Raw genomic sequence first — 259,791 nt, 5'->3', positions numbered from 1 at the left:
CAGTCATATTCCTTACTCCTGTCTACTATGTAGACATTTGTTGACAAGCCAAACTAGTGCTACTGTTTAGGACTTTTGTAGGAAAAGCAGTTTTGAAGTTTCCTTTTTGTCTTTTAGTGCCAGCTCTGGAGGGCAGGTTCTCTTCCCCCATCATGGCATGTGTTCCCACTTTGAGAGAGGGAATCTTAACTAAGCTTCATACTCATTCATTCTCCCACATCCTCCCATATGATAAATGTCTCATGTAGGACACCCAGCAAACAGTGATGCTACTTTCTGAGAGAGCCATGGAGGCTAGCACCAAAACATTTCACTCTTTTCCTGCAGGAAGGCCCTAGGCTAAAAGGAATAGTGTTGGAGAACATCTAGAAAGGTCACAGCCATTTGCAGAGGCTGAGGTTCAAGCACCATGTTTCTGTGTACCATTCTGAAAGATGGGATCAAGGGCAGTCTGTATTTACTGTCAAAGTGCTGCTCCCAAAAAAACCCCATCCTGACAACTGCCTTTTCCTTGTCTCATCTCTTCTCCCCCCATGTATGCCCCCCATATCTCCTATAGACAGGGCTGGGATTGGCTGTGTATCATGCAATATTCACCTCCCTACTGCTCTCACTGACAAACCACTACCAGTTAATCCTGTTGCACTCAAGACTGAAGCTGGAGAACTTTTTGACATAAGTGGGTGCATATGGTGTGTGTTGGGGAAGTGTTAGAGTATATTTTAACATCTCTATCTGCTGTGTAGGTTTGAAGCTCTGACACAGGGCCTTGATTCTGGTTGACTTGTAATAAGAGCTAGTCAGAGTGGTCTTAAGCAGCTGTTGTGCCCCTTTGGTCTGCTTGGTTACATGTAACCTAAGCAAATTGGAAGCCTGAGAGCATTCTAGTCTACCCTGTTTCAGTTGCTGCTGATTAAGCACAACCCCTACATACATGTGATATTTATAGCTAGGTACCTCTTAAGACATGAAGGTATATTACCTCAGTTTGGGCAGCTGGTCCTCTGCTGTAGCATTTTTTTAATTGGTATGTACTATTGATGAGGCCTACATTTGTATTTGATTGTCTGCCTCCTAATGTAGAAAAAACAAATGGGTATCTCAACATTCCTGCTTGCCTCTGTGGTATTGCCAGAGGCGGCTTTGCTCAGCAACCCTGCAGGCACAAATTGGTCTGATGTATCTAACCTCAGCACCCAATAAAGCAGCATATAAACTAGAGGAGTAGGCCAGCAGTAGTTTATCTCATCCCTGACCCTAAACTACATCCTTACTTTTTTGAAGCTGCTTCAGCAACACAATTGAAATTAGGTATACCTTAGAGGTGAGAGGCACCAATAGGTCTTATGTGCTATCCCTGTGTAAGGATGTTATCTACCTCACAGGCATAAAGCCAGATTTCCACTGTGTAGTCCCCTACTGAGTGCAGTGGAAGTGTAGAGTAGTTACTGGAGGCAGGAGAACAGCTATCATCTTCTCTAAAACTGTCAGCTGGGGCTTCTGCATTTTTTGTAGGTAAGAGGTACCATTCTGCCACATTTGTTCAAGGACATAAGCTGTGTTCAGTACCTCTCACCAATGGAAAAGACAGGTACAGTCTGTCTAACCCTTGGAAAGCAGCAGGTAAGATATTAACCTGGTTACTGCAATCTCAGCTACTTTTGCTATATAGCCAAGTTGTCATTTTAGGACAGTTTTGCCACCTGTTCCCTGGCCTTTACATAAGGGGAAATGTTTGTCAAAAGAAATGGAATCCAAGAACTGCACTACCAGTGGCTGAGGTAGTTGATTGAAAGCTATGAACACCTCAAGGGCAATGAACAAACCTGTTGTATAATCAGTTTCTACTTGTTTAAGGGGCTAGGTTCAACTCCTACATTCAGTCAGTCAATGTTCCCAACATTTTTCCTTACTTATACCACCTTTGTCACCTTCAGTTAGTCAAGTCTTGCCCCAGAGGTTAGCTGCACAGAACCCCCATCTTAAGTGACCGAGCCCTTGATCTAGGGCCTGCTCCCTTCCTCCTGGTTGGAGATGCAGCAGTTGAAACCCATCAAAGAGAAGCAGTTAGCTAGGTGTGCCTGCTACTACACTGCAACATCTAAACCGGTATCAATATGCTGCATATAGTTAAACCAGCCTGCTTGTTGCACTGGGTTGTATCTGTCAGCTTAACTGTTCTGGACTATCTGCAGCCTCAGGAAGGTATAATTATTCCACAATCTTAGAGGCAAGAAACTTGTTTTAAAATGCAAGTTCTGGAACATTGTGTAGCAGGAATGCTTCTGCAGGTGCTGCAAACCACAACTAAAGACACGTGACCAATCTTCCAGTGATGTCTTATTTATCACACAACCAACCATGTTTTCATGTCCTGTGTGAACCTCTTCTTTGGGCAAAGGGTGCTTTATAAATACAAATTTGCATAGATTAATCCCTCAACTTTCTCTTTAATGTGAACATGTCTCCTAGTATCTGATGTTCTGGGGCTAGTCAAATTGACAGCTTCTTGCCAACATGCATATCTAGGTATACCAGTTTAGTTAAATCAGGTATATTATTTTCCTTTACTAGTGCATGCTACCTGAGTAATGGTGTTTTGCTAAAATAGACGTTTAGTCCACCTCTTGCAGTCACCACATACTTTGTTTGGTCAGTGCTTAGAAAAAGTAAAGCAGCCCTCATTACTCCTTCCACTCGCATCCAGGCTGCTACTTACCATAGATGATGCAGCAAACAAGCAAACATCAGGAATAAAGCAATTTAGCTACTGTGTGCCACTCTTCACACAACTGCAATACTACAGAATTATTAAGTGGTCACTAGGAAAATCATGAACATTTTGATAGCATGAGTTGGATTTATGCCCTGAAGTCCATTACCTGTGGTGGACTTATGCAGTTGTATTAACACCTCAGTGTTTTACAGGTGGTGTAAGCATATATTTTTACATTAAGCAATTAGGAATGTTGGCTGGATAGTTTAATTACACTTCCAAAGCATTCAAAACTCCTATATTGTGCAAGAAACCAGAAAATAACCTTTCAAGACCAAGGAAACACAGTCTAACCTTCCTCCCAGAGAGGTTTTGGACAGAATGGTTTACTTGTCTTCCCACTACAAAGCAGCAGCAGCGAATGGAAAACAAGAGTTATGGAGGGCTTAAAAATTTGTCAAAGTTTATTTTATTTTGCACAGACATTTAAAGACTACTGTGAAACTGAACAATACCATGGTCATACTACAAAAGGGACCACTTTTTGTAAAATGATGCTCAATGTATATGCAATGAATAATCACTTCCTTTTATTTCAAGTGTCTTACATTACAGTCATGACAGGTTCTGTTTATAACATATCAGACATTTTATTTTAAAGTAACCCTCAACATAATTCCAAGTAGGAACACACATAAATTGAGGGAAATTTCACAACTTTTGATTTTACTATTCCATTAAGATGTTTTACAGTAACCATAATGTGTTGGAGATACGCTTTCTTGAAAGCTATAGAAGCAACACTTCACTGGTTTAGGCTACAGAAGTCATCTAATATCCAAGACATTTATTCTATCAGTTCTAAGTGATTTATACACAACCTCATTTCCATGTAAAATCATGGCTAAATGTTTAAAAGACAGTTCAGATTTCAGAATGTTAAATGCAAGAAAAAAGGACCTTCCAGTGTATTTCCTTGACCTAGATTAGTTATTGCAAAGAAAAATAAAATAAAAATTTAGGGTCTGGTTTACAATGTATGCCTTCTACCTACACAATCATCATCCATAAACTAATATGTAAAATACAGCTTCAACTCTTGTTTAGGCTTTCAGGCCAGTTAGCTCTTAGCACCAATAGCATTGAAGGAAAGCTATACATGGAAATACTATAATTCTTCTGTAAAGGTTAAAAATTCTAACTAGTACTCATGGTAAGGCAACCACATTTGTACTTGTGGCAAATTTTAATTCTAGGGGTCATGGAATGAGTATTAGATAACAGAACATAGTGGGGCATCTCTAATCACCATTTGAAAAATAAATTCCATTAATCTCATTTCAGATAATTCAGGCAACTATACAGATGAGCTAAGAACTTCAAACATTCTCAGATAGGAGTCCGGAAGTCAAATATATCTGCAAGCATCACTTGATGCAAGGCAGAAAACATCTGACATTCCATGTTAAGCTTCATTAAAAGCATGAGATTCAGATGTTAAGTGACTATTGTAATATAAAATTATATTTTCATAGATCCTACTTTGCTTTAATTTATTTTGGACTTGAAGTCCACACTGAAGGATTCTTACAATCGGAGTGCATATCACTGAAGTTATGCCATGAGAAGTTTTTAGAATCCACACTTGTTTTAAAAATAAGCATTTAAGGGCACGTCCTTCAAAGCAACTGAAATCTGTAGACACATCTCACAGCTATTTACCCCACACATTTACATTGTCCAACAGTACCGAGAAAAAGCAGGTTGGGAAGTGATTCAACACCCAACCAGTGGCTTTCTCAGCTACATTCCAGAATTAGATCCTTCAAAACCCTGGGATGCATTGGCTTCTCTATGCACACGATGAAATTTACTGCACTCCCCTTTCCTTTACCCTGGCTTCATTGGAGGAGTACTTTTTCCATTCAATTACATATTCAGAGTATGCTAATAAAGGCATTAATTGGTAAATGTGAACAGTAATAGTATTAAAGGTTTGGGGTTTTTTTAAGTGTATCTTTAGCTAGATTTATTTTAGAAGATTTCAGAAGAGCCATCTACCATGTTAAAAATCAGTTACCGTACAATTAAGGGTACATGTATGCTCAGTTAATTAGTCACCCAAATAATGACACGCAAGAGAACTACACCAACTAAACTGCACAAATGTTCATCTCAATAACAAAAAACTTGATTTGTTAGTAACAGTAAAGAGGCCTGGCTACTCAACCTGAAGACTGAAGTTCTGCTGCAAGCCACAGACGTGAGAAACTCCATCCAATAAGGAAATTAACTTTAAATCCATCTTTTTAGGTGTCTTAATCTTGTGCTGAACTAGATTATTCTGAACCAAGTTTTATAATGTTACTATGCAGTGCACTTTGAGGGACAATACCAGTTACCAGTCACTGAAAGCATTTGTATGTTGAAAATGTAACTTTAATAGATAATCTTCATCTTACATAAGAGCACAATAAATACACCACATTCTATAGAAACTCCAGATGACACTAGAATAGGAGTGTGGGAGGCAGAGAATACCAACGGGCTACATAACCATCACCGTGAATTGCAAGACATACATTCCCACTGCAGGCTGTCATTTATACAGTTCAGACTCACCACACAAAGCTTAGAGATCAGAAAACATTCCTGGGTTGGGGGTGGGTGGGAGCGGGGGCAACTAGAAAAAAAAAAAAAGAAAGGAAAGAAAAAAGCATTTAAAGGGATATGAAGTTGAACTGAAAAGGAGATTAAAATGGGCTTCCAAGAGACATGAAAAAAAGATAAATGTAAGAGCGAGGAAGCAAGAAGCTATTATTTACTTCCTCCAAATGAATAAACCTTTGTGATATTTATCTTAATTAGGGTTATAGATAACTCAGTGGTTAAATGGGGCTAGTTGAAAGTAGTTTAGCAAATATCAACTGACTGATCAGCTGGTCTGTAACAGTTGTACTGTACACTGGTGTTTTATGCTTTTTTTGAGACATGAGTTAGAATGAAAGAGCATAGTATAATACCTGATTAATATTCAGCACAAAAACAGACAAGTCACACATTTACCTAGTTACTGCTGTCATTTGCTCTGTTAGCCTCCTGCTTTAATGATACATAACATCTTATGTATATACACGCTAAAGCATTGTCAAACCTTTCTGACTGATAAATTATACTCATCAGAGGCTCATTTTGAAAGAATCAGTTACTAATATAATTTTGTACTATCTTGGCCAATTTAGGAACACGCTGTGGCATGAGCTAGTAATACAAATCAGCAGCAACAAAAGTAATGGAATTTGCAAATTCTTCCTCTTACTATTTAATCTGTCAGACTGGAGAAGACAAATTGTTCTGTTCTGGTTTCAATTTTTTTAAATACAATTGTCACAGTAAAGAAATGAAAACCACAGCAAAATAAACTGTACAACAGCAAAGTAGAATAACAAAAAATATTTTACTAAAACATAAGATTTACAGAAGATTTTCCAGAAAAGCCATACAAAATAGTCACAAGCTTTTTCTTGAAAGGAGGTTTCTACACTTGACAGCAGAATCACAATATTATTAGTGAAGGTGATGGATGTTTAATGTTCCCATTTTTGTTCAAACAATCAGGCTTGTCCATCTACAGCATCTAAGTTAGACTTAGCTAGAGGGCATATCCTAAAGTGTAACTGGTTAGCTGCTTTAACCAATGCATTTAGCATCACCATAAAAAAGGGAAGAGGAGGAGCTCACAAAATTAAAACAAAAAACCCTGCAGCTAACCCTGACTACCTTCATTCACAGTGCTTATACTTAAGCCATGATGGAAAAAATGATTAAAAGCAGAGATATGCTACTGCTTTTAAACAGTTTCACAACAATCCAGATGATACTTCTAGCCTCTGCTCATGCGTTACAACAGTGAATTAGGACAAGACACAGATTTGCTAATGTGCATTTTATCACCAAAGGACTGAAGATGTCTGGACTTTTATTCTGTAATGTTTCTAAGACTGTGTCCATTAAATGCAAACAAAAGAAAAAAGAAAAGAGGTCTTGGCAGAATAGGAGAAGTGATGCACACTTGATGTTCAGAGCGAATTTAAATATTATTCATGGCATATAGCCGAGTCCATGCTCTGGCTGTAAAGAAAAAAAGATGCATACTCTTAAAGTGAAATAAATCTCATTTTATTCATTTCAATATACTCCATTTCCCAAACTTTTGATTAGAAGAGCTTGTTAAACAGAGGCACCTGAGTATTTTAAATTAAGCGTTATGTCACTGTTTCACAAATATAAGCATGTTAGTTGTGGAATGTTAGTCACAATCCAAGCCCACAAGATTCACAGAAACAGATGCCACTGGGAACAGATGGCCTGGCTGCAGAGGATCCTTTAATGGGAAGGCGTAATGCAGCCTGTTTATTCTATTACCTCAGAAACTACATTCTATTAGAGCCTGCAACAGAAGCAGATTTAGAGATGCTGCAGAGCTCTGTGGAACTAAACTGCAATTTATTAAAGAATCTCTCTCATGATGTACAAGGAATGGATGTAAAGTACAAAACTGAATGGTTTCTCTTTCCCAATTAAGAGTTCAGTCAAATACTCTTGTACTTTAAGCAATGTGAAATGTGCAAACTAAGTGGATCCTCAGAAAAGAAAGGCCTCCACTCTGGCACTGATTCTGCACCTGCATTCAGGGCTATCAACTGCACAAGCAAACAACTGTTCTTGTGAGTCACAAGCACTAAACCGGAGGTCAGGTTTTAAAATTAAGTTCCAAAATAAAAACACATGAGTAATCTAGTTTTCATAAAATTTCACACAAATACAAAAGTAACAAGTGTGATACACTACCTGTTTCTATGGCTTGGGCTTCATTGGTCTTCCACTGCTCTGCTACATCATTTGCTAAAGGATCATCTGGATTGGGAGCGCTTAGCAAAGCCTGGATTGATAGCAGAACTGTACGGATCTGCAAAGCTGGGGACCATTTATCTAAAGAGAAAGATTTACAGTAGTATGATATACCACATTCTTTATTACCACCCCCAGATTTAATATGTTTTCCTCTCAGATTAAAGCCATTTAAACCAGCCTCGTGACCAAGCTAAAATAAAAAAAGTTTGTAATCCTTTTAACAACTGAATTGTCAGTTTTCCCTGCTTAGAATGAATTAAGAGAAATGTACTTACCTTTCAAAATATCTAAACATATTCTTCCCAACTTGTCTACATTAGGGTGATAAATTTTGGTCATGAAACGTACTTTAGGAGCTGCCATTGGGTATTCTTCTGGAAGGAATAGTTCAAGTTTAAATGTCCCACCCTCAAAGGGGGAATCCTGTGGACCTGCAATGACCACATGAAAATAACGTGCGTTGCTCTCATCTGGCTCTGCTTTTATCCCAGGGACTGGTTCTGCCAGCAAGCGCTGGGTTTCCTGGAGGAGGAGGAGGAGGAGGAAGGAGTCATGGTGTAACAAAGGCAAGCTATTTAAAACACAGCAAACATTTAGACAAAATTTGTACCAGGATACCAAATATTCATTTTAAGTAGATTTATGCAAAACCATAGAAAATGACTTTTCATATTAGGTGAAGTATAAAAAGAAAACAACAAAAAAAATCACATAGGAAGAGCGAGACAAATTCAGAATGGAAATTAGGCATGAGAGTAATTAATCATTGAACAATTTACCAAGCATTATGGTGGATTCTCCATCTCTGACAATTTTTAAATTAAGGTTGAATGTTGCTAGACAGGAGGTCAGACTAGATCATTACCAGGGTGGATAAAAATCAATGGTTTTTAATTTTTTTTTTTTTAAAAAACCCACTTTTTAAAAAATTTAAATCTGATTCTTTTGATAAAATGCCTTTTGAGGGAAAAACTTATCTAAAGATAGTTTTAATTAAGATATCTTTGAGCTATAATGTATCTCATCATGAAACAGGGATTATAAATTCTAATTCTGTAGTATGACACAATATATTCATGTCATGTTTAAGAAAAGTTTTGTTAATGAGTTCCAATAGTTCAAAGATTAGGGACCCAATCTTATGAGGTTCCACAGGCTTCTGTATAGATTATTTAGGTTAATCTTTCTATCTACTTAATGGGACCGAGTGCTCAGTCTAGAACAGGGGTGGGCAAACTTTCTGGCCACGCTGGGGTGCAAAACTGTACGGAGGGCCAGGTAGGGAAGGCTGTGACTAACCAAACAGCCTGGCCCCTAACCCCCTAACCGCCCCCTCCCACTTCCTGCCCCCCTCAGAACCCCCCCCCCATCCAACCCCCCCCCTTGTCCCCTGACCTCCCCCTCCCAGGACCCCCACCCCTAACTGCCCCCCGTGACTCCACCCCCATCTAACCGCCCCCACTTCCCCATCCCCTGACTGCCCTCCCCCCGAACCTCTGCCCTATCCAACCGCCCCTGATCCCTGTCCCCTGACCGCCCCCTCCCAGGACCCCTCACCCCTGACCGCCCCGCCCCGGGGCCCTGCCCCCTATCCAACATCCACTTCTCCCTGACTGCCCCCCAGGATCCCCTGCCCCTTATCCAACCCCCCGGCCCCCTTACCATGCTGCTCAGAGCGGCATGTCTGGGAGCTGCACTGGAGCAGCTGCGCTGCCCCGCACGAGCGCGCAGACACGCTGCCCAGAGCACTGTCCACGCAGTGGCGTGGCTGCAGGGGGTCAGCAGGGGAGGGGCTGGGGGCTAGCCTCCTGGGCCAGGAGCTCAGGGGCCGGGCAGAATGGTCCCACGGGCCAGACGTGGCCCACGGGCAGTAGTTTCCGCACCTCTGGTCTAGAAGATACCATCAGAGAGGCTTAGTTTTGCAGTTCTCAAAACCGTGGATGTGTATCTCCAGAGGTAACATGCTTGTTAACAGCAAAAAATGTTTTAAAATATATACAGGTGAGAAATAAGACCTCAACTCTACTGTCCCTCTGCAAATTTGTGTACACAGAGTCAATCCCTTACCTCTCTCTAAAAGTGCAAAGTTTCGAAAAGTTCAATGAATAGAAGATTGTTGGGGGCGGAATAGATCTGGACAAGGAGAAGAAGTCTGGAGATAAATGTGAGAAGTGAAGGACATGCAATATTTTAACAAAACAAGCGTATGTTCGCTGTTGAAGAAAAAAATCCAGAATATTTAATGTAAATTGTTTTATTTAACTAAAACAAAATGTCTGTCTGTCTCGTGATGTTCTCCTCCTAATACAGGATGGCAAGAAAATCCTCCAAATATTAATGATTAACCTGTTGAATTGGAGATATTTATGAAGTCATTGGGAGGTAAACTATCTGCTTCAATTACCTTTGGTAAATGAAATAACCAAACAATCATTCATTTTCTAATACAGCTGTAAAACTGATCTGAAAAGTTTTCAAGATAAATCACTGTTTAAAAAATATATAGTGTGTACCTTCTAAAAACGAAACCTACAGCTCTGAGTTGTGAAGAATACGTATTAAGGTTATAACAACCAACAAAAATGCACTTTTACGTAGAAAACCGTGGTTAAATCTAGTCTTCTTGACTAGTGATTTAAATCAAATCCACCCTGATCATTACAATGGTCCCATCTGACCTTAAAAACTGATGAACCTATGAACAGGATGGATTGCTACAGAGAACTCTCCAAGGAAAACCACACCACCATGATGCTGAGGAAAGTGCTTCCCACTCTGCACTACACAAAAATGCCTAGCAGACAAAGAATCAGAAGGAAGAGCTATTTCATATGCAATGTTCAAGTTTTCTATGTAGTAGTGCGAGGACTTGAGAATGATTCAATAAAACAAACGTCTGTGCAATGTATTCACAGCCATAAACCAAATTTAAGGTATCAGACTAAACTTGCACAATTCAATTCTTCTGCATTTCTGAAAAAAGCTTTATGGGGTATATCACTTTAAAGAGCAACCCATCCTGGTGTTGAAGTATTTTTAATCTATTTCTGTTACTGTGACCAATATTGCAAACACATGCAGCATCTTTATTTTATGTTTAGAACATGAAAACCTGTGGAATCTGGAATCCCTAAGGGGTGATTAATGTGGCGGGGGGGGGGGGGGGCCAAAAAAACAAAACAAAAAAAGCCTTTTGAAGCTCCCCTGGGGAGGAAAGGGCCACTGACTTGTATTACCTGTTACAGGAGATCAGAGATCAAAAGATCAAACTGATAAAGAAACAGTTATACTGTCCAGAGGAGTCTGGATCTGAAACCTGACAAACTGGTAACCAGGAGAGCAGACCAAGTTGAGGGGTTTGACAGACTGATATCTACCAGAGCCATATGTTGGACAGGGGGCGTAACGTGACCTCTGGTAAGCTTTTAGCTTGTACATAGGAACTTTTTTTTTTATGTAATGCTTTTACCCTAAAACTAAGTATTTTACTTTGTGAAGACTGCTTGATAAGTGGTAGAGAAAGATTAACCACAAATGCTGGACCATGCTCAGATCCACTGGGGGAAAAATCACAGTGAGGTACAGAGGGACTGCAAGCCTAAGTCCTTGATCTGAAGGAGAGAGGGTCAAAGGTGTAGTTAACCCTGAAACTGTAACTATTACCATATTTAAAATTACTGTAACTGAAATAAAGAAAAACAGCTGTTTTCTCTCTCCTTTGTGTGTTTGACTACTTCTATCTAGTCAGTTTCACTATTTCCCCTCTGAATCCTTCACAAAGCAATACGGGAGAGAAAATTATAAAAGTAAAACAAGCTGTACAACTACAAGAATTAAAGCTTATGCAGTGCACACTACATGACGTTTATAAAAATATTTTATGTTGGGTGCCCACAAAACGTAACCCCAAATACTGAAGCGCTACTACAGCTGAAAATCAGCAAGATTACAAAACAAGATGGATGTGCCTCTTTGTACTGGAGTGCGAAGTAATGTTTTGATAAAATACACTTATTAAATTAACAAAGAAACTAATACTATTTAAAAGGCTATGTTTACCATTTCAACACAGGTGTCTTTCTCAGAGCCAAAAGGGCATCCATTACTTTGAGCAGAAAAACCTCAGTTTATAGAAAAGCATCAGATCATAAAGAAAGTAAAGCACCACAATCATTAATGGCAAATAATATCAGTTTACTCATCTCATACAGTAATTAGCTGTAAAGCACTTGCCAAATAAAATCTGCTACAAGCTATATTATAAAAAGACAAAGATAATACAAATGTTTTATTCAAAGGTCACTGTTAAAACCATTCTTGATCAGCTATGATTAAGCAGATAATACCCACAAAATGAGAAAAAACTAAATTAAGAGTCTTAAATGAAAATAGAATCGAGAAAGGAAAAAAAGCACTCAAATCACAACAGACTGTCCACACCACCAAGTTAGTTAATTAAATATATAAAAAAAGGAAAGTCCATAAAAAACGCCTGCTAGGTTATATAACACTCATGACCTTAATCTCTGGCTAAATATGTTCTATTTCACTACTACTTATTTTGTATCAACAAAGGTAGTATTCATCTTTTTCTAGAAGCGACAGTTAGCACATTTTTTGGTATATCCACCAGTTTAAAGCTCTGAGTGATAGTAACTAGGTATAAATGGTGGGAAGCTTTTCACAGAAGTGTTCATTAAATTTCTATTTTCTTCAACTTTCATCAACAAAATTTTGCCAATCAGGTGTAGGGGAGAAAAGCTAGGCTTAGACCTCACCGACTGAAAGCACTGACTGCCTAGGGCTGCGTCATAAATTTGGTGTAAGGCTATCTATGTATTGTGCCAGGGTCGGGCCAGATGGCTACAGGAGAGTGACAGAAGGCAGATATATTAGCCCCAGGTTAAGTAGGTCCCTTTTCCCTGGGTAAGGTAACAGGGGAGGTTCCAGAACCATCAGGAACTTTCTGGAAACAATTAAGGCAGACTGGCTGATTAGAACACCTGCAGCCAATCAAGAAGCTGCTAAAATCAATTAAGGCAGGCTAATCAGGGCACCTGGGTTTAAAAAGGAGCTCACTTCAGTTTTTTGGTATGCATGCAAGGAGCTGGGAGCAAGAGGCTGAGAGTGAGAAGGCGAAGGCATACTACTGGAAGACTGAGAAGTACAAGCATCATCAGACATCAGGAGGAAGGTCCTGTGGTGAGAAGAAAGAAGGTGTTGGGAGGAGGCCATGAGGAAGTAGCCCAGGGAGTTGAAGCTGTCACGCAGCTGTTACAGGAGCCACTGTAGACAGCTGCAGTTCACAGGGCCCTGGGCTGGAACCCGGAGTAGAGGGTGGGCCCAGGTTCCCCCCAACTCCCTACTTGATACTGGAGGAGTTGAACTGGACTGTGGGTTCCACCAGAGGGGAAGGTCTCTGGCCTGTTCCCCGATCCGCTAGGTGGATCAGCAGAGACCGTGGGGATTGTTCTTCCTTTCCCCATGCTGGCCAGTGATGAGGCTGAGTGAACGGCAGATTTGAGCCACGAAAGTGGCCAAACTGAGGGCTGCTGTGAACCTCTGAAGCGAGAAAATCCGCCAATAAGCATAGGACCCACCAAGGTAGAGGAGGAAATTTGTCACAGTATTCACTGCCAAAAAGGGTGTTTGTTGTTTTGTTTTAAACAGAAATAAAACTAATTCATGTTAGTTATCATGCTATCTCTACCAGGATTTACAAGGGACAGCTAGTTTTACAAACCATGAGGTAGCAAGGTACGATCAATACTATACCCCCACCTAGCTACATCAGGCATCCTGGTCTCTGCTAGGATTTTAAAGCAAGATAGCTAACTTGCATTAGTTATCTATGTTAAAAAAAAAAAAAGGGAGGGAGGGAGAGCAGTGAAGACATAGCCTTAGGCCATGTCTGTACTACAATATTATGTTGACCTAACTTACTCTGGCATACAGCCACCATAGTTATTAAATCACTTCTGCGTGCACACACTTGTCTCCTTGTGTCAGTGGTGCACATCCTCACTGGGAGGTTGTATTGTCAGTGTAGGATAACGCCTGAAAGCCAACAGCTGATGTAAGCAACACAATGTCTACACTGATATGGCACTGACCGTGATGCTGCCGCTCAGGGAGGTGGTATTACTAAACTGGAGCAGAGAGGAACTTATGTCGGCAGGAGCCAAATTTAAGTGAAGACACTTTCACAGCTAGGTTGATGCAAGGCAACCTGCGTTGACCTAACAGTGTGATGCAGACCAGGCTGTAGTCTTTGGCCAAGTCTGAACTTGAAAGTTGTACCACTATAACCTTAACTTTGGTTAAGGGTGTTTGGATTATTTTTAGATCAATATAGTTATACTAATACAATCCCTAATGTGGATACAATTATTCCAGTAAAGAGAAGTCTTACACCAGAATAGCTTATTCCCTTTCCCATGAGGGAATAAATCATACTGGTATAAACACAATAAAACTATGCCCACATCGGGGGGGGTTATAACTGTTTTATCTACATCAGTACAACTTTTATGCACTTCATATATTTCTTGCAGACTCTTCTGCTTGTTAACCCAATGTTTGCTGTCCCAGCAGCAAAGCTCCCATTAAAGTGCTTTCTGCCTTGTGGAGCTTTTTAATTCCTTGAAGGGAAGCAAAATGTCAGGTATAGAAACAGAAGTAGTGACACCACACTGGTAGGTTATGCAGCATCTAAGTACAGTAAATTTTGTCCCTGGTTGCCCTGATTCTCATACTTGAGCAAAACACCCAAACAAGGCAATAGAACACACAAACTTGTTGGAATATGAAGCCAGGCATTAAAAAAACCAAAGGTTCTTAATCATTACCTTTTAGAGAATGCTGCATAGATTAATTATAAAAGGCAAGGTAATGCTTGCATTTTAATACCCTTTTACACCATGTGCTAAATTCTTACAGTGGGAACTGGAAAGTGACTGGAAAATAAAGTTCTCAGACAAATGCTGAATGCCCTTCTTGTACCTGCCATTTTGAAAATAAAGGATATTTCATATTTCCCCACGTTAAGTATTTGCCAGTCTCCCATAAATTCAACTCACTAAGGCCCTGATCCTACAGAGCACTTCAGCACGTGAAGAGTGCCAATAACATCAATGTAACTACAGCTCTACCCCGCTATAAGGCGGTCTGCAGGAGCCAAAAACTCTTACCATGTTATATGTGAAACAGCTTGTATCGACCTTGCCTTGGCCCCCCTGCTCCTTGTCCCCCCGTCCCTAATCACCCCAGGATCCCACCCAACCCCCCTGGCTCCCTGTCTGCCCCGACCCCTATCCACACCCCCGCCCCGACAGGCATTCACCAGCAGCAGCGGAAGCAGAGCAGCCTGGCCCCAGCCGTGCTGCTCCACTTTCTGCCGCCGGTAAGCGCGGGGAGCTTGGGGAAAGGACACCCCCGGCGCTCACCGGCGACGGGAAGCGGAGCGCCGCGGCTGGAAGCTGGCGGAGTGGAGCAGGCTGGGGCCGGGCTGCTCCACTTCCGCCGCTGCCGGTGAGTGCGGGGAGGTTGGGGAAAGGACGCCCCCTGCGCTCTCCTGTGGCGGGAAGCGGAACAACGCAGCCCCAGTCCACTCCACTCCGCCAGCTCCCAGCCGCATCACTCCGCTTCCCGCTGCCGGTGAGTGTGGGCAGGTTAGGGACAGGACGCTCACCGGCGGCGGGAACCAGAGCGCCGCAGCTAGGAGCTGATGGAGTGGAGCAGGCTGAGGCCGGGCTGCTCTGCTTCCGCCGCTGCTGGTGAGTGCGGGGGGGGGGGGGGGGATCCTTTCCCCCAAGCGACACGGCTGGGGCCGGGGAAGCACAGGGGGCTGCTCCCGTCCCCCCACTTATCACCCAGGCCACTCTGGGCCTGCAGGGCCCCCAAAAGTGCCCCCCCACAGCTCCTGCCTCCCAGATGTGGGGGGGGAAGGCATGTGAAGAATGAACCCATGCGAACCCGAGTTACATCGGGTCGCGTTATATCGGGGTAGAGGTGTACTCAAAAACTTGGAGCATGTGCTTGTGTACTTTACTGGCTCAGGACCTATGAAAGTCCTATGTTTAGAATTAACAGGAGATTTTAATCAGACAGCAGACTTATTCACAGAAAAATAAGAGACAGACCAAGATTTTTACAGGTATTTAGGCATTGCTGTGCTCAGTGTCACAATGCTTAACTGATTTAGGAGCCTAAGTCCCATTTTCAAAAGGGATTTAGGTAGTCAGGAGTCTAAATCCCATCAAGTATCTTTACAAATCTCAGCCTAAATAAATGAATTAAATTATGTCTGAACTCCCTATTTTATAGGAGATAGAAAAAATATGCAGTATTCTCTATTGTTGTTGCAAAAATATTTAAGGGTATGTCTATACTACCTGCCGCATCAGCGGGCGGCGATCGATCCAGCGGCGGGGGAGGTGTCTATTTATCACTTCTAGACTAGAAGCGATAAGTCGACCCTCAAGCACTCTCCCGTCAATTCCTGTACTCCAGCACCGCGAGAGGCGCGGGCAGCAGCAGTTGACTCGCGGTAGAGAAGACACTGCAGGGGTAGGTCTAAGTATGTCAGCTTCAGCTATGTTATTCACCTAAATTGACATACTTCCCTGAATGAAAGGAATTAAGAGGATTTCCTGCTGTAGGTATCCCTAAAGTTGGATTTTTACCTGACCAGTTAGGTCACATTTTAGCTTCTGTTAATCTTCATTAAACTTTTTTTTAGAGATGGCCAATTCCATGGTCTTCACAAAGGAAACGTCAATTCAAGAAATCTGTAAACAGAGTTCTATTTATACTAGCCTCTAAGACAACATCTTGTAAGGGTGGGGTGGTTTTTTTTTGGGGGGAGGGGGGCTGTTTTGTACCTGTTCTCGTTTCATTTTAGTCCTTAACATGCTATCCTGCTTGACATATCTTCCTATTGAATGAATTGGCACCAGTACCGTGGGACATGGAATTCATTAAGATAAAAAACCAAGAGGAATTTACTTCCCTCCTGTAACTAGCAGTTGATGTAGCATATCAGAACACTGCATTCTCTTTCTTCTGTGATCAGCTTCAAAAACTATCCCGGCCAGTTATGTGTTATAAATGGCCAATTCAGCAACTTTTTATACTAGTAAGAGTATGGGTACAGCAACCTTATGAGAAGTAACTTTACAACACTGCTTTACTGTTACTGTCTGCCTTGTTTTAAGTACAGAATCAGCTCAGTACCAAATGGAAGTATCATCTGAGCAGTCTGAAATTTCTCAACACAAATAATTAGTTTTCACATTTCCATAGCCTGTTAATTTGAACATTAATGTAACACCCCCTAACTCAAAAGAAAAAAAAAGTTACAGGTCAGTTAAAAACTTCAGAAACACCGAGGAGTATTTTTTTTAAACCCTGTTACTTACCCCCCACCCCCCTTTTTTTTTTAAATCCAGAGTCACAGGACAATGACTCTTCCTCACCAAAATACGTAATTGCTAGTAGAGAAAGCCTTGCTATACGGAAATTTCAGCCAATCAAGCAATTTGACTGACTATTCCCAGATGCACTATGGAGCATTCTACTAGACAGACTGCTCTACTGGCTTAAAATTCTGACACCTTTTGCCAAGATTCAAGAGACATGTCAGTTCATACAAATGAGACTGCTCCACTGTGCTACTGGGATTTAAAAAAAAAAAAAAAAGAAACCTCTGTGCCAAGAAGCCAGTTAAAACACCTCACCACATTCATAAGTGGACCCCAAGAGCACAGCTCCCCCCCCATCCAGCAAAAAACCCTCACACACATACTCTAGCTTAGTACCTTTGCAAAGACAAAAGCATGGGAACCATTCCCCGCCCCCCCGCCCCAAATTCACCAGTACTTTGCAAGACTTAGAGTGCCTGATTTTTCACATATTACATGCTCTTGCTCACTTAAGCAATTCCAAGATCCACTTGCTTGCAGCTTAGAGTTTCCTATCATCCAAACAATTCACAAGAGCACTTTATAACCAAAGTGTATCATATAAAAACACCTTTCTAAATATGTTTTAGGAACTGGATTAACTAATCACAGCAACTTTGGTACCAGCTGAAGATAAGAGAAAGACAAGAAATGAGGAAGAAGTTTTAAAAGGAATGCTCAGAAGATTTAAACATGTACAATTCAACCAGTCTTGACAACATGCATGATAGTGTACTAAGGGAATTAGAAGGTGATATTACTTGTAACAAGTTATTTTTGAATAGTTGTGAAAAAGCAAGTTTAGTACTTGTCTCCAAAAACAAAAAATAAAAAAAAATAAAAACCCACCACACCAAACACCTTCACAAGGGGTGCGGCTCCCAGCACTGGTGCACTGTCTACACTGGCACTTTACAGTGCTGAACTTGCTGCGCTCAGGAGGCTGTTATTTCACACCCCTGAGCCAGAAAGTTGCAGCGCTGTAAACTGCCAGGGTAGATAAGCCCCAACTTTCAGTCTGGGACTTGAAAACTCCACTCAGACCATGTCTACACTACACACTTATTTCGGTATAATTATACTACTCAGGGGTGTGAAAAATCCACATTCCTGTGCGACATCTTTATACTGACAGTAACTCCCCACCCCACCGTGTAGACAGCAGTGTTGGCAGGAAAGCTTCTCCTACTGACATAGCTACCACATCTCACAGAGGTGGAGTTAAGCCGATGGGACAGCTCTCTCCCCTGTCTGCTTAGAGTGTCTTCACAGAAGCGCTACAGTGATGCGGCTGCGCCAATGCAAGTTTGTTATGTAGACCTGCCCTCAGTGCACTGCCAGGAAGCTATTTCTTTGTAGAGAAGAAATTTGGGGTGTGTGTCTACTCTACAATTAGATACATGTGGCTGGCTCATGCCAGATGACTTGGGATAAGGGGCTGTTTAATTATGGTGTAGATGTTCAAGGTTGGCCTTCAGCCTGAGCTCTGGGACCCTCCCACCTCACAGGGTCCTAGCACCCGAGCTCCAGACTGAGCCTGAATGTTTACATCACAATTAAACATACCACTGGCCCAAGCCCAGTGTGTCTACTGCAATGTAGACATACCTTGGTGGCCCAAAAGCCACTGGTCTTTTCTTGGGAGAGAAGCAGAGATTGAAGGGCAGAAGGGGGAGTGGATGTATGCTTGAGACGGAGGGAAAGAATATGGAGATGCACACTTGTGGATGCTCAAAAATGCAACAAAGTAGGAGACTGAAAGGTTTGGGAGAAGGAGAGAAAATCTAGGAGATGACAGAGACCCAAGTAATAAAAGCAAGAGGAAGGTAAAGGGATAGAAGGAGCAAGGAGGAAAGAGGAAAAGATAGACAGTGATCAATGACTGAAAAGCAGCGGCACTGCTATGGGTACCCGCATGGCACCACAGTATGCCAACATTTTTATGGCTGACTTAGAACAATGCTTCCTCAGCTCTCGTCCCCTAATGCCCCTATTCTACTTGCGCTACATTGATGACATCTTCATCATCTGGACCCATGGAAAAGAAGCCCTTGAGGAATTCCACCACTATTTCAACAATTTCCATCCCAACATCAACCTCAGCCTGAACCAGTCCACACAAGAGATCCACTTCCTGGACACTACGGTGCTAATAAGCGATAGTCACATAAACACCACCCTATACCAGAAACCTACTGACTGCTATTCCTACCTACATGCCTCCAGCTTTCACCCAGATCACACCACACGATCCATCGTCTACAGCCAAGCTCTACGATACCACCGCATTTGCTCCAACCCCTCAGACAGAGAAATACCTACAAGATCTCTATCAAGCATTCTTACAACCACAATACCCACCTGCGGAAGTGAAGAAACAAATTGACAGAGCCAGAAGAGTACCCAGAAGTCACCTACTACAGGACAGGCCCAACAAAGATAATAACAGAACGCCACTAACCAACACCTTCAGCCCCCAACTAAAACCTCTCCAACGCATCATCAAAGATCTACAACCTATCCTGAAGGATGACCCAATACTCTCACAAATCTTGGGAGACAGGCCAGTCCTTGCCTACAGACAGCCCCCCAACCTGAAGCAAATACTCACCAGCAACCACGTACCGCACAACAGAACCACTAGCCCAGGAACCTATCCTTGCAACAAAGCCCATTGCCAACTGTGTCCACATATCTATTCAGAGGACACCATCAGAGGGCCTAAATCACATTAGCCACACTATCAGAGGCTCGTTCACCTGTACATCTACCAATGTGATATATGCCATCATGTGCCAACAATACCCCTCTGCCATGTACATTGGTCAAACTGGACAGTCTCTACGTGAAAGAATAAATGGACACAAATCAGATGTCAAAAATCATAACGTTCATAAACCAGTGAGAGAACACTTCAATCTCTCTGGTCACTCGATTTCAGACCTGAAGGTCGCAATATTACAACAAAAAGACTTCAAAAACAGTCTCCAACGAGAGACTGCTGAATTGGAATTAATTTGCAAACTGGATACAATTAACTTAGGCTTGAATAGAGACTGGGAGTGGATGGGTCATTACACAAAGTAAAACTATTTCCCCATGTTTATTTCCCTCCCCCCACTGCTCCTTGGATGTTCCTGTTAACTGCTGGAAATGGCCCACTTTGATTATCACTACAAAAGGTTTTCTCCCCCCCCCCCTTCACCCGCTGGTAATAGCTCATCTTAAGTGATCACTCTAGTTACAGTGTGTATGGTAACACCCATTTTTTCATGTTCTGTGTGTATATAAATCTCCTCACTGTATTTTCCACTGAATGCATCCGATGAAGTGAGCTGTAGCTCACGAAAGCTTATGCTCAAATAAATTGGTTAGTCTCTGAGGAGCCACAACTCCTCCTTTTCTTTTTGCGAATACAGACTAACACAGCTGCTACTCTGAAACCTGTCATTGTGAAGCCAGAAAGGGAAATATATACACTAGCAGAAATAAGTTATAATCATAAGACTGTAAAAGTCAAGTCCTGAAACCAGTTGTGTGTGACTGAGCCAGAGCTTTCGTAATTGTGAATGTTCACTCAATCTTAAGTATTTACATGATATGGGTGATAGAATTCCTGAAACCAGGAGAGAACCAGATATATGTTCATGCATCTAGTGTTTCACCAACAGGAGAAGATTCACAATTCCCTGCTGCAGGGCTGATTAAGACAAAACAGAAAGATATTCACTGAGAAGAAAGAGGGAGAAAAAAGGAATGTAGGTTTGGGGTCAGTGATTAAACAACAGTTCAAACTTCAGCCTGATCCTTTTCTCGTCAAGCCAAAAGGAGCAGTATTCTCCCTTGTGGAAAGGGCACCTTACCTTGCCTCTCATCCTCCAGGCTGGCTGAACACAACGATGGACTCTGGAAAAAAAAAAGATTCCATCTCTCCTTTTTCACGAGAGTCCCACTGATAGTGAGAGGTTTCAGAGTAGCAGCCGTGTTAGTCTGTATCCGCAAAGAGAACTTGTGGCACCTTAGAGACTAACATTTATTTGAGCATAAGCTTTCGTGAGCTACAGCTCACTTCATCGCTGTAGCTCATGAAAGCTTATGCTCAAATAAATTTGTTAGTCTCTAAGGTGCCACAAGTACTCTTTCTTTTTACTGATAGTGAAGTGATCCCAGGAAACTCCCCAAAAGGAAGAGGGACAGATTGAGTCTGGGGGACTAATGGGGAAGAGATGTATAGGGAACAGGAGGGGAATGAGGATGGAAGACATACAAAAAAAAAGGGGGGGGGTGTTGGAAGGAGAAAGGGTCAACTATTTTATTTTAAGAACAAAGAATACACGATTTGTTTTTGAATGAATCCAGCTAACTGCTATAGCCAAAAGGAACTCAAATACTCCACCCCTTGCAGGTGTCTGGCTTTTTTGATTTGAGTTGGGAGAAAGGGAGGATAGCAGAGGGAAAAGATTTTCCTCCCAACATACAGAAAGTGAACCCCAGCAAAGTGAGAAATCTCACCTATGGGACAGATTATATTCAGTGTGGTTAAGCTCCACAACATTGTTCTCATTGTTTAGAGAGTGATAGTTGAGATCAGAGAAGATCAATATTTCCTATTTATACTATGCCAGGGAGCAACAGCATGCTGAAGCTACTAAAATATACACAAGGGTATATACAGATTATTGCAGAGTGCCGTAGCACCTTACATCAAAGGATCCCAAAGCATTTGACAAAAATGGGACAGTATTCTTTTTATTTTAGAGGGGAAACTGAGCCACAACAATTACATGAATTTCAGAAGTGCCTTTTATATTGATTATAATTGTTTCGCTGATCTGCAGAGCCAATATGGAAATCCTTTTAAACACACTATGCCTTCCCATTTAAGTTTCCTAGTCTTTACAGGATAAATGCTATAAAAAGTACACATGCACTCTGTTAAAGCTTATCAAGGTGAAAGCTAAGTCAACTCCACCTACTGTACATACAAACAGCCTGATCTTATTGTGCATGACTAGCAAATCAGCAGAAGTAAAGGCAAGAATTGGTTGGTGGCTGTAAATCCTACACCTCTAGTTATCTGCAAAGTTTTCCATCTTCAGGAAAACCTGGAATAGTTTAGTGTTACAATATAAGAATTCCTTAATCTGCCTGTTTCTGTAGCTGCTGACTGTGCTCATCTTCTATACGCTCCCCTCGACTTTTTGCCTATGTTTTACTGGTTCTATCTTTTGGCGCATTCTTTAATGGCTCCTCACCCTCATCTACTGGTTCTCCTCATGGTTCTTTTCTTGGATCCTTTCTCCTCACTCTGAATATATCTTCCCCCCCAACCCCAGTAGAGTTTAAGCCACTACCTCCACCCCTGATCTCACCTCTTCTATTCAGCCTCACACCTATTTTAAAAGGTTTTCACTATGTTTAACTTTGATGGGTGAATAGTCACTTAGCCACTATGTAGTTAGCGAAAACATCTACACAGCAGTTGGTTAGAGAACCATTTTACATTTTTCCTCCTCTCATTACATATTAAGCGTCAGTTATGCCAAGAAGGCACACCCAACTTTGAAAGGGATTTGTTATTTTTTGTTTTACAGTTGTTCAAAGGGAGATCTTTTGGCCCAAAAAAAAAAAAAAAAAATAGCTCCAACAACGTCCACAAAAATAACTGTCACAACCCATCCAATACAAGTCCAATTGTCAAAAATAAGTGAATGTTTTAATCTTAAGATTTGTTTCCAGTTTATATCAGTGTTCATAATTAAAACACTTTAAATGCTACATAGATGTGCTACCTTTTAGTCGAAGTTTAAAACAAACTCCAGATCAAGATTCATCAGCATGCATCACTCCCTAGCACACATTTGAAATATCCAGTAAAAGATATCTATAATAAAAGACTTTGTTTACCCACAAAAATTCTGATATGATCAAATTAATTTAAGAATTAATTTAGTTACATCAGTGTAACCTCAAATGGCACTCTTAAAATGGCATAAAGGACAGACAAGTTACAGTCAATATCAAGCACTCAAACCAGAGTGCCCACAAAAGGGGGTTGCACCATATTAAGTAAGTCAGTTTAGACAATGATTTAGTTAAAATGATACAACCTATGTTTAGACCAGGTCTAAGCTAGCAGTAACTAGATCTGTGTAAATCACCAAAATAAGTTTCAAATATGATAATTAACTGGTGTACATAAAAGCCTGTTATTAAAGCTGCACTTGTCAGCGTCAGGTTCTGGAGACAACTGCTGTTGAAAATTATGACTTAAGAAAAGGTTTATTGTACCTTTATTTACTGAACTGAAATGAAAAATGGGTCAGTAATATTTTCCAAGACTGGATCTCTTCAATTTCACTTTCTGCAACGGTCATAAGAATGACATTTAGTACTTGGAGGATGCCATGCAAGTAGTTGGGGTAAGAATGTAGGAACGATGAGAATGAAGAGAAATGGCTTTTAGTTTAAAATGCCTACTAGTTTGATTCTTTAATATTTGCTGTCTAGCTGAGATTTAGGTGTGATCCCTGCTCTCCACAAAAATGTCTAAAAGAGACAAACAGCAAGTCTTAGCCAGTAACCAGAGATCAGTCAAGTGATCATTTAAAGAACCTGAAATTATCACTCACCTGCCAACCATACAGGACAGGTCATTTCTTTTATTCTACCCTGCCTTCAACTACTGACTCCCCCATTGAGTCAGACCCATTTTTCTCCTCCCTGCGATTTCAGTTTGAGTCATAGACCCATTTCATCCCAGCCATGCTCATGCAAGTCATGGACCTGTTTCCCAGTTTTGGCATCCCACCATTTCCTTCCCATGTGCACATGACTGACCTGAGCATAACTGTCTGGGGATTTCCCCCTGCCCCAACTTAGTCAATACACTGGTAAACCAATGTAATCACTACGCATCTAACTATCTTATTACAATGTTGATATTAATATTAAACCATTTATTTTGCCGGGACTTGTTTGAATTAAGACTTTAACATAAATGTATTATCATAAATTTACCTCCGGTTAGTAAGAATCTGAAGTAAATTAAGATGTTCTACCACTATCTAACTCCATTACACAATAGGAGAGTTAAACTGAAGTATATGGAATGGAAACTACAGCTGGTTAGAGAGCAGTTGGGTTAAAATTATTAAGCAGCATACTGGCATGAGGACCAAAAAACAGATTGCAGCCAGCTGCATGACATGAGTGAACATTCATTTTTTCACTCTGTCAGAGTGGGGAAATATGATTTTCTCCCTCTCCAGGGCAGATTGGCTCTATGTAAGAAGGTAAAATGTGTGTGTGTTGGGGGGGGGGGGGGGCACTCATCTCATTATGAGTGCAACAGTAGATTGAATAAAGAAAAAGGAGTACTTGTGGCACCTTAGAGACTAAAATTTGAGCATAAGCTTTCATGAGCTTCAGCACACTTCATCGGATGCATGCAGTGGAAAATACAATAGGGAGATTTTATATACACAGAGAACACGAAACAATGGGTGTTACCATACACACTGTAACGAGAGTGATCAGATAAGGTGAGCTATTACCAGCAGGAGAGAAAAAAAGAGAAAAAAATTCTCTCCCCTGCTGCCCCTTCCTGCTGGTAATAGCTCACCTTATCTGATCACTCTCTTTACAGTGTGTATGGCAACACCCATTGTTTCGTGTTCTCTGTGTATATAAAATCTCCCTATTGTACTTTCCACTGCATGCATCCGATGAAGTGAGCTGAAGCTCACGAAAGCTTATGCTCAAATAAATTTTAGTCTCTAAGGTGCCACAAGTACTCCTTTTCTTTTTGTGAATACAGACTAACACGGCTGCTACTCTGAAACCTGTCAGTATATTAAATATTGATGGGAAAATAGTTTTCCTGTTTTGGGACAGAGCTGTCTGAGGAGATGCAACTGCAGACCTATTTCACTGACTTCATATATCAATACATCATCTTCTGTATTTTCACACACAAAGTCTAGAAAAGGAGTTTAGCAGATGCACAGGTAATGAAGAAGAAAACAAAGTAGCCATAGCCAGCACCATATGATATGAACCAAACTGGTTTTATTTTACTTGCTAATATCTTAATACAACACGGCATATTCTCAAGTTTTAAAACATTTAGGTATAAAACATCTGAGTTGATTGTAAACTTCCATTAGTTACTTTTAAGAAAATCACTGGACAGAATGCTATACTTTTCTCAAAAGAAAATGTCAGCATAGAAATGTTCGTATGAATGTGCACAGTGAAGGTCAACTATCCATAATTAGGCACCTACCATCAGCTGCAGAACCATCAAAAACCAAAAGATAGTTCTATTCTTAGGCTCATCATCACCATACTGTTGATTCTGAAGATCAGTAATGCAGTTAAGCAACTTTGCAAAGTATACTTGCTTTTACCTCATTGTAGCAAAACAGTTCTTTAAGATCAGTGTAACTGGAAACAGCCTTTTATATCTCTTCACCAAAAGTGACCACACACAACCATTCCCCAGAAGTATTATACAATGAAGCTGAGTTCCTGTCTACGCTGGGGATGGGTTGCACTGGTGTAATTACACTGATGTAGTTACACTGGTGCAAATTTCTCTAATGCAGATGCACTACTCCAATGAAATTCACTGAATTAAAAAAAAAAAAATCACATTGATGTGCCATTTACATTAATGAAGTCCCTAATGCAGAAAACACTGCATCAATGTAGCTATTCTGGTGCAAGTTTCTCTAACAAACAATGTCTTAGGCTCAGGACTTGAAAAAATTACCAACCCAGCTGAAATACACCAGCCACTAGCCTCAAGCTACACCCCATCCAGCCTTGTCTCCCACCCCCATTGTGTAGGCCCAAACAGCCTAGTCTCTCCTGCTGCCTGAACTCAGTGCTCCCAATTAATTAATCCTGATGAACACACACACACCAAATCAACTAAATTTTACGCCCTATAATACATTAATGCTTGGCAGTAGTGCCATTAAATAACTTTATGCTACCCTCCAAAATCCTTTACTGGAGAAGCAAGTAGTCCCACATACATGCAGAGTCCTCTACTGAGGAGGGATGGGGGAGGTTTCCCTCCTCCTGGAGGAGACCCAGCCTGTACAAAAACATGAAGCAGCAAACTGAAGAGTACTGAGACCTTGCCCTGGCCAACCAGAAGACCAGGAACAGCAAGTCCTTTGCCAACAGCAGACCAACAAGAAGAGGAATGTCAATCCCCTGCAGAAGAGAGGGGGCTGGATTCCACATGGCCCATCGGCCAGAACATACATTTAGAACTTCATACTCTCCTCAATCCACAGCTATCAGTGGAAGGCTTGCAAAGATATCAAGGGGAGAACAGAGTCTTTATTTAGTAACTAAACTTTTATTTATTCATACACTCAGATTCAGTAAAAAAATGCTCTCCTTTAGGCCACCACTCTTTCCAACCTTCTCTGTTTCTCTCCCTTTGACCTGTCTTTCCTCTATTTTTCTCTGCATTTGCTTCCCCACAGCTCCAAATCCAACCACCAAGGACTTCACTCCTACTCCCTTTCCTATGCCATTAAAACAATTAGCAATCAAATATCTGATGTTGACATTCAAGTATCACTGGCTTTTGGAATTCACCATAGCTATTTGTTTCAGACATAACCAGTTTAGATTGGGAAGGATCTCTCTCTGCAGCCATGGTGGCTAGAAACTTTCATTTAGACAAACTCAGACTCTGGACAATCTTTGCCACGTAGGCCAAATGTGACCCAAAGGCTGTATGTCTGACACCCCTATTTCAAGGCACAGTATGGACATTACAAAATGGACCACTACAATCCACAATGACCAATCCAAAATTCAGAAGCTCTGGAGTCTATGGAGGCATCATAATACATTCATCTATATATTTAACCTAAAGCACATATATTATCCTCTTAATAATCAGCACTCTCCAAAAGATCAAACAGCATCCCCAAAAATAACACAAATATTGAGTGTCTAGTTTTAAGCTGCAAGGGACAAAAAAGGATTGGGATACTTTTCTAGATGTCACACTTCCATCCATATCTTGGAAATAAATTGTGTTGTTTGCTTCAAAGTTCTCATGAAAAGAAAGCAAAAAACTCAGGGAGAGGAACCTGTTACCAACTCAGAGGTAGTTTCATTAATTTTTGGTGACAATAAGGAGGAGAATCTAAAGCCACCTAAAACATAATGGGAGATTCATCTTAACTATAGAGCATTTGCTGCATCTCCATAACAAACAGTGTGGGCTTATTTAAACCAAAGCAATTTAAATCATGGATTTTAATCAGCAAGCAGGACAGTTATTTAAATCTTCAATTTTAATTGTGTTTTGTATTTGTACTTTAGTTTTTTCCTAAAGAAAAGCTTGATTCTCACTGGTTGGTAAGAATTAAAACATGTTGATTTACAATTAAATAAATCCTTTACACTAATTTTTATTCTTCTTTTTGTTAACCAGGAGGATACACCATACTACACGTCTATTTAAGCAATTTATATAGCTTAATTTACATTTATTCAGATTCTTATTTTTTCTATGTTTTATTGTTTGAGAATGGTGCATATTACATTTCTTATTTACTAGAGGATTATTATTTCATTTGTGATGAGTCTAGCTTTGAATTTGAATTTTCACCCAAATACAATTAAAAATGAACAAAAATATTTTATATATTTAGGTGAGAACTTTTCTGGATTAAATAAAATTATCTTAAATGTGCTGGAAACCAACTTTTTAAAAACATGTTTTGCATATAATATTCTTAAATCAGTTTAACTGGAGTTAGTGAATTGAACCAATTATTTCTGGTTTCCATCTCCTTCAAGATTTTAGATCTAGTATATATTTCATCCTCTCACACCTAGTATTTATTCACATATTGGAAGAGAAAAAAAGTAGCTTCCTTGCTTTCTCAACTCTCAATTAGTTGTTTAACTTTGAATGAACTAGTCATTTAATTAAATTGAACAAACAGAAGAGAAGAAAATTTTCTCTACACCTGCAGAAGAGGCTATTGCTGTCAAAAGCTGATTTAGCATTCAACAAATTCCAGTTCTAGATGCTCTGCCAGTAACTTCCACCAGTTCATTGATTAAAACTTTCTTTAAAACATGGTGGCAAATATGTACTTTTTTTTAATTTATATGATTGTACTAGATTATAAATTTAGGCCTTAACAGGTTGTCAATTTCAAATTTAATTTTAAACAGATTTACATATTTAAATTAAAATCCAATTTAGATTAAAATCATTGATTTTTTTCAGCCCCAATAATCTTGTCTCCACTACATGTTGTAATACTAAGTATTCTACCCTTACATATTTCAGTAACATTTCCAGTGTTTGCTGTTCATTGAGATAGCTGAATGGAGTGACAAATCAATTAATACAGTTTTGTCCTTAAATTCTTAACATGGCTTGTAAACATTAAGAAATTGGTAATAAACTTTAGTCTTAATAATACCCTTGCATAGTTTTACTGTGATTTGTTTTTCTATTCTAATTTCATTATCCCAGCCATTTATTATGCAACTTTTCATTTTAAGACAAACTAACTTGCACATTTTCCTGTTCTTTGCTGTTTGCATTAGTTGCAAACTTTCAGTGTGTTCAGCCAAGAACAGCTTCACAGCATTATAAATTATTTGTATAACATTCATTCAATTTAACAGGAAACAAGAGTGTTATTGCCCATCAAACCTAATGGACCTTACTTGAATAAGATAAGTTACTTTTATAGAACTAGTCATCACATCACTTCTTAAAAGTTGGAGTTGTAGATGCAGGTAGTAAGAAGGATATTTATGTTGTACTAACAAGAGGCGACAGATCCATATCAGGTCAATATTATGCTGCATTCGTGAATTTGTGTTGTGTGATTTCACTTCCATCTGTTGTAACATTTATATAAGTTGATACCAAAGAAGTTTTACCAGATTCAGTTAGAGCACTCAGGGGTTTGAACTAACTAGAGTAGTTCTGAAGTAATCATATTATTACATTATTTTAGCAAACATCATATTAGTGTGAGCCAAGAAATTTGTTGGATTCACATTGCACTGCATGAATGTATTGTTACAAGACAGATATCATTAACACACTGCTTGGTTTATACAAATGCTACTGAAAGAACTCTACTTACAATATCCAAAAATATTTAAGCCCTTATTCCATATAAAATTTTATGTACACACCACCAAATATCTGGAATTCAAGAGGTCTTCATTGTTCTGACATTTCAATGTAATATACACTTTAAAGATTAGTCTGAATTCTTGTTTACTACATTAGATGCATAGAAAAAGTCTTTTTAGAATTATCTTGCTCACTACATACAAGTTACCATCCACTTAGGAAGAAGCATCTACAATGAAAATAATTTCAGACCTACTCTAAGTGTTAAAGATGCAGAAACAGCTAATTTGCTGGAGTTATTTAATAAAACATTTTAAAGTTAAAATTCAAGCAAAACACATACTTCACAGATACTGTAAACAGTCACAACACGTTAACAATTCCTAATTGGTGTAACCTTACTTCCTCAGACAGTCAGTCCTGAGTCATCAAGAGATTAACAAATCGTCATTAGCGCAAACTAGGAAGCCCTAATTGCAAGGCTGAAGATGGGTTTCAGTGGCGTGTGGGTGTCACAATCTTTCCTTGGAAAACCCGGGTGGGAGCAGGATGTTGGTGCCCGACGCACGGAAGCACATTCAGTTTCATTCAGCCCGATACCGCGTTTTCCTCGTTACCGCTGTCACAGAAGGCGCAGCCCCCTGTGAAATCCACTCCCGGGCCCTGCCCCGCTGAGAAGCCCGGGGCGCTCTGCGCAGTAGCTGAGCGTCTCCTCCCACGAGGGGGCTCACAGGCACCGAGTCCGGGGTGGGGCGGGCAGGGGGAGCCACGCCGCGGCGGACGGATGCGGTGCTCGCGGCTCACGCCGCTCCCGGGGCCAAGAGACAGGGGGCCCAGAGGCGGCGCACAGGCCGCGGCCTCATCTGTTCATTCATTCCCCGCGCCGCGTCGGCGGCGCCAAGACTCCGCCCGAGCCCCGCAGCCGCTCCTCTGGCCGCCGCATGGGGCCTCCAGCGGCACCGGGCTCGCTCACACAGCCCGGAGGTGGGAGGGGGACAAATGGTTCCACAGGCACGGGCCCCACCCGCTCCCGCGCCGCTCCCAGCCCGGCGGGGCCTGCCCATGGCTCCCCTGGTCAACGGAGCGGCCGAACCCGGCTCCCCGCGCTCTACCCAGCCCCGCTCACCGGAAACTCCGCGCTCTGCGCCCCGGCACAGGGGGATGGCGGCCTGAGGGGGCCGGGAAAGACGGGCCGAGTGGGGGAGGGGGGTGGTAGTTACCTTGATGATCCTGCGGGGCAGCCCGGCCATCTTGTCTTATCGGGATTCAGGCTCCGCTGGGTCTCGGCTCCGCTCGGCACTCACGCACAACCGGAAGGAACGCGTGTTCTATTTCCGCTGACGTCACTGCACTACCTACAGCCTTCTGGGAAATGTAGTCACGGCAACGGGGTGGAGCGAGAGGCCCGTCTAGGTTCCGGGACCGCCGCCATAACCGGGTGAGTGGGGCGTAACTGCTGTGAGGTCCGCGGATCTACTGCTGTCCCTCACAGAGCACTGCCCCTTCTCCCGCAGTGCCTAGACCCCCTGCAGCTCCTGGATCCCCGCCATACCCTGCAGCCTCCAAACCCACCGGCCTAAAGCCCCCAGGCCCCCTCACACGCCCCTTGTAGTCCCCAGCCCCCACTCCTTACGCGCCAGGCCCCATACACACCCCTCACACCCAGCTCCACCACACGCTCCCTCAGCCTCCTGACTGTCTGCCGTACACACCCGGCAGCCCCCAGACCCCCGTGCCAGGTAGCACTCAGATCCCAGACACATACGCACGGCAACACCCAGCAATACGTAACTACAGCCCCCCGCACACACACACAGCTATACCTAGACACCAAGCCCCACCGATGCTGCCAACCAGCAACACGCAAGAAAAGACCTCCTGCCTCTCAGCTACAGGTTCCCCAACAGACCTAGTCAACCACAGGCTCACCCACGCAGTTATAGGTTCTTCCATACACGGGTGTTAAATTTACTGCAGTTTTCTCTGTTGTTCAAGGCCTTTCTTACCTTTCTTATCTCCATGTCATCCTAGTCTCACACTCATAGGGGAGTTATGGTCTCAAAAATAAATTTTAAAGCAAGGTATAGTTCTGTGACACAAGATAAAAAGAAAAGGAGTAGTTGTGGCACCTTAGAGACTAAGAAATTTATTTGAGCATAAGCTTTTGTGAGCTACAGCTCACTTCATCAGATGCTTTTTTCAGAGTAACAGCCGTGTTAGTCTGTATTCGCAAAAAGAAAAGGAGGACTTGTGGCACCTTAGAGCCTAACCAATTTATTTGAGCATGAGCTTTCATGAGCTACAGCTCACTTCATTGGATGCATACCGTGGAAACTGCAGCAGACTTTATATACACACAGAGAATATGAAACAATACCTCCTCCCACCCCACTGTCCTGCTGGTAGCTTATCTAAAGTGATCATCAAGTTGGGCCATTTCCAGCACAAATCCAGGTTTTCTCATCCTCCACCCCCCCACACAAATTCACTCTCCTGCTGGTGATAGCCCACGAAAGCTTATGCTGAAATAAACTGGTTAGTCTCTAAGGTGCCACAAGTACTCCTTTTTGCGAATACAGACTAACACGGCTGCTATGCTGAAACCTGTCAAGATAAAAAGACTTTCCACAAATAATCTTTCAAATTACTCACACGTTCTTGTCAACTTGTAAACTTCTTGTAATGGGCCACTCTCTTACCACTTCAAAAGTTATTTTTCCTTTCTTGGTATCCTGTTGTTAATTGATTTATCTCGTTAGACTGACCTCACACTTGGTAAATCAATCCCCATCCTTTTATGTATTTATACCTGTTCCTGTATTTTCATTCCATGCATCTGATGAAGTGGGTTCTAGCCCACGAAAGCTTATGCCCAAATCAATTTGTTAGTCTCTAAGGTGCCACAAGGACTCCTCATTATTTTTGGTGATACAGACTAACACGGTTACCACTCTGAAACCTTCAACTGTGTGTTTATGCTTTCTACAGGTGAATTTATTATCAGGAACCTTTACCAAAAGAGCACATTATAAGTAGGCTTGAAAGGATTAGACTCCTATTGGTAAATGTTGATTTCCCTGTACACACAAACTGATTAAAAATATTTCCATCATTGATAATCAAAATTTACAGATAAGCAAAGTACAAAAAATGCTACTTGAGAACTTATTAGAGTTTGATTTAAGGACATTTACTTTTTATATTTTGACATAAGGTTGACAGCTTGTATTTTAATGGTTATAAAGCTTTAACTTTTTGAATCTCAAGGTCTACTGTCATTAAATAATTTTCTGATTCCCCTATAGCTGCTTACAGCTGTGAAAATTTAAATAAATAAAAATTGAAAAAGAAATGTTTAATACCTACAATTTTGTGCAACTGTGAAAATGTAAGTAGATAAAGAAAATATTCTTAAAAATAAAAATTGATAATATCCGTCAGTTACACAAAAAATCAAGTTCTGACAAACATAATTTAAGGGAATATTGCAGAAAGCAAATTTTGTCCTCCTCCAAACAAGAAACAGAAACACAACATGCAACTTGTGTGTCCATAACTTGAATTCTGAATACTGTATCAAAATCTTGCAACTGTTTTTGAGCAAGCTGTGGGTCAGGGTTATTGACAGAAATGATTTGACTTCAAATTACAAATAAATTCAAGAAAATGCTAATCTTTTGCAGTCAACTCATGAAAAAGGATCAAAATTTGTTGAATAAGGTCCTAATCCAGTAAATGTTTATACACCTTCTTAACTTTATGCATGTGAGTAGCTCTGTTGACTTAATTGACTTCAATGACACTACTCCTACTTAAAGTTAGGCATGTATTTGCAGAATTGTTTGCCCTCTGTCATGTGCTGATGGAAGAGAGTCCAACCTGAATGCATTGCTGGGCCTGCGAAACAGCATGTTTAAGCATGAATGTATAACATATTGGTCTTGCCAATGTATATAGACCCAAATTGTTTATTAAAAAAAAAAAAAAAGTCTAGGACTTTTTTTTTAACCTAGTTACAACAATTTGGTTCCCACCAGTTAGTCAGGTATTAAGCAACCAAACTTAATGGGATCAGTTTCACAGGTTAGATGAGTGCTGTCACACAGTACACAAATGAAATCCTAATCCTTAGAGGAAGAGGCTATAACACACAGAGAAAAATCTTTCTGAACTAAACTATGTTTTTAACCGGGTGTTAGCATAAATTTGTCCTTGCATATATATAGGCAGGACCAAACTGTCAACCCAGTCCCTTATAAATAACTATGTTTAGCATGGGTTCTTCTCTCTGGGGATACTCTACGATTTGCTAAGTGTTTTTTCAACAGGAGAAACATACTGTTTTATTCATTATAGTTTGAAATCTCCTTTTCAGACTGATCCAGCAGCAGCTTGAAAGCAGCCAGCTACTCCAACTGTGTGTCTTAACTGTCAGCAGCTGGACCCTGGCTGAAATGAAATCAAGATAATTTGAGACATATCTTGGTGCAAGTAATTATTACATCTAAGAGCTTTCATCTTGTGAATAGACATGGCAGTTTTAGAACCATACAGGTTTTTTAATTACTACTCATTTGAAAAATCCATATGGTACTAAAAGTGCCATCTCAAGAAACTTTTGGTTAATTGACTCAGGGAATTCTGAGACAAATAACCCCTATTTAGCACACATTTCCAACAGTCAAAATTAAATCTTCTCAAGCATGACAAACCTGCAGCAAATTGTAACAAAGAGTAAAATACAGTGGCATTCTCAAGAAGTTTAGCATTTTGGAAAATGGTGGGAATGGGATAAATAAATTAGTTCAGACAACGAACTGTAGCGCCTGCATATTAATAATTACTTAACACGGTCCAGCATAAGGAAGGATTAGAGGATCTGATCACTTCAGAGGGATGGGATTACAGAAGGAGAAATCGGACCACTTGAGGGGGATCGGATTGCACTTGTGGTTTATCAATGAGATGGAAGAGGAGGGTAGGGGGAGGGGATTACTGAAAGGATGAAGTTAGTATTCAAATCATCCAGAGACAGCCTTAGTAACTGAGAAGTAATTAGTTATTAAAACATATACCTTTATCTGTAATAATGTGCTATTCAATGGTAACTGTGAATCATTATTCTAACTTAATAGATCTATTAATTATGGACTATGAACAACATATCTATTTAACGTATTTTTAAGCATCTTCATTTTCAGTTTAAACTGATTTTTACTGAAAAAATCCCAGATTTTACAAAAAGTATTATCTGGGGTTTTTTTTTTTTCCAATTTTCACCCTACTTTTGTATCTTTCAAATATGTAAAAGATAACTTGTTTTGTTAGGAAAATACAATACATTTCATAAGATATACGTATTATGATAATACATTAGTCTGTATATGCAAAGCTGCATGTTGAAGTAAGGCTATGTATTGGTCTAGAAGATATATATATGCAAACAGGCACGAATTTACTGATGAGTCTCACACCTACCATGCACACATTTCAAGTCGTTAGCAGATAATGGTTTAAAGATCTAAACAAAAATGGGAAGAAAACAAAAATCCATATCAGAATACATTTCAGAACAGAAACAAATACTGTATTCAAAAGATTTAAAAAAAACAAAAACGGGAGAAAAGGATGAAGTTGGGTGTATGCACTGCAAATGTAGCATCGAAGTTACAGGCTAATAGTTTTAAGTATACAACAGTAAATTGTTTATTCAAATGAAAAGTTTTACTTGGGGATTAGAGATAAGTTTAAGAAAACAATATATCAGTGGCATTTTGTTTTGAGTTCTGTTTTAGTTCTGCAGCAAACCACACTGAATTCCATTCATCAAAGCATTAATCTACTGAATACTTTTCCCCCCTGTCCTTCCGTCCACCAAAATAAACCCCGATATTTACCCAGAACAATTATTATTAATAGTTTTTGTACCGATTTTCACCTGTTTTTGTTGTAGTAATAAACACTGATAAATTCCTGAGAAAAATTAAATTAAAATAAAAACCGAAAACAAAGGGCCGTAGGTATTTTTAGGGTGGTTATCACTGTGCTATCTAAACTCCATATGATAACTCTAGGTATCTTAAACCAACTCTAAATGAGTTTCATTCTTCCATCTATTCATATTCCAGAACATTTTTCTCAGTGTTCCTTTTAATCTTGTCTTTCCTCTTCCTCCTCTTTCTCTTACCCTCTGTCTTGAATAGTGGTCATAGCAGGGGCTGGTGTTACTGAAGAAGGGCCCGGGAAAAAAGATTGGTCTTGCATTTAGATTATAAACAAAGTAAGGTCTTCTAATAATAAGCTGCATAGCTTGCTGAGGAGACTCTAGCCTCTGCCCTGATGAGGAGACTCTATCCTCTGCCCTGACAGTCTTATCTCATGTCTATCTAGCAGCAGCATCCTTATTGGAGTATGGTTGTCTTGGTGTGTTGTTTCTGAGGTGCCACTAAAATTAAAGGTACTGTAGATTAGGATTTTGAATTCAAGAGAGCCAGTGGGGTGCATGATGTTTTGCTAGTTTTTGTCACTCACTCGGTGACCTGTTGTATGCTGGGCGAATTTCAGTTTTCTTGTGGCATTTACCTTCATACGCATGTAGAATGAGTTGTTGTAGACTGTTTATTCTGGATGTGACAAAAAGGCAGATCACAGAGGCAAAGTCTTCACTTAAAAGAAAAAGACAGTTTCCTGACTGCCTGAAGATGGAAAAGGTATTTCTCATTAATATTGCAATCTGTATGTACAGGAAAGGAGCCATCAACATTTTTTGGCTGCTTAATAAACTTTGTCTTCTGTGGTTAGACCTACAAAGACCTAGTCCCAAGACCTACAATGAGTTTCCCATGTGGACCACCCCTGGGCACAGGGGTCACCACTTAAAATGTGGCCTTAAACCTGGGATCATTGGACAAATCCAAAGCTCCATCTATCAATGGGTATCTTCCACAAGGGAGTATAGTAAGACTTGCGCTTGATTTATGGCCTTTTTAAATTCTACTAAGATGCATCTTAATGCACTTCTGCGTGGAATGGTTTGTTCATGCATCATGGGCTTTCAAAGTAGTTACTATCCAGGTACCAAATGAGTTAATTCCTTTCTGTCATATCATAACTTTGAAATGGCATGGCAAAGGAATTCTAGCAACCATATAGTTACGCAATGACACAAATGGTGCTTCTCTGGTTTGTGTGCCATTAAAAAGTGTGTTTGAAGGGAAAAAGGGCAAGAAAAAATAGATTTGAAAAAATGGATTTCCACACAGGCTATAATGTATGGGTTCCAAAACAACATTTTTTAAATGTTATCCAGGTAGTAGGAGTTGCCTTCTTTCAGCTTGACACAAACGCACATTGTCCTTTAAAATTTCCTATCTTGTATTAAAAACATTTGATTGTGTGCATGGCTCAATATGCTTTTTCTCCCCCACATAATAGCGAGTTTTTAAATGGTAACAGGCTTGTAGAAGCCATGGGCACTGAGACAGCATTCTGAAAGCAGACTGTAGGGTCTCTATCTCCTCATTTCTTCTTATATGGCAATATTTTTCCCACAATGGCTTATCCAGTTTTAGTCCCCTTGAGAAAGAAGTCCTCCTTTCTAGAAGCAGTTCTTGTTGGTTTCTTACCTGTGCCATTATCCTTTCTTTAAATTCATACCAGCTTTGTTTATTACTCCATTTCTTACTGGAAAGGGGGGCTTTCCCCTTAGCTATACCAAAAGATACATTATTTTAGCTTCTATGAAAATGATGCATAATAGATATATGTTCATTATTATTATTTAACATTTATATTGTGATAGCTCCTAAAGGCCATAGTGAGGTTGGGCCTTTGTGCGAGGTGCTGCACGACCATGTAATAAATGATAGTCCCTGCCCAAAAAAGCCTAGTTCTACCTAAGCTTTTACTTGAATAATTACATTCTGCTTACCCAAATTTCCCCTACATTTTTAACAGGGTATAGTATCCTCCAGGTCCTGTCTTACACTCCAGTTCTGCAGGCTGTTCCATATGGGTGGAATTCTATTGACTTCAGTGGAGCTCTAGGTAGAAACCTCTTACTGATGTAAATCCAATGAAGTCAGTGAAATTACACCAAGCATAAATTTGGCTCACCAGATACATCTCTGACACACCTCCTTCAGCAACTGATTATTGCCTATGCGCTGAGATCATTTAAGAGCAATTTTACTGTATTCTGAGAGTCTTGAATGAGTGGTGCTATACAAGTCCAAAGTATTATTATTAATGAAATTATGCAACGTCATGTGGACAGCTGCTCCCTAGCATGACATAAGCTGTAATTTTTCATGGTCTGGTAATTATCCAGGATTATCCTTTTTGGCAGTAATTTAGACTGATATGTTAGTTTAACTAAAACTAGAAAACTGACTCTAAAGCTGATAAAGCTTTAGGAGAATGTTAGCATTGCTACCCCTAGGACATTTTACCACACCACGCAGCTACACATGACAGTTTTCACAATGGTGAACTAGTGTTTCACCCCATCGCTGTGACTGCACTCACTCTAAGAACAAGGCTAAGCATCATGTCATCCACCAACGTTCCATTCTGCACAGTTGCAGTCCCATTGTAGGTGCAAGCATAAATAATTAATTTCATTATGCAGTTCTCCCAGGGCAATCCTTCAGTGCGCCTGTTCACCCTTCAGTGACAGCTCTGGCTCTGGTCAAGTTACTCACGCCCAGATCCTCTAAGATATTTAGGCACCTAGCCCAAGCTAATTTAAATGGGAATAGGTACCTAAATATCTGTGGCAGGTTTCAGAGTAGGAGCCGTGTTAGTCTGTATCCACAAAAAGAACAGGAGGACTTGTGGCACCTTAGAGACTAACAAATTTATTTGAGCATAAGCTTTCGTGGGCTACAGCTCACATCATCAGATGCATAGAACGGAACATATAGTAAGAAGATATATATACATACAGAGAACATGAAAAGGTGGAAGTTGCCACACCAACTCTAAGAGGCTAATTAATTAAGATGAGCTATTATCACTACAAAAGTTTTTTTTCTCCTGCTGATAATAGCTCATCTTAATTAATTAGCCTCTAAATTAGCACTTCTAACTATGATTCTTTTTGTAATAATGTAGCACCTTTTCTTTTAAGGATCTCAGAGGACTTTCATACATTTTAATTAAGCTTCACAAACCCCCTGTAAGATAGGTAGCTATTGGACACATTTCACAGATGGGCAAACTGAAACACAGAGAAGAAGCTTCCCAAGGTCACATTGCAAGACAATGGGAGAGCTAGCACTAGAAGTCCTGACATTCAGGCCGCTCTACTAATTACCATGGAACACTTCCTGCTTGAGTATTGCTCTGCTGATAGGCTAATTCCTCAGAATGTTTCCTACAGATGTTCTCATCTGAATTTTTAGGAAAGTATAGATGTGTTTTTGATTTGGCAGAAAAGCCAGTCTAGAATAAAACTGACCACCATATGATTTTCCAAAGGCGTAGGCTCCCAGGGGCCGAGACTCACAGTCCCATATTATTACAAGTATATGCCTTTACATTGGCCCTCATCATTGAACAGTTAGTGGGCAGCACAGTCTATCTCAGATTTAGTTAACAGAGAATGAGACTTTCCTCTTCACTATCCATGACCTGCTAAGGCAAATGAAGTAGTTGGTAGTTCTTCAAGTAGATGCAGACTTGTATTTCACTTAGGTGTGTGCGCGCCCAGCATGCCGGAGCCAGGGATTTTGCTTAGCAGTACCCATAGAGGGGCAGTACTCATGCCTTGTGGCTGTGGCCCATCTCCTATATGAGGTAGCGCCACCCCAAGTTACACCTCCTCAGTTCCTTCTCACCACCCGGGGCTGGAGCCAGAGCTCTGTGTGGTTGTAGCCTCACAACCTCGCAAATAGACTTATCGTATATAGTTAGTGGTTGTTAGTAATTAGTGTTCGTTAGTTGTCTGCTTCTCTAGTGATGCCCTCACCGGGGTTTAAACGTTGTCCTTCAGGTGGAGAAGCAATCCCCACATGTGGTGCTTACTCTGTCTCGGCAAGGCTCACCTCAAGGAGTGTTGCATGATCTCTAGATTATTCAAGAAAAGAACTCAGGTGACTCATTTCGCCTCCAGCAGCACCTGCTCGAACAGGCCATGTGGCTTGAACTGGTACCGAGGCCCTCATGGGGTCAAAGATCAACCTTGGGCTTCGAGAGCTCTGCCGCTTCATGTTCGGGAGCAGGCATCTCTCCAAAGAAATGGAGGAGCCCCTAGTATCTTGCTGTCATAAATATAAAGGGAAGGGTAACCACCTTTCTGTATACAGTGCTATAAAATCCCTCCTGGCCAGAGGCAAAACCCTTTCACCTGTAAAGGGTTAAGAAGCTAAGATAACCTCGCTGGCACCTGACCAAAATGACCAATGAGTGGACAAGATACTTTCAAATCTGGGCCGGGGGGACAAAGGTTTTGTCTGTCTGTGTGATGCTTTTGCTGGGAACAGATCAGGAATGCAGCCTTACAACTCCTGTTAAGTTAGTAAGTAATCTAGCTAGAACATGCGTTAGATTTCCTTTTGTTTAATGGCTGGTAAAATAAGCTGTGCAGATGGAATGTATAGTCCTGTTTTTGTGTCTTTTTGTAACTTAAGGTTTTGAATCTGATTACCCTATAAGGTATTTACCATCCTGATTTTACAGAGGTGATTCTTTTACCTTTACTTTCATTAAAATTCTTCTTTTAAGAACCTGATTGATTTTTCATTGTTCTTAAGATGCAAGCGTTTGGGTCTGTGTTCACCTGTACAAATTGGTGAGGATTCTTATCAAGCCTTCCCCAGGAAAGGGGGTGTAGGGCTTGGGGGGGAATATTTTGGGGGAAGACGTCTCCAAGTGGGCTCTTTCCCTGTTCTTTGTTTAAAACGCTTGGTGGTGGCAGTATACGGTTCAAGGACAAGGCAAAGTTTGTCCCTTGGGGAAGTTTTTAACCTAAGCTGGTAAGAATAAGCTTAGGGGGGTCTTTCATGCAGGTCCCCACATCTGTACCCTAGAGTTCAGAGTGGGGAAGGAATCTTGACACTTGTCCACTGCTCCTCTTGGGACAGAAAACTGCATTCCTGGTAGCGATTACATCCGCAAGGAGGGTGTGTGAGTTGCAGGCTCTGATGACAGGGCTTCCTTAGACACAGTTCTCCAAAGACAAGATAATTTTACGACTGCACCCCAAATTTTTGTCTAAAGTGGGGTCTCAATTTCATTTGAACCAGGAGTATATTTACCTGTTTTTCTCCCTAAGCTGCATTCATTTGTGGAGGAGCAGAGTCTACATATCTTGGACTGAACCATTTTGTGTTTCACCTTGCCTGTTCATATCATATGCAGACCACATGAAGGGTCAAGTAGTCTCTTCACAGACCATCTCTCAGTGAATAATATCCTGTATCAAGACTGCATATGAAATAGCTTTGGCTGTGCCTCCTCAGCAGATAAGAATGCATCCAACAAGAGAGTAAGCAATGTCAATAGCATTCCTCAGTAACATATGCAAATTGAATATTTGCAAGGCTGCCCTGTGGTTTTCCATTCATATATTTACGGACCATCATGCCATTACTGCATCTTCCAGAGTGGATACAATCTTCGGAAAGGTGGTCCTGTGATCCTTATTTAGGTAGACTCCAAGCCCCACCTTCTGGGGGTATTACTTGGGAGTCACCTAAGAGGAATACACATTGCAGCTACACAAAAAAGAAGAAATGGTAACTTTACTGTAACTGGTTCTTCGCGATATGATGCAGATTGTGTATTCCATGACCCACCCTCTGTCCCTTCTGCATCAGAGTCTCCTCTCGTGGGTGTTTGGTGCAAAGGAACTGAGGGGGGTCAGGGCAGCACCACCTCATATAGCCAGGGGAGGGGCCACAGCCACAAGGTGCAAGTGGCAGAACTCTACAGGTATTGCTAAGCAGAATCTCTGGCTCCAGCAGGCTGGGTGTGCACACCCCAAAGTGGAATACACATCTGCATCGCATCCCAAAGAACCACAGTTCTAATAAGAAACCATTTCTTATTAACTGCATTTCCAGATGTACTTGGGAAGTGTGCAGTCATGCTTCTTAAGAGTCTTGAAGCAACTCCTGTCAGTCTCCCAGAAAGCTGTTATCTGGCAGAACCTGTTTCTAAGAATAGAATTTAGGAACATTATGTGTCTGAGGCGAAATGGAGTTAGTATACTGTAGCTTAAATAATTGTTTGCTGTTTTCAAGATATAGTCTTGAAATATACTGGGGCAATTTGGTTGACTTGGAAAACATTTTTTGCAGATACCGCCAATTGTGACCTTTTAGAATTTAGAAATAGGGGTTAGGTTACAGGATTTTCAACTTCAGTCCTAGCTCTAAAATGGACACATTTCAGGAAGGGAATTGCTCAGTAATCCAGTGGCTACTTCATTTAGAACTAATTAGATCAGAGGATGTAAAATTAGGGAATCTTAAAATCCAGTGGAAGGAGGCCTTGGGAATCACAGTTCCATAGCTATTGGCAAGTAGATTAGGTTTATACATGGGATAGTTGATTACATGTAGTCCGTGGTAAACTATTGCACAGAATGTTACTTCTGGGGAAATTCTGTGCCACTGCATGTGTGCAGAATTCATGTTCCCCCAAGATTTCTTTGCTTCCCCACAGAAAAATGATTGTCTGATGGGGAAGCAAAGGGAGGCCGTAAAAGTGGTCACGTGCCCCTCCTCAGAAGTATGGGTGCATTGTTTTGGGCACCTGGAGCACCTGGCAGAGAGGTAAATCACCGTGGGCGCTGAGAATGCCCCAGCCAGTGGCTCCTACCCTGCAGTGGGCTCAGTTGCTAGTCCCAGCTGAGCTAGGGACGGGCAGGACAGGACTTGCTCTTCCCCCTGCAAGGAGTGACCTGGGCCGGGGCCAGGTCAGACCCACCCCAGAAACCTCCTCCGGCTGCAAGAAGCCCCCACCCCCCTGCTTTCTGCCCCCATTACACCTCAGATGTGGGGAAGCGTCCCTGTACAGGGAGCTGCTCCCCTGTCCACCCAAACCCCATGCATCCAGACCCCTGTGATGGGTTCACCCCAGGGTGCCACCTGGAACTGGGGTACCACTGAGCCCACCTGGCCTACCAGCCTGGACTCCTTTTACACTCTACTGCTGTGACAGGCCCTCAGGCCCCCACCAGCACACATATGGGTAGAGACACACCGAGCTGCAGCTGTACACACACATGCTGAGATCAGCTCTGCGTGGGAAGGCTCAGTTAAGGCACCTCCTACTTCCTAAGGCACGCAGCCCCCTCTGGAGTGTAAACCCAAAATTATACCGTCTTGCGCTGCACAGGGAACTGTACAGAATAAGATCATACCATTTGCCACCTCCCTTAATGTGTAGAGAGATATGCAAGAGCTTTCTGCCCCAAGTTATAATTTCCACACACTGGTGTTACACAAAACAAAAACAAGTTTATTAACTATAAAAGATAGATTTTAAATGATTAGAAGAGATAGCAAACAGATCAAAGCAGATTCTCACCTAGTTAATAAACAAAACCGCAAACTGAGCTTAACACGCTAGATAGGTAGGATATGATTTAGCAAATTCTCACCCTGAGTGATAAACAGGCTGGCAGATTCTTAAAGCACAAGCTGCCTCGGCTTTTCAGCTTGGGTTTCCCAGGTTTTCATACACAGGCTAGAAATCCCTCTAGCCTGGGACCATCACTTCCCACAGTTCCGTCTTTGTTCCTCGGATGTTTCCAGGTGTGTTGTTGTAGGGGGAGTGAGGTACCATCATGATGTCATTGTCCCCCTTTTATATCTTCTTCCCACTTGCTGGAAAGCTCTTTTGCTGTGACCTGGGCCAAACAGTTGCCATTGTGTAGGGCTACCTCTGACAGGTTTCTGTTGTACACAGTTCCTGGGGTAATCCTTGTGCTTGTGTGAATTTCCTCAATAACATTAACATTGTTTGGCCTTTATACTGTTGTAACTGAAAGGCTGCTTGTGGGTGTTCTCAACCTCACAACATTTTTCAGTAACACATACATAGCCAAACTTCATAACTTCACATATGACGATAACACATACAATCCAATGAGATATTAATATCTAGCAGATCAAGACTTTTAGAATGATACCACACAAGGCATACTTTGTACAAAACATATCCTAATTACGTGACGGTGGTGAATATTGGGGTATGAGGGTGTCACCCCACCCATACCCAGACTCCCCACCAGACTTCACCCCCACACACACACACCGAGAACCTTCCATGGAACCCACCACTCCTGAAAACCCCACCCCACTGAACCTCACCCTCTGCATCTGGACCCTCCCCAGATCCTCCCCAATCAAACCCACCCTGCCAAGCCTCACCTCTTGCATATGGAGCCCCCCTGCACACGGACCCCCCAGTGAGTCTCTTCCCCCCCTCCCCAGCAACTGGACCCCATGACTGCATCCAGACTACGCCCTATATTTGGAGCCCCAACACCCCTGCATCTGAACAACCCCGACAAACCCCCTGCACCTGGACCCCCAACCCACTGAGCCCCAAGCAGCTGCACCTGGACCCCCACCTCACCAAGCCCAACTCCCCCACTGTGCCCCCCACATCCAGACCCCTCCTGCTGAGCCCCTACCACTATCACCTGGAGCCCCCTGCAGAGTCCCATTGCCCCTGCACCCAAAACACACACCCCATGAGCCCCTTTGCATCCAGATCCCGCTGCACCACCCATTGAGCCACTTGCACCCAGTTTGCCCCACACAGAAACCTCTCATGAGTCTCACCCCACATAAAGCCACTCCACATGTGGATCCTGCTGGGCTGGGCTTGCCTGCCCCACACCTGATGTGCCTGGTGCGAAGGTGCAGGGCCCTGGGGTGTTTCTGGGGAAGGCCCAACCCTTGAGCTGTGTCAGGATCAGATGTAGCCTTACCACCAAGTCTGTGTCCCTGGGAGGGGAGGAGCTTCAGGGTCATCTCTGTGAAGCCAGTGGCCTGTGCTCTCCACTCCATGCTGGAGCCTCCACATTTATTTATTGACAAAATCTGCAGAATTTTAAAATATTGTGTGCAGTATTTTTATTTTTTTGGTGCAGAATTCCCTCAGGAGTAATTGAATGTATTCCACTCCAGTAGTGTACCAAAAAGATAGGAGTATAGAAGTGAGACACAACCCTAGTTACCAGTTCTTCATACTCTTGCAGGTGGCTCTTCTTCTGAGTTCAATAAGGCATCCTACCCCTTGCAGAGGACCATGTGGTGTTTACACTGTGAAAAAATGGTAACGGAAAACTAGTAACACAGACAGGGTGGCAGGTATATTGATAGAAGAGGACTTTTTGAAAATAGTGAGATAGCAAATTATGTATCTTTTATGGTTTGTTGAGATATGCTCTGATTAATTGACTCTAAAGTAGCTGTTACTACTCAAGAAAGAGATCTTGGAGTCATTGTGGATAGTTCTCTGAAAACATCCACCTAATGCAGCAGCGGTCAAAAAAGCTAATAGAATGTTGGGAATCATTAAGAAAAGGATAGATAATATGACAGAAAATATCATATTCCCTCTATATAAATCCATGATACGCTCACATCTTGAATACTGTGTGCAGATGTGGTCACCCCATCTCAAAAAAGATATATTGGAATTGGAAAAGGCATAAAAAAGGGCAACAAAAATGATTAAGGATATGGAACAGCTTCCATATGAGGGGAGATTAGTAAAACTAGGACTTTTTAGCCTGGAAAAGAAATGACTAAGGGGGGGATATGACAGTGGCCTATAAAATCATGACTGGTGTGGAGAAAGTAAATAAAGAAGTGTTATTTACTCCTCCTCATAATGCAAGAACTAGGGGTCACCAAATGAAATTAATAGGCAGCAGGTTTAAAACAAACAAAAGGAAGTATTTATTCAAACAATGCACAGTCAACCTGTGGAACTTTTTGCCAGAACATGTTGTGAAGGCCAAGACTATAACAGGTTTCAAAAAAGAACTTGATAAGTTCATGGAGGATTTTTCCATCAATGGCTATTAGCCAGGATGGGCAGGGATGGTGTCCCTAGACTCTGTTTGCCAGAAGCTGGGAATGGGTGACAAGGGATGGATGGATCACTTGATGATTACCTGTTCTGTTCATTCCCTCTGAAGTCCCTGGTATTGGCCATTGTTAAAAGACAGGATACTGAGCAAGATGGACCTTTTGTCTAGCCAAGTATGGCCATTCCTATGTTATGTTCAGTTCATGATTGAGTGCCACTGGGCTACAGGTTTCTAGTGTTAGGGAAAATGTAGTTTCACAGCCACCTGTTATATTCAAACCCTAGAATTGTGGCATTTTCCAGACTTCTATCAAAATGAACACTTAGAAGAGTGTGCGTCTGTATATCATCTCCAGCAAATTCACACTTCAAGATAAAGCACTACTTCAAGATAAAAATGATCTTTGTACAAGCAAATACACCGATATAAATAGCATTTGTTCTTTCTACATAGATACTACAGTGATAAGGGCAGTATAAGAACCTATGTACCTTCCAATAGTGTATTATGCAACATGACTAACATGTCACATGGTTTGTTCTTTCTCACGCTCACCCTAGGGGAAGAACTGTGTATGCAGGGTAGTGTTTTGTTTTGGTAGAGCTTAATTTTTTTAGTTTTTTTTTTTAATTCACATGCTGCTCTGTATTTAAATTAGAGAAGACAGGTTGAAGAAGTAAACTTTGGACTGGAAGGTGGTGAGGTTTGTGATGGTCTTTAATTTCTGGGAGAGCTTGCTCCACAGTCTTGTCCCAAGAAAGATCTGTCTCCTGGACAGTTGAATTTTACCTTTATTGTACAAAGCTCCATTGGGCCTGAGGAGCAGAGTTGTCAACTGTAGTCTTCATTCCAAAGCATTAGGTGATCTTGTAGATGTCCTAGGCCCAGGCTAGGGAGTATCTGGAGGATAAGACTGAGGTCTTGAACTTGACTGGAAATTCTATAGAAAGCCAGTGTAGAGAGCAGAGGACAGGTCTGATGTGCTTCCAGCACATGCTACAGCATTCTGTACTAGCTGAGGTTTCTTAAGTACTGATGGTTTCATGTCAAGGTGTATTGCCTGGCTGTAGTTCAGATAGGAGGTGACATAGGCTTGTATAACCAAAGCAGATCATTGTCTGCCAGGATGCGACAGTCTTCTAGGCAACTAGAGATACTAAAAGCTTTACTCATGGATGCTGTTGTATGTGAGAGGTTAGAATCGGCAAGAATCTAGGAGCATTCCTAAGCTACGGACTGAACTGATCAATTGATGTGTGTGCTTTGTCATCCCACCTGGAGGACCCTCCTGTAGCCAAACAGATCTGTTTGCCTAAGTTTCCCCTTTAAGACACTCCACAACATTCTTTTTTGACTCAGAAATACCCTCCTGGCAGCCAGTTTATTACAAAAACATAGTACAAACAGTCGATAACAAAAGTCCCCCACATAGTCCATTTCTCACCTCCCTGCATGTACTCCTTAAAATCTCAAGACATCTAGTCCTTCAGCACCCCTCATACCACACTCCATCACACCTGGGCTCTTTGTCAGTCCTTTTCTGTCCCTCTGCTAGGACTGCCACCCAGTTGGAGTGCAACCCTGGTCTTCCCAGCGGGAACCTCCACAGCCTCTCTACTTAGGAGATTATCCTCATCAGGAGAGCATCCCTCACTCCCTGGCCCGCAGCCTTCTCCGGCTCAGAAGTCAGCAGGCTAATCTTTCTGCTGCTCTCCTGCCTTCAGCCTCCTCCATCCTGGCTTGAGGAGGTCAGTCAGCAAGCCTCTCTTGCTGCTTTCCTGCCTTCAGCCTTCCTCAGGGACCTTCTACAAACTTCTGATCTTTAATAGCTCTCCCCTTCTCCTTTTCCTGACTGACCCTCCAGGAAGCTCCCATTTATGTGGCCCATGTGCCTCTCTTGACCCAGTTAGAAAGCAGCTGATACAGGTGCACTGGTTTCTTCCTTGTTAAAGGGCCAGTGCCACCCTGTGATATGCCTTAAATGAAACAAAGCAGCACTGTGGTTGCAAGTTCTTCAAAGTGCTTTCTTCTGCCCAACAGCATAACCTCTGTCTTGCTTGGGTTTGGCTTCAACCAGCTGTTCATCTATGACTATCTCTACTTTACACACTACTGGTAGCTGCATGTAGTGTATTTGTAACTACATGCTGCAGAGAAAAGCAACCTGCCTTTATACCATGGTATGTAGCTACATGCTACAGTGTAAGGCTCTGTCAGGGGTGAAGTAGAAAGGAAAGGCTTTAGTAGCTCTCTGCTGCCAGAGCCTTTCACTGCCGTGAGAAAAGGCCCTGGCAGGGTGTAGCCTTTTCCCACAGCCGGACTACTTCCCTAAAGTAGGGGAAGGGTTCCAGCAGCAAGAAGCTATCAGAGCCTTTCCCCACTGCCGGAGTCTTTCCCTGCGGCAAGGAAAGGCTCCGGCAGCAGGACACTTCACTGCTAAAAATAACAGCGTAAATACCCACAACCCATACTTTACCCTACTTGCCTAAACCATGCTTCATCATCTACACTCCTATTTATACCATGCTAGCGGGCTATACAGGTATATACTCTACATGCTGGCAAAAGGAGAATGCAGTCTACATTGCTCCTACTGGAACTCTGCATCACTATATAATGCAGAATTTGCACAGAACTAATAGTCCCTGCAGAATTTTATTTTTTCATGCAGAATTTGTGATTTCCACCAGAATGCTTCCTTTGTCCAGTTTTTCCAGCTGGGACGCCGCTGTCAGCCCCAGGTAGCTGGGGCTGACAGCCTGAGCTGCAACCACCTGGAGCTGAAAGCCCAAGTCCCAGCTGTGCGTGATTATACTGTGTTGTTTTGACAAAATATGCAGAATTTTAAAATATTGTGCAGAATTTTTAATTTTTTGGCACAGAATTTCCCCAGGAGTAGTAGATGTACCCTATGAGCTGATCTACTCCAATCACTGGGCTATCTTGGTGGTAGTGGTATGTGATGAAGGATAGATAGACCTGTGTCTGATCTGCATATTGCTAGCAAATGAGTGCATAACTAGGTCTGGACAACATTTTTTGACAAACTTTTTTGGTGAAAAATACAGATTGTGTGACACTGAAATATTTTGCAAATTTGTGCCAGTTTTGCTGAATTGTTTGAGTTGGAATAAAACCTTTTTTTAAATCTAAATGTCTTGTTTTGCTGTTTTCAAAATGAAATGAACAGATTTTTCAATTCAAAATGACTTTTCATTTAGAAATCTCCTTCAATTTTATTTTTAAGCATTTAAACATATATAAAAAATGCTTGAAACCAAAATGAAATGTTTCAGGTCAAAATGTTTAGCTTAATCCACAATTTAAAAAGATGTAAATTTTCAATATGACCCAGAACAAAGGTTTTATTGATTGATTGATTACAGCATTGCCAGCAAAACAACAACTTTGTTATTTGGCCAACTCTGTCTAATAAAACATCTTACCAGGTCACCTAGAGGCAGCATGTTAAAGTTGAATAAAAGACTTAAGAGAGAACTGAACCTCCACAAGTGACAGAGTCTAGTGGTGGAAGTGCAGTTTCCCATCACTGCTTTTTGGCTGAGTCCTTCTAGGAAGGACTTAAACCATTTTAGAGCATCACTGCAGCATCTCATGATCAGCAGTATCAAAAGCTGCAGAGGTCCAGGAGGATGAGAATGGATATCTGCCTTTGACAAGAGGAGATCATCAAGGGCAAAAATGTTTTTCTGCTGGAACTGAGAGATCACTGACTGGTGAGTTCTAGTTAAAATCCTACATGTAGCCTTGCAAATTTAGCAGGGCAACTAATTATTCTGCAGCAATAGACATAATTGCAGAATGAGGTAAATTTTGCTGAAGGGGGTGAGGCTTCCAAAGATGACTGCACTGAAAAAAGATGACACCTAGGATCAAAGGTAAACAAGATCAAATGGTGTGAAGATGTCTCTCAGGCCCTAGAGCAGTGGTTCTCAACCTATTTGTCATTGTGGGCCGCATATTCCCTGCTGGCCGGCTCAGACCCCTGCCTACGCCAGGCTAGTCAGGTGTCCAGGACCGCTGACCGTGCTAGCCGGCCACCCCAGGCGACCGGACAGCCAGGAGCCCAGACCCCACTGTGTGAGCCCGGTGGCCTTTAGCACACAGCTGGGATGCAGCTCTGTGCTAACTGGGCTGCAGGTTGAGAACTGCTGTCCTACAGACTTTTAATAGGAGAAAATCTGAGTATTTCCAAAATGGGAAACGACCCCACTGAAGGAGTTAAGAACTGGCTGAAGTGACCTCGAAGGACAGGGATGTTCCAATGGCATGCCAGTAATGTATGAGACTGATCTGTCTCCTTCATTTTCGTAGTTTTATCATTGTTACTGGGACTATAAAGACACACTTGAATTGTGCTGGGACTCAAATGCCAAATCAATACTGCATCTCCACAGCAACTGAATCGCTACACACTTCAAGCATCTGAAATGTAACTAATTCAATTTTATAAGTCAACAGAGAAATAAAAATGCCTTCATTCCCCCTCCTGAGCAGTTACAATGGAACTGGCTCTTGCTCCAGAAGCCACTCCAGTCTGAAAGATCCTGTACCATTACTACAAAATAAGGTTACAAATATTCTCCCAGTACAGCAAGCTGATAAACTGAACCTCTCAACTACTATGCAATTTAATGCAGAAAGCTGCTGCCAACCCACAAGTTTATGAAATCAGTAATAATTATCAATTAGAAACGTACCATCAAATTATTGTATCAATATACTTTATTTTCTAGCTATCACTGAATTATTACTAAATGCTTAGGAAGAAAATTCCCCATGTACATGTTAATATGTCATTATACATTGTAAAAAGAAAAGGAGTACTTGTGGCACCTTAGAGACTAACAAATTTATTTGAGCATAAGCTTTGGTGAGCTACAGCTCACTTCAACGGATGCATTCAGTGGAAAATACAGTGGGGAGATTTATATACACAGAGAACATGAAACAATGGGTGTTATCATACACACTGTAAGGAGAGTGATCACTTAAGATGAGCTAATACCAGCAGGAGAGCGGGGGGCGAGAGGGGGGAAGAAAACCTTTTGTAGTGATAATCAAGGTGGGCCATTTCCAGCAGTTGACAAGAACGTCTGAGGAACAGTGGCTGGGGGGGGGGGAATAAGCATGGGGAAATAGTTTTACTTTGTGTAATGATCCATCCACTCCCAGTCTCTATTCAAGCCTAAGTTAATTGTATCCGGTTTGCAAATTAATGCCAGTTCAGCAGTCTCTCGTTGGAATCTATTTTTGAAGTCTTTTTGTTGTAATATTGCGACTTTTAGGTCTGTAATCGAGTGACCAGAAAGATTGAAGTGTTCTCCGACTGGTTTATGAATGTTATAATTCTTGACATCTGATTTGTGTCCATTTATTCTTTTATGTAGAGACTGTCCAGTTTGGCCAATGTACATGGCAGAGGGGCATTGTTGGCACATGATGGCATATATCACATTGGTAGATGTGCAGGTGAACGAGCCTCTGACAGTGTGACTGATGTGATTAGCCCTATGATGGTGTCCCCTGAATAGATATGTGGACACAGTTGGCAACGGGCGTTGTTACAAGGATAGGTTCCTGGGTTAGTGGTTCTGTTGTTTGGTATGTGGTTGCTAGTGAGTATTTGCTTCAGGTTGGGGGTTGTCTGTAAGCGAGGACTGGTCTGTCTCCCAAGATCTGTGAGAGTAATGGGTCGTCCTTCAGGATAGGTTGTAGATCCTTGATGATGCGTTGGAGAGGTTTTAGTTGGGGGCTGAAGGTGTTGGCTAGTGGCGTTCTGTTATTTTCTTTGTTGGGCCTGTCCTGTTGTTGGTGACTTCTGGGTACATGCCACCAGGTTTGCCTTGACATTATCGGGGATACTGTTCCTGACAGCTTGTAGTCCATCTTTGTCTGGAATGTTTTTATAGAGGGCTTCTACATCCATAGTGGCCAGGAAGATCACCGATGGATTGTAGTTTCCTCAGGAAGTCAGTGGTGTCTCGAAGATTGCTGGGAATGCTGGTAGCGTAGGGCCTGAGGAGGGAGTCTACATAGCCAGACAATCCTGCTGTCAGGGTGTCAATGCCTGAGATGATGGGGCGTCCAGGATTTCCAGGTTTATGGATCTTGGGTAGCAGATAGAATACCCCAGGTCAGTGTTCCAGGGGTGTGTCTGTGCGGATTTGTTCTTGTGCTTTTTCAGGGAGTTTCTTGAGCAAATGGTGTCGTTTCTTTTGGTAACCCTCAGTGGGATCAGAGGGTAATGGCTTGAAGAAAGTGGTGTTGGAGAGCTGCCTAGCAGCCTCTTGTTCATATTCCGACCTATTCATGATGACGACAGTACCTTCTTTGTCAGCCTTTTTGATTATGATGTCAGAGTTGTTACTGAGGCTGTGGATGGCAACATTCACCAACATTCCACACAAAGATGGACTACAAGCCATCAGGAACAGTGTCCCCGATAATGTCAAGGCAAACCTGGTGGCTGAACTTTGTGACTTTGTCCTCACCCACAACTATTTCACAGTTGGGGACAATGTATACCTTCAAACCAGCGGCACTGCTATGGGTACCCGCATGGCCCCACAGTATGCCAACATTTTTATGGCTGACTTAGAACAACGCTTCCTCAGCTCTCGTCCCCTAATGCCCCTACTCTACTTGCGCTATATTGATGACATCTTCTTCATCTGGATCCATGGAAAGGAAGCCCTTGGGGAATTCCACCATGATTTCAACAATTTCCATCCCACCATCAATCTCAGCCTGGACCAGTCCACACAAGAGATCCACTTCCTGGACTCTACGGTGCTAATAAGCGATGGTCACATAAACACCACCCTACACCGGAAACCTACTGACCGCTATTCCTACCTACATGCCTCCAGTTTTCACCCAGATCACACCACACGATCCATTGTCTACAGCCAGGCTCTACGATACAACCGCATTTGCTCCAACCCCTCAGACAGAGACAAACACCTACAAGATCTCTATCAAGCATTCTTACAATTACAATACCCACCTGCTGAAGTGAAGAAACAAATTGACAGAGCCAGAAGAGTACCCAGAAGTCACCTAAAACAGGACAGGCCCAACAAAGAAAATAACAGAACGCCACTAGCCAACACCTTCAGCCCCCAACTAAAACCTCTCCAACACATCATCAAGGATCTACAACCTATCCTGAAGGACAACCCATCACTCTCACAGATCTTGGGAGACAGACCAGTCCTTGCTTATAAACAGCCCCCCAACCTGAAGCAAATGCTCACCAGCAACCACATACCACACAACAGAACCACTAACCCAGGAACCTATGCTTGCAACAAAGCCCGTTGCCAGCTGTGCCCACATATCTATTCAGGGGACACCATCATAGGGCCTAATCACATCAGCCACACTGTCAGAGGCTCATTCACCTGCACATCTACCAATGTGATATATGCCATCATGTGCCAGCAATGGCCCTCTGCCATGTACATTGGTCAAACTGGACAGTCTCTATGTAAAAGAATAAATGGACACAAATCAGATGTCAAGAATTATAACATTTGTAAACCAGTCGGAGAACACTTCAATCTCTCTGGTCACTCGATATACAGACCTAAAAGTCACAATATTACAACAAAAAGACTTCAAAAATAGACTCCAACGAGAGACTGCTGAATTGGCATTAATTTGCAAACTGGATACAATTAACTTAGGCTTGAATAGAGACTGGGAGTGGATGGGTCATTACACAAAGTAAAACTATTTCCCCATGTTTATTCCCCCTCCCCCCACTGTTCCTCAGACATTCTTGTCAACTGCTGGAAATGTCCCACCTTGATCATCACTACAAAAGATTTTCTTCTCCCCTCTCACCCCCCGCTCTCCTGCTGGTATTAGCTCATCTTAAGTGATCATTCTCCTTACAGTAAAAAGAAAAGGAGGACTTGTGGCACCTTAGAGACTAACAAATTTATTTGAGCATAAGCTTTCGTGAGCTACAGTTCACTTCATCGGATGCATGCTCAAATAAACTGGTTAGTCTCTAAGGTGCCACTAGTACTCCTTTTCTTTTTGCGAATACAGACTAACACGGCTGCTACCCTGAAACCTCTCCTTACAGTGTGTATGATAACACCCATTGTTTCATGTTCTCTGTGTATATAAATCTCCCCATGGTATTTTCTACTGAATGCATCCGATGAAGTGAGCTGTAGGTCACGAAAGCTTATGCTCAAATACGTTTGTTAGTCTCTAAGGTGCCACAAGTGTTCCTTTTCTTTTTGCGAATAGAGACTAACATGGCTGCTACTCTGAAACTTGTCATTATACATTGTAGGGATTTTATGCTTTTACTGAAACATCTCAATTTAGCAACTTGCGTAGATGGACCACTTTTCTGATCTCCTCTGTGGAAATTCCTGTTTCCATCTAATAAAGTATCTGTTAAATACTAGTCCAAATATAGGGACCATTAGGAGAGAAACAAAAGCCAGTAAACAATCTAACCATGAAGCATTTAAGGAGCCAAAAATTAAACAAGCCATTGCCTGTAAACTGCCTAGAATTAATGCTGGGTATTTATCAGTGACCTATGAAGATAACCTGGGCCCAATCCTGCAACCCTTATTTCAGACAAGACTCCCACTGAAGATTAATGGAAGCATTACCTAAATAAAGACTGAAGAGAACAACTTTTGAGGTAACATTACAGAGATGACCTTGCACTTCAGCTAAAGGTCATGCGGCTGGGCACACTGAGCCCAACACCAGTAGGACTGGGGGGATACTAGGGCCTAGCACCCCAGCTGGTGGCAGGCAGGGCGGGGGCTGGGCCTGGCACCCTTGGTTGCTGGCAGGAGGGAGAGAGACGTGGGGCTGGGCCTGGCACCCCTGGCTGGTGGTGGGACAGAGCTGCTGGGCCTGGCACCCGTGACACCCCTAGGGGTGAGGTTGGGCCTGGCACCCCTAGCTTGTGGCCGGCAGGGGAGGCGAAGCTGGCACCCCCAGCTGATGGTGGGCAGGGTTAGACTTGGCCCCCCCACTGGTGGCACGTGAGAGAGAGTGGGGTTGGGCCTGGCGCTCCTGGGTGGGGGCGGGGGGTAGATGCTGGGCCTGGCTCCCCCCCCCGGCTGGTGGTGGGGGGGAGGGACGTCTGGGTCTGCCCCCTCCCCTCGCAGCTGGTGGTGGGTGGGAGAGACGGGTGGGTCTGGGCCGGGCAGAACACTCCGCGGGAGGGAGGTTTGGTCGCTGGCTGTTTGTATCTAGCCCATACACGGCTTAGGACTACAATTCCCAGTATGCTTTGCGGGTGAGTCTACGTCACCGGAAATGTAGGTCGCACTGCGTCCGGTCCCCGTGAGGAAGGCAGCGGGCCAGAGTGTACAGACTGATTGATTGAACGTCTCTCAGTCGAATCTGTGGAGCCCCGCAGGACAAGATGATGGTGCCGCTCTCCGGGCTGGGCCAGGTAAGCGCCGTTCCCAACTGGCCGGGCGCGGCCTGGCTCTGCGCTCCCGCGGCGCTGTGTGACTGGCGGGCTCGGCGGGGCCGCGGCTCCCGGGTTGGGGGTGCAGAGGGATGGAAGGCGATGATGGGCTGTGGCGGGAGCCTGAACAGCGCGTGAGCGGCCAGAGACGTAACGTCACAATCTGCTCCTGCCGGCGAACCGAATTGTTCGGCTGCTAATCAGCCTGCGAAGTGAGCATGCGCAGTAACATCCGCTGTCGTCTCTGCCACTCTCCCAGCCTGGTCCCTGCCGTTCACGGGGCTGGAAGGGGGAGGCGAGGGAGGGGCAGGATCTGAGGAGGGGGGGTATGGAAGCCCCGGAGGGTCAAACAGCTGTTCTTGTGCTGTTTTGTGGCTTCCGGTTCCGAACGCGTTTGTTGGTTCTCTGGGGCGCTCTCCGGTGGGTGCTTCTCGGGACCCTCGGGCTTCCGGGAGACCGACCGACTCGGGAACAATCCGTGTGTAGGTCGCACTTAGGGGATAACAGGGTTATAAGGAGTAGCCAGCAGGGATTTGTCAAGAGCCAATCATGCCAACCAACCTAATCGCCACCTTTGTCAGGGTGAGCGGCCCAGGGGCTAGGGGGAAGCATTAGACGTGATAAGTTCGTTGCATTAAGGCTTCTGACCGTCCCATACGATCGTCTCAGAAGCAAACTAGCGATTTGTTAGTAGTCTATGTGAAACTAGTGTAAGGTGGGTGCACAACTGGTTGAAAGATCATACTCAGAGTTGTTATGAATGGTTCGTTGTCAAAGTACATGGGCATATCTAATGGAGTCCCGCAGCGCTCAGTTCTGGGTCCTGTACTAGTCAATGTTTTCATTAATGAAATAGATAAGGAAGTGGAGAGAGTGCTTATGCAATTTGAAAAGGAGGACTTGTGGCACCTTAGAGACTAACCAATTTATTTGAGCATGAGCTTTCGTGAGCTACAGCTCACTTCATCAGATACATACCGTGGAAACTGCAGCAGACTTTATATATACACAGAGAATATGAAACAATACCTCCTCCCACCCCACTGTCCTGCTGGTAATAGCTTATCTAAAGTGAGCATCAGGTTAGGCCATTTCCAGCACAAATCCAGGTTTTCTCACCCTCCACCCCCCCACACAAATTCACTCTCCTGCTGGTGATAGCCCATCCAAAGTGACAAATCCTAAAGGATGACCCAACACTCTCACAAATCTTGGGAGACAGGCCAGTCCTTGCCTACAGACAGCCCCGCAACCTGAAGCAAATACTCACCAACAACCACATACCACACAACAGAACCACTAACCCAGGAACTTATCCTTGCAACAAAGCCCGTTGCCAATTGTGCCCACATATCTATTCAGGGGACACCATCACAGGGCCTAATAACATCAGCCACACTATCAGAGGCTCGTTCACCTGCACATCCACCAATGTGATTTATGCCATCATGTGCCAGCAATGCCCCTCTGCCATGTACATTGGTCAAACTGGACAGTCTCTACGTAAAAGAATAAATGGACACAAATCAGATGTCAAGAATTATAACATTCATAAACCAGTCGGAGAACACTTCAATCTCTCTGGTCACGCAATCACAGACATGAAGGTCGCTATCTTAAAACGAAGAAACTTCAAATCCAGACTCCAGCGAGAAACTGCTGAATTGGAATTCATTTGCAAATTGGATACTATTAATTTAGGCTTAAATAGAGTCTGGGAGTGGCTAAGTCATTATGCAAGGTAGCCTATTTCCTCTTGTTTTTTCCTACCCCCCCCCCCCCCGATGTTCTGGTTTAACTTGGTTTTAAACTTGGAGAGTGGTCAGTTTGGATGAGCTATTACCAGCAGGAGAGTGAGTCTGTGTGTGTATGGGGGTGGGTTTTTGGAGGGGGGTGAGGGAGTGAGAGAACCTGGATTTGTGCAGGAAATGGCCTAACTTCATTATCATGCACATTGTGTAAAGAGTTGTCACTTTGGATGGGCTATCACCAGCAGGAGAGTGAATTTGTGTGGGGGGGTGGAGGGTGAGAAAACCTGGATTTGTGCTGGAAATGGCCTAACCTGATGCTCACTTTAGATAAGCTATTACCAGCAGGACAGTGGGGTGGGAGGAGGTATTGTTTCATATTCTCTGTGTATATATAAAGTCTGTTGCAGTTTCCACGGTATGCATCTGATGAAGTGAGCTGTAGCTCACGAAAGCTCATGCTCAAATAAATTGGTTAGTCTCTAAGGTGCCACAAGTCCTCCTTTTCTTTTTGCGAATACAGACTAACATGGCTGTTACTCTGAAACTTATGCAATTTGTGGATGATTCCAAGCTGGGCAGGAGTGATGAGTATTTTGGTGGACAGGATTAGAGTTCAAAGTGAGCTTGACAAATTACAGAATTAGTCTAAAATCAACCAGATGAAATTCAATAGAAACAAGTACAAAGTACTGCATTTAGGAAGGAAACCTCAAATGCACAGCTACAAAATGGGGAATAACTGGTTAAATTGTAGTACTGCTGAAGAGGATGTGGGGATTATAGTGGGTAAGGAATTGAATATGCATCAACAATGTGATGCCTTTGTGAAAAAGGTTAATAACATTTTGTGGTATATTAACAAGAGTGTAATATGTAAGATGGAGGAGGTAATTGTCCCACTCTACTCAGCCCTGATGAGACCCCAGCTGGAATACTGTGTCCACTTCTGTGCGCCACGGTTCAGGAAAGATGTGGATAAATTGGAGAGAGCCCAGAGGAGAGAAACAAAAATGATAAAACGTTTAGAAAACTTGACCTCTGAGGAAAGGTTAAAAAAACTGGGCATGTTTAGTCTTGAGGAAAAAAGACTGCGAGGGGACCTTAATCCTTTATATCGGTTGGATGGAGTCCTAATGCTGACCATAACTAGTTTGTCTTTTGGTGAAACTGAAGTGCCTTGTGTCCACTATGTTTTTACAGTGGGATAGCGAATACATGTTAGTTACTCCATGGTAAAAACACACACTGTCTTAGCACAGGGACAGACTATAATGCTGACTCATATATTAGATGCACCATTATTGTTCATGGCTTTGCAACTCTCATGCTGATTGTGTGGTTAATACTGCATCAGAAGCATTTGCATCTGATTGTCTGCAGCGCCTCCCCTTCCCCCCAATTTGTATGGGTGTCATGGAAAACCAGTTAAAGCATTTTAATGTAAAGGAATTAACAGTAGCTTTTCCTCCTTCAAATTCCCTTTCCTTACTAAGGGCTTGTCAATGTGGACACAATGGAGGTGTGAAGTTAATGCACATCCATTACAGCTCTTTAAATCGCTGTATGGATGCTCTTGTTCATAAGTAAAGTGGCCTTAATTTTGATGACAGGGCAACCTAGAAGATTACAGGAATCTTTCCCCAAAACACGATATATTAATCATCCATCCTTTGATCTGTCTTGAACATTTCTAAAGGCTTTTATAGTCCCAGTGTAACTTAGTTTTGTTTTTTATTTAAAGTCCAAAGAGAAGGAGGGAAGCAATGGAGCTTAACTTTTCTGAGTGTGGCTCTTTGTAAAAAGCCTTTCCAGTAGTTCACAGGGATCTGTTTTGTGCTGACAAAGTTTCACTACATGGTTCAAAGTTAATTTAAGGTGACGTGCTCCTTCTCTGTGCTATGTGCTGTTCAGGACAGTGAAGGCCTGGCAGTGTCATGGTAGATCCTGCCAGGCATGCAGAGGTTGTTGGCACTCCCCTGTATAAGCAATGCACGCAAAGTGGTGGCACTCTTGTCCCATAAGAATTAACCAATTAATCTACAGTTTGGTGCTTTAAAGTGTAAAGATTCCTTTTTGATCTCAGCCCACACATGATGTAAACCATATCTTTATTAACTATGTGCTCCCAGGAAGATTTAACTTACAAACACAGCATTATCTTACATCTCTCTTACATTATGATGGTAATATTAATGAGTCCTTAGTGCAATATCCACAAACATGCGAGAACACAGTCTGCATAGGCTACAACAAAAATATTTTCAGCTCACTACACATTGTGATGTTATGTCTCAGCACATTTGAAAACTCCTGATCCAGAAATGGGGTGTGGCAGTTACTAGACATACTCTGCATTTGTTTCTGATGAAGTTGCATAGGATGTCTTTCATTATAGGCAAGCTACCGGGCAAGTCATTGCCTCTTTACACACCTGATTGGCATAGCTATTAGGACTCAAGGGGAAATGTTTAAATATATCTGTTTGACAGCAGTGCTAGATGCTATACATGTCTGCTGTGAGGGGTGGTTTTGCTGACAACACTAATTCTGAAGTGTTCTGAACAGGATGCCGATGTTCTTACCAAGATCTGAAGAAGCCAGGCCCATATACTGTATATTATAACCACATTATAGAGACTGAGGCCTAGATTCACAGAGATACTTAAAGGCCCAAGTCCAAGTTTTATGTTGCTAAAACTTCCAATGAACCTTGTAGGTGCCTAAACTCACTCAGTGCCTACATTTCCAGGATAAAAGTTCCCAAGTCGTCTAACTTTCTGCCTTTGAGCATGCGCAGTGCTTCCTTACTCTACGCATCCAGACGCCGATCTCCTGCTTAAGCTGCAGGGCAGTTCATGAAGGGAAGGGAAGATAGGTATTTGTCCACATAAGTCAAGTGCTGGGCCTGATCTGGTCGGTGTGCTTAGAGGCTGCTTACTAGGGTGGGTCCCATTCAAAATCTGGCTGTAGGAGGTAGTGGTATCCACCGTATAACTTTTAGCACAGTGGGTAGAACGCTCACCATAGGCTCCTCCTCCTGAAAAGCTTCTGGTGTTAGTGCACCAGTGCTTATTCACCCCTCCTTGACAGTGCAGATAAGTCTCTCTCCCCCTCCCCTGCAGGGAGCAGCCAGGGCTGGGTCAAATCAACCACCAGAAATCTCCCTTGACTGCAGGAAGCTCTACACTGTTGCGGGAAGGTCTGCATGAAGAGGGGGTCAGGATCAGTGAGGTGGTGAGGCTTGGCAGGGAGGGGTTAGGTGCAGGGGGATTGGGCAGACAGGGGGAGCAGCACTGCATAAAGTGATCCCTTCCCCCCACTTCCTGGCACCATTGCTCCTCAGCCACAGGGGGAGGGGTCACAGTACAGGAAGCTGGTCCCCCTGTCTCCCTGATTCTCCCCCCCCCACCGCCCCTCAAACCCCCTCCCTGTTGAGCCTCATTTCCCCACCCCCCTGCACCCAGAACCCTCCCACCAAACCACCCCGCCAAGCCTGACCTCCTGAATCAGAAGCCTCTGGCACCCAGACCTCTCTGCATCCAGAATCCCTGCACACACACCCCCCGAGCCTCACCCTCTGCATTGGGAGCCCCCCACTGAACCCCAACCAGCTGTACCCTGACCCCTACCCCACCAAGCCCCACTCCCCCAGCACCCAGACTGCCTGCTGAGCCCCCACACCTCCCCCCGGCTGAGCCCTGAGCCCCATTCCCCCTGCACCCAGAACCCCCCAACAAGCCCTATGCATCCTGATCTCTTCCCCCCCCCCCCCACATACACACACACCTGGATTCTCCACTGAGCTCCCACAGCCAGATTGGTTCTGTGTGGCACAATGTACTCTTGAGGGAATTCTGCACCAAAAATTAAAAATACGGTGCCTAAAAATTTTAAAGTTCTGCATAATTTTATTTGTCAAAATAACACAATATAATCACACCATTTTCAGTTATTTTGGTAATTCATTTCAAAATACTTGTAAGCAAATAATAGTATGCAAATGTAGTATGCAAGGTCTTGGAAAAAATTTTGAAGGAGAAGGTAGTTAAGGACATTGAAGTCAATGGTAAATGGGACAAAATACAACATGGTTTTACAAAAGGTAGATCGTGCCAAACCAACCTGATCTCCTTCTTTGAGAAAGTAACAGATTTTTTAGATAAAGGAAACGCAGTGGATCTAATTTACTTAGATTTTAGTAAGGCGTTTGATACGGTGCCACATGGGGAATTATTAGTTAAATTGGATAAGATGGGCATCAATAGGAATATTGAAAGGTGGATAGGGAATTGGTTAAAGGGGAGACTACAACGGGTCCTACTGAAAGGTGAACTGTCAAGTTGGAGGGAGGTTACCAGTGGAGTTCCTCAGGGATCGGTTTTGGGACCAATCTTATTTAATCTTTTTATTACTGACCTGGGCACAAAAAGTGGGAGTGTGCTAATAAAGTTTGCAGATGATACAAAGCTGGGAGGTATTGCTAATTTAGAGAAGGACAGGGATACCCTACAGGAGGATCTGGATGACCTTGTAAACTGGAGTAATAGGAATAGGATGAAATTTAATAGTGAGAAGTGTAAGGTCATGCATTTAGGGATTAATAACAAGAATTTTAGTTATAAGCTAGGGACGCATCAACTAGAAGTAACGGAGGAGGAAAAGGACCTTGGAGTATTGGTTGATCATAGGATGACTATGAGCTGCCAATGTGATATGGCTGTGAAAAAAGCTAATGTCGTCTTGGGATGCATCAGGAGAGGTATTTCCAGTAGGGATAAGGAGGTTTTAGTACCGTTATATAAGGCACTGGTGAGACCTCACCTGGAGTACTGTGTGCAGTTCTGGTCTCCCATGTTTAAGAAGGATGAATTCAAACTGGAACAGGTACAGAGAAGGGCTACTAGGATGATCCGAGGAATGGAAAACTTGTCTTATGAAAGGAGACTCAGGGAGCTTGGCTTGTTTAGCCTAACTAAAAGAAGGCTGAGGGGAGATATGATTGCTCTCTATAAATATATCAGAGGGATAAATACCAGAGAGGGAGAGGAATTATTTAAACTCAGTACCAATGTGGACACAAGAACAAATGGATATAAACTGGCCACTAGGAAATTTAGATTAGAAATTAGACGAAGGTTTCTAACCATCAGAGGAGTGAAGTTTTGGAATAGCCTTCCGAGGGAAGTAGTGGGGGCAAAAGATCTATCTTGCTTTAAGATTAAACTCGATAAGTTTATGGAGGAGATGGTATGATGGGATAACATGGTTTTGGTAATTAAATATTCATGGTAAATAGGCCCAATGGCCTGTGATGGGTTTTAGATGGGGTAAGATCCAAGTTACCTGGGAAAGAATTTTCTGTAGTATCTGGCTGATGAATCTTGCCCATATGCTCAGGGTTTAGCTGATCGCCATATTTGGGGTCGGGAAGGAATTTTCCTCCAGGGCAGATTGGAAGAGGCCCTGGAGGTTTTTCGCCTTCCTCTGTAGCATGGGGCACGGGTCACTTGCTGGAGGATTCTCTGCTCCTTGAGGTCTTTAAACTACAATTTGAGGACTTCAATAGCACAGATATAGGTGTGAGGTTTTTTTTGTAGGAGTGGTGGGTGAAATTCTGTGGCCTGCGTTGTGCAGGAGGTCAGACTAGATGATCATAATGGTCCCTTCTGACCTAAATATCTAAAAATAAAATATCTATGAAAGTGGTGTGATTATATTGTGTTATTTCACAGAATTTTATAATATTGTGCACAGAATTTTTAATTTTTTGGCACAGAATTCCCTCAGGAGTACTAATTCTTAATTCATTACAAATATTTCGAGCACTTATTGAACAATATTTAAGGTGCTGTGCAAGTCATATATTTCATAGATCTTGAATCTTTTATTAATAAACTAATTGTCAACCCTTTTGTCTCCTGAACAGTGATGAAACCTGCTCCTTCAGAAGGGTGTTCTGCAGTAAAAAGGATACCATTTATGTCCAGAATATTTCTTTCTCCATCACCAATTTTCTGTCTCCTGTGAGCATGGCAGTAGCATTGAGAAGAGCTTTGTGGTCCCGTACCATGTGGATGCATTTAGCAACATTCAGTAGGCAGGCCTCAGTACAGAGTAAGACATAGTGCTGCTTTATAAAAATCCTATGTTTAGAAATTTTCTGTTTTTTGTTGTTTTTTCCCCAAAGACACTCTTGCATTGATACTTGTTCTGAGCAACATTTACAGTAACACAGGCAGGGAAGGGATCTTTATATTTCATCTGCTTAAAGTTTGATATTTATGGAGTTATGTGCTTTGTTACAAAGTCATGTTTCGACTTGGCTGCCTTTGAAGTTTCCAGTGTTGAACTTTAAAATAGATTAGCTCCATTAACCAGGCTTTAAAGAGCATTTTAACATTAGGAGGAATCTGAGATTTGAAAACTTGATTTCTTAGGCTCACGTTTACCTTCTCTTGAACTGAAAAAATATTGCTGAGAAAAAGTCTATAAGAAAATATAATTCCTTGACATAAGTGGACAAGGAACAATAATATGCAGTGTTGCCTGATTTTACAATATTTCAGATTGGCTTTTGGGGAGGTGTTAGTTGAGGGTAGCAATATGTGGAAGAAAAAGCGCTGGGAATCTGGAGCTGTAGGCAGCGCCAAGAACATCGTATTTGTAGTATCTCCATCTTGATATAAAATCGAAGATGAGCTACGTTGCTTCTTCTAAAATGTGAAAGCAAAAGTTGGAAGAAAAACATTCTGTCAGTTGTACTGATTCTGGGTTTTCTGCTTCCAAAACTCCTTATTGTTTCCTGTGAATGTAATTCAGAGCTTGAAGTGTAGTGGTAATAAGAAGAAAAAGAGTACTTGTGGCACCTTAGAGACTAACCAATTTATTTGAGCATGAGCTTTCGTGAGCTACATCCGATGAAGTGAGCTGTAGCTCACGAAAGCTCATGCTCAGATAAATTGGTTAGTCTCTAAGGTGCCACAAGTACTCCCTTTCTTTTTGCAAATACAGACTAACACGGCTGCTACTCTGAAACCAGTGGTAATAAAATCTCTCACCACGCTGAAGCTTAAGTGTGAATGAACACCAGGCAGTGCCAACAAATGTAGAGTTTTGCCAGTAAAACTTGTCGTAGACTTGGCCTAGCTTTAGGTTTCTGTGCCTGTTCTTGTGAAATATGTGGGACGTAAGATACTTGTGTGTTTCTGCCATAAGCAATGGAGTATTAATAGTTAACAATATCCACGCTTGTAGTAAATAGTAAAGTAATGGAACATTAGAAGAACTGTACCCAGACTAATTATTTTTATGATCCCTTTCAGATATCAGTAATGAGTTTGGAGTTCTTGAGCCTAATTTCTTACAAAGATATGCATATCATCCTAACAAATCCCTGAAAAATATCAGTTTAAAAAAACCCATAAATCTCAGTTCAGGTTACTACTACACATGCTTCTTGATAAAATCATCCTCAAAGTGGAGACACACTGAAACGCAAGTATTTTAAAAAAAACCAACCCACACGTGGAAGAGTACATCATAAGATAGCTGTAAAATGTATGCGTTTACTACCCTGTGATCTGGCCAGAACCCAGAAATAATGCATGTGCTCATGAATTACTGTTGAACTAAAACCCCATACAGTTTTGGGCCTGAAGATGCTGCAATTCCATGAAACATGAAAGCATTTTTGGAATTGGATGTCATGGATAACAGTCTTTGTATTCATAATTTCTCGTTCTGTATATCTGTTAGCCTGGCAAAGCAAGGTTCTACGTAACTTTCTGGCATTTCTGTTTGTCTGTATGTAACGTGATAGTTTTTGAACACTGCATCTGATCAATTCCAAAATTTCAGGGAATGTTCTAGGCATCAGTGGGCAGAATCATAATGATTTTGGTGAAAATCAGAAAACCAGGACAGCCAGCTTTACAGGAAAATCAGACTGCCTAGTATTGCAGGCAGAGGAATCTCTGCAGTGCCCCCTGCTGTGTCATATCAGAGGCAGTATCTTAACTTGCATGGGGAGATTGTCTGTAGCCTTGAGTATAAGAAAGGTAAGGGTTTTAAAGGAAGGAGTTTTGGGTGTCAGGGAGAAACAGACATGGAGCAGGGAGGAGTTGGGTTGGGGAAAGCAGCAGGTACTGGGGTGGCAGGGGAGAGCAGGGACCTGGGGGTTGAGAGGCAGGGGGTTGGGAGTTATGGTGGTGAGGAAGCAGGGACCAGGAATGGGGGAAGTAGAGATAGAAAAATCAGGGACTAGAAGTGTGGGGGCAGTTAGAGACTGTCTATAAAAAACCCTAGGGTTTCAGCTCCACCTCTGCAAAAATTGCCTGGAAGGAGAAAGGCAGGCCCTGTGTTTGGGGGAACTGATTCCCAGCCAGGGCTTTGGGCAAGGGGTCAACCTCTGGGAACAGGTGAGAAGACGACGGAGGCATAGGCTGAGTAACTAGAGGGTAAAGGGCAAGGCAGCTCTATGAGCAGGGGCTGGGGAATGTAACCCCCACCTCCCCGATCCCTATTTCTGCCTCCCTCATGGTTCCTGTCATCGCTTCGGTACACACGCTTGCAACAGGCAGCAGCTTAAGATGGGACTTTCTGTAATTGAGTGCAAGTTTGGCCTACAGAAGCAACGAAGTAATGCAACCTTCTAGTATAGCAGTGTTCTTATTTCACTGTGTAAGAAACTTACTTTAGGAGTAGTGTGCTTGGCCAGTTTCGTATGGTATGGGTTTTTTGCAACTTCTTAGAATTGTACCTGGATAACACTGGGATAGCACCCAGATACTGGGCCAGTTGCAGTTTTAGAAATATGTATTATAATAGGATTGAAATATTGGCATGATATTCCAGACACTTTCTAAATGGATTGGTTAAACTTAAACTAAATGTGCATTTCTGGTTGAGCTCACTCACGTTTGAGATAACGGAATGCAGGTGTAAAGTTATTTCTGCTGCAGTTTCATTTGTTCTCATTGGTGTTTTTTCTCATCTTTGCAGATGGAGCAATGCATTGTGCTCGCCATAAATCTACATATTCAGTTCTTCCAGAGGACTATAACTGGTACACAGTTAAATCTATTTTGACCCACTATGGACTTCATTTGACCCATAGCTTCAGGGATACATATTGGAGTAATTGCCCTACCTGCTGTTAGTCTTGCTGTTTTATTTATGCCAATTATTCCTTTTGCAAGTTTTGGATCTAGCCATTTTCTGAAGAATAGCCTTGTTTCTAGACATAAGGCTTGTGAAACTAATGTTCCAAATGTGAATCAAGTGAAAAATCAATGCAGTGTTGTCTTCCTCAATCTATAGACAAAGGGCTGTCATGCCTCTGCTGATATTCATAGGTTTGTCAAGAAGCCTGGTGAAATTAAAGAGCATGGCTGCTTTTCAGTACTTCGACAAAAGTCATGGCACTTTCATGCAGCTGCTTGGGAAAGTTGAGTAGCAACATAATCCGTTACTGGAGTTCTTTACTGGGTAGAAATCTAAAAAAGATGGGGAAGGGAGGGTAGAATAGTGTAGACCCTCTCACCTCCTAGACGCTAACAGGCTCTCCAGGGAAGATGAGACAAGCCTCATCTCTTCCAGCAAAATGAGTTTGGTGGAGCTACACATTTATCATGCTTACTAGGTAGAAGCTGACTGGTAGGGCCTCGCACTTGGTAGAAATCCCAGCTCCCTTTCCTGCCCAGTGGATTAGAGGTGCTGGACACTTCTGTAGGGCATTGGCCCTGAAATTCATTGAGAGGGGTTAGTTGTCATCGTCTTTCGTGCTTTATTTCTGGCTTCTAGGTATCTTGTAGACATTTTAAGCCTAGTTTCCAAATATTTTCAAAAAAACAAACAAGATACAAAATATTATGAGGAAACTATCTGGAAATCATATGTACTTAACCCTGGTACTGGGTACAATTTTCAAAGATGTCTAAGTGACTCAGGAGTCTTAAGTCCCATTGAAAGTTTGTGGTTCTTAGGCTGCTAAATCACGTAGTAAAATTTTCGAGATTGCTGTCTAAAGTTCAAAAGACAACTTGTGCACAGAAATCCCTTGACTTTCCACCGGTTTCTTGGTCAGCCAATCTGACTCATGTCTCTTCCGGAGTGCTCTCACCTGAGCAAGAGGGTGGACTTTATTGGAATACAGGGATACAACTGATCTAGATAATTTTTTCATCTTTTATAGTAAAGTGGAACTTTCCATGACATCAGATGGAAGGACAATTGTCTGCTACCATCCTTCCGTTGAAATTCCATATGAGCACACACAGGTATATACAGATTGCACAACTATGTTTCCTGTTTGCTTGAAAGCACAGACAATCTTTAATTTGGCCAATAATGTTCTTTTGAGCTATCCCTTTTTTAGCTCTTACAAAGTGTCTCAGTACACTGGATAACATAGCCAGAATATTGTGATATAAATTTATAATGAATTTGGCTACTATCTAGAGGTAGTTCAAACTGTTAGTGGAAGCAGGGAAAATATACCATGAAGATGCGTGCAGTATATGAATCTGAATAGAACAGATCTGGGTTCTCCTTCTGACTGCCACTCACTCCTGTGTGGTCTTGGACCAGTCAGTTCATATCTCTGTGCTATAGTTCCACAGGAGAGATTCACCTGCAGGGGATACAAATAGATTCCCATGTAGGCATGGGAGATATAATTCTGGGAAAGAGATTCTAACCAGAGTAGGACAGGCACAGAGTGGATTGATTTAAATCAAAGCAAATCTGGCAGTCTGTGGGAGCCTAACCTGCCTCTAAAACCTTAAATTTTGAGAAATTAATTTTCTTTCCATCATTTGTGCCCTTTGTATTCTTTGCACTTACTCAGCTTGCATAAGATAAAACAGACTAGATAGACTTTTTGTTTAGAGACAGTTTCACTTTCTAATTCTTATGCACTAGTAAAATACTACAGTGATTGGATTGCGAACAGTTCAGAGCAGTGTTTAAATGTTTTAATTAGGGTTAAGGAATACTAAAAGCTTACTAAAGTAATGTGCTCATTACTGATGATTTTGTAGCCCATACCTCGACCAGATCCAGTGGATAACAAAGAAGAAACACATGATCAAGTGCTGAAATCCAGATTGGAAGTGAAGGAGCTAAAGAATAGCAAAGGTCCTACATTTGAGGAGCTCAGCAAAATGTTTTATACAACAAAACATCGCTGGTACCCTGTGGGACAGTAAGTGTCTTTTCTGAAGTATTTGTTCTTTGGGGGGTTGAAAAGAAAGAGGAATAAATAACATGGGCTAAATTCACCCCTACTGAAACTCATTAGGTACAACACAGTAATGTTAGCATCAAACTGTTAAATTTAAGTGTTATGTAAAATACTTATGTAGGGATAAATTCCTTAAGGAATTTTCACTGGAGATACTGTCTTAGAATCTCACCAAAAAGAGTATTGTATAGTAATGTCAAGGGAGATTTTTCTTCATCTGATTGATTAGATGATGATTCTGATATTCTTCGTTAATGTCTCACTAGGAAACCAATTTATTATGTAAAGTACCTTTTGACCAAGAACATTAGATTCTGCCTAGTATCTCTGTTGTAGATTAGACCCGCTCTGAGCAGCGTTAGATGACATGGTGCTTACCAGTGGCAGTCTACACTAGGGCTTCCACCGTGACTAACAACAGTGGAGTTACACCAATATTAGCAGTGGTGATAAGCTTGGTAATATGTCTGTAGTGTAGACAAGACCTTAGTTACTGACCTCAGTTTTCCCACTTTGGTCAAATTATTTTCTCTTCAGAGACTTATAGCCCTTGGGAAATAAAATTCTCAGCATTCTCTACCCCCGTTTGAATACTTACCTTCTCCAATGATAACTTTCTAGAATCCTTCCCAGTAGTAATTGCTTTTAGTCTTAAGTTACTGTGAAAAACACTGGATGCTCCTTGTTTGAAAGGGCCTGTGATAGGGAAACATTGTTAGCTCTTATATTTGCAGTCTCTTAAAAAGGTAAGATTTGTGAGGAGGAAGCACTCCTGATAAAGGTACTTCCACTTTAAGCATTATCTATGTTCAGCTGTGCCAGTGGAAACAAAGCTTGTTTTAGTCTCTGTCATGAGTCCTTTCTAAAAAGTGGCTTCATAACACTTCAAGTTAGCTGAAACTAACAGAGAACTGAGGAGCTGAATTCTTCCCTGAATGATTGCAATTATATAAGAAAAAGCATGTGGGACTAGATGAGGAGGAACTGGTTGTACAAACTTGTTCCAGTTGAAAAAACTGCTCTTTCACAATAAGCAACAAAATTTTGTTTCCTTGTGTATGAAATCAGGGATATCTTCTTCTGATCTAGTGTGCTGTTAGTTTTAGTTGAAAGTGAATTTTTGAATTTTTAGTTGAATTGACTATTAAAAAGATACCAGTTAGGCCAAACTGTTTTGTTTTTTTAAAGCTTTTAGAAAGTGGGAAGGAGTCATTGGTGGACTCATATGAGCAGATCCTGATGAAGGATCAGGTCATTTTTTTATTTTCTTGATGTTTGAGGACCCTTTTAAGCAAGGGAGAAGCTGACCATCTAGTGAAATGAATTTTATCCAAAGTGCTGTCAAGTGCATAGAGTAAATAAGCTTGGAAAACCTGAAGTTTTATTTGCCAATTGCTTTTAATAATCTTGGTGGTGGTTGTAACTAAAGTAGATACAAAATTCAGATGTGAATTTTCAAGTTGGTTGTATTGTGTACTTGTTCATGCAGCAGTAAATAGGGCAGTGTTATTTATGTAGGTAACGCCTTGTGAACAGAAAATAAATGTGTTGAGTAGCTCTTGTGTATCTTTTTATAGCTCTATTAATATGTAGGCTGTAGCCTACTGGTTACAAACAAATCCTGACAGGAAAATCCAAGACGACGTACCAAATTATCATCATTGCAATTTTTTTCTTCCAGGTATCACAGAAGACGCAAGAAACTCAATCCTCCTAAAGACAGATGATTACAATAATTTGTGTGTCTGCTCTGTGTCATCAACTATACTGGAAATAAACAATAAAAAGAGGAGTTTTGCTGATCAATTCTGTATTAGTGTTCTATCATTAGTCTTTTTTCCATAAATAAAACTTGATTCTAAAATTCTTGTATGGGTAGGAACAGAAGATCAGCATGGAAAGTCCCAGCAATAGAGCTGAATGCCTCAGGCTTCCTAGAAAACTGAAATTAAATAAGTGAAACACAGATGACCTTTAAGATTGAGATGAAAAGAATATTAGGCTCCTACAGCTGTTGATAGTTTCAAGTAATGTAATTGCCTCCAGGTACCACCTTACAAAGTGTCTAAAATTATCATCTCCTACTGAAACTGGCTAGGTCTAGTTACAGCTTAGTTTCAAGGTATAATTACTCATTTTTACAGACTGCCTGGAGCTCCTAAATATAGCTATTTATAAAGCTAACATTCAGTAAGGTTAAGTCAGATACATGTGACTGTATGGTTGTAGCTGTGTGGAGGAAGGGATGTCTGCCATGGTAGGGTAGTCCCTGACGATACCAGAGCCTTCCAACCTGTCATAGGATGGCTTGGCTCTTAAGAAGCACTTCTTCTAAAGTCTCTCTAAAGTTCAGAAGATTGTGATGTTTATATCCTCCATGTCCTAGTTGAAGTTTGCCTCATGTGGGTGATGTTTGTGGGTAGTCAGGACAGTAGAAAATAGGGTTTGACTACAAGCAATTTGAGCTAATAGATTAATGCTACCGAGGGCAAGCTTTAGCTGCCTTTTGGACCCTGGAAGGCTGAAAGCCTGGCAAATGCTCCATTTTATGGGAAGGGGCAGAGGACTGAAACCAGCCCCACTGAATCTGTTTAATGAAAGAAGTGACTCCTGCTGTATGGCACTAAGTATAAATACATATAAATTTTTGTTAGCTGTATTTGACATTACTTCTGAACACTTCAGTGTAACTGAAGCTCTCTTCCAGGCCAAAATCTAAAAGGTCTGTATAGTCCCTAGCAAAATGGGGCGGGGGCACTTGGGGTTGCTTGCTTTTTTTTAGAGTAACAGCTGTGTTAGTCTGTATTTGCAAAAAGAAAAAGAGTACTTGTGGCACCTTAGACACTAACCAATTTATTTGAGCATAAGCTTTCGTGAGCTACAGCTCACTTCATCGGATGTATACTGTGGAAAGTACAGAAGACTTTTTATACACACAAACCATGAAAAAATGGGTGATTATAAAAACGTATTCTGTACTTTCCACAGTATACATCCGATGAAGTGAGCTGTAGCTCACGAAGCTTATGCTCAAATAAATTGGTTAGTCTCTAAGGTGCCACAAGTACTCCTTTTCTTCTTGCTTTTTTTGTTTTTCCATGGTAGCCTCCAGCAGCCATTACACAGATTCTATTCCTGCATCTCTTTGTCCTCTGGGCTTTTGAGGCCTGACCTACCTTCTCCTGGGAAGAAAATGTCATGGTTGCTGGACATTAGGTGGGGACGAAGTGCAATTTGGAAAGGAAAAAACTCCTCAAACAACCAAGCACACCACCATCTGCTCAAGTATTTTTATATTAAATTCCCTACAATAGCAGCCACCTCTCTCAATAACATAGGAGTTTCTTTGGATCTCTTATGCCTACTATTGTTTTAGGCACCAGTCCTGTGTTAGGCAGTGCTAGCATGGATCCTTGTGTGTCTGGAGAGATCCAAATGACTTTGGTGGAGTCAGATTAGCAGATCCTGGTGCAGGATCAGGTCATTATTATTTTCTAGAGCGGCACCTAGATGCCCCAAACTAGATCATAGCCAGATGCTGTACAGTCAGTCAGTCACAGCCCTGAAGAGCTAACAACCAAAATAGAAAGAGGGTTGGAACAAGCAGGCACAAAAAGGCCAAGGTCAAACAGGTAAATGGTAGAGCCAGGAACAGAACTGTGGTCTCTTGAGTCTGTCCATTGTCCTACCCACACAATTGCATTGCCTCTGTCATTCTGCCAAATCATAGATTCCAAGGTCAAAAGCAATCATGATCATCTAGTCTCACCTCAAGTGTGTTACCTGTTCATTTTCATAGACCGTTGAGTACCACACAGGTTTAATCCTCAATTCATTTTGATCACTGTTTCTGCAAACAAGTCCTTTTTTTTTTTGGGGGGGGGGGGGGTAATAATTACAAAGCATTTTATTTCCATAGGGGAGGGGGAGTGGAAAAACTGGTCTGTCAGTCTGCCATAAGGGTTAAACATCCTCTAAAGAGCTATGTACACTAAGGAGGTTGCTGTAAATAGTAATTAATGGGATAATGAAGGTATTATTACCAAAAGAAATAGAGCACAGGTGATGTGTGAAGTTGAAAGTTCCGGTACACAAAAATTGGTAGCAAATAATTCAATTTTATTTAACCACATGACCGTGAATGGTGATTTTTGTGCGACATACAATATATACTCCTGGAAAAACTATACATAAGGTAATTCAATGTATTTAGAAGATAATCTGTAAAATTCAATTTTAAAAAAGCTTTATCCAAATCTGAATGCAAGTTGGTTTGTTGACCAAGCCCCCCCAGCTCCCCAAACAGACATTCTTGCTAGCAGAGCATGAAGTGGTCGCGCTACCCCCTGCTGCTGTGCAGTCAAGATAGCTGCTTTAAAATTAATTCTGAAATTGGCTGGTGACTTTTGGCAGCATATTATACATTTTTTTTATTATCCAGCATGCCAAAAACAAAAAGCAGGCTACCACGAAAGAGGATTTGGTATGCCAGTGTAAAGAGTTATGTTGTCTGCTCCAGATATTAAATGACAATCACAAATTGAATGAGAAAGGACTTTTTTTTCCCCCCTTACCTGCCAAAATGCTTATTTCCTATGAAATACCAGTTAAAAATGCATAATATGTCTAAAGTCCATGTTCATAGCAGTTTACATTGCACAGGGATATTGTTAGTGTGTAGTTTGGAGCTGCAACTTTTGATCTTATGACTAAACTATTGGGTGTATTGTCTTGCACACAGATTATGCCCCCAAATACTAAAGATTGTAGAGGAGGCATTGTTAAAATGGGCCTGACATAGTGGGGTTGATACAATGCCATTAACATGGTAATACTCTGCACCTAACTTTTCTTCTGAATATATTGCCCCTACCTTTTCATGCTGTTTCTTACAAAGAAATTAATACCATGTCAAGTTTTCCCATGAGGAGTAAGTCAGTCAGTCTTGATCTTAACCTGTTCCCATTTGTTTTTTCCTTCAAATACTCAGTGATAGTGTGATCCTGTCCTGCAAAATCCCCTGATGAGAACTGATTTGCTACGTTTGGAATTGCCTATCATCCTTCCAGTTGGCATTATTTCCTTCAGTAATTTTCCCCAAACCTATTAAGTATTCAGAGTGTCCTGAGCATTATTACTACAATGATACACTACAGAAAGCCCTAATAGATAGATGGATTGTTTAAAACTTCCATGAATCAATCACGGAGCCTAAATCTACCCCTCCTTGGCTTAATCCCAAATTTAAAAATCACTAGATTCTCTGATCAAATTGTTTTCTTTAGACTTTCCATTTCCCCCTCCCTTCTCCACCTATACTTTTATTTTATGCTGCCCAATGCCTTTCTCCATTATAACGACAGTTTGCTTTACAGAAATCTCATGTTAGAATATCATTACTTGCTACTCTTCCCCTTCTTTGCATCTTAAATTCAGTTAGTTTGTGATCAAATGTCTTCAACTAGAATTAAAAATGTCAGACGTCTTGGGGTATGTCTACATCCTCTCAGGCCACAGAGAGAGACTTGTGCTGGAAAAGCTTGGGCTAGCGCAATTAAAATAGCTGTGGGCTTCAGAGCCCACACTCTAGCCCAAACTGCAGTGTCCACACTCTTAAGGCCACTACCTCGAGCCCTGCTAGCAGAAGTCTGTCTACCTAGCCTGGGTGGCTCAGTCCCAGCTGCAGTGTAGACATATCCTTGGTGGCTAAAAATCTTCAAGATTTTAAATATCGAGATTAACAGTATTTCCTCTTCTCTCCTATTCTGTGATATTCAGACTCTAAAACACACCCTTATTATGAAGTCCCCTCTGCTTTCTTGTTTTCCTTGTATTAACCCATAGTCTTTGGTGGCATATGTAGTGTCAAAAGTATCCATTCTGCCTTTTCCCATCTCCTGATTTTTCCAGGATATCATCCTCTACCAACATTCCAGTTGGATGCTCTAAAACCCAAATCAGTCAATGGTAGAGTTCTTTAGGATTCTCTTCCATGCTTTAAACAGCCGTGTAGAAACTAGAGGTTAGCAAGAGAGCTTTCTGGACTATTGTTTCAGCTCACTTGGACTTGTAGTTTTGAGCTTAACCACATTTTTGTTTAATTGTAGTGTCTAGGAGCCTTAGTCCTGAAGCAGGACTTCACTGTGCTAGGCACTGTACAAACACAGAACAAAAAGACTATCCCTGCCCCAAAGAGCTTACAATCTAAGTACAAGAGACGACACAGGGGTACATACCCAACCGACTGGGGGAGTACAACTGGGTTTGAATGGTTTAGTTTTCACTTGAAACTAGTCACCCCGGGTCCATTTGAAGTCAGACCAGAATTACCAAAATCTCTTTTACAAATTTGGCTCTAGTGTTATGTTTGCAATAAAACCTGAAAGCAGGCACATTTCTCTGGGTTGTGAGTTTTGCTATAAGAGTTTTGTACAGCTCTATTAGACACTTTGTGATTTGCATGCACATTATCAGATGCTTTTTTAATGTTGCCTTTCAAACCCTGCCCCTATCTGTGGTCACTGAGAGGGTTTGGTATACTACATCCTTCTAGCTTACTGTGGCCTTCATTTATTTCTGATTTAAAGCCCTCTATGCTTGCTACCCTATGACTGGGAAAGTTTGATTTCAGTCTAATACCAAAGAAAGCTTGTACCCAGATTCATATATAATTTAAGTGGACTGAGTTCTTTATCTCCAAGTGCAAGGAAGATTGTTTCATCTTAACAAACTGTCCAAACCTCCACAAACACATCTGAGACAGCACAGCAATGCATGAGAAGAGGTTTTCATTTGCCAAACCGGGCCTTCCCTTTCCCAGGTATAAAGGATGTGATTCTGTAGATTACTAATAAAACCAGCAGAGGGCAGTCTTGTAAAAGCTCAATTAGATTAGTCTCAGAGCAGATCTAAAAGAGTTGTATACTTGAATACTGTGAAAGAAGGGATGGTGGAAGTGCATGATTTATTTTAAATAGCTTTTTCTGAAGCAGACTCAGGGCTTTGAAATACTTGAGAGAAGAGAACTAACCCATCCATATGTATGCAGAAAGACCGATATACTTTGCATGTTGAGGATGGAGGGGTATGAAGGTGGCTGTGGTTTGAATGGGAGTGAGGGCTCTTCCGTTGTGGGCGGAGTGGTGCTGATGGCTATTGCTAGTGTTGTTTGCTAGTTTTAGCTCATTTGTTTTTTGTAATTTATGCCAAAAGGTAGTGGAGAGCCTTTTTATACTTTTAAAAAATCAAGAGTAATCTAATAATCAACACTGTTACTTTGGAAAATGCACTAGGTAGGCAGGAATCCGCTAGGAGACACTCTCATTCCCTGCACTAGAGAAAAAAGGATACTCACTTGATTTCTTTGCTGCCAGGAGTAGATCTGTGGCAAGCAAGCAAGTAGCTTGAAGTGTGTAGGGGGACACATGCACAAAAGAGAGAGGCTTTGAGATGAGTAAGATCCTGATGCAGTTTGTAATTCAGTGACCCAACCTTGGGAATGTCTTTCCCCCCCCCCCCCCGCCCCCCGCCCCCAGCATGTAGTGAGTTCAGATAAATGAATTAAATATACATTACAACAAAAGGCAAAGCAGACCTATTATCAGCCATTACTGTAAAAGACTGCCCCAACTACAGACATGGAAGACCCTCCAATTCAGCCCTCCTCCTCAGGAAGGCTTGAATTAAAGAGGTTCTGGAGGATGTTTTAAGGTGAACACATCTGGGCTTTGTTGCACCAAGGAATTTTTACACAGGTTAAGTCCAGAAGGGCCCATTAGATCTAGTCTGAGCTCCAGTATGTCACAAGCCATTGTGTGTCATCCAATTATCCCTGTATTGAGCCCAATAAGAGGAGTGAAGCTCCTCTTCTGTGCCTACTTCTTCTTTCCTATCTAGTGACTCCTGAGTCCCCTTCCACTCCACCTGTTGCTGCCTCCTGTTTCCTTCTCCTATGAGCTACTAGAAAGGAAGGATGATCATTTGGCAAAGGCACTGAGACAGGAATGCAGAAGATCTAGGCTCAGTTCTTGGATTGCCATAGACTCTCTAGGAGACCTTGGGCAAGAAAGTTAATCTTTAAAAGGGAGATAGTAATATTTCCTTCCTCTTACTTTGCCTGCCTTGTTTACATAGGTTGTAAATGCTTTGGCACAGAAAATGGTCTCGTATGTTGCTTTCCCTGCCCAGTATAAGGAGGCCCTGATTTCAATTGTGAACACTAGGTTCTACTAAACTACAAATAATCACTGTTCTACCACCACATCTCAGTGATTAGATTAGCCATGATTAGAGCTAGACAGAAAACTTTTGGGTAAACAGTTTTTGTTGGGAAAAGCCTTTCATCTAAAACTGAAAATTTTCACAGAAATCCTATCAATTTGGACAATTTCCTGTGAAAAAATTTGAAATGAAAATTGTGTGTTGGAAAAATTTTGGAGTTTCAAAAATTTCACATTTTATTTTATGCCTTTATTTTTGTATCTTATAGCATTTATAAAATAAATTGAAAAATTTCAACATTCTGAAACATTTCCCCCCCCGATGAAAAATTTTGGAATTTTCATTTTGCAGGAAATTTCAAAAAGTTACTTTAGTTCCTATTCAGAACTAAAAACATATTTCCAACAAAACAAACTCCAAGTTTTGACAATTCTAGTCAGGATTTTTACTATCCTAAAATAACTGTCATTTACAGTTAATCTAGATTAAGTCCCAATTGCTTTTGAATCTTTAAGGGCCTGCTCTACTAGAGTTTTCTAATATTTTCATGCCCTTCTTAAAATTAGTATGAGATTGAGTGAGCACAAGAAAAAAGGGATCATCTTTGTCTTTCCATTGGCATTAATGGGCTTTAAAATAAAATCCTATCTCTATAGAATTTAGTATCAGAGGGGTAGCAGTGTTAGTCTGGATCTGTAAAAGCGGTAAAGAGTCCTGTGGCACCTTAAAGACTAACTGATGTATTGGAGCATAAGCTTTCGTAGGTGAATACCCACTTCTTCAGATGCATCCCCCGAAAGCTTATGCTCCAATATGTCTGTTAGTCTATAAGGTGCCACAGGACTCTTTGCCGCTTTTATAGAATTTAGATATCTTTTGTCAGTAGGCGAGTTAGAGGCCATATTTTCTACATAGAAAAGTCATTCTAACTTAATTCTGAACTTAATGTACTGAACTTAATGTACTGTCCTTTCCATTTATCAAATGGGGTGTGCTGGTGTGCATGCAGGCGGGGCTGACAAATAAGTACATTGAAAAAGGCTATATATGGCAAATAGAAACAGACATATACTGTTCTTTAATAGGTATTCTCTTCCACTTCTGTGTCTAAATCAGAACTGATTAGCTGGAACTGATCCTTAGCATTACTGTCATGCAGTAGTAGTTATTTGCACATCAGTCTTAAAACACTTTTCAATATCTAGAGGAAAATAAGGGTGGACCTGAGTAGGCTTTGCCTATATTATATGAATGGTATTTCTGTACATTTTGCAGGTTTCCATGTCTTAAAAGCCTGGAAATAGAACAGCTACCAGAAACCATTCTTGCTATTTTTCTTGGTACTTACAGTAGTATTCATATAGGAGGAAAATGCATTTCTATTTAGACCTGTGATAAGATGATCCTTCCTGCTGCTGAGTCTCATTAGCACATCATTCAGATAAAAGAATCAACAAATACAGATGTGGATGAGTCAGTGAAGTGTGTTAAGTGTCTTCACACACACACACACTCATCTTAAAGGATATTTAGAACTTTCTTGCTAAAGAACTTTGTACAAGATGGCTTGTTCTTCAAAGTTACTGATTTTTACCAATTCTTCGTTTTAAATTTCCCCTGTTTACTCCTAACCCTTGATCAACCCCTTAAGTCTCAAAGACAGACTACAAATAATTGGAGTTATGTTTAGTTTCATTACATTTGTTCTCCCGTCTCTCATAACATGGACATTAGTTTTCCATATCTCTCAAGCACCTGACTTGGGACCTGGGGCTCTGATACTGATTGCAGCCTCCAGGCACTTCTGAAATATAAGTAGTAACTTTCATTGACTTCTACTTTTAATACAATTTAGAGACTTAGTTCTACCTTATTTAACTATAGTATTTAGAACACTGTGCACAGTAGAAATCAAATGAAAACCGCTCGTACAACAAGCATGATGATGGGCCTGGAGGTTTGACTTCTATGCTTCTTAAACTAGTAAAAAGTGGGCCACCTGATTTTGATTTGAGGCATAGCATGATATAATTGAGATGTTATAATCACATTTTATTGTTTCTCATATAACACAGGCGATATCACAAAGGGCCTGTAAAAAGGCACTCACCACTTGAAGCTTCCAAGCAACTGGATGAGGTATCACAGTCCTTTTCTTGCCTTCACTGACCCTTGCAGGCTGCTGACTGATCTTGGCAGATCTTCAGTGGTTTGGCCCTCCAGTCAAGTCACAAAATCTAGTCTGGGATATTAAACAGTCCAGCAAATAAGTCTCTTTGCCCTTGCTAGGGTCTTCAGCCAAGCTCTGGGCCCTTTAAATTCAGCCCTTTGTTTGGGCTCCCAAGTCAGCCCTGCCCCCTTTTTGAGTTTATGACACTTTACCTGTGGCCAGTAGGTTCCAACCCAGGAACCCTATAACAACAGCCACATACTGCCCAAATCCAATCAACTGTTGCTATTAGGCCCTTTTATCTCCAGCCCCATCCTCAGGTTCTTCTCCCACTGCAATCTTAGTGGGAGTTCAGCCAACCATAACCTCTTCTTGTTAAGCTCCTTGGGCCAAAGAGGAGCTCTCTTCTTCACTCTTCTGGTCCCAGTCAGGAACTAATGGGCTAAGGCCCTACATCTCCTTTTATCTGAGCCTGCTGGCCATTGATTTGCTGTTTGTAGCCCTTGGAGGACCAAGGCTTTCTAGCTTCAAAGATGGCTGCCCTGGTGAGGCCTCTCTAGGTAGGCCTGGAAGACCTACCTTTGCTGCTCTTCTCCTCCCATCTTGCCGCTTCCTGGGGCAGGGTGTGGCAGAAGGGGCCATAAAGGCCTGTTACACCCTGTCACAGAGGCATATCACCAGTCTGACTGCAAATTGGTCCTGTTTACAGTATTAGTCTATATATGTGTATAACTTGTGTTATGATTAAGAATAAGCTATAATTGAAGCAATTATACCTCCTCTATTACTCACAACCTTAATGCTGAACATGTGTTCTCAAGAGAGAGACACACAAGATGGCAATAAGAGGTGCACCAATGTTTGTGGGAAGAAGCATGGTTGTGTTGTGACATACCCAGGGTACAATGGACTGATGAACAGCTGTGTCACCTCAGCTCTCTAACCTGGGGTGCCTTTTACACCGCTTCTCTGTGAGAGCTACCACTCCTGCTCTGCTCTCACACAGCCTCCAGCCTGTACGTTACTCCTAGTTATAGTGTAGGAGTGCTGCAGCCAGCCACTCTTGAATCTCACTACAGAGCAACACCAGCAAACTCCCAGTTGCAGACTTTCCCCAGAAATGTATGTCTTATACTGCCCAGCTCTGTCTTGGACAATACAAGTGCATATAAAGTCCATCATTTTATTAATAAAAATGATATGCACAAATCCTGTTATCCCAAACACTTCCATTCAGACACACTGGTTTAGATAAAATAAAACAAGTTGACTTATATTCACTTAAAATCTATCCTTTCGTAGTTAATAAAGAGGCATAAAAGTCAGAATTGATTACAAGAAAAATAAAAGTAAAATGCAACTAATGCCTAACTTAAACTAGACATATTTTATCAGGACAATATTGACCAGTGAGTTATGAGTTTCAAATGATACCTCACAAGGCATTCTTGTACGAAGATTGTCATAATAGCGTACATAGGGATAAATAGGGATAAATACAGGGGTTCAGACCACAAGTGTCTTATGGTTTCTTTTCATTTGCATATGAAGCTATTGTGACAGCAATGCAACAGAGGAAATAAAAATGGTGTAAGGTGTCATTGTAGTAACTAGATGGGAATATATTAGGAAGGGAATATGGGAATATATTATGAAATAATGGTCAGAGTTAAGGTTGCATAAGTGCAAAAGTCAATATAATCTTGACTTTTTATTCTATTTTAATTTGGAGGGATTTCCAAGCTGGTAGGTTTTTGTTTGTTTTTTAAATATATCAATATTGATAGCTTGTCATGTACATGTTCTCTTTAGGACCTCATGTCCCACCCCCCACAAAGATGCTATCCTTTCCTGTGTTCCCTGTACCACCAAATCCCCCCAACAGCTGGAATTATCCCCAAGCACCCACATCTGCACAGCACAACACCTTAACATACTTCACCTCCTAACTTTGGTTCTCATCACAGGACTCTCAAATCCCTTACCACATTTAGCTTTCAAACATATTCCCTGCTACCATGCCTGTCTCACTGGCTCCCCAAGGTCACTGTGAAGAGTGATGCTGGTCAGACAGGCTGGCAGTGTCAGAGAATAGAAGTAGCTAGCCGAACTTGACTGTTCTGTCAGCTAATTTTTGTGAAGATGAAATATGGGGAATAATTGTTTTTGTGTTGACATTTTACATTTTTAAATGGCCTTGCCCTTGAGCTATTATAAAAGAGAGAGAGAGAGAGCCCCAGAAATGTGAGCCTCTCAAGAAAAATTTCAAATGGAGCTCATTTTCATAAGTTACTCTGACAAAGTTAGAAAATATTGTGGAAAATTCCGTGGAACCATGAAAAGTTAGTGATAGATTTGTAAACTACATTTAGTTATTTACATGTGAAGTAGAAGGATTGTAAATACTGTTTCTAAGTACAAATCTCAATACTTTAACTATGAAACCAATAAAGAATGTTCATTTTATTCACTCTCTCACACTTATTTCCTACTCATACTATATATATATATATATATATATAAAAATAGCTGGGTGTGAACTTTCATCCAACAGTTATCATTTTTAAAATAATTCTAATCTCTATTATATCTGTTAAAGAAATGGCTAGGAATCTTATTTTGGAATGGTCAGACATAGGAATTGCCATACTGGATCAGACCCATGGTCAGACCCAGCCAGTATGACCCAAGGCCAGCACCAGCTGGTAGTACAAAAACCCTGCAGTAGGCAGTTATGGGGTAATCTGCCCACAGGCAAAGTTTTCTTCAATTAGTTAGAGATTGCTTTATGCCCTGCAAGTTGTATTGTAGTACTAAATGGCAAAGAGATTGAGGGATAATAGAAGGAGGGATGAATCCCAGCTTCCTCAATGTCACCAGAAGTCTTGCCTTAACCAGAAATAACAGCAGCATAGGAAATGATGATATCCCAAAACTGATGTTCTGACCTAAACCTTTGCCCTTCAGGTTCTGTCCTAATTTCTTTCTACTCCTGATCCCCAACAGGAAGACTCTCCTTACTTAGGAAGGGAAAACAGGACTGGATGGATGGATGGATGGATGGATGGAACCCCTAAACCAGTGACTGATAAGTATCACTATCTCTAGAAATTATAAAGACGCCCAACTAAAGGCATGAAAAAAGCTAGAACATAAACACAGTGAGATATTTTAAAATATGTGCAGAGGTTTGTTAAAATAGATACTTGTAAATCTAAATAATCCCACATGAATAATTGGAGATGGGCCTGGCCCAAGCCATTATGACCTCCCCAAGGGCCCTATGGAGGGAAACCAATAGGATTTGGTGTATAGCCCAGAACCACAAAACCAGACTGACCTATAGTGCCATCCCTACCAATGAAAAAGAACTGCAGCTAAAATAATGAATAAAAGAGCTAATATGCAAAAGCAGAAAGCTGTTTTAAAATCCTATGACCCCACCCAAGGCCCACCTTTTTTAGGGAAGGAAGCCAATAGGATTTAGTTCAGGAGCCAGATCCTTTAAACCAATAATTTAATGTAGTGCCAACCCTAGCAATCATAAAGAGCTTCAACTAAAAGTATGAGAAAAGATAAAATGTAAAAAGAAAGATGTGCATATGTGCAAAGGAAAAAATACAGAAAAATAAATCTAAATGTTAACTAAAATGCCCCAGTGTGTGTTCACACAGAATAATTGAAGAGAAACAAGCACTGAAAATACAAAACTACATTCTTAGTTGTGGCTGCCCACTGACAAATGAAAAAGAAAACTGCAGACATCTGTTGAGGCAAGGTATGTGGGAGGGCATGCAAGGTCATGTGCCCCCCCACCTGCTGCTTGGCTTTTTCTGATCATGCTTGCACAGACTGAACATGCTCAGTAATACTGCTGAAGACAGCTACCCTCACTCTGCCTCCCCACCCCCACAAGCAGGAGGCATGGGTCATATGACTGCTGCTTAAACTGTCCCAAACTCCTGAGAAAAGTTTCTTGAAGGGGCAATTGATTTCACTCTTGTAACTTCTCAGAGGGGCTTTATCAGTGATCATCAGGTAGCAGTTTTCCACTGTAACCCAGACACCTGTTAAAACTAGTTTTTATAAGGCACAGAGAAAAAGTATTGCTTTCTGAATCACTGGTAGCAAGGGTGCCCAGGTTACCTTCCTATCACACCCTGGTCCCAACTCCCCCTCTCCTTTTCCCCATGTTTTATACCCAGCTTTGATAACATTAATGTAGATAAACCCCAAAGTATGCAGACACACTCGTATTTGTTTTTTCAAAATAATTGTATAGTAAAAACACAAACATCCTACTTTAAAAGAAATTAACAGTAAATACCAAATGTATATTTCTATCAGAGAGAGACATTATTCAACTTGTGAGTAAAGAGATGGGTTGAGTAAATTAATGCACACTTTGCTTAAACTATTCTTGGTAAAAGGATTTGATAACATTTTTGCTTGTTCTTATCACAAAGTATCTCCATTCTGCTAACAAATATCTATTCAGGGGACACCATCACAGGGCCTAATAACATCAGCCACACTATCAGAGGCTCGTTCACCTGCACATCCACCAATGTGATTTATGCCATCATGTGCCAGCAATGCCCCTCTGCCATGTACATTGGTCAAACTGGACAGTCTCTACGTAAAAGAATAAATGGACACAAATCAGATGTCAAGAATTATAACATTCATAAACCAGTCGGAGAACACTTCAATCTCTCTGGTCACGCAATCACAGACATGAAGGTCGCTATCTTAAAACAAAAAAACTTCAAATCCAGACTCCAGCGAGAAACTGCTGAATTGGAATTCATTTGCAAATTGGATACTATTAATTTAGGCTTAAATAGAGACTGGGAGTGGCTAAGTCATTATGCAAGGTAGCCTATTTCCTCTTGTTTTTTCCTACCTCCCCCCCCCGATGTTCTGGTTTAACTTGGATTTAAACTTGGAGAGTGGTCAGTTTGGATGAGCTATTACCAGCAGGAGAGTGAGTTTGTGTGTGTATGGGGGTGGGTTTTTGGAGGGGGGTGAGGGAGTGAGAGAACCTGGATTTGTGCAGGAAATGGCCTAACTTCATTATCATGCACATTGTGTAAAGAGTTGTCACTTTGGATGGGCTATCACCAGCAGGAGAGTGAATTTGTGGGGGGGGGTGGAGGGTGAGAAAACCTGGATTTGTGCTGGAAATGGCCTAACCTGAAGATTACTTTAGATAAGCTATTACCAGCAGGACAGTGGGGTGGGAGGAGGTATTGTTTCATATTCTCTGTGTATATATAAAGTCTGCTGCAGTTTCCACGGTATGCATCTGATGAAGTGAGCTGTAGCTCACGAAAGCTCATGCTCAAATAAATTGGTTAGTCTCTAAGGTGCCACAAGTACTCCTTTTCTTTTTGCGAATACAGACTAACACGGCTGTTACTCTGAAACCTGTCTTTCAGAATGGACATTTTAGTATTTGTAAGACTGTAAACACAAACAAAAGGCTTTCTGTAAGATTCAGCTCATCAAATGCTTTAGCAGTGAATATTTTGCTTATGTAGCAAATGACATTCAGAAAACAAAAAGCATGAATCCCTTTTGCATAGGTCTACACTGCAGGTGAAGGTATGATTGTAGACAGAACTGTGCCAGGGTTAATCTAGCCAGCACAGGTAACAATAGTAGTGTAGACATGGTAGCGCATTCTAGCAATCTGAGTTTAAGCGGTCCAGGGAGCCTGCATTGTATACTCAGTTGCTTGCTAGCCTGTGATAAAGCCTGTGTCACCATGCCTACTATTGTTATCTATGCTGCTAAATTAAAGCTAGCATGAGGTCCGCCTACCCTTGCTACAATCACAGTTTCACTTGCAGTTTACACATAAGGGGTTGATGCTTATTATTTTCTGTTTGTAGTTTGCTACATGAGCAAAATATTTACAGCTAAAGCAGGTAAGATAAGCTGAATCTTGCTACAATCACACCCTTGCACTCTAGACATAGCCTAAGGGTGTGCAATCCAAGGTGTGACTGCAACAGGGGTAGGCAGGCCTGCCTAGCTTGCCTAAAAATAGCAGTGTAGAGGTGGCAGCCTGGGCTTCAGCAAAGATCTGCAGCCATATTCCAGGAGGGTTTGTACAGCCCACACCACATCTACAGTGCTATGTTTAGCAGTGCTAGCATAGGTAAAACTAGCACAAGTATGTCTACTGAGATGTGGTCACATCTTGGATTGCGCTATACACATCCCCCCAGATACAAACACATACACACTGCTGCAAACTAAACATACCTCATGTGGCTGATAGTTAACTAGTTTAAAATGAAAACAAATTGCTCACATGACTGATCTTCAGAAAAAGCTGCCTTGCTTTCTTTCTCACTTCTTCTAGTTTGTCAAAAGGTCTGATTGCAAGAGTGCATCTAGCCCTTGTGCCTACAACCAATGAAGCAGAAGTTACAGCCCATACTTGGTAAGCAAGGCACACATGTTTGCGGACTACCTTGCCCCACCCACCCATTCCCTCTCTTTATTCAAAGAGTAGAAAACTGGAGTTTGTGGGAAAGTTAAGGCATATATAGATTTTTACCTAACAGGGCTTTGCCAATTTTGCAAATACATACAGGGACCTCATGAACATCAGCTGTAATAAGGACAAGTCACACAAATAGAAGCACAGAAAGTTAGACATACACATGCAGAGGAACACAAAGAAGCCACTTCCAAACATTTTTTTTTAAATTATTAAAAAATACATAAGGCACCCCCACATGTATGCAAAACCAGTGTACTCGCTGAGTGAGAGAGAAAGTGCATTGAGCAGGTTAATAAAGTCACCAGACTGCAAAGCGAGCTAGACAATGTCACAGGCCTTCTGAGCCAATAAGAAAGCAGGTCACTCAAGTCCATTGAAGCATTTGTTACCCTACAGTCACATCTTCAGGATACACAGGAGTAGTTGCAGAAAGAGATGTGCCAGAAGCTGAGGCAGAGGGAGGAAGAGGAGAGCTCCAAGAAGCAGCAAAAGGAGGGGGGTAAGACCATGAAGTCCACCTTGTGACTGAGAATCAGTTGCCCAGCTTTGGTGATGGAAGAACAAAAACATGGAGAAGAGAAAGTGGTGAAAGGACACAGTGGAGCTGAGAGGGGAGGTCTTACTCATATAACAATGTGGGTGGAAGAAGAATGGATGGGGGGTTGGTTAAATGAAACCCAAAAGTTTGAGGCAAGGTGATTCTGACCTTAGTAATTGGAAACCCCAAGAGGAGGCTAGATATTGTCACGGTCATTCTCAGTGCTGATGGGGGTTATGCATATTTTGGAAAACTCCCAAAGAGTAGTGAAATAGCTTTATATAAATGTAACCAATCACAGCCTGACCTTGCTGACTTACTTCACAGGTAGCCCAAGGACTGGATGTTCAAAATATACAGAAAGGTAGAAATTATGACATGCCAAGAACCCTTGAAGACCATAGGAGTTGTATGAAGTGCACCAGACACAGTGCTGGCCAAGCTTTGATCACACTGTGGATGCCAAGATGGGGGCTATCAATAAAGATTTACAAGACCTTTTCCTGTCAGAAGTGCCCCCTTGGCTGGAGAATTGACAAAAAGAGTATCACAGAGCCTAACTTTGGGCATAGGAAGACTCTGGGGATGGGGAGAGGTCACTGAATGACTGGTCTCTTTAAGAGAAAGGGGGGTCCAGTGACCTAGGCTGATTATCTGCTCCCCAACTGGGCGAAAGGGAAGGCACCTGGGCCTTACAAAGGAGAAGACAGCTGTAGGTAACCAATGTCTGCAGACACTGCAGGGGCTAAGAAGGCTCCTGCAGTGCCTTGAGTCAGGAGTGGAAAGATCCTAGTTTACCGCTGGAGAAGGCCAAGCCCCAGGCAAGAGGTGCTGGGAGAGAAGGAAGACAGATCCTGGGGAGTCAGCTCAGTAGAAACTAGGAGGAAGCCCTTGTGAGTTTTCTTTTGTAAGGTTTTGTGTAGGACTTAATAAATTGGACCCCAGACGAGGAATGTTTTAAATATCTTGGCAATGTGAACTTTTTAAGGGTTCCTGAGTAAATGGAAAACTGAGTATAGCCTCACCAGAACCATATTTGGCCAGAAGGGAGCACTAGAGGGCAGACATGGCCTCTGACAACATAATAAAGAATAGAGTTCCTAATTTGATATGGACCTATCTCAATCTGTCATACATGGAGTCAGGGTGTCTGGGATAGGAGTAAGAGTGAACTAACAGTGGGATTTTTTGTTTGACTTCCTTTACAGTACTGCACATTCATTGGTATAATAAACATAGCTAAAGACAAAGCATAACAAAACAGTAACTGGTGCAGAACAGGGTAACTTACATATTATTTTAACCTTTAACTTAAAAAACAGGCAGCAGTGTACTCACCTTCTGACAATTTTAGTACAAGACTGTGGAAGCAGGAGAGGTGGAGGTTTATATAAAGGTTCTAAATAGATATAGGAGGTGTTATAAACTTATTCATGACCAAGAATTCACATTTTACTAATGCCGTATGTGGATTAGGATACACAATGGATGGGAAACCTGTAGCCAGACTGGGGCTGCTCACTAAGCAGCCATGACTTGCACTCCTAACAGATCTGCAGTGACTTATTATTCAGGCATGCTGCAACTGACTCATCCTTCAAGCAGAGCCTGCTGCAACTCAGCACTCAAGTGTACTTCAGCAGCCTATCCCTGGGTAAGACCTGGATCAGATGACCCCCAGGCACTGGTATGTCTCTGACCATGCCAGAGCTGCAAGTTAGTCTGCACAACAGCATTTCTTGACCAGGAACCCTCCTGCTTTCTCACAGTGTCACAGACTTCTATGGCTTCCAGCCTGCCCTTGATCCAGTTCCTGCCCAGGCCTTGCCTGAGCTTCATTCATGCCTGCTTCAGCCTTTCCTGTGCCCTACTCTGACTGTTCATGCCCTTTCACGGACCCACTCCAGGCCTGTAGCTGCCTTCTGACCCCAGAGTGACTCCTATCAGGCTTTGACCTTTGCCCTGTGTTTGGACTCTGACTACCATCCTGAATTGGCGCATCTACAAACTCTGATCTTGGTTCTGACCCACAGTCTGTGCCCAACCTTGGGTTTCAGCTGCCCTCAGCCCAGTCCCACCGCTACAACCAGCTCCAACCCTTTACCTGTTCTTGACTATAGCTCTAACCACCAGAACTGACTGCTTCAAACGCAGACCCTGATCTGTTACCCATCTGTTTTCATTTAGACATTTTTCAGGCTATCAACAACAAAAACTCCTCTGACGAGAGATCTGTCCAAAAGATCAAAGTGATACAATAATGCTCTTTCGTCATGGATTCAGCTCCCTCTGGGAGCCTCACCACTCTTAAATTTCAGCTATGTTGTCTCTTACTCAGGTCATCCAAATGTGAAGATAGTCATTTTATCTTTCAGCACAGGTGGTACAGTACCCTCAAGGTCAAAGCTACAAGGCTCAGGATCTATCATTTTGAACTCCAGCTTTTGTACTGATCTAAATACTGGCCCAGATCTTCAGCTCTGGCCAAGGAGCACAGCATAACTGAGGAAGGGACTGCACAGGTGCCCTTTTTGAACTCCCAACTCTGCACTGACTGCGTGCTGGTCTAGTCCTCTGCTCTAGTGTATGTATGTCATGCTGATGGACACAAGGGGTTGTATGAGCAGCAAAGGATCTCTGGGGTTCAAACAAGTGTTTACCACTTTCTCCTTCTCCAGCTACAAGGGATATGCTGTGGGTACTGGAGAGCATCTGACCTGATCCTCCCAGGGCCAGTTCTGCTTGATTTAGCAGTACAGCATAGGTGTAGTTTGACTTCTATATTGGGGGGGGGGCAGCTCCAGTTAGGGCAATGGAGCCACACAGTGGTGAGCTAGAGCTGGTTCGCACCGGTTGTTAAATTTAGAAGCCCTTTTAGAACCGGTTGTTCCGTGAGGGACAACCGGTTCTAAAAGGGCTTTTAAATTTAACCGGCCAAAAGTGGCGCCTTAGGCGCCGACTCCACGGGTGCTCCAGCCCTGGAGCACCCAAGGGGAAAATTTGGTGGGTGCAGAGCACCCACCGGCAGCTCCCCGCCCCACCCCCGGCCCCAGCTCACCTCCGCTCCGCCTCCGCCCCGAACGCCCCCACCCCCCCCGCTTCCCGCGAATCAGCTGTTCGCACGGGAAGCTGAGGCGAGCTGAGAAGCAGGCCGCGGCTTCCCGCTCAGGCCCAGGGAGGCGGAAGTGAGCTGGGGCGGGGGGACGCGAGGAGGGCCGCCCGCGCCGCAGCAGGTAACCCGGGGTGGGGGGCACTCAGGGGAACTGCTCCCCACCCCAGCTCACCTCCGCCACCCTCGGCCTGAGCAGGAAGCAGCCACCTGCTTCTCAGCCCTCCCCAGCTTCCCGCCGAACAGCTGATTCGCGGGAAGCCTGGGGTGGGGTGGGCGGAGAAGCAGAGCGGGGTGGCGCATTCAGGGGAGGAGGCGGAGCAGAGGTGAGCTGGGGCCGGGTGCGGAGCTGCCGGTGAGTGCTCTGCACCCACCAAATTTTGCCCATGGGTGCTCCAGCCCCAGAGCACCCAGGGAGTCAGCGCCTAAGGCGCCACTTTTGATGTGAACAGTGGGGGAGCGGCCGCTCCCCCTGCTCCCCCTCAGTATGTTCCCCCGCCCCTAGGAGCCAGAGGGCCCTGCCGGACGCTTCCTGGGAGCTGCCCCAGGTAAGCACCTCCGGGACTCCCCACCTCGCCCCCCGGGCAGGTGCCTCTGGCTCTTAGGGGTAGGGCGGGGTGGGCACCCACTATGGTGGCCCACAAGACCCTCCTGCCTGGTTCTAGGGGCAATCAGGGGACAGGGGAGTGGGGTGGATGGGGCAGGGGTCCTGGGAGGGGCGTCAAGGGGTGGGTTGGATGGGGCACGAGTCCTGGGGGACAGGGGTGGGCAACGACCCCCTCGTGGGGTGAGGATGGAACCTGTTGTTAAGATTTTGGCAGCTCATCACTGGAGCTACATATGTGTGGGGGAGCAAATTCCATGCTTTCCCAAGGCTTGCAGTTTGCAAGGGCGGGGGGGGCAATGTCTTCCCTAAACTCCACCCATGCAGTACAGTGCTGCTGACACTGGCTCAGAGAATCTATTCTTGGCCCCCTTTTAGACACAGAGACTCCTGGGAGTTTGGCACCTAAATACCTTTGAGTATCTGTGCCAACATCCTGCATGATGTCCAGCCTGTGTCTCAAAAAGTTCATTTAATGGTTTAGTGTCTCTTCAGCGCTTTACCAAAATAAAAACCGTTCTGCAGCAGAAGATGCTGCAGTTTCTTTGGACTTAGACTGATGTGGCCTGAAATTTTACTGTGCCTCAGGCATCTTTCCAGATAAATTATACCTTTATGAATAAATTTGATCGGGCAAGTGAGCTCAGAGACAAAAATGAGTGCTAAAAATCCATAATGCATGAGAATAGCTCAGAGCAGTCAGAAAAGATATTCTACCAAAACACGTGTGTGCTCACATATGTAGTGTTTTTAAAAATCTCACTTATTTTTGTTATCGTTCAGGGATCTCAAGTTTGCTTGTTTTCGAGTTCATCTTTAAAAAAGACAGTGATGACAATGTCACCTCAACAGTAGGTCTGAATTTGGTTTACACGGGACCAAATGCTAACGACAGTTTACATGGCAATCAGAGATGTTTAAGTCCCACATGCCTGTCTACATCAATTATGCTAAGGCCATTACAGCTCGGTAAGTCTAACTTCAGTACCAGGCAAATTGATTGAAACTATAATAAAGAACAGAATTATCAGGCACATAGAAGAGCACGAGTTGTTGGAGAAGAGTCAACATGGCTTTTGTAAAGGGAAATCATGCCTCACCACTCTATTAGAATTTTTTGAGGGGTCAACAAACATGTGGACAAGGGTGATGCAGTGGGTATAGTGTACTTAGACTTTCAGAAAGCCTTTGACAAGGTCTTGCACCAAAGGTCCTTAAGCAAAGTAAGCAGTCATGGGATAAGAGGGAAGGTCCTCTTATGGATCAGTAACTGGTTAAAAGATAGGAAATGAAAGGTAGAAATAAATGGTCAGTTTTCAGAATGGAGACAGGCAAATAATGGTATCCACCAGGCGTCTGTACTGGGACCAGTACTGTTCAAAGTATTCATAAATGATCTGGAGAAAGAGATATACAGTGAGATGGCAAAATTTGAAGCTGATACAAAATTACTCAAGACAGTTAAGTTCAAAGCAGACTGTGAAGAGTTACAAAGGAATCTCACAAAACTGGGTGACTGGGCAACAAAATGGCAGATGAAATTCAATGTTGATAAATGCAAAGTAATGCACATTGGAAAACATAATCCCAACCGTACATACAAAATGATGGGGTCTAAATTAGCTGTTACCACTCATGAAAGAGATCTGGGAGTCACTGTGGATAGAGCTCTGAAAACATCCACTCAATGTGCAGTGGCAGTCAAAAAAAACTAACAGAATGTTAGGAACAATCAGGAAAGGGATAGATACCAATACACAAAATGTCACAATGCCTCTATATAAATCAATGGTATGTACACATCTTGAATACTGAATGTAGATCTGATCGCCCCATCTCAAAAAAGATATATTGGAATTGGAAAAGGTACAAAGGGCAACAAAAATGATTAGGGGATGGAACAGCATACAGACGAGGAGAGATTAGTAAGACTGGGACTTTTCATCTTGGAAAAGAGATGACTAAGGGGAGATATGATAGAGAGCTATAAAATCTTGACTGGTGTGGAGACAGTGAATAAGGAAATGTTATTTACTCCACATACATGGGAACTAGGGGTCACCCAATGAAATTTAATAGGTAGCAGGTTTAAAACAAACAAAATTAAATATTTATTCACACAACACACTGTTAACCTGTGGAACTCTTTGCCAGGGGATGTTGTGAAGGCCAAAACTATAACAGGGTTCAAAAAAAGAACTTGATAAGTTCATGGAGGTTAGGTCCATCAATGGCTATTAGCCAGGATAGGCAGGGATGCAACACCATGTTCTGAGTGTTCCTAGCTTCTGTTTGCTGGAAGCTGGGAGTAGATGAGAAGATGGATCACCTGATGATTGCCTATTCTGTTCATTCCCTTTGAAGCACCTGGCATCAGCCACTGACAGAAGACAGGATATTGGGCTAGATGGACCATTGGTCTGACTCAGTGTGGCCATTCCTATGTGCTTAATCTAGTCTGGCTTGTGAGTATGATATTCTGTGTCCAACCCTGTCTACAATGAAGTGAGGGAAGTAATCATTTATCTTCTAAATCATTTGATGATTCACAGCACTCTTGTATAATCTTCATCCGCCTGTTTTAGTTATTTTAATGAGAAAGAATTAATTGTAGAGAATTCAGCTTGAAGTTCAACTTATTCAGTGTGCTTGAAACTATCTTCTTTAATACAAGAATTAGAACAGTAATTTAACATTACCATACTCTTACGCAGAACAGAGACCAATGGGTCAGAGACTTTTTAAAGTACTGTCTTTCTCTTACTTTGGGTACCTCCCAGCTCTCTGCTTTGGAACTGTCTGTTGTATGTCCTGTTTTAATTTTCCCTATTAGCTTCAGAGCTGACTTTTTGCCACCAAGCAAATGCTAATTACCCATAGTCTGGCTGGGGACAGGACGACTGCCTACATATTGTCTGCCAGAAAAGCATGTTTCACAGACATTAACTCCTTTCTTCTACTTTGAACAACAGAACTAACAACTGTGAAGAAAAACTTTTGGGCTCCTTGAAGTGTAAATTCTTGTTTTTTCCTGGCAACTTCTAGAACACTAATGCAGAAATATTGTAATGCATCCAACTGGGCTATCTGTTGGATTTTGGAAGAAAGAGATGTGTGTTTGGGTATGTACACACATACAATTCTAAAAATATCCAGAAATTCAAGGGAGTCTATATAGAAGAAACACGATAGTGTCTGTGCCCTCTATCTCAGCCAGAAATACAAGTGCCTGAATGTTACAGCTATACCTCCTTATATTGTGATCTGAGCTTTAAAATTCACATTCAGTGAATATTCACTAATATTTACTTAAAATTTGCTGTTTCCAAGAACATTCTTACCTATGAACTCATTTGCTAGAATATTCAGAGCAACAGAATGTAACAGGGGTGGGAATACATTTGAAGCACATGTATTTAAAAATGTGAACTAAAGTTCACAGACGTTTTGCTGTATTTACCTCCTCTAATGTGTGTTTGTGTATATATGACTCCATGACAGAAAAAAGTCATGGAAAAAAACAGTTACTCACCTTCTCGTAACTGTTGTTCTTTGAGATGTGTTGTTCATGTCCATTCCAATCAGGTGTGTGAGCGCTGTGTAAAGGGCAGCCGGAAGATTCTTCCCCTAGCAGCATCCATCAGGTTGGCCTGGGTTCCCCCTGGAGTCGGGCCTCCATGGCACTCAATATAGAGCCCTGCAGACCCGCCACTCCCTCAGTTCCTTCTTGCTGGCTACTCCGACAGAGGGGCAGGAAAGTGGGTATTGGAATGGACACAAACAACACATCTGGAAGAACAAGAGTTATGAGAAGGTAACTGTTTTTTCTTCTTCGAGTGCTTGTTCCTGTCCATTCCAATCAGGTGACTCCCAAGCCCAAGTTCCGGAGGCGGGGTCAGAGTTCAGATGTCCACTGATTGGAGCACTGCTCTACCGAAGGCCACGTCGTCTCTGTCCTGCTGGGTGATAGCATAATGCAGTGTAAAGGTAGGTACAGAGGACCACATCGCTGCTCTGCAGATTTCCTGAGTGGGATCCTGTGCCAGGAACACTACTGACGAAGCCTTCCCCTAATGGAATGTGCTGTGAGTGGAGGGGCAGGCACCACTGCCAGGTTAAAACCCTCACAGATGCAGGGCATGATCCACAACAAAATTCCTTGAGAGGAGACTGGAAAACCTTTCATCATGTCTGCCATTGCCACAAACAGTTGAATGGACTTCCAGAATGGTTTCATTCTTTCAGTGTAGAAGGCTAGAGCTCTGCGGACGGCCAACAAGTGAAGCCTCTGCTCTCTGGAGCTCAGGTGGGGCTTAGGACAGAACACTGGGAGGAAGATGTCCTGATTGAGGTGAAATTAGGAGACAACCTTTGGGAGGAAAGCTGGGAGTGGCCTGATCTGAACCTTGTCCTTACAGAACACCATGTAAGGAGGCTCTGATGCTAGGGCCTTGAGCTCAGACACCCTCCTGGCTGACATTAAGAAAGGCCACCTTGTACGAGAGATAGAGCAGGGAGCAAGTTACCAGTGGTTTGAAGGGTGGCCCCATCAGTTTGGAAAGGACCAGATTAAGGTCCCAGGCTGGGACTAGTTGTTGGACATGTGGGTGTAGCCTGTCGAGACCTTTCAGGAAACAGCTGACCATAGGGTTGGCAAAGACCGACCAGCCCGCTGCGCCTGGATGGAAGGCCAAAATGGCAGCCAAGTGAACCTTTACTGACGACATGGACAACCCCTGCTGCTTAAGATGGAGAAGGTAGTCCAATATAAGTGGTATGGAGGCAAGCATTGGAGACGGACAGTGTTGCACCAACCAGATTGAAAATCTCCCATTTGGCCAGGTAGGTAGCCCTGGTGGAAGGTTTCCTACTGCCAACGAGGACTTGTCTAACCAGGTCTGAGCAGGAGAGCTCCATCGAGTTCAGCCATGGAGCTTCCACGCCATGAGGTGCATCGACTCAAGGGTTGGGCGTTGGAGAGGTCCGTGTTCCTGAGTTATCAAGTCCGGGAAGAGCAGCAAAGTGACTGGGGCTTCCACGGACATTTCCAGAAGAGATGTGTACCAGTGTTGGCAGGGCCAGGCTGGAGCTATCAATACCACTGAAGCTTCTTCCCTCCGTATCTTGAGGAGCACCTTGTGAATGAAAGGGATAGGCAGAAATGCACATAGGCTTCCCCAAAGGAGCAGGAACATGTCTGTGATGGAGCCCAGGCTGTGATTCAGGAAGGAGCAAAACTGCTGGCACTTCCTGTTGCATTGTGTGGCGAATAGGTCTATTTGGGGAAAGCCCTACCATTGGAATGTAACCCTTCTGCCTGTCAGAGTTGGCAGCAACAAGGGCCGGGTTCAGTATCTAGGGGTTCCATTCCAATAACACAATGCAAAACCGGCTCGAGCCCCCACCCAGTGACCTGGGACAAATATATACCACCCCCCCGGGCGCCTCCAAGAGGCAATACTTCCCCTCTCGCAAGCACATAGTCTGAGCGTAGCGAAAAGCCTTTTAATAACAGAGAGAAACAATGTGGCATTATGTTGGGGAAACCCCACCAACAGGATTCATAACAGGATTCAAGAATTCATGACCAAAAAAACCCACCCCAAGCAAATTGGGGCATGTCCTTTCCCTTTGGTTCTTGAGTCCAGCAACCCAAAATCACCCAAAGTCCCAAAAGTCCAACGACCCAAAAGTCTCTGTCCCTGGTCAGGGTAGCCCCAGAGTTTAAAAGTTTATCTACAGAGTTTTACCTCCCAACCTGGGTGGAGAATGGGGGGGGGGGGGAGTTAAGGGGCACCTTACGTGGTCCAAAGCTGATGGCCCCACCTCTCCATGGGGCTCCGCTCTGCCAGCCACCCCATGAGCTGCTCTAGGCATCCAACAAACTGCTCTGCTCCACCAGCCACTCCATGAGCTGCTCTAGGCATCCAACAAACTGCTCTGCTCCACCAGCCGCTCCACATCCCGCAAACTGCTCTGCTCCACCAGCCGCTCTGCTTGCCATCCCGCAAACTGCTCCACCATATGTCTTCAGGCTCCCCCATGACTTAACACAACACTCAGTGATTTCAGCTCTTAGTAAGTTTAGCTCCTTTATGATTTCAGCTTGTAGTAGGGGAGCCTCAGTGCTGGTGCACCATTAGCCCAAAGTGAATTCAGCTCAGCAGCCTGTAACTAGACTCCTAATAGAATCAAAATTAGCTCTGATATTCCACAGTGGAGGGAGGAGGAAGTGCAATTAGCATGTAAGGCCCTCACCAGGGGACCAATGCCACCAAGTATTAATACCTGTCCCCAGCCTCTCTCCATTCACAGAGTTTTGGAACCCATGTCCCTTGCCTAGCAAGTGCTACTTAGTTGATGGCGAGTCCCTCCATCATAATAAAAGGCCAAGTACAGTTCCACTGTCCTTGATTCCCATAATCAGGGTAATAAAAATTTATTCTTCCTGCCCCAATAACAGAGACACTGGGGATCCCACAGCAGCCAAAGTGACCATTTGGGCAGCTATGGTCTCATTCTAGGTGGGGTGGGTGTGCCTATGCAAATGAGATCAGCCCCTAAAGTTCTTTTCCACAACTTGCCACACCTCACCACCAGATGTCAGGGTGGAGCTCATCCTGATTCTGCTTACAGGAAGATGGAGTTTGTGACATCCGGGCTTAGGGACCACTCATGGCCATGGAACAACCTGCTGAGATGGTCCACCAACTCATTCTATACTCCAGGGAGGTAGGATGCTTGCAGGTGTATTGAATGCTCCACACAAAAGTCCCACAGCCTGAAGGCTTTCTGGCACAGGGGAGAGGAGCGTGCAGCCCCCGTCAGTTGATATAAAACATCACTGTGGTGTTGTCTGTCATAACTGATACACATCTCTCTGCCAAGTGGGCTCAGAAAGTCTAGCATGCTAGGTGGACTGCTCTCAGCTCTCTGACACTGACGTGGAGAGGAAGTTCCGCCTGAGACCAGATGCTTCCCCTCCTCCATCAGAGCGGAAAACTCAGCACAGGACTCCTGCAGGAGCAGCTCCATAAACTTAGCCATTGCTCCGCAAGTATTATACCAGTACCTGCTAACAATGGCCTGCTGGTTAGAAATACGGAGCTGCAAGCCGCTGGTCGAGTAGACCTTTCTTCCAAAGATGTTAAGTCTTTTCGCCTCCCGATTCTTTGGGGAGGGTCCCTGGTAGCCTTGGCGCTCGTGCTGATTGGCAGCGTCCACTACCAGGAAATCTGGTGAAGGGTGGGTGTATAAGTGCTTGTAGCCCCTTGATGGCACAAAATAGTGTCTCTCTTTATGCTTTGCTGTAGGGGGCAATGAGGCTGGGGTCTGCCACAAAGTCTTTGTGGTGTCAGAGATGGCTTTTATGAGGGACACGGCAATGCGTGCAGGTCCAGAGGGGATGAGGATATCCACCATGGGATCTGCGTCCTCCAAAAACTCCTCTGCCTGGATGCCCAGGCCCTGGGCAGCCTGCCACACAAGCTGCTGCAGAACGCTGCTGTCCTCTAGGGCCGGGGCTATAACAGTGCCCGCCAGATTCTCATCTGGTGAGGAAGAGGAAGAAAACCCCCAAAGTAGTGGCTGTTCCCTTCCCTCCATGCCCAGGGGGTCCTGCGGCGCCTGTGGTTCCTGGGACGCTGAAGTCAACCCCAATGGTGCCGTGACTCTCGGTGCTGGGACTATAGAAGCCAGTGCCGGGAGAGTTGGTGCTGACATCAGCATTGGTGCCGATGGCGTCCATGGGATCGGCGACAGTACCACGGGAGCCAACGTCAGTGCCATGTATGGTGGTAACCCGCTATCGGTAAGCGCCAGAGCCACTCCTGGTACTCCCAAAGACAACAGTGCTGGCAGTGGTACAAAGGTAACCGAAGCTACCGACGCTGCTCTAGACTGGGACCCCTGGCTTCGCCCGTGGCTTTGGTGGAAGGCCCAGGGTGTCCAGAAGGGCCACTGTGTCAGTTATTGCAATTGAGCAGGCTATGGTGCCGGGGAAGCATGATGATCCTGCAGCAACCTTGATCTCCTGCTCATACTCCTGTCTGAACAAATGGATCAGACTCTGACTCGGAGGTCTCTGAAGAGGACTATGGAGGAGCTGCACTGCGGGGCACTGACAGTTTGTGGCATGGGCTAGTGGACCGGTGTGGCTCCTGCATCTGGGCCGTTGCTGCTCCGGGGAGGTTTGGGGATGGTGAGGGCCGCAACATCATCGCTGGCTTTCCCCTTGACGGTGCCATGGGACTGCCCAGTGCTTGTGATTCATCCCTTCTGGGAGGGAAAAACGGCACAGTATGGTGTAACAAGTTCTGGGCTGCCACAAATGTCTCAGGAGTCGATGGGAGCAGTAGTTGTTGGCTCTGTGAGGCTGGCAAACGGGGAAGGTCTGGACTCAACTACACCGCCACCAGGGCAGGGGTCGACGCAACCTAGCACATGAAAAGGCCTGACTGGGGTCTCACAGCGGCCAGCTCCTTGTTCTTGGCTGGGTGAGAGCGCCCCCTCTCTGGCCTCCTTTTCTTTTGTGGCACCAGCAATTACGACCGGTGCCTGCTCGCCGCCTGTACATGGGAGGAGTTGTGATGGTGCCAAGAGTCTCGAGATGAGTCCTTTCTTGGCACCAATTCCCCTGTAGATGGTGCCGGGATACTCTGCACTGAGGAGGAGGTGCTATGCGCGGGATCCCATGATCTGGAGTCTGACTGGGGCCGGAGCGCAGCGTCCGAAAGAAGGACTTTAAGACGCTGGTCTCTGTCTTTCAAAGACCTAGGGTGAAACTCGCAACAGATCTTGCACTGGTCTTTCTGGCGACTCTCCCCTCGGCATCTTAAACACAAGGTGTGCAGGTCACTTTTAGGCATATACCTGCCAAAGGCCTCACAAGTTTTAAAACCCAGGGACTGTGGCATACCACGGCGCTGGGAGCATTGGCGGGGGGAACCCCCAAAGAAAACCTACCTATATCTACACTACAATTACTAATAACTAACACTAACTAATGTATGAGAACTATATACAATGGACATTGCTAACAGCGCTTGCCAAGGCAAGAGCTATGGGATGTTCCAGCTAACCATCACTGGCAGTAAGAATGATCTGAGGGAGTGGCAGGTCAGCAAGGCTCTATATTGAGCACCGTGAAGACGTGACTCCAAGGGGTGCCCAGACCAACCTGATGGATGCTGCTAGGGGAAAAATCTTCTGTCAGCCATGCACACACGCACGCACACACCTGCTTGGAATTGACATGAATAAGCACTCAAAGAAGAACAGGATTTGCCCCATTATTTGGTAGAGTCCTTGAGATCCTTTAATATGACAAGACTTGTATAAGTATATGGAATGCTATGATTTATGTTTGATTCTCTGTGCCATCAGATTCCATCTCCCCTGCACCAGCACTTCCAATCAGTTCCCAAAGTATCAAGTTGATGTATGTTTCTAGTTTACTTTAAAATGCAGTTAATATAGTTGCAAAACTTATGAAAATACTGAATTTGACATATTTCTTAAAGTTCCTTAAGTATGTTTGTACAGCGCCTAGCACAATGAGGCCCAAACCTGGTTGAGGCCTCTAGGTGCTACCACAATATAAACATGATAATATAAAGCATATCATGAGATGAGAGAAGGGTCTTAGTGCCATATCTTCCCCCCACACACTACCACCACCACTAAAGCAGAGGAACAGACAGAGGAAAACAAATTAGAAAGACAAAAGGAAGATGTTTATGTTCAGAGTTCTAGGTTTGCTCGCAACCATTCATCTAGCCATCCAACAAAGGAAATGATCCTTTTCTCTCACCACAATCTCTGCAGAAAAATTATATTTTTATTTTAGAAAGACAAGGTGGGTGAGGTAATATCTTTTACTGGATCAACTTCTGTTGGTGAAAAAGACAAGTTTTCAAGCTACACAAGGCCCTTCTTCAGGTCTTTTTATTTTGTCGTTTAATTTTGCCTTTTAATTCAGATATCTCCTGATCTAGATTTCTTTTATAACTAGAGTCTCTTAACAACTTCAGTGATTTATAAAAGAAAAATGACAGAGTATATTGAATCTATGAGTATTCTCATTTAGCACTTTCATATTCATAAAGAATATTAAGAATTTACATCTAAATAGCTAAAATGGCAGGAAATACTGGTGGCAGCTGATTAACAGGAAAATTATTTGATAGAAATCATTATTTATTTCATAAAAACATTCTGTTCCTTCAGTGGCTGGAAAGAGCAGGTCAATCCTATTTACGAAAATATTTGTTGTATCTCTGTTGAATTTATTTACATTTTAGGAACTATCTAACTCAATCCATTAAACTGATGGAAAGAACAAAAACAGTTTGTAGAAGAAGCAGCCCTTCTCCTTCTGGCTGCAGTCAGGAACCAAAGGAGTCTTCAGGGGTTCCATCAAAAACCTGTTCTTGGGCTGGATGTAAAACTTGCAAGGCCTGAAATTTGGCACGCCCATTTCTTAGCTAGGGCAGAGGTGGTCAAACTACAGCCCACAGGACCATCCTGCCTGGCCCCTGAGCTCTCGGCAGGGGAGGCTAGCCCCAGGCCCCTCCCCTGCTCTCCCCCTCCCCTGCAGCCTCAGCTCGCCATGCCACCAGCGCTCTGGGCAGCACGGCGGCATGGCTGGCTGCAGCCAGGCAGACAGTCCTGCCACTCTGAGTGGCATGGTAAAGGTGCGGGGAGCGGGGGAGTTGGATAAGCGGCAGGGACTCCTGGGGGGGTAGTCAGGAGACAGGGAATGGGGCGGTTGGATAGGCATGGGAGTCCAAGGGGGCCTGTCAGGGTGCGTGGGTGCGGATAGGGGTCGGGGCAGTCAGGGGACAGGGAGCGGTCAGGGTTGAAAAGGGGGTGGAGTCCTGGGGGCACGGTCAGGGGACGGGGGGGGTGGATGGGTTGGGGGTTCTAAGGGGGGCAGTCAGGGGGTGGGAAGTGGGAGGGGGCGGGGGCTAGGCTGTTTGGCGAGGCCCAGCCTTCCCTACCCAGTCCTCCATACAGTTTTGTAACACCGATGTGGCCCTCGGGCCAAAAAGTTTGCCCATCCCTGAGCTAGGGTGTTTGGTTGATTGTTACAAAAGTGGGATAAGGTGGAGGGCTGGTGGTTATAGTATTATTTAAATCAATTCTGGTAAGGAGTTGTCAAAATACAGCAAATAATCAGCAATTGTGGATGCTTGGGAAACAATACTGAACTCTTTAAGAAATATATTCCCTGGCCACGGAGCTATTCCAGTAATTGGGGGTTGTCAGAGTGCAAGGATGTTCTAGTTATGTATCCTGCACTGGGACTTTGAGGGGCAGGGATGGAAAGAATTAGGAAAGGCTCAGTTACACTGTCCATATATTCCCCTTGGTAGCTGGATAAACCTGCTTTACATCTATTTAGCAGCACAAAGCAACCCTAACCTGGCCAATAATCTGAGCGAAGGCCTCCCTCCTCCATTCATTCCATTACACAAATAAAACACTGTGCTAACCTGCCCATAAATTCAGCATAATTTTCAAGAACAAAATAAAAACATTTCCATGAAAGACACTTCATGTTTTTGCCAAAAGCTATTGCCTCCCTCCTTGATTATGAAAAAAAGAATTTTGCTTAAATGAGAAAATACACAAATAAATCCTCCAGTCTCTCACCTCTCCTCTTTGTGAGCACATCACTGAAAGCATGTCTGAAATGCCAGTGTATTCTGTTCCTGATTTTCAATAGCACTTTGAAAATATAAGTATTCTCAGTAGTACAAAAACTATGTTAATCAGTTCAACTATTGGAGAGTGCACTGGATTAAACAAGATTTGTGCATTGTAGAAAGTGTCTGGAAAAGGTTCCCAAGAGACTTCTGAAATTCATGCTTTTAATCTTTCATTGGATGAATTGGCCCTAAAAACTGACTTAACCTGTCTTGAATACTCAGAACTGCTTCAGAATATTAACTAGTCAACACACTCAAAGAACTGAAAGTTTCAGCTGTACATGTATGTGACACTTCCCCTAGAACTGTTCCCATAAAGCACAGAGACAGAAGAATACACTTTTTGGTTTAAGTTGAAATGATCACTTTAAACACCCTGTTTTGTAACAAATTAACTCTTTTTCCCTTCACATCTGTGACTCTTTGACCAGAGGAACCATAGTCAGGGAGCAGATTTTAAAATCCTTTTTCCAGTCTGCACTACTCCATGCTAAACTTTAAGAATTGCGTTTACTACTGTTTCTTTTCTCCCCTCTCTCCATTTTTCCTTTTCCTCCAATCTCTATAATTTTGTTGTGTAGGACAGGACAGACATGTATGCACCTAAAATAGCAGTGTCAAAGAAGATAAAGGGGCACCATCAGCTTGCAATCTAGACAATTTATAGAAAAGGAGTTTAATGTATATACTGTATAGTTTAACATACTGCACATGCCCCCAAATCCCACAGCTAATTTAAATGAATTGTATTTTCCTACAAAAAAGTTTTCTCTCCCCTACTCATTTTGAAAGACTCAAGCAAAAAGGAAAACAGACTAACAGATTATAGGTAGGAACAGAGAACTGTTAACTCATCCTGTCAAGCCTACAGGTAGTTATGGGGATCTCAAAACAGTCTATAAACTTAAACATGTACTGAACTACAATAATGAGGCACAAAAGTGTATTAGAGATCCTGCTGATATACTTTATATTTAATTTTTGTTCTAGCCTTTTTATAGTGATATTTGAATGAAAATAAGTTATTTACTTGTTAAAATTTTCTTTGTCCTTGTGGTTTATTCTCCATCTGAAGTCATAATTTCCTTCTTGTGATATCACAATCATTTTTACAGCAGCCAGTTGTGATTTTACAAACAGCAGATTAGGACTTCAAATGAGAAATAAATAGCAAGAGCAAAGGAAATCTTAAAATACAATTTACATACAAATGCCACTAACAAAACAAGAGAAGGTACATACAGAAAATCTGTAATAAGGGTAGCTTTTTCTCTAGGTAGGATACATTACAAAGTTTTCCAGCATGAATCAGAGTGGCTTGAAAATGTGGTCCTCATCTGAAAAGCTACCATATTAAAATAGCATTTTCCTGAGCAACAGATCCGCTCCCAGCATATTTTCAGAGACACAATTATTTTAGCAACAAAAATACATTTGCACTACTTTTTTTAAAACTCCTGTTAACAATGCAGAAGCAGCACAGTTCTGAAAGAGTGAGCTAAATCCTATTCAAGTGCTCACATCATCATCATCAGAATTGTTAACTAAGTTCCGAACTATATGGATATATTCTGATCCCCTTCACATGTGTGCAGCTGGAAACAAATGGGCTCTACAGGAGTAACAGAGAGTGAATTTGAAAACATTTGAAATTGCATAGATGAAAATAGGAGCAGAATACGGTTTTCAAAATCTTTATTACTTTATATCACTGGTGACGATGCATGAGTCAGAAAGAAGCCTGCTTGATTTTGAACTCCCATCTTGAATTTGAGATGCTAGCAGTAATTAAAACCATCTTTTTGTTCAAACTAAACAAATGTGATCTGGAATCACTGAAACTTTATGAACATGGAAGCCCATAATGCCATATTTACAGTGTCACTTTGCAAAGTAGATTTTTTCAAAGGAGCCTCATGAATTGTATGAGTGGCCAGCTAAATATTAACAATTCTCTTTGGCAACTAGCAAACTAAACAAAACTAACTCAGATCTTTCTCTCCACTTGTCCACATCCTCAACACAGCTGTTTGAAACAGTCCCCCCTTTCAGATGTTAAAGTAATTGTTTCAGGAGTTACCCCAAAAGAACTCAAAAGACATTTGACACTCCCAGAGCTTTCTCTCTGTATTGATAGTGAATCCATATGCATATTCTACCTACATTCTTTTATTCAGAAGTCATATTAATAGTAAAGTTCACATTACCTTATCACTAGACCTCACCCTTTTGCTTGCTATGCCACAAAACCTAGCAATGTTATACACATGTTTGCATCTTTCCCCGTGCCACAGATTTTGAGTTTTTTTTAAAGACACAATTAAGTCTTTTAATGGAGTCTCTAGGATTTTTTAAAAAATCTTTCTAATCCTTTATCTCATGATACCTAAAAACAATTTTCCATCCCAATTTTTCCCTCTTCTCTTGGGCAATTGGTAACATTTTCCTGTTTTGAACAGAGCTGATATTAATATGGTTATTATTTTGTTTGCTTTTAAACAATAAACAGGGTTGGTAGAAATCAATATTTATTTTATAATTTTGACAGATAATTTTTACTTTTAAGCATAATTTTTCTATTTTTATCAATTTTAAATGTTCAGAGCAGTCAGAAATTATGGTGGATCAGACAATAGGGGGGTTCAATAATAATTATTCAATGACAGTAGATGTTGAGACATAACGTTATAACTGTTAAAACACTAGCTGTCAACTCACATCAAAATATACAAACTAAATACCCTTAAATCAAACTATAAAAAGTTATCAAGCAGCATTTTTCTTACTTTGCTTATCTGTAAATTTCAGTTATTATCAAGGGAAATATTTTTCACAGGTGTCTGTCCAGAGAAATCCACATTTATCAACATTTCCAGGCAAAAATCTAATCCTTACAAGCCTCCTACCAAAACATCAACAGCCCTGAGCAATGCTGAACGGTGTTGGTTACTTAGGAGCTAATGCAAAGCCAGGGGAAGGACTACAATGCACCATTTTTGTGAGTGCCAAAAGCAGTTTACAGATTATATAAAAATGGAATAACAGCCTAGTAGATGGTTGTAATAATGAGATATTTTAGTGTCTGGATGTGTGGGGGCAGGAGTTTCAACTATAAAAACATCTGTATAAAGAGTTTCTAACTCTTGGCAAAAAGAAAAGGAGTACTTGTGGCACCTTAGGGACTAACAAATTTATTTGAGCATCACAGACACCAGTGCCAGCTTCCAGGTCCCGAGGGGAGACGGGCCTGCCCCACGTGGCTATCTCTGATGCTCAAATAAATTTGCTAGTCTCTAAGATGCCACAAGTACTCCTTTTCTTTTTGCAGATACAGACTAACACGCTGCTACTCTGTAACTCTTGGCAGTGCCCCTTTAAGCACCTCATGGGCCTGAGACTGATTTCCCCAAAGGAAACGCCGGAGCACTTTTATTACTGCGCAAGGAAGGCTCAGGTGCCGCTACAGCTCCCGAGTCCCGACTTTCCCTGGGAAAAAGAAACAACATCAAGCGTACAGAGAGGCTGGGACGCCCAACTCCTGAGGCGTGCAGGCAGGGCGAGGTTCCCCACAGGTGAGGGCGACCCGCTTGCTGCGGGAGTCTCTCCAGAAGCGCCACCCGGCTCTTGAGGAGGGACCCTGTTTTGTATCCCGAAAAGCAAGGATTGCGCCGGGCGGAGAAGAGGGTTTCCGGGGTCAATCAGCCCAGGGACAGAGGGAATAGCTAGTATGTGCGGGCTGCAGCCGGCCATGCGACGCTGGGGCAGACGGCGTGGGAGGGCGGCTCGACCCTACAGCGGCACCTGGCCCTGGGCTGCGTCCGCCAGCCACACGGCGATCACAGCAGCCGCCTGACGCGCTGCCTCGCCCGCCGACCCCAGCCTATCCTCCTCGACCTCCGGCCGCGCCCCCGACCGCGTGGGCCCGAGGACGGGGCTCCGCAGAGCGGCGATGCGCCGGGGTAGGGAGGATTCACTAGCCTTGGGAGGCCGGCCCCGGCCCCTAGCACGGGCCAGAAGGGTCCGCGTCGTACCCCAGCCGGGTGTGTCCCCTGCCGGCCCTGCGGGGTGGGAGGGGCGGCTGCTGGGGCTGCTCCACGCCTGGCAGCGGCGGCAGCTCCGGCCCGACTCCCCTTCAGCGTGGAGGCGCCAGAGCTGGCGCTGTCACATGATGCGGTTCCTGGAAAGTTCCTGGAAAGCAGCCTGTGCAGTCACCAGCGCGGAGAGGCGGGGGGCGCCCTGGGCTGAATACGTGCACGCGGCCCCGCGCTGCCCGGGGGCGGCACGAGCCAGCTCCCCTTAGCAGAGGCCTGCGCGGTGCGGGAGACAGGGGCTCCCCGTCCGCCTCCCGCTTCCGCGCGCGCGGTTCGCCCTGGGGGCCCTGCCCGGCGGGGCGCCGCCTGCTCTGCGCAGTAACAGCCCAGAGAATAAGAGCAACCTGCTTGCCCCCCCCCCCTGAGCCCGCCTGGCGGCCCCCACCTGGCTTCTTCTCTCCAAGTCCCCCCGCCCGGCTACTGACCCAGGGACGCTGGTGAGGCGAAGGTAAGAGCCGGGCTCGGTTCCCCAGACGCCTTCCTCTGCGGCCGCCCGGCTCCGGCCGCGCCAGGCGGTTTTGTTGGCTGGGCCGCGTGTTCCTCGACAGCAGCAACGGCGGCGGCGCCCTGGCTGGAGCGAGGCGGCCCCTCCGCTCCTTCCCCGCGCTGCGGACTCGGCCCCTCGGCTCGAGCTGCGCCCCCGGGGCTCCTAGCCAGGTCCGCCGCCCGGCGGGAGGTGAGTCTCCGCGCCGAGTGGGGGGCTGCCCCGTTTGCCTGCGGGCGGCTCCTTCCCCTGCTGGGCGCGGGCCGAGGTCGCTCCGGCACTCGGGAAGCGGGCGCGGGGAAGCGCGGGCTGGGGCTCGGCGGTAAATCTCGCTCTCCTCTCCGCTTGCAGGCTACGGCGGGCGAGCGCGGCCGGGCGCCCCGGGCAAGGGGCATGTCCGAGCGGCGTTGAGAGCCGGGCGCCGCGGGGCTGGAGCGGAGTCTTCCCGGGCTGTCACCGGCGGGTGACTTCTGCCTCCCCGCAAATGACTCTGCGCTCTTCCGAGTCCTCGGATGGTGCGGAGCGGGCCGGGGCCGAGTGGCGGGGTCCCGGGGCTGAGGTGACTGAGAGGGCGGCGGCGGAGCGCCTGGCCGCGGCCATGGAGGAGCTGAGGCGGGCAGGTGAGCGAGCGAGCGAGGCGGGGGGACAAGCGCTTTTCCCGGGGAATCGGCCGGGCACATGCATCGCGGCTGAGCCGGGCGACCGCAGGGCTTGGCCCCGGGGCACTTGTCTGCCGCCTGGGGAGGCGGAGGTAGCCGCGGCGTGGAGGTGCCTCAGCCTATCGCTGCCCCTTGCAGAGCCGGGCTTGCTTCCCCGGGAGTCTGGGCAGGCGGGCGGCCGGTGGGAGCGTCCCGTATCTCCCTCAGTGGCAGATAAGCTGCCTACTAGCCCAAAGGCTGGGTCACATCCCCATCTTGGCAGGGGCTGGCTTCGCTGCCCTCCCCTCCGACTCCGCGGGCAGAGATGCCGCTTCCTCCGGCTAGCCCCGGCCCGATCAGCCTCTGCGCCAGATGGCGGGGCGCGGGAGACTCGCGAGGAGTCGCCTTGCCCAGGCTCCCTTCCCTCGGGCTGCGGGCGGACTAGCGATTTGTAGCAATGTCGTGCTGATCCGCTCGCCATTGGGTCACCCAGCGCTGCGCGCCTTGGAACCACGTCGCTTTTAACTGCTCGTAAAAAATTTTTTTTTGTTTTGCTGCGGTGACTGCTTCTTAGAAACCAGCTCGGGGCGGGGGCTTTGTTTCTTATCTCTCTGTCTTTAGGTAGAGGAGAAGGAAGAGACAAAACCTCAGTTCTATACGCAGCAATGAACGGGGGAGGAAACTAATCCAATTGTAGATTACTGGGTTTCTATTTTAAAAATAAATAGAAAACTTTTTTAAAAAAATCCTCTAACTTCAAGTTGCCTGTTTTGGAAAGATGGTATCTGGAGGGAAAACTACTCTTACAAATTCTCTGTGACAACCATCTTTTTTGTTAAAGATGGCTTCACTTTATATATAAAAATTAAGCCTTAATAAAATCATGAAACACTTAAATTGCATTGTTATCCCAGATGGAATTCAGAATTACTGTCCAGGGAAAAATAAATGGTTAAAAATAGTATCAAACTTGAATTTCCCAAAGTCCAGAAGAGTTTAGCTTAGCCCTCTGAAATTCCCATACACTTTTTTTAAAAACCTCTTCAGTTATATTTATATCACTCAAATGTGGAAAAGGAAAAATAGCTCATCATACAGCTGTAGAAATTATTGTTTTTTAAAGTGAAGGATACTTGTAGGTCACAGGACAATCAAAGGCATTACAAAATGCAAGATTTTTATCTTCATTAGACTGCCAGAATGGAAGCCTTGTCTCTCAACATGGATTTCCTCTTACTTGTACTGTCTTATTTCTAATTAATACAGATATCATTTGACTAATAAGCTAACCAGAATTATTAAAAGTAGTATCATTCTTGACTTCAAGCATTTATGTAGTTTGATATGAACTTATTTGGGATGTTGTACACAGGATGGTATATGATGGTTTCCCCCATAGTTGTCAGCAAATTTTGAAATCTAATACTTATTCACACAGGAATACACATGGAAATAGTGACCTGACAGGGTCATGATGACACATTGTACAATAAACTAAGTTAAATATTTAATAGACATTCTAGGATGCTTGCTTCTTGGCAAGTTATAGTACTTTTTCTAGTGATAAAGGAAACAAGATACTATAAAAACTTTTTGCAATTTTTGTGTGGAGAAAAAACAACAACCAACCTTCTCCCTCTTCTAACAGGGTGGTACTGGGGCAGTATGAATGTTGCTGAAGCCAAAGAGAGATTACAGGATACTCCTGAAGGTACTTTCTTGGTTAGAGACAGCTCCCATTCGGAGTACCTACTGACTATCTCAGTAAAAACATCAGCTGGACCAACCAATCTGCGTATCGAGTATCAAGACGGCAAATTCAGACTGGACTCCATTGTATGTGTCAGATCTCGGCTTAAACAATTTGATAGTGTGGTCCATTTGATTGAATACTACGTTCTTACATGCAAGGATAGAAAAACTGGGCCTGAAACTCCATCAAATGGAACAGTGCATCTTTATTTGAACAAACCTCTATATACTTCAACTCCATCTTTGCAACATCGCTGTAGAATAACTATAAACAAATGTACAAATAAGATCTTGGAACTGCCTTTACCAACAAGATTAAAAGAGTACTTGAAAGAGTATCAATACCAGGTATAAATATCTTTTCTAAATATGTCTCACATAGAGTAACTTTGAATGCAACTATTAAGATCAGCCAAAGAACTGAGTATCCAGCTGTACAATTCAGCATGGAATTTATTATTAAAATAGGGTCAGTCGGGGGTGGGGGGGGGTGGGAGAAAAGGGAAGGTTTGGATTTTAAAATGCCTCCAAATAAGGTTCTGCGCAGAGCCTTCCCAAATCATATTTTTGATGGGAGTGGAGGGGGTGAGGCTGCAGTCTCTTTAACAAGGTATGTTGGCATCATATTAACTTGTGAGGACTTGGGATCCTGTCCAAAATGTAGTGTTATGTTTGAAGAAAATGGTGTAGAACACTATAATGGCCACCATTGGTACATAAAATAGCAAAGATGATACTTGTATTGCAGTAGCTCCCAGAAGCTGTAAATGGGATGAAGACCCTACTCTCATAAGTGTGTGTGTGTACACACACATGTAATTTAGACTGAGACACAGATGCATGTGTGCACACGTGTGTGTGTGTGTGTGTGTAACAGTAGGGTAATAGAAATATGTGTTTACATAGGGGAACTGGTCCACAGTTTGTTGCTCAGTCATCACTTTTATAAACAGGCAAAGGATTAAGATTATTTTAATGTCTGCTTTTTCAAATAGAAGAGAGCTTGAACAAGGACTGCCAAGACTCACTGTAAGCTAAACCTGCCCAGGTTGAAATGCTGCAAAATAAACTGGAGTTCTTGTTTTTGAGCAAAACTCCTTTATGCTACTGTCCAGACCCAATATCCACTAATCTAAAGAGACTTCAGTCTATATGACAAGAATCCCCCAACTCATGCTCCAAGGCCCACTTGAAGCATTTTTAGAGTAGCAGTTTTTCTTTTTCGTTGGGTTTTTTTTTTTTTCCTTTCTGTATTTGATTTCCTAGAAGTGCGCAAGAGTAGAGCTCTCTGATCCCATCATGCCTTCTTGATCTAACCACTGGTCTGTTTTTTGGGGAACCCTAATTCTGGAGTACCTTGGGACCAAGGCCTCATGTATGGCATGCTGGACCTGGAGATTGCTGCAAGGCTCTGTCTCCCAGTAGCAAACCAGAACATTTGGCAGCAGCTACCAAAGCACAGTCTCCCTCTATTCTGCTATTTACTTGTTTCATGTATATTTTCAGTATTTGCAGATTCACTTGTATTGAAAACCCATGACTGCACTACCGTTGTTGGCTGGAAATTTGAGTTGGGTGTGGGATAGTTTTAGCCCCAGTGGCATTTAGTGCTTTCTGTCTCCTCCCTTCTCTTCTTCTTCACCCCTGCGCGATCCATTGAGAGATGCTACTACTGCCAAAAGCAAGATCTTATGCTTGCTGATAACTAACTGCTGGTGGTGTGGTTTGTTATTGTTTTTTTGCTTTTGGCAAATGTGATATTTAATGGTCATTTGGCTTCAGGGATGCCACAGGGTGGAGGGGAGGTATTGTACTAAGTTGTGGGGGGAGGGGAAGGAGAGACTACACACTCCTAAAGATAGTCCTTACCCCCCACAAAGAATGGACCATGTGTAGAAAAGTGGATCAAACAAATTAGAGTTGTTTTGGGGAGTAGGGTTGTTAGGAGGCAACAGTAAGTTACTGACTTAGTACAATGAATGTGAGTCATGGCTTGCCAGTGACAATGGGCCAGCAGGTGTCTTGTAGGTCTCGCAGCATAGTTAGATGGGTTTTTGTTGGAGGCTTTTCTATGTATATGGGTCAGCAAAAGAGAAGGTGAAGACTGGGAATGTCAGCCAAGTGAAGGAGACAGTACCTTATTATCCTATCAATCAGCTAGGTAGGGTGGGATTAGAAGTGCTCCTTGGCAGGGCTGGATTAACCTTTTGTGGGCCCAGTGCCAAACATATTTGTGGGCCCCCATGGAGGTAATGGAGCATGGCGCGGGGAGATCAGTCCCCAGAGCGAGGGGCCAGCCAGAGGCAATGGGGCAAGCCATGGCAGGGGCGACCCTGCTCTGCCCAAAGCGAGGGCACTGTTTACAAACTGGCAGTTGCCAGATGCACAGTGGCCTGCCTAGCCCTATGCTGCCAGCATGCCCCTTCCCCTTGGGGGCAGGCCCATGCCACACCACACAGTCCCCCTGCCCAACAGCCCCGCAACTCCCTATGGCCAGAGCCCCCCCAGAACCACCCACAAATGCACAACACCACCCCTGCCCACAGCCCCACTACAACTGCCCAGCACTCTCCCTAGTGCCCTAACACAACACATCTTCCCCACCCCCTCACAGCCCAGCCCCACCCACAGCCCCCAAGAGACCCACTCCCCCACACCCTGCTTCCTGGCCACACTCACTGGTCTGCTGGGAGGCAACTGTGTCTGCCAGGCTGAGCTGGCAGCGCAGCCAAGGCTGGTCACAGGGCCGGGAATTGCTCTGTCCCTTCAGGAGAGGTGCAGTCAGCCAGGCCAGGCCTGCCCTGGCCAGGCTCTCTCGAGATGCACTTGCCTAGAGGGGCCTAGCCAAGCCCCCCCACATTGTCCTCCTGCTGCACCCTCTGCCCCCTCCCCTCCTCGGCTGAGACTGGCCAGACTTCTGCACCAGCTCAGCTCTGGGGAGACAGGAAGGGCCCCACAGGTGGTAGGAAGCAGAGAGGCAGAGGTGCACTGGGGTCCGGCCAGGGGCCTGAGAGGGGCAGGGGGTGGGGCCAGGGAGCGGAGAGGAACCCTTTGCCACCTAGCGGGCAGGCCAAGAGGAGCAAGTGGTGAGCGGGGGGGGGGGAGCTAGCGGGGTCTCGGGGCGCAGTGCAAGTGGAGCAGGCCAGGGCCCCTTCTGAGCATGGGCCCGGCTCCGTGGAGCCACTGGCGCCATTGAAATCCGGAACTGCTTCTTGGTAAAGACAAGCAGCTTGTGCTTAATGTACTGGAGGGATGTAGTGGTGGTGGATGTGATATGCTTTGAAGAAACAGCATTTTGAATAGATTTGAGGGCAAACATCCTCCCTATGAAAGCCTAGGTCAGTGGTTCTCAAACTTTTGTACTGGTGACCCCTTTCACATAGCAAGCCTCTGAGTGTGACACCCTCCACCCCCTTATAAATTAAAAACACTTTTTAAATATATATTTAACACCATTATAAATGCTGGAAGCAAAACGGGGTTTGGGGTGGAGGCTGACAGCTCAAGACCCCCCCCATGTAAGAATTTTGCAACCCCTTAGGGATCCCAACTCCCAGTTTGAGAACCCCTGGCCTAGATCTTGTCTACATTACGGACCTTAACACTGGTTCAGCTAGGCTGGTGCAAGCCCCTGGTGTAGACACAGTACACTGGTGTGACTTACCACAACTTGAAACCAGGGTTAATTGCACCAGTGCAAGCCCCACTTCATACTCATACAGTACAGCAGGCTGTGGTAAATTACATTGATGTAAAAATCCCTCATGTAGAGTTGTTCTTCGATTCTAGGGCACAATCATGAGGCAAACTTCTTAAAAAGCAGTGGGAGTAGGGTGGCTTTGTGGATTTTGCTGCAATGCTTAGAATGTTAATCTTTAAACTCATAGCTCTCTCAATTCCAAATCTGACTCTAACTGCTGTAATGTTGCCTTGAATCTGTAGTAGGCTCAAACAGACTGAATCAGCATTGCTAATCCTAAATGCTCAAAAAATGAGAATCAGAACACAAATCATGAGATTGCATTAAATCAGGAGACTTAAAAAAAAAAGTGCTGGGTCTTGTTTGCTTTTTTGAGCATTGAAGTTCCATATTTTCCAGTTCTTCCCTGCAACGGTAAGGGCTAGAAACTTATTATTTTTAATTAATTGAAATCTGAGATTCTCTCAATTGCAGGAGGGTGGAACTTTAAGGAAAAAACCCTCCAAGTATTGAAAGACTCATGATGAAAATTACAAGTTGGCAATACAAATACAGAGTGTACTAAAACTCCATACTGAAGTGTGAATTTGGAGGCTCCACCTTTAATTGTTCAATATAGAGGGTTTCAGTGCTGCTTATACCATAGGCAGGGAGAATAAATGGCTCATCTACAAAATGGGTGGATGGGGTGGAAATGTAACCAGGCAATTGTATCCATCCCATTAAATTTTAATCTGACCTCTTTAATATTGTAATTTATGTAATATTCTGAGTAAACACTCCTATAATTACTGTGTGGAAGGTGTGGAGTTGAGAGGGGAAAATAGTGTGGTCTTCCGTTCTAATGAGCCAATCTTACTTTGCCCACAGCATGGAAGTATAAGAATTAGCCCTTCCTAAATAAAACAGGATGGGCAATGTTCTATTAGTTACCCACCTCTGTCATGGCTCAGACAAACTTCCAGTAGGTAATTTCCTTTACTACAGAAGCTTATACCTAATAGTGGAGTTAAATGAAGCATCTTACAGTTTCAGCCCAATTAGTTTTATAAGTTTGTTTTGCATACGTACAAAAGGATCTATTGATATTATTCCTATTGAAGCCTTCTCAGTATATGCAGGATTTATTGTTTTCTTCTCCCCTCAAAATATTTGATAGGAAGAGAGCATTTAGAATTGGGTGTCTTTCATGAATAGTCTATTCATGTTTTAAATATCATTGCCTTTCTATCAATAAAATAAACTCTAGGCATTATACTGATGCAGCCAAAATGCATAAATTAAGTGTTTAAAAGGGTTCTCTAATTTATATTTGTGATTTGAAACCCAAATAAGTTTTAAGAAACCTTTTTGTACGAGAAGAATGGCTTGAACAACGTTGTAGAAATTGTGATATATTCTATTGCATAAAAACATTCCTTCAATTTCCAAACCAGCAGTATAATTAGAAACCACCTCAACGAGTGAGCTAGCCAGTCCACACAAAGGAAGTGGGTGTGAGAATACCTGTTATCTTTATCTGAAGGTCATGAAAACCACCTTTTCATGCTGCCCAATATTGTCTGATTGTTTCCCATCTGTCTGTATCCATCTGTTGTCTCTTATATTGTATGGTCGTTGGAGCAGGGACTGTTGTTTTGTTCGTTGTTTGTACAGCACCTAGCACAATGGGATCCTGGGCTGTGACTAGGGTTCCTAGGTACTATAATACTAATAGTGCAGGTGGAGAGTGAGTTTAAAGATCTCCCGGAGAGGTGTGGGGGGTGGGGGAAGAGAAGAAATAACTGAAATCCATATATGGCTTTGCCTGTAAGTCTGAACTTAAAAGACAAAGCACATGGTAAAAATATGTGGCTGTTGGGTTCTCAGCGGGGCCAGAGGACAAGGACTTAATTGATTAAGAAATACAATAAATACCTAATATGCTGAAGAAGAGACAGTTTACATAGAGCCTACATATTTCCAAGGAGAGCTTTAGAGAGCAATAAGAAACAAAGAAACTATCAGACTTACAATGTCTGACTTCAGTGATAAACCATGTGGCTCTTTATTGCAGTCAAAAATCTAAAAGAAACCCTATTTAAAAAGGAGAGGGTCTTCTTCTCCCCCGTTCCCTCCGACATGCACCCTTGGGACCAACCAAGAATGAATGAATAAATTGAAAAATGCTCCAGAAGCTGAATGCTGAGGCAACAACATTAAGAAAAAAAATTTAAACTACAAGAACAAAAGCTGTTTATTTGTAAAGCCCTGCAAATCTGTAGCTATCTACTTTATATCCACAGACGATGTTTGCAGATACAAAATTTGTTATCAGCACAGGACTCTATGTAGTTGGGGATGAGCAACAAGCAGAGATTTTATTAGAAAAGATTGGGATGGCTATTATGCAGGAAGTTTTCAGTGTTGACTCTGATACACAGAGTTAAAATAAGAAAACAACCAAATTAAATGTGTGCCTCTTTTTCTTTCACTGGCATGGCTTATGTAAATGATTATTTTGTTTTGGAGCAAATTGGCTTTCAGCATTACATAATTGAGGCTTAAATTCTGCCTGCTGCAGAAAAATAGATGTCTGAAATATGCTTCATATAGGACCAGTCCAAAGTCCATAGAAAAATTCCTATTGACTTCAATAGGCTTTAGATCAGGCTCTATAGTCTCTGTGTGAGAAACAGTTGCATGGTATTTATTGCTTTGTCAGAACCACTGTAAGATAACTTTAGTTTTAACAAATACAACCACATTTAAATATACATGTTCAGGCCCCAGTCCTACAATCAGATGGAGTCAGTCTTTCATTGAGTTTAATGGGCTTTGGATTTGTTCCATAGTTCAGGGTGGGCTTTTCTGTTACCCTGCAGTACTCATTGCTGAAAATTTCCCTCATAATATCTGAATCTCCACAAAACCTCTACTTATTTCTCATCCCATAATACATAGCACAGAGGTTCCACATGTACAGTTCTAACTCTGGAACTGTAGCCATAATCAATGATATAATGGGACAACTTTCCTTCTCCTCCCCAGCAAAGATGGACATAATTAAAATACCATCTTTAGTAAGGAAAAAGTCATGGATCATTATTTCTGAGATCTATTTTTTGTTTTGTTTATGGAATTCCTTGTTGTTTCACTTTCTTATATGAAAAGCAGTTTTATACAGGACTTAGCCTTTATAAGATACAATCTATGTGTGCTTATATGTAAGGATTGTGAAGGTTTGTATTGTTAATTATTACATTTTTGTTAATTGTTTTAACTCAGTTATACTTTAATAATACCTGCCATGAATTTAAGCTACAGTGGTGGTAATGTCTTTATATGGGTATGCTTTGATGGGGAGAGATGAAAATAAGACACCAAGCATCATATGTGACTACATTACACAAGCAATAGCAACAGAATGCCTGTCTGAGGGAAATTAGTAGAAGTACTTCAGAGGGACGTTATCTGTAAAGAAAATTACTTGCATTAAGATCAGTGTTTTGAAGACCTTCATCTGCTCTTTCTCTTTGCTCCCTGATTGTCTCTGACAACATAATGAATCCACAGCAATGTCAAAGAAAACAGTAGTTTCACTACAACCAGGGAATAAATAGAGTAGTAGAGAATTGGAGGAGCCCGGTTTGTTTTAAAATGGATCCTGTAGAAAATGACAAGTCTCTGAATACACTACTTTGCAAAACTTTCTATGAGTCATGAATGTCCTCTTAAAATGTACCCTGAAAGTTTTAGCCTTTTAAAAATGTAACATATATTGATTTGGCCATTTCAAAGTTGGGATAAAAAATATAAGCTTACCAAAATAAGGTACTCAATTTCTTCCTTTAAATAATAAAACCAGGTTTCTAATCTTCCCTGTATTTAAAATGCCAGGCAACTAGTTTTATGTTTGATATGTTGTAATTTGTAAATAAAATAGGGCTGAAACTGTATTTCAAACTCAACCTGACTCTTAATTTTCTTTCCCTTATTGGTCAAAGTCAGATGTTTAGGGTTAGTTTGTTTATGTGGTTCCATATGTTTAATTCACACACTATTAAAATAATTGCTTTTCATTTTAATTTTTTTCTGTAAGCCTGAAACATTAAACATTGAGATTTTTCAATATTTCATCCATAAAGGTACTTTTCAAATTCAACTTGTAAATTCACTGCACAAAGAACATTAAAAAATGAAATTTACAAATAATTATGTATGTACTTTAAACAATGAACTAAATATTGCTTAGGTGGAAAATATCTATTAGACTTTGCAAATATCTGTGGCAAATGTTTATTGCCATGCATTCGAGGGATTTCTTCCTGTAAGGAATATGCTATATGTGCACACTTGAAGGTTGTTCTGCTCTTAGACCTACACAATATCTTTTTTTTGGCCAGAGATGATCCATACCAGATTAAATATAATTAAGAAAAATTCCTTCCAGTACTGTTCATCAAGAGTTACATTTTGTAGAAATTATTTTAAATTTAGGTATTATATGAACAGTTCAAGCTTTATTCATGGATTCTAAGGCCAAAAGTGACCACTGTGATCATCTAGCCTGACTTCCTGTATATCACAGACCATAGAATTTCCCTAGAGCATATCTTTTAGAGAAACATCCAATCCTGATTTAAAAATTATCAATGCTGGAGAATCCACCATGACCCTTGGTAACTGTTCCAATTATTAATTACTTGCACTGTTAAAAACATATGCATAATTTCCAGACTGAATTTGTCTTTGTTCAACTTCTAGCCATTGGATTGTGTTAAACTTTTCTCTGCTAGATTGAAGAGTCCATTATTATATATTTATTTTCTGTGTTAGGTATTAACCAAATCACTCCTTAACCCTCTCTGTATTATACTGAATAGATTGAGCTCCTTAAGTCTATCACTATCAGGCATGTTTCCTAATCCTTTTAATTATTCTTATAGGCCTGCTCTGAATCCCCTCCCATTTATCAACATCCTTGAATTGTGGATAGCAGAACTGGACACAGTATTCTAGCAGCAGTCCAAATACAGAGTTAAAATAATCTCTCTTATACCTACTCAAGATTACTCTGTTTGTGCACCCCAGGATTACATTAGTCCATTATTTTACACTGGCAGCTCTTGTTCAGCTGGCTAGCCGTTACAATCCCCAAATCTTTTTCTGAGTCACTGCTTTCTAGTATAGAGTCCCCCAGCCTGTAAGCATGACCTACATTCTTTGTTCCTAGATGTATATGTTTACATTTAGACATATTAAAATGCATATTGTTTGCTTGCGCCCAGTTTACCAGGCATTCAAATCACTTAGTATCAGTGACTTGTCTTCATTATTTACCACTCCCCCAATTTTTGTGTCTTCTGCAAATTTTTATGTTTCCAGGCAGGTCACTAATAAAATGCTAATGCACCTAGGGCCAAGAACTGATCCTTGCAGAATTCCTCTAGAAACTCACCTGTTCAATGATGATTCCCCTTTTACATTTTGAGACCTATCAGCCAGTTTTTAATCCATTTACTGTGTGCCATGTTAATTTTATATTTTTTTAATCAAAATGTCATGCAGTACCGAGTCAAATGTCTTATAGAAGTCTAAGTATGGTACATCAACACAACTATCTTTATCAACAAAACCTGTAATCTCAAATAATTTGTTTTTTAAGATATATTTTATCAACTTAGTCTGTCTGGATCTATTTTCCATAAACCCATGTTGATTGACAGTTAATTATAAAACTTAAACCATCTATTGTCCTTAACTCTCCTGGCTATAGCTTTATGTCCCTTTGCCTCCCTTAACTATTTTCTACGGTTACTAGTTTGGTTTATTTTCCTTACTGTCAACTTCCCCTTTCTTCCATATTACTGTTTTTTATAGCTGCCTTCACTTCCGTTTTAGTCCAAAGTGGTTTTTTAACAGCCATCTTCCTCGATTGTGGCTTTGGGGGCATCTAGTGAAGATTTCTTAAAGAATTCCTAATTATTATTTACATTTTTCTGATTTAAATTCTTCCTCCCAGCTGATTTTTGGCTCAGAATTGTTTTCAGCTTTGTGAATGCAGTCCTGTTAAAGCAGTGTGTATAGTGTGTGTGTGTGTATATATATACACGCTTTTTTTATTTTATTTATAAACACTGGTCTGAACTTTGTACATTAAAAATGTCATGATCAATTTGTACCTAAGGTACCATTAATTTTTATATATCACTAAGACATCCAACACATTTTGAGTTAAGAAACTAACCTAAACGTTAGAAATTCCAAGGATGTTTTTTTTTAATGGCTGCATGAGATTTCAAGCATATATCACTCAAATTGAAGTCCTCCATGATTATACAGCTTTTTGCTATGGAGCAGAATCTCAGGCCTGGTCTATACTACAAACGTAGGTCGACTTAAGCTGTGTTAAGTCGATCTAATAATGTACAGATGCTCCCCCACTTCCACAATCGTTCTGTTCCAGAAAGCCTTGCGTAACTTGAATTTTGTCTAAGTCGGAAACGTATACCCAACGTTACGCCAAAAAAACCCCTCTTATTTCTAGCTTACAGAACTTTTTCCGTAAGTGCAGATTTGCGTAAATCGGGTCTTGCGTAACCTGAGGAGCGTCTGTATGTGTCTACACTACCAAGTCCCTTCCACCGACTTAAGTGGCTGTAAAGTTGACTTCTGTACTCCACCTCTGCAAGAGGCATAGTGCTTGATTTGACATCCATGGGTCAACATGGGGATAGTGTAGACACTGCGTTGTGCAATTTGAATGAATTGACCTCCAGGAGGTGTCCCACAATGCTCTGCTGTGACCGCTCTGGAGAGCGCTTTCAACTCTACTGGATGTGAGCCAGGTACACAGGAAACAATCGCTCCCTGTTAAAGCCCTGGAAACTTTGGAATTTTCAGTTCCTGTTTGATCAGTATGGAGAGCTTGCCAGCACAGCTGATCATGGAGACTCAAAGCCGCAAACCCACTCCAGCATGGAGGACACAGGAGGCGGTGGATCTTATTGCTTGGGGGGGAGAGGGGAGGGGAAGAGTCTGGGTAGGCAGAGCTTCGATCCAGCAGAAGAAATGCTGACATCTATGCCAAGATTGCACAGGGCTTGGGGGAGGAGCACTATACCAGGGACATGCAGCAGTGCTGTGTGAAAATACAGGAGCTTTGGCAAGCATACCAGAAGACAAGGGAAGCAAACAGTCATTTTGGTTCTGCCACTTTTGTGACCCTACCACTCCCCCAAAACGCTCTATGGATACCTCCCAGGGGTTCTTCCCCACAGACATGCCACTTTCATAAGAAGCTGCATGCAATTCTCAGCTTTTGTTTTTTTTAATGTGTGGTCACTTGTAAAGTCTGGCATTTTGATCTCTAGTAATCCATGTTTAAAGAAAATAATAGCATTATCAGCGTGGGAGGCTGAGCAGTTTGCTTCCCACAGATTTTGACAGGCCACCCTAATCTAGATATTTTAGCCAAAGGAAGTCATGCAGTCCTGAAGTGTTGCTTCTGCATTCTTGCCCTAACTACAGGGGAAACACAGAGATAATCAACTTCCAACATCTGTTGCTGCTGATGAACTTAAACAACCAGAACTACATTTACTATTTCCAGTTATTGCTTTATATTTAAAGAAAACACCAAGACAAGCACGTGCTTTGAATGGATTAACCACATGATCATCTTGATGTTGCTCTCATTGTTTCCTGCCCCATCTTCTCCTGATTGTCATTCTAACTTGTTGCTTCATGTCTACACTTACTTTGGCCAGGAGGGATCTATGAAGGGACTTAGGCATCGCATCACTGAATGTTGCAGTATCTAACTTTTAGGCACCTAGAAAAGCACACGAACAACACTGTGATCCAGAAAGCTGAGTTAGATACCTAGCCTCCCTATATAGTGTTTGAGGAGAGACAGGTGCCTAAGAATGTGATCCACAAAAGGCAACACACTAGGTGCAGAGCCACCTAAGGTAGCCAATGGGAGATGCCAAGAAAAGGGTGATAGGTGCTGGGGAACTGGATCCAGGGTCTCCCACCTCGTAGGTGGGTGGTCTAACCATGGGATTATAGAGTCATTCTCTCTTGCTTGCTCTCTCTCAGGCCCAATGACTGTTCCACTGTGGATACTTACTTAAATGGTCTTTGGACCAGAGTGAGAGAGAGAGAAACTAGTCCAGTGGTTAGGGCAGCCACCTGGGAGGTAGGAGACCCCTGGCTCCAGTCCCCCAGTTCCTATCACTTTCACTAGTTAGCCACCAGGGAACAGCTTCAACAGGAGAGACTGAGGGAGTCCCATAGCACGGAGGGCCTGAGATGGGGGAGAAGCCTGTTTAAATCCTTTCTCCCCTCTGATAGAAAGGGGAGAAAGTGAATCTAGGTCACCCACATCCCAGGTGAATATTCTAATCATTGGGCTAAACTTATAAGCTGGGCCTCATCACTACCTCCAGCCATTTTGAATGGCATCTGATCCCATAGGAGTGTTCAAAGGCTACCTACTGGATCAGGCCCCAGGCATGACTATGAATGCCTATCTTTCCCAAGTCTGTGATTTGCCCTGGGGCTTAGGTGTGACATACCTAGAGGGAGGCAGCAGCACTTGTGCCCAGAGGCAGAAACAATCACTTATGGAACTTCTACCCTGAAAACTGAGGCGCTGAATGAATTTAGGCACCTACAGAGTTTGGTTGGGGTTTTGTGGATCGCAGTGGAACCTAAAACTGGGACTTAAGCATGTAAATACCTTTGTGGATTTGGGCCTAAGCTCTTTGGGTCAAAGACAATGGGTAAAATCCTGGCATGACTGAAGTCAGTCAGCTTTGCTATTGACTTCAGTGGGGTCAGGATTTTACTCTATGAATTTCTCTCTCTTCTGTGAAGTACCTGTGACACTTCTGGGCACTATACAATAAATCAAAGTAATAGTTTGCATCATGCCAAGGAAGGCACAGGTCCAGTCAGATGTTCATTTTTTTTAAATTTTAAAATGTATGCACGTTAAGTACAGTTGTCAGGCTTCCAGTGCTATAACATTCCAGGTCTCAGTGTTTGGTCATCCCAGGCCTGGATAATATGATTCCTTATGTTCTGTATACATCTGAGAGAAACAACCAGGCCACCAGAAAAGTGGAAAATTGTGAAGGGAGCCTTTCAGAGACCACATGACTCTGCTCTGAAGAGTGACTGTATAAATGGATCCTGAGGTTCCTTGTTTATTGTCGTCCATGATTCCATGTCAGTTTTGCTCTGTTTACAAATATTGGATTTCCTCACTGCCAGCCCTACAAACTCTCCCTGGTATCTGAAAGACTGACAAACATCTCAATTGCATTTTAGGTACAATTATAATATACCTCTTTCGGGTCACTGGTGTTGCTGCACAAGAAGGAAGAACTTGTCCATTTGTGTGATTGTCTACCTCAATAAAATACACTAATGTGTAAATGATATATTGGTACACCAGTCTGAGTCAAGTAGTAATGATTTTATTAATCTCAATGTCTAGTCTTGAAAAACTGACAAATCTGTACATGTATGTAAGGTAAAAACATTCAGTCACATTTACGGAAGTGTTAGAGTAAGATGCTATTTAACCATTATTTTAAAATAATTTAAATGCCTCACATTGAAATAATCCCAGAAAATGGGCATGCCACTTTTTCAGGGGCTGACTACTTTCAAATATTCTTTTAGATTTGCTAATAGACTGCCTCTCCAGAAATGCTACCTAAGTGATAGTATATATACTGATAAAATATATTGTAACTCTTTTAAAACACTTCTCAAACCCAGTGTACCTTGAACCTTGCCTTTTAGGTTGTAATGTGTCCTGGGCCCACATAAAGTATTAACTTTGCTGTAAGCCATACATCAGTGAAAAAATTGAAGGAAAAGAGGCATGGAGGTTTGTTGGGTTTTTTTTTAGTCAGACTCAACTCGATAATGCAAAATACACCTAGCATATGCAGTAGATTAGCTCTAACCAATAATACTTTGGTTTATATATTCTTAGCTTTGTCGCAGTTATTTCTGGAGTACAGTCTCCAACAAATAGCTGAGAAAAGTTTCCATAAACAACTTCAAATATGCTTAATTGTCTGAGTGATTTAAACTGTATGTACAAATTAGATTTGCATAACAAGGTGGCAAAATTTTCAGGAGCAGCTGCCGCAGCTGCTATTTTTGTTTCTTAAAGGAGAGTTCTCAGCACTCAGAGCAGCTGGTAGCAGGCTCACTGTGACTGCCTACATCTTCAAGGCAACGCATTCTGGTAATATAGCCGCTCTTTTCTTTAATCCCTAGTGCAGTCCCCAGATACAATATGTGCTGCAAACTGAGTTTAAAAAATAAATTAGGTTATAAAAAGCAAGCACCTGTCATCACTCAAGCACACATGATGTCTGACACCTATCCTCACTCAGAAAAAAGTACTTTGATGACATGTGACAAGAAATTACATTAAATCACACTATTGGATCTATGGATCATAGACTCCTGTTGTTTAAGTATTACATTTTCAACTATCTAGATAAAACAGATTCTTGAGAAAGATGTTCATATTTAATAAGATACTATTAATAACAAACAAGTATTGGTTTGTATATGGCATCTGAAGTACAGTAAATACAATGTAAAAATACCAATGTTTTTGTTGAGATGGGTCCTAGTTTACCAATATTTCTCTTATATGGGAAAGTTTTTTTCATTTGTTTTAAGTTTTATGCAGCTGTTCAAATGAGGTGCAAAGTAGGTAACTGTGTATAATACTGTATACATTACAGCTCTGGGTGTGGTACTTTCATGTGGCTGAGCGCACACTTACGATGGAAGTCAATACCTCCACTGAATAATGAGTCCAAATGGTTGTTACAAAACCCCAACGGATTTCAGGTAAGTAGATTTAAAAGAAAGCAGAAATAAAAAGATCCATGAGGACTAAATATTGTTGTTAATCGTTTAGAGAAACATATTAATGATAGACCCCCCCCCCCCAAAAAAAAAAAAAGAACATGAACCTAGGCCCAATCCTGTGTACTTCTGAGCACCTTCAATTCCCATTAAAGTCCACAGAAGCTGGGCAAGTGCAGCACTTCTCAAGATCAAACCTAAAGTATATTACAGCGATAGTTCACAAAAAATATAAATTGGCTAGTACAACTAACCTACTGCCCCATGTTCAAATATGAAACACACAGAATCATTCAGTTGCACGGGGGGAAAGAATGCAATAAATACTACTACTAGTGGTCCTATTTTTTAACACTTTGAGAGTTTTATATCTTCAAAGAATTATGTAAACAATACATAATGTGATGATCAGAAGACAGGAAATTACATACAGCCTTCTAATTAGGAAACAAGCATGTAGCAAGGCTTTTTGAAAGTTTATCCCCTCGTGTGCTATTATGAGATCATATTTATTAAAGTTATGTAGCATGTAGATATCGAATCCTTTGGGGAATCTTTGTTACTGTTTTTTTCCGGATATCATGTATCAGGCTGAACACAATATATTGCTTTCTGCTTCCAAAAGAGGAGTTTATAAATGAAGATATATTCTGGATACAAGTTCAGTTTCAACAAAAATTCACTTCTCATATATAAGCTCCCCACCAAAATCAGTTTGAAGTTTTGAGTGGGTTTCTGTACTATTGAAACTAGTCACCGTTTTTGTTAAATGTGGCTCTAGACAAGGAGGGTAAGGTAATATCTTGTACTGGACCAACTTCTGTTGGCTCAAAGAAGAGCTCTGTGTAAGCTCATCCTCTCACCAACAGAAGTTGGTGCAATAAAATATATTCCCTCACCTACCTGGTCTCTAATATCCTGGGACCAACATGGCTACAACAACATTGAATGTTCTAAAAAGTTAACAGGAGACAAGAAGTGTTTAAAATAGGAAGTTTAGAATGTTTGTTGAATGTCTTAGGGAGAATCCAAGAAGTTGGCTAACGAATTTCACTTGAGGGAACACTTGTACCCCATGAGCAACTATTTATGTAATGGAATTTTGTACTAACATAGGTAAAATAAGAATAACTTGCTGAAAATAGGTTTCTCAAGTACAAGACCCTCCCCAAGTAGCAAAAAATATCTTTTAAAATTGGGCAGTCTAACTAATTTAATCTAATAGTAGTAATATCAACTAGCCTGTAAACAGAATTTTGAAGCAGCAGTAGAGAGCCATTCCTCCTAGAACAATTTTCTTGTTATATGTGGTATTTATATTTAATACTATTGCAGAAGCCAATTTAAGATGTTTATTCCCAGGCAATGTATTAGTCAATAGGAAATGCTGAAGGGAGATCTAAAAACAGTGAATGGAGGCTAAATTGATTTGCAATGTTACTAAAGAAAGGAAGAACAGTCAAAAGACTGGGAAATTGCTTTCTCTAGGTCCAACCATTTTGGTATTCTATAACTGAAGAGCAACCCCAAATTGCTCCTTGTGGCCTTGATCCTACATCTGTGTCTCATAGGCAGACTAATGGACCCGACCGAAGCCCTATTGACTTCTCTCTTAGCAGTATCAAAAAAAGAGAAAGTATGGACATCTGTGGAATATTTTACCTGACTGGTGTTGAAGGACTGCTAACCTGGGGGAAGGTATCACCATGTATCTCTGTGCAGGGGTATAAAGATCCCACCCCCAGCTACTCCAAACAGGGTGTGTATGAAGATTCTGCTACTACCTGCTCTCTCTACCCCTTCCCAGGGGTGAGATGAAAATTCCATTGCTGATGAAGAAGTGTATAGCAGTGGCTGCCTCAGTGGGCTATGTCTCAAGACAAGACTGCTTCTATGAAGAGCAACAGGTTAGTGGCTTAATGCTTCCAACCCATTGCCCGAGAGCACCATGACAATCTTGTGCCCCTACCAATCACAAAACACTAGGGGGATCTGACACACACAAAGGCGAGAAATAAAAACTAGGGCTGATATATATATATATACACACACATTTTGAAAATGGTCAGTAAGCTAAAAATAAGTAGAAATAATAAATGGGAAAGGGCTATGCAAACAAATGCGGGGTGGGGAGGTTCTGAACTAGGAAAGGGTTCAAAATAATTTATAACAAAGTAAGCAATGAATGAAAAAATTAAGAACTAATAGTGGCCAGCCAGAGAGGCAGTTGGGGATTTTATATAGACGTATAAAAACATTAAATTATATAGAATATATAAACATATATTAAAAACAAACAAACAAAAACTAACAATGACATAAACCCAATGGAACTAACCAAAGATGTCAGTCGTCACTCTCATCCCTTTGCTTGTTTGCTATATCCTTTTCTCCCACCTTCTTCATTTCCTTTAGGCCCCAGTACTGCCAGGAGTCCCTTGCAGGTGCACCCATGAGCCTGCAGAGAGTTTCATTGATTGTAATAGGACTCCACATGATCACTGAAGTCTCCCTGCAAAGATCTAGTTGCAGGTGTGACACTGCACCCCATATTCATCATAGTAATGTTGTTATGATAAGATTATGACATAATTATGATGAATTTTGTACAAGTCATGAGGTATCATTGAAAATGTTATGATTTGATGAATATGATTATCCTTTTTGTATGTTTGTATAATTTTTGTATCTGAATTTATGAATATTGACTACTTATCTGTATTTCAAATGTAGTTACACCTGGGTAACACCCACTAGACAAGATGCTTTCAGTCTAGATCTGTGATTGGGAAGGGCCTGATCAGGGAAATGGGCCATTAGGAAAAACAATAGGCCTTCGGAGAAGCTTGTCCCCTACCTGGTGAGCCTTCCTGAGAATGCTATAGACAGCCTGTAAGTAATGGCTGCTATGACTCTACAAGGACATGTGACAAGACCACATGATGCTGGACTCCCATCTTGGGATGTTAATATCTTTCCACAAACTGGTCTGGGAACCAAGCTTTGAAACAAACGGTTCCCAGCATATGCTAAAGCTATATAAAGCAGGGAATGACATCATTTGGGATTCTTCACTCCTCATACAAGAAGACTCCTGGAAACACCTGAGGAAGTGGGGGAAGTGCTGGATCCAGGCTAAAGGGATTTTCCTCTGTGTCTGAAACACCTGGGGATTCCAAGCTGCAAAGCAAGTGTAGCTTGTGCCTTAAGAATCTACAAATTTGCCTGTACCATCAGTTAGGGTGAGAATCTGCTATTCATATCCAGTCTTTGTAGTATATTAAGTTTAGGTTGTGCTTTTGTTTATTTGCTAGGTAATCACTCTGATTTGTTTGCCATCATTTATAATCACTTAAAATCTATTTTTTGTAGTTAAATTTATTTTATGTTTTAATCCAAATCAGTGAGCTCTGACTGGAGTGCTTGGGGAAAATCTCTGCTTGGTCACCACAAGTGTGTGTTGTTCTCTTCACGTTGAGGGAGAGGCAGACTGGGTATTAAACCCATACCAATTAAACTGACCAGATTTGACCAGGGTAGAATGGTACTGCTCTGGGGTCGTAGGCTGGGAAGTTGGTGGTTAGAGAGCCTGCGTGTCCCTATTTGTGTGAATGCTGGTGAAAGTGCAGGCTGGAGGGCTTGGCAGCTTGTCACAGCAGTACAGTGTGAAAGGGAGCCCAGGCTGGTGGGTTAGAGGGCCCGGGGTACCCCAGTGCCAGGTGGCACCCTGGGGGTAACCCGTCACAGTGGCATAGTTGGCAGGATTAAATGAACAGCTTGTTGTTCTGAGTGAGCACTCCATACACTGGTGGTGATTTTAAGTGAGTTTTAAGTGTGGTGGCTTGAGATCAGTCAAAGAGGTTACCAGTTTGTTATTTTCTGTTTGCTTATTTTGGGAAAGGGAAGTAGGGACAGAAAAGGAGCAAAATGAGTGAAAGCGAAACTAGTAAGAAGCTGGCAGGGCCACTGATGGGAGGGGCGCAAAAAGGGCAGTGATGACCCGGCAGGGCCACTGATGGGGGGCACAAAAGGGGCAGCGATGTTAAAGCCCCTTTAACGTCATTGTCCCTTTTTCCCCTCCTCGGGCTGCTGACCCGGGGAGTGGGGGGAGAAGTAATTCCACTGAACACCTGAGGAATAAATGTCCTGTGCTGGGAGGGAACAGGCAGCAAGCAACTCATGTGAATGTTGCCACCCAGAGCACACAGGCACCTCAGGCAATTGCCACTGATCGTACAGGGTTTGTAAAAGTAGCCTTTTCACAGACGGGCATAAAGCACATGAAGGCTGTCAGGATTAATGGCAAGGAATGCCTTGGGTGGGAAGACAGGGGCAGAAATTTCTGTGGTTAGAAGGAATGTTGTACAGGAAAGTGACTTATTGCAAGGACAGATGGCAGAGCTTTTATTAGTAGGAGGTTACAAAATCCTTGTGTCTTTGGCTAAAGTGTACATAGAAACTGAGGATTTGGAAATGGAAGCTGTATTGGCTGTGGCTGTGGTAAATGATAACCTGATTGCCTTGTTGCTGGGGAATGATTTCTTCTGTGTAGCTTGGGCTGTCAAGGAGAAATGTTATGCTTGAACCCCAGAGAGAAAGGGTAGAATCTCAGGAACTACTGGAAGAATGGGAGTGTCTCTTTAATTCCTCTGCAGCCGTGGAAAACTGTATGCTTCCAGGGGTGGGTGTGGTTGAGACCAGCTCCTGCCGCCCTGTAGCTAAAGGTGGCATCTCCTCCTGCGGGGGAAGGGAGTGTGTTGCCTCTCAATGAGAAAGCTCTCCAGGTTGCTGGCTGCCAGCACGTTGCAGGTGAGCAAGGGACAGACCTCACTCTAGGATGCATAGAGAAATGAGTCCTAGAGCAGGGGTGGCCAACCTGAGCCTGAGAAGGAGCCAGAATTTACCAATGTATATTGCCCAAGAGCCTCAGTAATATGTCAGCAGCCCCTCATCAGCTTCCCCCTCCCCTACTCCCAGCGCCTCCCACCCACCAGCAGCCCTGCCAATCAGCACCTCCCTCCTCACACTTCCTGATCAGATGTTTTGTGGCGTGCAGAAGGTTCTGGGGGAGGAGGGAGGGCACGGCAGGCTCAGGGGAGAGAGCGGGAAGGGGTGGAGTGGGGGCAGGGCCCGTGACAGAGCCAGGGGTTGAGCAGTCAGCACCCACTGGCACATTTGAAAGTTGGCGTCTGTAGCTCCAGTCCCAAAGTCAGTGTCTATACAAGGAGCCGCATATTAACTTCTGAAGAGCCGCATGTGGCTCCAGAGCCACAGGTTGGCCACCCCTGTCCTAGAGGGAAGACCAGTGAAGGGTGATGGAATCGTAGAGACCACTGAGGTGGGTGACGGATCCATTGATTCTGTAATTGGAGGCAAACCCAACTCCGAAAGGGAGGAGGGTATAGTGCTTGCCAGTGAAAGAACTGTTCCGGCTGTTAGCTGTGAGCCCTTCACAGCTGAACAGGGAATAGATCCCACTCTAGAGAGCACAGAGATGTGTGTCTTACCCGGGGACCCAGAGAAGGAAGCTGAGAGAATTGGTGGGAGTACAGGAATGTCTCCTCACTGATTACATGCGGGGGGGTTTGCCCCGGACAGAACAGCTGTTCTAGCATCTGTGGACCTAGGCACCCAACCAGTGGGTCAGGCTTTGAAAGGGAGCTGTGCAGCTGATCTCCCAGAGGGAAGCAGTCGCACAACTAACCACTTAGGGATAGAGAGACGGGTGACAGAGGGTATCCCTATCCTGGTCCCACTTTTGCAAAATGCTGTTCCTGATGTACTTGTAGAAACTAACTCTGTCTCTGTCTCTTTAAGACAGAATTGGAATCCTACTGAAGACTTAACAGATTCTGGTTTTTAGATTGTTGTCTCCCTAAGTGCTTATAAACACCTACCACACTTTGGTACATAATATATGAATATCACACTAGTATATGGGCAATTGTGCTGTGAGGACAGACTTCTGTGGCTGACAGCAGCTGTGAATCATTGGAATCCAGAAGGGAAAGTCCTGGACACTGTAGGCCTTGAGAAGCTTTGGAGGCATAGGAGCCAACAGAGACTGAATGGGTTGGGTTGAGGGAGACAGATAGACAGGCAGAGAAAGCCAGCATCTTTTTAGCCAATCAGGGTCCTAAAGGAATATAAAGAATGGCAGAGAACAGGCATTACTCCATCCTCTCATTCACAGACTTGGAGATGCAATCATAGCACATTTATGCATCACTTCCCTCTTATTCCCTTTCAGATGTAGCCCTATCAGAAAGTTTTAGTACTAGAATGCAGACACCATTCCCACTTCCTGTCTGCATAATCATTTCAGTGCTACAGCCACTCTTCCCATTACTTGTGAAACAATGATCATTCATTAAAACCATAAAAAAAAAAAAAAAAAGGGAATTCCCAGCATTTTTGGTGCTTGTTTTTTTGTTGTAGGGTTTGTTTGTTTTTTTTATTTTAAAACAAGGTTGCTAAATTCATCTCCATTCACAAAAACAGTTGTGAAAGAACATTACAGTTATAAAAAAAACCCTGAACACCCCAAAGTGAGTTTGTCCATAAATATGAATTCTCACTATAGTCACTTGGTAAATTTAGTAATACCAAACTAATTCTGGAATAGGGAGCCTTAGTTCTGTCTATCTCAGTTTAAAAGGGGCACTTCGAGTGAAAAGTCATGTGGTGTGAGGAAACATTTTGTCTTGCCTATGGACTCCATCCTACAATGCAGAAGGGGGCTCTGCTGTGCACATGCAATTGCAGGCTCACTGATGGCCCAGATCCTGTAAAGACATGTGCTTACTTAACTACATGCCCTCATTGTCGTCAATGGGACTACTCACAGTGAGTAAAGTTAAATATGTGTGTGTGTTGCAGAACTGGAGTCTGTATTACTAATAATGACATCTTAGATTTTTAAAACTGACAACATTTTAAAAACTCAATTTGCTTTTCTTTTACTATGTTGTTTACTTTTTTGAATTTCCCTCAATTTGGACAATCAAGTCAATTTCACCTTTGTTTACAGTCAGTTTAATTTGTACATTTTTAGTACTGCATTTTTTGAGTTGTAATCACTGTAGAAGTTTGTTTAAAAAAATTTTCCATTGGAATAAAACGTAGCAGCATTTGTAATAAAGGAAGGTTTTCTTAATTTGTGCAAAATCTAAATATTGAGCCAAACTGTTCCCTTCCAATGGATTTTTGATGTTATAATTATACTTCTATAGATTTTACAGTTTGCTATTGATTAAAATTAAATGACTGTACTTTAATGCATATGCACAATGGGGCAGAATTAAGGTTACATGTTCAACCTTAACGATCACAGTTCTGACTTTTGAGCATTTTAAATAGTCATCTTGTTTCATGGATGGACATATGAGCACTGTAACAAATCAAGTTGGCTGCTAATGACAAAGACCAATCCCCCCCCCCCCCCCCCCCCCCAGCAGAAGTGCTCTGGGTAGCTAGAAAGCTTGTCTCTCTTACTAACAGAGGTGTGTCCAATAAAAGATTTTGCCTTTGTCTGGGACTGCTAGGGCTACAACACCGCTCCAGACAAAGAACAATCTCTCAGGGGTAGCGATTACAACTCATGTTACACTTACATGGCATGTTCTAGGTAAGTGCTCTCTGCTAGTCTAACACTTGGGAGTGCCTGTGTCCACAACACTGATGGCTGCTGCGCTTTCTACGGCAAAGCATTTGACCTCAACAAACATGGCTGCTGCATTTCCTCTGGAGGACTCGTCCCCTTAAGAAGGATGGAGGCAGGGCATTTCCTGTTCAGCCCTTTTGCCTTCAACAAAGATGGTGCCTCCAGCCCCGGGCCGGGAGCGTGTGTAATCCCCGGCTTTCCGGCTGTAAGTACGCTTCAGTGACCGGGGAGAGAACGCCGGCTCCGCAGTGCTTTCCCCAGGCGCTGGCTGGGAGCCCTGCTGCCCTGCACTGGGGGCTGGCCTTGCACGCTCCTTTCCTCCGGTCTCTTGTCTAGCCCGCTTCTTATGATCTCTGCGCCTTTCCTGCTGCCCCCAGCGGCGCTGGCTTTGGAAGATCAATCCAGGCACTTACATGCACACGCACACACCAAGACAGGTCCAGCCATGGTAGGCTGTCCTCGCGCAGCAGCTTCCACAGTACTGACGCATCCTGCTACCGGCTCAGTTTATAGTGATATGGTGGCTTTGCGGAGACACGCAGTGCTGCTGTGATTTATGGTGCTGCTACTGACCCGGGTCTCCGGTTAGCACGGGAGGCTACAACGCTCCTGCCTTGCACCCCTCAGGGCATGAGATCCACTCCTACCCAGCTACCGTAGCTAAGGGCTTTGTCCTGTCTGTTTTACGGACACACTGCTGTGAAAAAACAGCCAGACTCAGTCTGATGTATAGTAAGTGTAATTTGTTGGTGGATTCCTGTGTTACTAGAGTTAAATTACCAGCCACCCTAGAACCCCTGAGACAGTTTCATCTCCTGCGGAAAAGCTATAAAGTTCTCAATGAATTTCAGGTGGCGTTCTGGAGCTATGTGTATTTTACACAGTGTCTGAGACAGTAGCCGCATATATCGATTCAATGGAACGACAAATGTCTCCCTACAGCTTTATGACATTATTCCTCTTGCATAAAGTAATCATGAGGAGGGGGGGGAACCCTAAATCTTACCTGCTAGATTAGATGAGCTACAGAAAATACTAGACGTGCAGCGCGAGTAATATGAATGGCAATAGCCAATCTGTTTGTTCTTTATTGTAATGGATGCACCTGTTTTCTAAATTATGTACTGATAACTTCTGAAGTGTGAATCTATGTCGTTTATGGAGCATTTTCCAACTGAAAAAGCTGGGAAAAACCATCCAGCCCTGATAGGATAATAATGAGGCCGTTTGGAGTTAATGGCTCACATCATTCCTGCCTAACCAGGCACTAACTTCCCTATTGCAACGTGCCAGGAGTCCTAGGGATCCAATCCAAATTATTATTGACTTGCAGAGAAACCAATTAATATAATATCTATTAAATCTGGGGAAAAGCTAGAGTGTTTATTTCAAAGGTTAAATAAATGGGTATGAGGAAGCTAGTCAGAGCCAGATTTTCAACTTTCACTTCTAGTGTGCTTCCACATCAATGTATGCATGCAAGTAGTGATTTCCCCTGTGTCTATAGCAATACCAATGTGCAAGTCAGGGACTGTACAAGTACCACTGAGTTAGTGAATGTTTCTTAGTCTGGTCCTGAAATTGAAAAATCACAAATATTTAGAAATACTTGGGAAATTTTTGACTTTACTGTAACTTTGGTCTTCTTGCTTGGTGGACAGCAGTTTTCTGTAATAGGGATGATTTATTATTTACTTAAAAAAAAACAAAAAAAAAACGCCTCCTCTAGCTTGATCTTGGATCTCTTCCAGACAGTGGTTATAGTAGATTGGAACAAGAGGGGGAGCTCTCACTGCAACAGTCAGGAGGGGGAAATTTAGTGAGAAAGGGGGAGCTCTTTGCTTTTAGTTGTGCTCCATCTTTAAACTCTCCTTCTAGGCTGATTTCACCTCAGGAATGGATCATGGTAAGTCTCCAGGTCTTCTGCTTGGTTCCCTGTCTAGCGCCTTTCCCCTCCAAATATCTAGACTTTGGGAGCTCTCTTCCCAGCCTGAAAGACACTGGTATTTAAGCATCATTTAAAAACACAAAGGGGTTGTTGGTCCTTTGTAAATATCTAAGATATGTACACACCTCACTCCACTTCCCCCTTCCCCCAGCAGCTCTTGGCAAGGATCAGGACTGCTCATCAGTGCAATCTTGGCTCCTCTAATCTCTTACAAACAGCCTGAGTGGCCTTGGCTTTCTGGAAGGGAGCCATGTGGGAGGGGAGTTGTGGAATGTTATATGCTGGGAAGATGGGTGTGTGTGCGGCAAAAAGAGTTCAACTGAGGTTGAGAGGAGAGGAAGCGAGAGCAGCACTAGGTTTTTCTTCTCTCAGGAAATGGTTGACTCCATGCAAAAACTGTCTTTCATATAGGAACTACCAGGTTAATCCTTGAAATATTTTGGTTTATGGGGCACCAGGAGTGTTTCTAATGGGTGTCTTGCATTGAGTGTACACCCAAGTAATTAAAGACAACTAATTCTATTGTTTTTAATACAAGCTGAGCTGTTTCAGATACAGAAAAGATCTTGAGCTCTTTCCTTTTAAATCCTTTCGCAGTAAGTCTGTCCTGCCCTAATTCTCAGTTTTTCACTTCCCGCAAAAAAAGCAATTGACTCAGAAACATGCTATTTTAATCTCAAGGCCCCAATCCTACCAGTTATCCAGCTGCATCCCTGTTCCAAGGAGTTTACAGGATTGTGGCCTTAGTGCTTCAGTTCTGTTCCCATCTAAGCCTACACTAAGGCAAACACACATTAACTTCAGTGGGAGAAGGATCAGGTCCCAAATTCATGGCCCCAGGTGCAGTCTGAGAGGTAAGAAATCAACTCCCAGCTGAGGCGATACATGAAATCCCAGCAGAAAAAAAGGTGTCTGAGCAGTGATATATGGTTCCCACTTTGGCTGATCATGGGGTGGTTTTCTTTTTAAACACTTTGAACAGTAAAATAGCTTTCTTTGATCTTAAAAACTGAAGCATTTTAATATCTCACGTGTCCTGCTTCTTCTCTCACACGCCTCGTGACAGATGGATGCCAGAGACAAGCAGGTTCTGCGTTCCCTGCGGCTGGTGCTCTGCTCAGAGGTGCTGGTGGAGGGGCTCATCATTCACTACCTCTACCAGGAAGGCATTCTAACAGAAAACCACCTTCAAGAAATAAAGTCCGAAGTCACCAATCACAGAAAAACCATGATGCTTCTAGATATCCTTCCTACCAGAGGACCCAAGGCCTTTCAGACGTTCTTAGATTCCTTACAGGAGTTTCCATGGGTGAGAGACCAGTTGGAGAGAAAGCGTAAGGAAACTATGGCAGAGGATCTTGTAGGTAAGACCAGAACTATCACTGTGGTTTTGACAGGTTTCAGAGTAACAGCCGTGTTAGTCTGTATTCGCAAAAAGAAAAGCCACAAGTACTCCTTTTCTTTTTGTGGTTTTGACATTGGCTTTGATGTTAGTAACCAAAGAGCTGCACTTTCTTGACTTGATATCATCATTTGGGATGAGAGAGGCAGTGCCACGTAGACGTGATGCATGGTGCCCATGGTTGGCCACAGACCATATTTCTTGAGAGTCTGCTGAGTGAGAGGAAGTAATGCAGATCTTGTGAGATGAGCAGAGGCTAGGCTAGGTTCCTAGGTCCTGATAGGCAGCCCAGCAGAGGGGGAAAAAGATGAGCGTTGGTTCAGGAGGAGCAGAATCTGGAGGGCCCAGGCAGGAAAGAATCAGAGGGTTAGAACAGTCGTCTAGGCTAACCCACTGCCAAGATGCAAGATTTGTTGTGTCTGAACCATCCAAGAGAGATGGCTATCCAGCCTCCTTTTGAAAACCTCCAGTGAAGAAGTTTCCACAGCCTCCCAAGGAAGGAGACACTAGACCTCCTGGCCAAAAGAGGACTCTGCTGTAAGCTTAGGAATGGTGTTAACTAGCTGAAGAACAGGTCTATAAACCACCTCATCAGTCACAAGGGTTCAGTCCATAAAATATATGTTGTGTATGTGTGTGTGTGTTTTTTTTAATAGGGGTTTTATTCTGTTTTTTTTTTTTGTTTTAATGGATGGATATTTGTTAGCTTTTTTGTTGTTTACTGCTTGATAAACTACCTATAGCATTACAAGTAGACTCCAACAGCCTCTATGGAAGCATAAAAATATGATAGTGACACAAGAACAGCTAAGAATGCAGCAGGTCCCAGTGAGATCAAATGTACATTAGTGTTTAGTTTTAGGAATGATGCAAACTTGATTTTGGGTTTGATTCTCATTTACACTAAAGCTGCTTTTCCCCCACTTTGACAGTGTAAGGAGGTGTAAATGTACGTTTATGTCAACTTTAAGTACCCTTTACGCTCCCAGAGCAGTGTAAAGTAGGCCTTGGTGTAAATGGGACTCATGCCCTCCATCTTAAATATCTAGGACCAGTCCCGCAAACCTCCTGTCCATTGCTCAATTACAGCACGACAAGGAGCTGAGAGACGTTGTTAAAATTGCACAAATTTGTATTCTAACCCTTAGTGTCTTGACACTTACCAGTATATTTCCAAAACCTTCTACTTCCAGTCTGAAATTTTCTAGGGTTCAGCTTTGCTTGAAAGTGATTAAAAAAAAAGAAAAAGTATGTATGAAATTATTCAAATATTTTTAAGTACAAGGAGAGTGAATAAAATGCACTTCCCTCATCGTAAAAAGACACTGGCAACATTTTTTTAACAGCTGTAGTGCCAAAATGGTGTGAAGTTAGCAGGGAATTAGTCCTTACTTCCGAGCCTTTGAGCGTTTGGCTGGAAACTGGCCTTGATTTGACCATGTTACAATGCACTGAACGAAAAATGTTCTGTGCAGGTAAGTTTTTTCACAAGATTTTTCTCTCTACACTTGTGAAGGTGCATAGCTAAGGAAGGCTACACAGCAGGGGTGCTCCCAGCTGATTTAGCTACATAGTGATGGATATTTATTGAAGGTACTCAGTGAAACTCCTCATTCGCTGCACATCTTACGAGTGGAGTAATCAATGAGGCAAAGCAAAAAACATTTTCCTCGTTTGTTGTGCACCTTCAGCATAGGCCTGATCCAAAGGCAATAGAAGTTGAGTACATTTTTCTACCTTGACACATTTCCTTTGTATTGGATAAGGCAGTGTTTCACAAAAGTGTGGCACTCACTGCCCTGGGAGGAGGTGAAGGGCTAACCTGGTGGGTGGGGAGAGCAGGGCTGTCCCTACGGGGGTGTGGGGCCCGGGACATAGGCACCAAGTTTCTATCTGCTGGGGGGTGCTCCCACCCCCAGCTCTGCCCAGGTCCTGCCCCTACCCCACCCCTGCCCTGCCTCTTCCCCACCCAGTTCCATCCTCTCCCCAGCACCAAGTCCAGATGCTACAAAACAGCTGATTTGCGGTAGGCCCTGGGAGGGAGGGGGAGGCGCCGATTGACGGGGCCAGCTGGTGAGCGGGAAGCTTAGGGGGGAGGGGAAGGTTGGTAGGGGGGCTCCTCCTCCCCCCTCCCTGCCCGCTGACTCCCGCCTCACCTCCCTGCCCGCCTCCTCACAAAGCGGGGGTCCCCACAAAGCGGGGGGCCGGGGCAGTTGCCCCAATTTGCCGTGCCCTTGAAACGGCTCTGGGGGAGAGAGTGCAGAACAATGTAAATTTCCCCCATGGTGCCCTTCTAACATGGTGGGATTGAAGTAGGATGTGCAATTGGTTTCATTCTCTTGAAACTTTCCAAAGTTTGGAAATGAGCTAAGGTGGAAGCAGCACCATTCCTAAAAGTTACAAGATGCCACAAACGTGTATCTGAGTTTTGGGGGTGGGGAAGGGGCATGGAGAGGAAGGAATGATAATATATGGTGGAGGTTGAGAACCATTATGTGATTAAAGATTTTTGAATGATTCTTTGACTTACACCGGTGAAAGTGCATTGGTTCAGTGGTGTTACCCCTGATTTACACCCATGTAAGTGAGATCAGAATCAGGTTTTGTATCATAATACATACATACCGGGAAGTAGATTTTTAGCATGAATGTGCAACTTTAAATTTCGGTATTTCTTGATTTTATTTTTTGAGTGCTAAATTGTGCAAATTTAACATTCTCATCAAAAACACAGTCACTTTTTTTGCTCGACCTGTGTAGACAGCATTTTATGCTTTCTCTCTGACTGCAGAAATGGCTCAATAACGTTCACCATTTATTGAGAATAAAAAGCATATATGATGGGTGGGCATGAGTTGTATGAGCTATAATCACAGTGTATACCTGCAGTATTAAACAGTGTTGAAAAATGCCTCATTGCTCTGACCCATCATGGTAATATTTTTGCTTGTTGTAGATTAGTGGTATATACATTTGCTACTTATTTATCGTCTGAATAATCTTTACAGTTACATGCATTGGACCCTCAATTATGTTCAGCAGCATCATACAGTTTGATATTAGGACAGTTGCAGATTCGTATTCTTTCTTGGATTGTTTTTTCTTACAGTAAATAGTTTGTGACTAATGTATTTTATCTATGCACATTATGTTATTTGGTTTCAAGTGATTGCCTCTGCTTGATATTCCTATTGCCAAACTCTGTGTGTAATCTAGAAAAGGGCTCCAGACTAGATTAGTGTGCCTTTTATTTTTATTGTAGCAACACGGAATATGAAAACAAGATAGCAAGCAAATAGCCATACCTGATATCTGATTCTGTACTGCAGGAGTCCGAGAACAGAGCACCCATCGCGCCTTAAGCAGCGGATACCCTTAAAATAGGATGCTAACTGTGGTGACCTCTCCAGTGCTGCTTGTATGCAAACAAAGACAGTTTGGCATGAATGGCCTTGTTCTGTGTTTTTAAACAACAAACATTCATTTCTGTTCCATTTAAAAGTCTAGAAAGAGGGAAAAACCCTACATTTGCCAAATGGAAAAGAAGGAATTGTTAGAGGAGAGTATTTTCCAAGCTCATTAAATGAGTATCAAGAACCATGAAAAATAGAATTATCCTATTTAAATTATATGACACTATATACATTTAAATACTTTGTACTGTTTAGAATAATAAACTTTAAGCTCATCTAGAATGGACTTTTAAGGAGTTTAAACACAGTTCCTGCTAAAATGATTTCTGAAGTGGTTTGGCTGGCCAATGTGGAACCCTTGAAGTATAGTTTTTAAATGTGGGTTTGAAATAGTATGGAATTGTCCACAATGGTTGGACAAAGCACGTTAAAACTTGGAATGCTGGGACCCTACTTAAACTGACTGTGGAATGGTTAAAAATCATGGATGGGGGTCGAAGACTCATTTACTGTTTACAGATGTTTGGGTGATCAGGATGGATAGCGCTGCCACTGACTTGTGTGTCCATGGGCCCCAGTCCAACAAAGCATGTAAGCACATAACTAGTTCTTGCTGACTTAACGTTAAGCATGTGCTTAAGTGCTTTGTTGGATCAGCACCTATATTTCTCTGCCTTGGTTTCCCTGTCTGTAAAATGGGGATAATAAGATCTTACATTGGTGTGAGGTTTAGCTTGTTGGTATTTTTAAAGTACTTTGAGATGATCAGCTGAAAATTGCTTTAGACATGCCCCGTATACTATAGCTAATAAATGTTTCCTTAAATCTGTTATGAGAATTTTAAAGAAATTATGTTTTTATTTGCCAGCTTCCTAGTTCTTTCTGGCCTAAAACATGCAATCTCTTCCTGTTAGGTAGTAAAGACAAAAGGTATTAACAGAACAATTGAATATTTTCCTATGTGATTCGTAGTCATGGAGGAGATTAGTTTTGTGGCTAAGGCACTGGACTGGCACTTAGGAGATGGGGTTCCTACTCTAAGACTATGTCAGACATTCTGCATAGTCCTGATAAATCACATAATTCCTCTGTTAAACCTTCTGTAAAATGGAGATAACAGCACTTCCCTCCTCTCAGGCTGTTGGCTGATGTTTGGGAGATGCACAGATCCTATGGGGGGAGACGGGGGAGGGACAAAGATAGATTTTGATGAGATGTAAAAAGTATTCGGGAGGGGCAATACCACCAGTAGCAAAATGCTCTGCAGATCTCTGCAATCTATGGTTGCTTGAAGTTCTTAATATATTTCTACTTCGGTGTTTTAGGTACAGCAATTCACATTGTTGGGCATTGCTTCGTGATACTAAAATCTTGATTGTTCTGATGAAATGATGTGTAATGTCTTATTTTCACTTTTTGAAATTTCTCTTGTAATAATTATGGAGTATAGAAAACAAGAAAGTACTTTAAAGTGACAGATTGGTTCAGTTCAGTTAGGCCATGATTAAGGAGAACATTTAGGCATGTGTTCAACTTTACCCATGTAAATAGCTTCATTGCAGTCAATAAGGCTTCTTGTGCTTCAAGTTAAAGCACATGTTTAAGTGCTCTTTTGTGTCAAGGCCATAGTAGGTAAGATCCTGAGCCAACTCCTTTCAAAGTCAATAGAAAGGCTCCCACTGACTTTTGTGGGAGCATCATCTGTGAATCATAGTTTGTTAATGACAATATGTTTGAGAGAATCTGTCTAAATGAAAAGAACCTGCAGTATACGTATTTAACGTTATTTACACTCTGATCATTTGAAATTCATTTTATGAACCAAATCCTTTATTAATAGGAGAAATGCTTACCCATGGAAGTAATCCCACTCAAGTCAGGATTTACCTGGATTTTGTTGGCTCAAGCCACATAGCCCCAAACTGTGCAGATCTAGTTACATAATCAGAGCTTGTTGGCATATAATAATTTGTTCCTTGAAGGCAGGTTGAATTTCATAGCTGATCAAGATTTGTTGTTGATCATATTTAAGACTGCTAAATTCAGTGTAGTAGTCTCCCCCCATCCAAAGAAGCAAAAGAGTGAACATTGTTAAATATCTTGCTAAGCAGAACTCTGAATTATTCAACATTTTGTTTCACTAAATCAACCTCATTCTATCTCTGACTCAGTTAGGAAATGCATTCTGGTGGTTTCATGGTCATAAAAGAGTGCTGCTTCAATTACTGAGAAGTTGTTTTATTATTTTTCCCCTTTCCAAGTAAAAAAAATTTTACAGGAATTTTAGAAGAACAGCTACTATTATAAGATTTGTAGTGAGGTTTTCTAAAAGCTCTATAAGTGTACTCTAGTGGACTGAGTAGCTGTGGAATAGAAGCCAGGAGTCTGAGTTTTAAACAAGACTCTGCCACTGACTCATCGTGTAGCATTAGGCAAATCACTCTGAGCCAAATTATGTAGTGATGTACAACTCCTATAACTCACTGTGATTAGTAGTGGAGTAACTACACAGAGTATAGCTGTAGGTCATTACAGAATTTGGCCCTATATGTCTGTTTGGTCATTTGTAAATAAATACAAAAAAATTTGCAACACCTCTGAGTTTTAATAACATAAGGGAGTCAGTTAACTGACAATTCTGCTTGGAAATATTTTACCTACTGTTGTTACTAGAAACACTAAAAGGCCCCAGTCCTACGACTACATAAGAAAGGGGGGTATCCCCACTGCATGCTTGAGTTTACGTATGTGTGTGCCTGTAGGTATGGGATTGGGGGGTCTAAGATTGCTAGACCTGAAAGACATGAGAAGAACAATATATTTTTCTCTCCCCGTCCCATCCCGTTTGTTTACTTTGGGCATTTGACAGCCCTTTGTGAATAGTTAGTTTCCTCTGTAGGTTTTTTTGTTTTTTGCTTTTTGGTTTTGTGTGGATATATCATATGGCAACAAACTTTTTTTTTCGCCCCCCAAACGGGAAGGTATGATTGTAAAGCCAAAAAATCAGCAGAGAGATTCAGAGTCATGTAGTTCGGTTGCTAAGTTAAGTTGCTGATGTCATTTCTTGTTTGTAAAGTAGCTAGGGTGAAACAGTTCACCCCTGGGTGGAGCACTAGCTCAGGGCTCATACATCATTTAAACACGCAAGGGGTGAAGTCCGGGGTGCTGGAACAATTTTTATAGTGGGGGTGCTAAGAGCCATTGAACCAAACTGTAAACCATATATATGATGGAAACCACTTTAAGCACCCCTAGTTCCAGCACCTATGGGTGAATATCACCCTTGAACAAAAAACCCACTATTGTGCTCAGTATTAAGGACAATCTAGTAGGGCTATTTTGTAAGAAAAAGGCTTTTTTTTTCTACTGTGAACAATGTTATGGCTTTGTCAAAAGTGTAAATCTTCTATATAATGTTTATGATTCCTATGAAAGGCTACAGCTGTTGGCAACAAAATGTAATTCTTTCTAGGAACAGCAATCCGTTACCCAACGTGTGTTTATACAGAATGGAAAATGCATGTTAGGGAGGGGATTTGTTTGTTTGATAGAATGTTTTTGTATTCTGGTCTCTGTTCAGGAATGTCTTCTCTTTATTACATTTTTCTCTATATTTTAGATGTTTGTGTAAAAATTTATTTCTAAAACCTCTTTTAACCCACTTCTCTTCAGTTTGTTTTTTGTTTGTTTGTTCCTGGAAGAACCTGGCATATCAAAACAGATAGAAGTCTGAGGCTGAAGTTGGACTTGTGGAACAGCAATTGCTAACCTGCTATATTGGCTTATGTTACTGAATTTTGGAGATGGAGTCAGATTGTGTTTCTTCCCACTAATAAAGGAGGTATTTTCTAATGCATGGTCTGTTTGCTGAAGTGTATGATCAGCAAATTGTGTTTGGGTCTTGGAAATTTGGATGTATATTTTTTTCTTTTGAGTTGCAGTTTTGCCTTGTGTGGGATGTGTGTCCTTGTATGTATTTTAGAGTTTTGGATAAAGCCTATACATTTCAGAAAACAAATTTGTTGCTGGTAAAGATCTTCCCCAGCTCTAAAGTTTGTTCTCCACATCAAAACTGTGCGTGGGTCACACAGTTTGGGAGAATTCCAATTCAGGACCAGTCACATTTGGGCTTTGTCAGGTTTACCTTCTCTCCTTACTTTTTGTGGGATGTTGCTGCTGCTAAGTACTTCTCACCCTGTTCCTGCCCTGCCTTGGCCCACCCATGGGGTAGTCAATGTATACCTTCAAGTCAATGGCACTGCTATGGGTGCTCGCATGGCCCCACAGTGTGCTAACATTTTTATGGCTGACTTAGAACAATGCTTCTTCAGCTCTCGTCCCCTAATGCCCCTACTCTACTTGCGCTATGTTAATGACATCTTCATCATCTGGACCCATGGAAAAGAAGCCCTTGAGGAATCCCACCATGATTTTAACAATTTCCATCCCACCATCAACCTCAGCCTGGACCAGTCCACACAAGAGATCCACTTCCTGGACACTACAGTGCTAATAAGCGATAGTCACATAAACACACCACCCTATACCCGAAACCTACTGACTGCGATACTTACCCACATGTCTCCAGCTTTCATCCAGACCACACCATACGATCCATTGTCTACAGCCAAGCTCTAAGATACAGTCGCATTTGCTCCAACCCCTCAGACAGAGACAAACACCGACAAGATCTTGATCAAGCGTTCTTACAACTACAGTACCCACCTGCTGAAGTGAAGAAACAGATTGACAGAGCCAGAAGAGTACCCAGAAGTCACTTACTACAGGACAGGCCCAACAAAGAAAATAACAGAACGCCACTAGCCATCACCTTCAGCCCCCAACTAAAACCTCTCCAGCACATCAAAGATCTACAACCTATCCTGAAAGACAATCCCTCGCTCTCAGAGATCTTGGAAGACAGGCTAGTCCTTGCTTACAGACAGCCCCCCAACCTGAAGCAAATACTCACCAGAACCACACAACAAAAACACTAACCCAGGAACCTATCCTTGCAACAAAGCCCATTGCCAACTCTGTCAACATATCTATTCAAGGGACACTATCATAGGACCTAATCACATCAGCCACACTATCAGAGGCTCATTCACCTGCACATCTACCAACATGATATATGCCATTATGTGCCAGCAATACCCCTCTGCCATGTACATTGGTCTCTATGCAAAAGAATAAATGGACACAAATCAGACGTCAAGAATTATAACATTCAAAAACCAGTCAGAAAGTACTTCAACCTCCTTGGTCACTCAATTACAGACCTAAAAGTCACAATTATTCAACAAAAAAACTTCAAAAACAGACTCCAATGAGAGACTGCTGAATTGGAATTAATCTGCAAACTGGACACCGTTAAATTAGGCTTGAATAAAGATGGGGAGTGGATCATAGAATGCTAGAATATCAGGGTTGGAAGGGACCTCAGGAGGTCATCTAGTCCAACCCTTTGCTCAAAGCAGGACCAATCCCCAACTAAATCATCCCAGCCAGGGCTTTGTCAAGACTAACCTTAAAAACCTCAAAGGAAGGAGATTCCACCACCTTCCTAGGTAACGCATTCCAGTTCTTCACCACCATCCTAGTGAAAAAGTTTTTCCTAATATCCAATCTAAACCTCCCCCATTGCAACTTGAGACCATTACTCCTTGTTCTGTCATCTGCTACCACTGAGAACAGCCTAGATCCATCCTTTTTGGAACCCCCTTTCAGGTAGTGGAAAGCAGCTATCAAATCCTCCCTCCCCCCCATTCTTCTCTTCCGCAGACTAAACAATCCCAGTTCCCTCAGCCTCTCCTCATAAGTCATGTGTTCCAGTCCCCTAATCATTTTTGTTGCCCTCCACCAGACGCTTTCCAATTTTTCCACATCCTTCTTGTAGTGTGGGGCCCAAAACTGGACACAGTACTCCAGATGAGGCCTCACCAATGTCAAATAGAGGGGAAAGATCACGTCCCTCGATCTGCTGGCAATGCCCCTACTTATACAGCCCAAAATGCCATTAGCCTTCTTGGCAACAAGGGCACACTGTTGATTCATAAGAAAGTCATAAAATGAGTCATTACACTAACTAAAAACTATTTCCCCATGCTAATTTTCCCCCTACTGTTACACCTTCTTGTCAACTGTTTGAAATGGGCCATCCTGATTATCACTACAAAAGTTTTTTTTTCCTCCTGCTGATAATAGCCCAACTTAATCGATTGCTCTCGTTAAGAGTTGGTATGGCAACCCCCATTTTTTCATGTTCTCTGTGTGTGTATACCTACTGTATTTCCCACTGCGTGCATCTGATGAATTGTGCTTTAGCCCACAAAAGCTTATGCTTAGATAAATTTGTTAGTCTCTCAGGTGCCACGAGTACTCCTCGTTCTTTCGGGAAATAAGATTGGTCTTCTCCTCAATGCCTATCTTGAGATCACAAAGGGTAACAGCAGGTGGTTTCCTTCTCTCACTGACAGGCATTAAAGTGGTGGGGACAGGAGGGTGTGTATTCTCTCTCTCCTGTTTCTCCCCCACCTCTCCTCTTAATTGCATGGTCAGGTGGCAACAGGGTTCATTCCTTCTCTCTGTCGTCTCCCTATAAGTGCTGGAACTAGGAGTGTGGGGGCTGCTGCCGCACCTCCTGACTTGAAATGGATTCCATTGTATACAGGGTTTACAGTCTGGTTCAATAGCTCTCAGCAACTCCGCTATAAAAATTGTTCCAGCACCCCTGCTTCCCCCCACATGTTTGGAGGAAGGAGGTGGGCTTTGGCCTCACTGGGTTGATCTTTGTCAGATCAAGAGCATTCTGTTTAGCGCTACATTGTATGCCTGAGAGCTGTAGGAAATGATCCTCTCTCTCTGTTGAGAGGATCAAGTGTACTCTTTTAAGAGCACTTCCCTACCTCTTCTCCACATCCCAAACCCGCCTGAAAGCTAGATATGACATTCAGGGCTTTGACTTTGGTTCCAACTGCAATGAGATATGTGAAATCTGACATTACGATCTGTACATGCACTCAATAAACATTTATCGTGATATGGACAAGTGACTTTCTTAGGGCTGCAGGGTGTTCCATTTGAATCATGTTTCAATTTAGTGTGTGTGAGTACAAACTTACGATCTTTTTGTAGCTAAAGGAAGTTTGTTTTGTAGCTTTTGTTTTATGTAGTTTCAATAAGCAGCTGTGTTTACATTTCTGTCTCCCTTTGAAAAGCCTAGAGCATTGACAGCACCAATAAGAGCTTAAAGAATGTACTGTGCTGTCTTAAACTATTTCCTCTAGTTAAGTGACCGGAAAGATGTAACCATACTTGGTCAACTCCAGAGAAACAGATAAAAATATTAGCTGGGGGGGAGGGGAAGAATGATGGATTATTTGTAATAAAGTAAATTTAGTGATGAAGGGTCCATTTTGACTCCCCTGAAGGCCTTTTAGGTATCCACAGGATAGGTACAGCCTGGGCAACAACAATGCAAGCTTCCTCACAGTGTCCTATCATCATCCCTTCACGCTGTCTTGGAGGGTTCCCTCCCAGGATGAGAGGGAGGATACTTACAGTGTGCCATTGTAGTCAATGGGAGTTGGATGAGGACCTAATGCTTTAATCCAGAGTTTAGCTGGTGTTGAAAACAGGAAACTTTTTGGGCTAATGGATGTAGTAGCCTTGCCCAGAAGCACAAGCTGTCTTGGTACCATATTTCTGCCTCCCAAAACATGCTATGCATATTTATATGGTGGCAGTGATCTTACAAGAAAAAAAATTAAAAGCTTGCTTCTGTTAAATTTAAGAAACAAAACTCTCCACTTAAACTATTGTACAGTGCTTCTCTCCCCCCATCAGATATATCCATTTCTAAATAGCTTGCAGATTGTATTACCTATAATTTTCCATCAGACTGTGTTTTCATAATACTGTCTTGGGTCCTTTTTCCTTCTTAGCTTTCACCAAAGCTGTTGGGCATAAGATGATAAACTCATGCCAGAATCTTGTTTTATTTTAAACAAACATAGACCTATGTGATCCTGGGGATCCATTGTTAACTTGCTGCCAGTGTCTCATTGTTGCTCTTGTCTTTAATTGGATATGGAAAATGAGCCATTGAAAATTATTTGGATAGATGGCAATAATTACATTTAAAAAAAAAAAAAAAGATTAAACTCTCTCTTTAACCACCTGCTCTTAGAGACTGATTAAGGTAGCAAATGAGCCTGAAAAGGCTGGAAAAAGTTACTTGGTCTTATGCATACATACTGCCACATCCTTGATACTAATATTTACGCACACAGGGGTCAGAGTGACCCAGAGAAGTCCATGCTCATGATTTTCTGGAATTTATTTCATAGAATTTTTCATCCCCAGTATTGAATATTTTCCTTCGTAATGGCCAGCTGTTGTTTCCACCTCCTTCTGAATTGCATGGGGTAACATCTGATGATGATTTTCATCTTTGTTTGTATTCCCACTGCTGAGAAAGAGGCAACAGGTCTTCTAAGTAATGAAGAAATTCAGTTTGAAAAATACGAAATGTTGTGAATGCTGTTCCGTTTGTTTTAAAAGCAAGCGTATTGTATGTGGGTGAAAATTCAGGGATGCTCTAAAGCTGACTGAAGCCAAGGAAAAAACTGCCAACTACTTCAACAGGCATTGAGTCCAAGCTCCTATGGCAACTGAAAATTGTGCCATGTATCCTGGGGTGAAATCCTGGCTCCATTGAAGTCAATGGCCAAGCTCCCATTGACTTCAGTAGGGCCAGGATTTCACCCCTGGAGACTGCCGTGGTCTGTTCATCCACAGAACAGATACAGCACAGGCTTCCTCGCACCAACACGTCAATATGCCACCTTGACCTTGCATGTAGAAAGACCATCTCTAAGGGTGAAAGGGTGTTAATAATTTAGTTTATAGACCCATTCAGTATGTGTTCTCTCTCCTGAGGTTGTCAACGATCTGACAGTCTCTCATCTGAGAACTGGACTGAGGTCACAACTCATTTGACACAGGTCACCGAGCTCCCATAAGGCAGTATCAGAGTAACAGCCGTGTTAATCTGTATTCGCAAAAAGAAAAGGAGTACTTGTGGCACCTTAGAGACTAACCAATTTATTTGAGCATGAGCTTTCGTGAGCTACAGCTCACTTCATCAGATGCATACTGTGGAAACTGCAGCAGACTTTATATATACACAGAGAATATGAAACAATACCTCCTCCCACCCCACTGTCCTGCTGGTAATAGCAGAGGTATTGTTTCAATAGAGGAGGTATTGTTTCATATTCTCTGTGTATATATAAAGTCTGCTGCAGTTTCCACGGTATGCATCTGATGAAGTGAGCTGTAGCTCACGAAAGCTCATGCTCAAATAAATTGGTTAGTCTCTAAGGTGCCACAAGTACTCCTTTTCTTTTTGCATAAGGCAGTAGTAACTTTGGTCATTATAAACCTGGACCCCAATCCTGCAGTGCAGTCTGCTCTCAAGTTCAACCCACCCCTGCCACTACTCTTTTTCTGGTTCTTTTTTATGTATTTTTAATTCAGTTGGTTGTATATCTGTGATTTAAAAAAAAAAAATTAGAACAGATACCCAAGTGTATTTCACCTCAATCGCACCAGGATTTGATTGCAGTTTATCCTGTTAGTACTGTGAACGGTTTATATGCAAGGCTTTTTAAAGCAATCATTATCTATTTGGCAGTGATTATGTAAGCAGAAAACCTATCTTGTTGCTTCTATGAGACATTTTTCTGATGGGTTGTTTTTTCTTTTATTTTGAACATTTTTCCTGATTCTTCTTTGTCTGTAAATAGATTTCTATCAACTCATGTACTGACACGTTGCCAAGCAGTTATGCATGTACTTTGCAAAGCTCTCTTAACTCGTAATATCTAGAGCAGAAGATAAGACGTTTTCAGTGTTCCTTCATATTTGCCTTTTAGGGGAGCAGCTGGTTTGATTTGTTTTTAATTTTTTAAGGGAATCAGTGTTAAAGCCACGGGGCTGAAGGGAATAAATTGCCATTAATGTACCTTTTATTCAGAATGCTCTTTAATCTCTGCATTTAACCACCTCAAGTGGGATTTTCAAACTGATCAGTTGGCCTAAATCTGCTGCCATTAACGTCCTTGGGAAAGCTCCCATTGACTTCAGCAAGGGCAAAGTTAGGCCAACACTGAGCGCTTTTGGAAATCTCACCCTTCATTTGTAATTTAGTGTGTGTAGAGATATTTAATGAACAGCCCAGTTCCTCTCTCCCCCTCTGTATCCACAGCAATATGTAATACAACATTTGATAGGAGGAGGTGAAGGGATTTAGGTTATGGCAGGTATGGAGTTAATTAATCAAGCAGCGAGCCAGCCCTACACTTTTCTAACCAGCTCTAGTTGCAGGTAAGCCTCATTAATAGCAGGCAGCTAATTCTCTAAGTAGCAGTATATGAATCCCCAGGGAAAGAGCTGCAAGAAAAAGAGGGCTGGAGCTGAGAGGAGAACCAATATTTTTCCTCCCTGTTGTCTGAAGAAAGCTTCTACGTATACATTTATTTGCTATCCTTGATAAAACTGTTATTTTTACTTGGCTATTTAAAGGAGCATGACATTTACATTTACTCTGTTTTAAATTAAACAAATCACACAGCTGTCTGTATTCCATTTCTGCCACCTCCTGCCTTAGATTATTTCCCCCTTTTTATCCTCTAGCAGTGATTGTAATTTTGATTATAATCCCCTTATTTCATGTGCTCATAACTATCTGAAATGTTCACCTTCAGTGCAGTTTTGTTTTAAAAGCAAGCTGAGTTCAAAGACAATGTTTTATGTTATTGTAGGTGCTGGTAGACCCTTTTTTTATAGGGGAAACTAAATAAGACCCTGATCTTGCATTTAGATCCACAAGCACTGACTCTGAAACTGTGTGGTTACATTTTATAACAGTTAGGCTTGAAAGGATTAGATTTTTATCACTAAATGTCGGTAAATGTCTATTTCACTGTACACTTCTCAACCAATGAAAAAAGTTCTATATTAATCCAAAATTTACACATAGACAAAACAAGAACAAATGTTGCTCGAGAAGTTTGATTTCATATTTATTTTGTATGTTTTGACATGTGATGACAATTTGTGTTTTAATGGTTTATAAAGCTTTAACTTGAATCTCAATGTCTGCTCTTATTAAATCATTGTCTGACCCACCCACCCCCAGTAATTTCCTACAACTGAATATCAGACTATTCCGTAGCTCAGGGGTTTGAGCACCCACCAGAGAGGTGGCAGGTCCCTGTTTAAATTCCTTCTCCTCAGACAGAGAGGGGACTTGAACTGGGGGGTCTCCCACATCCCCTGTGAGTACTCTAACCACTATAGACTACATTTTATAAGGGGAGAGGTTCTCCTCTTCTCCCCACGCTGTTTTATGTGGAGTTAGGCAGCTTCTGAGCATGCCTAGCAGACAGGGCCACACACATAATTTAGTATTCTAATCCTTCCCCAGGTTAGAATCACTCAGGGGCTTAGTCAGGAGATGGTGCCTGGACTCCTAGAGAGAGACAACAGTGTGCATACTCAGATGCAGAAACCTAGGCACCGAGGGAACTTGTACTTCAAAAATTTGGGTAGGGTTGCCACCTTTCTAATTATTAGTAGCTGGATCCCTGAAGCCCAACCCCCTGCTCTGCCACTTCTCCCAGGCTCTCCCCCCTGCTCAGCCTTTCCCCCCACCCAAGGCCTGGCCCCTGTCTCTCCTCTTTCCCACCTCCCCTCCCCATCAATCGCTGGATTGTCTCAAGGAACCTGCCTGCAGGTAGGAGGTGGCCCCAGCTGAGCAGGCGCTGGCGTGAGTTAATGAGTCGGTACCTCCCTCCACTCCGCAGTTACTGGACTCTTGGTTTGGGTGCCATTTAGGGCTGCCAGGTCCCTGAAAACCAGGTACCTGGCAACCCTAAATTGCACCTGGACACCAGTCAAAAACTGGACTGTCTGAGTAAAAACCAGATTGGTAGCAACCCTAGCGTTGAGCGACTTTAGGCACCTATTGGCAGGTGGCAGCTGAGAAGGAGTTCCGTGGATCACAGTGGAGCCTGAAAATGGGGCTTGTTTAGGTGCTTAAATATCATTGGGTACGTCTACACTGTAACTAGACACCCTTAGCTGGCCTGTGCAACCTACTCGGGCTTGCGAGGCCCAGGCTGCAGGGCTCTTGCATTGCTGTGTAGACTTCTGGGCTCTGGCTGGAGCCCGGGCTCTTGGGGTAATGAAACAGCCCCTCAGCGTAAGCCCCAGTTGGCTGGCACTGGCTAGTCAACTGTTTTTCTTTGCTGTGCAGACATGAGGTTTGTGTCTCAGTTTCTTCCTTAGTATTATCCTTATTTTACAAACATACCTAACAGGGAGATTGTTGAGGATTTGATTCATCAGTTAATGTTTGTATAGCATGTAGATGGCACAAAGTGCTCTGAATGTATACGAAATTGAGTTGGTTGCCAAATGGAAACAAATTATTGCAATTTTTTACCAATTTTTTACTGTTTTGTTGAAAACTCATTTTGAAGGAGACTTTCTGAACAGCTGTAAGATTAAGTAATATTGCAAAATAAATCTTATTAGAATCAGCATCCTATAATTTGGACATCGTAATGGTATCTAGGCAGTACTTCTAAGGACACAGTGACTGCATATACCTTGTCCATGTTTTACAAATCAGTATTACTGCTAATAATAAGGTAATCTCTGGGTGTATATTTTTATATATAGCTACAAATTGCTTGTTCAGTGAACTTGTTAAAAAAGAAATAATTCAGACTTGCTGCTTTTTCTTGAACCACAATTTAACATCTAAAAATATCTTAATTAGGAATTAGAATGCATTTGGAAGCAACTGTTCAATCAGTTTGGCTGAATATGCTAAGAGAGCTATATGTGAGGGCAGAATTCTAAAGAGCTAATTTTTTTATCTCAAGGATTGATGCTCACTAACTCTTTTTAATTAGATCTCTTGTGTTGTTGGGAGGGATTTGCTGGGATGTATAAAAAAACTTTACTAGAAAAATTCAGGGTGTTTTTTTTTTTTTTTTTTTAATATATAAGCTAAACAGAAATGGGAATTAACTTCCTGGAAAGAGTAGATTTCTGTTTTTATAAACTGAGTATTCTTTATGGACTTCATAGTTGAAGGCTCTGAGCATGCTGGCCCCAATCCAGTGAAGCATTTCAGTACATGCTTAATTTAATCACATGAGTAGTCCCCTTGCAGTAAATAATAATATAGGCCCCATTCTTCAACCAAAGGAGACAGCAGTGTCTTAGGAGGGTTGTGGGACTGAAAATGTGCTGTGAAGGAGCTGAAATTACAAGAGAGAACTTAATCAACAGTGAAGTGAATTATAGCTCCAAAGATTCATTACAGTGCTTAACTACATTATTGCTGCCAGATTATTAGGTATATCAATTAAAATGCACTTACTGTGTGCCACCTCCCCGTCCTCCATTTAGTGGAGTGGATTTTTTCTTAACGTTTTCAATTTAAAAAATTCTGAAAAACATTATTTTTGGGTCTACTCATGATTTCTCCCTCTTTTTGGCATCATTATTCTTATTTGTGCTAGGCAAAGAACAAAAAGACAGCTAGTGAACCAAATTTGTTATTCAATACAGCTCTATTGCGTCTCCTGCGTTTCACTTTTTCTACCTTAAGTATTGTGTATTGGCACCCATCATCTCAGTGTCTAAGCAATTAAATTTCAGGTTTGTTTTTAAACCCTATTATGGCTAAAGCAAAACTCAAAGTGAAACTGGTAAGCTTTGTATTGCATGTGGGTTTGCCAGGGCTTTGTAATAATTCCTGCAATCTATAAAACCTATTTATTGGTCAGGTTTTATTATGAAGGCTTGAAACATAGTCTAAAAAGTTCATTCCTGTTCAGAGATGTCAGAACTCCATGAGAAACTTATTCCTAAAAGTTTCATAGACGCTAAAAGCTTGTCAGATCTACAAAAGGTTTGCACAGCTCTGTTGAAAAGGTGCTGTTACTGTATGCTAGTCGCAGTTCTCAAGTTCCCCTGCTCTTCCCCCACCATATTCCCTGTCTGTTCTTGGGGGGTTTTTTTGCAGACCACCAGAAAAGCACCAATAAATCATTGTTGGAATCTATCCTTTAGCTTCTTTGCCAAAGGCTTCTCAGTAATACTAGTATGCTTCTGGGAGCTACTCTAAACTGTGTCTTCTATTTCTGTTGTCCTTTTTTAATGGGATCGTTTCTTAATTTGATTCAAATAGTGGATTGTAATTTGTTACAGAGAATAAAAAACTATGCACATGGGACTCTTTCAATATTGACATGAAGATCATTTGGTTCCTTATATTTTTATTTGAAAACCTTTACTACAGAGCTGTATACAAACTATAATGTGGGAAAGGTCAATAAATCACCTTTAGACTTTAATTACTATCTGAACAATATACTTATAATTATTACTTGGTATAATATCTCAAGGTGTGGGTGCTAAATTCCAAACCAAGACTAAATTGTCCTAAAAGAAATGCAGGCAATAGGAATTTGAACTTCAGGCTGTTAGTGTCACACAGGTCACAGGTATCTGAGAAAAGAAACATTTCCCTTATTGATACACAGAAATTAACAATAGCACCCAAGTGCTTGGCAAAGGGATCCTCACTTTTATAAAAACAATTGATTATAAAGCAACAAAAACTAGCCTCCATCTTATAGGTGAGCAATGACACTTGTGTTTCCATAACAAAAGCTCCCAAACCATTGCTGTTAAACTAAACCAAAAATCCTTCAAAGGCTTGGTCAAATAGAGAAGTCCTATCTTTTGCCTTCAATCTTTTTATGATGGTTTGGATTTAAAAGGAAATACAAGTAACCTTTGGAGATCGCTGTTGCAAGATATCACTGAGACCAGGAGCTCAAGATGATTACAAAAAGGATTAGCCTTAGGGCAGGGACCCATTCCAGAGGTGAGAGCTTCGTTGGAAATACCCTCACTGGCCATGGGAGTTAAATACCAGGAAGGAACTGAGAGCACCAGAGATGCAGGTGTTTGTAACTTCTGCTGTACGAGATACATGATCTCTGGTAACTCTGTCCCAGATTATGAGGGTTTCAGAGATTGTGACCAACACCTTGACTTGCACTTGGAAATAAATAGGTAGCAACTATAGAGCATAAATACTTATTTTACTGAGCTTTTGTTCTCAATACCTATGTGAAGCACAGGGGTTTTGTTTGTTTTGGTTTTGGTTTTTTTGTTTTCCTTTCACAGAAGTAGTGTGGATTTCACCTTACCAGTTACACACTTCCTAATGTTTTTAGCCTTTATTTCAGTTTCCCTGCAACTGAGGTTAGGTTCTCTATTAGTAACACCAGGGGTGTAATTGTCATGGTCTGCCTGGATGTACCTATTTTTAAAAACAGGCACCACATAAATGACTTTTCAGAAACTTGCTGTTTTAAAGGTTACAGTATGCTCTGTTTCAGTCTGCATCTCTGCTGTTTGACATCTTATCTTCAGAAATCTCCTAACAATTGCCACTTACACCTGGTGATTTGCAGGACTTGAGTTCTGTCTAATTTAATCCATGGACAGTTTAACCTTTGTTCAGGTCACACTGATTTTCTAAAAAATTGTGTTTGGAAAAATAATTTCTCCTTCAGATTCTGCAGTAAAGAATGATATAAAAAAGTTAATTTAATTTATTTGATGCTTCTACATTCTCTGTATATATTATCCCTTCTTTTGGATAGCCTAGACTGTTTTCAGTTAAGCATGGAACCTTCTTGTTTCTAATACTTTGAAAAAAGTTATCAGAGAAAGTTATATCTTCTAAATGATTATGTACATTCTAGTAATGCTAGATGATCCAGCCAAGACTGGGGCTCCATTTGGCTAGGCATCATAAAAGCACTTAGTGAGAGAGTGTTCCAGACCCACAGAAATTGCAATCTAAATAAGACAAAGGGTATGAGGGGAAACAGAGTCACAGAAAGGTGAAATGACTTGTCCAAAGTCACAGAGCTAGATAGTAGTAGTGCCAACCCAAGCATACAAAAACAGGAATCAAGTCCACCAAAATAATGAGATTTTAAAAACAGTCCATTTGGGGTTCTTTTTGTTTGTTGCCTTATTTTTGACCCTTTAGGAATCAGATTTTCAAGTTTTTCCTCAACCACAAGAACTAGAAGCTTTTTAAAAAAATGCAAACTGAGAGTCTGATGTAATAACTCAACTCCAGGAGTTGGGGCTTTAAGAAGAACACCGAAGAGTGTGTGACTCATAATAAAAATCAGAGTTGGCAACACTGTCGGGAATAGAACACAGATCTCCTGACTTCTGGTGCAATCCCCTGTCCCTCAGGCTAAACTGCCGCCTGTGTCTTAATTCTTTATAACTGTCTCTCTCATTCACACCTGGTGTGGCACTGTTAATGTTGTGTGGATTGGGCAGGATTTCTGTTTTGTGAAGATGCTTTTGTAGCTCTAACAACTAATGTATTTCTCTACTTATTAGGTACACAAACCATTCTCCTAATGTGTTATTCTCAAATAGCTCCTAAACTGATTGTAAAAAGAAAAGGAGTACTTGTGGCACCTTAGAGACTAACCACAAGTGCCACAAGTACTCCTTTTCTTTTTGCGAATACAGACTAACACAGCTGTTACTCTGTAAACTGATTGTGTTTTTTGTACGTTTCGCTTTGCTTTACTCTCAGCCATTTACCTGAAGGCTGAACATATGCCCTTTGCAAAGTTTGTCTGGGCGTTGCCTCAGGGCAGTTGCTTCCTACTAAGCAAACAAACCTAGCTGTGCACTGACTGCTGTCACCCACCTTTTACTAGTGCAGTCATTCTACTGTATTAACTCCTGCCTCTTAAGACACAGTTGGGGGATCCTTCATTGTAGGCCCCAAAACAGGCTGGGTTGTTTATGAATTATAGTATCAATAAATGACTTCCCCAAACCATGCCCTGATGTGCCATCCATCCAGGTAACACTGGGGTTGTTAAACTCTGTCAATATTATGATGCCAGCAAATTTTGCAACATTTTGAAGCTTGTGACATGCAGTCTCATTATCCGTATTCTAGTCTGGGAATCTGCAATATAATTTTACAATTACTATTTCTGGTACCTGAGATTTTAGATCTAAATAGACTCTACATTGAAATGAACTATCTGCAGAACATTCAGTTCATCTTTATATAGGAACATAGGAAATGCTGTACTGGATCAGACTTATGGGCAGCCATTGTCTGTAATATTGGCCGGTTCCAAATGCTTCAGCAACAGCTGAAAGAAACACCATAGGGGAGGTTTCTTAACTGACACCAGTTAATGGTTTGCTAATGTCAAGAAACATGAGTATGCTTATCTTATTTTTAAAAAAAGTCCTATCAGATGTAACAGTGCGTGATCTCTTGGCATGAGTGATATCTTGTGGCAATGAGTTCCACAGAATAACTCAGCATTGTGTGAAAAGCTGTTTTCTTTCATCAGTTTTAAAATGTTATCTTTTCAGTTTTACTGACCTTGAATTATCAGAACAGGTCAATGTACTGTGCCAGGCCCCTGAAGCAACTCTCTCTGCCTATTCCTCCCAATCTCCCCCAAGTAACCTTAACCTATATTTTCAGTATATCTTATAGCTGAGGTTCTCTGATGATTTATGATGGCACCACATATCTGAGCCCCTACTTATGTCAAGTCCTGCTTCCCCTTCTCTCTAGCCCTGTTACCATGCCAAATAATCCAGCTGTCCCATTTGGGGTTTTAAGACTATAGAATTATCATAAAGACATGTATAATTTTTATTCCAAATAGTATAGTACAGCTTTTACTATTAGCCACATGCAACTGAAACCCTGCTGTTGCTTGGACTGATACATTGATGCGCCTTGGAAATTACACACTTCTCTTTTTGTGTCCTCCACCACTCACATTTAGGAATAGAATTGAGCGTGCGTTCCATGGCACCTTCTAGTTTTGCCACAGCTCCTAGCGGAAATAGTCTCCCCCTCTAAATCTATTAACATTGTCTGTAGTCTGGTTTATTTGAGTTGCAGTCTAGTGGATTGTGCAGGGAGCAGGAAGACAGGTCCACCTGAATTTTAATCCCAGCTCTGCCACTGATGTAGTGCATGGCTTTGGCAAATCTACCCTGTGTCTGCTTCCCCTTTTGTAAAATGGAGGCAATGATACTTATTCATTATCCCTCCATGAGCTACTCAGATGTCCTACGAATAAAAGGAGAGAATGGGCCTGCAGGAACTGCAGTTACCTAATTATACTGGTTATTATGGAGCTTCAGTAGTTAGCATACTTGTAAATCACTCATTTTTATTGTCCCCATCCCATGCCAGATGAGTTTGAAGTGAGTTTATAATTCTGAGAAACTGGAGTGCTTTTTCATATCGTTACATTTTTTTGTGTGGATCAGGTATCCCACTAAAGGAGTCAAGTGGCTGGAACCTGAAGCATTTGAAAGTTACACATAGCAGAAGGTTCCAAAAGAGATGATTACATGATTCCATTCTGGGAGGAAGAAAGAATGAGACAATTGCAGAATGAGGATCTACCTAATCTGAGTATTTATATATTCCCCCATCACTTGTAGTATATCATGGTGTCTCAAACAGCTCTTTAGTATTTTACTCTGAATTAGGTTTAACTCTTAGTGGAAATTATGGCATAAGAAAATCAATCAGAAGAACCCTGGAAAAGCTGGCAGACTTTGTTCAGGGGAAGGACCAGTTTAAACTGGAGATTGAATTACCCTTCCCCCAGGAGAGGGCTGTGCCTCACCAACAAACAGAAGAATACTGAGGTGATTGGTGGCACAATATTGACATTGCAGTTTCCCTCTGTTTTCTCTGGATAAATGGAGGATTTCTGTTTCCACCACTGCCAGACTCCTAAACCTCATGAACAGCCTCAGTGATCCCCAGAATTGTATCTCAAATAGGCAGGAAAAGATCATCAAGAGATTATTGTGAATTGTTTTGAAGTATGAATGCTGCTGTTCATGCCTAAATACAGGTGCTTAAGTATCACTTACCATATGAACATGGGTTTGTCACTTACATAGTATGCCTATGATTTCTACATTGAACACTAGCTCCTCTCCCCCCTTTGCATTTTATTTAGTGAAGAAGTGAAATGAAAGGGTTGGGGGGCCTGATCCAGCTTTACTGAAATCAATAGGAGTCTTGCCATTTACTTCAGTGAGTGTTGGGTCAGGCCTTGGATATCTATATTCATGGACAAAAGGTTTGATGTTTTGCTTCCACGTTGAAGTGGATAAAAGCAAGAATTTAAATCAAAGAGCAATGAGATTGAAAGAGCTTTCAAAGAATAGACCCCTAAAGCTGTTCTGCATTTAGTGATGTATTCTTCTGTTGGATCAAATCCTGAGCCATTTAATAAGAAATAAAAAGGTGCAACCAATGTATAGAAAAAGATGGAAAGACAGACAGGAAAGGGAATTCGGAAGCACAGGCAAAACCATCCTCGGACTTGTGTCTGGGTGGAAAGTGAGCAGAGTCTGCAACAAAATGTTAGTGCTAGGTTATAAAGAGCTTATTAGTCGTGAAATGTGCTAAGCTAAAATAAGAGCCCCAGCGGTAGGTTAAATAACGTGAGGTGCTACGGGCTAGGCACAGGCAATACCAGTATTCCTCAGGATACCCATTAAACTTGATGGTAATTAGGTACTTAGGTCATGTCTACACGGGAGCTGAGAGTGAGCCTGGCTAGACGGACTCTCACTAGCAGGGCTCAAGCTAATGCGCTACAAAAAGCAGTGTGGATGTTTGTGGCTCAGGTGGCAGCTTGCTAGCCCAAGTCTCTGCCGAAGCCACGATGTCCACACTGCAATTTTAAGCAGGTTAGCTCGAGCCCCACTACCATGAATCTGTCTAGCTGGGCTGGAAGGCTCACTCCCAGCTGCTGTGTCAGCATATCTTATGAGGTAGGTCTACTTATGAAGAGTGCTCTGTAAATACTAAGTATACTGGGTAACATTTTCAAAAACACTGAAGGGACTTAGGAGTCTTTAATTTTTACCCATCATGCATATATGGTGAGAGGAGCCTGTCCTAGCACTGTGTCCTTTGATTTGGTGCATACAAAGGGTTAAAGTTTGCAAGCATTGCTCTGAGACAGCATGCCCTCCCTTATTGACATTATGCACTTTGTAATATAAAACAGAGCTATCAAGATGAAATATCAACAACAATCTATAAAACTTTCTAGGAAAAGATCATTAAAACCATTAAAGGCCGTTTCCCATAACTCTCTACGGTGTATTATTGACTTCTGTCCTATTGTTGGAGTGATATTATTACTGACTTCAAGTATGAGTTCTGTTTATTTTAAAATGGAAAAAAAAAAAGATGTGAAAGCAGTGGTAGTATTTATTTTAATAGAAGTCTTGTCACCAAAGCTGAGGATTATATAGCACGGGTTAAAAATTCATTGATTCTTAGATTCCAAGCCCAGAAGGACCATCGTGATCATGTAGTCTGACCTCCTGTATAACACAGGTCATAGAATTTCCCCAAAATAATTCCTAGAGCAGGACTTTTAGATGAACATCCACTCTTGATTTACAAATTGTCAATGATGGAGACGCCACCATGATCCTTGATAAATTGTTCCAGTGGTTAATTACCCTCTCTGTTTAAAAATGTACATCTTATTTCCAGTCTGAATTTGTCTAGCTTCATCTTCTAGCCATTAGCTCATGTTACACCTTTCTCTGCTAGACTGAAGAGCCCATTATTAAATATTTGTCCTCCCACACAGATATTTATAGACTAATCAAGTCACCCCAGAATCTTCTCTTTGATAAGCTAAATAGATTGAGCTCCTTGAGTATATCACTGTAAGTAAGGTTAAGATTTTGTCATGGTTATTTTTAGTAAAAGTCATGGACATTTTGTGGGCAAGAAACAAAAATTCACGGGAGCCCTGACCAGTGTTCCCTCTAATTTTTCCCACCATGTGCAAAATGAATTTTGTTATGTGCATCATCACCTCCATATTGGTGTACATAACAAAATTCATGTGGTGGGGTGGGGCCAATGGGTACAGAGTGTGGGAGGGGGCTCGGGGCTGTGGCAAAGGGTCGGGTGTAGGGGTGTGAGGGCTCCAGCTGGGGGTGTGGGCTCTGGGGTGGGGCCAGGGATGAGGGGCTTAGGGCTGGGGCAAAGGGTTGGGGTGTAAGGGTGTGTGGGCTCCAGCTGGGGGGGTAGGCCTTGGGGTGGGGCTGGGAATGAGGGGTTTGGGGTGCAGGAGGGTGCTCAGGGGCTACAGCGGGGAGAGAGGACTGGAGCATCAGAGGTGGAGCACCCATAGAAAAATAATAGTGGGTGCTCAGCACCCACTGTTGGGGTCCTCCTCCCCCAAAGTGTCTCTGGGCGGCGGTGGGCCCCACCGATCAATGCCTCCCACCCATCACGATCAGCTGTTTGGCGGCATGTGGGAGGTGCTGGGGGGAGAGGGAGGAGCAGGGGGTAGGAAGAGGAGGGGAGAGGGTGGGGCCGGGAAGGGCTGGGGGTTGGGCTGGGCGATGCATGCCCCAGATGCCAAGGAGCGGAAGGGGTAGGACCAGCTCCTTCTGGCCGCTAGGATGCTGTTCTGCAGTGTGGTGGGCTGGTGGCTGCCTGAAAGAGCTTGGCTGGGGAGGCGGCTTCTGCTCCCAGCCCAGGCTTGGATGCCAGGGGCGAGAGAGCCAGAGCCCCCCTTCTCTCTGCATGTTTCCAGCTTGCTCAGCTGCAGTCCCTAGCTGCCGAGCCTGGGCAGGGAGTGGAAGCTGCCTCCCCAGTTAGGCTCTCTCAGGCAGCTGCCGGGCTGCAGAGCAGCGACCGGAAGGGGCCAGCGTTAGAAGCATCTCCCTCCCACTCCCCACTTGGGTTTCCTCCTGCCAGGAACGTGTCGGGGCGGGGTCAGGCACAGAGGGAGGACAAAGCACACCTCCCCCTGCTGGTAACATAGGTCAGGGAGAGCACGGTGACCCTGGGCTGGGCATGGGGGGGCACTTCACCCGGGGGACATGTGACCAGGCATGTGACCTCCCCTTTAGATCATGCCCCCCCAGTATGGAGAGGCACCAGTTTCCATGGGGCGCCCTTGTGGAGGGGGCAGGAAGAGGCGGGGCAGTGTGGGGCCTTGGTGGAAGGGGTGGAGTGGGGGCAGGGCCTGGGATGGAGCAGGGGTCAAGCACCCCCCGGGAAATCAGGAAGTCGGTGCCTATGAGAGAAGGAATGAGAGCTGCCCCCCACCCCAATCCCACCACCACAGGGGGGCACAGCCTTGGTTGCAGCCCCAGGCAAAGCAGCGAGGGGTGGGTACACAGCCCCAGCTTGGGCCACAGTTTTTCCTCCAAATATAGAATGGACATATTTATTGAACATTTCTGCCTTTTCTGCATTATTACTGAAAATTGTACCATTTACAACTAGTAATGGATCAATACCATTATCAGGATTCTTTTTGTTCCTAATACAGTTTAAAAAACTCTATCTTATTATCCTTAACTCTGCTGGCCATGGATTTCTCCCTGCGTGCCTTTGCTTCCCTTACCAGTTTTCTGCAATTCGTAGTTTCTGATTTAGATTCATTACTATCAGCTTTTTATTTTTATTTTTTATTAATTTTTATAGCTGTCTTCAGTTCCCCTCTAAACCAGGTCTGTTTTTTAACCAACATGGCCACCTTTCTTGATTGTGGGAGTGTAGGTTTTGGGCATCTAGTCAAGTGTTCTTAAACAATTCCTAATTATCATTCACATTTTTCTGATTTAAATTTTTCCTCCCAATTCATGTGGCTCTATAATTATGAAAATGGCCATTTTAAAGCATCAAGTATTTATATGACTGATTTGGACTTTATTCTGTTTGGACATTATAAACGTGGTGAATTTATGATCCATTGTAAGCTACCATTAATTATTAATTCTGTGATCAGTTCCTCTCTGTGTCAAGACAAGGTCTAATATAGAATTTTCCTGTGTTGGTTACAGCACTTCTTGAGTTAGGAAATTGTCCTCTATAATACTTAGTAATTCCAAGGAAGTTTTAGTAGCTGGTAGCATGAAACCCTCGGCATATGTCAGTCAAATTGAAGTTCCCCTTGAACATGCAGATTTGTTTTCTGCATGTTATAGATAGGTGCGTAAGTTCCATAGTGGGATTTGGTGGTCTGTAGCAGATGGCAAATAATACTCTTATCTTGTGCTTTGTGTACATCGGTATAGCTGCACTGATGCAGTGCAGCTATGTCACACCTCAGCTGAGGATCTGCCCACTGTATATAACTAAGCAAGTCATGATTTTTCATCCTGAAGGCTACTATTACAGTATTGCTTTTGTTTTTATTGTCAATATACATTGGCTTATTTTCCTACTAAGCATCATTAATAGGTTTTTTAGTAAGAAGCTTATTAAATTGTTTAAAACCATTTCTTTCCTGGTTTCAGAGTAGCAGCAGTGTTAGTCTGTATTCGAAAAAAGAACAGGAGTACTTGTGGCACCTTAGAGACTAACCAATTTATTTGAGCATAAGCTTTTGTGAGCTACAGCTCACTTCATCGGATGCATTCAGTGGAAAATACAGTGAGGAGATTTATACACACAGAACATGAAAAAATGGGTGTTTATCATGCACACTGTAGATGCAATGAAGTTTGATTTTTTTTCCAATTCTCCTCCCCAAAGCATATAGAACTTTTATCATGTCAGATCTAACTAATGCACCAAATGACATTTAACCAAATACATAATTTTCATTACAAATGTATTTACTATATCCTAATAAGTTTTTAAAGCCTGTTAGCATATCCTCTTGTAAAATAATATCTATATGGTTTTAAATTAGATATCCTTTTATTACATTATTGAAATAATTTATTCATTAATATGTCCTTATTCTGAAGATTTGTGCTTGAATAGCTTTATACATGTTCATATAACCCTGTTACTGTAGCAATTTGCAGTTGTTATACAGACATTAATATACAATTGCTTCTTCAAATACACAGAAGTTGTGACAGTTGGACAAGAAAATCATTTCTGAGACTACTTTTGTGTGAATGTTAGGCCATGTCTATATGTACAGTGCTACAGCAGTGTAGCTGTGCCGCTTCAGCGTGAGTGGTGAAGACGCTCTATACCTATGGGGGAGAGCTCTCCCGTCGGCATAAAAAAACACCTATGCAAGCAGAATAAGCTATGTTAGTGGGAGAAGCTCTCCTGCCAACATAGAGCTGCACACACTAATGCTTATGTCGCTCAGGGGAGTAGAATATTCACACCCTAAGTGACGTAAATTTTGCTGACATATGCAGTAGTGTAGACATAGCCTTAGTGTCTTAGCCATTAATGGTTCTCTCACAAATATACCATTATTCCAAATAATAAAAGGAGCCAGAAGACTATAAAAAGATAATCATAATTAAGTGGGTTTTTTAATGGATATAATTTCCCATACACTGGGCCAAATTTGCCCTCAGCTACATTAGTGCAATGTTCTGAAGTCACTTATGTCACTAAAATTAATACTGAAATTGAATAGGTGTAAATGAGAGAATTTGGCTAATTGACTTTAAAACTTAGATTGGATTGCACACTGCGTTGGGTCTACTTGTTGCTAGAATATAATATTAATAATTAGGGCTGTCAAGTGATTAAAATTTATTGTGGTTAATTGCACTGTTAAAAATAGAATACCATTTATTTATATATTTTTGGATGTTTTCTACATTTTCAAATATATTGATTTCGGTTACAACACAGAATACAAAGTGTACAGTGCTCACTTTATATTTATTTTTGATTGCAAGTGTTTGCACTGTAAAAAGACAAAAGAAATAGTATTTTTTCAATTCACCTAATAAAAGTAATGTAGTACAATCTTTTTATCATGAAAGTTAAACTTACAAATATAGAATTATGTACAAAAATACTGCATTCAAAAATAAAACAATGTAAAATTTTAGAGCTTGCAAGTCCACTCAGTCCTACTTGTTCAGCTAATCGCTCAGAAAAACAAGTTTGTTTACATTTGCAGGAGATGATACTGCCCAGTCCTTTGTTTACAGTGTCACCTGACAGTAAGAACAGGTGTTCTCATGGCACTGTTGTAGCCAGAATGGCAAGATATTTACGTGCCAGATGCATTAAAGATTCATATGTCCCTTCATGCTTCAACCACCATTCCAGAGGACATGCATCCATGTTGATGACGGGTTCTGCTCGAAAACCATCCAAAGCAATGTGGACCGATGCATGTTTGTTTTCATTGTCGGAGTCAGATTCTTCCAGCAGAAGGTTGATTTTCTTTTTTGGTGGTTCAGGTTCTGTAGTTTCCACATCAGAATGTTGCTCTTTTAAGAGTTCTGAAAGAATGCTCCACACCTCGTCCCTCTCAGATTTTGGAAGTTACTTCAGATGCTTAAATGTTGGGTCCAGTGCTGTAGCTATTTTTAGAAATCTTACATTAGTACCTTCTTTGCGTTTTGTGAAATCTGTAGGGAAAGTGTTCTTAAAATGAACACCATTTGCTGGGTCATCATCCAAGACTGCTATAAAATGAAATATATGGCAGAATGTGGGTAAAACAGAGCATGGGATGTACAATTCTCCCCCAAGGAGTTCAGTCACAAATTTAATGAATGCATTATTTTTTTAACTAGTGTCATCAGCATGGAAGCATGTCCTCTGGAATGATGGCCAAAGCATGAAGGGGCATACGAATATTTAGCATATCGGGCATGTAAATACCTTGCAGTGCTGGCTACGAAAGTGCCATGCAAATGCCTGTTCTCGCTTTCTGGTGACATTGTAAATAAGAAGACTGCAGCATTATCTCCTGTAAACGTAAACAAACTTGTTTGTCTTAGCAATTGGCTGAACAAAACTAATACTGAGTGGACTTATAGGCTCTGAAGTTTTACATTTTTGTTTTTGAGTGAAGTTATGTAAAAAAAAAAATCTACATTTGTAAGTTGCACTTTCACGACAAAGAGATTGTACTACAGTACTTGTATGAGGTGAACTGAAAAAATACTATTCTGTTTATCATTTTTACAGTGCAAATATTTGTAATTAAAATATACACTTTGATTTCAGTTACAACACAAAATACATGATATATATGAAAATGTAGAAAAACATCAAAAATATTTAATAAATTTCAATTGGTAGTGTCTTGTTTAACAGTGTGATTAAAACTGCAATTAATCACGATTAATGTTTTTGAGTTAATCACGTGAGTTAACTGTGATTAATTGACAGCCCTATTAATAATATAACTTTAACACTGTTTTAACAACATTTAGCCATGGGATTATAGTAGGTATGATGGCCTAAAAGAGTCATTTGTCTTCTCATATCTTGTTTGGTTTTTTGTTAGTTTATATACTTGTCAGAGCAATGAGCATGCCGAAATCCAACTGAGGTCAATGGGAACTGCAGGTGCTCAGCACCTGTGAAAATCCAGCCCTCAGTGGCTGTCTCACAATTATACTGTTTTAAACAAACAAACAAAAAATTCTTAAAGAAATCAAAGGAATATAAAAATATATTTTGTGTGAATTATTCTAAATTAGTTCAGAGCAGAATTGGAATATAGTTAATCAAAATGAGAATAATTTCCATCCCTTCCCATACCTTTTTATATTATGATGACTTAAATGGTATATTTGTGAGATTAGTGGACAAAAACACTCTCTCTGTAAAGGATTTTTTTCATTGTGCTGTCAAAACTGCTATAATTCTGTGGCTGAATTTTTAAAATAATATCTTGAAGGTTTCAGAGTCAGTGTCCTGTTTTGTGACTAGTCAATATCATTTGAATGTCTGACTGCAGTTTAATCTGGGTGGATAATAGAAAATGTGAAAATGTTTGTTTGTTCTGTAAGTCATTTAAAATTACCTCCAGATTCTCATCAGATATAGAAGATGTGGCTCACACTTGACTTTCTGGAAGGATTTTCAAGTGTTTTATTATTGAGTGGAGAATGCTTTACACTATAGATATTTGTTCAGTGGTGTAATAATTGTATGACCTAGTGTTAATCTATTTTTATGTGATGCTAAAATGATGTGAAAGAGAACACACAAATACTTGTGAATTTTTAGAGCTTTTGTGCAAACTACATCAGTTCATGTCACTTGTATTTTTTTGTATATGTCTGACGTTAAAAATAAATAAAGGCTGCACAGTTTGACTCCATGCTGGTGTTTATTCTCCTTAAATGAAAGATGATTCTTTTAGCTGTTTGCCAAGATGAATCCACAGAGGATTTTATAAAACTGTTTTCCCCATATTTTTAAACAAAAATATTTACAGTTTAAAAAAAATCTGAGTAAAGGTTTTCACTCAGTTGCTGATATGTGTATTCAATTTCTTTCAATATTCCTTCAATCTGTGATATGTGATTCTTTTAAGAGAGAATATAAATTTGCCCAGCATTATGCTACTGAGGAAGTGTATCTCTATTAAAACTTTTGTTTTGTGTTTTGATATCTGAGTGACATTGGGAAATTAAAACCTAACAGACAACTGTTACGAAAAGACAGTAAGAAAGGCAAACTAATCCTGCCCCTCACCACTCCTTTTCACTGTAAAGCAGTCCCATTCTGCCACGTAACCATTCAAAGCTGGAAAAGGCTACCTTTAATAAATGTCTTATGTGTTCATAAAGCTGCTGAAGTCAATTTTTTGTCAAGGTCTGCTTTGTTGACTTTGTAAGCTCTACTCTTATCTATAGTATATGGGAAGCTTTGCTGCATATCTTGAATATCTGTTACTGCTTTTACACAGGCAGTAGCATACTTTTCAAAATACCCATTAATATTTCCTGTATCTCTAGGATTAATATAGAGCCCTATGATTTTGCGTTGTTATCCCACCTTGTGATGCTGTTCGGGTTTTATATAATGCTCTTGTGAGTTCAGAGGCATAAGCAGTTTTAATGTACAGCAGTGGCTGACTGTGGAGACACCCCAAAAATTCCCAGTAACAATTTATTTCCAAGAAGGGTGTTAAATATTTTGCTATCAAGAATCTTTTGCTTTTCCTCTTTAACAGTTCTTGATGTCATCTGAGAATGCCGGGAGCTTTCATTTCAGCTACTTAAAATATTTAACCGTGAATGTAAAAATTGCTGCAGATGATGTGACCCAGGAGCCTTAATCCTGTGGCCATCACCTAAATTTAATTCCCATTGTATTAAAGGGAATGTTGCCTGCAACTGCAATATTAGATTCGGAGTCCTAGATGTATTCAGTCTTCTGCAGTATGGTTCTTATTAGATAGTACTAGGCAACAGATATGTGACTATGCTTACTCCGAGCTTTACTGTGTATGCTCAGCTAGACAAATTCAGACTGGAAATAACATGTAAATTTTGAATAGTAAGAGTAGTTAACCACTGGAACAATTTACCAAGGGTCATGGTGGATTTTTCATCACAGACAATTTTTAAATCAAGATTGGATGTTTTTCTAAAAGATCTGCTCTAGAAATTGCGGGAAGTGCTATGGACTCTGTTATGCAGAGGATTGGACTAGAAGGTTACAATTGTCCCTTCTGGCGTTAGAATCTATGAGATTACCTTTGAAAGTGAAGATTATAAGGTTAAATTTGATCACTTATTCACAATTCCTGATTCAAAGGCTGAAGTAGGTTAATGTCCTTGGGGTATTTGTTCAGAACTCATCTGCTTTCCTTTTAAATCATTAAACTATCAGTAGTTTTCAATGTACTTTTAAAAAAAATATGGTCAAAGCAAAAATCAGACTGAAATGCATTTGGAAATAGGACATTCCTTAAATCAAAAATGTACATACTATGCATTTTCCAACAAGGATTGTTTTGCAAAGTGAGGAATGGTTAATGATTGTGTCATGGTAATTTTCATGCAAACGCAGACCTTCGATGTCTCACAGGAGCCTTAGTAACAGTGCAACAAAATGAAGGTGAAAAACAAACTGAATTAGAGAGAAAGTAAACATCATATTTTATAACTGAAAATAAAATTCTTCAGCAGCAACCAGTCCTGTAATGTAATCCAATCTGTTTTAATCCTGAGATTTTTCCAAGAAGGCAGGAAACAGTAAAGGGTAAGGCTTTCAAACCTCTGCTGTTTCGTTTACAGATCCCTTGTGTTAATTTAATGTTTCTAGGGAACCAGGACTTTTTTTCTTTTTCTTTTTTTTTTTTTTTTCTTTCTCAGAATCCCTTCTCTAGGAAATACTGAGCATTGGGAAGCAGTCACGGTTTACAACAGATAAGCCAAAGGGCCTGGCTTCAAATACCACACTTTTTTTGAGAAAACAAAACACACCAATGTGTGTTCTTTTTAACCTTCTCTTATGCAGTTCCCATTTCTTTGCTACATGTTATGTAAAAGTAACCTTTGAAAGAGCTCATATAGGCAGCTTTTTCTTTTAACCATTTTCAGTGTGTGTCTGCATCTAATAAGTTTGTGTAATATGTCACTGGGAGACAGTCCAAAAGGTAAACATTAGACAGTTGTGTCTTTTTGAAGCACTGTCTAGGATTTGGTCTATACTTAATGACTTTTTCCAGCATAACTATGTTGGTTAGGAATATGATTTTTTTCAAATTCCGAGGGCCTAATGTAGATGCAGTTAGGTCAGCAAAAGAGTGCTTCTGCCAGTGTAGCTTATTTTATTTGGGGAAATGGTACAAGCTATACCAACAAAAGAACATCTTTGCCCATGTAAGCTGCATTTCCATTAGGAGGCTATGTCTGTACTAGAAAGGGTATCCCAGTATAGCTATACTAATATAGGTTTTGGTCTTTTAGTATTACTTTTTTTTTAAATTTCTGTTGGCTCAAAAAAAAAAAGGCTATATGGAATGAGAAATTAATACAAAGTATGACTTTTGCAGGGGGCGAGGGTTACTGGGGAAAGTAAAGACAGAATGAGGGTGGGTGCAATAGTTTTCACTAGGGTTGGGTGTTAGAGAGCTTATTCCTTCACTCTCCGACTTCCCTGGTCCTTCTCACATGAACAGAGAGCAACAATATCCGAAGTCCGAAGGTGCAAACAATTCGATGTTTATTGGGGTGAACTTCCAGCAAGCTTAAATACAAGTTCCTTTTCCTTATTTCTGAATCCCAACTTACTTCCTGTTTGCCCCTAATTTATATAGTAATATTCTTAGCTATACCTTAACCAATCATTCTACTAAAATTTAACTAACCAATCCTAACATATTGTAACATGATTATGTAACCAATTATATCCCACCATCTTAATTAGTTTACACCCAGCAAAATTAATTATACAGCAGACAGGAACAATCACAGAACCAGACAGAGATTATACAGACAAACAATAGCAAAGTGGGAACTATAATGGCAAGACAATACAGAAGTGAGGATTTCACATCCCAGTATTGATAAGTGAGTTCTTGCCAGACAGGATGCTATCAAACTAAGTTTTCTTTTACATTTTCTAGGCACTTCCCTTTCTTTGGAGCTGATAGGCACTATCAGGACAGGATTGTATTCCTAACAGCCCAATAGCACCTTCTTTCCATGTGACTACTTTGGAATGTGAGGATGTGACCGGTCGCTTCCCAGCTTATGGCTGCCTCCGTCGCTTAGCCAAAGGCCTTAGCCTAAGAACAGGGCCCCAGACTGTCACAGTAAGAGAAGGACCTTACATTGGCAGACAGTGATTTTGATTCTTTCTTTTATACCTCTAACTAGCCAAGTGATAAGAATACACCTAAATTCTTAAAGTACAGGCCTTTACAGACAGGCCTGAATATCTATATCCTAACATTGGGCATTTGACGGGTTAAAAATAATTGGGCATTTGATTGATCAAATGTAAAAAATGGTCAAATATTGTAAAGCACTAGTTTATTAGAACAGTGTACACACACACACACACACACACACACACGACTTTATGGTCTCCAGTAGGCCTTACCCTTGGTAGATTATTATGCCTAATTCCAAAAAAGTTACTTGTGAGCTACTGTAACTCAGAAAAATAGAGACCAGTGAAATGAAGTTCAAAAAATGAACACATAATTATTACCATTTTTAGCAACATTAGGTTAGCATTTAAATGTGAACGTTATTCAAGATTACAAAAGAAAAGAGAAATGAAATTAAAGAAATAAAACACGCATAGCAACTGTAAAAGAAAGTCATTTTAAAATGCACTTATGCTAGGTAGGCAGCAGGCCAAATCTTCAAACTGCTTAATGGCTGTGCATCTATTCTCTTTGTGTTGCAGGAGGAGATTTAATGACGCTAAACCTTCCTCTCCCTTCCACACTCCCTTCTGAATTAATTTCTGCATGTTAGTCCACTCAGTTTAGATTGGTTTCAGAGTAGCAGCCGTGTTAGTCTGCATTCGCAAAAAGAAAAGGAGGACTTGTGGCACCTTAGAGACTAACCAATTTATTTGAGCATAAGCTTTCGTGAGCTACAGCTCACTTCATCGGATGCATTCAGTGGAAAATACAGTGAGGAGATTTATATATACACAGAACGTGAAAAAATGGGTGTTTATCATGCACACTGTAAGGAGAGTGATCACTTAAGGTGAGCTATTACCAGCGGGGGGGGGGGGGGGGGCGGAGAAAACGCTTTGCAGTGATAATCAAGGTGGGCCATTTCCAGCAGTTAACAAGAACGTCTGAGGAACAGTGGGGGGGGGGAATAAACAAGGGGAAATAGTTTTACTTTGTGTAATGACTCAACCACTCCCAGTCTCTATTCAAGCCTAAGATAATTGTATCCAATTTGCAAATTAATTCCAATTCAGCAGTCTCTCGTTGGAGTCTGTTTCTGAAGTCTTTTTGTTGAAGAATAGCCACTTTTAGGTCAGAAATTGAGTGACCAGAAAGAATGAAGTGTTCTCCGACTGGTTTATGAATGTTATAATTCTTGACATCTGATTTGTGTCCATTTATTCTTTTACGTAGAGACTGTCCAGTTTGACCAATGTACATAGAATCCTAGAATATCAGAGTTGGAAGGGACCTCAGGAGGTCATCTAGTCCAACCCCCTGCTTAAAGCGGGACCAGTCCTCAGTGTTTGCCCCAGATCCCTAAATGGCCCCCTCAAGGATTGAACTCACAACCCTGGGTTTAGCAGGCCAGTGCTCAAACCACTGAGCTATCCCTCCCCTCCCCAGGGGCATTGCTGGCACATGATGGCATATATCACATTGGTAGATGTGCAGGTGAACGAGCCTCTAATAGTGTGGCTGATGTGATTAGGCCCTATGATGGTGTCCCCTGAATAGATATGTGGACGCAGTTGGCAACGGGCTTTGTTGCAAGGATAGGTTCCTGGGTTAGTGGTTCTGTTGTGTGGTGTGTGGTTGCTGGTGAGTATTTGCTTCAGGTTGGGGGGCTGTCTGTAAGCAAGGACTGGCCTGTCTCCCAAGATTTGTGGGAGCGATGGGTCGTCCTTCGGGATAGGTTGTAGATCCTTGATGATGCGTTGGAGAAGTTTTAGTTGGGGGCTGAAGGTGATGGCTAGTGGCGTTCTGTTGTTTTCTTTGTTGGGCCTGTCCTATAGTAGATGACTTCTGAGTACTCTTCTGGCTCTGTCAATCTGTTTCTTCACTTCAGCAGGTGAGTATTGTAGTTGTAAGAATGCTTGATAGAGATCTTGTAGGTGTCTGTCTCTGTCTGAGGGGTTGGAGCAAATGCGGTTATATCGTAGAGCTTGGCTGTAGACGATGGATCGTGTGGTGTGGTTAGGGTGAAAGCTGGAGGCATGTAGGTAGGAATAGCGGTCAGTAGGTTTCCGGTATAGGGTGGTGTTTATGTGACCATCGCTTATTAGCACCGTAGCGTCCAGGAAGTGGATTTCTTGTGTGGACTGGTCCAGGCTGAGGTTGATGGTGGGATGGAAATTGTTGAAATCATGGTGGAATTCCTCAAGGGCTTCTTTTCCATGGGTCCAGATGATGATGTCATCAATATAGTGCAAGTAGAGTAGGGGTGTTAGGGGACGAGAGCTGAGGAAGCGTTGTTCTAAGTCAGCCATAAAAATGTTGACATACTGTGGTGCCATGCGGGTACCCATAGCAGTGCCGCTGATTTGAAGGTATACATTGTCCCCAAATGTGAAATAGTTATGGGTTTAGATTGTGAGCTCTTCCTGGCAGGGACTATCTCTTTGAACTTGTTTAATGTGCTTTGTAAACCAACATATACATTGATGGGCCGGTGTACAAATAAAGATGTACATCTTTACAATATTCTAGAAGATTCCAGTCAGTCAGCTTCCAGTTTATTTTTCTCAACAGGTAGCATTATGTAGTAAAGTGAGTGATCAAGATATGTAAGTAGGCTTGCTAACAGATGGCACTGTGTTGCAATCCAAAAGGTAAACTGCCACCTACCTCAGGGCATTCTTGCCAGAATATTTGACACTATTTTACCATGGTCAACTAACGGGGGTTCAACTGACCTGTCAGTTGACATTATTTGGCTGGTCAACTGACTGTTTTGCTAAATCTAATCTTCAGCATATCTTTGATTTAACTGCTATCTGGCTGCTCTGGGGAAGATTTTAGAAAGACTCTTGTCAATATGATGCAGATCATCCCTCTTTAGATCCACACGTAAAGGGTTCCCACTGAGCACAGATCTCCTCAGTATTGGGTGGAGGTGCAGGAGGGGTCAGCCACCTTTATAGCAATGGTTCCACCCTTCCTCCCTTCCAAATCCTGTGAAGTCCCTTCTTCATGACTGTGGTTCATACAGAAGGAAGGAGTAGGTTGCGTAGGACAGAGGGAAGAGAGCTGTTGGGGCAGGGCTAGGGCATGCACTTTTTGACCCACCCCCTTGGAGTTTAGGTGAGAGAGAGAATGCAACCAGGGGTGGTTGTATATTTAACAAAGAGAGCAGCCTCTGATGATCAGCAACCTTTTGGGTTGTCACAGGAACTGCCAATTTATAAATGATCAGTGCTCCACAGGGTTTCCAGCCTGTCTCTAGTCCTAATGATTGCATTACCTCTGGGCCATGGCAGCAGGTGTAGGGTCTCGGTAGGCGCCAGTACATGGTCCTGTTTCTGGAAAATCATTTCTTGTTCCCTAAAAGCCAGGCTTTGATTGGGGATCATCAGATGGAACCAGAGTGTGTCTTGGGGAATAATGTATTCCATGCAAACAGGACTGTTACCAGCTCAATCTGAGTACGGAGATGCTAAAGGAGACAGAGTGCTATGTTCACTGTACTTCAGCAAGATCATTAATGACATAGAAACACATCTCTACCTTATTATTTAGGGATGACTCATTCCAAATGCACTGAAATGGTGTGATTTACCAATTTAGGTCATGCAAGGGACACTTGATAATGCTATCTGTCTAGGAGCACCGTCCATACCAGTTATGGAAACAGACTCTGGAAAATAAATTTGCTTTGTGTCTTGAATTTACAAAATAAGCATGTGCTTCCCCCTCCTTCCCCCGCCCTTCAGATTTTTCTTTATTACAGGCTCAGCACTGAACAGCCTACACACAATGGGAAGCAAGACAATCAGAGATGCAGGCTTCTAGTCAGTGTTGTCAGAGCTCCCTGGTGTGTTAAACATCTGCAACAGCATATATCATGTTTAATTTTTTTACAGTGGAAGATAAGTTTACAAATATATAGGTTTTCTATAACACCAGGAAGATGTGATTGGATTCTACGGCTTGAACTTTTGGATCCATATTTTTGTTACGATAGGGTTATTTATGCTTTTGTGCTACCATATGAAAGGTTCCTTCTGCTCCCAAATCACGGAACTGATACTGCAGTGGAACCTTCTTGTTGTAGCTCAGGTGACTTAAAGGAGCAATGATGGTTTACACCAGCTAAGGATCTGGACCTGTATCTCCATTTTAATGACACCTAACATTGTTTTAAACATATGGGCCTCCATCCTGCAAGGAGATGCACATAGGCAACCCTGTCCCCCTCTCCCCGCCGCCTGTGCTAGTGCAGTTACTGGGCCTCTGCTCCGGTGCAGGGTGTGTCGGGTTTGGTCACAGAGACCCCCTTGGGACTGCCACCTGATGTGCTGAGAACTACCTCCTGAGCCCGTTTTCCCTGCCTTGTTGAGCCAGATACGCTAGCCTGCTGCAAACACAGACCCAGGTCTGAGCCACATGTCCCAACGCTGCAGACTTAACTGAAACCAGCTTAAGAAGTGCTCCTGTCTCCAGCACCCAGATACCCAGTTCCCAGTGGGGTCCAAACCCCATATAAATCCATTTTACTCTGTATAAAGCTTATTCAGGGTAAACTCATAAATTGTGTGCCCTCTATAACACTGACAGAGAGCTATGCACAGCTGTTTGCTGTCCCTGGTATTAATTGCTTACTCTGGGTTAATGAATAAGCAAGTGATTTTATTAAATATAAAAAGTAGGATTTAAGTGGTTCCAAGTAATAACAGACAGAACAACGTAAGTTACCAAGCAAAATAAAATGAAAACATGCAAGTCTAAGCCTAATACATTAAGAAACTGATTACAGATAAATCTCACCCTCAGAGATGTTCCAATAAACTTCTTTCACAGACTAGACTCCTTTCTAGTTTGGGCCCATTCCTTTCCCCAGTACAGTCCTTGTTCCAGCTCAGGTGGTAGCTAGGGGATTTCTTATGACTGCAGCCTCTTTTCTTCTGTTCCACCCCCTTATATAGCTTTGGCACAAAGCAGGAATCTTTTGTCTCTCTGGGTCCCCACCCCTCCTTCTAAATGGAAAAGCACCAGGTTTAAGATGGAGTCCAGTACCAGGTGACATGGTTACATGTCCTGTGAGACCCCAAGCCTTCATTCTTCCTGGCCTGACTCACAGGGAAGCTTGCAAGTAAACAGAGTCATTTACAACTCTCACAAATCTTGGGAGACAGGCCAGTCCTTGCCTACAGACAGCACCCCAACCTGAAGTAAATACTCACCAGGAACCACATACCACACAACAGAACCACTAACCCAGGAACCTATCCTTGCAACAAAGCCCGTAGCCAACTGTGCCCACATATCTATTCAGGGGTCACCATCACAGGGCCTAATAACATCAGCCACACTATCAAAGGCTCATTCACCTGCACATCCACCAATGTGATATATGCCATCATGTGCCAGCAATGCCCGTCTGCCATGTACATTGGGCAAACTGGACAGTCTCTACGTAAAAGAATAAATGGACACAAATCAGATGTCAAGAATTATAACATTCATAAACCAGTCGGAGAACACTTCAATCTCTCTGGTCACTCGATTTCTGATCTCAAAGTGACTATCCTTCAACAAAAAAACTTCGAAAACAGACTCCAACGAGAGACTGCTGAATTGGAATTAATTTGCAAATTGGATACAATTAACTTAGGCTTGAATAGAGACTGGGAATGGTTGATGCATTATAAAAAGTAACCTATTTCCCCTTGTTTATTATTCCCCCCCACCACCACTGTTCCTCAGACGTTCTTGTTAAACCCTGGATTTGTGCTAGAAATGGCCCACCTTGATTATCATACACATTGTAAGGAGAGTGATCACTTTAGATAAGCTATTGCGAGCAGGAGAGTAGGGTGGGGGGAGAAAAAACCTTTTGTAGTGATAAACACCCATTTTTTCATGGTTTGTGTGTATAAAAACATCTTCTGTATTTTCCACAGTATGCATCCGATGAAGTGAGCTGTAGCTCACGAAAGCTTATGCTCAAATAAATTGGTTAGTCTCTAAGGTGCCACAAGTACTCCTTTTCTTTTTGCAAATACAGACTAACATGGCTGTTACTCTGAAACCATTTACAACCAATTGTCCTAGTTGATGGGAGCCATCAAGATTCCAAACCACCGTTAATGGCCCACACTTTGCATAATTACAATAGGACCTCAGAGTTACAATTCATATCTCTAGTTTCAGATACAAGAATGATACATTTATACAAATAGGATGACCACACTCCGTAGATTATAAGCTTTGTAATGATACCTTACAAGAGGCCTTTTGCATGAAGCATATTCCAGTTACATTTTATTCACACTCATTTAGCATACTTTCATAGAATCATATGGAGTGCAACGTCACACAGGGGATCTATCTATGCCATCTCTTTGCAGCGTCCACAATCAGTAAGATGGTTGACTGATAATTCCTTATAAAAATAAACAGAGTTTACCATCTGTAGTTCAGGTGCTAATTCAAATGTTACGGTGATGTATATTTAACAAAGTCTCCTCCAGTGAGCTCAAGCTATTTCCTTGTATTAGGGCTAGTCTGCTCTGTCAATGTTAAAGCGCTGGGGCAGCAACGCTTTAATGTGCCTTGTGTGGTCGCAGCAGAGCGCTGGGAGAGAGCTCTCCCAGCACTCTCAAAAAATCACCTCCACGAGGGGCATAACTACCAGCGCTGAGAGCGCAGCTCCCAGTGTTGGTACACTGGCGCTTTACAGCACTGAAACTTGCTGTGCTCAGGGGGGTGTTTTTTCACTCCACTGAGCGAGAAAGTTGCAGCGCTGTAAATTACCAGTGTAGACAAGCCCTTAGGTATGTTACATTGTCATTGGCTTTCTGTCATATGCAGTTTTATACTACAAAATATTAGAGAGGTAGTCAGGTAGTTTAGGCCCAGAAAATAAGTCTTGGATATATATAATTCTTGTAGTTATTGCATAGCTTATTATTTGTAGAAATATATATGTGTTTATATATCCTTATACATATGTATGGGCCTGATCTTGCAGATATTTGTTTGTATGAATAGTCCGGCTAGTCAAAATGACTACTTGTGTGTGTAAATGCTATTCATGTGAGTAAGGGTTTGCAAAACGTAGTTGTGTGTTTGTATATACAGGCCATGATAAATCATAAACAATGCTTTACTTGGTACAAATAGAAAGCAACCTTCATCTTGACTCAGCGAGAAATTCTAGTGCAATTTTTAAACACTATGGTGACCTCTGTCTATCCTAGGTTTTTTAAAAAGTGCCTATCATTGTGGTATGTAACTGGTTCTCTTTCAATATCTGAAGAAAAAATCAGATCCATTTTTGGGAAAGAAACCAGGTGTTTTATTTAAATTTTAAAATTCTATCAGTCTGCTAGTTGGTGGGAGTGGGAGGAGAAGCCGATTTTTCAGGAGTTCAGGTTACTGTGGGTGGAAGTCCGGGCATGGACAGCAGAATTGGGAGTGGAGAATCCAGGCTGTGATGAGGGATCAAAGCTGGGTAAAGGATAAGCTGAGTGGAGGAAACCAGGCTGAGGAAGAGCTGAAGCAGGAATCAGCACTGGCGAAGGAACAGCATGAGATGTCAAGGTGAAACAAACTGGGGCAGAAGGAAAGATGGACCTGGGTGGCACACAAGAAAAAGGGGAATCTCAGAACAGCACACCAGGGAAGAGGCCTGATATTTTCCCCCTGGAAGATGTGCAAATGTAAAATTCTGTGGTTTTTTGGCAAGCTATAAGTATGTAAGTTCTTGCAAATTTTCATCTCTGGCTTTTCTATGGTCTGAGGTAGGTAAACCTGCCTGCACTCTAGCCATGCAGCTGGTTCCCTGCAGAGAGGCATTTGTGTGAATAAGGGAATGAGGTCATGGAAGGGACATTCTCTCTTCTCTCACCTTGATCTGCTGCCTTCTCCTCCGCTGTGCTTCTAGGGAGGTGGAGAGGGTGTTTGGGTTTTGAAGACATAGCTCCACCCATTCTCAATTTTATGACATTAAATAACATTGCAAGTTTAAAGCACAGGAGAGTTGCTTGGTGCAGATAAAAAGTAGCATTTAGTATTAACTGATTGATAACATTCTTTTGTTGTCATCATTTTTTCCTCCAACTTTAAAACTTCCCGGAACCCAGTCTTATACCTCCTCTCCTTGCAGGATCTGTGCAAGGGTTACTGTAGTCATCCCCCATCAGCCCCATTTTGGTGTGGGGAAGAAGTGTGTCAGGATAGATATGTGGCTTCCAGGGGTGACTGAAGTTGATGTGCATGTTTTCCATTCCTGCACCAAGCAGCTCTGTCCCTGCCACGAATGGAATGGGGGTTTCATGCAATCCCCTTGTGCAGCTAGACCAGCCATCCTTAAATCTGGTCAGGCTACAGTACAGCATCTTTATGCGGCCCTCTGGGGTAGTTGTGCCCTTTAGTGGTGTGTAAACAAGGTTGCCAATTTTGGTTGGATGCATTCTTGGAGATTTCATTACATGACTTAATCTTTAATTCCTGGAGACTCCCGGCCAATCCTGGAGGGTTGGCAACCCTATGTGTAAACAAGGGTCAATAAATAAACAGACGGCTTGTTTTATTCACAAAAGGTCAAAGTCTGGCCCACCACATAAAGGAATCCAGAACAGTGTTAATGTGAGTGTCTGTATTCTGGCTGTCAGTGGCCTCATGCAGACCATGAGTGGTTAGGCCTACACAGAGTAGGATTAATCTGCAGTATGTGCGTATATCTGCATAAGTGCCATTTTGGGCCAGGGGGTGCATATGCACTGATGTGGGGATTGCAGTAGCCCAGAGGTTCTCAAACTGTGGGTCGGGACCCCATGGGGGTCGCCAGGGCTAACTTACTCTTGTTGGGACCCGGGGCCGAAGCCTGGGGCTGAAGTTCTTGGGTCCACACCACCTGGGGTGGTGGGTCTTGGGCTTTGGCCCACCCACCCGGGGCAGTTAGACTCAGGCGGGCTCGAGTTTTGGTCCCCCATTCTGGGGTCATGTAGTAGTTTTTTTTTGTCAGAGGGGGTCGCGGTGCAATGAAGTTTCAGAACCCCAGCAATAGCCTGATGCCTAAGCCCCATGCTAGGCCTCTCCTTTGTGGCTCTTGTACACAGCAACTTTACCTCTTTGTGGGTTTGTTGGGAGCCAGAATTAGGATGTTAAATTTTGCCTGGCTGTGTTCCAGGCAGACAGAGTTTGGCCCAAAATATACTATGTAAGGCATCTTAATTTTAAAACAGCAACTGTGAATTAAGATTTAATTTATATATCAAATAAAACAATTTATGATGTCGCAATTTGGGCTCTGTCACTGTATGCTAATATAGTGATCCTTATTTCGACACAAGAATTTTAAGAACTGCAGCAGGGTTCTGGGTTTTTTTGTTTTTTGTTTTTTAATTACACATTTCAAGGTTATTTCCCCCCCCCCCCCCCCCATGGTTTGTTTTTTTATTAGGTGGTACTGAAACCGAGAATTTCTAGGCTTTTATTTATTTATTTTTTTAAAGAGAGTGGGATTTAAATGTAGAATATATTTTTGTAAAAACCAATGATGATGGGAGTCTGGAGCTAAAATTGGGTGAGAGCTGCAGCTTTACTGTCACTTCAGTGCATAACAATATGGCTGAATTTGGCCTCTTGACTTTTTAGCACTAGGCACTGTTCATTATGGGGGGTTGTGACTGCGATTGAAACCATCTAAAACGCGGTTATGTTTGTAACATGACTTTTGTCTATACTTGATACACTTACAAACGATGGTACCAGTCCTGCAAACTGAGCCACATGAGTCAACCCAGATGCCCATGTAGATCAGCTTGCAGAATTGGGGCTCATGTTTCTGACACTGTTATACTATGTTGTAGTCCTGCAGGGGGTTGAGTTTATAGCAGAGCTTGGCAAACACTACAAACGTTTTCCATAAGCATTTAAGCATGAAAGTGGCTTTGTTTGAATCACGCTTAAATGTTTTCCCTCCCCCTTCTGAGGTTTGCTCTCTGTGAACATTCAAGAACGGCCATACTGGGTTAGACCAAAGGTCTATCTCATCCAATATCCTGTCTTCCGACAGTGGCCAATGCCAGGTGGTTCAGAAGGAATGAATAGAATGGGTAATCCTCAAGTGATCCATCCTCTGTCACCGATTCCCTGCTTCTAGCAAACAGAGGCTAGGGACACCATCCTTGCCCATCCTGGATATTAGCCATTGATGGACCTATCCTCCATGAATTTATCTAGTTCTTTCTTGAACCCTGTTATAGTCTTCACAACATCCTCTGGCAAGGAGTTCCACAGATTGACTGTATGTTGTGTGAAGAAATACTCCCTTTTATTTGTTTTAAACCTGCTGCCTAATAATTTCATTTGGTGACCCACAGTTCTTGTGTTATAAGAAAGAGTAAATAACACTTCCTTATTTACTTTCTCCACACCTGTCATGATTGTATAGATCTCTATCATATCCCCCCATAGTCATCTCTTTTCCAAGCTGAAAAGTCCCAGTCGTATTAATCTCTCCTCATACGGAAGCTGTTCCATCCCCCTAATCATTTTTGTTGCCCTTTTCTGAACCTTTTCCTAGTCCAATATATCTTTTTTGAGATGGGGCAACCACATCTGCATACAGTATTCAAGATGTGCATATACCATGAATTTATACAGAGGCAATACGATATTTTCTGTCCTATTTATGCCTTTCTTAATGATGCCCAACATTTTGTTTGCTTTTTTGACTGCTGCTGCACATTAGTGGATGTTTTCAGAGAACTATCCACAATGACTCCAAGATCTCTTTCTTGAGAGTAACAGCTAATTTAGACCCCATCATTTTGTATGTATAGTTGGGATTATGTTTTCCAATGTACATTACTTTGCATTTATCAACATTAAATTTCATCTGCCATTTAGTTGCCCAGTCACCCAGTTTTGTGAGATCCCTTTGTAGCTCTTTGCAGGCTGCTTGGGACTTAAATGTCTTCAGTAATTTTGCAGCATCTGCAAATTTTGCCACCTCACTGTTTACCCCTTTTTCCAGATCATTTATGAATATGTTGAATAGCACTCATTCCAGTACAGACCCTTGGGAGACACCACTGTTTACCTCTCTCCATTCTGAAAACTAACCATTTATTCTTACCCTTCATTTCCTATCTTTTAACCAGTTACCTATCCATGAGAGCACCTTCCCTCTTATGCCATGACAGCTTACTTTGCTTAAGAGCTTTTGGTGAGGGACTTTTGTCAGAGGCTTTCTGAAAGTCTAAGTACACTATATTCACTGATTTCAGAGTAGCAGCCATGTTAATCTGTATTCGCAAAAAGAAAAGGAGTACTAGTGGCACCTTAGAGACTAACCAATCTATTTGAGCATAAGCTTTCGTGAGCTACAGCTCACTTCATCGGATGCAGCCAATGAAGTGATCTATAGCTCACGAAAGCTTATGCTCAAATAAATTGGTTAGTCTCTAAGGTGCCACTAGTACTCCTTCTATTCACTGGATCACCCTTTTCCACATGCTTGTTGACCCTCTCAAATAATTCTAGTAGTTTGGTGAGGCATGATTTCCCTTTAGAAAAACCATGTTGACTCTTCCCCAACAAATCACGTTCATCTATTTTTCTGACATTTCTGGTCTTTCCTATCATTTCAACCAGTTTGCCCAGTACTGAAGTTAGGTTTACCAGCCTGTAATTGCCGGGATCACCTCTGGAGCCTTTTTTAAAAATTGGTGTCACATTAGCTATCCTCCAGTCATCTGGTACAGAAGCTGATTTAAATGGTAGGTTAGCAGTTCTGCAATTTTACCTTTGAGTTCCTTCAGAACTCCTGGGTGAATACCATGTGGTCCTGACTTATTACTGTTGAATGTATCAATTTGTTACAAATCTTCTAATGACACCTTAATCCAGGACAGTTCCTCAGATTTGTGACCTAAAAAGAATGGCTCAGGTTTGGGAATCTCCCTCACATCCTCAGCCGTGAACGCCGATGCAAAGAATTCATTTAGTTTCTCATTGAGTGCTCGTTTAGCATCTCGATTGTCCAGTAGCCCCACTGGTTGTTTAGCAGTCTTCCTGGTTCTGATGTACTTAAAAAAATTTTTGCTATTACTTTTTCAGTCTTTGGCTAGCTGTTCTTCAAATTCTTTTTTGGCCTTCCTATTATATTCAAGACATTGCATTTCATTCTTACAGATGATGTAGATAGCCCCTTTTAAGCTCACTCATGTGAGTGTTCGTATATGGAATGAATTGCTACTTGACACACCAGGGTAAAAGGATTCCCAAACCCAATGACAGAGCCTGGGCATTGAAGTGACTAAATGAACCAGACAAGGATCTGGTTATACCCCCACTGCAAATTGGTCTGCAAATGCAGTTATTATGTATGAGTGTGAATTGAGTCTAATTTAAATGTGCTTATGTCTTTATCTAGTCAAAACTTACAGTAGACTATTTTCCCCCTAGGAATGATGCCTTAGCCAAGACCTGTATGGCCCCAAAAGAGAGAGTTCAACATCTGTCATCTTGGATTACCTCCAGAGCTGAAAGCATTAGTCTCTACACCTTGAGCTAAATAGCCTAGCTCTGAAGCTAGGGACTGTAATACACTTGCCTTCTCTGAGGGTTGGGTACAGAGGGGAACAAAGCACACTGAACTGTAGGTCACACATGCCTACCTGTTTCCTCCTTGAAAGGTTCAAAGCTCCTGGTCAGATTCTTCAAGTGTTGCAACCATCCATTCTGGGGATAGAAACATTGATTTCTATGATAAGTCACAACTAAGCAGCTTGAATTTAGAATGATATTGTTCATGATGGAGCTACAGACTTAAAAAAAAGTGTACAAATATTCCAGGGATCAGTATCTGTTTAATTAAAGCTATTGTAATAATTGGATTTCTAAGATTAAACTCCTCCAAAGTTGCTCTTTCAAGTCCTTTAAGGTTCCCTGAACAAAAGAGTGGGGAAAGCACTAGTTGCTTGTTGTGCAGGGAACACGTAAATCACCAGCATGTACATTTTCTAAGCAACCTGCTAAAATAAATTTAAAATTTGCTGGTACAATAGAACTTCCCTATTTTATTAGCTCAAGAACCACGGTTCTTGCCTTTCTCAGTACATTTAAGTTAAGTGCTCACTGCAAAAATTGTGAACAAGGTTTTACACACATGACCATTGTGTTTGTGTCAAAAAAAGAGCCTTCTCCCTTCTAGAGACAGATATCTGAATGTTAGACTCCAGCAGGTGTTAAGGATAGATATGAAATTATGTATCTGAATTTTCACTATAAATCAGGAGTTGGAGACAGTGGATACAACTGAAATCAGTAGTTTTGGAGTGCATGAATTTTCACCTGTCATAACGTTACTTGTTTTTTAGTCACTTGTTTTGTCATTTTTAATATATTAGTATTTTAATACTTGTCATTGTTTGATAGTGAATAAGTATAGAACTTTGGCTTGCTGCAATTAATTGTAACTGCAAATGGAAACATGACCATTATGGTCAAATGGCATATACATAATCTTACTGTTTGCATCCTGCAAATGTACCATGCTGCTTTTCACAAACAGATTTTACTTTAAACAATCTATAGGCATGCATCTGTAAAAGACGTGACATAATGACTAGTCCTAAATTGGTACTCTAAGGTTCAGTAAACAAATTTGCATTTAACTATGCAGTGGTTTCTGTCTCAAAGAAAACACATACTGTAATCAAGCCAGTGGCTTATAAGAGTGGCTTAATAGAGAGACTTACATCAAGGAATTGAAACCAGTTGTAGTAAAAGTTGATGATGCTGTCTGGATTTAATCAACCTAGCTATTTATTAGAAAAGCCACTGGCTGATTTAACAGTTCACATGAAAAAAAAAATGTGCACCTTTCTGGAAGAAAAAATTTCTTAACTGCTTGATTTAATAATACAAATCTACTGTAAAGTCTTAAGAATGTTTCTGGCAAGTCTGTTTTTTTTCTTTCACAAAAAAGGACATCTTAAAGCTAATTAGCTCTAGTACAAGTCTTCAGAAAAGTCTAGTTACAAGAGGGAAAGAACATGTTTTTATTTACTAGATTTTAGTAAAATAAATGAATGAACACATGTTTCTATCACAATGTTTCACAATGGATCACAATGTTTCTACATCTGAATTAAAATTAAAACCAAAACTTATTTTTTATCATGCATTGCAAATAATTTACAATAATCCTTTTGGGTATTTATAGCAAATAATTACCTTTTTTAAATAAGCCTTTGTGTTGGTGGATTTTCAGCTTTAATCTTGGTAGTAGTAAATCCTATTATATCTCTGCACTATATTTTGATTGTGGGAGATGTAATTCTGAGCATCTGGAAGATGATTATATACCCAGCAAAAGATTATTCTAAAAACAAAAGCATAGAAACATGTATTTATTGATGACTCCAGCCTGAAAGCTGAATATCTGTCCAAAAAGTATGTTGAAATTTCTAATACTCCCTGGAGCTATGAAATTACGTAGGTTGTTATAATTGTGTTACAGCTGCTATTTGTTGTGCTTTTGTGGTTCCTGGTTTCTTCTCAGTTATTCTTAGTGTTTTCCAGGAACCCTTGAACTGAGAAATGCATTACTTAGAATTTGAAAACTTGGAGCCACTAATTCAGAGAGTTTTTTTTTTTAAGTTTCGAAGACCTGTGAAATAGAGATTTGTAATGCGTTACATAACATGCTACCTTTATAAGCATGTTTAACCAGAACAGAACCACAAACAGTAATTGCAGATATAATCGTGGCACTGAGAAAACAAACACTACCCATCTGAAGTAAAAAGTGATTCCAGTTACAAACAAACAAACAAGAAAAAAAATAAAAAATAAAGGGAGGGAGTGGGTGAATGAATAAATAATAAAACTAATTTTCAGAAAACATAAAAATAAATGCTGTAATATTTTTCTACATTCTTTCCTCTGTTCCTGAATTGCTTCTTTTTTATTCCTTTTAGATTTAATGGAAGGGATAATAAGTTACTTGTTTCCATCTGATTTTGTTTTTCACATGAAACAATGCCATAACTTGTAACTTCCTGCCCTCCTCCTCCTTTTTCTTCTTCTTCTTCTTTTCCTGCTATTTACTCAGCAGATCCTATTTTGTCTCCTCTGTCTTCCTCCCCCCTCTTCCCACACACACACTTTTCCTCATTTTGCTGAGTGCCCACAACTCCATTGAAAGTCAAGACACAGATGGCTTTGTCTTTGTGCTAGAGGGCAAATCTCTGTTGCTGATCATCTGCAGCACCAGATATCATATGTATTATAGTTTTGATTCATTCTACCAATGAAACCTGGGTTTGTGGGTCTGTGATGTTGGGAGACCTGCCTGGAGCTGGGTATGGTTTCAATGGTACAACTCTCCCGCAAACCCACTCCCCTGGCAAGTGTGATTAGGTAACTAGTGCAGTTTGTGGTTTGTGACCCTGTCACCTGAGTGTTGCACTGGGCAGACATCTGCACCCCCAAATAAAAGGTTACACAATTTAAAAAATGTATTTGGCCATCATCAGCCATGGAGAAATTAATTGGAAAATATCCCTTTTCTCCTCCCCCCTCCCCAAACCCCCCTGCTCCCCCGGTCGCTGAATTTTTAAAAAATTCAGGTTTATTGTTAGTGACTATTTTAAAAAAAACAAAACAAAAAAGGGGGGCCAGGGAGCAGGAATAGACTTACCATGCAAGAGAGAACATAAAGTGTGTCATACTGACACAGACAGAAATGAACTGCAAAAAGAAATTGCCCAGTTTCTGAGGTAATGACACCTCTGTCTCTTTTGTGGTCTCCTTGAGGGCACCTGCAGTTTTGATTTCAGGCTTTCTGTCACCTTTCTCAGGGTTGGCTATCATGATCTCCTCCCTCCAGACTTGGGGCTTGGACTGCCAACTCCTGCAATTCATTGTGATTATCTTGGCATGTCTGAGCTGGCCATGGAGTCATCCCTCTTCTGTGTGGATCCCCTACGAGGGCCTGAAGCACTTTTGCTCTTTCTATAGGGCCTGGCTCTCTTGATCACACTTTGTTGTCAGTTCTTGGATGGAGTGACAGTGACTCCTGTCCCTTCACCAGAGCTTTATACAGTTTTAAGTTCTTTGTCTGCCAGGCCTCTTGAATCAAGTCAAACCAGTATATGCTATTTCCACACACTTGTTACCTGCATTAGGGATTTGTATTAAGTACCCAACAGTGATTTTAGTTCCTACAGGAAACATAGTTTAGCTCATTCATTGAGCCAGGAATATAATACAAGCCAGCCCATTAAGATACATATATTATTTATATAGTTAATACAATAGGCTTTGACTGTTCTATGTGTCCATAGCATTGGTCACATCTCAATATAATAGTCCTTGAACATTCCCTATTTCCAGAGCGATGCATCTATCACAGGAATCACAAACACAACAAAACTCAGCATGATTTTTCAGGAATGCACAACTCAGTAGTCCGACTACCTTAGACATTCTTTGACCAAGCTTTGGATTATTTTTTAATTTTCTAACTGAGATCCATTGTAGTTCCCCTCTTGTGGATTTCAGAGTAAGGAGAGGTTTCAGAGTAGCAGCCGTGTTAGTCTGTATCCGCAAAAAGAAAAGGAGTACTTGTGGCACCTTAGAGACTAACAAATTTATTTGAGCATAAGTTTTCGTGAGCTACAGCTCACTTCATTGGATGCATTCAGTGGAAAATACAGTGGGGAGATTTATATACATAGAGAATGTGAAACAATGGGTATTACCATACAGAGAGCAGCTGCGGAAGATACAAGGTGGTACTACGCAAAAGCAATCAAAGCAAAATACCAGACAATTAGTAGATTAGTCACCTAGTGGTCTTAATACCTAGTGGTCCTAGAAGAAGTGCGGCAGTACTATCAAATACATATCACATCCAAATCTGACACAGGCCCAAGATGGTGCAGTTCTGTAAAATTAGGATATTGGAGCATATTGTTGTAACTCTTCTTGGTATGAGTGTTTCTGGAATGAAATAATTTGTGTTAAATGCAAGAAATAATAGGTCAAATCACCAATTGACATAGTTCCATCAGAGGCAGTGGAGTTACACCAGTTTACACCATCTGAAGATCTGACTCAGAATCTGAAGGAAATAAATACTGGCCTTGGGCAGTGAATGGATACTTGAACTGTCAATTGGCACATTGACTAAAGGCAAGTGCTTTCCCAGTAGATAATGGATAGTGTGAGGTGATTGATTCCTAAAGCCAACAGGTAATATTTTGTAAGTAAAGGACAATAATGTGTGCAAAGAGGAGCCTTTTTGTCAAACAGCCTCTATGGGAGAAAAGTAGAAGATTGGTAGTAAAATTGGTTGCCGCCCAGTGCAGGAAATAATAGAAGTGTTTATTTGTAGGAGTGAATTTAATTTTCAACTGACTGACTTTTGAAAGCCATAATCTGATCCTGCAGACTCATGCTAATGTAATCTTTACTCAGGCGAGTAGCCCTACTTTCAGTAAGGATTACTTCATTAATAAAAGCTTGCAGGATTGGGTTTAGTGTTTGTCTTTTAAATATAAAATTCCCGACTGCTGCCAGCATTTGATTTCCTCATTTGCATGGAATGCACTGCCTATATACTGGGAGTGTTTATCAGAGCAAGTCTTATATAAGGGGTATGCAATAGATACATTTCTTTCAGGTTCTGCAACAGTCACTTAAAAAATAAATGTATGGGTAACCCAATGTAAAGACATAGTGCTTCCAAGGTGGATCAGTTCTCTGGCCTACCAACCTTGATAGTTTCTTCCAAAGTGCGGCCTTTGGGCTGGGGCCAAGGGCTTCACAGTGTGGGAGGGGGGCTCTGGGTTGAGCCTGGGGCACGGGGTTGGGGTGCAGGAGCAGGTGAGGGGTGCAGGCTCTGGGAGGGAGTCTGGCCTCCTGGCTGGCACAGGGGCTTGGGGTGCAGGAGGGGGTATGGGGTGCTGGCTCTGGGAGGGAGCTCAGGGCTGGGGGTTGGGGTGTAGCCTCCCACCGGGCAGTACTTATCTTGGGTTGCTCCTGGTAAGCAGCGCAGTGAGGCTAAGGCAGGCTCCCTGCCTGCCCCGACCGCATGCCACTCCCAGAAGGGGCCAACGTGGCTCCACACACTGCCCCTCTCTGCAGCTACTGCCCCTGCAACTCCCATTGGCCACAATTCTCCGTTCCCGGCCAATGGGAGCTGCGGGGGCAGTGCTTGCAGGCAGGAGCAGTGTGCTGAGACCCTTCCCCCTCCGCCCCCCAAAGGGCACGCTGGCCGCTTCCAGGAGCAGCATGGGGCCATGGCAGGCAGAGAGCCTGCCTTAGCAGGAGCCCCGCTGCACCACTGGAGGTCACGATCGACTGGGAGAGTCTCTAGGATCAACCAGTCGATCGCGATTGACTGGTGACCACTGCTTTAAGGCTAGAAGGGACAGTCATTATCTAGTCTGAACCTCCTGCACATTGCAGGCCACAGAGCCTCACCCGTCCACTCCTGTAATAGACCTCTAACTTCTACCCCCCACCCCCCCCAAAGCTGCCCATCTTACTCCCTACGATACAGACAATGTTCAGCTATTCTCCTCCACCAACTCAGTCCAAACTGCTGGACAGATTCTCATCCCCCTTGTGTTTTAGGTGGGGGGCTTGCAATCCTGGCAGCTATGTTAATTGAAGGATGCATTCACACCCAATCTGAAAGAGATTTGTGACTCATGCACTCACCAGTACCTCTCAGCATAATAGTCATGGGTGAGATAGTGTTGACTATCCGATGAAGTGAGCTGTAGCTCACGAAAGCTTATGCTCAAATAAATTTGTTAGTCTCTAAGGTGCCACAAGTACTCCTTTTCTTTTTGTGAATACAGACTAACACGGCTGCTACTCTGAAACATGTTGACCTGATAGGTCCCTTGTATTATTGGCGTGGAGGGGAATCCCACGTGCTTCTGCCAAGTCTTTATTTGTTGTAATTACAGTTTTTCAATTACATCTCGAAGTTTTTTCATAGTATAGCCTGAACCAGAGTAAAATGTGGAGTCTGTAGTCATTTTGAAGAGTGTTTTGCTTTTCAGGGTTTTCTGTTACAGCTGCAATTGAATTTGCTACTGAACCACTCTGGCAGTTAATCATTTATAAGTATTCATTAGTATACCAGGTTTACAGTGGATAACTTTGGATTGGTGCTGGCAAAACCTTATTTATTTATTTATTTTTTAACTCTTAATGTGCTCGGAATCTAGTTATGGCTGTAAGTGAGTCCTGGCGTGAGTGAGTCACAGTGCATGATTAGGCCATACAGGGATGTCTCATCTACTTTAGTCTTTCTAAAGCTATGTGTACACGCACCGTGCGGCATGTAGAGTACAGGTCCTGCATGTCCCACTAGCACCAGTATAAAGAGCAGTGTAGGCTGTGAGGCACTGCTTAGGTGAGCACCCAAATCTTAGGGTATATACCCTACATGGCTCTCTACTCACCCAAGTAGTGCCTTCCACATCTACATTGCTATTTTTAGTAGTGTAGTGTCCTGCTGCTAGAGCCTTTCCCTGCTGCCTCCCCATTGCCATCTGTAGTGACACATCACAGTGTGGACACAGCCTGCTTTTCACTCCGGTGTGTAGCTATGTGTACTGTAAACACCACCGCCAGTGTAGATAAGGTCCAAGGAAAGAGATGTCTGCCTCTAATGTTCTACTCCGATTAAGGGAAAGAAGAGGAGGTGGGGTTCAAGCCTCTGTTTTGTCTGATCTGTGGTTGGTAGTTGTAGATGTGACCCATGTGCCACAAAAAGAAAAGGAGTACTTGTGGCACCTTAGAGACTAACCAATTTATTTGAGCATGAGCTTTCGTGAGCTACAGCTCACTTCATCGGATCACGAAAGCTCATGCTCAAATAAATTGGTTAGTCTCTAAGGTGCCACAAGTACTCCTTTTCTTTTTGCAAAGACAGACTAACACTGCTGTTACTCTGAAATGTGCCACAAAGAGATTTAAGAGCTCAATCTGTTTAGGAAATCAAAAAGAAGATTGAGAGGTGACTTACCTCCAGTGTATAAGGTACCATCATAGGAAGAAAATATTGGATAGTAAAGATCTCTTTAATCTAGGGGAGAAAGGCATTACAAGATCCAAAGGCTGGAAGCTAAAGCAAGACCTGGGGCAGACTGCCCCATCTGTCTCCTATCTTGTATCAACTTCTGACATGTTCAATCAACCCTGCAAACCTATAACCTTTTAAAGCCATTTCTGCCCCTAAATTATAGAAAAAATCGAATTTGGAGAACCAATCTGCTGGTTAGAGAGACCTGGAAGTGGGAAACAGGATATAGGAAACCTGTTCATAGATTTTTAAGGCCAAGCTGCGACAATTATGATAAAGTAGTCTGACCTCCTGCATAACACAGGCCAGAGAATTTTACCCAATAATTCCTCAGTAAACCCCATAGCTTCTGGTTGAGTTGAAGTATATAAAAGACACTGCCTCATCTGCTTTGAGTTGCATAAATTCTGTGCCCCACTATGCCACTTGTAAAATGGAGATAACACTGAGCTACTTCACAGGGTTTTGCAATGTGTGTAAAGTACTTTGAGCTCCTTTGATGGAAGGTGCAACAGAAATACAAATTATTATTTCTCCATCACCATTAAGCATGCATGAGGCTTTACAGATTCCAACTGAATGTTGTGCTTGTGAATTAACAAATGTGGACAACAGTTACTACTACTAAATTTTATGGGCTTCTCCATTTATTACAGCAGCATAATGTAGAGTGTCTCAAATACTTGGACTATTCCAGCTACATCATCATGCTGTCATAGGGCTTGATCCTTCTGTTGAAGTCAGTATGAAATTCAAGTTCTTAGTACTTCAAAGGATCATGTCCATTTAGCCATGAACCAATAATACCTGTTTGTGTTAAGCCTTAAAGCTGAGACTTTCAAGGAGCCTAAGTGGGTCAGGTTCCAACTCTGAATGAAATCCAATGGGAACTGGAGACCTAACTCCCCCTGTGTTTCTTTGACAATTCAAAGCTAAAAGAATTTCTAAGCGGATCACCAGCTGCTGACTCGCTTGCTGGAAATTCAGACTGTGAACAAAAGTAGTTCATGCAAGTAGCCAGCTGGCTTATGAACAAGACTAAAATCACAGTACAAAAAGCAGTAAGTTATTGTTCATCAGCAACCCTGTAATTTCAGATTGTAAATTAGCAGGTGATCATAGCTAAATACAACTTCATCATTTACCCATACCCATACATTTATAACAGACTTATGATATTTATTGAACAGTTACCACAAGAACACAGGGAGCAATTCCAGTCTATCATCTGTGAGGGCCAGTTGTTGGCTAGCACTGCTCTTCAAGCATCCTTAGATGCTGCAAACACTGCTGCCAGATCCATCTCCATGGTGGTGGTTATGTGCAGAGCGCCATGGCTTCAGCTCTCAGGGTTTCTGAGAGACAGTATAGAACACTGTTGAGGACTTCCCCTTGGATGGTTATAAACTCTTCTCAGAAACCACAAATGAGTTCCTGCACACACTGAAAGACTCGAGGGCTACCTTAAAATCCCTGCATATATATATATATATATATATATCTGCAAATAATAAGAGGTTTAGTAGGTCAGAGACTGCCCAGAGGTCACGTCCTACTCAGTTTTCTGGACTCCATGGATCTTCTGAACTGCCAGAAAGAGAGAGAGATTTCAGGGAGAGAAAGAGCCACTCAACCACCCTCCTTGGCCACCCAGGCCTCATCCAAACAGCAGTGTTGATAGTTTGCTTGAGGATTTGAAGCTTCCTTTATCTCTGGACTTACAGTTGTGCCCATTGGCCTACCTCCTCCACTTTGGGGACCATCTTTCTTGTTTCCAGAAGCTTGGAAATAGATCAACATGGACAAATGGGTCATGGAGGTCATAACGTTGGGCTATACCATCCATTTTACATTATCCCCCACCCCCTGCACACTCTTCCCTGTCCCTCTTCAGGGACACCTCTCATGAGCTTTTGTTGAGACAACAGCTGGACTCTCTCCTCTGGTTAGGAGCAACAGAACTGGTTCCTGGTCCCTTCTCCCCACAGGGGCAAGGGGCTCTATTAAAAATATTTCCTGGTGGGGACAGAGGGTGCAGGCTGATCTTAGATCTAAGACTCTTCAACAAGTACGTGAAGCCTCAAAAGTTCAGGATGGTGACTCTGGCAACTATAATTCCCTTACTGGAGGAAGTGGATTGGCTTTTGGCCCTCGACCTACAAGATGCCTATTTTCATGTATCAATACAACGGTCGCACAGGAAACACCTGTGCTTCACCGTAGGCCAGGCTCATTTTCAATATTGGGTACTTCTCTTCAGCCTATCATCAGCCCCCTCGGGTGTTCTCAAAGGTTTTAGCAGTAGCAATGGCTTACTTTTAGCAGGACGCAATCTTAGTCTTTCTGTACCTTGACAACTGGCTACTCCAGGGTTGCTCCTACAAAGTAGTGTTATCATCCACCCACTGGCTCCTTGCTCTGTTCCAAGAGTTGGGCCTGCAGCTGAATGTACAGAAATCCATACTGATACCCATACAAGGACCGATCAAGCAAGGCTGAACCAAAATTGACTCCGATCAACCTATTCCCTGCTCAAGGACATCCTGGACAGGCAGCTGATGGTTCCCCTGCAGGTAAAAAAAATTCCCTAAATTGGTGGAAGGAACAAATCAATGTCTGCATGGGCATCCCTTTCTGTCTCTTGAGCCCATCAGTGACTTTAACAACCCCTGTTAGGATGGGGAGCCCACCTTGATGCTCTCCTGATTAAAGGCAGAAGAACAGCCCAAAAAACCAGGCTACCCATCAATCTGTTGGAGCTCATGACTGTCAGGAATGCTTGCCGTAATTTTCTTCCCAAAGGCAAAGCAATCAGGGTTATAATGGACAACATGTCTTGCATATTCTACATCAACAAACGGGGGGAGCAAGGTCCCACTCCTTGGGTGACAAAGCCATGAAGCTCTGGAACTGGCATATAGCCCATTAGGCCCATATTTCAGCTGTCTACCTCCCAGGCATTCAGAACACTGCAGCCGATGCCCTCAGCAGACGCTTCTCACAGGACTGTGAATGAAAGTTGGACACTCAAATTCTCCGCAGCATATTCCAAAGATGGGAACTGGCACAGGTCAACCTTTTCACCATCTCCAGAAACAGGAAGTGCCATCTTTTCTGTGCAAGAGTGGGCCTGGGTCACCACTCTTCGGGAAAAGCCTTCCTTCTCCCTTGGAAGAAGGGTTTGTTTTATGCATTTCCCCCATACCATTAATTCTGTGGGTTATGCACAAGATCAGACAGGATGGAGCCAGAGTTATCTTGACAGTGCCAACCTGGCCGAGACAACTTTGGTACTCATATCTGCTTCATCTATCTGTCCAACCACTGTTCAAGCATCCAGTCATTCCTCATCTCCTGTCTCAGGATGTAGGTCATGTGCTTCATCCCAACCTAGCTGTTCTACGCCTCAGGGCATGCTTCCTCCATGGTTCTCTGAATTAGAGGCTTCCTGCTCTGCGGACGTACAGCAAGTGCTACTAAACAGCAGAAAGATCTACAAAAATGGGCAAGATTCTCTCATTGGTGCAGACATTGCTCCCTCTGGCCTTATTCAATTTCACTTCCACTCATCCTGGATTACATGCTGGATCTGAATAAACTGGGATTGTCCTTTAGCTCAAGTAAGGTACATTTGACTTCCACATCAGCCTTTCATCCCCCAGTGGGAGGGATTCTTTGGATTTGCTCACCCAGCATTGTCTAGAGTCATTAAGGGCTTGGGCAATTTCTTACCCCTGTATTAGCAGCCTACCCCTACTGGGATCTCTACCTGGTTCTCCATCAGTTTATGAGACCACCATTCAAACCAGTGGCAAATTTCTCCCTGCTCCATTTATCTATGAAAACTGCTTTCTTAGTTGCCATCATGTCAGACCATAGGACTGTGGAAACTGGAGCCTTAATGGCAGAGTCTCCCCACCGCCGCTCCTTAGTATTCTTCAAGGATAAGGTCTCCTTATGCCCACATCCTAAATTCTTACCGAAAGTTCTGTCAGATTTTCACCTTCACCCATCCATCTACCAGTATTTTTTCCCAAAAAACTCGGTTCTCAGCAGGAATCCTATTTCCATACCCTGGATGTTAGAAGAGCTTTAGCCTTCTGTTTAGGTAGGACCAGACAATTTCAAAGGTCACCTAGGCTCTTCATCTCCATCACAAATAGATCCAGGGGATTCTCTATCTCTACTCTGAGACTATCGAAATGAATATCTGGTTGTATTGTAAATTGTAATGAGACTGCAGATGCTCAACATCCCTTTCCCCCGTCTTTTGCCCCCCCCCCCTCCCCCGGTCTTAGGGTGATAGCACATTTGACCAGCTGTCAGGTAACATCTGTGGCTGTACTGAAGAACGTACTGATTTTTTTAAATTTGTAAGGCCACTACATGGGCTTCAGTATATACCTTTATGAAACATTACACCCTTATCTGTACTGTCAGGTATGATGCAGCACTGGGCTCTGCAGTATTATCTTCAGTTCTGGACTCTGTTCCAAAGCTCCCTCCTCCTTCTGGGGATACTGCTCGGAAGTCACCTGAAGTGGAGCACCCATAGGGACACTACTCGAAGAAGAGGTTACTTACCTTGTGGGGTAACTGCAGTGCTTTGAGATCTGTGTCCGTATGGGTGCTCAACTACCCGCCCTCCTTCCCCTCTGCTTTGGACTGGGCCAGGGGATGCTGGGGAAGAGAAGGAACCAAGGGCGGTTCTCCTGCGGGGGGCCCCCTTCCCCCATATAGCCTTGGTGTCTGGCATGAGGAGGTTTAGGGCACATGCATGGGCCAAAAGGACACTGATAGCTGAAAATCTCTGCTTCAGGGCTCGAGAGGCGCATGTGCACCTGAAGTAGAGCGCCCAGCAGGGGACACATCTCAAAGAACCACAGTTACAGCACAAGATAAGTAACCTGTTCTTCATGTCAACATACCACAGACAGCTGCCTTAGATTTCGGCATTTGCCTACACTGGAGCACTCTATTTAACTTCCAGTATATCACATATGAAAATGTAACTGATAGCCAACTGGCCTTTTTCTCTTTTTAGAGGGCTATGGAATGCTTGATCAAACAATTAGAAACTAGCCAGACTGAAGTTAGTCCCATAAGAGCTCACCCCCAAGAGGAATTCTCTATTATTTGAGAACTCTTGCACCAATGGAAGACATCCCTTAGATAGAAAGCTTTGCCAAGCCCTTATGAAAACATTCTAACTGGAAATGGCTGACTAATTGTCTGGGCTTTTACTACCAAAGCCAAAAATTGTTGTTAGTGGTAATGGTGTTTTAACCAGGCTGATTTTGAAACATAAGAAATTCCTGGCCATTCAACTGACTATGCTTACCTGCCACTTCTGGCTACTGTTATAATTGCTGCAACAGGAAGTCCTATTATGTTCTGTTATGATTCAGACTACTCTTTCCCACTACTCAGTTAGGCCTTCCCAATCCCATGTAATCCCTTTTGAAGTCAATGGTCCTGAGGGAGAATTTGGCTCCTTAGTCACAGCAACTGATGTCTTCTTCTTGCTCTCTGCTTTATGGCTAAGTTATAAGAACTGTGCAGCTCAGTGTGGGTCTGTTCTGCCAACCAGCTGTGCATCCTCACGGCCGTTGAAGTCGGGGGAGTTGTAGGCACTTGGAACCTCTTCAGTTCATAGCCTCATCCTTTCCAGAGCACCGTTGATCACTTCTGAGTGAAACCTTACATGCATCTTTTTCTTGTAACGTTACGTTTCACTTGACACTGTCAATTTTAAGAGGTCAGGAGATAGGTAATGTGTCCCCTCAGAAACCAAAGAGGTCAGGCTTCTATATTTAAACAATTAATCCTGCTTAGCTGAATGCTAACATACAGTACTCACCTTCTCTCAGTTTTGATCCCATCCAAAAATGCCAGTATACATCCCTGGAGTTTCTCCCACCAGATAACATGGCAGATACACACAACTTCTGTGGGAGTTACATGTGCTCAGCTAAGAGTAACATTTTCCCTAAGTCCCATTAGCCTCAGGAGAGTTCAGCTTTTTAAAGCTGGTTCAATACTCAGAATATTTCCAAGTTTTCTTCCAAACTAAATCTTTCCTGCTCCACTGCTGGCTGTTTCATCTTCAGGTAGGGTCACATTCCTGTAACACCTGCCAAGGAAGGTTGGAATTGCCTTCTAATTGGTTAAGGAATCTTTCCCTTGACTACCCTCAGTTAGGTGCTATATCTTTGAGGCTGTTTAATTCTTAACCCTTCAGTTACTTATTCGGTGGTGCAGGTATCCATCTCAAAGAGCAGCCCGGGAGAGAGAGAAGTGGTCTTACCGACTTAATTGCTATATTGTCCATTTCAGATGTCTTCTAAGGGGATTGCAGTTATAGAATCCATCATGGGCAGCATGTCTGCTTTAAATTTTCACAGTTCTCATCACCATCCTTTTTGCGCCTCTGATTCAACCATCTCTTTTGTATGCTTCATACCTCAAAGGCTATGGATATTGCAGTTGGGTCTGAACATTCCCAAACTTTAGGAAAGTTTGTTTCACCTACCTCTAATGAATGTACAGTAATAATACAGCTGAATATTGCCAGATGTGAAACATGCTGTTAGCTAGGATACAGTGTTCTTAAGGCTAGACTTACTGCTACAAATTATTCTTGCAAACATAGATGCCAGATTCTATTTTTGAAACCTTAGTGGCAGACTCTGAGTCTACTGAGAGCTTTGCAGAGTATGTCTGATAGCATGATTCATCTTGGAACTGCTAAGATTTTGTTTATGCAGGACAACGTGCTAAGCATAAATCATTATATTTTAAATGTATACTATATTTAAATGTACTATAGTCATAATATTGTAGGCCTAAACTGATATGTTAAAACGTGTAAATATCAGAGCTTTTGATATAATGATGATATCTTTGTATGTTCTGTAGAGACACTGTCCAAGTTAAAAATCATATATTTTAACACAAATGTCTGTATATTTTTTAATAACACCTTACGTTACTGAAACAGAATTATACAAATATAAACCCAGGGTGTATCTGATTCCATGGGAGTGCTTTTCGTCACTAATGCTGTTTTATGTTTCATGTTCCATGAACAAAGGAAATAGATTGGTCAGTTTGACTTTTCTTTTTAAAGTCCAATTTTAACAAGTTTCACTTTCTGGCTCCCCTCCGCTAGACCTGTGGTGCAATGTTTGGGTTACAAATGCCGCATTGGAAATGTTTGAAATCCAAACAATTCCCCTGCACCCTGTTTTCATTAAGGCTATGTCTAAACTTGCACACATACCTGAGTAGTGGATCATGTAATGTTCTTGCGTGCTTCCCATACTTGCACCCAAGTGTCCCTGTGTGCTGTGCTGGACATGGGTATAATGCTTTGTACACGCATATACTTGCATCCACACTGCCACTGTGGTACGCAACATTAGCACCATTTTTGGGATGGTATCCCAGGGTTCTGTGCATCACAAAGAGACCGTCTAGGAACTACTTTGCTGTGTTTTGTTGGCACTGTCGTCCCCCTTTCACCCTTTTGCCAATGGCAATTCCTGATTGTGTAAATCCTTGTTGTAATTCCCTGCAGAACTGGATGGAAAACATGGAGCAATGGGATGATGATCTAGTTCTGGTCCTGCTCCTGGTGGGACAAATGTTTATAGAGTTTAGTGGGCACTCAGTGAGAGGCTGGTTAGAATTCGAGCAGCATTTTATGACATGTCAAAGATGTCTGACCTTTGCTGACCATTGCTTCTGTGCAGGAGAACCAGTGCAGTGTGGTGGGATCGCATTATTTTGGAAATCTGGAGTGAGCAGCAATGGCTTCAGAAGTTCTGAATGAGGAAACAGACTTTCATGGAGCTGTGTGAGGAGTCTGTACCAGCCCTCCAACACTTGATTCAGAGAAGCCATACCACTTCACAAGTGGGTCGCTATCGCCCTGTGAAAGCTGGCTACACCAGACAGATGTTGGTCCATTGGTCCAAACCACTTTGGGGTTAGAAGTCCACTGTCAGGGTAGTGGTTGTGCACATTTGTAAGGCAGTTAACATGTGATCTATCCACAAGTGGTTGCCATTAGAAAAGTTTCAGAAATAATAGCAGGAATTCTGAGGATGGGGTTTCAGAACTGTACAGGGGCCATTGATGGCACCCACAGCCTAATACTTTGCCCACTACAAGGGGAAAATGAATATGTGAACCGAAAAGGTTGCTACTTAGTTGTTTTGCAAGGCTTAGTGGACCCCAGAGGCAAATTCCTGAATTAAATGTGGGAAACACTGGAAAGGTTCATGACACCATGAGGATGGTGACTCCACCCACACATGGATCAGCACTTGGGTGCACTCAACAGGCCAAGCTGCTGCTCTCAGAGCTGGATCCATTTTCACCTGTAAAGAGTGCAGTGGAAAGCTATTCTGCTGGATGCTACTACCACTTCTCAGAGGAACAGGGGCCTATATTGTGTCAGGGTCAAGAAGAATAAGGTTCAGTGCATGATAGGAATGAGGGTGGAGAACTAATGAAACTCAATACCTGTTACGTGCCCCTTGACCTCTTTCACACTGCAAAGTGGCATGGGTACAGGGCAGTGGCACAGCCTAAAGCATGTACTCACCCACATCCTTCAGGCATGCTTGCTTGCTCACCCTCTGTTCACCTTGAGACATGTGCTTCTGGGGTTTAAGTGTGGACAAGAGGGGGGTTATGATGGCACAGACCTGCACATGGACACTTGTAGAGTCGCTAGCGTAGACGTATCCAAAATCTTTTTGTTTCTTTTTGGATGGGTAGGAAGGCTCCAATTTTTCCTTGATGTCTTTTAAACAGACGCGGCTCAGGGTTAATAATTGCCGGTCTGACTGATGGGGATGAGAAGAGGGATTTTCAGGGGCCTTCACTCCCCTGTCACCAAAACCATTGTAAATCCTTCCCTCTGCTACAGTGTCTGAAAATAGACCTTCAGGTTGTGTTAATAAACAATTGACCTACTAAAATTTTCTGGCGTATGGAAATTTTCAGTAATAACGTCTCCTTTGTATTTCCTTACAGCGTGATACAGAGAGCCCTGCAAATCCGCAAATATCTGCTTTATATCCGCAGATCATTTTTGCCACTCACAGCTCAGAGGTAGATACAAATTTTGTATCCATGCAGGGCTCTGCAGCACATGCTCACCTGAACAGAGCGGCTGTCACCCAGCTCTCAGGCTGTAGCTTGGCTCTGAATCATGCAGCAGCAGGCTGCGATATGTGCCAAAAGGCTGCTGGGCGCTCCGGACGTTGTAGCCCCCAGATTTCTTGGATCGAGGAGGTAAACTACAGCTCCCGGAAGGAAGCGCGACCATGTTCTCCTGTACAGTGAGCCAAGCACCATTTTGAAAGAGGCATGGTTGTACTTTAAACTAGCAGGCAACAATAGCAGAGAGTTGCTGTTGCCGCTGTCTGTCCCAGCTGGGTCTGCATGTGTTAGAGCTGTTGTGGCTGCATATCGGTGTCTGAGCCTCCACACTGGGAGAGCCCTGGAGGCGACTGGGGGCTTGGCAGAGCCCTGCATCACTGTGGGAGAGATAGCTCAGTGGTTTGAGTATTGCCCTGCTAAACCCAGGGTTCTGAGTTCAATCCTTGAGGCGGCCATTTAGGGCTCTGGGTCAAAAATTGGGGATTGGTCCTCCTTTGAGGAGGGGATTGGACTAGATGACCTCCTGAGGTCCCTTCCAACCCTGATATTCTATGACCCATGGATTGCGGATATCCACAGACAGTTTTTGCGAATCGGATGCAGATACAAATGTTGTATCCATGCAGGGCTCTAATGATACAGCCTCTTTCCTTTTCAGACTGAGGACATATTAATCTTTCTGAAACTGTGCAACTGGCCTTCCAATGGAGACACAAATAAGCTCTGAGAAGTGTTGTTTTTTTTTTAAAGGGATATTTTTCATTTTTGTAGGAAGTTTGGCAAAAACAGAACAAGATATTTAAGTATTCAGTGATAAATACTTAATGGTAGAGTCCTTATTTGCTGAGCCCAAAGTAGACATGTCCCAGAAAGAAAAAATAAAAAGCCCCTCTCCCATGTGATTAAAACTGCTTTCTCTTTTCCTTCAAGAGACAAAAGTTTAAAAAATCTGGGTGGCTAAAGTTAGGCTGTTACTTAAGCACCAAAATAAGTGGGTGAGTTTTCAAAAGTGTGCCCAGAAGTTTCCATTAACTTCAGAATTTTTGAACATTTGCTCATGTATTTAGATGCTTAAGTATGAGCATAAGAGTCCAGCTTTAGGCACCCCCCCGCCTTTTATTTTTAAAATCAAATGATGGCCCAAAGTTTTCAGTAGGCTTTGGTTTAGTTTACTGCATTATGTTTTCCATTTGGTGAAAATCTATGATTAGATCTAAATATTCAGCATGGATACACTAGGCAAGGAAGCAAAAGCATAATTCTAAAACATCCCTTCCTCTCCACAACTCATGGCATGACCAGAAGTAAAGAAAAGATGATGATGATTTATTTGTATTACCCTAACACCTAGGAGCCCTAGTCATAGAGGATTTATATGACAGTATCCCTTGTGAACGTGTGCTGTCCAAACGCATATGAAGACAACCCCTACCCCAGGAAGCTTAGGAGGGAATATTGGCTTTACAAGTCACCTCCGTGTGCATGGTTGTGGAAGAAATAGATAAAATGATGTATTGAGGCTGGTGGCATTGTGGACTAGGCAGGGCTGATGCAATAAAAGAGCTGGATAAGGAGGGAGGCGCCAAGTTACTCAGAGTCTTGAAGTCAAGGAAAAGAAGCTTGAATATAATGTAGTGAAGGGGGTGCCCTGGGGAGGGACTCAAAAGCTGTGAGGGTGAAATAGTTGTAGCTACCATCAAAAAGATGGTTTAAGGGGCTGCAGTTTGCTCAGAAAGGAGCAGGGGAAAGTGGGAGTCAGGGAGACTAGTGTGGAATGAGGCTGTAAGGTTTGATAAAACCACATTCCTAGACTCCTAGGGACCGTCTTTTAATTCTGTGCTTGTACAGCATCTAGTACAATGGGGTTCTAGCATGGGTGTAGTTGGGACATGGGGGCATTGCCCCCCAAACTGCAAGTCTCAAGTAGGTGCAGAATTTGCCCCCCACACATGTCCCTGTTGGCCTGACTGGAGCTACCCCCTCCAAACATAGAAGTCAAACTACACCTGTGGGCTTTAGTCCATGACTGGAGTTCCTAAGTGCTACAGTAATACAAATAATAATAAATTCAGTTGTAATAATTGTGTAGCCCTGCTTCTCCAGCAGTTGGTGGTACTTCTGTACATTTTTCAAAACTCAATCTTGCACTTACTTTAAACACCAACATGCAAAACTACCTTTCCCCCTGCTCATACAGTGCTCACCCACTGCACATGGATGGAGATGCCAAGAACTCACCTTTTGGGGTCTTTGCAGAGCCACTTTATTTAATTTAGAAATTCTGAAATAAGCAATTTGCTTCGAATAACACAGCTGGATAAAATATGCATTTAACACACAGTTTGAGAGACAGTATATTCTGAGGGCTAGTCTAAGCTGTGGGGTAATGTGCTCCACAAGAGTTTGATTTCTGAGGCACACTGTGTTGCTTGTAAATTAGCCTGCGTAGATTCTGCTGGTGTTCTTTAACATAGTGCTGTTTGAAATAGTACTATGTTAAAGTGCACTAAGGACCCTTTAATGCAGACTGGGGTCTACACGGACCAATTTATATGTAACATGTGAATGCACTTTAGAAATCACACCACTGTAGAATGCATCACACTACCATGTAGACAAACCCTGAGAGTTGTATTCCTGGTACGACAGCAATGAATTTTTCAGAAGTATTTGGTTTGAGTTGATGAACCTGAGTGCACTCAACTCTGTTATTTTATTTTCAGCTCTTTGGCACCAGTAGGTAATAAACTTGATTCATTACACTATCCAAGAAAAATACTACTGCGATGGTCATGAATGTTTCAGATCAAGATGTCTTAGAAAAATCTGGACATTCCTGCAAGTCTGTCCATTTTAAATATTTGTGTGTTCATGAAGAAGTGTGGCAAAATTTGAAGTTTTTTTTTTTAAAGTATTTTATTTTTTAGGCTGTATTCCTTCATTTTTACTACTTCCTGACATGCTAACGTGCCTGGGATGTAGATTAGCTCAACAGTAGGAGCCAAGTGGCCTGCCGACTCATTCTTATTTTGTGCAGAAGTCTTGCAAATTGCATATTTTACTAGCTCATCTTCCAAAGCACTTCAATTACTGGCATTTTAAAGCGTGTTTGAGGAAGAGTGAAACAGTTACAGCTAACCTGAAGCTATCTGTCCTCCCAACTCCATCCTATTTATTATTTTAAAGCACTCAGTAGTATGCCAGCTGCTTTTCAGGAACAAATAAAGACATCTTCCCTGCAATGAAGAGTTTATAGTCTAAGCAATCCTAGGATCAGAGAAAAGGAGAATGGGACTGGCCACTTCTCTGTTCAGTGAACCTAGAAGTACTGTGATGTCCTCCACCCTTTTATTGCAAACCCAGCCTCCACCCCAGACCTTCTGCTTCTGGACTGCTTCCAGTCCTGATGATTCTCTCTTATCAGCAGTTACTGCAGGAAGCACTGTAATGAGTGCCAGGGCTGCAGGTGCTTCATCTCATCTGCTGGCAATGTTGTGTGCGAGCGTTTGTTTAGTGCTGCTTTTATCTATCCCTCAGTTTCCCTCCTCTTTGTTGCAGTGACAGGCAGGAAAAGGAACGGGACTGGAAATAAGGAGGAATTGAGGGAACAAGTAAGCTTTTTGAGGCAGGGACCATGTTTTTGTTCAGTTTGTATAGCGCCTAGCACAATGGTGTCCTGGGCTGTGAGTAGGGATCCTTGACTCTTCTACAGCAATACACATGACAATAAACCTTGCCCAGATCCACACCTTTTGGGCACTGTACATTGCTCCATTTTCTTTCTGGCAAGAGGGCAAATATATTAGTAACGTACATGTTCACAGAATCACAGAATATCACTGTTGGAAGGGACCTCAGGAGGTCATCTAGTCCAACCCCCTGCTCAAAGCAGGACCAATTCCCAATTTTTGCCCCTGATCCATAAATGGGGGGAGGGATAGCTCAGTGGTTTGAGCATTAGCCTGCTAACCCCAGGGTTGTGAGTTCAATCCTTGAGGGGGCCATTTAGGGATTGGGGCAAGAATTGGGGTTTGGTCCTGCTTTAAGCAGGGGGTTGGACTAGATGACCTCCTGAGGTCCCTTCCAACCCTGTTATTCTATGTTTCTATATCAGACCAGTGTTGCAAATCCAAGCACTCAGAAATCATGAGATTGGTTTAAAAATTATTAGATTTTACAAATCAATAGATTTTTTTTTCCTGGTGTTTGAGCTTGAGAGTTCACCTTTCCAGCTTTTCTTTGCAAATGAAAGCTGAGACTCACACTTATTCACATGACTCCAGAAGCCAGAGCTATCAAAAAAAAGGTCACATATCACAAGACTCTTGATTTTATCAAGAGACTTGGCAACACTGTTTTTTGGGATTGTTTTTTGTTGTGGTTTTTTTGGCTTTGGTTTTAGTTTAAGACTTTTCTCTCTCATGGTTGTGGAGAAAAGCTTGGAAACATGACCGAAGTGTAATCAATGCAGAGATGTCTGCCTGTGTCTGAAGACAGTCAGAAATTATATCTCAGAAAGTCATGCATTTCCCCATGCATCTCAAAGGGGGGTTAGCTCCAAGACCTGTTGACCTGAAAGCTCTTCCAACACCATCCCAGCAGAACACTGTGTGGCTGGAGAAGAACAGTGCAACAGGCATAGCCTGCTCACTCAAGAAGATACAGCCTGACTACAGGGGTAAACATTGGGAGTCTCTCCTGCTGCCACTGCTGCTTCTCTGGAGGGTAGAGAAGATTTTTGTTGAAACGTATGTTTGTTCTGAGTGGGAGGAACTTTGCTGCTACCCCTAGGGGAAAGAAGGGAACTCTGCTGAGATGAAAAGCTCTCTGTCATCACCAATCCAAGTGGGGTTGAGGTGAAGCTGTGGGGATAGAGTCATGTTTTTAATGTGATTCACCTGTGTCCTTTGGGGATCGACAGATAGCAGGGAGGGAGGCAGGCACTGGAGGAGTGATGGTTTAGGACCAGGCATACAAGGTAAGGCCAGCAGTGGGACAGATTGGGCAGAGAACTATTGCCGTCTGCCGCTGCCTGAGAGAGAGATTAAAGGCAATGAGATACCAACAGAGCAAGCATATAGGCTGCCAGTGTTGTTAGTGTTCCAGGGGGGTTAATCATTTGGAGCCCTCTCAATGTAGCAGAACCCAGGACTAAAGAGATTAAGTGACCGTAGATGTCTAAGTAATAGCACTTGCTATCTATCTCTCTGGGTTATTCTCACTCACTCACTCTCACACACACACACACACAAAATTAAACTGTTTTCAGTATGCCTGAAAACCACTGGTTTGTAGTTTTCCATCACCAGCTGTTATACCAAGATTACAATTTACTTTGGAAGATATTGCAAGGCTATAATTTTATAGGTGGGTTTTCTGTGCTGTCGTAACTCATCAAAGTACATTTCAGTTAGGTCAGTTACTGGAATTCTGTGATGGAGAAAAACAGTGTTAAAAAAACAAAACCCCAACGTTGGCATTAACAGTTTTTTAATATATTGCATAATAGGTTGACTTCAGTAGTGTTTTGGCTCTTCACCCATTGGAATAAGTTTTTGTGGGCAGAAATCCAAACTACTTTTAGGGATGCGACCTTACTGAATCCAGACTACCCCCAGAATGGGGAGAAAAGAATAAGAAAAGAATGGTGAAGTTCCTGAAAATCCTAAGTGCTCCTGGATCAGGAGACAGAAAACTCAGGTGTTCACATGGAAGAGAGGAAGTTTTGTCGCCTGGGACTTAGGAAACCTGGGTTCAGTTTCCAGCTCTGCTACAGTCATGCTGTGTGACTGTGGGCAAGTCACAATCTCTCTCTCTCAAGGTCCCCCAGCTGCAAAATTGGGGCTTTTAGGTGCTACTATAATACAAATACAAAATAAAGTCATATGTGTACCTAGGAAGCTTGATTTGTGCCAATAGTTCCATCAAGGTTGAAGCTAAAAGGAGATGTGCTTTAGCAACAAGTGCTGCACAGAAGCTGATGAAATTATGGACCGATAAAAACATTGCGTTTGGTATCAATGTGAAAAATTATCAAACCAGTGTTCTGACAGTATTGCTCTATGGTCTAGTAGCAGCTGCGTTAAATGAAACAGACCTCAGAAGGCTGGAGGCAATAGAGATGAGAGTTCTTCAGAAGATGGCAGGTGTAAAGTGGAGTGATTTTAAGACCCATGATAAAGTTACAAGGAGAGTAGAGTGTATAATCAAGGAACAGGACTGATTGCTGAAAAGATTGAAAGTTGAAAAGGTTACAATGGCGGGGGAAGGGGATAACAAGATAGAAGGGTAGAAACAGATAAGATACTAAAGAAAATTAATGCAAATGCAACCAAGGTCAGTCAGATCACCAACTAGATGGCAGGACATTTCATGCAGGGACATGACCAGGTTGAGCGTAACGGGTTGAACAAGCCATCGACAGGCATGAATGGTGACGCTTTGCTGCTGCCCATGTCTGTAAAGATGCATTGGGTTGAGAATTTATACAAATAATTAATAATAATATACATACAAAACCCTACATTATACTTTAGATTTCACAAGCACACATGTCAAGAAACACAAGGGTATGGTTCCTGTTTCAATTGTCCGTCTTCTCTTTATCGCATGTAAGCTCTTCAGGGCAGGGAATATCTCGTACTATGCATTTGTACAGTGCATCATTTGCACAGTGGAGCCTCAAACTGCCACCACACTACAAATAATGATGTGTATACCATTCATGTGGACTTATTTCGATATGTAACATGTTCACATGCCATAGCAATAGGCTCACTGGAAAATGTTTCATTTTTTCATTATGGCAAAAAACTTAGAATAAAATGAAACATTTCTGTGGTGTTTGGAAGTTTTTGAGGAAAACATCGAGCCTTTTTCTTTTTTTACCGTCTCCAGCCCTAACTCTCTAAAATCCAAGTCTACAAACCTCTCAGCCCTAAGCCTCCCTGTGCCACCTCAGCTCACTTATCCCAGACCAAGTCACCTGCTCAGATGCAGCCTGGAGAAATGGGTGGGCTTTGCAACATGCCCTAATGGTCATCAGACTTGGGCCTCTGTCCAACCAAAAGTGGTAGATGTGGGGCCCTTAACAGAAAATACCCACTTACCAGCAGAACACGTCCAGGAAGTATGAGCTCAAGTGAGTCCATTGGTTTCAATGACAAGGAGGAAATGCAAGGAAGAGAAGCAGTCTGAGTCCCAAACCATAAAAGGACAAATTCTGCTCCCCTTACTCATGTAGATGATGCCTCATTGGGCAGTCAGACCCATAGATTTCAGTGGGACTATCTGTGGTGAAAAACTACTACTCCATATGAGTAAGGGTATCAGAATCTGGCCCAAAGGAATTTACAGATTAAAACCAACACCCTGAAGTGCATCTGGAGACAAAATTGGAAGTTGGTGCAACCTGTGGAGCACAAGTGTAATCTGCACCTCACAGGAAGCACTGCTAAAGTGAGCTGGCAGCTGCATTCTGTGTCCGCTGGAGTTGTAGTGGTCACCAAGTAGCTCTTCAGAGAATGCACTGCAGTAATCTAGTTTAAAAAAAAAAAAAAAGAATAATTGTGGTGAAGTCCACATCCAGGAGGAAAAGGTGCCAGATGCCCACTGGGGCAAAAAGCATGGCTGTTCTCTCAGCATCCATAGCCTGTTTCAGATCCAGCAAAACCCTCTAATTGAAAAACCTGAGTAACAAGAGGTAGACAAACTTCTTCATCTGTGGCAGCAGATATTACACGTGCCATCTCCTCTGATTGTTCTCCCCAGGTCCAGCAGCTTTACCTCACTTCTTTCTTATTAGAGTTGATCTTAACCCAGCTAAGTATTCTTCTGAACACTAGGCCTGGTCTATACCTAAAATATAGGTTGACCTAACTACATCTCTCAGGGCAGTGAAGAATTTCATGCGCTGTGTGACAGTGAGGTCGACCTAACTTCCACTGTAGATGCAGCTAGGTCAATGGAAGAATTCTTCCATTGGCCTAGCTAATCACCTTTTGAGATGATGGATTTACTACAGCAATGGAAAAATCCCTTCACTCACTGTAGTATGTGTCTACACTATAGCACGGCTGTAGTGCTTGTGGTGTAGATGTACCCTGAGGCTCAGCAAGTCACTGGGGAATGTCTAACAACTGCACCATGTGCATCGAATACAAAACCAAACAAACAAGTTGAGTGTCATGTGCATTCTGAAGACATCCCAGTCCATGCTACTTCACTGTCTCTGCTAACAGCATTACACTCACAGCAAACAGAAGGGGCAATAGCATGAATTTTTTTAAACAGGTTGATTACATATGATGGAGGTTGAATAGTAGATAGTAAGTCAGTAATGATGCAGCTCTGATTGGAATGTTTGGATACTTACATTTGTGAAAATTTACGAGTTCTCAAATGTTCTCACAAATAACCAGGTGCTCACTGGAACAGTTACAAACAATGAAGCATGTGATCCAAGGAACAATATCAGAGCAAACTCTTAGGCTCGATCCTGCAATTTACAGTACAATGTGTGGGAGGCCCTCTGGGACTGTGCAGAGCCTCATTGACATCAGTTGGGGTGGGGCTGGGGACATAGAGGTCCATCTATGCATAGTCAATTGCAAGATTGGTTCTCTTGTTTATTCAGAAAAATATGTATGTATTATTCTATCAGCTGTAGCTCAAATAGCTAGCTGCCGAGCTAGTAAAATAGCTATTTCAGTCTGGCACCTCAGATCAATAGGTTAGTGGATTTGCCAAATATCACTCCCAAATTTCACACTACAGATGACTAGGAACAATTTATTATTTAAACTCTTGGAGTCTAATAACTTAACTAGTCTCTCTTATGAGCCAGCTTGCAGATGAATTTAATCAAATCAAGTAAAACAGAGAAATAAAAGTAGGTCAGGATTCTATCAGAGCCCTACATTAAGCATGTGTGGAAACCCTGACAATAACTAGAAGAGGCAGCAGTGTCCAGTAGTGCTTTGGACTGGGAGTCAAGCTATGAGGTTCTAATCCCGGTTCTGCCACTGACCTGTTGTGTGATCATAGGCAAGAAGGAACAGTCTCACTTCACTAAAATCTAAAACTCAGTAAAGCATAGTGTATACAATGTTAATTTTGGTTTGACACCTGTCAACCAAAATAACTTTGCCATCCAAAAGCGCTCTTCTAAACTGAGGTCCAGCTGTTGCATAGATCTTTAATTTTGACTTCTTAAACCAAGGCCAGAAAAGTAGCCAGTTCTGAGGAAAGATCTCTATAAGGAATGAATAGTTTTATCAAGGCTAAACAGAATAGCCTACAGTAGTACTTGGTTTAAATCCCGTAAGGAAAAAAAATGAGATTAACTGCATTATAAAACAAAACAGCACTTAATAACTGGCAGTGTTACTTTTGTTGTTGCAAGAAAGAAACAGCTGCAGCTAAATCCAAAGCACTTGATTTTTCTGTTGAAAAGTTGCATGTATCCTTTGGAAATTTCCCTCTCTAGGAATGTCACTAATAAGAATTTCACTCTGCTTATTAAGAGTTTTTGTTTGTTTCTTCGAGTTAGGAGAGAAACACTGTCAATTTTTATCATGATTTTTCCAGGCAAAAGAGCAATCAAATAGTGTGTGCTCAACAGCTTTGAGAGGAGAGCATAGGCCTTTTGAGATGAGGGTTCAAGGTGGATAGAAGTGATTTCCAAACCCCTGATGAAAGTCATATGATGAATTTGTCACAAAATGGTTAAAACAATTATTCATCACTTCAGTTTTCCCTAGTTTACAATATACATGGGGGAAACATACTTTCAGTGCAGCCACATCTACTTGGTGTGCACTGACAGAAGCTAAATATGGTTCCAGTGGAACTAAAAGATATCTAGTGCAGATATGCATGTACTTGATGGTTATCATGACAAGCAGCTGCTGACTGCTGTTACTATTTCTTATTTGTATTGTGGTAGAACCTAGAGGGGATTTGATGTGGGGGATAGGGTAGATTGGTTTGGGGCCTAATCTGGGAAAGGGTTGAACACTTCCTGAGTAACCTCAGTTCCCTCTGATTTCATTAAGAGCTGCAGAGCTTCCAGAATCAGGCCCTAATTCATTGCATAAATGTATTTTTACTTAACTTTATTTCATTTCATAGCTGTTGCATTAATTTCGCATTATGTCTGAGATTTTAAAATGCTCAAATGTCAGAAAATTCACTTGTGGGCTCCATACTAACTATAATGTAACTTCCTTGCACATGTGTTTAACTTAGTACTAATGTATATCAATAATACCTAGCTCTTGTAATCAGTAGATCTCAAAATGCTTCACAAAGCAGAGAAGCCTCATTATCCCCATTTTACAGATGGGGAAATAGAACCAAAGAGAGGGGAAGTGACTGGTCCAAGGTCACCCAGCAGGCTAGTGATAGAACCCAGATCTCATGAGTCTCACTCCAGTACTCTGTCCAGTCGACCATACTGCCTCCTTCTAATACAGAGCTTCATTTATTCTGCCACAAGCTGGACCTCTATTCTCATGGAAAAGTTAGCTTTTTTTTTTTCAGCACTCCGGGGCTAAATTCTGAGGCAAACAGGAAATGCTATTGTAGCTTTAAGCACACTAAAAATGGTAGGATTTTTTTTTAATTAAATATAAAATGAGTAATATAATCTGTTCAGTCTTTCTTGTGTTACTTATTTTGAGATTAAATTCTGTTAATTTTACACTGCCTCTAATATTCAGTTTTCAGTGTGCCACAGAACTTGGTTGGGACCAACATGACAAGCTCAAACATTCAAAAATTGTAAGTCAGGCCCCAACAATCATGATTGTGTTAAAAATCATGATTTAAAAACAAAATGAATTTTGGGTTCTGTTTATTTTAATTTGCTTTCTAGCCTTCAGTATTCACATTTCTAGCTTTTCTTCACAGCCTTGATTACTAGAAATTCCCTTTCTCCCCCCCTCCCACTTTTTTTTTAAACTAACAATGAGATTCTCACATAAGCGCTTCTCACATGATGCCAGCAGCTAGGGAAATACCCACACGGAAATGGCGATTTCTCAAAAATAGAGCCATTGCACATACTAACCAACTTGGCATAGTTCTAGACAATTTCACCAAGAGGCCCATGTGCCAAACCATACCGTATCCCATGGTAAGGTCAAGGAAAACTAACACCAGTTTTCAGCTTATGTTGGAATCCATTTTTGATGGAAGTTGTAAGTGCCAGCACTTGATCACATGTACTACAACTGTGGCAAAAAACAGCTTGCTCTGGTACCAGTATGCCTTCCAGAGATGGTCAAATTCTTTCTGAAATCAGATCTCAAGCACCTTAAAGCAGACGCTTAGAAGTAAATTGGTTTATAGCTCAAAGGCAAGTGTGGATCTTTCCCTGGTTTCAGCAAGGCAATCTTTGTTTGGCACCAGATTCTAGGCAGTCTAGATTCCCGCAGAACTCTGTTGAAAAACCAAACGAGCCATTCCTGAGCTCAAGATCCCAGATGTTTCATGAATTCAGGCGCAATTCTATCCTATCCGGGAACTGTACACGTTTTTAAATTATTCGGCACTTTATACAATTCCAGACTAGTGAATGGCTCCATTTTACCATCAGCTGGATTACTCCTTAGGAAACATTGCCATTCATCATGTACTTGTCATTTGACAACTCTGTCAACAGGAGCTTTGGTGACCTTCAACAGAAGACTGGCAATCTGATTTGGAGTAACTGCTGGCCTGATTAATGCACATGGACATTGAGCCATACCTGGATGATGAATTAAGCTCCAGCTTTTCCGGCTTGATTACATAAAGTCAAGTGCCACTCTTGCTTCCTCCCATTAAGCCTGGCAAGTGGCATCCAATGATTCTATAAAATGGTCCACAATCTCCGGATCACTTGACTGCTCGTACTGCCTCAGCAATTCTTCACAATCCTCGTTCAGACATGGAATGTACATTGGTCAGAAGCTGCGTGGAATTGTTGCACTTGCAGCTTTAAAAATGGCACAACAGAAACAATGGTTTGCATCTTGCCCGGAGATGATGTTTAATAGGATGGTTATAATCTGTTGCTCCGTTCTAAGTATCTGTAAAGGAGTCGCAGTCTGCCTCCTGGAAGTTTGATCTAGGCTTCAGTACACTCCCTATAATTGGAAGATGCATTCCCATCTGAATCAATGACAGACAATGTTGGCTATATGGAAAATCATTAAATACGGTACACGCCACTGGCTGTGTGTGATTGGCATATGAGGTGACCCAGCCCTGGCCTGGCCAGTAGTCCCTATTCCAGCGTGCTGAATGGAAGATACCACGCTGCTTAGGGTCATGGACCAATGTGAGATCATTATTAGCTGCCAACTCCAACAGTTGTTCGCTGTTTTGGGTCTGCGGTCACAAAACCCCACTCGCTATGATGACTATTAAAGTTACCAAGGTTCACTACCAGATGCTTAAGGTTTGGGAGAATTTGCGGATCCTATGTAGAAGCATTTCAAAGGACATGGCAAACCATATTTTATTTTTTGTCTTCCATTTTTATTAGCAGCTTCAATCAATCAGTTACAATACATGGAAATACTAAATATCATATGGATACTTGTCAGTGGCTGTGATTTCTGGTATGATACATATTCTGCATTTTAATGACGTTTTTGTTTGCAATCATCAGATTAGAAGCTATCCAGTTATATAGGCTTCATACCATCCTGAATTAATTCAGACATGAAAACAAGGGCTGCAGAGCAAAACTATATGTACAGTATATACCTAACTCAGGAGTATCCCAAACTAGCATAATTTTCTCATTAAAGCCTGTGCTACTGTAGGTTTGAGGGAATGGGGAATAAACAGGTAAGTGCTAACTGAACCTGAAAAGTATTATGCAAGTTTTGGAAGACTTGTGGTGTTTTCCTCATTCTGCTCTTGGTACAGATTCCATATTGCAGTATATTTAATAGGCCAGACTCTGAGCTTGATCATACTCTACAGCAGGCAGTGGAGTTACTCTGGATTTATACTGAGGTGTTACTGAGAAAAGAATCTGGTCCCTAGTTTCTGCAGATAGCTTTTCCATCACCAGAATTTTCCAAAATACTGATTCCATTCTGTAATTCAAGGAAAAGGGAGTTTCCACTTACAGGTCAGCTAATTCTTGGCAGCAATTATGAGACAGGACTACAAGTAGATGTCCTTGTACTGGGTTATGAGGAGAAGGCGTGGCTAAGTAGTGAGTAAAAACCTCTTCCAGGGGAGCAGTGGGGAGAGATTAGGGCAGGGCCTGCCAAAATCTTGCATCATGGACATGTTCTCCCAAGGTGAAGAAATGTTACTCATTGCTCATATGTGCAACAGCACAGATAGATTCCTGTACACAGCAACGCCTGCAGGGGGTTCTGTACCTTCTAAAGAACGTTCTAATCTATATTACTTCAATTGACTTTGATAAGGAAAACTTTCTAACATATCCAACCTGTTTGCCTAAATTCAAATATTACAGCATCTAAATCCATTTTCCTTGATCCTTGAAATACTTTTCCAAAACCCATTGATGCCAGTGGAAAGACCACCATTGATTTGAATGGGCTTTGGTTCAGACTCTTCCATCCTGTTAGTAGACAGGGTGGAAAGGGGATGGTATGTACATAAGTAATAGCTTCCTATTCCAGAATATATTATTTATTTGGAGCTGTTGCAAAGTGCCATTCTTCCTCCCCTGAGCAAGTTCAATGTCCAATTTGCACAACGTCAGAAATTGGGAAATGGTCTGGGTAATTTATATGACCGCATCAATGTTGAGCAATCTGAGCCCATGCTTGTGATTAAATGAGAGCAGGATCTGACCCCTTTGAAGTTTAGAATAACTGTAACATCACTGTAATACTTCATTCTCATTGTCAAGTATTTGCAAAGTGCAAACAAGGGGCTTGGTGCTGTACATAGTAAACATTCACTGTGCAGGGCTGCTAAATATCACGCATATCTCAGGACATGTATCTGACAGTCCAGTCACGTATTCCCACAGGGCAGCCTTGACCTCACGTATTTGGATATGCTGCAGGGGGCTACAGGCATTTGCCCGTAGTTCTGCCTGATGGAATGGGGTCAAGAAGGAGCAGCCAGGAAGAGAAGGTGGGAAGGGTGACAGCACAAGAGGGAGGCCTGATACCGGCCTCAGGTTGCCCTCAGTACAAACCAAGCTAAACTACCCCATCCCCAACCTGCCCCCCACTCCCAGGGAGCCCTCAACCTGCCCCCAACTCCCAGGGAGCCCCAGAACCTTCTATTCCCCACCACCACCTCTGCCAAGTGCCCCCACCTATGAGCCCCAACATCCTCTATCCTCCGGCCTCCAGAGCTCCCAGCTCACTCTATCCTACCCTGCAACAAGCAGTACAAGTACCTCTTACCTCCCCCAGGGGTTCCCTGTCCCTGGGAGCCCTAGCACTCTGCTCTGCTGCAGCACCAATCCCCACACCACCACCTGCCCATGCTTCCCACTCAGATTTCACTGCCCCCACCCAGCTACCAGTCAGAGCTGCCAAATTCTGTTCCAGTCTATGCCCTGAGTTTCTAGCTACATGCAAATTATTTGCTAATAGGAACATTCACTCTTTAAATAATTTGTGTAATATATCACACCTGGAGCAGGACAGAACCTGGCAGCTTTGTGTGTGCCAGTTTGGTACCTGCTGTTAGAGCTGTGATGTGTTTCAGTTAAGCAAGTGTATAGGCCTGTAGGGGGCCTCAGGGAGAGCAATTTGGTGTTAAGTTCCTTTAAAAAATGAAACGTGTGTTCCGAGTGTGACAGGCTGTTGGCTCACTAGATTTGTCAAGTGAGCAGATTTGCTATGGAGATCACTGAGAGATGAGAAATGTTGAGCCTCAGGCTGCCTTTTTTAATTTAGCACTTTTCAGGGAAGAATTGTGCTCGGAGTGAAGGCAGGAGGCTAAAGTCATCACTGAGGCTATTGATACGCTTGCTGTGAACTCTGTGGGAATTACGCACTTCCTAATGACTTACAACAATCTTGGGAATGGAAGACCAGATCCTTGGCCCTAACGAGCGGCACAAAGCAGCGCTAAAGCTGACTGACGTGGCCAGCTGGGGAGTCTCCTGACATAAGAAAATCTCAAGGTGGCATAAAGCCTGCTTTGGTTAGTTTTATGCCATCTCCCCTCACCGCCCTTGGCATCGGGGCATTACTGGAATGCTCCAATGACCCGGGGCTGTTCAATGGCCCATTTAGTCTGCTGTAAGTCAGAACAGCCCTGAAGAACAAGGGAATTCACAGGTGGCATCCTGCCATTTTGCTCCACTTAAGGCTGTGCTGCTTGGATTATTAAGGGAGAGCCATGTTGTGTCTGGGTACGCATCTATGGTCTGTTCTGTTTAGATCCTGATTCTGTTGGCTTTCTGCTTTCACCAGCATAGTACCATCCTCCTGTCTGTGCACTGGTCTGGAAGCTCAGGAACACCCCGCCTGATCCTGCAGCATTAAAGTCAATGAGAGCTTTGCCATTTCGGTATAGAGCGTCTTCATCATATGTTCTACAGCGGCACAGCTGCATCACTTCTAATGTGGACTAGCCCTTAGAAATGGGAGCAGACAGGGCTTTGGAAGGTGCGATACAATTTGCATGCATCAGGACTGAAAGAAAAGGATTATGAGTTTGATCCTTGTTCATTGAAATTTGCTATATGGCCCCAACACCTAGGCTCACTAGAGCACACTGAAGTAGTATTTAAGGGGATACTTTGTAGTTACTACAAATTACTTGTAGTATCTGAACAATATGTTAAGACTAAGGCCTCAATTGTATAGCAAATTTCACCCTCAACTGAAATGCCTTTGCTTTTGTAAAACAGTAATCTTAATAAACCTCAACCCTCTTTTATGTAACTTAGAATCTAAAGTGGCCTATTTAAATATTTCTCAATAAAGATACAACAGTTTTTATATATCTAGATAACATTATCTATCTATCTATCTATCTGTCCCAAATGTTCCAAAAACTGTGCTACTATATATGAAAAAGAATCAACACAGAGTATAGAATGGGACTCAGATAACAATGCTTTGTATTAAATATAACATCTGGCTAACATCCCAGAAACATGTACACCCATATTGGATTAAATGGAAGATTAAAAGATTTCCTGGATGGGTTTTATTTATGATGATGATGATGATGATGATTTATTATTAAAGGGCTGATAACATGCTGAAGGCAAGATACTTGTGTGATGCTTCCCAGGGGTACGAGTTGCCAAGCATCTCACTACCGCATCTGCCCTTAGCATGAGGAAGCCTTGTCTGTGCCTGGCGTGGGTCAGCTCCCCAACACCACCATCAACTCAAACACTCCCCTTTAGTCTTTGCAGGCCCCACTGCTACTCTGCAGAAGTAGCAATAGTTGCTCTCCAAACCTTGAGCCCTCCAATCCCCCTGGAGTGTCCAGCCCCTCGTCCACTGGACACTTGCAGTATACACAGATTCACTGTTTCCAAAGAAACACTACATCCCAGCTTTCCAGATCTACCTTGGATCACCACTCCACGTAATGCACAGCAATTAGCTATGTTTATAATTAAGGACCTACCAAATTCACGGCCATGAAAAACACGTCACTGGCTGTGAAATCTGGGCTCCCTCCCCCCTTTGAAATCTGGTCTTTTGTGTGCTTTTACCCTATACTATACAGACTTCACGGAGGAGACCAGCATTTCTCAAATTTGGGGACCCTGATCCAAAAGGGAGTTGCAGGTGGGTCGCAAGGTCACGGTATTGCCACCCTTACTTCTACGCTGCCTTCAGATCTGGGCAGCTGAAGAGCAGCGGCTGTTGGCTAGGTGCCCAGCTCTGAAGGCAGTGCCCCACCAGCATCAGCACAGAAGTCAGGGTGGCAAATCTGTACAATGCCATCCTTACTTCTATTTTGCTGCCTTCACAGCTGGGCAGCTAGAGAGTGGCGGCTCCTGACTGAGGGCCCAGCTCTGCAGGTAGTAGCTCAGAAGTAAGGGTGGCAATACCGTACCAGGCCATCCTTATTTCTGCATTGCTGCTGCTGGCAGCTGCGCTGCCTTCAGAGCTGGGCTCCCGGCCAGCAGCCACCGCTCTCCAGCTGCCCAGCTCTGAAGGCAGTGCTGCCTCCAGCAGCAGCGCAGACGTAAAGGTAGCAGTTACCGCAGCCCCCCTAGAATAACCTGGCGGACCTCCCCCCACAACTCCTTTATGGGTCAGGACCCCTACAATTATAACACTGTGAAATTTCAGGTTTAAATAGCTGAAATCATGAAATTTATGATTTTTTAAATCCTCTGTCCGTGAAATTGACCAAAATGGACTGTGAATTTGGTAGGGCCCCATTTATAATGAAATTAAGTATAAGTTTGTTTAACAAAGCACAGAGACTCAAGTAGTAGCAGGGGAAATAAATGGTTACATATAAAACAAAATCATAACACTCATCCTAAAAAGTAGACTTAATTACTAAGATATTCTCGTGTCTTAGAGCAAATGCTCACCCCAAATCCTTGCAGTGCTTTACAACCAGGCTTGTCTGTAATCCTCCTTTCATGAGACAGACAACTTGTCAGCTTGTCTCCTAGGTCAAGGATGACTGAGTGAGTTTCCTTGCCCCCCTGGATGTACCACTCCCATCCTTTTTCTACATCCATAAACAGGACACTCCGCCTGCTGTATTTGTTTCTGCCTGTAGATTTTCTCTTTTGTAGATTTTGTAGCTTTTTGACTGGCACCTGGCTCAGTATGCACATAGGCCTCCAGTGTAAGGCAGACAATACACAAATGATCAGACAGGGATATAAGTGTCTGCTACCTCCTGCCTGAAAGGAATATGTCCAAGGTATGTCTCCTCTTGGTGACCTCCCTTACTCTAAGACCTTAAGAACATAATTTTCAGTGTAGATACATAACTCCTTAAATATTATCCCTACATACATTTTGCAATAGTTATGGCAACCAGTGGGCTACCGGCTCTCGGTAGAGACCTTTCATGTCACCTTCTGGTGAGCTATCATGCAGATATCTGACCCAGGAGATCCCTGTAAAACCTATCCAACCCCCTGTGCTTTCCGCTATTTGACACCAAGGGTTCCCTGGGTCACAACTAGGTGTAATCAAATCTGTTTAATATTAGAGAATGGACGCGCAGGATAACGTGTTTTTGTTAGGCCTCCTGCATTATCACATTTCAATATCCTCAGCATAAAATCATCTTATTGCTAGTGCCCAGAAAATGTAAACAGTTTGGTATGAGAGCAAAGATCATAGGAGGTTGGCAGATAACAGTTCTTTGGGGGGAGGGGAGCAGTCATTGTTTTATATTTAGTAGCTAAGCATAATAATAACTGTATTACCATGAGATATTATCGGCCAGAGTACAATATAACCATAGTTATACTGTACCATATCTTTTTAATTTTAGTTTTAGTTAAATATTTGTTCACGGAGGGTTCAGATTAACAGTTATGGAGACAGGCCTCTGCAGAGCTGGGAAGCGGCAGTACAGGCAGCCCCACCAATGTTGTCTTAACCCTTTTCTGGAGAGACCCCCTCTACTGATGAGAGGGTAGTTCAGTTTTCTTACCCATTTCATCCTTGATGCCTTTGTTGAGATTTCCAACAAAAGGCATGACCCAAATCTTACTGAAGTCGGTTGAAAGACATTGATTAACTTCGGTGGATCAGGCCCAAAATAATCCACTTTTGCAAACTGATTGGAAATTACATCCACTGTGATCTGGACTGAGACCACCAACTCATTTCCCATAAGCCACCAAATGGCCAATGGGGGGGGGTCATCCTGTTCAGCTAGTACTGACTTGGGCTGGGATTGTACTGGTGACCTAAGGAAGGCAGGGTAGCCCATCATTAGTCCTCTGTTAACCATCCAACCCCCCAGGGCTCTTCTAGTGGTCTGGAGACAAAAAGATGAAAGCAGCCTAAAATATTTTTCAGACAGTAACTATTTATTTTATTCAAAAGAGCTCTTGATAGTGTACATCAGTCTTGAATGACCCAAATGATCTGCAGGCCCTGGATTTTTTATGCCAAAAATATTTTACAAGAAACTTTTCATGATGCAAAGGGAGTGCTGCATTTTCACTGTTGTTACTGTGTTACGCTGATGGAGACTGAGCATGATATTGGAGCTATGAATTAGATTTCACAAAGCAGCTCTTCTGTAGGGAGCTGGCTGCTTATTCATTATTGAGATCAGTAGGCTATAATTAGCACTCTCTTGGAGGGTATTTATCTTCCATTTTGATGCAATCCCCCAGGCAACAAATTTAGAGTACAAAATTCATTGGCCTGTAGCATCAGGGTGTAATCTCAAGGGACAGTTACTATCTAAGGATGACTAGGTTTCATAGATATGTTTGCAATACCTTCTTTCTAATTGCATCATTTTCAATGTAACTAGTATCAGCTGTGACTTTACAGGCAAAAGACTGTGTCTCTGAACAGCACATTGAGATCTAAAATATCCTTTTCAGTTCCTATGAAATTACAATAAGGAATACTCAGGAAGGCCCCCCAGGTTAACTGGAGGTTTTACGTTCAATTCCTTTAACATTTTTAAACACTGTTAACTATGGTAACCTATGCACTTCCGCAGGTAGCTGTATTGGGGGATGGACTGTATTGGTACTGTAGTCTGTGACTCTGGTAGTAAAATCTTGCAGTGCATTGGAATTTTCTGAGGTGAGCAATACATGCCTGGATTTTGCGGGAAGCACTGGGGAGCTTGGACAAAATTCAGGAGCTAGCCACAAGAATTGTTTTGGGACCATGGGACTGGAAGAAATCCCATGAAAGAGATTTGAGGAAGGCCAGATGAATGGAACTGGGTCGGGGAAGAGGGATTATGGGAAACTATTTGTAATGGGAAGGAGATTGTGAATGAGGAGAGGCCAAATAGCTCAGTGAGATAAGGCGTTGCAGGTTGGGATTGTATTGGCAGGAGTGGAGAGGAGACATGGGCAATTTGGTGAAATTGATTAAAAACTGGCTAACTGCTAGATCCAAAAAAAAAAAGAAAGGTAACTGTAAATGGGGGATCACCATCCACTGGGAGCATTTCTAGTAGGATCCCACAGGGATTTTTTAATGGCCCTCTGTTATTCAATATCTCTATCAGTGGTCTGGGAAGGAACTATAAAATCATTGCTGGCAAAATTTGCAGATGACAAAAATTGGTGGAATGGTAACTAACGATAAGGACAGGTCAGTTCTACAGAGCAAGTTTGATTCCATGGTAAGCCAGGCTTATTTGAAGTACATGTATCTTAATACAACTGTATGCATGAAAGTTAGGTCACACTGAATGTAGATCAGACTCATAGAATAGGGGACTATATTTTGGTAAGCATCAACACATAAAAGACTTAGGGGTACTTGTAGAACGCCAGCTGAATATGAGCTCACAGTCCAATGTGATCATTGCGCATATAAGTAGGGGAAGAAGAAGCAGTATGGAGATTTTACTATCACTGTATAAAGCCTTAGTGAGACCATTACTGCAATACTGTGTCTACTCATCATGGCCACGCTTCAAAAAGGACTTTGACAAATTGGAAAGAGATCAAAAATGAGCAACAAGGATGATTTGAGCATGCCTCTTAGTGAGACGAAAGAAGCTCAATGTATTTAACTTAAAAGAGGATGGTTAAGGGATGATCATGCTCTATAAGTAACTCTATGGGGAGAAGATTTCTGATAGTAGGTGGCTCTTTCATATAACAGACAAAGGCATAACAAGATCCAATGGCTGGAAGCTGAGGCGAGACAAATTTAGACTAAAAGTAAAGAACAAATTTTTAACTATGTGGTTAATTAACCATTGGAACAAGTTATCTAGGAATGTGGTGGATTCTTCATCCCTTGAAGTCTTTAAGGTTGGATATTTTTCTCAAAGATATACAGTAGTTAAACCAGGAATTATGGGCTTGACGCAATTACGGGCCAAAATTCTATGGCCTGTGTTTATGCAGAAGATGAGACTAGATGACCATAATGATCCGTTCTGGCCTTAGCAACTATGACATAAACTCTGGCCAAAGTTTTCCAAAGCGACTGGTGATTTTGAGTGCTCAGCTTGACACCTTAGAGGAACCTGCTTTTCAGGAAGTGCTGAACACTCGCCCTCTGTTCAGGAATCTCAAGTTAGGCACCCAGTACCACCAGTCAGTTCTGAAACTCTTGGCCTCTTAGAGTATGTGTACTAGTCTGTGACAGCAAGCTTCCCAGCCTGGGTTGACAGACTCGGGCTAGCAGGACTTGTGCTAGCCCTCTGAAACTAGTTTAATAGATTCATAGATATGAAGGTCAGAAGGGACCGTTATGATCATCTAGTCCGACCTCCTGCACAACGCAGGCCACAGAATCTCACCCACCCACTCCTGCGAAAAACCTCTCACCGATGTCTGAGCTAGTGAAGTTGCAGTTCGGGCTCTGAAGCCTAGGAAGGGGATGGAGGGGGCTTCAGAGCCAGAGCTCCAACCCAAGCCGCAATTTCAAAGCGCTGCCTACACAGCTCTTTTTGGAGGGCTACTGTGCGATGGAGCTGGAACAATTTGTATAGTGGAGGCACAGAGAGCCATTGAACCAGACTGTAAACGTTGCATATGATGGAAACCACTTCAAGCCATGGGGTGTGGCAGCACCCCCAGCATTCCTAGTTCCAGCACCTATGCTAGTGTGAGCCCTGCTAGCCCAGGCTGGGAGGCTTGGTTCCACAGGCTGTGTAGACATACCCTCAGTAGTATCACAATGTCTAGGTCTTTTATTTTCCTAAATCTCAGAGTCCTATAACAAAGTTTGTTTAGCACTTTTTTTTTGTAATGAATCCTTCTGTTTTATATATGTTTTGTTCCCTAAATTAATTCAGTCTTTAACCATAAACCTTAACCCTTTTGTTGAAGCTTCCGGCTGCATTAACCTTGCCCATTTTTTGCCCAAAATATTGCCTTGTGATGTATGTATGCTTTTTGCTTTTTTCCAGGTGACGGGTTAACTGGAATTCCACCAGATGTTTTGAAGAACCCACCAACAGATCAGCAGATTAACAAACTTGCCAGGAGTCTGGGGCCTGAGTGGGAGCATATTGTACTGTCCCTGGGTTTGTCACTGAATGACATCTACAGATGTAAAGTCAATCACCCTCACAATGTGCAATCACAGATTGTGGCTGCATTTGTCCTTTGGAGACAGCGTTTTGGAATCAAAGCAACAATCCAAAATCTGCACACCAGTCTGATGGCCGTAGAAGTGGATCCTTCTGTGATCCAGCATATGCTTGAGTGAAGTCTTGTTATTGATTGGTGGCTCTTGAGTTTTTTGCTAAATGAAATCAATTGGATTCATTGAATCACTTATCAGTGTTCTGATTTCTCTTAATTAGAAATTGAGGAAATGGAAGACAAGCAGCTTGGTAATTTTATTACTTTGTTCTTCCTTGTAGCTTTCAGTTTTCTGTGGGAGGTTTTGATGTCTCTTATAATTACATGTATGCCAGATGATTTTTTAACAGGCTTTAAGAAATTATCGTTCTTTTTGTTCACTTTTGGTAGGTAAACAGTTTGGGTCCAGAATTTTTAGATCAATTTATGGGCAACCCCTCAAGCAGACTGATTCATCTCTAGAGCCAATGCGGAACATCCTCCTCCCCCAGGTTCTGCCCAATATATTTCAGCACTCTCACTTAGGTCAGAGGTCTTCATAAAGTTTTTGGGGGTGAGAGGGTTTTTTTGTCCTGTACCCCCAATTCTCAAAACCATAAGGTAAATTAGGGAGGAGAGGGCCATCTGAACAGTCTGCTGGCTGCCCAGTTTGCCATGGTTTTCTGGACTCCTGGTACCTGACAGTATGGTTTGGCAGAATCAGCTCATTCAGGCCCAGAAACAATCTGCTGGTATTTTTTTTTTAGTCTTCTATAATACAGTCCCGACCTTCAGCCAGTCATGATCCTGTTACACCTCACTTATATCTTAATTAATTATATCCTATTATGGTATATGAAAGCATAATTCTATCAACAAGTCTCAAATAAACAATGTAAATCAATTTGAGCTTTGGAATTTTTTTTATAGATATAGCTATAGATTAGATATATAATATTTTGCTGTTTCAAACTGCTTGTATACATGTATATGTTCTATTTGAGTGCTCAGCTTGACACCTTAGAGGAACCTGCTTTTCAGAAAGTGCTGAACACTCACCCTCTGTTCAGGAATCTCATATACATGTATATGTTCTATTTGAAAACAATCTGAGTGTGGCTTATGTATATGGGATTGCGTGAGCATAAAGATCATGGGCTAATTCAGCCAAATGTAGCCTGGAGAGGGGAAGTGCAACTCCTGGAGGAATTTCTGGGCAAAATCTAGAAGTGATATAAACAGTGGTGTTAGCTACACGTTAGGTGTACGTGGCAAAAGAGGGTGACATACACCTGCTGCATCCACTCTGGTGCCCTAAGTGAATAAAACTTAGACAGGGAGCCGGAGAAGTTACTAAGAGCATGAAAGATTTTTTTTTTTTTTTTTTTGTAAAGCCCCTCTCATGCTGTTACACACCCACACTATACATTGGTCTCAAAGGGAGTTGAATCCACCACACCAGGCAGAATTTGATTCTCAAGGAATACTAAACCAGTGCAAGTGGAAAAATAATGTAACATACCCCACCACTTTATGCCACTGTTGATAGACTCTTGAGTCAGCTTCTTTGAATCAGGTAAACTTTGTGTTTTACATTCTGCACTGAAAGGTCACCGTGTAGGGTTAAACATAATGAACACATCCAGAGTTAAGTTCCAAAGTAAAGATTAAAACAAAAAATGTTTGCAAGCGATATAAACCCTCATGCTTCAGGGCTTTAGCCAACATCTAACTGATAGGGGTTAGGAAGAAACTTTCCCTGTGGACAGGTTATCCCATAACTATCTACTGCATTGTTTCTTGCACCATCCTTTGAAGCAGCTGGTGTCAACCACTATTGGAGAGGACACTGGACTACATGGTCTGATCCAGTATGGCATTTCTTATATAGTTTTTAAAATAAATCTCCTTACCTATTTTGCAGATAACATTTGAAGGTTACATCCTGCATTCCTAGAATTCCCAGTACTACCTTAGGAAAGGAAAACAGAAAATTTTTAAAAATCTTGTTCACTTGCCGCTATTTATGCTGTTTGGTTTTTGTCCTCACGCTTGACAATTGAAAATGAATGTCAGGTTCTCTTTGGCTTATCATGACTTTCTAATCAGTTTTGTCTTCAGCTTTCCCATGCCCTGACTTAATGCTACAATGATATGCTACAATATACTGCAGGGAAATTTTGTTGTTGTTTTAAAAAAATGTCCATTGTCATTCTTTTTAAATTCATAGAAATGTCTCTATTGATTTAGGTCTTGTAAAAGCTTGTTTTTAAATAGCCTACATTTAGGACCACATTTGACTTGACAGTAGTATTCCTTTGAATGGAAAACTCCCTTTCATTAGTCTTTAAGAATCTTTCTTTCGTGGGCATTGTTTTATATTAAGACAATTGTACTCTTAAAATTTAGAGCAAGGTTATCTCATTGCTCTCTTTGACAGTTAAGAGGTCTTTAAAATGTATTTTATTCTTTTCTATCAAGTACAAAACCTTTTCAATCTACTACAAAATCTATCTAAACAATATGCGATACAGTGCTAGTAACCATTGCTAAAGTATTTAATGCTTTGGCTGTTAACTAGATATATGAGTAGGGTCACGTTTCATAAAACATGGACACATAACAAGTGTTACATAAGACCATTGTACACCCTTCCTCTGCTATCTGAAGGATATTAAGTCTGGTATGATGCGTCTTACTGCAAAGATTCATCACTTGAATATATCCACTGAGTCAGACACTAAAGTTATAATGATAATTAAACCAGGCTGATTTTGTTGGTGGTTTGTTTTTAAGGCCTTCACAGAAAACTTATCAACAATATTTTCTCTGATGCTCTTGCTGCTCTGTGTGTAAGGAGTGTGCGATTTTAAAAAGCAGTAGCATAAAATTCGGGCTTTAGGGCTATATTTAAGTTCCTAAATTAGTGGCCTAATATTTAAAAGTACTGAGCACCCAGCACTCCCACTGAAGTCAATGGGAGTTGCTTGGTGTACAATACATTTAGAAATCATATCACTTGTTTAGAAGCCTAACTTTTAACCACTTGGTTTTTTGAAAATCGATATTACAAAGTCAAATCAGTCAGTAGCTGTTGCAATCTCTGTAGCAGACTGGCGTATTTATAAAGTTTGTGTGCTTTTCCAGAAGTGACCATCACAGGAAATGACTGAAAAGCACATTACTAATTGGTCCTGTAAAATTCAGTATGGAAATTTGTTTTTCTTAATTAAAATATTGACCAATGCTAGATGTACGCTACATTAATTTACTTGTATTTAGCATTTGCCTTTCCAGACCAACGTTCTATACCTATTTGGTACAAAATCTCCTACTATGCTACATCTGGCTTCAAAAGAAAAATTTGGAAACAAACTGCCTTTCTAATATGGAAAGTTTGTGTTGTTATTGTTATGAATTATTGTAACACCTAATAGCACCACTCCGGGATCCCACTGTGCTAGGCCCAGATCATGCCATCTGCAAAGGGTTGGATTCTCTTTGGAGAATTATTTGTGGGTAAATGTTGGTGTTTATAAACAAGTCAGTGACTGGCAGTGTTGTCTAGATTAATGAGGTAACAGATATGCAATTTCCCCCATCTCTCTACCAGCCACACCTCAAGCCTTACTTCGCTGCAGGGTGACATTACTGCTGTTCTAACACCTCTTCCTGAATGAAGGAATGGCGATTGTGCCAAACCATATGAACATTTTATTTTGGCAAATCTCTTAAAATGAGTGAGCTGAGACCACCAAAATGATGGTCATTTATGATTCTACATTAAGTCAAGTTAAACCCAGTTTTCCTTTATTGCATTAATCTACGCCACCAGCTAGCCCCCTCAGCTGGTTTTTAGCAGGTTTAAATCCTTGTTCTTGAATGGGTCTGTGGGTCTGTCTTCTCTGCAGAATGAGCCTGGATGGTTGGCACTCAGGTCTGAGCACCTGACTTAGCCTAACCTGGGTGCCAGCAGCCACAGTACAAAGACCTACTCTGGTTATGATGTCCTCACTGGTACTGCACTCACCCATGTGTATCACTAAGTCTTCTGGAGACGTTTCCCATGGTTCTTTGTGATGCACTAAACCAAGCCTCTCCATGATGCTTTCCCAATGAGTTGTGGGAGAACTTGTCTATCCTTCTGAGCACAGGAGGGATTTCTGGGAAGGCACTGGAGGACTATCAGCAGTCAAGTGATTTTAGCCTGTGTCCTCGCTGCAAAGGGGACAGGTTAGCTGCTCCGAGAAAGTGGAACCTGAGCTCTAAACCATACCTCCAACCCAGGCCACGTGGCCTGGGTTGAAAGTACCACTTAACTCAGGTGAGAGATTTTTGTGGTAGGGTAACACCTGGATAAGAGCGCAGGCTAACTTGAAGTGAAGATATACCCTCTGAGTTCTGAGCATGGGTTTGCACTGAGCCAGTACTTAGTAGTATGCCATGCTAGCATCTCCCTGATGTAGCATCTCCAGCAGTTTCTGCAGAATCTGAACTTTCAAGGTATTTTTTAAATTGTTTCTGCCCTGACAGTGAAAGAGAGAGCCCTCCAGATATTACCAGTATACTGCAATCTGAAAGAATGGCTCTCAGAGTGCAGAATCAGTTTAAATAACCTGAATTATTTCACTGTTAACCGCTTTTTAGTAGAAACATCCTGCGGGGCAGATAGACAGCGTTTGGGCTCATGGACATAAGCACAGAGCAACAACTGTTTTCTCTTAGTCTGGCTCCCTTAATATGATTAGAGAAATCCTTTCCAGTTAAATCCCTATCAGCCACCCTACCTTTTGTATTATGATTTATTATTGCATTGCACTAGCTTTGCACTAGCATTGCATTGCACTAGTTATTTGCATTGCACTAGCACTTCCGGAGCTCCAGTCATGGGCCAGGACCCCATTGTGCCAGGCGCTGCACAAACTTATAACAAAAAGATGGTCCTTGCTGGCATTACCACAGAGATGAATCCATTTTTGTTCTAGTCCTTGGTGGTGATTGTTTCTCTGCCTTGTCTACGGAGGGATCTTCCTTAGGCCGTAACCAGGTTTCAGAAAAGTTATTTTGTTCTCTGCTGAGTGGAGGCAGTCAGATTTCTGGCAGATTATAAATGGGTACCAACAAAATTAATTCCCACCTTAATTAAAAAGATCTTGAATGCCATGAAAAATAATCTGCCCAGGTCAGAATGATACCTATGAGACTTCAGACTATTTTGAACAACATTTGGAGATGTACATTAAAATAGAAATCCTCAGTTTTTGAGCTGCCTGCCCCTAGATAAACCAGGGGAATTTTCCATCCTGAGTCATTTGTTATGACAACCCATTGATCCATGGGATGAAACATTTTGCAAAAGGCTAGAAAAATAAACAAACATCTTTTTCCAAAGAATATAAAAAGAAATACGAATGAGATTCTGAATACAGATGAGTTGCCAATATTGTTATCTAATGGAAACAAAAACAATATTTGAATGTTAATCTATTTATAAGTTTCCATATTTTCAATAAGAGGAGAATATTCTTAATACATTGCATAAAACAGCACTCAAAAGGCAGTTCCTCAAAGATCATCATTTAGCATGAATGTTCAAACACACTGTCCAGATTTCACTACATGGAAAATTCTTGCTCTTCCAAGATGACTTTTACCAACAGGCAGAAAGACATAGAAAATATATCTGGCTGTTGAGTCTTTTTAACCTGAATTAATCTCTAGCAGAGTTCCTGTGAAACAGGAATATTTGCAGAATGTTGCAAAATGGCTTCCTGGACAAGGAGAGATTTACATGGTATAGCTAGAACTCCATGTAAACCTGGCAGTGGAGTTAGAGACAAAATTCTTCATAAATTCCTCTTCAAAGCTCTGCCTCTTGCGAAAATTTGAAAGATCACAATACTGCAGTTCAGCAGTCCCTGAATGGGTAATGAACAGGAAATGTAGGGTGTTACTGGTGTATCAGTGAATACATTTAACACCTATTGGTGGCAAAGAGCCCGTTTCTAATATTGGAGCATGATCCAAAGCCCACTGAAGTCAATAGAAAAAAACCCTCAAATTGACTTCAATGGACTTTGGGTTCAGTCACTGGTATGTTTTCATCGGGACCCCCTGAAGCATGGTATTTTTACTAGTTCACTTTGAAAAGCAGTTTTTATGGATAATTGGTAATAAAAGGCAAGGGTTTTCTGTGTGTACAGTTAGTATTTTAGATTAAGGGTCCTACTTTCGCTGCCCCAAGGACCACTTTGTACCAGTGAGTTCTAAATAAGGCTTGATTAGAGAAAAAGAGCAGAAGAGTAGAGCCATTCAACACAAAATAATAGTTAGATCCTAAAGGGTATTAGTCTCTTTTTAATATTGTTAATATTACCCTAAATTCTGATTCTGAATAGCTCCTAGGGGGAACTAGACCTCAAAGCTCAGGGGATTGGTTATGAGTTTATGGACTTCTCATGTGGAGGTCAATGGTTCACACTCAACCCAGGTCAAAGCTGACACACACTGCTGACTTATTGGTGGCCTATGTGAAATGAGTTTTAGACTTTCAGTCCTGGTCTCAGTGGTTGAGTATCCACAACATAACACCTCCCCACCCCTGCAACTAGCACTGTAGTCACCACCCTTGCTGGCACACCCACCAGAGAAGACAAGGGATTGAATGGGCAGGAACCCTGATCCACCCGTTTACCATAAAGGTGGTGCCCCTCTGTTTCAGATTTGGAGCCCACTGGCAGGGCAGTCTGGGTAATATATGTTGCCACTGCCCTGCTGTACTTATTTTATGGATAAACAGGGGACACCAGCCTCACAGCAATCAGCCAGGCCCCTTTTAGACCAACAGGAAATTCATCCACACAAAGAAAGTCTGGACTGGATTATTGCCTTGTTGTTTACTTTACTCATTGCTATATATTCGGAGTGGGTTGTATTCAGGAGCTGAATAGCTGTAATTACAATCACTTTCGGGCTGTACGATAGCCCTTTTTGAAGTACGTGACATGCAGACTGGGCTGTAATAAACCCTGTTTTGTCATTACGCTGCCATAGTGGTGAATGTGCTCAGGGCTGGCTTGTGCTGTCTTTACTCATGTCAGTGAACATCTGCTTACAGGAGTAGATCTATTACACTCATTGGGACTACTCATGTTTACCATCGGTCATAAGGATTTCCCAGCCGAGGCCTATAAGAGTATAAAGTGTCAGGATTAAGGGACATTCTGCAAATATACTCTTAGAAAAGTGAATTTCTGGCTAATTACATCTTTGTTTAGTCACAGGCAATGTTCCCTCTAATTTTTGACAGGCCGTGTGCGCAAAAAATTTCTTCTGTTCAAATTGTTGTACTTCTGTGCAAATTTTTGTGCGTGTGGTGTTTTGCCATGTGCATGGGGTTCAGGATCTGTGTACATGCGCACAGCTTAGAGGGAACAGTGGTCACAGGTGATTTGGGGGCTTTTCTCATGTATTGAGTTATTTCCTGACTGAATTAATTTGTTTCCTGCATGTGATTATTCTTATGGGGCTGAGTGGTCATCATTATGTGACTGTAAGTTAATATATCCCAGCTTATGCAGGAGGGCAGACTAGATGATTGTAATGGTCCTTTCAGGTTTAAAAAAAAATTCTCTGAGCTGTTTGGGCACCTAAAGGTTCAGTATTAGGTTTTAAAATATCATTTAAATGGTATTCTAAATAAATATATCTACCTGAATTCTCACCCCTTTGCATAATTATCTTTGAATTGTTCATATGAATTAAATTAAGCTAGTCATGCAAATCGGAGGTTTTTGTCTTTTCCTTTGCAGAGTGACCACCATTGCAAACTAAACAGACGTTGTACTGTGGTATTGTCTTTACCATGGTATTTCCTGTGTTTCATCTGTGTACCGCAATGAGGTATTTATACTGCACAGCAGTAAATATTTACTTTATGATGATGCCCTCTTCACTGGGAATTTTATTCTTTCTGGTTAACATGTCATAATTCAGTGTGCCTGGCGTGTGCGAAATTCTGTTAGTAAAACAAAAGTGATTGTCCTTCCTAATCTCCTTCTGTGAGTAACTAGACTTACGCACCGCGCATCTTTTAAGGATCTCATCACAGTGCCATAGGTTGGCAGGTGACCAGTTCTTCGCTGTAATGGAATCTAAGGTGGCACTTGCTGCTGGAATCTAACGCTTCCTTCCTGCTGCTTAAAATCTACTGAAGACCCTTCCCACCTCCCAAATGGTGTCTTCTGTTCTAAAAAGCACTGGTGCCCTTTGTAATGATACCCCTTTGTTTTGGGTTTTTAGCACTTAATTTAATTTTTCTATCTGTTTTGTGCTGTTTTCCTGGATGTCAGTTCTAACGCAGCTATACAGAATCCATCGCACCTCTTCAGGGGGCATAGATAGAATTCTAACAGTCATTATTGTTGCTCCTGTACAGAAGTGAAACGCTTGCCCGCAGTGTTTTAGAGAGAGATTTATTTTAAGGGCTGGAGTGGGCCTTTAGGGACTGCCCTGAATAAGGGACAGTGCATAACTCGCACTGCCCCAGACGAGGCCCCGGGAAGTATTGGGTCTTAGACACACCCTTCGCTGGCACAAATCCCCCAGGGCTCCCTTGTTGCTCCGGAGGGAGAGTCATTTGCGACACCCCTTTTCCAGGGTGCAGCATTACTCCCTTACTCCCCACAGCATAGCCAACCAGCACTGCTGGCTGGGTGCATGTCAGGCATAGCGCCAACCTCTCACACTTCTTCCCATCCATTCACTTTCCGCTTGCTACTGTGGGGAGCATCCGACAGGCAGCCCTTGTGCTCCCCCTGCTCCTAGATCTAAGTCCATGCTAATATGGCCATGCGTGGGGAATCTTACTCCCATCTGGTCCCCTGCCTGGTCACATTAGGGCTAATCACAATTTTGCTGTCAGAGTGTAGACTGGGGAGGTGGCATTCCTGTTGCTATATTTTGTTCTGTGATCTTAGACCTCCTTCCTCCTCCTCCTCCTTTTCTCTTTTATGTAAGGTTGATCTTTAGTTCCCATATGCAAATCACACCCCTAAAATCACTCTGACCAGAACACGGTGTTATACAATTTAGTGACCATTCTACCACTGACCTACATAGAAGAACAAAATTCCAAGTAACGCAAATGTACCTTTGCCCCAGTTCTCTGCCTCATTCACAGTTAGTAATGTAAGAGTGTGGTGCTTCTAGCTTTGGCCCTGTATATAGACAAACACCTGTCAGGGATGGTTTAGGTATACTTGGTCCTCCCTCAGCGCATGGGAGTGGATTAGATGAACTCTCAAGGCCCCTTCCAGCCATACGTTTCTGTGATTTTTATACCAAGCAAATGTGGATCTTGCATATGATGCAAAAAAAATTTGGTCTCATGATTAAAGTTAAGATTCTGTCATGGTTTATTTTTAGTAAAAGTCAGGGACAGGTCATGACCTGTCCCTGACTTTTACTAAAAATACCCTGTCAGGGGCTGTCCTCTGGCAGCTGCTCCGGTGGCCCCAGGGCTGACAGCTACTCCAGGCCTGTGCTGGAAGAAGTCACAGAGGTCCCGGAAAGTCCCAGAATCCGTGACCTCTGTGACAGAATCATATCCTTACTCATGATAAACTGTACTATTATTTTCTGCCTTATTAGAAACCATCCAGTAATAAATTATGATGCTCTGTCCCCTTGTGTTAGCTAGTGCAAGCTGTTTTAATCCAATTTTACAAGTACCTAGAGGGCTTTTTTTAATTCAGTATGGGATCCCAGCCCTGATTTTAGAAGCTAAAATATAAAGGATGAATTGTAATACCATTACTTTACTTGTATCAAAATGACCTCACTGCTAGTATCAACTGTACTGTTTTTAAATCAATACATATTTATAATTTAAATGTAAATTATGTGTTGGTTTTGGTGGTATGCTACTCATGAGGCTTTGTTTTGGATACAGACTGATCACATTAATACAAATGAGTGTACCCTTGTTGGGCAAAACACATTTCATGCCACAGAGTATGCAGCCTGGCAGAGAGGCCCTGCATCTGATCTGATACTGCAGGACACTGAATCAACCAATTGTGCCACTTGGAATGCTCCAGATGCAGTGAACGCCATCTTTCCTGCTCATTTCACAGAAGGCGCAGCGGAACCAAAATTCAGGTAAGCTGTCCTGACAGAATGGTGTAACTGGCCTGCAGATGATCGTTAGCTTTGAAAGCACAAGCACAGGATATGGCATTTTTCCTCAAATGTTAACTTGAAAATCCAAAATCTGTCTGAGCAAGTTTTAATCCAAACCACAGTACCAATAACTCTTCATTAACTACGGGTGGCTACCCACCTGTAGTCAGTCCCCAGGTCATGAAGTTGATACACTGAATACTATCATGAAAAGACTTGCACAAGTCACATATTATCTTCAACAGAAACAAGCAGTCTTGACTGTTGATCAAGCTTTGACTCAAAGCATCTTGTATTGACACCCTACACTCTATTTGTAATAATTTTTGTACAAAATATGCCTTGTGATCAATGGAGAACTAATAACTCTCTGGTCAACAATATCATGGTGAAATGTATGTAGTAACATTATATGTAAAGTTATGAATTCTCCCTGTATGATTTTTTACTTGTTCATAACCAGACATCCTTGCTTAAGCAAAAGTTGTTAAACAGACCTATCCTAAAAAAAGGAATGTGTATTTACTTCAATTTACATATAAGTAGTGAGCAGAACTATCAAGACAGTAGGGAAGGAGATGGCAAGAAACAGAACAATTTGCATTTCAGCAAACACCAGTCAGAGAAGAAAGAGAATTGAGCTTCCTTCCTCACAAGACTCCATGGTTGCCTTCCTCACAGCTTGTATGAACTTTACTTTGGGGGATATAATCCATTTCAGATTCAATGGCCTATAAAAGAAAGAGGCAGAGAACCCCAAGTTCTCTCTTTCATTCAGTCAGACAAAGGAACCAGGACCTTTAGGCCTCGGGAAGAGATCTTGACCGAGAAAGGGGATCAGCCACCATCTTACTGGAAATGTTGGTGAGAAAGGCCATCTTGAAACAACCCTAGCTAGATAAAGTTTAGACTTTTAGATGCATGTTTTCACTTTCATTTGCTTGTAACCATTATCTTTATAAAGACTTTATTAAGACTTTATCTCTTAGGTTTTAAGTGAGTTCAAGTATATATTCTTTTATTTATAATATTAATTCAGCTTGGGAACTTTTTTTTTTCAGATTCAGCACATTCAAACTATGAAAGATTGTTTACTTGCTTTCCCCCCAAAATGCCTCCTACCTCTTATTTTATAGACAATGTGCCCAGTCTAATGTATTTCTGGAGGTGTGTAAATTTTCTAAGGAAGTGACAAAGAATGTTCTTGGGTGTCCCCTGCAGGGTTGTTTGGGAAAAAGATGTTCACTGCATTTATCTGGGTGGCCTAAAACTGAATGACACTGCCATAGCTCCTCCAGGAAGCCCAGCAGAGACCAAATGGTGCTGTAAAAAGACAATGCATATTTTGTTATAGATCTGAAAAGGGAGCTGTAAAAGTATGTAACTTTTATTTACATGAGCAGACAGACCGCAGAAGTAGTCTTTTATGGGATTATTAGTTTTTGTAGATACATTTCTACTAGCCTATTTAAATAATGAAAGCAACTGAATATGTGGAGAGTCCAAATGAAGATCTTACTATGCAGTTGCTTTAATAGCTTGAAGGCAAAGAGTCAGTTATTCTTTTCTAAAATACTTAGGCAAACTCTTATTGTTCAGTTTCTCATGAAGCATCCCTTCCTAGTGAGTTCCAAGAATCAGTGTACTTTCTGTGCATCTACCTCTTCTTGATATAATAAAGATTTCTGAGAAAACATCAACCAAACAACCAAGCCACGTAGGGAGCTGGCAGTGTAAATCAAGTTGACTGCTGTAATTTTGTAGAATTCCATAGGGCTATGTTCTGCTGTCCGTTCTAGTGGAGAACTCCCAGTAGCTTTGGTGAGTGCTCTGAACTGCATGGCAAATGATCTGAAATAATTAAGTGCTCTTCCTGTCTGTTGCTGGTACTGATTTAGCAAAGTTTGCAAATCCACATCAGGTTGCAATTTATGAAGTGACTGGACTATTGTTTATATGCAAACTTCCTATACAAAGGAGTGGACTAGCATGGCAAATCCCAGAGCATTAACTTAATGAATATTTGGGATTTGCTGTTGGGATAAACCCATGTGCTGTTAGTAGGATGGCACTGTAGCTTAATCTTCTGCTGTTAAATACGCATACCAATATATGCTTTGTATTTTGTGTAGCACTATAATAGAGTCTTTTTTTGTGATACACACTATTTTTCTTGCTTGCTACGAGTTATTTGGGTCATGCAAGCTTCCTAAAAAAGAGAATTGGTGCCATCTATATAAAACAAACCAAAAATAGAGGAAAGCAATAGTAAAAATAAATAAAACCAAAATAGCAATGAAATTCTGTCTGGGATATTGATTCATTTTAAATTTAGACACCCCTGTGTCTGGTTTTATCTTTATTTTGAAAACGGACTAGAGTGATATTCATTTAGGACTTTGTATCAATTGGTGCCAAATTTTTTTCCCTTTGTTTTAAATATACCTTTTCTTGGTTTTATGGTTTGTCAGACTCTATGTTTGACTGTCACACTGAGTCAGGAGCTAATGTAAAATATCCTCTGAAGTAATTGTCAATCATCATAGCTAGTTCCCTGAGCAACTAAATGAAAAGTCAACAAAAGCCTGGTTTTTTAAAACCTCTTGAGTATCTCTTTATATAAACAAGGCTGTTTAATTCTGTGTTAACAACCAGGCACCTCGGGGATTGAGTAGAAGGGGAATGGGAGCCTCGCTGAACCTAGCAACTCTTTATGCGTAAGGTGATGACATGCACACCTACAGGTGTCTGAGTTAAACTCATCCCCTGTGTAGCCCTATTAAAGTTCCAGCAGTGATAATTTTGGCCTTTTGGGTTTGAGTCCTGGGTGCGATGGTAAATTCAGCTTTGCCAAATGACAGTGATTACCATTAAAAAGTCAGCATTTGTTAAACAGTGGTACAACAGGAAAGGCCATAATTTCCCCTTACACCTGTTGGCAAATGCTGATGTTTTAGGAGGCCTCCCCTGCAACAGAGTATCCTGGAATGAGTCTGCTTGCATAAAAATAAGACACAAATGCAGCTGATCAGAAGGAGCAATTCAGGGAAGGAGGGGAGCCCTGTCTCTTTAACTAGAATGAGCCGAGCTGGAGACATAACAGTAGTGGAAGGAGGAGGAAAACAAACCAAAGGCATCACCCGAGAGTAGCAATAACACCAAGACTGTGGGGATACCATGCTGTGGTTAAAGGAAAACCCAGCAACTCCAAAGAGAGAGAAAAATTGTCACCTGACGTAAGAGTTGCTCATCTCAAGAATGAAGTAGGTGGTGATGAGATAAAAGCATGCCTGAAAGAAATAGGAATTACCCTTTTCTAGGAAACTTACCGAGGTGAAACTGAAAATTCTTAAATGTACAACTGACAGGATAGGTCAGACCCTTCTTAGATTCCTATAATATGAAGAGGAAAGGAATTGGAGTTTTGTCACACAAAAATATACCCCTAATAGTTGATAAACCAGTAGTGGAGCCCCAAGGAAAATAGAACAGGAGGATTTGTGGCACCTTAGAGACTAACAAATTTATTTGAGCATAATCTTTCGTGGGCTGCAGCCCACTTCATTGGATGCATAGAATGGAACAAATAGTAAGATAGAGATATAGTACATAGAAGGTGGAAGTTGCCATACAAACTGTAAGAGGCTACTTAATTAAGATGAGCTGCTATTAGCAGGAGAAAAAAAACTTTTGTAGTGATAATCAAGATGGCCCATTTAGAGAGTTGACAAGAAGGTGTGAGCATACTTAATTTAGGGAAATAGATTCAATGTGTGTAATGACCCAGGCACTCCCAGTCTCTATTCAAACCCAAGTTAATGATATCTAGTTTGCATATTATTTCAAGCTCAGCAGTTTCTTGTTGGAGTCTGTTTTTGAAGCTTTTCTGTTGCAAAATTGCCACCCTTAAATCTTTTACTGAGTGGCCAGAGAGGTTGAAATGTTCTCCTACTGGTTTTTGAATGTTATGATTCCTGATGTCAGGAAAAACAAAAATACAACAAAACCACTAACCCAGGAACCTATCCTTGCAACAAAGCCCGATGCCAACTCTGTCCACATATTTATTCAAGTGATACCATCATAGGACCTAATCACATTAGCCACACCATCAGGGGCTCATTCACCTGCACATCTACCAATGTGATATATGCCATCATGTGCCAGCAATGCCCCTCTGCCATGTACATTGGCCAAACCGGACAATCTCTACGCAAAAGAATAAATGGACACAAATCTGACATCAGGAATCATAACATTCAAAAACCGGTAGCAGAACACTTCAACCTCTGTGAATAAATATGTAGCCCACGAAAGATTATGCTCAAATAAATTTGTTAGTCTCTAAGGTACCACACGTACTCCTGTTCTTTTTGTGGATACAGACTAACACGGCTGCTACTCTGAAACCAAGGAAAATAGTAACCAATCACAAGAATAATTAATGATGAGAGAATACATATACATATAAGAAACATTTATTTGCTCTAAAGGAACATATAGAGAATGACAACAGCTGCTTCAGAATGATTCCAGTGACCACATGGAATGGGCTTTGTAGAGAGTAGGTTTTGGTATCGTGCCTGATGAACAGCTGACTTGGAAAGTGCTTTGTAACCCTAAAGCCCACAGCTGTTTTACAGGATGGAGTTATTTGGTGTCTGGGAAATTTCTCACCTCCTCAAAAGAAACTTAAGTGGTTAACGTAAGACTGGTTTCAGAATAGATGTTCTAGGAAGCACTAGTGAAATGTCTTGATGCCACAAATTGTGGCCTTATGCCTCCCTGGATTGCTGAGGTGAGGGGTAGAGATGTGCCCCTGGAAGAATTTGTCTCTAAGGATATGTCTACAATGCAATTAGTCACCCATGGCTGGCCCATGCCAGCTGACTGGGGCTAGTGGGGCTTGAGCTAAGGGGCTGTTTATGGTGGTATAGAAGTTCAGCCTGAACTCTGGAACCATGGGTGGCGGGTGGAGCCCTCCCTTTGGGGAGGCTAGCCCCGGCTCCACCCCTTCCGCACTCCCCCCTCAGCTGGAGCCCCAAGCCCCCCAACCCCCAGCTGGAGGATCCCCGAGCTGGCCGCAGCCCCTCTCCCCTCCTGTGGTTGGAACCCCCACCCAGAAGAGACCTGAGCCCACCCCCCAGCACCTGCCCAGAGGAGCCCCCAGCCAGCCAAAGTCCTGAGCTCCCCTGCCCAGAGTCCCGGGCCAGCTGCAGCCACACCTCCCCTCCCCAGCCCCCAAGCCACCTGGAGAAGCATGTGTCTCTTTTCTCCGGAAGAAGCTACAGGGCATAATAAATCAAAAACTTCCCCGCAACCAGGGGTCTGGTGGCCACAGCAGCACCAGGGGAAGCTGAGTCTCCCCTGGCCTATTATACCCCCTGCCCATGTCTGGGACACTCCCACCTTGCAGGCTCCTAGAGTCTGGCCTCCAGCCCAGTCTCAAACATCTACACCACAGTTAAATAGCCCCTTAGCCTGAGCCCTGCGAGACTGAGTCAGCTGGCACAGGCGAGCCGTGGGTTTTTAACTGCAGCGTAGGCATACCCTAAGAGACTAAAGGGTCTCATTGTCAGAGGCATTGAGCAACTGCAGCTCCACTAGGAGTTGAGAGTGCTCAACACCTCTGTAAATCTATCATTAAAGATTCATAAAATATGTAAGCAGATGCCCACGCTGCTATCCCATCAATGCAGAGTGGCATTAAGGAGAAATTGCCTACAGTCCTATGGGAGGCCTTGACACAGTGCTGTCACAGAATAATGACGTCATACACCCCAGTAAGGAGAATATTCACCTTGGTAGACCAGCTTCCCTGGAAAAGGAACTACTCATCTTCCATAAACAATTCACACACACCAAATCCTTAGAGAGTCTGGAACAAAATACACCACTAAAATCCAGTTACAGACATAACTGTGGATCAACAGAAAATAGCACTCTACTATAAAAAGGTAGGGTTTTTTAGAATAGGACAATAAACCCACAAGCCTCCTGCAAAGCTACTCATACCAACAGGTAGTAAACCTTGTTTCCTACCCGTACAGAATGGACCTACAGATGGAGTTGTGCATAGCATGTGAATGCCTGCTCTTTATTTTGTTATTTAGCTCATGAATGCCCCATTTTGCTTTGCATGATGGGCCCTCTTTCACTTTGTTACAAAATTTTAAAAAACTTGAATTGGGTGTCGCCTTGCATTGCCTGATGAATATTTCTCATGCCTCCCTGCTATTAAAAATTCATAACACACAATAGAGAAGCAGCCATGCAGGAAACATCAGGCAGCTGTTTATTATTAATTATGTCTATTCCTAAAAAGTCATGGCATGTTTTGAAAACTTCACTGCACATCTGGGAATCCCTGCTTGTTTTGTAAAACTTTGGGAGGCACTCAAGACTGTTAGCCCTAAACTATCCGGATCATAGGGAGATACTGATGTAAGCAAAACAGGCATTTCTGAATAGACTTAAACCCCCCCACTATTAAGGTAGAAGATAAAACAGCACTAGCAGTTAGTTGAACATTAGAAGCTGAGTTGTACGGGCTATAAATTCAGGAAAGGAAGTCATTTCCCACTACTAAATTTTATGTGCTAAGCCAGCAAATAGCCGTCACAGATTCAAATAAAGGCTTGTTTGAGTGGGTTCTCAAAGGCCAGGTTAACATTCCATTCTTTAATCATCAAGTTTTGTTTGCACACTGCAAAGCTGTCAAACAGGTGAGTCATTTTACAGGGTCCATGTGCTGCAATAACAAAGGGGAGAATTGGAGGTGGAGCACAGAAATTTAATCCCTCATTCCTTCACTCGTGGGCTCCTCAGCTCTCAGAGAAAGTTGCATTAGCAGAGTTTGTCAAGGGCTAATGCAATTCAAGGTGAGTGTATTATAAATAGTTGAAGAGAAATACATGAACACAAAAGGAGCATCTCTGAATGAACAGATGGTGAACTAAAGGTTCTGGCTCAACATTCAGTGTGTCAACATTAAGTACCTCACAAGAGTCATTTTGAACAAAGGTGGTTTTTTTTCTTGCTTGCTTTGTTTTTTAAGAAAAGCATAAAGACTATTTTGTTGAAGAGAAGTTGTGGGCCATTGTGTACAGCAGAGTGTTTCAATCCCACTCCCAGTGCTACCTTTTTGAAATGATTACTAGTCCACCATGGTCATGAAGTGTGTCACTCCCAGCTATATCAACAGCATTGCATACTGATAGTGGCTGGGCATGAGCCATGTATCAGTGCAGCCTGGCAAATTCTAGAAGCTGGCAGGTTGGGGAAACATAGTGAATAGAAGTTTGTTTGTGTTTTTAAAATAGACTGGAAACTTGTTTTAAAAAAGAGATCCCCCAAGCTAGTAGTCCATAGCAAAATCCCCCGTGTCATACATCTGCAAACTCTGGGAAAATTCATATCCTGATTCAAACTTCAGGGCTGGCTTCTATGTTTCTAATGGGCTGACCATCCTTGAGCTTTGTGGTTCTGTGAACAGAGCTCCCTACTAAGAGGCAGGAGGCTCTGCCACTGCCTCACCAGGACTTTTTGGTGAAATCACTTACGCTCTCCAGGTCTTAGTCTCCCCGTCTGTAAAATGGGAGTAATAATACTACCCTACCTTTGTAATGGGCTCTGAATTCTGAAGATGAAAAGTGCTTTAGAAGGCCAAAGAACAGGGGGAAGTGAATATCAAACTTTGTAGCTCTTTATTAAAAACAAATTTATTTTCCAAAGTTATATCCAACACCCAAAAATAGATTTAAATGAGCATTTTGATGCTTTACAGAGATTGAGGCAATTAGATTCCTTGCAACACAGAAAGCATATTATTTGTGTGTTGAACTGAAGAGGGGGGGAAACACAGCCCTAGGAGAATCATTTTGAAAGTTAGGCTCAGTGAACAGTTGCATTCATGAGCTGCAGAATGGCAAGACATTTTGAAAGGGAAACCCCTATGTAGCATAGAATGAAAATGTTACCTACTTTAAAAGCGGCTTGGGTGTAAATGGAGAGAGATGGGGAGTACTCTGAATTGTAATCTACCTAAAGTGTTTTGATTGTTTCTTAACTGCTGTCATCACACTGTATTGTCGGGAAAGTATATGAAAAAAAAAATAACACTAGGCACTGATTTTTGTGGGACCGGAAACAGAAAGCATTATTATATTGCGAACCTGCTGAGTGGTGAACAGCAGAGAGGCTAACAGAGGGAGTTTGCCTGGGATCTGTCTGAGACGAGCTAAGGGCTGCATTGGGGAGGCTGTGTTGGTGAGTATCTGAGTGTCTGTTGTGGGTACAGTTTGACCCGTGTGCTTGATTGGTTGTTTGTTTGAAAAGTGTGAATTGGGAGTGCTTTGTTCCAGGTGAGCCTTGAGTGGGCCTAACTGTTATAAAAAGCCAGTCAGCTGAGAACCAGCTGAGCAGCAAACAGCAGAGAGGCTAACAGAGGGAGTTTGCCCAGGGAGAGCCCACTGAGGCTTACATCTTGCTGGCTTCTCTGAGTAGTTACTACAATTCCTGAGGAAGCTCGTAGAAGGAAGGTAATATGGATGGGAAGCGTTCAGCTGTTACCTGCACTGGATGTGCCATGTTTGTCTTTCTTCCACAGGACAGAAGTGACTTTGTCTGTACAAAGTGCAAGCTGGTCTCCATATTGGAAGAGAAGGTTCAAGGTCTGGAAAAACAAGTATCGACCCTGTGTTGCATAAGAGAAACTGAAGATTTCCTGGACAGAAGTCAGGATATGCTTCTACGGGCACAGTGTTCTGAAGCTTCAGAGCAGGCTGCGCAGCAGGGACAGGAGGACGGTGAAGAAAATTGGCAGCATGTGACCTCCAGAAGAAGAAAGGGGAGCGTCCATGTACCAGCAGCGCAGATACAAGTAAGCAACCATTTTCATGTTCTCTCCACACGTACTAATGCGGAGAGTGGACTAGATGATACATCTGAGGGAAGGGAACAGAAGGAGACTCTGCCGATTGGAAGGCATGAGATGCACTGTCCTAGGGATGGGGGTTCCACAACAACCGCTCCAAAGAGGAGGAGGCGGGTGGTGGTGGTCGGGGACTCTCTCCTCAGGGGAGAGACTGAGTCATCTACCTGCCACCCCGACCGGGAAAACCGAGAAGTCTGCTGCTTGCCAGGAGCTAGGATTCATGATGTGATGGAGAGACTGCTGAGACTCATCAAGCCCTCAGATCGCTACCCCTTCCTGCTTCTCCATGTGGGCACCAATGATCCTGCCAAGAATGACACTGAGTGGATCACTGCAGACTATGTGGCTCTGGGAAGAAGGATAAAGGAGTATGAGGCGCAAGTGGTGTTCTTGTCCATCCTCCCCATGGAAGGAAAAGGCCTGGGTAGAGACCGTCATATCGTGGAAGTCAACGAATGGCTACGCAGGTGGTGTCGGAGAGAAGGCTTTGGATTCTTTGACCATGTGACGGTGTTTCAAGAAGGAGGAGTGCTAGGCAGAGATGGGCTCCACCTAACAAAGAGAGGGAAGAGCATCTTTGGAAGCAGGCTGGCTAACCTAGTGAGGAGGGCTTTAAACTAGGTTCACCGGGGGAAGGAGACCAAAGCCCTGAAGTAAGTGGGGACATGGGATACGGGGAGGAAGCACGAGCAGGAGAACGAAAAAGGGGAGGGCTCCTGACTCATACTAAGAAAGCAGGACAAACAGCAAGTTATCTCAAGTGCCTATACACAAATGCAAGAAGCCTGGGAAACAAGCAGGGAGAACTGGAAGTCCTGGCACAGTCAAGGAATTATGATGTGATTGGAATAACAGAGACTTGGTGGGATAACTCACATGACTGGAGAACTGTCATGGATGGATATAAACTGTTCAGGAAGGACAGGCAGGGCAGAAAAGGTAGGGAAGCTGATTGTATGTAAGAGAGCAGTATGACTGCTCAGAGCTCCGGTGTGAGACTGCAGAAAAACCTGAGTGTCTCTGAATTAAGTTTAGAAGCGTTAGCAACAAGAGTGACGTCGTGGTGGGAGTCTGCTAAACCACCGGACCAGGAGGATGAGGTGGACGAGGCTTTCTTCTGGCAACTCATGGAAGTTACTAGATCGCAGGCCCTGGTTCTCTTGGGACACTTGAATCACCCTGATATCTGCTGGGAGAGCAATACAGCGGTGCACAGACAATCCAGGAAGTTTTTGGAAAGTGTAGGGGACAATTTCCTGGTGCAAGTGCTGGAGGAACAAACTAGGGGCAGAGCTCTTCTTGACCTGCTGCTCACAAACCGGGAAGAATTAGTAGGGGAAGCAAAAGTGGATGGGAACCTGGGAGGCAGTGACCATGAGATGGTCTTGTTCAGGATCCTGACACAGGGAAGAAAGGAGAGCAGCAGAATACAGACCCTGGACTTCAGAAAAGCAGATTTTGACAACCTCAGGAACTGATGGGCAGGATCCCCATGGAGAATAACATGAGGGAGAAAGGAGTCCAGGAGAGCTGGCTGTATTTTAAAGAATCCTTATTGAGGTTACAGGGACAAACCATCCCGATGTGTAGAAAGAATAGTAAATATGGCAGGTGACCAGCTTGGCTTAACAGTGAAATCCTTGCTGATCTTAAACCCAAAAAAGAAGCTTACAAGAAGTGGAAGATTGGACAAATGACCAGGGATGAGTATAAAAATATTGCTTGGGCATGCAGGAGTGAAATCAGGAAGGCCAAATCACACCTGGAGGTGCAGCTAGCAAGAGATGTTAAGAGTAACAAGAAGGGTTTCTTCAGGTATGTTATGTGACAAAATTCCTGCTCTACCTTGGTGGGTCTTGTGCTTATTGGCGGATTTGCTCACCTTGGAGCTTCACGGCAGCCCTCAGCTTGGCCGTTTTTCTGAACCCACAGTCCAGGTCGACTCCTCCTGTGTCTGAGCAGGAGTTAGGAGGATTTGGGGGGAACCCGCGCCTGCCATCTACTCCAGGTTCCAGCTCAGGGCCCTGTGGAAGGCAGCTGTCAGGCTGCCCTGATTAGCCTGCCTTAATTGATTCTAGCAGCTTCTTGATTGGCTTCTTGATTGGCTGCAGGTGTTCTAATCAGCCTGTCTTAATTGTCTCCAGAAGGTTCCTGATTGTTCTGGAACCTTCCCTGTTACCTTACCCAGGGAAAAGGGACCTACTTAGCCTGCTCTCCTACTGCCACCCTCTGGCCTGGGCTTTCCTTGCTTTTTGCCCCTGCTTTCGGCTTCCCCCCTGACCGGGCCAGACGCTCTCCCCCGTTTCTTTTCTTTTTGTTTTTGTTTTTTTTCTTTCTCTGCTGCTGTTGCTAGAGTGCTGGCCGGCTGCCGGGCGGCTGTTAGCCCCCCCGCCTGCCTTCGGACGCTGCTGCTGCTCCAGCTGAAACCCCCCCCAAGAGAGAGGGGGCCTGCCGGCCCGCTCCCCAAAGGGGGGGAGTGGAGGGACCCAGCCCCCAGACCCAGCCGCTTGCTGTTTGTCTGTGGACCTGTCTCCGGCTGAGAGAATTTCTTATCATCCGCTCCAGCATCCCTGGAATGTTTGCAGCTGTGACCCAGAACAGACAGAGAAAAAGCCGTCCACCAGAGGAACACTGCCCAGGGAATCTACAAATCACCATGGAGGGGGCCTAAGACTGAGTAACTTTTGAACTGTGCTCTCGTGTGGGGGGAGGCCTTGACTGTGTCTTAACTGTGTGTTATACCAATAAAATAATAACCAGCAGGATCTTATTAAAGGGAAAAAGGCAAAATACCACGTTTATTGTGAATACAGAAAGAATCATAGTAAGCAGTTAGTTATAGCTATAACATTCCATTCAATCTCATATTTATTCACACATTCATTCATACAAACACACACACACAGGTTCTGCAAGGTTGTTATCATAGTTACCAGCCTTAGAGTTGCTCATGCCAAGCCACTGGCCAGGTGGCCTGGACATGAGGAGGGAGCAGGGCCTTGTCAGATGCTCATCTGATGCTCCTGGAAGTTGGTTTGCAGAATCAGACCCCAGAGTTCTCACTTTTTAGAGTCTATTTTTATAGGAATTTCTTCCTATGCTAGTCTATGGGAATTGCTTCATCATGTTGTTGCTGAATCAATCGCAGATAGCACATTCCTGACGGCTCCAAGATGTTATCTTGTTCTTTGGTTCTCCCATTCTTGAGGCTGTTGGGTGGATTCCAGTCTGCCCTCCAGGGGTCCTCTGGTTATTTCCACTTGATGCCTTCTTCAGCCGTTGGACACTGGGTTCTTAGGCTGGCACCTCCCTGATCATTCAGTTATTATCCACACCAAGCATCCATCCACATACATCCTCTATCTCTATTTTAATCACAATTGTTAATACAACAAAAGGGCGGGGAGTCTCTGGGTGCTGTTTCTGTTGTTAGAGTATTGCTTTGAGTCTCTCTCTCTGTGAATTGCTTTGAGAACAGACTCTGTCTTAGAATGTACTAACACAATTAGCAGCTTGCAAGTTTCACACATAGAGGGAGAGAAACAGTACGAAAAACCAAGAGACCTCTTAATTAGTAATACCCTGGAATTTAAAGTATGGGGAATCAAACTCATTTGTGATTTTAATACAGAACTTCTTTAATATGATCCAACATGTGTTTGTAGGGACACAGGGGGTGTGGCATGGAGCTGCCCCCTGATCCATCTGTGTCCTCCCAACCCCCACACTACCATCTTCACAACTGCCTCCTCCACCATCTTTGCTGGCTGTCTAATATCTGCCTCTGGACTCAGCTGCTCGCCCTGATTCCACTGCGTGGGCCAGAAGCACCAGCCAACCAAACAGGACTCTCTGGACAAGCGTACGGTGGTTCATGTGCCCCCCTCCACGAATTGTCCCACAGCTTGTCCCTTTCTACCTGACCCCAACTCCTGTCAATCACCTGCCACTGCCCCCACTGGGGTATCGGCAATGGATGGCACTGGGGTGACCTCCACCGCTGCCATGCACATCGCCTCCCCAGACTCTAGGGAAGTCCCCCCAGCCAGCAGGAAAGCCCAGGGCAAGAAGAAGGGGAAGGGCCCCGCTAAAACCACCAGGCCCTCCATGGCAGGGGCCACCCACCCTGCTGCGGTCCCGCCACCGACCACGGCATCCTCCCCCGCTGCCCCCTTAACCAGCTCTGCGGATGTCCCTCCCTCAGCCCCCAGGACGTATGCCTGGGCAGCGGCAGCCCCCCTGCCTGCCGCCTCATCATCTCTCCCGCCCACCGCCTCCGCCACCATCAATAGCGGCTGGGGCCCCTTTTCCTCCATGACAAGGAAGCACAGAGTCCGATGCCTCCTGGTGCCTGCCTCGCCCCACGTGGAGACCTACGTGCGGGCGTTGGCGAGGGTGGTGGGGCCCTGGGCCATTGTGGCAGCCTCCAAAATGTACGGGAAGGTCGTCTTCTTCTTAGCATTGGAGGCTGCCGCCCAGGAAGCAGTGGAGAGGGGCCTTGCGGTGGGGGGGGTGTTTGTCCCCCTAGAGCCTCTAGAGGACCTGGGTGTCCGCCTGGCCTGACCTCTGTTCCTCCTTTTCTCCCCAATGCTGCCCTGTTACCTGCCCTCTCCACCCTGGGAAAACCTGTTTCTGTCATCAGCCCTCTCCTGTTGGGCTGCAAGGACCCCACCCTCTGTCACATCTTTTCCTTCCGCTGGCAAGTGCAGCTTCTACTGCCATCAGCGGCGCGTGATGGAGAGGCTCTCGAGGGGTCCTTCCTAGTCCCCCACCAGGTGGCCCTTTGCCGGGTGTATTTCTCCACGGGGGAAACCCGATGCTACCTCTGCCAGGCGTCAGGGCATGTCCGGAGGGACTGCCCTTTTGCCCGGCAAGGAGGGGCAGCTGGGATCCCTGAGACCTGGCAGAACATGAGCCCCGTCATTGCCGACGTCCCTGGCCGCCCGATACCCGAACCCGCCCCCCGCTCCTCTTCAGACCACCACTTCTCCCGCTCAGACCCAAGGGGCACCTCCCCTACAATAGCCAGATGAGTGGGAGAGCCCCGCCCTCGCTGTGGACAATCTGGCGGGGCCTATGGAGGAGGGTGTGGCAGAGATACCACCAGGCATGAGAGAGAGCCTGCCCCAGGGAGAATCCTCCCTCCCTTATGCCGCCCCACCGTCCCCCCCAAGCCCCTGATCCATCGCCTTTACCCCCTGATATGACCCCTGCTAACCAGCCCCCAGATGATGCCACGGAGGGCTGGGCCCTAGTCCAGGGGAAGCGAGGCAATCTGAAGGCTCAAACTCTGCCTCCTCTACCCGAGGCAGAGGCCCCCCAGAAGACCAGGAAGGGGGGCACCGATGCCGAGCCTTCTGCTTTGCCCACGAGTGCGTCCTATCCACCGGTGTCAGCTGGGAAAGACGTGGTAGCACTGGAAGGTAGTGTCTCCCCTCCACGGGAGACCCTCCCCTCTGAGACCTTTGAGGAAGCCCCTTCTGTCCTGACACTGCCCGAAGACCCCATGAACCCCGAGGCAACCCTTGTGGCGGGTGCCAGCGGGGAGAACCCTGGGGTGACGGAAAGTGTCCTCTCCTCCATGTTCAAGGAAATCGAGGCCCTAGATCTGACCCCGGTTGCCCAGGGGGAGGACGACCTTTTGCCAGCAAACCTCGATTTGGGCGACCTCACTCCACCCCTCTTTTCCCCATGCTTCCTCCCCCTAACTGCTGCTTCTGCTCCCACCTCTGAGGAGCCCCTGGACTCCTCCATCGACCCAGCCACTGATGGCACCCCACTGATGACCACCGAGCCTGCTCAGGTGACAGCCGGTGCCATGCAACCAGGACACGAGCTGCCACGGGCACCCCCCGTTGGTGCGGAGCAATCGATTTCCTTCCCGGGCGGGGGTCCAACAGAAGATAATCCACCTCCTGATGCTGTAGCCGCTAAATTCACCATACAGCCTGCGCCCAGTATCACTGAGAGCTCCCTCCCCACCCCCTTAACCCTCGAGCCTGATCAGGAGGCGCCACCATCCAGCTGCTCGCCTCCTGAAACCCAGAACCTCGCCTCTGCCCCTGCCCCTACCCCTATCCAGTCTACCTCCTGCGATGTTATCTCTGCCCCCAGAGCTGTCTCCTTCCCTTTTCCAACTGATGACCCCCAGGGAGCTCCCTTTGCATTCTCCTGCCCTGACCCATTAGGGGCTGCTATTTTCCCTCCACTGCGCCCTATTGCCCCAGGGCTTGAGGTGGGCCTAGAAGCTCCAGCCCATCAGGCACCCCGTTGGGGGTCCGCATCCTGCTTGCCCATTTTAGTGGGCCGTGGGGCTGCACAAAGGGCCTTGCCGGGGAACAACCGGGAAACCGTAACCCCACTCCCCCGTGAGCTGTGAGGAGTGCTGTGCAAGTTTTTAGAGGATGTCCGTGGCTCCTGCAACAAGGTACAGCTTGCTCTCCAGTGATGGGAGGATTTTTTTCAAATCCTCCGGGCCACAAGGGCCCTCATGGGGGAAGGTAAAGGGATGGGGAAGCAGGATGTTGCAGCCTACTGGCGGGTCCGCGTCTTCCATGACCAATTACTCACCTACAGGATGGGTCAAGGACTGTTGCGCGGCCCACTGGGGGATACGAGCGTCCCTGCCAGTGAGGATCCCCCCGGCCCTCCCCATGACACCTCTCACCATCGCAACGTTGAACACCCGAGGTTGTAGGATGGCTCTCCACAGGTTCCAGGTGCTCTCCTTCCTTCGGGAGGGAGGGTACTCTGTGATTTTCCTGCACGAGACCCATACGAATCCGACCGCCGAAGATAGTTGGCGGCTGGAGTGGGGGGACAGGTTCTACTTTAGCCATTCCACGATTCGGCAAGCTGGAGAGGCGACCCTGTTCTTCCCCGTCCTACAGCCCGAGGTGCTAGGGGTCGCCAAGGCCGTGCAGGGTCGCCTGCTGCATCTCCACGTCCATATAGAGGGGCTCATGGTTAACCTCGTTAACGTCTACGCCCCGACATCGGGCCCGGAGCAGCTGCAATTCTATCAGCAGGCATCCACCTTCCTTGGCACCTTAGATTCTCACGAGTGCCTGGTCCTGGGAGGGGATTTTAATACCACCCTCGAGGAGCGAGACCGCTCGGGGACTGAGCAGTGCCTGGCCGCCGCGGACACCCTCCGGGAGATAGTTGAACATCGCTCCCTAGTGGACATCTGGCATGACCACCACCTGGATGACACTTCCATGTTCTCCTTTGTCTGGGTGGAAGCCCATCAGTCGAGCCACTCCTGGTGTGTCCGCATTTATCTATCACGCTTCCATCTCTCACGAGCCCACTCCTCCAACATTCGGCTTGCCCCATTTTCTGACTATCACCTAGCCACCGTGACAGCCTCCCTCTGTGCGGAGAGGCCAGGGCCGGCCTATTGGCATTTTAACAACAGCCTGTTGGAGGATGAGGGCTTCGTGACTTTCTTCCGGGAATTCTGGCTGGCCTGGTGAGGGCAGCGGCATGCCTTTCCCTCGGTGCGGCGATGGTGGGACCTGGGGAGGGTGCGCGCCCGGCTTTTCTGCCGCAACTACACCTGGGGCACCAGCCGACAGAGAAATGCAGCGATAGAGCAGTTGGAATGGGAGGTCTTAGAGCTGGAGAGGCGTCTGGCCACCAGCCCCAAAGATCCGCTCCTCTGAGGAGTGTGCCGGGAGAAGCGGGAGGAGCTCCAGGCCCTCGAGGACCATTGGGCCCGGGGCACCTTTATTCAATCCGCATCCGCCTCCTTCGGGAGATGGATCGCGGCTCCCACTTCTTCTATGCCCTGGAGAAAATGAGGGGGGCCAAGAAACATGTCACCTGCCTCCTGGCAGAAGACGGCATCCCCCTCATGGAACCAGCGGAGATGTGCGGGAGGGCCCGAGCCTTCTACGCAAGTCTTTTCTCCCTGAATCCGACTGACCATAGCGCTTGCAGAGTGCTTTGGGAGGAGCTCCCTAAGGTCAAAGCAAGCAACCGAGACCGGCTAGAGTTGTCTCTCACTCTGGCCGAGTTCTCAGAAGCCCTCCGTCATATGCCCACCAATAAGATTCCAGGCATGGACGGGCTGACTGTGGAGTTCTACCGCGTGTTTTGGGACGTCCTTGGCCCAGACCTAGTCACCGTCTGGGCCGAGTCTCTGCAGAACAGGGTCCTCCCTCTCTCATGCAGGCAAGCTGTGCTCACTTTATTGCCGAAGAAGGGGGACCTCCGCGATTTACGAAATTGGCATCCCGTCTCGCTCCTCAGCACGGACTACAAAATCGTAGCAAAAGCAATCTCGCTGCGGCTAGGGTCTGTGCTGGTGGACGTGATCCACCCAGACCAGACCTACACCGTCCCGGACCGCAGTATCTTTGATAACCTATTTCTGGTTTGGGACCTTTTGGAACTCGGGCGTAGAGACGATCTGTCGTTCGCCCTCCTGTCCCTAGATCAGGAGAAGGCGTTCGATAGGGTGGACCATGGGTACCTCCTGAGCACTCTGCAGGCGTTTGGCTTCGGACCCCAGTTTGTGGGTTTTCTCCAGGTGCTGTATGCTTCCGCAGAGTGTCTGGTTAAGCTCAACTGGACCCTGACTGAACCGGTCAGCTTCGGGCGAGAAGTATGGCAGGGGTGTCCCCTCTCAGGCCAGCTGTACGCTCTGGTGATCAAGCCCTTCCTCTGTCTCCTCTGAAGGAGGCTGACAGGGTTGGTGCTGCAGGAGCCGGAGCTGCGACTGGTCCTGTCAGCGTATGCTGATGACGTACTCCTTGTGATCCAGGACCCCGGTGACTTGGCGCGGGTGGAGGCTTGCCAGGCCATCTATTGGGCAGCCTCCTCCGCCCAGGTCAACTGGGTCAAGAGCTCTGGCTTGGCGGTAGGAGACTGGCGGCAGGCGAGCTCCCTCCCACCCGCACTTCAGACAATCCGGTGGAGCGTGGGTCCGCTGCTGTACCTTGGCGTTTACCTTTCTGCAACACATCCCTCTCTGCCGGAGAACTGGGAAAATTTAGAGGGCGGGGTGATAGAGCGGCTCCGGAAATGGACGGGACTACTCCGATGTCTCTCCCTCCGAAGGAGAGCGCTGGTGCTTAATCAACTAGTCCTGTCCGTGCTCTGGTACCAGCTCAACACCCTGATCCCGGCCCCGGGTTTCCTGACCAACCTCCGGACATCGATTCTGGGGTTCTTTTGGTCAGGAACACACTGGGCCACGTTAGGGGTTCTTCATCTACCCCTGAAGGAAGGAGGACAGGGCCTGAAGTGTCTACACACTCAGGTCTGTGTCTTCCGCCTCCAGGCCCTACAGAGGCTCCTCTATGGTGCAGGCAGTTCGGCGTGGAGCACACTGGCGCACACCATCCTGCGCTGCATCCGAGGGCTCCGATATGACCAGCAGCTCTTTTATCTCCGTCCAGGAGGTCTTCCGCGAGACCTCTCTGGGATGCCGGTCTTCTACCAGGACCTCCTCCAGACTTGGAAACTGTTTTTAATGACCAGGTCCATGGCGGCCACCGAGGGGGCAGATCTCCTTGCGGAGCCCCTGCTACACAACCCCCAGCTCCGTGTGCAGGTGGCAGAGTCCCGCTCGGTGCACCAGAGCTTGATCCTGACAGAAGTCATGAGAGTCGGAGACCTCCTGGACTACGACTGGGGAGACTGGCTGGATCCCCTGACACTCGCCCGGCGCATGGGGCTCTTCAGACCTCGTACCCCCTGGCGCATACTTCAGGAGGTGAAGGCCGCTTTGCCGCCCGCTGCTCGAGCTTACCTCGACCGGGTCCTGCTCGAGGGCACGCCCCGCCCACCCTCTACCCCAGGCCCGCCGGACTTTTTAATTGGACCCCTGCCCTGCAGATCCAATCGACCCCCGCCCGCCCCTTCACTGCGAGCCGGCTGCATGAACTGCAGCCGGTCGCTTCCAAACCACGCCAAGGAAACATCTTTACACGCTTGCGCTCCACACCCTTCACGCCCTCACCCTAGTGTCCCGCCCCGACACAAAGTGGCGAGACCTTCTGCCACCGGAGGGTGACCAGCACTGGTGGGCCAGCCTATATTCCACCTTGGTCCTGAGGCCCGTGAGGGACATCAGTTGGTGGCTCCTTCACGGAGCCTTGAGCACAGGCACGTACTTGGCGCAGTTCACCCCCATCCCAGATACTTGTCCCTTTTGTGGTGTGAGGGAAACCCTGGTGCACATATATTTGGAGTGCGCCAGGCTGCAGCCCCTGTTCCAACTCCTCACAAATCTCCTGTTACATTTTTGGTTGCATTTTTCCCCCTCACCTTTTTATTTATGCACTCCCCATCCGTGGCCTCACAAAGTCGCGGGATCTCCTATTTAACCTCCTCCTGGCCCTGGCTAAAACGGCCATCCATAAAACCAGAGAGACGAGGTTGGCCGATGGAGTTTCCTGTGACTGTGGGGCCGTTTTCCGATCCTCGGTCCGTTCACATATCTGGGCGGAGTTCCTCTGGGCGGTGTCCACCGACTCCCTTGATGCTTTTGAAGGGCGGTGGGCACTGTCTGATGTTCTCTGCTCGGTGTCCCTGTCCAGGTCCCTTTGTCTGATCCTTTGATTGGGGGAGAGAGTAAGGGACCCCAGCCCCAGCCATTGCTGCTGCGGACACCACAACCCTAGAGGGGTCCTTTCACACGTGGGTGCACGTGCCCCCCGGATTGCCCACCCCACAGCCTGTCCCTCTTGTTGGGTGCTTTCAGAGGAGGGAATTGTTGGTGACACTCGGGCATGGTGCCAGGTAACTCAGAAGGGTGGAAGACCACGAGAGTCGAGGAAGCCCCCCGCTCTGGGCCCAGGCAAGCTTGAACACTTCTCTCCCCTGAAGCTAATGAGAAAACAATTGTGATTGGTTGCTGTGTTACACATTGCATATGCTGCTGTTTTTACTTTGTAAGTGTGTTATGCAAATAAAAACATCTTTTGCTTCAAAAAAAAAATTACTTTCCTATAGCCATCTGGCCCAACCCTGTCACAGTTAGCAACAAGAAGAAAGTCAAGGAAAGTGTGGGCCCCTTACTGAATGAGGGAGGCAACCTAGTGACAGAGGATATGGAAAAACCTAATGTACTCAATGCTTTTTTTGCCTCTGTCTTCACGAACAAGGTCAGCTCCCAGACTGCTGCACTGGGCAGCACAGCATGGGGAGGAGGTGACCAGCCCTCTGTGGAGAAAGAAGTGGTTCGGGACTATTTAGAAAAGCTGGACGAGCACAAGTCCATGGGGCCAGATGAGCTGCATCTGAGAGTTCTAAAGGAGTTGGCGGATGTGATTGCAGAGCCATTGGCCATTATATTTGAAAACTCATGGCGATCGGGGGAGGTCCTGCAAGACTGGAAACAGGCTAATGCAGTGCCCATCTTTAAAAAAGGGAAGAAGGAGGATCCTAGGGAACTACAGGCCAGTCAGCCTCACCTCAGTCCCTGAAAAAATCATAGAGCAGGTCCTCAAGGAATCAATTCTGAAGCATTTAGAGGAGAGGAAAGTGATCAGGGACAGTCAGCATGGATTCACCAAGGGCAAATCATGCCTGACTAATCTAATTGCCTTCTATGACGAGATAACTGGCTCTGTGGATGAGGGGAAAGCAGTGGACGTGTTGTTCCTTGACTTCAGCAAAGCTTTTGATACGGTCTCCCACAGTATTCTTGCCAGCAAGTTAAAGAAGGATGGGCTGGATGAATGGATGATAAGGTAGATAGAAAACTGGCTAGATTGTCGGGCTCAACGGGTAGTGATTAATTGCTCCATGTCTAGTTGGCAGCCGGTATCAAGTGAAGTGCCCCAAGGGTCGGTCCTCGGGCCGGTTTTGTTCAATATCTTCATTAATGATCTGGAGGATGGTGTGGATTGCACCCTCAGCAAGTTTGCAGATGACACTAAACTGGGAGGAGAGGTAGATACGCTGGAGGATAGGGATAGGATACAGAGGTCCCTAGACAAATTAGAGGATTGGGCCAAAAGAAATCTGATGAGGTTCAACAAGGACAAGTGCAGAGTCCTGCACTTAGGACGGAAGAATCCCATGCACTGCTACAGAGTAGGGACCGAATGGCTCGGCAGCAGTTCTGCAGAAAAGGACCTAGGGGTTACAGTGGACGAGAAGCTGGATATGAGTCAACAGTGTGCCGTTGTTGTCAAGAAGGCCAGTGGCATTTTGGGATGTATAAGTAGGGGCATTGCCAGCAGATTGAGGGACGTGATCGTTCCCCTCTATTTGACATTGGTGAGGCCTCACCTGGAGTACTGTGTCCAGTTTTGGGCCCCACACTACAAGGAGGATGTGGAAAAATTGGAAAATGTCCAGCGGAGGGCAACAAAAATGATTAGGGGACTGGAACACATGACTTATGAGGAGAGGCTGAGGGAACTGGGATTGTTTAGTCTGTGGAAGAGAAGAATGGGGGAGAGGGGGATTTGATAGCTGCTTTCAACTACCTGAAAGGGGGTTCCAAAGAGGATGGATCTAGACTGTTCTCAGTGGTAGCAGATGACAGAACGAGGAGTAATGGTCTCAAGTTGCAGTGGGGGAGGTTTAGGTTGGATATTAGGAAAAACGTTTTCACTAGGAGGGTGGTGAAACACTGGAATGCGTTACCTAGGGAAGTGGTGGAATCTCCTTCCTTAGAAGTTTTTAAGGTCAGGCTTAACAAAGCCCTGGCTGGGATGATTTAGTTGGGGATTGGTCCTGCTTTGAGCAGGGGGTTGGACTCGATGACCTCCTGAGGTCTCTTCCAACCCTGATATTCTATGATTGCGGCTGCTTCTGACTCTGCGGCATCAGCGGATGCCTTCTCAAGCTGTGCTGATACACAAGCAAAGATCCTTTAACATGATAAGGTGCTATGTAGGTCAAAGTTAAACCCAAATAGCCACTTAATGCTCTTTGGATATGGGGAGAAAATAAATTCAATATCTGCCATATGCTGAAGGCCCTAGCCCTCCCCTGGCTAGTGCAAATAGAGGAAGCGGGAACATTCTCCAGGATATCCTGTGCTGCCAGAATGCTCCACATAGCAGGCCTAGGACATCTCGTAGTCGATGCACTTTGTTGCTCTTCTAAAAAAGAGCAGTATGTGTCCCTGGCTAGTGCCGAGATAATGCAATAATTGACACCTTCCAACAATTGGCGCTGAGACAGATAAATAAATGCTGCTGGGATGTGTCCCCTAGCTAGCATACCACACCACATCCCCTTGGTCCTTTGTTTGAGGGCCTGCATGGCAGATATCTCCTCCCTAGCACTATATCTGAATGGTAGGTAGAGATCCTGCCCTGCCGCCTGCATGTGTGTGAGCAAGGATGGAGGCTGTGGAAGTTGTCTAAGCCAGCTTTCTCATCTAGCGTGAAATGCCAGGATCTAGCACAGAATTGGTAAGAAGATAAATATTGTCAGGCTTATTGCAAACAACATGGAGTACAAACATTATAGCTACAGAAGAAACTAGAAGAAATGGTGAACTTTTAAGTATCTCTAGTCAGCATTCTTACATAGATACTAAGGTCAGAAGGGACAATTATGATCATCTAGTCTGACCTCCTGCACAACGCAGGCCACAGAATTTCACCCACCCACTCCTGTGAAAAACCTCTCACCTATATCTGAGCTATTGAAGTCCTCAAATCGTGGTTTAAAGACTTCAAGGAGCAGAGAATCCTCCAGCAAGTGACCTATGCCCCATGCTACAGAAGAAGGAGAAAAACCTCCAGGTCCTCTTCCAATATGCCCTGGAGGAAAATTCCTTCCCAACCCCAAATATGGCGATCAGCTAAACCCTGAGCATATGGGCAAGATTCACCAGCCAGATACCCAGGAAAGAATTTTCTACAAGTAACTCAGATCCCACCCCATCTAACATCCCATCACAGGCCATTAGGCCTATTTACCGTGAATATTTAATTGCCAAAATCATGTTATCCCATCATACCATCTCCTCCATAAACTTATCGAGTTTAATCTTAAAGCCAGATAGATCTTTTGCCCCCACTGCTTCCCTTGGAAGGCTGTTCCAAAACTTCACTCCTCTGATGGTTAGAAACCTTCGTATAATTTCAAGTCTAAACTTCCTGGTGGCCAGTTTATATGCATTTGTTCTTGTGTCCACTTTGGTACTGAGCTTAAATAATTCCTCTCCCTCTCCGGTATTTATACCTCTGATATATTTATAGAGAGCAATCATATCTCCCCTCAACCTTCTTTTAGTTAGGCTAAACAAGCCAAGCTCATTGAGTCTTCTTTCATAAGACAAGTTTTCCATTCCTCGGATCATCCTAGTAGCCCTTCTCTGTACCTGTTCCAGTTTGAATTCATCCTTCTTAAACATGGGAGACCAGAACTGCACACAGTATTCCAGGTGAGGTCTCACCGGTGCCTTGTATAACGGTACTAAAACCTCCTTATCCCTACTGGAAATACCTCTCCTGATGCATCTCAAGACCGCATTAGCTTTTTTCACAGCCATATCACATTGGCGGCTCATAGTCATCCTATGATCAACCAATACTCCAAGGTCCTTCTCCTCCTCTGTTACTTCAAATTGATGTGTCCCCAGCTTATACCTAAAATTCTTGTTATTAATCCCTAAATGCATAACCTTACACTTCTCACTATTAAATTTCATCTTATTACTAATACTCCAGTTTACAAGATCATCCAGATCCTCCTGTATGATATCCCGGTCCTTCTCTAAATTGGCAATACCTCCCAGCTTTGTATCATCCACAAACTTTATTAGCACACTCCCACTTTTTGTGCCGAGGTCAGTAATAAAAAGATTAAATAAGATTGGTCCCAAAACTGATCCTTGAGGAACTCCACTGGTAACCTCCCTCCACCCTGACAGTTCACCTTTCAGTAGGACCCGCTGTAGTCTCCCCTTTAACCAATTCCTTATCCACCTTTCAATTTTCATATTGATCCCCATCTTTTCCAATTTAATTAGTAATTCCCCATGTGGCACGGTATCAAACACCTTACTGAAATCTAGGAAAATTAGATCCACTGCGTTTCCTTTGTCTAAAAAATCTGTTACTTTCTCAAAGAAGGAGATCAGGTTGGTTTGGCACAATCTACCTTTTGTAAAACCATGTTGTATTTTGTCCCATTTACCACTGACTTCAATGTCCTTAACTACTTTCTCCTTCAAAATTTTTTCCAAGAACTTGCATACTACAGGTGTCAAACTAACAGGCCTATAGTTACCCGGATCACATTTTTTCCCCTTCTTAAAAATAAGAACTATGTTAGCAATTCTCCAATCATACGGTACAACCCCTGAGTTTACAGATTTATTAAAAATTCTTGCTAATGGGCTTGCAATTTCAGGTGCCAATTCCTTTAATATTCTTGGATGAAGATTATCTGGGCCCCCCGATTTAGTCCCATTAAGCTGTTTGAGTTTCGCTTCTACCTCAGATATGGTAATATCTACCTCCATAGCCTCCTTCCCATTTGTCATGCTACCATTATCCCTAAGATCCTCTTTAGCCTTATTAAAGATTGAGGCAAAGTATTTGTTTAGATATTGGGCCATGCCTAGATTATCCTGGACCTCCACTCCATCCTCAGTGTTTGGCGGTCCCACTTCTTCTTTCTTTGTTTTCTTCTTATTTATATGGCTATAGAACCTTTTACTATTGGTTTTAATTCCCTTTGCAAGGTCCAACTCTACTTGACTTTTAGCATGTCTCACTTTATCCCTACATGTTCTGACCTCAATCAGGGGCAACTTTCTAACCCGCAGGACTCCACTATGAGCTTCATTTTTCAGTGAAGTTCTATGGCCTGTGTTTTAGAGGATGTCAGACAAGATCATCAAAATGGTCCTTTCTGGCATTGGAATCGGTGAATGAACGCTGGAGAACAGGAAAATTGTGCAAAAGGTAAAAAACGGCCTCTGTTGTGTGCTTTAGATCAGAGTTAACACATGCAAGGAATAAAGCTTTCTCCAGAATCAGTGTCTCAGAATTCCCCATTGTGTTTTAGTGGGATTTCCACTGCACTGGTGTGAGCAACGGGTGGTGCTGTAATTTCTAGTCTTAGGCTGTCTGTCTTCATTTAGCAGCAAGCACCCTGGCAACGGCAGAACAGTTGTGGCTCTGCTGCCAGAAAGGAAATGAGACTCGAAGAAAGCTTAATCAGGCCAATTTACTGCAGATAGTATTTTGTATAAGGTTGCTGCACCTGGGGAACGAGCCCTGATAAGAATAGTGAGTGGTGTGTGGAGCTAAGAAAAAAGTCTGTTTGGTTCCATCAGTCAGCATTCCCTTCCAGAAGATGACCTATTGAACATTTCCAAGAATCGCTGTGCCAAGCCTGTCAACTGCTTTCTTGGAAATACACTCAAGAAAAATGGCTTCCTTCCAGTAGGGATCTGCGGAAAGCCTGAACTGGATCACGGGCTATATTTAGATGCTGAGATAACATCAACAGCTCAGTTGCTGTTTCAGGGCTTCAGGAACTCAGGCCATGAGTGTTGTAGAGGGGGTGAGTATTTTTGTTATTGACTCTCTTACATAAGGTTCTTAAGCACTAAATATAAACAGTAGAAAGGGAAAAGAATAATTTCTTGCTGCTTGCTTCCACTCACTGTTACTCATTTCCTTGCTTTTCAATCTTTAAACTGTAAGTAAGTGAGTCTAGTGTGTTGCCAAAAAATACGACTGCAGCCAGGCATACTGCTATACCTGGGATGTTCTTTAGCCTGTCATTAGCATCAACTTCCAAGTACAGTGCAGGCCCAAATGGCAATAACCTATTTCTGGCTAGCTGCTTGCATCTGTGATCATTTTCTTATTAGAATTTAGTCAATAACAGGAAGTTATTTTCTTGTGTGCTGGGTTTCACTCAGTGCAACAGTGGCTGCTGCATAGTTCAAACATACACTGTTGCACTGGACGTGGCATTCAATTGTTTGCTAGACAGTCACATTCTAGTTAAGCCAGATCAGACAGCACTTTCCTAGCTACGGAATCTAACAGGTTGTGGTTGGTTGTAGGACAACAACTATGAGTAAGATGTGACAGTGGGTACATGTCAGGAGACATTACTATTAGCCCATGGTGCTGAGTATTCATTTGCACTTCAGAACATGGCAGTCACGTCTGGCTTTCAGAAGAGAGACATCCACGTCTGTCTAAGGGCAGGGCTATACTAGAGACTTTAAAGCAACGCAGCTGCATTGATACAGTTTCGCTGCTGTAATGTGGCTCTAATGTGGCTGCTTTCAGCTGACGGGAGAGAGCTCTCCCCTTGGCTTAACTACTCTAGCCCCTGAGAGCGGGGCTAGCTATGTTGGTGGGAGATGCTCTCCTCCCAACATAGCGCGGCCCACATTGGCACTTAGGTTGGTCAAATTTATGTTGCTCTGGGTGTGTGTGTGTGTGTGATTTTCCCTCAGTTACACCTGATCTCATAAGAACGTAAGGATGGCCATACTGGATCAGACCAAAGGTTCATGTAGCCCAGTATCCTGTCTTCTGACAGTGGCAAATGCCACGTACCCCAGAGGGAATGAACAGAACAGGTAATCATCAAATGATCCATTCCTTGTCACCCATTCCCAGCTTCTGGTAAACAGAGGCTAGGGCAGGTGTGGGCAAACTACGGCCTGGGGGCCACAACTGGCCCTTCAGACATTTTAATCCGGCCCTCGAGCTCCAGCTGGGGAGTGGGAAACAGGGCTTGCCCCACTCCATGTGTGCCATGGCTGGGAACTGTGGCCAAAGGGAGCTGCAGGGGCGGTGCCTGTGGATGGGGCAGCACGCAGACCCACCTGGTTGTGCCTCCACGTAGGAGCCAGAGGAGGGAAATGTCACTGCTTCCGTGAGCTGCTTGAGGTAAGCGCCTCCGGGAACCTGCACCCCTGCCCCACTCCTGCATCCCAACCCCCTGCCCCAGCCCTGATCCCCCTCCCACCCGCCAAACCCCTCTGTCCCAGCCTGGAGCACCCTCCCCAGCCCCATCCCAGAGCCTGAACCCCCAGCTGAAAGACCTCACCCCCCCCACACACACACACTCCAACCCCCTGCCCCAGCCCGGAGCCCCCTCCTGCATCCTGAACTCCTCATTTCTGGCCCCACCTGAAAGCCCACACCCCCAGCCAGATCCCTCACCCCCTCCCACACTCCAACCCCCAATTTCGTGAGCATTCATGGCCCGCCATACAATTTCCATCCCCAGATGTGGCGCTTGGGCCAAAAAGTTTGCCCATCTCTGGGCTAAGGACACTGTCCCTGCCCATCCTGGCTAATAGCCATTGATAGAGCTATCCTCCATGAACATATCTAGCTCTTTTTTGAACCCTGTTATAGTCTTTGCCACAACATCCTCTGGCAAGGAGTTCCACAGGTTGTCTGTGCACTGTGTGAAAAATACTTCCTTTTGTTTAAAGCTGCTGCCTATTAATTTCATTTGGAGATCCCTAGTTCTTGTGTTATGAGAAGAAGTAAATAACACTTCCTTATTTACTTTCTCCACACCGGTCATGAATTTATAGATCTCTATCATATCGCCCCATAGTCGTCTCTTTTCCAAGCTGCAAAGTCCCAGTCTTATTAATCTCTCCCCATACAGAAGCTGTTCCATCCCCCTAATCATTTTTGTTGCCTTTTTCTGAACCTTTTCCAATTACAAGATATCTTTTCTGAGATGGGGCGACCACATCTGCATGCAGTAGTCAAGATGTGGGATTATTATGGATTTATATAGAGGCAATATGATATTTTCTGTCTTATTTTCTATCCCTTTCTTAAATGATTCCCAACATTCCGTTCGCTTTTTTGACTGCCGCTGCACATTGAGTGGATGTTTTCAGAGAATTTTCCACAATGACTCCAAGATCTCTTTCTTGAGTGGGAACAGCTAATTTAGACCCCATCATTTTATATGTATAGTTGAGATTATGTTTTCCAATGTGCATTACTTTGCATTTATCAACATAGAATTTCATCTGCCATTTTGTTGCCCAGTCACCCAGTTTTGTGAGATCCTTTTGTAGCTTTTCGCAGTCTGCTTGAGACTTAGCTGTTTTGTATCATCTGCAAATTTTGCCACCTCACTGTTTACCCCTTTTTCCAGATCATTTATGAATATGTTGAATAGGACTGGTCCCAGTGCAGACCCCTGGGGGACACCACTATTTACCTCTCTCCATTCTGAAAACTGACCATTTATTCCTACCCTTTTCCTATCTTTTAACCAGCTACCAATCCATGAGAGGACCGTCCCTCTTATCTCATGACAGCTTACTTTGTTTAAGAGCCTTGTCAAAAGCTTTCTGAAAATCTAAGTACACTATATCCACTGGATCCCCCTTGTCCACATGCTTGTTGACCCCCTCAAAGAATTCAAGTAGATTGGTGATGCATGATTTCCCTTTACAAAAACCATGTTGACACTTCCCCAACAAATTATGTTCATCTATGTTTTTGACAATTTTGTTCTTTACTATAGTTTCAAGCAGTTTGCCTGGTACTGAAGTGGGGCTTCCTGGCTTGTAATTGCCGGGATCACCTTTGCAGCCTACAGCAGAGCCAGTCTTTGGGCCACCTAACAAGCGCAGCTGGCCTGGAGTAGGCTGACTGCGTGGCTATACCACCTGACTAGTGAGAAGAGTCAGAAGACCAGCTCTTAAGTGCAGCAGCAGTGCAATGGCTACGTTAGGGTTGCCAACCCTCCAGGCTTGTCCTGGAGTCTCCAAGAATTAAAGATTATGTCATGTGATGAAACCTCCTGGAATATGTCCAACTATAACTGGCAACCGTAGGCTGCGCAAAGCATTTGCCCACAGCTGCAATAGCTCCTGTGCCTGCTTGTTCCCAGCCCAGCTTCTGTCCCAGACTGGGCCCTGCCCCACCCCGGCCTTGCGCCACTCCAGGTAACCTGGCTCTGACTCTCGGCTCCAATTCCTGACTTCCGACTCCTGCTCTGCCCCTTATTACCAACTCCTGCCCCAGCCACTAGGCCTGACACCTGCTCCAACTACTGGGCGTGACGGCTCACATCCCCACTCTGACAGATAGTCTCAGACCCCAGCAGACAAGTATCCACATCTCAGAACTGCCCTCGCATCTGCCATTAATCAGCGTACTTGGTGGAAGTCTCAGCAAAGAAGCCAAGCACTGAATGCACACAGAGACAGAACTACTTTCTCATTCTCTAAAGATGGGCCCTCTTTAGAAGGGCTGAGGTAATGTGGCAGGGCATTGGGAGGCAGCTTGCATTGTCTCTATGTGTGCTGTAACTCTTCTGTGGATAAAGGGAGGATTTCAGTCTCCAAGGCGATCTCTCTGGCACTTTTTACAAGCACCAAAGGTGAAATTCACCCATGTGCAGAAAGCCCCTGGGAGGCCTACACAGCACTTAAACCCGAAGAGTGGGACGGGAGTGGGCATATAGGCCTCGTGTGGCACCTTTGCACAGAACTTCATTCTGAAGTCACACATGCACTCCAGCATGAGCACACCCACCCAGTAGCTCACATACTGGCTGAGGTTTTCAAAAATTAAAAGCCCTTTCAATGATTTAGGCTTTGTGAGGAAGAAGAGGCTAAATTGTTTTTTTTTTTTCTTTCTCTGTAAGGTCCAGTTAGCTTGCAGGCATTTTGTTTTAAAGTACTAACTAAAATAGGCTTTTTTTTCAGAGTTTTCTGGGTGTGGTGAGATTTTCTGGCAGTGGTTCTATGAGCTACATTGTGCATCTGACTAATGCAGCAAACAGGCCAGCACACCAGGCGTCTTGAAGGATTATTCATTTCATACCATCAGATCCCATCATTCATGATTTGCCATGCTATGTTCACATTAAATGTGTACACTGGTTTCTTGTTTGGGGGTAAAATTCTGTTAAACGAACACTACAATGAGTGACAAATAGTCGTTGGCTGTCAGAGCTCAATAAAGAAACCTATTTGTAACAGCACCTTTGCACTACTGGATTGTCTGCTATCGGGTCACTTGATACACTTGACAGAGGCTTTACTTCTTTAGATCATAAATCACCAAGAAAATGGTCATTGCAATTTTTAATGCATTTCATTTGTCTTTGATTTCTCAATGAGGTCTCCCTTTCTCATCCTACTGTAAATGCCTGCACCTCTTTCACATTGTTTTAAAGTTAACTTGGCACTCTTTTAAAATGCCACATTTACAGCACTTGAGTCTGAAGTGTTTTATCTAAAAAAGGAACAGCAGGAGTACAGGTTTCCCCTACCTGCCCCACCAGTCCTTCAACCTTAATCTAGATGGACTATAATGGTGTCTACTGAGATGTATAACTAAGGTTCCAGTTGGTACATCTTTTGGTTATGTTTTTTGTAATATGGATACCTCTCCACAGAGAAGTGGAAAGCATCCATCAGCTCAGTTCTTCCCATGTAGGACAATGAATAGCCCTTTACTACTGTCTTTCATCTGTTCCCCCATCTCCCTCTTTCTCCCTTGCAGGTTACAGTATGTTGCAGGCTGTCCACTACAGGTTGGTATCTGGCCCCTTGGATTTAGCTTTAAGGCAGGTAAACAAAAATTAAATAGTTGAAATGGAATTGAGACCCCAATTTGAGCACAAGGGGATTTGAAATCTCCTGCCCCAGGAGGTTTTCCAGCCATGCATCTCCATTCTCTGTGTGCTAAGGGTGGTGTTGGTGAAACTGACTAGCAACTTCATCTTTGAAGTAGCTTCTGTTCTGGTGGTGGGGCTAGGCCAAGACATTGTCCATTTTCCTTGGAAAGTGAAATTTTTTTTTGTGTGCTTGTGAAAGTCTGGATGGAGGTTAACAGACCTAGGGAAAGTCCTTTATTTATGCACAGAAGAAGTACAGCAT

General features: G+C 43.0%; 4 protein-coding genes and 1 long non-coding RNA gene across 8 annotated transcripts; 3 read left to right on the top strand and 2 right to left on the bottom strand.

The window, feature by feature from the left end:
* Window positions 1-6,154: 6,154 nt before the first annotated feature.
* Window positions 6,155-30,601, bottom strand: UBE2N (ubiquitin conjugating enzyme E2 N). The gene is made up of 4 exons (XM_077832347.1): window positions 30,460-30,601; window positions 7,906-8,152; window positions 7,568-7,708; window positions 6,155-6,847 (listed from the first exon to the last, which is right to left on the bottom strand). The coding sequence occupies exons 1-4, from the start codon at window positions 30,487-30,489 to the stop codon at window positions 6,807-6,809; spliced, it is 459 nt and encodes a 152-aa protein (XP_077688473.1). The 5' UTR covers window positions 30,490-30,601; the 3' UTR covers window positions 6,155-6,806.
* Window positions 30,602-54,603: 24,002 nt separating this feature from the next.
* On the top strand, window positions 54,604-69,579 carry MRPL42 (mitochondrial ribosomal protein L42). Its single transcript, XM_077832358.1, has 6 exons — window positions 54,604-54,762; window positions 62,458-62,645; window positions 65,532-65,595; window positions 66,724-66,808; window positions 67,571-67,734; window positions 69,455-69,579. The coding sequence occupies exons 2-6, from the start codon at window positions 62,561-62,563 to the stop codon at window positions 69,498-69,500; spliced, it is 444 nt and encodes a 147-aa protein (XP_077688484.1). The 5' UTR covers window positions 54,604-54,762; window positions 62,458-62,560; the 3' UTR covers window positions 69,501-69,579.
* Window positions 63,172-181,926, bottom strand: LOC144273676 (uncharacterized). Its single transcript, XR_013347781.1, has 4 exons — window positions 181,620-181,926; window positions 180,059-180,122; window positions 78,104-78,235; window positions 63,172-63,244 (listed from the first exon to the last, which is right to left on the bottom strand). It is a non-coding gene; the product is annotated as an uncharacterized LOC144273676 (long non-coding RNA).
* SOCS2 (suppressor of cytokine signaling 2) lies at window positions 104,771-108,049 on the top strand. Its single transcript, XM_077832335.1, has 3 exons — window positions 104,771-105,181; window positions 105,569-105,837; window positions 107,504-108,049. The coding sequence occupies exons 2-3, from the start codon at window positions 105,702-105,704 to the stop codon at window positions 107,959-107,961; spliced, it is 594 nt and encodes a 197-aa protein (XP_077688461.1). The 5' UTR covers window positions 104,771-105,181; window positions 105,569-105,701; the 3' UTR covers window positions 107,962-108,049.
* CRADD (CARD and death domain containing adaptor protein) lies at window positions 122,084-219,746 on the top strand. Of its 4 annotated transcripts, none has more exons than XM_077832308.1 (4): window positions 122,084-122,182; window positions 123,772-124,107; window positions 132,878-133,175; window positions 218,686-219,746. In XM_077832308.1, exons 2-4 carry the CDS (start codon window positions 124,015-124,017, stop codon window positions 218,985-218,987), a joined length of 693 nt encoding a protein of 230 aa, XP_077688434.1. In that variant the 5' UTR covers window positions 122,084-122,182; window positions 123,772-124,014; the 3' UTR covers window positions 218,988-219,746. The 4 variants fall into 4 exon arrangements, with proteins under 4 accessions (XP_077688434.1, XP_077688443.1, XP_077688425.1 ...); XM_077832317.1 differs by having other exon boundaries at window positions 122,112-122,182; window positions 123,923-124,107; XM_077832299.1 differs by lacking the exons at window positions 122,084-122,182; window positions 123,772-124,107 and adding an exon at window positions 129,977-130,068.
* The last annotated feature ends 40,045 nt before the right edge of the window (window positions 219,747-259,791 follow it).

This window comes from Eretmochelys imbricata, chromosome 1, assembly GCF_965152235.1.
Source record: "Eretmochelys imbricata isolate rEreImb1 chromosome 1, rEreImb1.hap1, whole genome shotgun sequence".
In the NCBI taxonomy this organism is placed as follows: Eukaryota; Metazoa; Chordata; order Testudines; family Cheloniidae; genus Eretmochelys; species Eretmochelys imbricata.
The sequence above is the reverse complement of the archived record's forward strand: the minus strand, read 5'-3'. Positions and strand labels throughout refer to the sequence as shown.

Excerpts from the sequence above, each read along its gene's own strand:
- UBE2N (XM_077832347.1), bottom strand. The coding sequence starts at position 30,489 with ATGGCCGGGCTGCCCCGCAGGATCATCAAG. Across the intron at positions 8,153-30,459 it reads TGCCCCGCAGGATCATCAAG|GAAACCCAGCGCTTGCTGGC; the intron begins GTAACTACCACC and ends CTCCTCCTCCAG. Across the intron at positions 6,848-7,567 it reads AGCCCAAGCCATAGAAACAG|CCAGAGCATGGACTCGGCTA; the intron begins GTAGTGTATCAC and ends TTTTCTTTACAG.
- MRPL42 (XM_077832358.1), top strand. The coding sequence starts at position 62,561 with ATGGCAGTAGCATTGAGAAGAGCTTTGTGGTCCCGTACCATGTGGATG. Across the intron at positions 66,809-67,570 it reads TTCCATATGAGCACACACAG|CCCATACCTCGACCAGATCC; the intron begins GTATATACAGAT and ends ATGATTTTGTAG. Across the intron at positions 67,735-69,454 it reads CGCTGGTACCCTGTGGGACA|GTATCACAGAAGACGCAAGA; the intron begins GTAAGTGTCTTT and ends TTTTTCTTCCAG.
- SOCS2 (XM_077832335.1), top strand. The coding sequence starts at position 105,702 with ATGACTCTGCGCTCTTCCGAGTCCTCGGATGGTGCGGAGCGGGCCGGG. Across the intron at positions 105,838-107,503 it reads GGAGGAGCTGAGGCGGGCAG|GGTGGTACTGGGGCAGTATG; the intron begins GTGAGCGAGCGA and ends CTCTTCTAACAG.
- CRADD (XM_077832308.1), top strand. The coding sequence starts at position 124,015 with ATGAAAATTCCATTGCTGATGAAGAAGTGTATAGCAGTGGCTGCCTCA. Across the intron at positions 124,108-132,877 it reads GCTTCTATGAAGAGCAACAG|ATGGATGCCAGAGACAAGCA; the intron begins GTTAGTGGCTTA and ends GCCTCGTGACAG. Across the intron at positions 133,176-218,685 it reads TATGGCAGAGGATCTTGTAG|GTGACGGGTTAACTGGAATT; the intron begins GTAAGACCAGAA and ends GCTTTTTTCCAG.